Source organism: Lepidochelys olivacea (genome assembly GCF_965140295.1).
Source record: "Lepidochelys olivacea isolate rLepOli2 genome assembly, chromosome: 1".
Taxonomy (NCBI): domain Eukaryota; kingdom Metazoa; phylum Chordata; order Testudines; family Cheloniidae; genus Lepidochelys; species Lepidochelys olivacea.
The window spans coordinates 101,314,181-101,562,430 of record NC_140411.1 but is presented as its reverse complement, the minus strand read 5'-3'; the positions used below and the strand labels follow the sequence as shown (position 1 = coordinate 101,562,430).

The following is a 248,250-nucleotide window of genomic DNA, read 5'->3' as shown; positions in this document are numbered from 1 at the left end:
TGCTCAGCAGTGTGTGTGACATTCCCGAGTACTGTAGCTATGTTGACCTAACCTCTGGTGTGGAATGCTTCTGTTGACCTAGCTATCGTCACTTGAGGTAAAAAAAACCCTTTCAGCACTGTAGGCTACAACTATGCTGTCAGTTTACAGCAGCATAATGACAACACCGTAGCTAAACCACTATAGCACCTGTAGTGTGGACACAACCTCAGACACCAACAGTCTGGGCCATGTTTAAACCAGTTACTTAATAAATACAAGTAATACAGGATAGCTCTTTACACACATTAACAAAACTTCACAACTCCCCATAGGCCAGCAGGCATTAGTGTCTTTGTTTATACTTGCCTAAGGCCACACAGCAAACAGTGAGAAAGCCAGGATTTGGGCATATCTGGCTCTAGATCTGAGCTCAGTTCCTTAGAATGTGCTGCTTCTCAGATCTGAAAGGGATTTGTTAGTGATGTATGGCATCTGAACCAGCTAGCGTGCCACTTAACAATTTTTACATTAAAAAATGATGTAATTAAAAAAATAACTGTGGGGGGGGGGACCTTGAAACTTATAGAGTTAATTTAGGGCCTGTTCTTGGAAATCCCTCCTACTGAAGTCAGAGGAGCTATTTGTATGACTCACATGAATAAGGACTTCAGGAATGAGTCCTTATTTTAAAAGAAGCCAGGAGGATTGGTCCATAGACACTTGAAAACTCAGTGGTAAAATATCAAAGGCATCATTACAAGTGTTTGTTTTGCAGTCTTGATGCTTTATTTTAGTGCAAACTTATTCCCATTTTAAACAGCTCTGAAAAATAATATTCAGGTGTCAGATTCATTACCCTGATCTCATACCAGTGTAAATCAGTAGTAACTCTGCAGAAGTCAATGGGCTCCATTAAGGTATTGGCATAAGGCAGCCGTAGCATCCATAGGGGAATCCCTGGGTGGTATAAGACTAGCAGCTCCTGTGTTACCCCTCCTAGCTGTCCCACAGACAGAGCATCCTTGAGCTCCAGCTATCCTAGCTGTAGGAGTTGTCCTTGGGAACATTGTAGCTCATAAACTTGTACAACTCTTAGCCTAACAAAGTTGCTCATGAGGACTGGATCAGCAGCTGGGGGGTTTGGAGTCGAAGGGGAAAGAGGGCAGCTTTCTCTCCTCCCACCCTCCCCTGAGCTCGGATAGATTCTAAACCGCTGGTCCTGAGTTGATATTGTGTGAGATTAGAATCAGGCTCTTAATACTGGTTTCAGAGTAACAGCCGTGTTAGTCTGTATTCGCAAAAAGAAAAGGAGTACTTGTGGCACCTTAGAGACTAACCAATTTATTAGAGCATAAGCTTTCGTGAGCTACAGCTCACTTCCTCAGATGCATATCGTGGAAACTGCAGCAGGCTTTATATATACACAGAGAATATGAAACAATACCTACTCCCACCCCACTGTCCTGCTGGTAATAGCTTATCTAAAGTGATCATCAGGTGGGCCATTTCCAGCACAAATCCAGGTTTTCTCACTCTCCACCCCCCCCACACAAATTCACTCTCCTGCTGGTGATAGCCCATCCAAAGTGACAACTCTTTACACAATGTGCATGACAATCAAGTTGAGTTATTTCCTGCACAAATCCAGGTTCTCTCACATCCCCCCCACCCCCATACACACACAAATTCACTCTCCTGCTGGTAATATGGGTACCCGCATGGCCCCACAGTATGCCAACATTTTTATGGCTGATTTAGAACAACGCTTCCTCAGCTCTCGTCCCCTAAAGCCCCTACTCTACTTGCGCTATATTGTTGACATCTTCATCATCTGGACCCATGGAAAAAAAGCCCTTGAGGAATTTCACCATGATTTCAACAATTTCCATCCCACCACCAACCTCAGCCTGGTCCAGTCCACACAAGAGATCCACTTCCTGGACACTACAGTGCTAATAAACAATGGTCACATAAACACCACCCTATACCGGAAACCTACTGACCGCTATTCCTACCTGCATGCCTCCAGCTTTCACCCTGACCACACCACACGATCCATCGTCTACAGCCAAGCTCTGCGATACAACCGCATTTGCTCCAACCCCTCAGACAGAGACAAACACCTACAAGATCTCTGTCAAGCTTTCTTACAACTACAATACCCACCTGCAGAAGTAAAGAAACAGATTGATAGAGCCAGAAGAGTTCCCAGAAGTTACCTACTACAGGACAGGCCTAACAAAGAAAATAACAGAACGCCGCTAGCCGTCACCTTCAGCCCCCAACTAAAACCCCTCCAACGCATTATTAAGGATCTACAACCTATCCTAAAGGATGACCCAACACTCTCACAAATCTTGGGAGACAGGCCAGTCCTTGCCTACAGACAGCCCCGCAACCTGAAGCAAATACTCACCAACAACCACATACCACACAACAGAACCACTAACCCAGGAACTTATCCTTGCAACAAAGCCCGTTGCCAATTGTGCCCACATATCTATTCAGGGGACACCATCACAGGGCCTAATAACATCAGCCACACTATCAGAGGCTCGTTCACCTGCACATCCACCAATGTGATATATGCCATCATGTGCCAGCAATGCCCCTCTGCCATATACATTGGTCAAACTGGACAGTCTCTACGTAAAAGAATAAATGGACACAAATCAGATGTCAAGAATTATAACATTCATAAACCAGTCGGAGAACACTTCAATCTCTCTGGTCACGCAATCACAGACATGAAGGTCGCTATCTTAAAACAAAAAAACTTCAAATCCAGACTCCAGCGAGAAACTGCTGAATTGGAATTCATTTGCAAATTGGATACTATTAATTTAGGCTTAAATAGAGACTGGGAGTGGCTAAGTCATTATGCAAGGTAGCCTGTTTCCTCTTGTTTTTTCCTACCCCCGCCCCCAGATGTTCTGGTTTAACTTGGATTTAAACTTGAAGAGTGGTCAGTTTGGATGAGCTATTACCAGCAGGAGAGTGAATTTGTGTGTGTATGGGGGTGGGGGGGATGTGAGAAAACCTGGATTTGTGCAGGAAATAGCCCAACTTGATTGTCATGCACATTGTGTAAAGAGTTGTCACTTTGGATGGGCTATCACCAGCAGGAGAGTGAATTTGTGGGGGGGGGTGGAGAGTGAGAAAACCTGGATTTGTGCTGGAAATGGCCCACCTGATGATCACTTTAGATAAGCTATTACCAGCAGGACAGTGGGGTGGGAGTAGGTATTGTTTCATATTCTCTGTGTATATATAAAGCCTGCTGCAGTTTCCACGATATGCATCTGAGGAAGTGAGCTGTAGCTCACGAAAGCTTATGCTCTAATAAATTGGTTAGTCTCTAAGGTGCCACAAGTACTCCTTTTCTTTTTGCTCTTAATACTGCTGCAGAGAAAGAAGCTCAGCATTTAATCCCAGAACAGATGTTTCCAGAAAGGACAAGTTTCTCACCATTAGAAATTCTAGATCAAAATTCTAGATTAAAAACAAATCTTGTTTGGTTTAATAACTAAGAAACATCAGACTCAAAGATTTTAAAGTTTTTAAAAACAGTTCTTTTTCTTTTTTCATCTAGCCAAGAGCATGGAATGAGCATGAGCAAGTTATGAAGACCCAATTTATGCCGATAGAAAAACCAAGTGAGAACATATCCGAGCACCTATGCTGAGTTCCCAATTGTGAAGAATAATCTTTAAAAATCTGGTGTGTACTATGTTTTCAATTTATAAATTATATGTAGTTAAAATTTATGGACTTTGACTGCATGAGCAACTACTTCCCTAGACTTTAAGGCTGAATGTTTCCTTGTTTTTTTCCCTCTGGGTAAAGTCAACCACATTTCTAATAAACATGGAAAGAGCTTTCCAGATAAAGTCACTATTTTTATGTAAAGTACCCTCCAAACTCATTATAAAAAAGGTTTAAAACCTAAAGCGTGCAAGTAATTTGTAATTGTTAAACTTATGTAACCTGTACAATGAAAAAAAAATCAGCCTATTGTAACATGTACACCCTCGACATCAATGAGCAACATACAGTAAGAGTTAAACTATAAAGGAAATGAGCACATAAAACTGTGTGTTTCAGTTAAGCTGAGCTTCTAACATGAATCAAAGAAGCAAGAGAACACAGGGTTTCACTATGCCATTAACTCTCCCAAGTATACATATTCAGATACCTAGAGGAAAGATCTAATCTATTTCAGGGTGTTTCTGTTCACCACTGAAGCTTCTTGGTGGCAGCACAGGAGGTTTTGGGGAGAATCAGTGGTTTTAAAAGTTACAGTGAGGTCCAGCAGTATGGATGTTTTAGTACAGAAAATCGAGTACACAAATTTAGAGATTGTTTTGAAAAATGTGGTCCTTATGGCAGTAGCATTTCCCCTAGGAGCAGGCATGAAATCTAGGGGTTTTATTTCAGATATTTGTATTCACATTGTTTCATAGACTTTTAATGCTTCAAGTGGTCAGTTATGGAACTGAAATAATACAAGATCTAGTCTTACCACAATATTTAAATTCCTGGAGTAAAAATTCCATAGACAGTCCATATCTAGGGTTATTTTAACTTTGTAATTTGCCCATCAAACCATCAGTAAGCTTATGAAAAATGCAGACACAAATGCAAGAATATTCAGCTTTATTTGGGTCTACTCAAATACAGATAATTGGGGGTCACTTGTGGTTCTATGTAACTTAGATGCTCAATCAATTACATGCAATGCTTACAAACACTGTGAAAGACAATGGGAAGGCAAACACATATGTTATAATTACTGGGCTTGATCTTTATGTGAAGCATTTGTTAGTTTAATCTCTAGATGGTGCCAAATATGTATTTATATCTTCTCAGGTGATAGAATTTCTCTTCATGTGGATCGGAGCTTCACTTTTGTCAGAAAAAACCTCTTTCCTCAGCTTTTGCCCTTGTGGGCTCAGCAAATTCACCCCCAATTTCCCTTGGCCAAAGTTCGCTGGGTGAGTCTTTTTGACCTCTTCAAAATCACTCCATGTTGGGCTATAGGAATTGCTCAGAATTACACAGGAAATCTGATTTAATGTCTTTCTCACATGACACTAAGCAGCACTAACCACTGAACAAAGCATGAAAAACTGCAGCAATCCTGTATTTGCAAGGGATAGGCTGTGAACTAACAGCTCTTTTCCATCTCTAACTTCTACGAGTCAATGACCACATGGGCCACAAGGCTGGTTCTCACTCTCTGAAGCTGTATCTTTTAGATATATATTAAATGTTCCTTTAAAAAAAAAAAAGCAAGCTCCCTAAATGAAACAAGTAGGTAAAGTCGTGCTGCATATGGTACTAGTAAAAATGTCATAGTAAGAGTTGTCTCCAGCCAAGCAGCCTTTGTATTACTTCTCTGGAGCTTCGAATATAGCCTCATGTAATTACTTGCTCTACTTTTTAACATTTTATGAGAAAAGTGCATCTTAAAAAGTTATATTTCCAGAGAAAACATAAACCAGCCAGGTCTGGAGAAGACAGAGGGCCTGATTCTGTTCCCATTGAAGTCAATGGCAAAACTTCCATTGACATAAATGAGAGCAAACCCATGAAATAAAAGCAAATTTATCAATGTTCTTTTTTAATTTGCAAAAAGAAAAGGAGTACTTGTGGCACCTTAGAGACTAACCAATTTATTTGAGCATAAGCTTTCATGAGCTACAGCTCACTTCATCCGATGTATTGTGTACTCCTTTTCTTTTTGCGAATACAGACTAACACGGCTGTTACTCTGAAACCTTTTTTAATTTGGTGACCAAAGAATCAGGTTTTACTAATAAGGTTTCTCTAATTCATGGTTTCTTTATGTTTTTCTCCTACCCACAACCCCCAGACAACTCACTTTTTTCTTTTGTGATCCCAAACCACCCTATATTTTCTTCTGCAACCCAATATGCCAGATCCTTGGATGTCTCTATCCTAGAATCTTTTGCACTGTTTAGTCAAAAAAATTAAAATATAAATACATTTAAAATGGTCAATTTTTAAAAGTGCATTTTGACATAGATTGCCAAAGGAGGAATTTACATTCATACAGTCCTATTGAAAATGTCATTAACTGCACATTCCCTAGTACAATAGATTCAATAACTCTAATTACTGAAGCGCTTTTCATTTGGAAAGGTATCTCTGCAAGCCAAAGGGGTGGAATGCTTCTTTCTTTCTGTGTGTAATAAATGGAAGTTTAGATTTTATAGAGATGTTGGTGATCCCTAAAAAATAGTCTTTTGACCTGCACTGGGGTCGTCATTCCAAAGGTTGCGAACAATGGCTTACCGTGAATTGTTTGTTTCTCTTAGCATGGGTCATGCAAGGCAGGAAATTCTCCTGCCAACTGCCTCACCTCATTGGTGACATGTTCCCAGCACATTGCTCTTTCTATATGATGATGGTATTTCTTGCATTTTTATTACATACATTTGCTTTGACCAGTTTGTAATTTCAAGGTTTTTTGAAAATATTTCGCATTACACCTAGACTAAAGGTTTCCAAGTTTCACTTTAAAGTCTTGAAAGGTAGAAAACATACAAACATTCGCTCTCACCTCCCCTTTCTTTAATCTTGCCACACTGCTTGTCAATGTTATGGCCAGGAGTGAAACAAAGCTGAAAGTGAGAAGAATGCAGAACCTGGCTCTACATGAACACTTGCTGTAAAATACTCCCCCAAATCATGCCTTGTTGTACTTCAGCCAGTGTGTGAAAGAGACCTGATGTATCTATTTTGTGCAAGAAGAAATCTTATGTCAGTAACAATTCATCCTCTCATACTATTTCTATGTGAAATACATTTTCCACACGTTGTTCTGTCCTCTTGTTTATTTTCAAGTGTTTACAGTCTCTAATAAATACCTACCTTTACCATACTGGAGTAGGTCCCCCAGTTGTGCTCGGTTTTTCATTCCTAGTTCTTCTAGCCTGCTTTTCATCTACTTAGTCACATGTCTTTAGAAGGAGATTAAAAACAGATCTTTTTGAATTGACATACGGTGCAATAAAGCTGCACTAAGTTGTTTATTCCTATCAAACACAGTGTTTATTATCAAGGTTTGCTTATTGAGTCTCTGCAGGAAACTTACTTTTAAGCATGGAAGGGGGGATAAAATGTGGTCTGCTGCTCACAACAGGTGGCTGGAGTTCAAGACTTCTGGGTTCTATTCACACTTCTGACACTGAATCTGTGTGACCTTAACCAAGTCGCTTACAGCCAGATTCTGCCACCATTATTCACTTTAGGTAGCACCCACTCCATGAGCAGTCCCATTGAAACCAACAGGACTAAAGCCCCAATTCAGCAAAGCATTTAAGCACATATTTAAATGCTTGGATGAATACAGATGGACTTCTGAATTGGGACCTAATTGCTGAATAAAATATTGAGAAGGGAAGATTCTAGGCTTTAATCTCTCCATGCATTAAATTTCCCATCTGTCAAATGGACATAATTAGTATTTCATGATGATTGCAAAATGTCGAGTGCCTAGAATGAAAGGTACTATTTATTGTAACTGTAAACTTTTATTTTTAAGATCACATGAATTCTGAAAATGGATGAGTATTCATGTAACATGCTGACATACTGAAAGCATCTGGCTTGTCAATAGGACTACATTTCTTTCAACTTACAGCCTACGCTACTGCTTTCATCTTTGCAACACTGAAAACCTCTAATAATACTTAATAGAAAGTGCATCAGCAGCTTTTTGTTTGCCCCAGAAGTAGCAAATAAAACCTTCCCACAATAACCACCAAGATAATATCTGGGCAAATACTACAAAAAAGTAAAATATGAATAAAAACCATGAATTCATTTCAGAGATATTCACAACCCACTTTTTGGTTTCCCAGACCACTTGTGCAAGTGATTGTTTGTTTGATACAATGTGTCCAGAAAGCAAGGCTCAAGAATACATGTGCAAATACTTTTGCAAATTAATGCTGAAAGCGTTTGCAGAGTCCAGGGGATGCTGTGTTGTTTCGTAGTTAGAGTTTGGATCCAAGGCGTAGGATAAAAGCCAGCTGTGATTTTAAGTGTCTGTTCTGATAACGTTTATCTGCTTAAGCTTAAGTAGAAACAACTGTGCATATGTAAGAAATTGCAGAGTAATCATGTTTGTGGGGAAAACAAAAAGATCAAGTAATCATAAAGCTAAACTTGTTTTGAACGAGCACAAAACTTACCTATTGACAGGTGGAGAAGGGATATGAAAATGAGAAACTAATCTACATGAATGAGAAAAGATAACAAAGTTATAAATAGCTCAGCACAAACTAAGGGAAGCTGAAGCAGTGTGTTGTCCGCTGCTGGAGGCGACTATGTGGTGACCATCCTGATAAGCATCTTACTTCTGAGTAACTGATCACTACTTGCTGAGCATTATGCCTTAAGAAAGATTTGTTAGACCAATCTGCTGAGCAGTGAATTTCAGTCCAACAGTTAGTGCCAAGGGAGTGAGGACTGCCATACACTGGGCTCTTCTAATCCAGGTTGACACACTCCGCCAGTGTGGGAACTGTATGACCTTGGCCAGACAGTTGAATTTATCCTACTCTGATTGAGTCAACTCAGCTGAGAAACTAGGTGAAAAACAAAGATATCAATGACAACCGAACACTGCATCTGAGTTAAGCTTTTCTGGATAAACAAATATTTGCTAAATTAAAAAACTCGTACCCTTTAAATGCTCCAATGTGATGCAAGCAGTGCAACTTCTTAATGGGCCACATAACAGGGAAAATGATTTATGCATCCCAAACCTAGGGTCTTGCTTACCAGCACTGCAGATATTAGCATTTACTTATAGAACCCAGCCAAGTTTCTGAAGCCATTTTGTATGCAGGATTAGGAAAGGACCCTCCTGAGAGACTTCTTACAGGTAGAGAACTCCTTAACTGCACGCTGATTTAGTCAGTTCACTGCCAGCTTCCCACTGTTCATATCATATGGACTAGTTCTTGCTCATTTGTCCCCAACCCTCCTTGTTCTTTGGCTTTCTGGAGTGCTCCCTGGTTTCTCAGAAGTCTTGGTTATACCCTCAGCTCTCTCTGACACTGCCCAAACCAGTCCACCCTTTTCTGCTCCCATTGCTCTTCAAGCACTCCCCAGCCTCCCAGATATTTCTTTAAGGCGATCTTTAATTCTACACTTTCATAAAGAAGTTCTTGTGTGAGAAAGAGACCGCTCGATATTACCAAGCAGAAAACCAGCTCCTGCACTATTACAGCTTAAGGGGAGAGAGAGAAAGAGAATGAATATATATAGAAAATGAGTATGTGGTTTAAGCGTGAAGATCAAATTTTGTTTACATTTCCACTGCAGTAAAATGTGGAGTAAGTCCCCTGAAAACAAATTCTGATCTCAGTTCTACCACTGAAGTTAATGGAGTTACTCCAGATTTACACTGACAGCGGGATTTGGCCCTCACCCTTTACGTATTAGAATAATTTTGTTCTAGTAATTAGCAGAGCTGTATGAAAGTCCGAGGTTTAAGTTCATAGGGGCAAGTCCACACTTTTTTCTCAGTTTTGTTTTGAGTTCATTTGACCTAACCCTGAAATTCAAAGTAGAAACTTACCTGAAACTATCACGGTCACTTAATTTTTTTTTTTTTATTTGTACACTACCCAAAAAAGGTGAGGCATTTTACAGAATAAGGAAATGTCAGGTCCCTGACCCAAAGAGATTACAACCTAAATTTTAGGCACAAATGAGAGTAATAAACAAACAAAAGTAAGGGGGAGAAGTGATAAGGTAAAACAAAACTAACAACATGATCACACACTTACCCTCTTTAAGCAGGTGCATATCTTAATGATTGTATTGCTTTCATTTATTTTAACTCACTCCTTGTATAGCAAGGGGCAGGGTGCTTGAGTGAAGTGGCCAGATTTCCGTAAGTGCTCAGTGCCCATTGTTGTCAATTAGAACTGATGAACACGGAGCAATTTTGCGCTGGTAACTCCATAGTGCTCAGCCATTTTGAAAAGCTGATGATGCTAGGGGCTGTGGCAGAAGAAGAGGAGTTTTTTGGCTTTCCTCCACAAACCACAAAATGGCCTAGCTTCATTCTTAAATTGGCCCGGGCTTGAGAAGTTCAGAGAATCTGGTTTGTGTTTTGAATCTGTAACAAAATCTCCAACCAGGGGAGTAGAATTAGGTTTTGTTTGTTTGTGCAGCTCTATTAATGACTGTTAATTGTTGAGCACCAATCATACCAGGCTCTATAAAGAACAATGAGGAGATAAGGCCCCTGGTCTCAAATAATTTGCAATATAAAGGCTCAGTTCTGCCTCCCTTAACCATACTGAGTAATAACTTACTCCCCATGTTTATTTAAACAGCCCAGTCACAGAGTAAGTATTTGTAAAGATTGGGGATATGCCCCTACTTGTTAAAAGTCCTGCACTTAAACAGAGAAGAGATTCTATATTTTACAGATTTTATTTATTTCCTGCTGTTATAGATTTTTTTCTTTGTATTTCTGTAGCCTTAGTCCTGTAAAAAGGGTGGAACCAATTGCATAATTTCACTCACAATCATTTGTTTAAATGCTGAGCTCTGGTGGCATTAGGGAAGAGCTTTATTTTTACTTTTGCTGCCCAAAAGTTGAGGCACGAAATATTATGCTGAAATGGTCACACAGCTTACTGAACAATTTGTTGTATTTATAGACACAAAACAGTGTAAGATAATGATAAAATACAGATGAGAAGTGAATGTTTTTGTTATCTGCTACAGTAAAGAAAACATGTCATGGGGGAACCAGTTGACCAAGATCTGGGTCTCTAGTCTCCTGGCTCAGGATAGAAGTACAGTAATGGAAGTTACTGGTATTCCGTGGCAGGCGAAATCAGGCCCCTGGATGGTTTACACACGACTCAAACATTACACTTCCAGTAGCTGGAGGTTAACAACATTCAGACATATGCAAACAGAAGAGTGCAAGGGTCAGATTCCTTTGAATACATGTTTATGGAAAATTAATTTTTTTCAAAAACATGTATAATAAGCGTGTCATCTACTGTTAGGAATTTTACATATTTAAATGTGAATTTAAAAGTAACATCTGGTGTTTAATTAATACTTGTTTGTTGTCTATATCAGTTGCAACCAGTGCTGCTGGAACAGTTTTAATAGTGGGGGTGCTGAGAGCCATTGAACCAAACTGTAAACCCTGTATATGATGGAAACCACTTCAAGCCAGGGGGTATGGCAGCACCCCTAGTTCCTGCACCTGTGATTGCCACAGATTTTTATAGCAGCACTGGACGTACCACAACAGTTAAGATTGTTAATACTACACTATAAAGCCTCTGTGGGTGGGTGGGGGTGGATGGTCTCAAGCCTGTGTAAATGACCCCACGGGAGAGCAGCGCTGAGAGTGCTGTGCTACACCAGTCCCGTCGCTGGCTGGTACCACTCTGGATGCACCACACGCTCAGAGGCAAGCGGTGTAGGTGCTTCAAGCACTAGGCCTTGCAGGCTGTAGCCTTTGGTGGACTCCCCTAAACACTCCTTGCAGCGGAATAACAAGGATTGCTTTACTAGCCCTGCCAGAAAGAAACATTGCAATTACCCAAGGCAAGATGACTTTAAATGATGAACCGACAGTTCCTAACTCAGCCCGTAGGGCCAGTTCAGGACGGGAGTATGAAGACAGAGGTCCTCAGGCCTAGCGCCCGTGATACGCATTTCAAGCCACCCCTCTCCCACAGGCAATTATGCACTGCCCTGCAGATCCCCAGCCGGAGTCAAGTTCCCATGTCTGGCACCTGTAGTCTCATTCAGCCCCCCTGTTTGCAGGCTACTCCTGACACTCCGTCAGCCATGGCTGCCAATGGCTCCCTTGCAAGCAACAGGCTGCTTCCCATCTCTTGGCTCTTCAGTCCACGCTCCTAAACTGCTCAGCCTTTTCCCCTCCAGTCAACTCCCAGGCTGCTATCTCTGGCCTGTTGCTCCTGCTCACCAGCAGCCTACCCCTGTTATGTGCTTCAAAGGTGAGGGCAGCCCTGCTGCCTGCTTCTCTTGCTTTCCTCAAGCAGGACCTGTGGGAGGGTGCTCCCTGCCCACCCCTAACCCTGGCCCTCTGGGGCTCCTCATCAGGCCCCTGCCTCACAAACCTCCCTGGCTGCCCCTGACACACCACGTGAGCTGGCTGCTTGACATTCAGTGGTTCCGCCTCTGAACCATGCCCAGACAACATCTGTACGTTCTTGTTCTGCATACCAGCCATTTCCTCACCCTCATGTCCTGTGCTGACACCAAGTGGTGGGACCTGCTGCCATCTGAGGAGGGCAAGGACCCCCAGTAGGTCAGCCAGAATTCCTCTCTGGTTCCACAGCCCACAGGGGATATTAGGTGGCAGCTCCTCCATGCAGCCGTGAGCACAGGCGTGTACCTGGCACGGTTCATGAACTCCCCCGACACCTGACCCTTTTGCAGCAAGGAGACCCTGGCACACTTCTACATAGGGGGGGTCAAGTTGCATCCACTCTTCCAGCTCCCCCAGAACCTCTCAACGAGCATCTGTCTGTGCTTTTCCCCATACCTCCTGATCCTAGAGCACCCCAGTCATGGCCCCACAAAGTCCGGGGACCTCCTCATCAACCTCCTCCTGGCTCTGGCCAAGAGGGGCCAGCATCATACCAAGAGGAGGAAGCTGGATGGGGGGTGGGGTGTTCTGCGACTATGGGGTCTATCCCCAGTCCCTGGTTCAGTCACATCTCCAGGCAGTGTTCTTCTGGGTGTTATCCACCGACTCCTTAGATGGCTTTGAGGAACAGTGGGCGCTGTCTAGGGTTCTCTGCTTGGTGCCCTCCTCTGGCTTCCTCATTTTTAACCCCTGACCTCACTCCAGCCCCTGTTTTTTCAGGTGTTGTCCCAAGAACTTAAGTGTAATCTGGGCTTTGTGGTTTTTTCCCCCCAGCTGAGGGGGCAGGGCCTTTAGTTATGGGGGGCATAGACCACCTGTCCCAGTACTACAGATAGTACCAGCAGCCTCGAGCTCCCTCCTGAGTGGGGTCCCCTCTCACCTCTGGTAGTATGTCCCTTTCTCATGCTGGAGAGAGATTACAGAGCTCTCTGATGGCTAGGTTTTGCACTGGAGGCGTGTAACAGTACCCAGTAAAAAGCCACCAGGATCATTTACACCTGGTTCAAATCCTCACCTAACATGGGATACTTCTTTTCCACAAAATTGGTTTGGCTCATTTAATTTTGGTCCATTGGCTTCCCCTCCCCCTACATTTATAAAGTGCCGGTCTTGTGCTGCTGCGCTACAAAATTATATAATTGCCCTGCAGAGGATCATTGACAGATCAAAGCAACCACTTCCTCTCCCCACTGTCAACATGAATCTGCAAAAAGGAATGTTGACAGCAGCTTGTCATAACACCCAAACATAAACAAGTCGAGCAAAAGTAACGGTCATAAGAAACATGGATTTGTTTCAGAAAACTGCTTAAGCATATGCGTAAGTTTGGGCCTGTCAGTAGTCCCATTGACTTTAATGCGACCACTCACATGCTCAGAGTAAAGCAGGTGAGTAAGCTTTTCGCTGGATCAGGGCTTGAAGCTGTTAGTTATCACACAATCAGCACAAAGTCGTAAAAGTCGACGAAGGAGCCAACTTTTCATTGTCTAGTGGGTACTCAGGTGCAATATACACAAGAAAGCCAGATGCCACAAGGATGGCACAGTATTGCCATCTCTTGAAAAGCACGTGATTTTGCCCCCTACTGCAAGAGCTCTCTTGATGATAGGAAGAGCACCTGCACTCACATGATTTGGGAGGAGGTAGCTGCATGCTCCTCTCACCCACTTCCAGCAACCACCTGATTCCCCTCTGCCTGTTTACAGAAGCCATCTGCTCTCCTCCTCCTCCCTGCTCCCAGTGAGTAGCTGCTTCCCTGCCCCCAGCTCACCCTACTCATGGCTCCCTTGAGCTCCTTCTCCCCCTAGTCCTCTTGCTGCACTACAGCCCCAGCTGGTACTGGCTACATGGTCTTTTCCCTCCAGCTCCCAAGCACTTCTGCTTCTCTCCTCTCCCTTCCATCTCACTGACCCAGCCCAGGAAGATGCCCGAAACCTGGCCCCTAAATTCCATCCCATCTCTCCCACAGCTCTAAGACCTCCCTGCATGCAACTTCCAGCCCTGACAGATACCTGCTACCTTCTCCTCCCTCCACACAAGCCATACCGGCTCCCGATTTTCAGTTTCTGCTCTCCACCCTTACCACTCCCCACCAGGTCTGATAGGTCCCTACTACCCAGATCCTTCCCTCCCCACTCTGGGTTCCAGGAAGGTACTGGCTGCCCTGAGCCCTCCCCACCTCCTGCAGCCACTTGTTCCTCTAAACCCTCAGAGCATCTTTCAAGGTTCCATCCCCACTCTGATCTCTAGGATACAGATGTGGGGACCTGCATGAAAAACCTCCTAAGCTTATTTTTAGCAGCTTAGGTTAAAACTTCCCCAAGGTACAAACTATTTTACCTTTTGCCCTTGGACTTTATTGCTGCCACCACCAAGCATCTAACAAATATATAACAGGGAAAGAGCCCGCTTGGAAATGTCTTTCCCCCCAAAATCCTCCCAAACCCTACACCCCCTTTCCTGGGGAAGGCTTGATAAAAATCCTCACCAATTTGCATAGGTGAACACAGACCCAAACCCTTGGATCTTAAGAACAATGAAAAAGCAATCAGGTTCTTAAAAGAAGAATTTTAATTGAAGTAAAAGAATCACCTCTGTAAAATCAGGATGGTAAATACCTTACAGGGTAATCAGATTCAAAACATAGAGAATCCCTCTAGGCAAAACCTTAAGTTACAAAAAGCCACAAAAACAGGAATATACATTCCATTCAGCACAGCTTATTTTATCAGCCATTTAAACAAAACAGAATCTAACACATATCTAGCTAGATTACTTACTAAGTTCTAAGACTCCATTCCTTTTCTGTTCCCGGCAAAAGCCTCACACAGATAGAGAGAGCCTTTGTTTCTCCCCCCTCCAGCTTTGAAAGTATCTTGTCTCCCCATTGGTCATTTTGGTCAGGTGCCAGCGAGGTTATCCTAGATTCTTAACCCTTTACAGGTGAAAGGGTTTTTTCTCTGGCCAGGAGGGATTTAAAGATGTTTACCCTTCCCTTTATATTTATGACAACATCTGTCTCACCCCATTCCCACTAGCTCCCCCCTGCCTCACCCCCAAACTGCTCCTGCCATCCACTGGAGCCTTCTTGGAGGGGGCCTGTTGGTACTGACATGCTCCCCTCCTCTCTGTACGCTTCTGGGAGTGCCTATGCCCATCTTTCCGTGGGGAGACACCTGTAGGGCTTTAACCAGGGTGGGACAAGCAGTGTGGTGGGGGTTGGTCAGACCAGCCTCGCATGGCAGGGTGCCGGTGCTTGGTGGGGCCAGGCAGCCCTGCTTGGCAGGGCTTGGGGAGGGAGCACTACCATCACCCCCTGGTTCACCTCAGTGGGCCACCCAGCCTATCTGGCTTGGGGGAAGTAAAACCAAAAAATCCAGGGGGCACTTGTGCCCCTGCCCCACACATCACCTCGAGTAGGGGGTGCAAATATGTTTGCTCACCCCAGGCAACCAAAATGCCTAGTTATGGCTCTGCATCAAGGAGAACCACTGACCCCCCAATCTGATATACAGTAGAACCTCAGAGTTACAAACACCAGAGTTGCAAGCTGACGGGTCAACCACACCCCTCGTTTGGAACTGGAATTGCGCAGTCAGGCAGCACAGACACAAAACCAGAACCAAAAAGCAAATAGTGTACAGCATAGTACTGCGTTAAACAAACTACTAAAAAATGAAGGGAACGTTTAAAAATAAAGATTTGACAAAGCAAGGAAACTGTTTCTGTGCTTCTTTCATTTAAATCAAGCTGGTTAAAAGAAACATTTTTCTTCTGCATAGTGAAGTTTCAAAGCTGTATGAAGTCACTGTTGAGTTGTAAACTTTTGAAAGAACACCCATAATGTTTTGTTCAGCGTCCATTCCTGAGGTGTTCGTAACTCTGAGGTACTACTGTAGTAGCTTTGTTACTGGGGAGGGGCCCTTCTGCACTTGCTGGGCCAGCACAACCAGCCCCCACTCTGACCCAGCTGAGCTCTAGACCGCAGCCTGCTAAAGACAGAGCCAGGAAAGCCCAGTCTTAGCAGGGTGGGGATTCCCTCCAGGGGTAACCCATGGTGCTGAGGGAATCCCCGACACTGACTTTCCCAGCTGACTGACCAAGGGCTTCTTGCAGGAGACCAGCGGGCTCAGGGACAGAAGCGGAGCCCACAGAAAGTAGGGGGACACTAACTGTTTTTTTTGGAGGGACAGGAGTACCAGTAGCCATTGACGTTTGGGAGGAGTGAAGTTTTGTGCAGCTCCATGTGTGATGTGTTCCTCAGCTCTAAGGGCTTGTGTACACAGGAAGTTCCTGGGGAAGGTAAAACAAAATAGCTAGGCTGGGAATTTAAAGTACAATAGCTATTGTGTGCTAGCTCCCTGTTTGGATGCTCTTATTCCTCACTAAGAGTGCCCATGTGCGGTTTAGTATAATCCACTGCCAAAATGGATTAACCTAATCTACACAAAGGCATGGGCGGCGGCTATCAAGGCAAGCTGTGCCTTCCGAAGCAGCCAGGCGTGGCCCCTGCCCACATTCTGCCCCCAGATCGCCTCCTGCTTCCCACTCTGGCCCTCTCTTCCTAGGTCCACTGTGCAGTGGCCCCGGCTCAGGCTGGCACTGGGGCTGTGCGTACCACCCACCCCCCTGCCTGGCACTCTTGGGCGGCAGCCATGCCACCCGCCTTCCCAGCACTCCAAGACTGAGGCCGCTCTGGGGCTGGGGTCGCTAGCCTGGGGCAGAGGCTGGCAGCTGCAGTGGGGGGCTCTGGGCTGTGGTGGCGGGGTGGAAGGGCAGGGCCTCGGCCAGAAGGGGCAGAGCTAGTTAGTGCAGAATAAGTGTCCTCATGGAGAGCTAGTATGGAATAGCTATTCTGCATTAGCTAGTCCAGGCTTTATCCCCATGTACCCAAGCCCTAACTGTCACACATACATACTGGGATGGGCAGGGGGAGTACAAAAGTAAAAAAAAAAAAAAACAGACTAAAAACCACAACATAATATTTTTGTAAACAAAATTCTCATGATTTTGAGGGGATCTCATTATTGATCTTTTGAGGTTGGCAAAATTGGTGGCAAGAGGGAGGAAATATGGCTTTCCCCTTATAAGCTAATGTGCCTCTTACTATATGGTGAGACGGTGTAAATCAGGAATAACTCTATTGCAATCCCTGGAGGTGATACTGTGTGATATTCAGTGATCACTTGGTGCATTGCTTAAGGAGCTTGCAAGATAGCTGGTTTATTCTGTGTACGGTTTCAACCAGCTGTGCGTAACAACACCACAAGCTTCATAGCACTCTGCCGTGACTCTGGCTGGGAAACTAAGCCCTGAAAGGCACAATCCCCACTACCACATACTCCTATAAAACGAGTGTGACAGAAGAATGAGATCTCTACATTTTAAATGCCTGATGGCAGTGACTGTTTTAATATTTGTCATGGTTACAGGCTACTCACATTTCTGTCCCCTTTCTGATCTCTCTTGAGTGCACGTGCTCAGGGGTTAGGTGTTCTCTGTCTTGGGGTGGGTTTTTTCTATTCTCCCTCTCTCAGACCAGGGTCTGGGTACAATACCCCCTCTATACCAACCACTTGGTACTGTGCAGAGCCAACTTGACACCCACATTTCTTCCCTTCAGAAGCCTGTGACCAGAGCTATATAGTGATGAACAGCCTTCTAACAACAAGTATGTTTATTAGTAAAGGGAACAGAGCCTTAGAGAAAATGATTTAAAAAACAAACAGCCTACATGCATGTTTAGACTAATCTAATCTTACATTTTACCATGTGCTAAGTTAGAGTTGGAGATGAGAAAGCGCTGCTAGATCCCTGGGTCCATCTCCCTTCATATGCAGGATATACAGCACCACAGAGAGGCTGATATCAAACTGATAGTACTGGAAAAGAAAGCAGAAAGGGATTTAGTGGATTGGGAGTCTTGTTGCCTGGTTTCTATTTCTGGCTCCGCAATTAACCGGCTGTTTGACTTTTGACAAGTCACTTAACTTCTTTGTGCCTCTGGATTTCTGTATAGAGCCTAGGCAATGGGGCTCTAGGTACGCTCTGGCTGTCCCAGGACAAGCTTATAGGTTATATCAGCAGGGTGGGCAGAGAAGAGGAGAAAATAAAATAAGAGTTTCAGGTAGGCCTTATTCTGATTGCAAATATTCAGCCGCAAAGTCAAAGAAGGGGATATAATAAGCATCTTTATCTAACACCTCCATATAGCAGCAAAACTAGCTATTAAACCATTGAAATCTACAGTTGTCTCCATTCTAGTAAACGCTATTTTTACTGACTTGCAGTTGGTATTTAAGTCAGATCTGTTGAGGATAATGAATCTATAGTTACAGTTAACTCAGTTGAATGGTTTCTTTTAAATCTAATAAGATCATGACAATTGGGTCATCTCTAGTGAAACTGATTAAATAAATGATTTTTTAAGGTCAGTTCAAGTAGTCAGATGACTAGTGCACTGGAGAGATGGGAAATTTCTGGGGCTTTTGCGTTTACCTCAACCTGTGAAAGCATTACCCGTTGCTGCTTGTCTTTTTGTATGCCCGTTTTCTATGAGATAATAGATGACTCATTCCAACACTGACTAATAAGGACATCTGGATACTCCAGAGTGAGTACATCTTTTTTTAAATGGTGATAACAAGTGTGGACAGTAATAATACACACTTTTAATAAAGGTTTCTAAATATAATATGAGAGTTACTAGTCAAATATTAATTATTGAAATGCATTTGAGGTTGATCAACAATGTAAGTTACTAGACCAGATGCAGAAGTGTTACATCCCATTAAATATGATTGTAGTAAGGAATTGTTTTTATAGAGAAAATACAAGAAAGATAGAAACAGAACTAGATGTGAAGGGGTGGGTCTGTATGTCAAGAGTATTTACAATGTCAGCAAGCTAAATTCTGATATTGGAGAGTCTGGTGGTGAAATTCTTTGAATAAACTACGAGTGAAAAATAAAACGCAAACAACCATCTGATTGAATATTTCTTAGTCATGCATCACTATAGTAGCCAAGCAACCATGGACATCTGCTACAGAATATGAATGCTGGCAGACAGCAAGAACACAAAAATCCTGAACTAATTTCCATGGTGCTCTAAACCACAGGACATGGGGCTAATAGGAGAGTTTAACGGACCGTGATATCTGTTGAATAACAAATACATAGAAAAACATCTCTTCAAAAAAGTTTCTAAATCGCTCAATAGGACCAGTTCTTTGTTCTCTCTATTATTATTTGAAACCACTTAAATCCTACTTTTTATACTTAATAAAATCACTTTTGTTTATTAGTAAACCCAGAGTAAATGATTAATACTGTGCATATCTCTCTATCAGTGTTATAGAGGGTGGAAAATTTATGCGTTTACCCCATATAAGCTTTATACAGAGGAAAACAGATTTATTTGGGGTTTGGATCCCATTGGGGGCTGAGTGTCTGGGTGCTGGAGTCAAGTAACCTGCTGAGCAGTTTTTAGTTAAAAGTCTGCAGCTTTGGGGGCGTGGCCCAGACCTGGGTCTGTGTTGCAGCAGGCTAGCGTGTCTTGCTCAACAAGGCAGGGTTCTGGAGTCCCAAGCTGGCAAGGAAAATGGGCTTAGAGGTAGTCTCAGCACGTCAGGTGACAGTGCCAAGGGGGTCTCTGTGACTGAACCCGTCACAGATATGATGCTGATGAATGCCATATAGGTACTTAGGCAGGTTGATGTCAATATTCTTTACCCATGTGAGTAATGTCATTGAAGTCATTTGCAATTCTCACATAATAAGGAGTACTCATGTAAGTATAGACTTGCCAGAACAAGTCAGTATTCTGCGCTGAGTTTTTTAGAGCGACAAGGTTGGTGGGCCTGGGGACTGATATATTTTATTGGACCAACTTCTGTTTCTATGTTTGAAAGCTTGCCTCTTTCACCAACATAATTTGGTCCAATAATAGATATTACCTCCCTCACCTTGTCTCTCTAATGTCCTTGGACTGAGGTGACCATATTTCCCAAAGGGAAAACGGGACACCCCCAGCTGCTTGCCTGAGTGTCCCCTCTCCCCCGTTAGGCTGTTGCCAGTCGCTGGAACCCTGCCGGCCCCCTGCATGCTGAAACGCTGCTTCCCCACCAAGTCCTGTTCCTGCCCCGCCCCCGTCCCCGTCCCCGTCCCCGTCCCTGCCCGAGGCTAGCATCTCCACTCACCCCCATCCCCGCACGTTCCTCCACACCGCGCCCCGCTTTTTTTTGACAAAAGTGGGCATTTGTCTTGTTTGCTCTCACCAACTGATCAAGTCAGCCAGAGCAAAGGGGACAAACGCCCACTTTTGAAAAAAGAAAAAAAAAAAGTTGGGACGGGCTTAAAAGAAAGGGACCATCCCAGCTAAAATGGGATGTACGGTCACCCTACCTGGGACGAACACAACACTGAGTGTTTTAAACATTGAGCCTGCTATCTTACAGGGATAAGTGAGTGGGCAGCATATTGCCAAATGGTTGCTGGCTCTACAGGCAGAAAACATTAAAGCAGAAGTGTTAAAGGAACCCATAGTCTGGGTAGCTGGATTACATCTGGCTGGCACCCCACACCAATGTGAAGCCAGCCCAGGTAAAACCCAAAATCAGGTGTTTCGAGCGGCTAACCCCAATCAGGTAAAGAAGGGGACACTGGTATGGTTTTTGGATGGAAGTTGTAGGTATCAAGGGGGACAGAAAACTGCAGGCTAAGCTGTTGTGGGAATCAGAGGAAATGAGACAGTCAGCACCATTGGTTTCTCACTAGAAGCAAGGTCAGCTCAGGAAGCAGAACTGGCAGCCTTGCTAACAGCTTTAAATGAAGTGGATCCCAAATTTGAGCCAGAATGTTGGGTAGTGGTAGATTCAGATTATGTATTTCGTGGTGCCACATTAATGCTGAGATCATAGAATCATAGAATATCAGGGTTGGAAGGGACCTCAGGAGGTCATCTAGTCCAACCACCTGCTCAAAGCAGGACCAATCCCCAACTAAATCATCCCAGCCAGGGCTTTGTCAAGCCTGACCTTAAAGACTTCTAAGGAAGTAGATTCTACCACTTCCCTAGGTAACGCATTCCAGTGTTTCACCACCCTCCTAGTGAAAAAGTTTTTCCTAATATCCAACCTAAACCTCCCCCACTGCAACTTGAGACCATTACTCCTTGTCCTGTCCTCTTCTACCACTGAGAATAGTCTAGAACCATCCTCTCTGGAACCACCTCTCAGGTAGTTGAAAGCAGCTATCAAATCCCCTCTCATTTTTCTCTTCTGCAGACTAAACAATCCCAGTTCCCTCAGCCTCTCCTCATAACTCATGTGTTCCAGACCCCTAATCATTTTTGTTGCCCTTCGCTGGACTCTCTCCAATTTATCCTCATCCTTCTTGTAGTGTGGGGCCCAAAACTGGACACAGTACTCCAGATGAGGCCTCACCAATGTCGAAGAGAGGGGGACGATCACGTCCCTCGATCTGCTCGCTATGCCCCTACTTATACATCCCAAAATGCCATTGGCTTTCTTGGCAACAAGGGCACACTGCTGACTCATATCCAGCTTCTCGTCCACTGTCACCCCTAGGTCCTTTTCCACAGAACTGCTGCCTAGCCATTCAGTTCCTAGTCTGTAGCGGTGCATTGGGTTCTTCCGTCCTAAGTGCAGGACCCTGCACTTATCCTTATTGAACCTCACCAGATTTCTTTTGGCCCAATCCTCCAATTTGTCTACGTCCCTCTGTATCCTATCCCTGCCCTCCAGCGTATCTACCACTCCTCCTAGTTTACGATCATCCACAAATTTGCTGAGAGTGCAATCCACACCATCGTCCAGATCATTTATGGAGATATTGAACAAAACTGGCCCCAGGACTGACCACTGGGGCACTCCACTTGACACCGGCTGCCAACTAGACATGGAGCCATTGATCACTACCCGCTGAGCCCGACAATCTAGCCAACTTTCAACCCACCTTATAATGCATTCATCCAGCCCATACTTCTTTAACTTGCTGACAAGAATACTGTGGGAGACCATGTCAAAAGCTTTGCTAAAGTCAAGAAACAATACATCCACTGCTTTCCCTTCATCCACAGAACCAGTAATCTCATCATAGAAGGCGATTAGATTAGTCAGGCATGACCTTCCCTTGGTGAATCCATGCTGACTGTTCCTGATCACTTTCCTCTCATGTAAGTGCTTCAGGATTGATTCCTTGAGGACCTGCTCCATGATTTTTCCGGGGACTGAGATGAGGCTGACTGGCCTGTAGTTCCCAGGATCCTCCTTCTTCCCTTTTTTAAAGATTGGCACTACATTAGCCTTTTTCCAGTCATCTGGGACTTCCCCCGTTCGCCACGAGTTTTCAAAGATAATGGCCAATGGCTCTGCAATCACAGCCACCAATTCCTTTAGCACTCTCAGATGCAACTCGTCCGGCCCCATGGACTTGTGCACGTCCAGCTTTTCTAAATAGTCCCTAACCACCTCTTTCTCCACAGAGGGCTGGCCATCTACTCCCCATGCTGTGATGCCCAGTGCAGCAGTCTGGGAGCTGACCTTGTTAGTGAAGACAGAGGCAAAAAAAGCATTGAGTACATTAGCTTTTTCCACATCCTCTGTCACTAGGTTGCCTCCCTCATTCATTAAGGGGCCCACACTTTCCTTGGCTTTCTTCTTGTTGCCAACATACCTGAAGAAACCCTTCTTGTTACTCTTGACATCTTTTGCTAGCTGCAGCTCCAGGTGCAATTTGGCCCTCCTGATTTCATTCCTACAAGCCCGAGCAATATTTTTATACTCTTCCCTGGTCATATGTCCAACCTTCCACTTCTTGTAAGCTTCTTTTTTATGTTTAAGATCCGCTAGGATTTCACCGTTAAGCCAAGCTGGTTGCCTGCCATATTTACTATTCTTTGACACATCGGGATGGTTTGTCCCTGTAACCTCAACAGGGATTCCTTGAAATACAGCCAGCTCTCCTGGACTCCTTTCCCCTTCACGTTAGTCCCCCAGGGGATCCTACCCATCCGTTCCCTGAGGGAGTCGAAGTCTGCTTTCCTGAAGTCCAGGGTCCGTATCCTGCTGCTTACCTTTCTTCCCTGTGTCAGGATCCTGAACTCAACCAACTCATGGTCACTGCCTCCCAGATTCCCATCCACTTTTGCTTTCCCCACTAATTCTTCCCCGTTTGTGAGCAGCAGGTCAAGAAAAGCTCCCCCCCTAGTTGGCTCCTCTAGCACTTGCACCAGGAAATTGTCCCCTACATTTTCCAAAAACTTCCTGGATTGTCTGTGTGCCGCTGTATTGCTCTCCCAGCAGATATCAGAAAAATTAAAGTCTCCCATGAGAACCAGGGCGTGCGATCTGGTAGCTTCTGCGAGTTGCTGGAAGAAAGCCTCATCCACCTCATCCCCCTGGTCCGGTGGTCTATAGCAGACTCCCACCACTACATCACTCTTGTTGCTCACACTTCTAAACTTAATCCAGAGACACTCAGGTTTTTCTGCAGTTTCGTACCGGAGCTCTGAGCAGTCATACTGCTCCCTTACATACAGTGCTACTCCCCCACCTTTTCTGCCCTGCCTGTCCTTCCTGAACAGTTTATAACCATCCATGACAGTACTCCAGTCATGTGAGTTATCCCACCAAGTCTCTGTTATTCCAGTCACGTCATAATTCCTTGCCTTCACCAGGACCACCAGTTCTCCCTGCTTGTTTCCAAGGCTTTGTCCAACCCCCTGCTCAAAGCAGGACCAATCCCCAGCTAAGATGGTTGACAGATAATCATTTCAGGACAACAGACGGCTCCACAATCAATGCTACCTGGTGGAAGCAAGTGGAGGAGCTCAGTCTCTGTTTTACACGGATCAATGTGGTAAAGGTGAAGGCACACAAGAAAACAGGACCCCTCAGCAAAGGGAATAATCTGGCCGATGTAGAGGCCAAGCGGGCTGCGACAGAGGCACCCCCATGTCCCTGGGAGCCAGAAGAGAGAGTGCCTGTAGCAGTGTTAACAAGAAGCGGGGTGGATACAGATCGGGGAAGGCGAATTAGAGAGTTGCAAGAATCTGACCCAGGACTGGAAGGCATCATGAAACTTGGGGACAGGCATGTGCCAAAGGTGGAACTAATGGAAGGGATTTGCTGTGGCTTAACAACTGAGGGACCAGTAATGCTGTGCCCTCAGGGAAGCCAGACAGCTTTCTTAAGTTGGGTGCATGGGAGCTTGGCAGGGGGACACCCCGGGTTTGAGGAGGCACTGGGAACTTTAAAAAGGTTGTGCTGGTGGCCAGGAATGGCAGCTAATTTAAAATCACATCTGGAACGTTGTTTGGACTGTGCCAGGCACAGCCCACCTCACAAGGTGCTAAGGGGAGAATTAATGAGACAAGCCCCAAGGGGACCATGGGAAAGAATACAAATTGACTACACAGGACCCCTACCACCAGATCACAGGAAAAACTGATTCATGTTGGTGGTAGTGGTTGCTTTCAGCCGGTGGGTGGAAGCTTTCCCCACAAAGTATCAAACTGCCCGGGTAACTGCTGCAATACTGGTAAATGAGGTATTCACTCGCTGGGGGGTCCCAAAGGTGATTGACTCAGACCAAGGAGCTGCTTTTCAGTCAGATCTGTTAGGGGAGCTATCAGCCCTCACTGGAATCACACAGTTGTTCCCTATTGCTGATCACCCCCAGGCTGTGGGGTAGGTGGAACGCATGAACCGCACCATTAAAAGTGAGCTAAGAAAGGGAGTGGAAATGGGAGGAAAAAACTGGTCAGCGTTACTGCCCTTTGTCTTAATGAGAATAAGGGCCCGAGAATCAAAGGGCACAGGATTTTCTCCATATGAAGCTCTCATGGGAAAGCCCATGGAACGGTGGGAAAATCTACTTACCCCACTACCTGGGGAAGTCACTACACACGGCTTAACACAAGAATGGATTTTAACTCTCATCAAACACGTAAAACAAGTACAGCAGGCAGTGGCCTGGCGAGACGAGCAAGGAGCAGCAAGAGTCAAAGCATGGTGTCACCTGCCTGGGGAGCGTGATCTACCCAAGGTGGGAGATCTAGTGATGTACAAGATTCCAGGTCAACACCATCCATTCCCAGCTCCTAAATGGAAGGGCCCCTATCTTGTCCTTGACCAATTAGGGCCCAGTCTGCTATTACTGGGTACAGAGAATGGAGGACGGGAGTGGGTTCACTGCATGCAAATAAAAAGGTACAAACAGGGGATGGGGAAAGGGGACGTGTAAATTTTGTTATGTGTGTATTACAGGTTAATTCAAAAAGGAGAAAAGGATGAAAATTCCCTGGCCCTGGATGGAACAATTGCTAGTGCTAATCACAATTGTCACATTTACAAATTCTATTCAGATTCCACGATGTGAAGTGTCAAAAGGAGGAAACATATGGACAGCTACATATGCAACCTGTGGTAATAAAGCTAATGAAGACTATGAGAATCTCCCCATAGAAAGATGTACCACTAATACTTCAACAGGAATTTGGCAGTGCCGGTTTATGGATTAGATAGGGGAATCCCAACCAGGTGGAGAATATCAAATTTATCAGAAAATATTGCATGGTACTCCCTAGGTGCTGCCATGATTAACGATAGTGGAAAACACAGTTACCCAGCTATGTGGTTTGTTACAGAGGGTCCAAAGAATATAATCCTCTGGTCTCCTGGAGCAAATGAACCCTCTTGGGAAAATAGGGCCCACATTTAGGGTGTGATGTTACCATATGTAACCACAATGGTACTTCCATGGAAGTTAATCCCTGAAGGTGTGATTGTTATGTACATATTACATTAGGCGTAAAATCCCCTTTGGGACGCTGGGTGTATGATGAGTTAACCATTTTACAGAATGTAACCCTACAGGTGATATGGATGCCAAGTTGGAAGAATCCAAATTTAAAGTTGCCACAGCCTGGAGCCGAGAATATTCCCCGACGAGCAAATGTCTGGGAGCCATGGTGGGAGCAGGTGCAGCCAGCACTTTTTAACGTGTCCTTTCACTCTATTACATGGGTGGTACGCCCCAAGGAACGGTGGGTGGACCAAATTCACCCTAATTGTAGTAGGTACATAAAAGGATTGAAACAACAATTCAATGGGTGGGTAAGGGGACACACCTGGAATCGTTGTCAGAAAAGGGGATTGTGGGCAGTGAGGAACCCTATGCTGGGTACATGGAATCTGGGGGACGAGTGGGTAACCAAACAATTAGTAAGCCAAAATGTGAAATTTCAACAACAAATTAATGAATTAATGGCACAGCAAGTATGTGTGCCACAGGATGGAGGACAGCAGTAGAGGTAAACTTGCAATTAACTCATTGGGCAGGGGACCTGGTGACATGGGTTGGGGATGGCTTCAGAAGACTAACATGGGGAGAAGTGTGCGTAGGTATTCAAAATGCTCAGTTAATGTTAATGGATATTATGAGAGATGCTTGGTCAGAACAATGGCCTTCAGTATTAAATCGGGAGGCTAGCTCATATTTATCCACAATTGTAAAAACATACCCACCTACCTGGAAAATAACATCCCGACCTGTGGGGACAGTTCTTGTGTAATTGTTACTATGATACCATGGGAAGGAAATGCAAATAAGGTGGTTCCCTTGAACCCTATGGGAGTAACTAAGGAACAGGGAGCACATTGGGAGCCTCAAGCAAATAGGTGGGGGAGGGGTGGAATGGGGTAAATTGGACTGTCATCACATTAAGCAGTTGTATATCCAGAGGAGGAATATGGATGTGCCCCTCTCCTAAGACTATGGAGGAGCAGGATCAATTGCCTATTGCAAAGGGGTGGCATTTAGGGGTAATGCATATGGGGTATGGTGTATTCTCTTGGGAATGCATGCAATCCTGCAATATAACACTAGAAGGCAAAATCCTTCCAGTGTATGACCAAATTATGAACTTCTATACACTGCCACCTGGACTATGGTGCACCAATGGATCAGTGGACTTAATCGTTGTAAACAATCAAACCAGCACCTACTACCCCATGCCATACCAAGTAGTTGAATTGGTTTGGACAATACCAAATTTCACTGTGGATATTCAATGGACACACAATATGGACAAAAGTACAAAAAGATTACAAGAGCAACTTGCTGCAAGCGCCAACAGTTGGACACACTTACAATAAAACACTACAGGATGGCGCTGACAAAATTTTAATCTTATCAAAGGAGGAGAAGCAGTGTTTTTGGTGGTGGCCAGGATGTTGGACCATACTGCAGTGGTCAGGACTCTCGGTGTTGCTGTGGATTATCATAGCAGCTGGTGCATTGTTAACTATATTTGTGTTACGTTGCATATGGAAACGATCAAGGGGGCACAACCCCCTAGAAAACAGCCACTAATTATAACCTATAACACCCCCCGGAGTGTACTAGACAACCTGGACCCAACCTTCTCAGGCCCACTATAATGGGAAGTCTGGAACACGAATTGGAATAGGTGTAGTATGCCCGTGTGAGAGAAGGTGCAGAGCACGGTACTACACAAGGGGCAGTGGGACAGATGGAGCATCAACACCTTCCACCTTGATGCCTGGCCCTATCAGGAAGTGTGTCGCCCTATGTCCTATGCTTTTCCAGGGATACCTGGGCAGGAGGATCCCAAAAGAAAAAAAAAAGGGGTGGAGTGTTAGGATATAGATCAGGGGTCGGCAACCTATGGCACGTGAGCCAAAGATGGCACGCAAACTGATTTTTAATGGCAGGCTTCTGCCTGCTGGGTCCCAGCCGCTGGCCCCGCTGAGCCCGCTGCTGAACCCAGGCCGGGACCCTGGCAGGCAGCAGTGCGCCACTAAAAATCCTGACTGCCCTGGCCCGCTCTTCTCCGCCTCCTCCCCACCCCACCCCTCCGGCAGGGTGAAGAAACTTGGTCCTGCCGGCTGCTGCTGCAGGGCAGGCAAGCTCTCCCCTCCCCCGCCTCTTCCCCCAGCGTGCTGGGTTCATGCCCCTCCTCCTCTCCCTCCCTGCCGCTGATCAGCTGATGGCCCTTGCGAGGGAGGGGGAAAAGCGGAGCCGCAGCGCACTCGCTGCTCCGGGGAGGAGGCAGAGAAGAGGTGGGGACGGGGCCTTGGGGAAGGGCGGGTGGAATCAGGGCATATCCCCTCCAGCCCCCTGCTGTGAGCCGCTCTGGGCAGGGGGCTGGGAGCACCCGAACGACCCCAGCCCACATCCAGCCCTCTGCCCTGACCCCGGCACCCCCCACACACCCCAGCCTCCTGCCCTGACCCCTGCACCCCCTTCAACCCCAGTACCCCCCACACATACCCAACCCTCCGACACCCCATGCCCTGACTCCTGCACCCCCCCAAACATACCCAGCCCCCTCAAACCCCATGTCCTGACTCTTGCACCCCCCACATTCCCACTCCCACCCTGAGCACCAAACAGGAGCTCCTGCACCCCCACCCATTCTCACCTGCACCCCTCACACCAAATGGGAGCTGCCCAGGTAAGCACTCCGCATCCAAACCTCTTGCCCCAACCCTGAGCTCCCTCCCTCATTCTAGCTCCTGGCCAGACCCTGCACCCCAACCCCCAGACTGCTCCTTCACCCCCAGCCCTGTGCTCAGTGCACTCCCACCCTCAGCTCAGTGCAGAGAGAGAGGAAGAGAATGGGCTAGAACCAGGGAGAAGGCAGGTACCCACTCTATGTGGGCAGGGCCGGGATCCCAGACTGGCAGCGGGCTGAACAGGGCCAGCAGCTGGGACCCTGGCTGGCAGGAGCCGGCGGACTGAACCCCAGAGCGGCAGCAGGCTGAGCGGCAGCAGGCTGAGCCGCTCAGCCCACTGCCAGTCTGGGGTCCCAGCCGCCAGCCCCGCTTAGCCTGCTGCCAGCCTAGGTGAACGGAACCCCAGGCTGGCAGCGGGCTGAGCAGGCCAGCAGCGTAAGATCAGCATTTAAATTTAATTTTAAAGGAAGCTTCTTAAACATTTTGAAAATCTTCTTTACTTTACATACGACAATAGTTTAGTTATATAATATATAGACTTAGAGAGAGAGACCTTCCAGAAAACATTAAAATGTATTACTGGCACGTGAAACCTTAAAGTGAATAAATGAAGACTCGGCCCACCACTGCTGAAAGGTTGCCAACCCCTGATATAGATATTCAGGCCTGCCTGTAAAGGCCTATACTTTAAGAATGTAGGTATATGTTTATCATTTAGCTAGTAATAGAGGTATACAAGAAAGAATCTGTGCAAGGGCCTTCTCTCACTGTGACAGTCTGAGGCCCTGTTCTTAGGCCAATGCCTTTGGCTAAGCAGCTGGGAAGTGAACGTCATATCCTCACATTCCAAACTAGTCAATATGGGGCTGTTAGCAAGGTGATCCGATCTATCATCTCCAGAGAAAGGGAAGAGCCTAGAAGATGTAAAAGGAAATTTAGTTTGATAGTTTTCTGTCTGGTAAGAACTCACTTATCAATAGACACAGCTGGGAAATCCTTATGTCTTTATAGATGTAGTTGTGAAATCCTCACTTCTGTATTGTTTTGTCATTATAGTTCCCACTTTGCTATTGTTTATTTGCATGGTCTCTGTCTGGTTCTGTGATTGTTTCTGTCTGCTGTATAATTAATTTTGCTGGGTGTAAACTAATTAAGGTGGTGGGATATAATTGGTTAGCTAATCATGTTACAGTATGTTAGGATTCGTTAGGTAAATTTCAGTAGAATGATTGGTTAAGATATAGCTAAGAATATTACTATATAAATTAGAGGCAAACAGGAAGTAAGTTGGGATTTGAAAATAAGGAAAAAGGAACTTGGATTTAAGCTTGCTGGAAGTTCACCCCAATAAACATCTAATTGTTTGCACCTTTGGACTTCGGGTATTGTTGCTCTCTGTTCATGCGAGAAGGACCCGGGAAGTGGGAGAGTGAAGGAATAAGCTCTCTAACACTGACTCTGCAACTGCTCCGTGCTGATAGCTCCCACTGAAGTCAATGGATGTTCAGCTTGCATAGCCACTGCAGCGTCAGGTTTGCAGCTTTTCATTGTTGCTGAATGGGATGTGGGTTCCTTGTTTTATTATATTGTGTGGTTTTGATTTCTGAGTGCAGCTCCACTTCTCTGAATATAGGCTCATGCAACCAAGAAAAGCTGAATTTTGCATTCTTCTTTAGAACCATCTCTCTCAACTGTCACATGCTCGGAAAATGTCAATGCAGGGGCTCTTACAATTTTCTTCTATAGTTTTGATAGGGCATTCAGAAATTTCTTTGCTTGGGATTACAGTAATATGACAGTTCCCTTTTGGTGCAGTCCTGTTTATTGACAAAGAATGTACAAAGTCCAGCTTCCTTAAACACAGGAGGAACCAGAACGACGAGAGAGAGTTACTTTGCTTACAGCCCCAAGCCTCTTTAGCCAGCACCAGATTCAGAAGCCCCTTCACCAGGCTTCTCTCACTTCACATACCATGCTTGTCCACATTGCATCTGTATCTATCTCAGTCTGTCTTGCTTCTGTCTACACTTTCAGTCACATTATTTCAGTCACTTCTTTACAGTCAGCCTCAGTAACAGGTCTGGTTTAGCCCACCCCACAATAACAAGGTTTAACCCAACCCACAACAATAATAATATGGGGCTAAGATTTGGCCACCCTATATGAGTGCACTAGAAGTGACGACAAGCTCAGGAAACTACTTTCCCCCATGGAACCTAGGCGGAAACACCCATAATTTGGCTGCTAAAGCTCTGGGAGTATCAGGAGGGAGACCAAAAAACACTCCAGGCCCCAGAACATAAGAGTGGGGGAGTAAAGACATGTCTTAACACAATATTTAGCCAAATTCCCATAACATCCCTGGATATTTAAGATTACTTAAAATCCCACTGAAGCCATCTTTATGAATGAGCCCTAAAAGGCATAGTTTGTTATCATGTTTGCTTAGACAGTACAATACAGTAATTTAAAGCATCACTTTTTAATGGTTTGTATTCAGTAAATCATATCCCAGTCCTTGGCCTTGTATATACAAGAAAGTTGCACCAGTTTAATTAAACTGATTTTAGGCACAGGCTTCCTATGAAGGTGCTCTGAAATCATTTAACTCTTACTTAAGCTGGTTTATCTCGTGTTGGTAAAATATGGAATTAAAGTACATCGATTATAAGCCAGGGTCAAACCAGTTGCACTGGTTTAACTAGATTAAGTTGAAATGAATTTACTTAAATTGATGCAATGTGTTTCACGTTGACAAGACCCTGGTGTTAGCTACCAGAAGATAGAGAAGATGGCTACAGTACATAAACATTTACGGGGGGGAGTAATGACGATGACCTTAAGGAACCAGTTGATGTTTAAAAGCCTGAAATTTATAGCTATAGGTAATTCGTTCAAAGCTCAGAGAAAGTGTATTTAGGTCAGTGCAGGAAGGGGGTTGATAAGTCAGGAGTGTATATGTCTGTGTGCTGCATGTGCTTGAAATAGCAGCTGGTGGGGAGCAGGAGGGTTGCTGATTGCAATGGAACAAGGAGCTAGACTCCAGCAACAACTTGGAGGACGAGAGAGAGATTATGTGGAACAAAAGTGGAAAGAGAGTGAGATGAGGTGGCAGCTGGGAAACAGAGAGGAAGGGGTGGATGGGATGGGAAGTGAAATTCAAGTGGGAAGGTGGGGAGAGTTGGATGGGGAACAGGCAACCTGGAGAAAGGGTCAAATGTGATTGCTTTTTGGCAGTGGGGAAAGAGGAGGACTCAGAGGGAGCTGCAAAGCATGGGAGGTTGTGGGGAGAGTTCAGTGGCGCATGATGCTAGGGTAAAAGGAGGAAGCTGGAGGAAGGTGCAGACCACTGGGACCTAAAGCAAGAGGTAGGAGGAAACACCAGAACAAAGGATCTGCCAGAAGTAAAAGGACAGGACTGGCTCAGAGAGGAGTGGGGGATGTGGAAGAACAAGGGACCATGAAGAAGAGACAACAACTAATTAAGGCTTTGGTACCATCAGGAATGCTAAACATTTTGATCTCCGTCGCTCACTGCAGTAGTGAATAGGAAAAAGGAGAGATAAGAATAACTTTTCCAAGACACAAAGGAATACCAACCTATTTAGAGTTTACTGGAAAAAATATTAAACAAAATAAAACTAACATTCCCAGAAAAGTCAGACTGCAGAACTGCCAAGTAGTTTCTTTGCTTTCTTGAAGTAATTTTTTTTGGTATGAACTGCAAAGCAAAAATGACAAGTGAGAGATTTCTGAGCTGTAGTTTCTTAGCCATTTAGCACAGAAAAATACTTTAATTCCAGTTTTCCCATGCAAAATCCTTTTGGTACCTAGAAAACTTTGTGTCTAACTGGATTTTCAGTTTGCTTCAGTTCACTTTTAAAATGGTGGATTCTGTTCCATTTCCAACATATGCTTAGTGCTTGTCTAGACTAGGGAAATTTGTCCCCATGTAGATATAGCAGTGTAAATCCCTACTGTAGATCCATTGCTCCTGGCCAAAATGGGGCTTGCTCCATGTAAGTCATGTTTGTGAATGCCCCATTTTACTCTGGTGAGCATTATAGGTGACACTAATAGAACCACCTATTGTTAAGGTTGCACAACACTTTCCATTAGAAGAACCTGTTTTCAGTTGTGTCTAACTTTGCCAGACTTCGACTGCATGTGCTGAAATTTTCTGTGCTGGGTGTATGCCTAAGGGTGAATGTTTTTGAAAAGTTTCACTAAAATTATTTAGCCACTTCTGAGACCAAGATTAGGGGGAAATACAATGTTTTATCCAGGTTAAAAAAATCTGTCCAACCATTTTTTGAGAAAATATTGCACTTCTATGCTTTGATGCGGGGACTTGACGTTTGGCAGGGGTACCCCTGCTGTGAACACAAACATGGCCAAGTAATAAGGCTCACAAAAATTGCTTGGTACAGTTTGTTAAAGTTTGGCAGTTTAACTCCCCAAAGATTCCACCTGTAAAGTCAAGCTCCATCCTAGAGCTTCAGAGGTTGAGTAGGACTTTCAGCGTGATTGCAGGGGCAGGAGGGGGCAGTGGTTTGATGCCAGGCACAGGAACTGAGAGCAAGAACAATGTCTCTCTTGTGCTTCTCCTGCTGCTGCTCAGGCAGCATGGAGGCAATGGAGAAAACAGCCTGGTTGAAACGCAGACACATGAGAAATGAGGGTGGGGCAGAAATGATGTGGGGAATGGGGCAGGGTGGGCAGGAACCAGTGGGAGGGTAGCAGCCAGCGAGCAAGGGTCAGAGGGGTGAAAGAGCCAGTGGAGGGAGGGGGCTGGACAAGAGTAGCGAGAAGGGGAGGGGGCAGGAGCCAGGGGATGGGAATTTGGAAAGGAGAAGAGAAGAGGAGAGGGAGTCTGGTGCTCAGAAATGGATGGTTGGAGAGGAACTGAGCAGGGAAGGAGGTAGTAGGTAGACTAGGGACACACAAAAGCAAAGTAGGGACAGAAGCATAGGGAGAGGGGTCAGGAGCTGGGATGGGTCAGATAGATAAGAGAAGAATGGAACAGATAGGGGCCACAGGGGCAGAACGGTCTATAACCACTGGAGCACATTCCCCAAATCTGAGTGCATGGCATAACAACCTGGTACACAGCATCGCAGCATCACTACTCAGGTTTGGCCCAGCTGCCTCTCTGTCATGGAGAGCAGCGCCCTGAACAGCTGAAGGAAGAGCAGCCAGTTGTGTCGGATTCACACCAAGGCCAGTCCCGGCGCAGAGAGTTACTTTATGACTGTTTATTGTTATTCGTGAGAAGGTAGGGGCCCAAACATTATGTTTGCCCATGATGGGTTAATCCAGCCCTGCTGAGCACTCACAATTGCAACTGAAATCAATTGGAGTTATACATATAAAGTGCTATAAAAATGCTAAGTACTCTGGAATATCCTACTCTAGGGGTCTCAAACTGGGCAATCAAAATTAGTGGACACATTTGCAGTGTTGATCTTCATCTTTCTGTGCTTCTGTTCCTCAGATGTAAAATGGGTATAATCCCACCTAATCTCACAGGGATGACCGTAATACTGGCATTTTGAATTCTTGCCTTTGCATCCTGGGATTGCTTTTAAAGTAGTTTTCTGGATGGACACATACGGGGCACACAGCACTGGTGGAAAAAAAAATCCCCTAGTATAGGCAGGGCTTCAATCCTCCACCGTTAATAAGCATTTAACTGTCTTTGTAAGGTGGGTTCAACTATTTTTTAAACCACAGGAATCAGATAATGAGAAACTTTCATCTTATTTCTATAGAATCAAAACTGAGTGTCTAAGTGTTATTGCAGTGCAGGAATGACTAACTTTCATGCTCACAGGAAGAAGTTATTTCATAACATGAATGTCTTTGGTATTTCTACAACTGGGGTGCCCAAACTTTACTTAACTAAGGGCTGCCACTAATTTGCATAACATGGAGCCAACTGCAGCCACCTTTATCTAATACAAAGGCAAGGAGATCACAAGTCCCAGTATGCAATAATGCCTATCTGCTAATGCTCAGGTAGAACACAGACCTGTATTCTCTGCAGCCCACACAGCTGTACTAAAGGTGAGAGAGGCTAAGGGCCACATTGTAAAACTGTTTGAGTTGCACTGCAGCAGGAGACATTAGATATGGGTTTAATCAGGCCGCAACTTTATTATTAGACAGATGTCTGGGACTAACCCGGCAGATAAAATGCGTACAGTGCAGGTGTAAAATTTATGTCCCTCCAGCAGAGTCACAGCCGGGACCTTACCAATTCCAGCCAATTGTGGGGGAGGGGGGCCTTCCACAACTCCTCACCATTTATCTGAGTCCCTCCAGCAATTTCCTTGCCATGACTTTCACCAGCTCCCCCCACACCCTTTTCATCCAGGTCCCTCCAGCAATTTTCTTGCAGGGACTTTACCAACCACCCCCATTGTAGGCGGGGTTAAGGTGGACTATAATGATGGGGAGGTTGGCTCTGCTGTACCAATCACAGGAGTCCACAACTGCCCCCAGCTTGCTCAGTCACCAAGCACCTCTCCTTAATTCCTTTTCCAAGCCATTTTTCCGTTCTTTTCTGCCTTAATAAGGAGTACCTGCACTGAACATCCGCACAAGGAGGTGCCAGCCATTAGCTTGGCAGCCTTCTCCGCACACCCAGCCGAGTTCCCAGACATCTCTAAATGGTCTTTTGCCTAGCAGCCCTACTGGGGAGAAAGAACCCATTGTCTCATGTGTGATCATTGAGGGGCACCAGCAGCTGCATTGTCCTTGACCCTGTACTGGAATAACCTCCCTCCATGGAGGGCTGCATAGGCGACTCACTCTCAAGATCCTTGAGCTGACAAGACTCCTTAAAAGAAAATGAAATAAACAACTTGTAAGCTGGAGCTGAAAATCTCCATTCCGCCTACCACATCACATTCCAAGGTTCCAGAGAGCCCAAGGCATGTGCTCGGGTTCACTGCTAGCCCCCTGTTGCAAGCTCACAAAATCTGTCAAACTGGAAATGAGATAAGGCGTCTGCTATGCCATTGTCCATGCCTGGCATGTGCTTGGAAGAAAAACAGATGTTGAAGGTTAAACATTGTAGAACTCCCTTACCAACTTCAGAACCCTGTGCAATCTGGAAGTTTGGCGACTGATAACCTGAACCACTGCCACGTTGTTGCACCAGAAGTGCACCCTTATATTATCCAGCTCTGATCCCCAAATGACCACTGCAACTAAAATGGGAAAAAATTCCAAGGAGGTCATGTCATGCACAATCTCTTTTTGTGTCCAGGTGGTGGGCCATTTTGTGCACACCATTTGCCTTGATAAAACACCCCAAAACCTGCACTCCCTGCCACATGAGTGTATTTTTAATGCCCTTTGTAATAACCATTGCCACCTCCACAATGATACCCCTTTAAATTGACTCAAACTTTTCCACCCCCTCACGTGTTCCTTCAGACGTCTAGTGACTGGTATGCAATGGCGTGACCTGGCTATGCCGGCCATTGCTGCTGCCCGCTGGGCACAAAACTGGGCAACAACCCTGCAAGCAAAGTTCAGGGTGTCCCAGGTGAACAAAAAAAAAAAATTATCCAAATAATGCACTCCTTGGTTTAGTCCCGCTGACCGCACCACTGCCCAGTGCAACATTATACAGAATTACTGAAAAGCTGCCCAGGAGACTGAACAGCCCATGGGTGTAGGCTTGTCGAAACAGAATTGCCGGCAGGCGTCGTCTTGCAAACATGCCTGTATCTACAGGGGTTGCGAAAACAACCACCATCATTAAATGCCCAGCAAATGCCATTACGTGCCTGGGGCCCCTCCTGAGCTTGTTGCGGTATGAACAAACCCCTGGCGCCCTTGGTGTTCATGCATTGCAACCACAGCGTGTGATGCCACCTTAACCCAGTTTGTGTTGCTGCCCTTAATAAAACTGCTAATTATAATTAAACCAGGACATGCTCCCAAACATATTGTGTGGCCCCCTAATTATATCCATATACTTAACCAAAGCAGGGCTCCTCTGTGGGGAGGCCTGTACTATAACACCACATAGATGAGGAAGGCAGGCTCCCAATTTTCTCATGTTCTAGGCACCCTTGGCCTCTTGGGCAGTTTGCTATTTTGCTTGCCTTGCCCATGTTTACTGTCTATGAACACCTCTCTGTGCACTCGGGATAATATATCCATGTATTCGCCTCTCAGGATTCGCCTCTCAGGAGTAGGTGAACTCAATACAACTAAATATAAAATCCTGAGAGGCGAATACATGGATATATTCATGGATATATTAGCCACCCTGGCATAACCGTACTAGGACTGCACGGAGGGAGTTCCACAGAGCTCTGCTCCCCCATCGGCCCCCCAGGAGTCTCTACTCTGTCCCATGAGGTTACATGCCCTGGTGGACAATGAGTCCCCATGCACCCAGGGGCTTCATTTCCAATACGGACTTAGCTACCCTTGCCACAGGCCTGTCCCTGTCCTGCTGCCCAAACTTGAGCGCAGGCTGGGCCTGCCCTGTGACCCTGTGCAGACCCCGCACACCTAGCTGCCTGAAGCTGCTGTAATAAATTCAAAGAAGCTTGCAGCAGCTGTGTAATACCATCTGTGCCCCCACTGAAGGTGCCACCCCTAGGTGGGTCTGCCCAGGCTTCTGGACCTCCCACTCCTGGGCCCCGGGTATTTACTACCCCAATAAGCTGACTCCTGTCCCTCTCAGGTGAAGTCACTGAGTGACTGGTTGAGCACAGTCCCTGCACCTGGCAGTGGCCCCTGCAACTGCCACCCCTTGCCAGGCTGGAAGGCCGGATACCACCTGTGCCACCCATGCCCCCAATCTCTGTGTGGGTCAGATCAAACTCACTTCTGGGATCGGCATTACCGCCATCCCCTGCGTTCGGTGGAAGAGAACATCCTGGTTCTAGGTGACCTTGTGCCCTTTGGAAGCGCTGTAATGCTGAGGAGAAAACCTCAGAAACAACTTCACTGACCATTTGCTGCGCAGCTCGCACACAGCCTGCCCCCCCTTCCCCTCGGTCATTTGCCTCCCTCAGTCCATGAGGCTGCCCTGCATCATGCCTTGGGTTATTAAGCCCACCGCCCCGGGCAGTAGCGGCCTCTGGACTTGCGAGCCCCCCTTTGCTCCTGCTGCAATACAGTCTGCCTTGGGTCCCCTTCCAGCCCTTGGGCTCCACTGGGACTGCCCTGCGCTGCCCTTGCTGGTCCCCTTTCCAGGAAAGGTGCAGGCACCTGAGCGGCAACCCCTGAGCCCGAGAGAACGGCAACCCCTCATACAGCCACTTGCAGCATGGCTGGTACATGTAACAGTGACATTCCCTTGCCTCACTCCCCCCCAGCACCTTGGCTGGATCAGACGCTGACTAGCATCGCTGCCAAATTCACCCTCCCCGAGATCACAGCTTCCAGCCTGCCCGCGGGTGGAAGTACCTGGGGCAGGGGGGTGCTAGTTCCCCTTCTTTCCACTGTCCCCTTTCTGTGTAATTTGCCTCTGCCTGCCCTTCCCTGTCTCTGGGGCCGGGGGGGGTAACAGCCCCCTGTTTTCCCGAGCTCACCCTTCTCCGTGCCCCTGCAGGAGCCAGGCTGCTTCACAAGCCTGGTTGCTGCTTTTCTGGAGCCAGGCTACTTCACATATCGGCTTCCCCGTGGCCCTGCAGCAAGCCAGGCAGGGAGCCTGGGTGCCTGTGGCCCAGCCCACTCCGAGGGATGAGGAGAGGGGCCAGGCACAGACTGACCTTTTAAACCCCTCATTCCTAGGTGAAAAAAGAAAAGGAGGACTTGTGGCACCTTAGAGACTAACCAATTTATTTGAGCATGAGCTTTCGTGAGCTACAGCTCACTTCATCGGATGCATCCAAATAAATTGGTTAGTCTCTAAGGTGCCACAAGTACTCCTTTTCTTTTTGCGAATACAGACCAACAGGGCTGTTACTCTGAAACCTGTCATTCCTAGGTGGTGAGTCATCCACCACACCGACTGCTCTTCCAGGAGTTTTACCTCTCCCCTCCCCCTGTAAACCAGAAAGCTGTTGCCTTCTTCTCCCAGCCAGCCAGACAAAACCCTCCCTGCTTAAAGTGCAGGGTGGTGAATCTTGTGGTTTTGATCAGAATTTTCAGAGTTTTGCTGCAAACACAAAGAAAGGATGGATAGAAACAACTTTTAAAACTTTATTTTAGATGTTTTATTCCTAGATGGTCTAAGGCTGCGATGTTTGGATTTGGATCCAGATTAGGTTTCAATGGTGCCAAAATCCCAGGAGCTGTTCGAGTGGGATTTTTGTCAGCAAATGGCAATGAGAGCTGCTGTTCTTGGGAAATTTCCACTATCTTGAGCCAAAATCTCTCAGATACTGTCCTCCCACTATTTCTGCAATGTCCCAACTAGATCTGAAAAACAGCTGCCTTCGAGTTTTGGTTTTGTCACAGATCCAGAATTTCAAATCTGATAAACCCTTGTCCTTTCCCTTTGAAATTTAAAATATTTGGATTTGAGATTCTGATTTTGGCCAGTCTCCAGATTTACTACAAAAGTTTTTTGTTAGAAGTAAAAAAGTGAAAGAGGAAGAGAAAGAAGAGACGAGGCTAAGGGTTTAGCTACACTTGCAAGTTAGAGCATATTAAGTCAGCCCCGAGCACCCTAACTCCTGAGGTGTCTACACTGGCAAGTCACGTAGAGCGCCTGGACTCGGCAGCTGGAGCACTCCTGGTACTCCACCTCCACAAGAAGCATAACGCTTGCTGTGCCCCGTCTGGAGCGCTGCAGTGCCAGTGTGGACACCCTGGTCTGTTAGTGTCCTCTGATCAGCCTCCAGAAGCATCCCACAACCTGTTCTAGTCGTTCTGGTCATCACTTTGAACTCTACTGCCCTGCCCTCAGGTGACCAACCATCAGACCCGCCCTTTAAATTCTCTGGGAATTTTGAAAATCCCCTTCCTGTTTGCTCAGCAAGGCGTGGAGTGCTCTCAGCGAATCTTTCCAGGTGACCATGCCTCCACGCACCAGGCGATCCCCAGTATGGAGCAATGGCGAGGTGCTGGACCTCATCAGTGTTTGGGGGAGGAAGCTGTCCAGTCCCAGCTGCGCTCCAGCCATAGGAATTACAATACCTATGGGCAGATATCAAGGGCCATGATGGAAAGGGGCCATGACCGGGACACACTGCCCTGAAGGGTTAAAGTGAAGGAGCTGCGGAATGCCCACCGCAAAGCCCGCAAGGCAAACCACTGCTCCGGTGCTGCCTCCGCGAGCTGCCGTTTCTACAAAGAACTGGATGCGATACTTGGGGATGACCCCACCTCCACTCTGACTACCACCATGGACACTTCAGAGGCCGTAGCAGCAAAGAGTTCAACAAGGCAGGAGGAGGAAAGCGGGAGCGAAGGTGCTGAGGAGGAGGGGGACAGCCCGGCATCCCTAGATGCATGCAGCCAGGAGCTATTTTCATGCCAGGAGGAAGGTAGCCAGTCGCAACAGACGGTGCTTGGGGAAGAACAAACAGCAGAGGAGGTGCCCAGCAAGTGGCTTTCATTTTGGGAAGGTAGTTGTTTGGTGTGGGCTCTTGGGGCAAGGAGAGTTGCAGAAAGAAGGGTTAGGGCTGCATGCATGCCTAGATGCAGAATAGGGCATTGATGTGCTCTCTCACATTGTGGTACTGGGCCTCAGTGATTTCTTCAAAGGTCTCATGCAGAAGCTGGGCAATGCCCTTGCGCAGTTCCTTGGGAGAGCTACTGTGCTCCTTGTCCCAGGCTAACTGTCCACACCACTGTGCCGTGAGGGGCGGGGAGACCATTGCTGCACACAGACAGCGGCATAAGGGCCAGGGTGGAAGCTGCATTGTAGTAGAAGACCCTCCCTTGCTTCCCAGGTCACTCTGAGCAGCGAGATATCTTCCAGGACAAACTCCTGTGGAAAATGTGGGGACAGTGTTCAGCATAGGGGCCCCCTGTAGCTGTTAGCTCTCCCCAAGGCACAGAAACCCAGAGGACAGTACAGCCATGAAACAATCAGTCCCCCTTGCTCCTGTGGGTTATGTGCACTCGCTTTGGGATGGGCAATTTCTGCTATTGTGTATATTGTACTTGCCTTTAAGTACGGGGGAATCATTGCTCTGTCTGATGTGAACAATGCTGCTTCTGTTAAGTGTTGCATTTTGGCTTTATAGGTGCAACCTTGAGATCCCAGCAGTCCTTGTTATCAATGGCTGAAAGATTCCAAAGAATCAGGAAGCGTCCGCGAAAAACCAAAGAGGACCTGCTGCAAGAAGTCACGCAGCCATGCAGCACTCCCTTACTGAAAATAAAAAAAAAGGAGTGGCGGGAGACCAAAAGGAGGCTCTGCCAGCAGAATGTGGATCGCCGGCACCAAAGCACAGGGCGGCTCCTAAGCATTATGGAGTGCCAAGCATTCGTAGCACTGCAGACAGAGCACATCCGCCCCCGCTCCCCACTCCCACAGCCCTTGTCCCAAAACTCTTTCCCTTGTGCCCCCATGTCACCGCCAACCCACTTTCCCCCACATCCGGGTTCTTATCACCACCAGCTGCCTCCAACACCTGTAGCTTCACCACCCAGCCCTGCAAACTACAACCCTTACCCACTGCACTCCACCCCCGTCACCATGCAGTATAGCCAGCCTGAAGTGCAGCACTCATTGCACGGCACTCCAGACAGGAAGGCTGAGTATGATAACAGGACATATGCAAATCTGTGATTGTCCCGTTCCCCACCCCGCCCCCTTCCTCCTCCCACACAGCACAGATGTGTCATGCCCTTTCTATTTTCCAAGCAGTTGTGTTTCTTTTCAATAAATGATTTTTTTGGCTTTGAAAACATACTTTATTGCACTAAGTAAAAGATACTGTAGCCCAGGAAAGCAACAAGACTGCAAGTCAGTGCATCATATGTAGCAAACACAAATGCCTACTAGCATTGGAACCACTGCACTTCACTCCCATGCAGGGCACCAAACATTATGGCTTTCAGCATCAAATTGCTCCCTCAAGGCATACCTAATCCTTGCAGCCCTGCTCTGGGCCCCTCTAGTAGTCCTGGTTTCTGGCTGTTCAAATTCAGCCTCCAGGTGTTGAACCTCCATGGTCCATGCCTGAGTGAAGCTTTCAACCTTCCCTTCACAAATGTTATGGAGGGTACAGCACACGGCGATAACCGTGGGGATGTTGTCATCGGCCATGTATAGTTTCCCATACAGACAGCACCAGTGGCCCTTTAAATGGCCAAAAGCACACTCAAGAGTCATTCTGCACCGACCCAGCCTGTTGTTGAACTGCTCTTTGCCGCTGTCAAGGCTTCCTGTGTAGGGTTTCATGAGCCATGGCATTAAAGGGTAAGTGGGGTCTCCAAGGATCACAATGGGCATTTTGACTTCCCCTTTGGTGATCTTCTGGTCTGGGAAGGAAGTCCCGGCTTGCAGCTTCCTGAACAGGCCTGTGTTCCGAAAGATGCGTGCGTCATGCACCTTTCTGGACCAGCCTCCATTAATGTCCATGAAATGCTAACAGTGATTCAAAAGCACCTGGAGAACCACAGAGAAATACCCCTTCCGATTTATGTACTCGGAGGCTCGGTGGTCTGGTGCCAGAATTGGAATATGCGTCCCGTCTATCGCCCCTCTGCAGTTAGCGAAACCCATTTCTGCAAAGCCAGCCACAATGTCACTCATGTTGCCCAGAGTCACGGTTCTTCTGAGCAGGATGCGATTAATGGCCCTGCAAACTTACATCAACGCGATTCCAATGGTCCAAACTGGTTAGCGACCAATTGGTAGCTGTCTGGAGTTGCCAGTTTTCAGATTGCAATAGCCACCATTGCTTCTCCACTGGCAGGGCAGCTCTCAATCTCATGTCCTTATGCCACAGGGTGGGGGCAAGCTCAGCACACAGTCCCATGAAAGTGGCTTTCCTCATTCGAAAGTTCTGCAGCCACTGCTCCTCATCCCAGACTTGCATGACGATGTGATCCCACCACTCACTGCTTGTTTCCCGAGCCCAAAAGTGGTGTTCCACGGTGGTGAGCATGTCCGTGAATACCACAAGCAATCTCGTGTCATATGAGTTACGCGAGTTGACATCATCGTCAGACTCGTCACTGTCACTTTGTAGCTTAAGGAGTAACTCGACTGCAATTTGTGACATGCTGGAGAGACCCATCAGCATATTCCTCACAAGTTCAGTCTCTATTCCTGCAGACCGAAAGGGAAGACAGAGTGCGCAATACAAAAAACGTTGAAAGATGGCGCCAAATATGGACGGAAGCACAGGGATTGCTGGGATGCCAAGCGATGCATCACGGGGCATTGAGACAGGACCCAGAATGCCCCACACCCCCATCCCACAAGCCACAGCATCAGAATGGGAAGAGGTGCTCTGTGGGATAGCTGCCCATAATGCACCGCTCCCAATGCCACTGCAAGTGTTGCAAATGTGGCCATGCCACTGTGCTTGCAGCTGACAGTGTGAACACATGGGAGCGCTTTCCCTGCTGCAGTCTGCAAGTGTAGCCATGCCCCAAGATGGAAAATATCTTGTACATACTTCCAGCTGTCTCTTGTACACAGTATTACCATAGTATTTGACAAGTTAGCTAGAGATAAGTATGAGCCAATTCCCCCAGATCCAAAATACCGCTGAGTTTTGGGGAATCCTGTTTGAACTTCATGATTGCCCACTACAATGGTCTGAACTAATTCACTGTCGTCTGAATCAAAATTCTGGGTCAAAACACATCCAAATGTAGGGGAAGTCTTTATCTGTTTCTCAACATGGTACCTTGGACCAACTCTGATATTAACAGTTACAGCCTGGAACCACTTGTACAATAAAGCTAATCTTATGTTTACATATAGTCTTCAGTACACATGGAGCTCAAAGCACTTTATATATTTTTCTAGCTGATTATACAAACTCTCTTCATCCACCAATAAAGCACAGGCACAGGCGATGAACAATAGCAACAGTTAATATTGCATTATGTTATGTTCACAGCATACACACAGAGAAAATAGAACAAAGTACTCTTCTGGAAGGTTGCAACATAGCATTACTTTATTTCTTAGAATCCTGGACCCTAACCCACAACAACCACAACAGAGAGACAGACGTAGCTGGCTGCTGCCTAAAGTAGATGGGCACAACGCAATTCACCTTGCTCCAGGCTGGCTCTTTCCAGCCTGCCCATGCCCCAGACAGATACAGATCACATGGCTTTCCCAGAATTCCATAGTCTGCAAACAGGACTCCTACAAATTAAAGTTATATAGCTTATACTTCTAACACAGTGTTCAATACACCACACACTAAATTGAAACAACAAAAAACGTAGGTAGCAGAATGTAACTGTCTTACGCAAGTTCAGAGAAGGGCTAAAAAATCAGATCAGAGTAATTGGAACATGGATAAAACTAGTTGGAGGCAAAAGGTTCAGATCACTAACAGTCAGACCATTGTATAATACCCGAGTACATGGCCATCATCTTGAGCCATATCCCATCATCTCCACTAAAGTTCTTTTAATGATAAATTGGTATTGAATTGGTTGAAAACTGACTTACAGTGTCCTTCATAGGACTTCTCACAGTATAATAAATGGCATCACTTTTCAGTGAGTGACCCACCACAAGCAGGAGGATCAGATGTGCAAATAGCTGTTCCAAAAGTCAGACAGTGTTACTGACCCTTTTTACACCAGCTCCGAATTTGGCCCTTTTGTAATATATCTCAAAGTTTATTCATGATGAGACATGCTCCTTACTTTATGAACTTTGGCGAGGCTGCCACAAATAGGTGGAGCTTACTTTCACTATTATAACAAAGTACCTGTTGATCGGCACATAGGACCATGTTTTGTTCAAAAGAAGCAGCCACTTCCTTTGACTTGCTTTATTTTTTTAATAAAGCAGAAAACTTTTTTTTTTTTTGCAATTCCTCTTTTACTTCAGTGCCTGGCAACATTGTATGTGTACGTGCTCGTGAACAGTTCCTTCTGCTCATCATTTAGTTCGTTATTCTACTTTCTAGGTTGAGTGTTCCCAAACACATGAGCCTTAGGGCCTTCCTTGCCCTTGACAAAGGTGCCTCCCATACCATCTGAAACATGGATAACTTGTTTTGCTCCTGCACCTGTTGAAAGGAAAGCATTTCATAAACACAGGCTAAAACCACAATTTCATCTCTGCTATCTTATCTTCATCTGATTTCTGATCTAGGCACACCGCTCCATAAGAGAGGTACTACAGAGCATAATGTTCACAGTGGTGTTCAGCAAGCACAAAGGGGCATTTTCAGTAATCAGTGACTGTGGGACTAAACAATACCACTAGCAGCATAGATCAAAGATTCATAGATTCCAAGGCTAGAAGGGACCATTGTGATCATCTAGTCTGACCTCCAGCCACAGAACACAAACCATAGACCTTCCCCAAAATAATTCCTAGAGCATAGCTATTAGAAAAATATCCAATATTAATTTAAAAATGGTCAGTGATGGAGAATCCATTACAACTCTTGGTAAATTGTTCCAATGGCCATTTGCATTCACTGTCAAAAATTTACCCTCATTTTCAGTCTGAATTTATCTAGCTTCAACTTCTGACCATTGAATCATGTTACATCTTTGCACTAGATTGAAGAGCCCATTATTAAATATTTGTTCCCATGCAGAAATTTATAGACTGTAATCAAGTCACCCCTTATTCTTTTTTTTATTATGCTAAATAGATTGAGCTCTTTGAATCTATCAATGTAAGGCATGTTTTCTAATCCTTTAATCATTCTCATAGCTCTTCTCTGAACCCTCTAAAATTTATCAATCTCCTTCTTCAGTTGTGGATACCAGAACAGTATTCCAGCAGTGCCAAATACAGAGGTAAAATAACCACTCTACTTCTACTCAAGATTCCCCTGTTTATGCATCCCAGGGTCTCTCATTAGCTCTTTTCACCATATCACTTTGTTGGGAGCTCATGTTCAGCTGATTATCCACCACGACCCACAAATCTTTTTCAGAGTCACTGCTTTCCAGGGTAGAGTCCTCCATCCTGTAAGAATGGCCTACATTCTTTATTCCTAGATGTATACATTTACATTTAGCCCTATTAAAAATCATATTGCTTGCTTGCGCCATTTACCAAATGATCCAGATCACTCTGAGTCAGTGACCTGTGCTCTTCATTATTTACGAACTTTTGTATCAACTGAAAATTTGCCAGTGATGATTTTATGTTTTCTTCCAGCTCATTGATAAAAATGTTAAATAACGTAGACCAAAAACCAATCCCTACAGGACCCCACTGGAAACACACCCACTCAATGATGGTTCCCATTACATTTAGTTACATTTAGCCAGTTTTTAATCCATTTAGTGTGTGCCATGTTAATTTTATATCATTCTAGTTTTGTAATCAAAATGTTGCGTGGCACCTTCTCAAACACTTTACAGAAGTCTAAATATATTACTTCAACACTATTACTTTTATCAATCAAAGTTGTATTCTCATAAATAAAAAAAAAGATATCTAGTTAGTTTTACATGATCTATTTTCAATATACCCATGTTGATTTGCATTAATTTCATTACCCTCCTCTACTTCTTTATTAATTGAGTGTTGTATCAGTCACTCCACTATTTTGCCCAGGATTTATGTCAGACTGAAAGGCCTATAATTACCCAGATCATCCTGTTTACCCTTTTTTAAAATTGGCACAACAATAGCTTTTCTCAGTCTTCTGGAACTTCCCCAGTGTACCAAGACTTATTGAAAATCAACATTAATGGTCCAGTAATCTCCTCAATCAGCTCTTTTAAAACTCTTGGATGCAAGTTATCTGGACCTGCTAATTTTAAAATGTCTAACTTTACGAGCTTTTGTTTAACATCAATATTGTTACAATGTCAGCAGGTCTTCCTCGTCACAGGTTTATAGCAATCTTTTATAAAAACATATTTTCTTATATTAGTTGTGCACAGAATAACTGAATTATAACAGGAAGGTTAATGTCATATGTCATATGTCAAGAAAGTTCCTACTACGAATTACCACTGCACAGTATCACAAAATGAAAGTTATATATTCTACAGAGAGCAAGAGAAATCATGCTGTCATTACTCAAAGTTCAATCTTGCAAGGTACTAAGCAACTTTTGTAAGCTGCTGAGACTCCTTGTCTCCCATTGACTTATGGAACCAAACCTTCTCTTTACTCCATCAACGTTAACTGCCTGAGTAAGGAAAGCACAATTTATGCTGTGAAATGTGAGTGAAACCCTGGCTGTATCAAAGTCAATGGCAAAACCCACACTGACTTCAGTGGCGCCAGAATTTCAACCTTTTGAAAACACATTATGTGAACAAAACATTAACGCTGCACAATTAATCACCTGATAATCAGTAAGTGCCAAAGTTATGGTTTCAAGTGCACCCATAGCTCTGTTTCCTGGTGGGTGTGTACGGTATAAAATAGACTTTAGTTATAATATCACAGATTTCTTCTGAAATATAATCTAATAGATAATTTATTATACAACATCATTGTAATTGTTTATCCTTCTATTCTTACAGTATTGTCATTGCCGTGTAAAGTGTCTCTCACACATTACAGCACTGTACAAATAAAAACAATAATATATTTATTGACAGAATTTGTATATGATAAGTTTCCTTCTCACTAAGATACGGGTTTTTCAGAATTTAGTCAGCAGTTAATCAACCACCAGCAGACTCTTTCTTAGATTCAATACCATGATGAGGCATTTAACTACAAAAACATCTTAGTTAGGAAGATAAAGTAGATGCAATATACACTGCAGCAAATTTTCGATATTACTCTGAGTGGTAACAGATAACCTGCATTGTATTAATTTGTGTCGAATACCATTAACTGTTCAGTTTTTATATAAATGACTCATGGATCCTGGCATAGACAGATTAGTACTTGGTAGTAAAAGATGTTACATATAGGCATCTAAGTTTGTACATAAAACGACATATTGCATTTCAGAAACGCAATGTGGAGCATATAATTAACAACTGTATCATGCTGTATGTGCACAAAGGGGCAGAATGAAGGTTGCATTTGTAATCTTCACTTTGACATTTCTTGACTCGAGTATTTACCATGCAATCGTAATGTTCTCTCCATGTAATTTTTTGTCTAGAATTTCCTACTTTGCAGGGAGGATTTTAAAGACAAAGGACAGAAATAAGACAAACATAAAGAGAAGGCGTTTTACTCGTTTGAATTTCAAAAGTTCTGCTGACCTGTCAAGAATTCTAGAATCGCAGTATTTCGCTAGCCATCACACGAATGCCCGGCTCGCATGCACCTTAGCATAGCCAAGGGGGAGATTTCTTCTCCTGCAAACTTTCACAGGTATACAACTGTGGAAAGTGCTCTCCTCAGTTGGAAAGGTCCTAAGGTGCCTCAGGTTCCTAAGATGTCTCCCTTCAGCCTGCCTTATAAATGGTACATTTTTCAGAGTAACAGCCGTGTTAGTCTGTATTCGCAAAAAGAAAAGGAGTACTTGTGGCACCTTAGAGACTAACCAATTTATTTGAGCATGAGCTTTCGTGAGCTATATCCGATGAAGTGAGCTGTAGCTCATGAAAGCTCATGCTCAGATAAATTGGTTAGTCTCTAAGGTGCCACAAGTACTCCTTTTCTTTTTATAAATGGTACAGAAATCCTCTCCCTTGCCCCTTAAAGGATATGCAGTTCCTAAAGATAGCATTCTTGAAGTGCCCTCAGAGCTCACACCTCAGCTTCCACGCACCTTATACAATGTGCAGCAGCCCCTCCAACCCCTCATTATTTTAATTTTCACTACACAGATAAATTAGCCACAACCCTGGGCGCAATGAGACAATGATTAGTAAAGCAACAAGCCCTGCTCCAAATTATTTTGATTTTTTTGTATTATGGCAGCGCCTAGAGATCCAGGCCCTGTTGTGCTAGGTCCTGTACAAAAGAACACAGACACAGTTCCTGCCTCAGAAAGCTTACAATCTAAATAGGCAAGTCAGACTAAGTGTGGGAAGGAAAATAGCCAAAGGTGCAGTGATTTACTCAAGCTCAAATAGCAGTTCAGTAGAACACCCAGGAATACCTCCCAAGACTCCTGACTTCCTGTCTAATGTATTAGCCAGTAGACCATGCTGTCACTCATACATGCAAACGTTCTGCTCCTATGCAGAATAGAATTGTCAAATCAAAGTCAATTTTCTCTTGGAACACAAAAGCATGTCCTATTTCTGAAGAATTACCAGTCATCACAGTGATTTATTCTGTGTGAACAGGACAGTGCAGTGCCCACTTAGTGCTGTGTGAAGTTTCCTCTCCATTTGCACGGCCTCTTTTAGCTGCTTCTTTCTCTTTTCTCTAACATATTTTGCTGCCTGTCATTCTGAACGTACTGGTTGCTTTGGTCTGTTGATGACACACACTTCCTAAAATAATAAAATTAATAACACTCGGCGTGTATCTAGCACTTTTCATCAGTAGTTTTCAAAGCGCTTTGCAAAGGGGTCAGGATTATTATCCCCAGTTTACAGATGGGGAAACTGAAGCACTAATTAGCTTCACTATAATTAGGAGTAACCGCAATTGGACTAGAATAACTGAAGAAAGTAGCCTAGTGTCAAGGCTTACTTAGCAGATAAATCCCACTGAAACCCTATTTTGAAGACTTATATGGGACTTAGGTAGTACACAAGTCTTGTGCTGACTATTTGCATGGGTATACATTTCACCGTAATACTGAAAAGAGATGTTATGATCCCCTAATACTCAACAGTTTGTCGGTATTTCCATTACAAGTCCTCTTTCAGGAGTTTGCAATTTGCTAAAAATATTCTCCAGGGTGAAACTTGGCATGCAAAAATTCTCAGCCATTCATTTATGTTTATTACATTTTCCAAAAATATTTTGACTGGGTTTTAACACATTTTCATTATTCAATCCCCAGACATGTACTCAAAAGAGCCAGATCCTCCAGGGAGCTTTGTGAGTTTATATCAGCTGAGAGTTTACTCAAAACTGTCTTCCTTTTTAAGTTAAATATTGTAGTTGAATAGCCTGTAAAAAACTGTTATTAACTTTCCATAACTGTTGTTCTTCGAAATGTGTTGCTCATTTCCATTCCCATGTAGGTGTGCGCCTGCCATATGTACTGCTGCCGGAAAGTTTTCCCTCAGTGTCATCTGACGGGTTGGCTCTGGTGCCCCCTGGAGTCATGCCCTCATAGCACCGGTATATCAGGCCCTGCCGAACCGCCTCCCCCTCAGTTCCTTTTTGCTGGCTAACTCCAGTGGGGGAGGGGGTGGGGTTGGAATGGACATGAGCTACACATCTCGAAGAACAACATTAATGGAAGGTTATTAACTGTTTTTATTTCTTCGAGTGCTTGCTCCTGTCCATGCAAATGTAGGTGGCTCTCAAGCAGATCTAGGAGTAGAGTTTGGAGTTCATTAATGAGCAGACTGTAGCACTGCTCTGCCAAATCCAGCCTCATCTCTGGCCTGCTGAGCGATGGCATAGTGCAATGCAAACGTGTGGACTGACGACCATGTAGCCACTCTACAGATGCCCTGGATTGGGACCTGTGCCAGGAATGCAGCTGCAGATGCTTGTGGCCTTGTGGAATGTCCCATTAGGGTTGGGGCAGGGACCTTTGTTAGGTCGTAGCATGTGCAGATACAAGAAATGATCCACAATGAGGTTCTCTGGGATGAGATTGGAAGACCTCTTATCCTGTCTGCCACAAAGAGCTGAGTAGTTTTCCAAGATGATTTAGTCCTTTCTACGTAGAAGTCAAGAACTCATTTGACATCTAGTGAGTGAAGTCTCTGTTCTTGGCTATAGGCATTGGTTTCAGATAGAAGACTGGCATAAAAATGTCCTGGTTACAATGGAATTGTGAAACCACCTTCAGAAGGAAGGCTGGGTGAGGACGCAGCTGGACCTTGTCCTTGAAGAATACCATGCAAGGAGGTTCTGAAGTAAGGGCCTTAACCTCCGAGACCCTTCTAGCCAAAGTAATGGCCACCAGAAAGGCACCATCCAGACAAGTCGAGGAGAGAGCACATTGCCAAAGGTTTGAATGGGGGACCCATGAGCCTGGATAATAGGGATTGGTTGTTGTACTTGGGGATACAGCCTGTCCCAGCCTGTGAGGAAACGACTATAGATTGAACACCGACAGCCCTTGCTGCTCACTAAAAGGGATCCTTCAAACCATGGACCGTCCAGGCTATGAGATAAAGGGACTCATGACAGAGGAGGTTCAGGTGACGTAGGCAGCCGTGGTCCTGGGAGATCAGATCTGGAAATGGAGGTAGGCTGATTGGTGTTTCCACCGAGAGATCCAGAAGGGTGGTGAACCAATGCTGACCTGGTCAGGCCAGGACTATCATGATCAGGCTCGTTCCTTCTGACCTTCAGCAGGACCTTGTGTAAAAGCGGAATGGGAGGGAAAGCATAAAAGAGATGGTCCTTCCAAGAGAGAAGAGATGAATCTCTGAGCAAGCCTGGGCTGTGATTCAGGAAGGAGCAGAACTGCAGATATTTCCTGTTGTGCCTCGTCAGGAACAAATCTATCTGTGGAGCTCCCCACCTCTGTAAAACATCCTTCACGATGTCTGGGCAAATGGACCACTTGTGATTGGAGAAGGATCTGCTGAGACGATCCGCTAATTCATTCTGTGCCCCCAGAAAATCGGAGGCTTCAAAGTAGATTGAGTGGGTTATGCAGAATTCCCACTGGTGAAGGGCTTCATGGCATGGGTGAGAGGAGCACACTCCACCCTGTCTGTTTATATAGAATATCGCTGCCATGTTGTCAGTAAGCGCCGACACGCACTTGCCTTCCAGGGCGGGGCTGGAACTCTTGGCAGGCAAGGCACACTGCTCTGAGTTTCCTCACATTGATGTGTAGCTAGAGCTCTGCCTGGGATGAGAGGCCCTGGGTTTTGAGTACCCCTAGATGAGCACCCCCAACCCAGAGCAGATGTGTCGGTGACTAGAGATATTGATGGATGTGATCTTGAGAATGGGATACTTGCACCTACTGTCCTCAGTACACCACACCACAAAGGAGTGTGGTGATCACTGAAGGGGGAAATGTGACAACCATGTCCAAGCGATCCCAGTCCGGCTGATACACTGATGCTAGCCAAGTCTGGAGAGGTCTGAGTCATAATCTTGCATGCTGCACCATGTAAGTGCACAAGGACATGTGCCCTAGGAGTTTTAGGTGGTTTCCAGCCGTGGTGGTGGGGTGGTTTCTGAGACTCTCTATGAACATGCCTCGGGCCCGGAACTGGGTATCCAGAAAGAAGGCTCGGGACTGGACCAAGTTGAGGACCTCCTCTACAAATTCAATTATTTGAACTGGTGAGAGTATCGATTTCTACATGTTTATCAACAGGCCTAGCTTCTTGAAAGTTGACAGTATTAAACTTACGTATGCCTCCACTTGGGTCTTGGTCTGACCATAGACACCAACTCCATGGGTGCTCTGGGGCTGGAGCACCCATGGGGAAAAAATGGTGGGTGCTGAGCAGTGTTCCCTCTAATTTTTCCCACCCATGTGTAGAATTAATTTTATGTGCACCAATATGAAGGTGGTGTGTGACACATCATCTTTATATTGGTGCACATAAAAAAATTAATGTGGTGGGGATGGGGCCGAAGGGTTCGGAGTGTGGGAGAGGGCTCAGGGCTGGGGAGAGGGTTGGGGTGCAGGAGTGTGAGGGCTCCGGCTGGGGGTGTGGACTCCGCAGTGGGGCCGGGGATGAGGGGTTCAGGGGTGGGGCAGAGGGTTGGGGTGCCGCACCTGCGCTGGGGGAGGTAGGAGCACCTCTCCCCGCCGTGAGAGATCTGGGGCTGCAGGATAGGCACCCCTCCCTCAGTCCCAGCAGGTCTGGGCTGGGGGAGGGCTGCCCCGACCACACCTGGGGCCAGGCCGGGCTCCTCCAGGGTCAAGCCAGGACACGCTGCCCCGACTGCCAATCTGGCCACGACTGGGGCTGATCCTGCTGATCTGGCTGCACTGCCCTGGCCGCAGCAGGTCTGGACCACAGGCTGTGCTGGGGTCAGGGGAGGGATGCCCTTCCTGCATCAGGTTGGGGTCCATGGCAGGTTCCCTGAGAGCCTGCTTGGCGCTAAATAGGCTGCTTCATGGCTGCCCAGCTTACAGGGAACTTAGGTGCTGAGCACCCACCGGCAGGCCCCCTATCAGCATCTTCCCCTCCCCCCAGTACCTCCTGCCCACCAGTGGTCCCAACCGATCAGTGACTCCCCCTCCCTTCTAGCGCCTCCCACCCATCGCAATCAGCTGTTTCGTGGCATGCAGGAGGCTGGGGAGGGAGGGGCTGGAGCAAGAATGTGGTGTGCTCGGGCGAGGGGGCACAATGGGGCGGGAAGAGGCAGGACGGGTATGGTGGGGGTGCGGCACTGAGGGAAGGGGTGGAGTGGGGGTGGGGCTTGGGGCAGAGCCGTCGGACGATTACCTCCCAGCACAATGAAAAGTCAGCACCTGTGGGTCTTGATCAGCCAGTCATTGAGATAAGGATAAACCTGAACCTTTTGCTTCCTAAAGATGGCTGCGACAACTGCAGGCTGAATGGAAGTTGGATAAACTGGTAGTGTACCTGGTTCACAACGAATTGGAGGAATTTCCAGTGACCTTGGAAGACCGAGTTATGAAAGTAAGCCTCCTTCAAGTTGAGGGTAGCATACCAGTCCCCTGGGTCCAGGGAAAGGATAATGGAGGTCCAGTAGACCATGTAGAAAATCAGATTCTTCATGAATCTGTTGAGGTTTTGCAGGTCCAGGATGGATCCGAGACCACCACGGGCCTTCGGAATTAGCAAATAGTGGGAGTAGAATCCTCTGCCCTCTTAGCTCCAGAGGAACTTTCTCTACCACTCCCATTTGCAGGAGTGTTTGCACCTCCTGGATTAGAAGTTGCTTGTGAGAAGGGTTCCTGAAGAGGGACGGGGAGAGAGGGTGGGAAGGAGGAGAACAACTGAACGGCAGGGTGTATCCCAGTCCTATCGTGCATAGCACCCAGCAGTCTGAGGTGATATGGGCCCACACCCAACAGAAGTGTGATAACTGGTCCACAAAAATTGGGGAAGGTGGATTCAGACACTGTCCTGGTATGCTGTCCTCGAGCATACCCACAAAAGTTTTGTTTAGACCCCAATGATTGTCTGGCGGGGTCAGACCCATGGGCCTATGAGAACTGGGGAGGAGGCCTCCTTATAACTCCTGCCCTGCCTCTTATTGTAGTCTTGCTTTGACTGAGGCTGGTAGAAATGGGGCAATGGTTGGGGCTTAAAATGCTTCCTTATAGGAGCCGGTGTGTGCAACCCTAGGGATTTTAGGGTAGTTCTAGAGCTTTGAATCTGTTTGCTCTGAAAAGAGTGATGTGCCCTTGAAAGGGAGGTCCTGGGCAGTTTGCTGGACCTCATAGGGGAGGCCCGAGGCCTGCAGCCATGAGCTTCTTCTCATGACCACAGCGGAAGTCACGGTTTGAGCAGCAGAATCCGCTATGTCCAAGGCTGCTTGAAGGGATGCTTTTGTCACCGCTCTCCCTTCCTCTACTAGAGCAGAGAATTTGACTCTGGACTCCTGTGGTAACAACTCTTTGAACTTGGACATCACGCCCCAAAAGCTGAAGCAGTAGCAGCTCAGGAGCACCTGTTGGTTGGCAATCTGTAGTTGGAGCCCTCCCGGTAGAGTATACATTCCTGTCAAAGAGATCCAATTTTTTAGCATCTTTGGCCTGTGGGGGAAGGTCCTTGCTGCCCTCGTCTCTCCTGTTTGTTGGCCGCTGATACCACTAGCAACCCCAATGGAGGACAGATATATAAAAATTCGAACCCTTTTGTAGAGGCAAAGTACGTTTTCTCCATCCTCTTTGCTGTGGGTTGCAGCAAGGCTGGAGTCTTCCAGAGGGCCTCAATAAGTTCTAGAATGGCATCATTCAGGGACAATGCCACTCCTGACAGACTGCAAGAGGCCATGATGTCCATCAAGGCAGGGAGGATTCAGAGATATTCTCTGCCTGGACCCCCAGGCTTTGAGCAACTATTCTGAGGAGCTCCTGGTGAGCCCTGTAATCATCCTGAGAGGGCTCAATCGAGTCCCTGCTACCGTCTCGTCAGGTGAGGAAGATGAAGATGCCTGCATGGGTACAGGGCCTTGTTCTTCCTTGGTCCTGGAAGGATCCTGCGGTACCGGGTCCTGGGGTTCCTTGCTGGGCCTGGTACCGACTTGAGGTTTTTGCACCAAGGATGGTGGTGAAGGGAGGTCTACGTGCCAAAACAATAGAGTACGATTTCCTCCATGTGATCCCTCAGCTGGTTGAAATACTTAGGGGTTCAAGAAGGGCCACATTGCACCAGCATTTGCCACTGTGCTGGCCAGGCCATTGGCGGGATCCCTTGGCTCATGTCAGCCATCAGATAATGGCGGTCAGATCAATGCTGGCTCCTGTGGGAAATATAAGACTCCACCTCGGAGTCTGACTGAGAGGAGTCATTTATTGGCGACTATGGTGGACCAGTACTGGCCGGTGCCAGAGAGCAGGGGGAGGCAACCCGCTCTCTGCCATCATTGCTGGTTTCCCTGTCGACGGCACCTGAGGCCTCGGTGCCCCAGGAGATCTTGCCTCTGGTGCCAGTTCATGCCTGGGGGATGGCAGTACCGGGTGTAATAGTAGTTCCCTTGCTGCCTTGATTGCCTTTGGCATAGATGGTAGTGCCAGGGCTGTATCCCGATGGCTCGGTCTCTTCCTGGGGCTGGAGTCAACGGTACTATGCTGGCAGCTGTTGAGTCTGAGTGGCCTGGCATGGCTTGCACTCAGCTGACTTCCCTGTGAGCAGCAGACCTTGGAATTGGTGAGCACCCCCGGTCCATCTTCTGCTGCTTCCTCCTCTGCACCGATGATTGGGAGCAGGCTGAGAGTCTCGTTGCAGTGTGGACCTCCTCTGCACCGGAAATGCCTGATGATGCTGAGAGTCCCAGGACGTGGAAGAAGAGTCCTTCCTCGGTGCCGGATTGGCAGAGCTGCACTGTCTGTGCATCCCTCAGAGAAACCAGAGAGCTTCTCACCAAGGTGGAGGCGCTCAGTGCTGAGTCAGCATGGCTCGGCTCTGAGGGGGGATGGAGAGCTGCCTCCGTAAGAAGGAATTTGAGTCTTTGATCCCTGTCCTTGGTATGGGGCTTGAACTCCTTACAGATCCTGCAGCATGCCGGTCAATGGGACTCAAAGGCAGCTAGAATGGGGCTCACTAACGGGCCTGGGCTTGTGGCAAGCCGCACACAGTTTAAACTCCAAGGACCAAGGCGTACCCTGATGCTGGGTAAGTGGGAACCCCAGTAAGCAGGGTTCCAATCTACTAAACAAACTAAATTCTAAATTCCAACCACTATAATTAACTATATACAGGTAGAGAAAACTAAAGTCCACTTAAAGAAATACTTGCGTGAACACAAGGACAAGCTGAAGTTCCAGCAACTATCATGGACAGTAAAAAGGAACTGAGGGGGAGGTGGGTCTGCAGGGCCCAATATACCAGTGCTATGAGGGCGCGACTTCACAGGGCACCAAAACCAACCCAACGGCTACCAATGAGGGAAAACTTTCTAACATGCGCACACTGGAATGGACATGAGCAAGCACTCAAAGAACGATGTTGACATCCTTTGGTATTTTCAAAATAAAAAATGGCTAAGATGTTCAGATTTTAAAGGCCACTACAGGGCAAGCACAGTTATTTCCCCAAAAGTTATTCACGTCAAGAACGCTACACCATTTGCAGCTAAATGCCTGTCACACTGTGTAGTAAGTTAATACAGACTGCACACTTTTATTAGTACAAAGAATGGACCCTGTAGTGGTCTTGTGCTGTGAACGAATAGTCAGGAAAATTACTAACATACTTGAATCCCTTAAAAGAACCTCAAACCCAATTGCATCTGAAGGATATGCACATGTGTGTGCTTCTTCCATTTTTTCAGATTAAACCAGAGCTACTGATCCCGATTCTCTCTTCACACAGGTTTTCCATTGGTGTAACACTCGAGTTTTCTACTGACTCACAGTCCTAATGGCATCTCACAGCAGTGTCAGGGGAATCAGGGAATTCTAGGGGCAATCACATTTAAGGGTGTGATTTAAGAACACAACTATCAGAAAATTCAGCATAAAGGCACAAGTTACACCTTTAATTCACTTCATTGATCTTCTAAATACAGCACGTCTCCAACCATTGTCTTACACAGCACACATGCAAGCAAAACCCAAGCAGTGTTATAGATAACATGTAGTATTTTAGTCTTTTCTCACTTTGGTGAGTTTAAAGCCTTTAACAACACTAGGGTGACCAGATGTCCCGATTTTATAGGGACAGTCCCGATCTTTGTGTCTTTTTCTTATATAGGCTCCTATTACCCCCCACCCCTTGTCCCGATTTTTCACATTTGCTGTCTGGTCACCCTAAACAATACATACTTGTGGTTTAGTGTTCTGGTATAAATCACTTCCTTAACTAGTGAGCAAGAACGAAATCTATTTCTTGTAATATATGAAAAAGGAGGTGGGAGTGGGGGGGAATGGTGAGATCTTCAAAATATTCAGCTTGGGGAATTTGCTGGGTTTTTTCATTCCTTTCTCAAATTGCAAACAAAGAACTGCATAAATGTTATTGTGCTACAAAGAGAAGCCAGATGAAAGAGCACCACCTTGCCTCGTCAGGCGCAGCCCTCTGCACAGCATGAAGCGGAAGGGGAGTACACAGACGAAGCTACTTTTTGCTGGAGGAAGCAGGTATCTCACGGCTGACAAGTGATACATGGATCTCATTCAGTCACCACCCATATGATGCTGACTAGATTAGGAAAGGCAGAGCAGTCTTCGTTTTTGGTCTTCTCTCTCTGTTCCTGCTTGCTGCAAGGCACAGAAGGGTTTTTACTGAAGCACTAGAAGGGGATTTTTTCAGGGACTATTAGAAGAATATTACATTTAATAAATGTACCACTAATATAGCACAGGAGAAAGAGCTGAGACAAGAGCTTCTCAACAGCCACCACCACCTCTTGGCCACCACCTCATCAGCCCCTGGTAAGCCAGCTCTCCTTGTCTTATTTTCTTACAGGTGGTGTGCTTTCAGAGACTGAATTTGGCAGTGCAAGGAAAAAAATGACTAAGTGGTTGTTTAAATAGGACCTTATCTGAAAAGCATCTCTAATTAACTAATTGTATTTTAGCTTTTTTGGGAACAGACAGAGATCTAGTTTTAATAAGACAGTACAGTGTCTATTTTCGGCAGAATGAATGTCTTTAAACAAGTTTTCTACTAGGCTGTACTGTAACCATTGCGATTAAGAGGTAAATTTACCTACAAAATGATTTATGTAACACTGCTGGAAAGTTTAATCTGCTCCATTTGGACAGGCTAGAATACATGGGATTTTGCTAGAGCATTTCTCCCAGTTTGATCTTTGCTTGGAGGTGTGTGTGTGTGCATGCATGCTCTGTCTTTTCCGAGTGACTTTTTCTTCATGTGGATTGAAAGAAGTTTGAGTGCTATTCCACAATGCAAGTGAATTACTGTACAACACTGCTCCTCCCAGGTAACCAGGAAAGTGTCAGCTCTGATCTGCCGTGTTTTCAAAATGTTTCAGGGAATTTTTAGTCGGCTTTGGAGGCCTGTACGGGGCTCCAACTCAGGATGGTCTGAACATTTGTCCACACCTCACAACCATCGAGTTCGATAGCCTTCAGTACGATTCACCAGCTCTGCTCTGGAGAGGCTGTTGCTTGGGCAGAGCAGTGTGGTTAGCTTGCACCGCGCCTACCTTTGCTATGCCTAGCCACTGTTACGTACACACCTACTCACTATTGATTGAATTGAGGCATCTACGTGTGGAGTCAGGCTAGGAGCAGGGGGGCAGAGGAAGGATGCACTACGCCAGTGGCAGTAGCAGGCATCCTGGCTGCAGAGGTGCTCCCCAGTAGCCCCGTGCGGCACCATTAGCAAGTGATAAGACCAGAAAACCAAACCACAAGTGTGACATGATAAAAGGATCTAATTTAATCCCACCAAAGTCAGGAAATGGTCACATTCTGTGTATCGTCTACCACACTGAGCTCATGTTTTGCTGCACAGACCCTCTGTGACAAGACACGGTTTCTAAAGACACGTGCTATTGTAAAGCCGTTGTGCTTTGGCACAGTGAGGGAGGCGAAGGGTGGAATTCAAGTTTAAAGATGCATTTCTCTGACATAGACTTCTTGTTTGGCATTGGGCAAGTTTGTGTACCTCAGTTTCCCCATGTGGAAACTGGAAATAATACTTACCTACCTTGGACGGGTGCTATGAGCATTAATATTATGTAACATGCCAGATAAGTACTGAGGAGACAACATTTAAATATATAAAAAGGCAGGAGAGAGAGAATAAAATGAAGGGTAAATACAAACAAAATAGCGGTGCCTAAGAGTTCCCTGTTGAAAAGGAGAAAGATAAGGAAACAGCGCTAAAGAGAAGGAACCAAAGAAACAACCCTTCTAGCACCCACGGAGGCACTCAGAAAGATGATTTATTTTTCGTATTTATTTGTATAGTACTTAGAGTTCCAACTGAGATCCATTGTGCTAGATATTGCACAGACATGTAGTGAGAGACAGTCTCTGGCCCAAAGACACTGTGGTCATGATAACAGATGGGCCAAACCAATGCTGGGAGGAGATACAGACGTGTAGAGTGGCGAAGTGACCCACTTCCCTAAGATCTGGGAACAGGTCAGTGGAAGAGCCAAGAAAAGAACTCAGGTAGCAAGACTCCCCATCCTGTGCCCAATACACTTGATCATGCTGTCTCCTGTTGCAGTAACAACAGTAAACAAAACAATATTAATGCCTCACATTTGCTCCCATAAAATTAGAGATGGGCGGAACTTACAAAACTGGGATATGGATTTACAACCTTCAGAGTTTGGGGTGCACAGATCTGGAGTTTTGAGCTAGCACACTACTAAGATAAAAGAGTTGTGAAAAATCTGGGTTCAGATTCTGAACACCTGCTGGCCCAAAATTCGGGGGGGGAGGGGGAGGGAGGGGTTAGCTGTAGGTTTTCAGTTCAATCCCCTCTCTGCCTACTGAGAACACAAGGCGAAAGCACATGCAATATAAGATAATTTGTTCAATGACTAGTTTGCGATGTAGATCTTTCCAGTGGGCTTGGGACCCAATCAATTGTTAAGGACCAAAAAAATACATATCCCTGCAGTATGGCAATTACAGTAATTATGTTTTAGCAGCAATACGCAAAGAATAATAGCAGTTTGGAGACATGACTTCCCATTTCAGAGACCCTCACAATAAACAGTTAGAAGGCAACTTTCTCAGTGTGCTGGTTAAAAGGCAGGTAAGGACCCATCCTATTTCAGCCGTATCTATTGTGACAGGAAACAACAGCAAAGAAGAGGGAGTGAAAGGTTCATTTTATAATGTGTGCAAGTAAACAGCCTTACTTTTGAGTGCAAATAAAGGAGACTGGGTGTAACCAACATTTGAATTTGTCTCCTTACCTTTATGTGTTGGAAAAATGATACCAACTAGTTTTATTTGACGCCTAAAAGTATAGGTAGGAGCTACTGACTCCCAAGCCAACCTGGAGCCCTGGTGTATTAGCGCAGCAAATGGGAAATCAGGGACTTTACTAAAGACAGAACAACGTTATTGTCTTGGGGTGCTTGGGTGAGTAAGGACCACATTCAAACTGAGTGGAGAATTCAGGATTTGGCCATATACACTCACCTGAGGAAAAGTGTTGATATAATCTATAGCTATTACAGTTTGTAATTGTAAAAGGTTTTTGAACAGCTACAAATAAATACAGAGATATGGTTCTTCAAATGGATACTTTTCTCCTTGCTCCCTTTTCTGGCACAGGCTGTCAAAACAAAAGAAAGTTATATTTTATTGACCTTCCCCTTCTAAATTTCCCCTCCTCTATCATGTAATTTTCTATTTGAAATTCCACATCTCCCTCTCTATAATGATACCATGTCCCATCCACCAGACATGTTTAACAGGCAGCAACAACTTCTGACACACTGTGACACAACACCCCCTGCTATTAGTTTCCAAGCTAAAGGGTTCTGAAGAAAAAAATAAGTCACAGTCTTTGTTCAGAATGTTACACTAAGATCACTAGGAACTGAGTTTCCCAAATGACTAAACCTGCTCATCTTGGCTCAGAACATACTCAGAGTGTGGAAATTCGCTGTTCAAATGAGAACTCTCACTTCTTTTGTATGAGAGTCTACTAAAGTACGAGAGTCTACTAAAGTACAAAGCCTAAGTAGTTTTGTTATCTGTCAAAACAGATAGTGCACATTATTAGTAAGCTGCTAATGTCATGTCTTTTCTTCTGCCAAGGAGAAGTCCACAGAATGGCTACCACTGCTGCTACTGTTGCATCTCAGCTAACGGTCTTCACTTACAGCAATGAAAGCAGCTGCGACGTGTATAACCACCACTTTGCAGCGAAAGTAATTTTTTCATTCTTTTACACTGTCCTGCTGGTCTTTGGCTCTTGTGGAAATGTCCTTGCCCTTTATGTCACCTTCCACCGAGGGAAGAAAATCAACTCAACTGATCTCTACTTAATCAACCTTGCTGTGTCAGATGCCCTTTTCACGCTTGCTCTGCCTGGAAGAATTGCTTATTACATCTTAGAATTCAACTGGCCTTTTGGAGACTGGTTCTGCAGGGTGACGGCATTCATCTTTTACATGAACACGTATGTGGGCATCTACTTTATGACATGTGTGAGTGTCGACCGCTACATCGCCGTGGTCCACACCCGGCGGCTTGGCAGATTTAGGAAAGTGAGCAGAGTGAAGTATATCTGCATGCTGATATGGTTCATTGTGTTCCTGCAGACAATATCATTACTCTTCAGGCCCATGACCAAGAAGATAGGAGATAAGCTGACCTGCATGGAATATTTCAACTTTGAAGAAATTCCTAAGTTGCCATTTATCCTTCTGGGGGCTTGCATGATTGGATTCTGCCTACCAGTGGGGATTATATTAGTTTGTTATGTGCAGATCAACCTAAAACTGTGCAGAGCAGCCAAAGAAAACCCCCTGACAGATAAGAATGGGCACCACAGAAAGGCTTTCACAATCATACTGGTTGTGCTCCTTGCAGTTGTGATCTGCTTTAGTCCTTACCATTTAAATATCATTCAGTTCATGATCAGAAAGATACTACATCAGCCATCTTGCTCAGCACAGAAAGCCTTCAAGATGTCTCTTCAAATCACAGTGGCTTTTATGAACATGAACTGTTGCATTGATCCAATAATTTACTTCTTTGCATTTAGAGGGTATAAGAGAAGACTCCTAAGACTATTTAGAACCAGTGGCTCTGTTCCATCCTCCTCCACTGGAAAGTCATATTCAGAAAGCAACAGCAACAGCCACAACCAAGGAGTTTGCTCATCCTCAGCTTAGCTATAACATTTTCAATTTGTCCATGTCTACTCAGAGTTCTTATCTTAAAATTACCCATTGTTGCACTGGAGAAATTCCATAGGTGGCAGCAAAGGTGGGAGCATAAGTACAGACAAGTTGCTGGTGTCTTTGCCACTGTATCATCTAACACTCGCCAGAACAAGATGGCATGGTAGTAAAACCACCAGCACCTCTTCCACACTTATACTCTCACCATTCAATGGAGCTGACCCTGTGGCAGGAGAAGGGTCGAAATCTTAAGAAAAGAGTTGGGTATCGACAAGGTCTTAGACCAAGATATATATTTTTACACACACACACACACACACACACAATATCAGAAGTCTGAGCAGTCACCATTTTATGATTTCTGAAACTTGTTATAACAGCATGGTATTAGAAATTCATTACAATTTGAACATGTATTTCTTATAGAAGTTTATGGCTTGGAATTCAGTAGGTGTACAAACTGTACAAACAAATGGACAGAGTGAGATCCTCATCTTCTCAATAGTCGTTAAAATAAACAATTAAAACATATTCATAGTCCTTTGGAAATGGCATGCACAAAACTGTGCTTTATACAGAGCACAGCTTCTTGAAAATGGTAAAAAGTCTGTATGTTTGTTAAATCTGGAAAGATGCTCTGAAATAGTAAATATTCAGGTATTAATCCAGTTCAATTAAAGTGATGAAGCAGCACTATGAAACAACTAATCGCACCAGTGTTCTATAGCTATTTGACATGAAGCCAGTCTTCCATTTTCCTGTCTTGTGATTGAAATTGTACTTATTAGCATCTACTGGACTCTGGGAGATGGCTGAAATCAGTAGCAGGAATGTCCCTCTTTCAAAAGTCTGACCTCATCTGTATAATCCCAGAGTATCTACAGTATATTTTAAAACTGAAACTGACTCAAAATTTCTCAGATTATCTTGTGGCTTGATATGTCTTTACTGTGGAAAAAGACAAAACAGAACTGCAACTGGCCACAACAATTCCTGTAACAAGTGAATGTAATCTAATAATTAGCAGTGAGGAGCTGCTAAAAAAAGAAGTTTGGACATGAGGGGAGCTAAATGTTTTCATTCTACTTTCAAATTTAAGATTGTAAATTTATTTTGAATATTAGGGGCTAAGCATACATTGGATTGTCAAGTGTGGAATATTTTAACACAATTTAAAGGTTTTCAGAAAAAAACAGGTCCCTATTTCTGCCCCATTCAAAATGGTCAAAAGCAGTTTCGTTGTCTCAAGTTATTTTAGACAAACCATATGTAATAGGAGGTAACATAGTGCAATATTCTGAAGAATGTGGATTTTATAAATTATTTGGAGTCACGGATTCATCAAAGATAGGAGCTCACCTTACAGAATAACTTTCCATTTTGTTTGGTGTAAAACTGGCCAGCTAATTTTGTTGGAAGGTATTTTAAGCTATAAATGTCTTTGCAAATGAGAGTCATGACAAAGAAATAGAGACAAAGAGTTTGTGGGTTACGTATGGTTCTAGACGTATATAATCATTAACAGAAGAAGAATAAAAATGACGGTCTGGAAGGGACTTAGTGAGGCTAGCCCACACTGAGGCAGGACTAAGTATACTAAGACCATCCCTGACGGTAGTTTGTCTAACCTGTTCTTAAAAAACTTCAATGATGGAGATTCCACAACCTCCCTAGGTAATCTATTCCAGTGCTTAACTATCCTTATAGTTGAAAGTTTTTCCTAATGTCTAACCTCAATCTCCCTCACTGCAGATTAAACAGATTACTTCTTGTCCAACCTTCAGTGAACATGGAGGACAATTGATCACTGTGCTCTTTATGACAGCCTTTTAACATATCTGAAGACTGTTATCAGGTCTCCACTCAGTCTTTTTTCCAAGTCTAAACTAATCCGGTTAAAATGCCCATTATGAGGATAAGCCCCCTAGAAAGATTTTGGCCCAATCTCAGAATCTGAACAGAGGAGGATAGATAGTAGTTTATGCTTTGCACATTGCCCATCTTTACCTTTTTAAGGAGGAGGGTGATTGAGATCTTTGAAGTTCCTCCATAGAGTTAGTTTATGACCATTCTCCTGAGGAGGTGAAGAGTAACATTACAATTTTTATCAAACATCAATATTTTAAAAATGTATATGTCTAGCTGCTTTTCAAGACTTTACATTAGAAATTTCAGATTCGGTATAAGATCTGGTGACTAAATTACTTTGGAAATCCATTCAAATAGTTGGGTGCAACAGAGAGCACAAACCAATGCACCCATTTTCTCTCATACACACACTATAAGAAGGCTGAGGGAATAAAGAGTCTTTTAAAAATTCTTGGAAAACCTCACACACACTTTCCTTTGTCAAACAAGACTTTTGCCCCATGATTCTTTGTGATGAGTAGGATAATATTTTTTTTCCCCAGAAGAAGCCTTGTCTTTCAGACTGGTTCTGTTCTTCATTGCATTTTCTTCTTCAAATAAAAACTTTGTCTTGTGAATTGTAAACTTTATTTTTGCATGTAATAAAGCTCTTGCACAAAAACCCTCCTTAAAATGCACTTCTTCCACCAAACCTACTAAATTTAATCCCCTTAAATTAGAAGCACTGTTACACACTTATTTTTTTTAATTGCAATCAGCACCTGAGAGGATCATGATCTAAATGACAAACCAAACCAAACCGAGGTGATGATTACCCTGTGCAAGGGGCACTCTCTATTCTCACTGAAGTCAACGGGAAGTGAAGCTAACAGCACCTTGCAAGACTGAGCCTCAGCTCATAAAATCAGTGAGGTAAGGACAGCACTTTCCTCCATGTTTTGTACCTTGCTGATGGAGTCATTGGAGTTTTGTTACAGCTGAATGTCCTGTTTTGGAGCAAACATTTGAGATTACAACACACCTGTGACGGGTTGGATCACAGAAACCCCCTTGGGACTGCCACCTGATGTGCTGGGACTACCTTTGAGCCTGTTTTCCCTCGCAGCTTGTGACTTCAGTACCCTGTCTTGTTGAGCCAGACACGCTAGCCTGCTGCAAACACAGACCGAGGTCTGAACTACGTCTCCCAACAAGCTGCAGGTTTAACTGAAAACAGTTTAAGAAGCGCTCCTGTCTCCAGCACCCAGATACCCAGTTCCCAATGGGGTCCAAACCCCAAATAAATCAGTGTTACTCTGTATAAAGTTCATACAGGGTAAACTCATAAATTGTTCGCCCTCTATAACACTGATAGAGAGATATGCACAGCTGTTTGCTCCCCCAGGTATTAATACTTGCTCTGGGTTAATTAATAAGCAAAATTTCTCAGATTACCTAGTGGCTTGATATGTCTGTACTGTGGAAAAAGACAAATCAGAACTGCAACTGGCCACAACAATTCCTGTAACAAGTGAATGTAATCTAATAATTAGCAGTGATGAGCTGCTAAAAAAAGAAATTTGGACATGAGGGGAGCTAAATGTTTTCATTCTACTTTCAAATTTAAGATTGTAAATTTATTTTGAATATTAGGGGCTAAGCATATGTTGGATTGTCAAGTGTGGAATATTTTAACACAATTTAAAGGTTTTCAGAAAAAAAACAGGTCCCTATTTCTGTCCCATTCAAAATGGTCAAAAGCAGTTTCATTGTCTCAAGTTATTCTTGAGACATACACCAAAGAGCATGCAGCACAACCTTAACCCAGATCTCTCAATTCTGCATGCCTCCTGCACACTTCCGTTTACCAAACTACACCCTTCCAGCACTAATAGTTGTAGATCTTTTGTATCTTGGAATAGGGTAGTTTGGTAGAAGACATGATGAAAAGCTGTCATCACTAGAGGTGTGTATTAATTTCCTGTGGTGTCTACAAATGCCTTGCGGGGGACTCGACAAAAAAAAAAGATTTTATTAAATATAAAAAAGTAGGATTTAAGTGGATCCTAGTAATAACAGACAGAACAAAGTAAATTACCAAGCAAAATAAAACAAAAACACGCAAGTCTAAGCCTAATACAGTTGGAAACTAAATGCAGGTAAATCTCACCCTCAGAGATGTTCCAATAAGCTTCTCACACAGACTAGACTCTTTCCTAGTCTGGGTCCAGCAATCACTCACACCCCTGTAGTTACTGTCCTTTGTTCCAGTTTCTTTCAGGCATCTCTTTGGGGTGGAGAGGCTATCTTTTGAGCCAGGTGGAGACAAAATTGAGGGGTTTCCCTGGCCTTTTATATTCTCTCTCTTGTGGGCAGAAACCCCTTTGTTTCCTCTGCAGAATCACAGCTACAAGATGGAGTTTTGAGTCACATGGGCAAGTCACATGTCCATGCATGACTCAGTTCTTTACACGCCGACGCCATTGTTTACATGTTAGTTTGAACGTTCCCAGGAAAGCTCAGATGTGGATTAGTATCTCTCAAAGTTCACTGTCAGTTAAGCATTTCTTGACTGGGCACTTACTGAGAATATTCCTTTCTGAAGAAGCTGACCAAATGCTTCACCGAGGCTACTTAAAACACAAAACACATTGAGATACAAGTACATAGCCAATATTAATAACTTCAACTACAAAAATGATACACACATACAGATAACATAATCATAACCAGCAAATCATAACCTTTCCATAGACACCTCACATGACAACCTTTGTACAATATTTGCTGCAAATAAATAACAGTGGTTGCAACAATGATCTATACAGTCACAGTTTATGTCAATAACATCAGAATACCAATTTATGATTTATTTCTGCCCCAAAGAGCTCAGATTCAAACAGACAAAAGGAAAGGGATAGGAATACTACATATACTACATGTCAAGTGTTCAAGGTATTACATTGGCCACAATAAGTAACATAATGGTGTGATAACACAATGAATTGTCCTGTCATATTGTAAATATAAAGATTATCCCATAGTAATCACAATTTAATCCTAGGGCTTGATTCAAAGCTCACTGAAATCTATGGAAAGATTGGCTTTGGATCAGTTCCATAAATCATTCCATTCAAGAGCCAGCTCTGTTTAGATGGTACGAGCTTTGGGATTCATGCTGTGTCTTCCTTTTTCATTTGTAAAAGTGTAACGCAGCACTGCCATCCTGGTCTGCTCTCAACAAATAACTAATAAATAACTGAAGTACAAAAACACTTTGCTGAGAAGCAGTCAAGGTGGCTACATGCATAACATACCTGGCACAAACCCACAAACCCAAGAAATGTTACGCCATTCAACTGTACATATCCTCTACTCCACCCACAGACACACAATACTTCTTACCATTACCGCAACGACCATACACCAAAAAGCATGCAGCACAACCTTAACCCAGGTCTCTCAATTCTGCATGCATCCTGCACACTTCCGTTTACCAAACTACGCCCTTCCAGCACTAATAGTTGTAGATCTTTTGTATCTTGGAATAGGGTAGTTTGGTAGAGGACATGATGAAAAGCTGTTATCACTTGAGGTATTAACTTCCTATGGTGTCTACAAATGCCTTGTGAGGGACTCGACAAAGGACCCTGGTGCCCTGGAGGTTGGTTCTGAAGCTGTGCCACAGAAGTATAGCATCATAGAAACGTAGGGCTGGAAAGGACCTTGAGAAGCCATCAAGTCCAGCCTCCTGGGCTGAGGCAGGACCAAGTAAATCTAGAACACCCCTGGCAGGTGTTTATCCAGCCTATTCTTAAAAACCTCCCTTGGAAGCCTATTTCAGAGCTTAACTACCCTTATACTTAGACAGTGTTCCTAAACCTAAATCTCTCTTGCTGCCAATCAAGACCATTACTTCTTATCCTACCCTCAGAAGACATGGACAACAATCGTTAACTGTTCTCTTTATACGAGCATTTACATATTTGAAGACTATTACTGGGTTCCCACTCAGTCTTCTTTTCTCAAGACTAAACAAAACCAGGTTTTTTTTAACCTTTCCTCGTAGGCCAGGTTTTTTAAACCTTTGATCATTTTTGTTGCTCTTCTCTATTCTATTTTATCTGACTCAAGTTCTTTTATTGCTCTCATCATTGTGGTATCTGAACACCTTCAGAAATGACATAATCAATGTAGCTAACATCTGTTACTTGTGGTTTGTCCTTTCTCCCATCCCCTGCCTAGGAGGAAAAGTGTGTGAGCTGATGGAAAAAAAGACATTATCCATCAGCAGCTGCACTTCTTTAACAACTAAAATCTCCTTTGTCAGAAGCTGAACATAAAACTTCTTGTTGTAGAATAAAATTCGACAGAAGAATGCAGCTTTTATGATGTTATGCACTGGGTATTCATGGTGCATAAGTTTTCAGTGGTTGAATAACAGCAAAAAAAGGCATTTAATTTCTAATAATTTCTACTCAAAGACTATTAAGTGTACCAGATCTACTCAAGGTTCTTTTGTATGTCCATTTGTGTTCAGAGAGGCAAAGTTTTTTAGAATATATCAGTGGATAAAAAAGTGGGGGGAAAGGATCAACCTAACATGGACAAATTTCAACAGCAGACCAAATTCAAACAGATCTTATTAAAAGTTTATGAAAAGAAATCAGAAAAACAATACTTGCAAAATCAAAAGGGCATAAACGCTAACACTAGGTGAAATTTCACACTGAAGGGCTACCTCCATGTAAAGAAAAACAGGCATTTAAAATTATGACCCATATTAAGCCCATCTCAGGACACAACCCTAACTAAGGAGCCACAGTAAATGCCTCTATAATAATGAACTAATAAATATGTTAAATGCCTCCCTGAGTGAGGAGGGATCAATTTCTTATATCACACAATAGTTATTAATGTGAACAGAGCAGTTCAGCGTCAGTTAAGTAAAAGACTGGGAGGTTTACATTTTGACACTTATATATTAAACTTTTTGCATTCTAGTCATGTCCAGAAATTATAGTTTTCACCCAGGAAAGCAGAAAATATCTAATGAGGTACTTATCCGGTCTCCAGCTGCATGGCAACTAAGCTCCTCCCAGCTACTGAAATGCATAAATGAGAAATCACCATCTCTCTCTCTCTTTCCCTTCCACTTCTTAGAAGAGAGATATTGATTAGTGTATGGATTTTGTGAACGAATTGGTATGTTGTGTGCCTGTGTGTGTGTGTCCACATAAATTGCTCCTCCATATATCTTGTAGGAATGAGTCCCATGGCCCTTACTGTGAAAGTTGTGTGTTTTGCTCCCTTGCAGCTGATCTTTATGGAGAAAGAGAACAAAAACTCCGTGTAGTGCATGGTGCTAGATCCTACTGTGGACTTCAGGTAGTCCAGGAAGAGATTCAGACACCCCAAATGGCTGTTTGGAACATGTTTTGGTGGGTAAGAGGGATCTCTTGTCTATAATAGAGCCTCAACATAAACCTGTACAAAACCTTTGCATTTCAATTGGTCTGCTTCAGCCCACGTGTTTTTGGGTTTTTTTTAAATTAAAAATGATCCTGTTGCAAATTAATTTAAAACAACATAGTAAAGAGGATACAAAATTTTAGGCACAATAAACTTTTTCTGTATTTCATTCATCTGCCTCATATGTCATAATTCACTCATAAAATGTGTGATCAGTTAACACATTAGCACAACAGTTATTCTGTGGAAATCTATTTCCTGCTATTCAGTTTGTAGGGTAAGTATATTTACTAAGAATTGATTTAATCCTTATTCTTATCAGCCACTATATGTAACTGAATCTCTTCTGCTTTTGCTCTGAGCCTGACATTTTTCAGTGCAAACATACCTTAAATTACCATTGAGATTCTGAGATTAGATACAGGATACCTGCACAGGGACGCATACAAAAGCACTCATTCTAAAGCAGCACAGAGATAACATCTGAAGAACAATGTTCGGAATTTGTAAACCACAGGGTTATATGTATAGCATACATATATAAAAACCCCACACTTGCAGGGAAAAAAATTGAGCTGTTTTAAAACAAGATACATACCATACTTATAAAGTCTAAATACCTGTGCCCAGCCACCTTACTCACTATGTGACTTTATAAGCTGCCAGTCTAACCCTCCACCAATCATTTTTTACATTCCTATGCTGTGGTTTGATGGAGCTAGAGAGAAATTTCTTCTCTGTAAGCATCCTTTTGCAAAATCAGTATGAATGGAGCATTTTATTATCTTATTTCATAGAATCATAGAATTATAGAATATCAGGGTTGGAAGGGACCTCAGGAGGTCATCTAGTCCAACCCCCTGCTCAAAGCAGGACCAATCCCCAACTAAATCATCCCAGCCAGGGCTTTGTCAAGCCTGACCTTAAAAACTTCTAAGGAAGGAGATTCTACCACCTCCCTAGGTAACGCATTCCAGTGTTTCACCACCCTCCTAGTGAAAAAGTTTTTCCTAATATCCAACCTAAACCTCCCCCACTGCAACTTGAGACCATTACTCCTTGTTCTGTCATCTGGTACAACTGAGAACAGTCTAGATCCATCCTCTTTGGAACCCCCTTTCAGGTAGTTGAAAGCAGCTATCAAATCCCCCCTCATTCTTCTCTTCCGCAGACTAAACAATCCCAGTTCCCTCAGCCTCTCCTCATAAGTCGTGTGTTCCAGTCCCCTAATCATTTTTGTTGCCCTCCGCTGGATGTTTTCCAATTTTTCCACATCCTTCTTGTAGTGTGGGGCCCAAAACTGGACACAGTACTCCAGATGAGGCCTCACCTATGTCCAATAGATGGGAACGATCACGTCCCTTGATCTGCTGGCAATGCCCCCACTTATACATCCCAAAATGCAGTTAGCCTTCTTGGAAACAAGGGCACACTGTTGACTCATATCCAGCTTCTCATCCACTGTAACCCCTAGATCCTTTTCTGCAGAACTGCTGCCGAGCCATTCGGTCCCTAGTCTGTAGCGGTGCATGGGAGTCTTCTGTCCTAAGTGCAGGACTCTGCACTTGTCCTTGTTGAACCTCATCAGATTTCTTTTGGTCCAATCCTCCAATTTGTCTAGGGCCCTCTGTATCCTATCCCTACCCTCCAGCATATCTGCCTCTCCCCCCAGTTTAGTGTCATCTGCAAACTTGCTGAGGGTGCAATCCACACCATCCTCCAGATCATTTATGAAGATATTGAACAAAACTGGCCCCAGGACCGACCCTTGGGGCACTCCACTTGATACCAGCTGCCAACTAGACATGGAGACACTGATCACTACCCGTTGAGCCCGACAATCTAGCCAGCTTTCTATCCACTTTATCGTCCATTCATCCAACCTATACTTCTTTAACTTACTGGCAAGAATACTGTGGGAGACCGTGTCTAAAGCTGTGCTAAAGTCAAGGAACAACACGTCCACTGCTTTCCCCTCATCCACAGAGCCAGGTATCTCGTCATAAAAGGCAATTAGATTAGTCAGGCATGACTTGCCCTTGGTGAATCCATGCTGACTGTTCCTGATCACTTTCCTCTCCTTTAAGTGCTTCAGAATTGATTCCTTGAGGACCTACTCCATGATTTTTCCAGGGACTGAGGTGAGGCTGACTGGCCTGTAGTTCCCAGGATCCTCCCCTTTCCTTTTTTAAAGATGGGCACTACATTAGCCTTTTTCAAGTCGTCCGGGACCTCCCCTGATTGCCATGAGTTTTCAAAGATAATTGCCAATGGCTCTGCAATCACATCCGCCAACTCCTTTAGCACTCTCGGATGCAGCGCATCCGGCCCCATGGACTTGTGCACATCCAGCTTTTCTACATAGTCCCGAACCACTTCTTTCTCCACTGAGGGCTGGTCACCTCTTCCCCATGCTGTGCTGCCCAGTGCAGCATTCTGGGAGCTGACCTTGTTCGTGAAGACAGAGGCAAAAAAAGCATTGAGTACATTAGCTTTTTCCACATCCTCTGTCACTAGGTTGCCTCCCTCATTCAGTAAGGGGCCCACACTTTCCTTGACTTTCTTCTTGTTGCTAACATACTTGAAGAAACCCTTCTTGTTACTCTTGACATCTCTTGCTAGCTGCAACTCCAGGTGTGATTTGGCCTTCCTGATTTCACTCCTGCATGCCCAAGCAATATTTTTATACTCTTCCCTGGTCATTTGTACAATCTTCCATTTCTTGTAAGCTTGTATGCTTTGCAAAGGTCTGAAGCAATGTATAAAGGTGAATGGGGAGTGGAATGCTGAAAGAGCTAATTAAAACCTAATATAGATATCAGTTTACCTTTAAAATCTTTGTTTCTTCTAGGTAGTGAACCTGAAATAGAAGTACAACTATTATTTGTATGTTTCAATGCCTCCAGAACTAAGCCCTAAAACAGTATTGCCACCTAGTGGTCATGCGTGAATCTTTTAAGTCACAGCACAGTACAGTAGAATTCTTTAACTGGAGAATGCAGAGTACATTTTCTTTTAACATTTTTAAAATTGCTAATTTACAGTTAATCATAGCAATCTGACAGAAAAATAGGTTCTTACCAAAACCATGATTGCTACTCAGTATGAATTCAAAATATCTTAAACATGATTTTCATGGAGCAGACTGCAAAATTTACTTGTAAAGAACCCAGGTCTCACATCCAGAAAATATCCCAATTATATCAACTTTAATTCTTATCCAGACAAGAATATGACCAAAAAAAGTAAGAGTTTTAAAAGGCATGCCATCAACATGAAATCTAGTCAATGAAATAAAAAAAAAAAAGAGAGAAAAAGTAGATTCAGATATTAGACCTTCCACCTGCTAAATTTGTGATTTTACAACCACTTTCCCTTTTTTGAGGTTATAAATATTCCCCTATTGAAAATCTCCCTACAAAATGTGATTTTTAAAGTTGACAGTATCCCTTTAATTTTAAAATTTACTAGTCTGTATTCAAAAAGTATTAACAATTATTAATGATATTTGATGACTTTCATATTAAGATTAATTTACAATTGTAAGTTATAAAGTCATATTGCAGTTGCAGTTGGATATTTCTAAACTAACTTGTTAGGATCTAACCTGTTGTAATACTAAATTGTGTTTTAACAGAAAGAAGGAAAAAATTGTAGTTTTTCAAATTAGGTTAGAGCATAGACTTTTGGGTGTCTGTATAGACGTATATAATTGTATATATTTTATATGCACACATTGTGCAAATTGATATTTCCTTTAGCAAATTTGTGCAGAGAGAGTCCACGTGCATGACTCTTATGCACCAACAACTTCAAACACAATATAAATCTAACTGTTTCCTGATCTTTTTCCTGCACTTGATGCAACCATGACAGCAAAGCCGGTAAGAAGCTGTCAACTAGTAAGTTGCTTGGAGGCAGATCCAGTTTGGCTTTCTCACTGGCCTTTTTAGACACCAATCCAGAACAGACTTTAAGGCAGGGAGATGTAGCATTTGTGCTGTTTTTGACCAGACTCTCAGTATTCATAGGATGAAATTGAAAATGAGGAGGAGTCAAATGCATTGGAGGAATTCATGCTCGAAGAGGCATTTCAGCGTTACATGATTTGTACTGCTTTGATACAGTTAAAATGAAAGATGACTTAACGAACTCATGCATGGTAGACTAGCAGATGAAGCAAAAGGAGTTTTTTAAAAGAGGAAAAAGAAGTTGGGACCCTCCAAAATCTTTGTGGTCATGGAGGGAAATATAAAAGTGAGGGCTACCTAAGGAGAAATTACAATGGCAAGAAGTACTTTGTAGTACCACAGGGCCTCCAAGAGGGTGTTATAGCTATTTAGGCAGAAGGCTGAAGAAAGAGAGTATCTTTTTTGTCATCTGATCAAATTAATTTAGAGCTGGGATGTTTCACTAGTGACTGACAGACAGGCAGTTGATTTTTATACAATACACCTGAGAGTTATCCTGTTTAGGTGAGGAAGCAAAGGTGACTAGTTAATGGCAACAGGTAGGGTTCAACTGGGCCGTTACGCAGTGGTGTAGCATATTGACTCCTCTCCCATGCTGCAATTTTGTGCTTCAGAATCTCAGCAGTGTAATAATAATAATATATAACAGTTTTAATAGTAAATCTCTAGCTGTTATGATTGCAATGAAAACCTTGAAAATGTGAACCAAGTGTAACTAATGAAACAATATCTTCCCGAGTCTGAAAAAATAGTTCAGTGATGAGAACTGCACCGGGAGGTGTGAGTTAATAATGCTGACATTTAAATCATTGTCTCTGGGCATTTGAATGATTTTATTGCTCATAAAAGGAAGTAAGGAAGGAGAGGATCATAGATCTGCACCAGAATATCTTATTGGCACCATGAGTGGGTGACATTTTGGAGATAATACCAACTTCCCTGCAGTCAAAGCCCAAGTGACTTAGCAAGACTCACCAAGGGGGAGCCAAGCCCGCCCTGGAACCCAGTGGAGCGCTGACAGCATGCACAATCATATCTGAACATCTGTACAACATCTGAACCATTCCTCACTCTGGCAGCTTGCATGGGTGGAACTTAGAGAAGTACGACCACCTTTCAACCCTGCCCCCTTCCCAGTTTGAGTCTCGGAGGTGATGGTTCATGCTATTAAGCTAATAGCTGAGAGCACAGCTTGAACAGGGAGGTCTGGGGATGAGATAACATTATCCTCTGGAAAAATAACTTCTGTACAACACACATTTATCCCACCATTTCAGATGTTTTGAATTAAAAATGTTTAATTTAGAGCAGGGGTTCTCAAATTTCATTGCAACAGGACTCCCTTCTGACAACAAAAATTACTACACGACACCACAAGGGGGGACCAAAGCCTGAGCCCACCCAAGCCCCGCTGCCCAGGGTGGGGGCCAAAGCCAAAGGGTGCCTATAACCTGAAGCCTAAGCTGGAGCCCCAGGTGGTGGGGCTCAGGCTTCGGCTTTGGTCTTGGATCCCAGCCAGTCTAAAGCCAGCCCTGGAGACCTCTGGAGACAGGGTCATGACCCTCTTTGGGGTCCTGACCCACAGTTGGAGAACTGCTGATTTAGAGACCACATTTCTTGTGAGATGACAATAAAATGCTGCCATCCAAAAACAAATTTACACACAATGTATGTTCCTTGTCCCCAAGTAATAAGCCCCTATACTACTACTCTGGGCAGGTGAGTGGGGGCGACTGAAGGAAATATTTCCAGTTTTTCTGAGGTGCATATGCAAGTGGCAAAGGTGGCAGCTTATCACCCCTACACTCCAAACAAATCTTCAAAAACAGCAAGGGACAAAAGAGTAGGTCTTCTGTGTCCTTTCTATAGGAAATTTGATCCCAAAGGTAAATCAAATCTAACTTTGATGGAAAACAAAGGTAGTACTGTAGTTCCCTCTGATGGCATATGAACTGAGAAGTCTCCCACACTTCTGCAGGAAGAACACTGGCTTGCTGGGCATGGGGGAGTGGCCTTGGGTCATCTATGTAACAGGCCTCTCTCCCTTCAGTCTGGGAGAGAGTGCCATAAAAGTACCCACGCTGGTAGGGGTAACAACACTGTAGAAAACCTAAGATTTGTTTTTTACTTTCTTTTTGCTATTTTGTTTTATTGTGGAACAGTGTAAGTTGTGATTTCAGTGCTCACTGTCTTTTCACCATCCCATATACAAAGGAATGGAGTGAAACTGAATCATTCCTCTGTCAACCAAGAGAGGGCTCCTCTTGAACACTGAACTAGCCACAGTGTTTCACCAATTTTCATTAGATCAGACAAACAAGATTTAGCTGCGAATACTAACACGGCTGTTACTCTGAAACCTTTGAACTTCTGTAATTTAACAGCTCATCTTTGAATAAGGGGCTGTACTTTGAGAGTGTTTAGCTGTTTGATTTTGCAACCATAATCAAAGCAGTTTTCAAAATGAGAATTATTTGGCTGCAACTCTTTAGACCAGGGGTCTCAAACTCCCAGACCGCGGGCCATGAACCTCCCCAGTGTGGCCCGTGGGACTCCAGCAGCTTTGGGGACGGATCTCTCCCTTGGCCCCACCTGCCGCCCTAGGGTGAGCAGACAGCAAATGTGAAAAATCGGGACGGGGGTGGGGGGTAATAGGAGCCTACATAAGAAAAAGACCCAAAAATCAGGACTGTCCCCTATAAAATTGGGACATCTGTTCACCCTATGCCACTCCCGGGCGCCCCCCCAGGGGCCCCAGCAGCGCAGGGGAGTTGAGTGGCATCTGCCTGCTTGCTCCAGTGGCTGCTGGCCCCTCCCTGCGGCCCCGGGGTGGGATGGGACTGTGCCTCCACGCACTGCTCCCGCCTCAAGCGCCCCTGCGGTCAATGGGAAGCTACAGGGACGGTGCCTGGGGGCAGCAGCACGCAGAGGCCCCCTGGCCTGCCCTGACTTGGAGCCTCAGGTAAGCGCAGCACGCCGTCCCCCGTCCCAGAGCCAAACTTCCTCCCAGAGTCTGCACCCCAGACCCCCTCCCCCACCCAAACTCCCTCCCAGAGCCTGCACCCCAATCCCCTACCCCAGACCTCCTCCCACATCCAAACTCCCTCCCAGAGCCTTAGGCAGGTGGCGGGCGGAGTTTTGGGAGGGGCAGAGTTTTGGGGGGCGGGTTCTGGCTGGTATAAGTGACATTATTGCCCCACTGGGAGGATTTGAGGACTGGCAGTGACCCTAAGGTAAATTCAGTTTGAGACCCCTGCTTTAGACCAACAGTAGAAATCCATTTTCTAAAGCTAAAATACATTTTAAAATTTAATCCTTACAAAAAGTAAACTTGAAGTGCTAATGTATACAATAAACACTAATATACTACTACCAGATAATTGAGGATGTATAAAATAAAGAGCTTGAGGGGAAATTGTTTTCTCATTGTGCAAAAATTTTTAGATTTAAAAGCTTTTTGTCCCAATTGGAATGAGAAAAAGTCAACATCTTGAAAATGCTCAGAAACTAGAACAAATAAATTTGGGGCCAACAAAATGTTTAATTTCTACCAATTTGAAATGTAATGTTTCAATTTTGACCTTTTCATATTTTTTAAATTTTTTAATACAAATCACTTAAATTTCAAATCAAAATGTGACCTTGAACAAAAAATTGAACTTCTCATTTGGAAAATTTTGAAACAGGGCATTTTGACACTTTTGAAACTTTCCTTTACAAACAAATTTTTAAATGAGAAATGTGTTAAATTGACTCTTCCCTGCAAAAAGTTTTGGTTTTGACAAATCTAACTTTAATGGAAAAATATTTTGTTGAAAAATTCTTGATCAGCTCTAAAAAAATATTAGTCCAAGTGTAAGCGGGGGAATGGTCCCGCTATTGTGGGGAACTTTCATGGCTTATACACTACCCCAGTGAAGTGGGCTAGCGAAAGGATCTGAGTCCTTGGCTCCCACTTCCTTTACCCAAAGGCCTGCCTGACCTCAAGGGCTCCCCTTCCACTCTGCTGTGTGGTGGAGTCCTCGTAACCCCAACAAGGCTGGGCCCAGGATTCCTGGGGGGCTTGACCCCCAACCTCGTTTTGGTCACTTAGGACAGGGAAGAGGGTGTCCCCATTCTGGGGTGCTCTCTCCACACTGGATGCTCCCCTGATCCACTGATCGTTACATACAGTTCAAAGCAAATACAATTTATTACACAGCAATCAATTTAAAAAAAAAAAGGAAAAAATGGGAAAGGTTAAAGGAAAACACAGAACCCACTCTGTGGCAAGGGAACATCACAACCAGTGTCTCTGGAATGTAAGGGAAGTTCAGTCTGTTCCTTACAAGTCTCAGGCCCTCGCTGTGCTGCCAGGATGCTGTGGGTCAGACACTTGCTCTGGTGGTGCCCACACACCCTCAGGCACTAGGAGGCAGGGCCCTTCTTCCCAGAGTCGCCCACGCTCCGTCGGTGTTTCGATCCCCCTCCAAGTCTGGCCTGCAAGGCGTCTTGGCTGGGGGTGTCTCCCTGCGTTGGCCTGCTGCCCCCTCGCTGTCCCCAGCTGCTCACCGTACCCAGCTCTGGACTGCTCCAGCCCCACCTCCACTCTGCCTCAGCACAGCTGCTGCTGCTGCTCTGCCTCCAGCAACCTGGGCTGCTTCTCTGGCCCCTCTGGCTCTGGTTGCTACAGCTCTGCTCCCAGCACAGGAGTGCTCTGTGACACTGCTTCCAGCACTGACCTGCTTCCTGGGCTGCTTTTCTGGCCCCTCTGGCTGGCACAGCTCTGCTCCCCAGCTCAGCTTGGACCCCTGCTCTCTTGTTAGCTCGGCCCCACTCTGTCTCACCCAGGCAATTCCAGCTCACACAGAGGACAGGACCCCCCCTGGCCTCCTGACTCCCTCATTAGCCTGTCTGCCCTGTCAATCAGGCTGACCTGGAGCATCGGCCTCTCCCCATTGTTCCTGGGGACTGTCAGTCTCAGGCTCCTGATTTCCCATTGATCCCTTCCCCTTTCCTTTGGTACTGGGAGCTAGCCAACCAAAACACCCCCACTGAGTTTTAGTGTCCCCTTACACAATGGCCATCTCTCCCTGAAATTATATGGTAAAATCAAGCTAATCAATGCCAGGTTTTTCTCTCTAGTGAATTGACAATTGATTTCTATTCATTTATCAAGGTCGGTACAAATACAAAAAAATATTGTGCATGTTCATAGACAAACTAGATTGCAAAGTATCAAGCGTGGTTCCTAGTGCTGTAAAGTTTGGGCACCTCTGATATATAGTTAAACACAAGTACAATAAATGCACACATACAGTAAAAGAGAGAGGATTCCTGGAATGCATCTTTTTAATTTTCTTTTAACAAACCCATATTATAGCCACAATAAAACGTTCCAGAGTTATATACAGCATCATAACCACATATGTAAGATGGCTGAGTATTTTGCCAAGTGTCTCGGACTCCTAGAATGTATTTTGCTTGGTTTTGTACAAAAATATCTGCACATAATCTTTTGCTTAAATAATTAGTTTCTTAAGGCATCAATAGGCACTACATACCACAGCTATGTATATAAGAAGCTAAATGTTACTGTAAATGTAATCATTTGAGAGGTAGTAATCTCTGTCCCCTATACTGTGAGAGGAGGACATTTCTGACAAGTACAATGTTTTCTGGAGAGAGCTCCATCATATTGCACCTTAAAACAAAGGAAAGACCCTGGGAACCTGCTGTTCCCACTGTAGAGTTCTGCAGTCATCCCATGGAAAGCTATGTGTATTTCCCAAATACCATACAACAGGTAAAGATCTCACTCTGATAAATTATTCTGATCAACAGAAGCTTCATCATTAAAGAATGTTCTTAGCCTTAGTGAAATCTGTAATAGCGACCACTACTTGAGACTCTGAGGCTGTCTGTCTATACTGCAGCTGGGAGAAAGCCTTCCAGCCCAGGTGGACTTGTGCTAGCGGGACTCGAGTTGGTGCACTAACAGCAGCAGCATGGACATTGAGGCTTGGGCGGCACTCAGGTTCCTTGCCCACCCGACACACTAGGTCTGAGCTCGGGTGGCTAGAGCCATGTCCACCCTGGTATTTTTAGCGAGCTTGCTCAAGTGAATCTAGTGCAAGTCTGCCTAGCTATACTGGGAGGCTCCCAGCTGCAGTGTAGACGTACCCTCCAGGTGAGACTATGGTTTTAATAAAGTCAATGACAATTTTGCCACTGACTTCAACAGGGCCTGGATTTCGTCCTTGCAGCCTTTTCCTACAGAAAATCAATTTGTTTTCTGCTAAAGGGAAAGGGCAGACTCTTTCTTTTGCCTCTTCAAAAAATGTCTGGAGTGCACTCAACATGGAAACCATATCATTTCAGACTTTTAAAATTAGACTGGACAAAGCACTAGTAAATATGCTCTAAGGAACTATCTTGCACATAAATGGAGATGGTCTACAGCAGGTGACCCAACAGACCTTTTCCAGCTCTAATTTCTACAAGTCCCACTTTGCTGAATGAATCACCTTGAAAATTTCTTCAGTAGAGTCTGGGATCAAAAAGAAAAAAAAGTTTTTGTATGAAGACTATAGAAGACTGCAAGCATTTTAAGACAGGGGCCCTGGGTGAAATCCTGGCCCCTTTGAAGTCAAATGGGAGTTTTGCCGTTGACTTCAGCAAGGCTAGGATTTCACCCACTATGTTTGTACATTCATAGAGTGCCTACCACAATTGACCTAGGTCTGAATTGGGACACCAGGATACTACTGCAATATAAAACAAAAATAAAATATTTAGACATACAGAATATTAATCTGCAAATACTCTAGTAATGTCCTAAACTGCACTCTAATTACATACTTGCAAATTCTGAGTGTAAAATCTGTATAGAATCTGGATGCAGCTCTATTGGCCCTTGTTTCTATAGTAGGACAGTATCTGGAAGGGTCTCTGTTATATTTAATTTTTTACTTTTACACTGGGTAAGATATAAATAAATAATTCTGTCCATGGGTAACTGATTCTATCTGCAATTATTTATCACCATTTATGGCCACCTATTTTACAATTATTCTGATAATGATGGGGATACTTTAGACGTGTTTTAAAATAAAAAAGTATGACCTCTTAGACGTATACTCCAAAAGTTTTAAGTGAGCTGCAAATCAGCATACTGTTTTTGAACAGATTCTTTTTAAGGTTCCGGGGCTTCTCTTTATGATCCAGGCAGTTTTCAGACTTAGCAGACTCCAGACATCTCCTTAACCCATGCAGGAAAAATGTCAGTCATCTTTATGTGAACAAAATAATCTTTCACTTAAAAACGCAGGAAGAGTATACAAAAAGACTGTAGCTGCATGCAAATACCTCACGTTACAACATTCACAAGATAAAATAATGGTCTCTCATTTCAAATCTCTTAATCAGTCCAATGGAAATTAAGACATGAGCACAATAATCTGTATTGTAAGTACATTATGTACCTAAATGTGAACAAAATCTGATGTTATTTTCTGTTCATTTTGCAGAATACTGTAAAGCTGCCATTTTCAGAAACCCCAATTATCCCCTCATTTTGATTTCTAAAATATAATTCCCCCTCCTCTTTCTCTGCCCCCTCTGTTCTCTTCTTCCCTTCCAACTTCTTACTCCTCCCACTTCATTCTCCACGACATCTTCAGTGCTGTTCTCAATCATATATGTATAATACATATAGTATACACATATATAAAATACATGTTACACATGTATATATTATACATTTAAGTGCAAAACTCAACTTAACTTTAATTATGGAGCTAGAACTGGCACCTCCATAATAACTGGCTTGATTTGCAGAGGTGCTGAGTACCCAGTGACTCCCAAGCTGGGGAGGCACAGCACTTCTGAAAAAGAGGTGACATATGTATATTTATCACTTTAAACTCTAAAACCCATTTCTTGCACCCCTGCCATTAGACTCCTGTTGGCTTGAGTCAATCCTTCCAAAGGCTAGGCTTCCAGTCAGTGACTGACAGTAAGTGCAGCCTCTAACAGTACACCGAGGGTGGTCTGCATCTATAACAGTGGAAAACTAAGACCAGACAGAACCAGAAGAATGGTCTTTTTCTCTGCCTGGTTTGTATTTTTTTTTTAAAGAAATGTATAGGCTGCTCAAAAAACCAAACAAACACACAGCATCACTAAACTAAACACATCCATCATGTTACCATGGAAATCTGCCCAAATCAAATGAATGATGTCAGGCCTGATTTTATTGTAATCAGCTAATTCCCTTTTACCACTTCCATTCAAGTATTTTCATGCTGTCTGATCTGTATAGTCATCTACACAATTTGTATAGTTTAAATTTATACCGGTCACTTAATGTAACCTGCAATACGCACATAACAGTTCTGGTATCCTACATGAATTATGGTATTGAATGACAACTTTTATTTAAAAAGGATTTTGAGAGAAAGAGAGAAAATATTACAAACATTAATAAAACTTCTTGATGAATGACATGTTAGTCCCATAATTCTTTATGGAAATAACATTACCCACCACATCTGAACATTTTCTCATTACTGTGATCAAAAATCAAAATACTGTAAAATATTAAATAAGAGTTACAGTTTTAGAGCAAAGAAATTGAAAAATTTGTAATTGTAATTTTTCCTGATAGGTAAATTTAGCTGTTTGCAGCAGTTTGAGTGGCTTCTGTATTTCCTAGTTATTAATAATGATACTATCTCTAATACTGATTTAAAAGAGAAAGACACCAAATTTTTTAAAATAAATTTTGATGATATCATGTAACATATAGAGATACAAGTTACTTTTAAAGAATAACCAGAACAGTAACCACCACTTTATTTGGGGGTTTAGGAACAGTCAGTGTCATCCGTTAACACTACTTTGAAATATTGCGTATAGTAGACATTTCTTCTTGGCTTTTGCTCTTTATGAGTCTATCCAGCAGGTGGCTTTGATCCTCTTTCTGCTGGTAGATAAACATATCAACTAAAGTTTTTTTTATCAGAAGCGATCATCAGTGCTGCAGTAGGAAGTTGGTAGCTACATTAAGGTCATTATTTGAAGCTCTCAGAGCTTCCAAAGCATCTACCCTGGAAAATCCCATTTCCATAAGTCGTGCAACCTGTAAGAGAAATAAAAAAGAACACCTTTAATCACAGTTTTATTCATTTTTCCTTTTAAAGTTATCATATAGCAGCAAAACCGTACGGTTTATTACTGAACAGTCTGTGCAATGACAGGTCTTTTTTTTTTTAAATATCAAACACTTATCTGATATGGCGTGGTTGGATGAGCCAAAAAACATTACTGCAGTTGATAAAATACAGTTTGCAATAAAACAGTAATTCCAGTGGTGAGTAGGTACTTGAGAAGCATCTTTCACGTGCTACAATATAATTTTGATGGCTAACTTTTTGCATGCCAACTTTCTTTTATACATGCTGACTCAAACAGCACTGCATTTAAATCCAGTTTTGTTTTATGTTATAACACAGTGTGATAGATTCAATACCTAGATGGATAAATCATACCAGTTTCAAGCTGGAGGAACTGTAAAATCTACATTTTTTTATTGGGTTTAGTTATAAGTGAAAATCTGACTGATTTCTTTTGAAATAGTTTTATTTTTATTCCAATCACAGCTGACAGTAAACTAAAATTTCTGGCAAAATTCACCAAATGGTCATGGCAGCAGAAGCACTCACTATTACGCTCTTACTGGGGGATAAGGCCTGAAACCAGACAGCATAGCCCCAGAAGTGGGAAGCCACGAGCAGGCTGGGAGATACTTTGATTCCTCCTCCACTGGCAGGTCCCTATGGAGCCTGCATTGAAGATTAAAACTGCCCTTCCCCAAAAGGAAACATTGAGAGATGGGTAGGTATCAGTGCAACTGCCTGTTCCCTCTAGGGCACAGCAGCAAATATGCATTTTCCTGCATCACAAGACTAATAGATTTCCAAGGGACATTGTGGTCCCTAGTCTGACCGCATGTGTAACACAGGCCACAGAACTTCCCCAAAATAATTCCTTTTTAACTAGAGCATGTCTTAACAAAAAAAATCCAATCTTGATTTTAAAATTGCCAGTGATAAAGAATCCATCATGACCCTTGGTAAGTTTTTCCAATCGTTAATTACCCTCATTTTAAATATTTATGTCCTATTTCTAGTCTGAATTTGTCTTACTTCAACTTCCAGCCATTGGAGTTTGTTATACAGTTCTGTTGGACTGAAGAGGTCTTTATCAAATATTTGTATCCAGTCACTGCTTAACTTTCTCTTTGTTAAATTAAATAGATGGAGCTCCTAGAATCTATCTATCTATCACCAACTAATCCTTTAACCATTCTTATGGCTCTTCTCTGAATCCCTCCAATTTATCAACCTCCTTCTTGAATTGTGGGCACAAGAACTGCACACTTTATTTCAACAGCAGTCACCACAGTGCCAAATACAGAGGTAAAATAACCTATTTCCTCCTACTTGAGATTCCTCTGCTTATGCATCCAACAATCACATTAAGCCCTCTGGCCACAACGTTGCACTGGGAGCTCATGTTCAGCTGCTTATCCACCACGACTCCCCAATTTTTTCAGAGTTACTGCTTCCCAGAATAAAGACCCACCATCATGGTAGTATGGCCTACATTCTTTGTTCCTAGATGTGTATTTTTTACATTTAGCCATATTAAAATGCAAATTATTTGCTTGCGCCCAGTTTACCAAGTTATCCAGACCTGTCCTCTTCATTATTTATCACTTCCCGAACCTTTATGCTGTCTGAAAACTTTATCAGTGGTGATTTTATGTTTTCTTCCAGGTCATTGATAAAAACGTTAAATAGTGTAAATAGAGTGAACCTAGCATTTGTATCTGGAAATGCAGACTGCATATTCTGAACATAATTTTGACTGGATGTTGGCAAGAAAGCTGCATTTTGTTTTTTTGGCAGTACTTTCAGTATTGTAACATTTATCCTGGATTTCAAAAATATTTTTCTCTGATTTAATCTATGCATATATTACTAAAGGTTTTGAAAACTAATAAATTGTCAGGTTGTCAAATAGGTCACTGATAATTTTTGTGTGAGTGTCCCTTTTAAATGCAACATTTATGTCTCATCTTTATGGGAAGAATGAATTATGCTACTTTTGACATCTTTGCAACAATAGTCTCACATCAAACTAGATTTCATAACCAGCAGCATCTAAAAGTCCCTGTGTGGGGAATGATGACCAAATAGCAAGTGTGAAAAATTAGAATACTTATTTTCCTCCCAGGTTGCCTATATAAGAAAAAACCTGTAATATCGATCAGGACGGGATATCAGGACGTCTGGACAGGGCCAGCCCACAACATTTTGGCACCTGAGGCGGGGAGCTCAAATGATGCCCCCATGCCCCCTCGCGTGGGCCAAAACTTTGAAAGGTCTCAATTCTGACTTCTTCCTGTTCTACTCCTCTCCTGGTACTGCTCTGCTACCTACCCCAATAAAGGAGAACTAGCAATTTAAAATGCCTTGTTCAAAAATGTTAAGTAACACTTAACTTTTAAAAGCCTGAACAGCAAATGTAACTTTTCTTGTCTGCACAGTAAACACTGGCATTTTTATCTGTTTGAATAATCGAAGTGGTGCTTTCTGTGCCTTCTTGGTTGCAAAGATTTGAACTGCTTCCTGAAGGTCATGCTCTATTGAGATGGTTGCAAGGCCGACCAACCTCTCCTGTGTCATTGTGGAGCGTAGATGTGTTTTTATTAGCAGCTTCTCCAAGCTGAAGTTTTCTCCACTGGCAACTGTTACAGGAAGTGTTAGAAGTATGTGCAGAGCAACAAAAGCATTTGGAAAGAGGGCGGTCATCTTATTTGTGCACATATATTCCAGAACAACCTTTGGAGTTGATCTCGCCTACATGTATCTTGAAAGGGCTTTCAGTTCATCCCCTAAACCACTTGCATCAATATTGTGCATGTCATCATGTGTCAACACTGTCTCTAGTCCGTGCATTGCTGGTGTAGGTCTTTTTCAGGTATAGTGAGGAGTTTTGGAATATTATACAACATCCCAAATATATTGCTGTGTTCCTTGAGCTGCACGAAACGTTCTTCAACTGACTGTATTGCACTAGCTAGCACCTGGTTAAAGAATTCAACTTTGAATTGTTGTTTGGGGTCTCTTATGGAATTATCCCATGCCTCGTAATCAAAATGTCTTCTTCTTTGGTGACTCTTGTATTCTTGAATGGGTGGGAAAATAGCTTCAGTGTGAAGTTCCTCTGCCAACCTCTGTGCACTCTTCAGAACATTTGGAAATCCCTCATCTCACTAGTAAGACTGTAGGTATGACTTTGCTTTGTACAGTTGTTCCATTGCTCCAGATATATCAAGGTCAACACCATGGAGTCTCTTGCTTACAACATTTATTTCAAACAGCATGTCATGCCACAACACTAAGCCACACAGAATTTTGAAGTTATGTATGTTTCTGGTGATTCCATTTCCCTCTGCCACTGTTCTCCCACAAACAGTTCCTGTCATAGCATTATCCTTCATAATGGCAACTATGGCATCATCTATCTTCCCAATTTGGTGTTTGATAGGCTTTATCGCCTCCACTCGACTTTCCCATTTTGTGGCCCTCAGCGGTTTCAGTGTCAGAGAGGATGTTCCCAGATGTTGCTTCAAAGTTTGCCATCGATGAGTTGATGCAGAGAAAAACACACAGATGCTTTGAATTACATTAAAAAATTCAACAGCCTCACTAGAAGCTGATGCTGCATCACTGACCATCAAGTTCAATGAATGAGAACTGTATGGGACAAAAAAAGCTCAAGGGTTTAACTCTCTGATCCGTGTCTGCACTCCTCTGTTCTTTCCTCTCATGTTGGCACCATCATCGTAGACCTGACCTCTTATGTCAGCTATCGCAATTCCCGTATCTTCCAGCTTTTTAAGAAGCACATTTGTCATACCAGCTCCTGTAGTATCATCAATGTCAATAAATTCTCAAAAATGCTCTCTGACAGTCACCACTGCAGGGACATTTTCACTAGGTTCTGGTGTTGTTACAAAACGCACCATTAAAATCATTTGTTCCATATGGCTGATGTCAGGAGTGCAATCCAGAATAACAGAGTAATATCTTGCTGACTTCAGATCTGCCACAATCTTCTGTTTGACTTTTGTTGCCAGTAACTGTATGATCTCATTTTGAATTGTTTTTCCAGGGTAGTGGTGTGTGTACATTTCTTTGGTGGTTTCAGAGTAACAGCCATGTTAGTCTGTATTCGCAAAAAGAAAAGGAGTACTTGTGGCACCTTAGAGACTAACCAATTTATTTGAGCATAAGCTTTCGTGAGCTACAGCTCACTTCATCGGATGCATACTGTGGAAAATACAGAAGATGTTCTTATACATACAAACCATGAAAAAATGGGTGTTTACCACTACAAAAGGTTTTCTCTCCCCCCACCCCACTCTCCTGCTGGTAATAGCTTATCTAAAGTGAGCACTCTCCTTACAATGTGTATGATAATCAAGTTGGGCCATTTCCAGCACAAATCCAGGTTTTCTTCCCCCCCCCCTTTTTTTTCCCACACACACAAACCCACTCTCCTGTTGGTAATAGCTTATCTAAAGTGATCACTCTCCTTACAGTGTGTATGATAATGTTGCCGGCACCCAGTGCCGAGAGGCTAAGCAACAGCTGGAGTTGGTTCGCTACCCGGTGTGCTACACCCAATAATCACAACGGGGTGGAGAAGCAGAAAAGTTTATTTGCAGCTGCAAAAGGGTACAGGGAGAATAAGATCTCAAATCCTGCACACAGAGCAGGAAGTTACACAGGCTTTTATACATCCTTTTTTCCAGCATACTTATCCAATAGCAAGCGGCCCTAAGTATCCATATAGCCAGCCAATCCAGTTCCCAGCTAGTTCCCTTGTTCTCTGTATCATTTGTTAAACCATACATAAAACTGCTTTATTCAGCATTTTCCTTCCATATCTGCCCTGTTTGGCCTTGTTTAGTTTCAGGCAGTCTGACTCTGCAACATATATATGCTTCATCGACACTCGTTGTCTTCCATCCCCTCGAGTTACCTAGTGGCCTTGCCCCAGTGTCCCCAACAACTATCAAGGTGGACCATTTCCAGCACAAATCCAGGTCCCCCCCCATTTTTTTTTTCCACACACACAAACCCACTTTCCTGTTGGTAATAGCTTATCTAAAGTGATCACTCTCCTTACAATGTGTATGATAATCCAGGTGGGCCATTTCCAGCACAAATCCAGGGTTTAACAAGAACGTCTGAGGAATGGGGGTGGTGGGGTAGATAGGAAAAAACAAGGGGAAATAGGTTACCTTGCATAATGACTTAGCCACTCCCAGTCTCTATTCAAGCCTAAGTTAATTGTATCCAATTTGCAAATGAATTCCGATTCAACAGTCTCTCGCTGGAGTCTGTCCTGTAGTAGGTGACTTCTGGGAACTCTTCTGGCTCTATCAATCTGTTTCTTCACTTCCGCAGATGGGTACTGTAGTTGTAAGAATGCTTGATAGAGATCTTGTAGATGTTTGTCTCTGTCTGAGGGGTTGGAGCAAATGCGGTTGTATCGCAGAGCTTGGCTGTAGACAATGGATCATGTGGTGTGGTCAGGGTGAAAGCTGGAGGCATGTAGGTAGGAATAGCGGTCAGCAGGTTTCCGGTATAGGGTGGTGTTTATGTGACCATCGTTTATTAGCACTGTAGTGTCCAGGAAGTAGATCTCTTGTGTGGACTGGACCAGGCTGAGGTTGATGGTGGGATGGAAATTGTTGAAATCATGGTGGAATTCCTCAAAGGCTTCTTTTCCATGGGTCCAGATGATGAAGATGTCATCAATATAGCGCAAGTAGAGTAGGGCGTTAGGGGACGAGAGCTGAGGAAGCGTTGTTCTAAGTCAGCCATAAAAATGTTGGCATACTGTGGGGCCATTCGGGTACCCATAGCAGTGCCGCTGATTTGAAGGTATACATTGTCCCCAAATGTAAAATAGTTATGGGTAAGGACAAAGTCACAAAGTTCAGCCACCAGGTTAGCCGTGACATTATCGGGGATAGTGTTCTTGACGGCTTGTAGTCCATCTTTGTGTGGAATGTTGGTGTAGAGGGCTTCTATATCCGTAGTGGCCAGGATGGTGTTATCAGGAAGATCACCGATGGATTGTAGTTTCCTCAGGAAGTCAGTGGTGTCTCGACTCTTCTTAGATGCTCCTGGAGTATAGCATCAGCATATTCAACTGATCTGAAGTGCTGCGCAGTGCTAGGTTTTGGGTAGCAAGCATTCTCACAATGGCAATGAGCCTTTTCAGAACATTTTGCCAGTAAAGAGACTGATGTAATCTTCTCTTGATGCTGATCATCTATGGTGGCCTTTAACCTTAGTCTCATCTCAGGCTCTTTCCACCTATGGAATGCTCTCTGGTGATTTGCTGTCTTCTCATGGCATGCCAGATTTCTAGCCAGATTTTTCCAGTCCTTTGTTCCTATAGAACCCAATGTGGCTGGAATATTAGACTGGAAGAGTTTGCCACAAAAACAGTATGCAGCATTCTGAGTTTTTGAGTACATAAGCCATGGCCTCTCACTTTGTCACCATTGGGGATTTCACGCCAGTAATGTGTTGGATGGAAACTTCTATTTTCATTGTCTTTGGGGAACATGAAGTTTTTCACTTGCTGTAGCCTATGCAGGACAAGGAAGTCCCTCAGGCTACTGCTCAAGTGGGTCCACAGTCCTGGATCATCTAGACTTACGGAACTAAACTCAGCAGCAGCAGCAGCTGTTTCTTGCACCTACACTCTCTCTGATCTACACTTTTCTTCAGGAATGTGCATGGTTACATCCATTGGAGATGGAGATGTGGATGGTGCAGTAGCTGCACAACTGCACTCTGGCTAACTGGAAGATCAGGCATCTCCTCACCACTCACATCCTCACTGGGGTCGGAAGGCTCACCGTGAACATTTGTGTCTATATATCTCAGGAGAGCTCCTTCCTGCTTAGATAGAAAAGCTTCCTTTGCTTTCTTTCTTTGTCTGAATGCTGCCCCAGAGGGTCATTTTTTTCTTTCACTCATGACTGCTGTTCTGTGCCAGCTATAGTGGCTCTCAATGCTCAATTGAAGGGGACAAATAAGCAGGCTGGTAGCAGGGCCTGAGTGAGGGAAAATATCAGCGTCTTAAGGCCCTAACTGGCTCCTACTAATTCAGTTGACTGTCTGTTCTCCTCAAGAGGGCTCAGGGAAGCAGCAGGAAACAGGAAACTCCCAGAGAAGCTAGTGTTAATCAGTCCAGGCTCCTGGGGATGCTAGAGAGGTACATCAGTCCAGGCTCCTGGGGATGCTAGAGAGGTACATAAGAGGCTCCTCCTCCTCTCTCTCTACCTGCAGCTCCTGCCGCTTTCTGTTATTCCCTCTCACCTTTTCTCCTGCCTGCCTGTTACGCCTCTTGTGCCCTCCTTCCTCCAGCACAGCACTCCACCATCTCTGTGCATCTAGAGCAGAGAGAATACATATGCACCAGCAGCAGACACAATTTTCTACACTCCGGGTCCTAGTGGCGCCCCCCCCCCCCGACAGTCTGGCACCTGAGGCGGCTGCCTCAGTTCGCCTCATCGTAAGGCCAGCCCTGCATCTGGTCACCCTAGATGGGGTTTACCAGGTCTTCGTGATCCCCTGCTGGAGGACCCACTGCTCTACTACATCCCACCCCAGGAAAAAGCTTTCTGAGAGGAAAAGGGAAACGATCATTAGACCTCTGGGCATAGGCACCAACTTTTAGTTTTCCCAGGAAGTGCTCCACCCCCACTCTGCCCCTTGCTCCTACCTTGCTCCTTCCCCCAAAGCCTTGCCTTCTCTCTGTCTCTTCCCACCCCACTCTCCCGAGTCCCCAACCTCACTCCGGCTCCCACCCCCTGCCCTTACTCCACTGATGTCCATTCCAATTAGGTGTTCGCACGTTGTGTGCACAGATGTCGGAAACTTTTTCCCTTAGCAGCTCCTGTCAGGAGGGCAGGGGAACCCCCTAGAGAGGCGCCCTTATGGCAGTGTGTACCCTACTGGCCCAACCCTCCTTCGGTTCCTTCTTGCCGTTGACTCAGACAGAGGGGGAGGGGTATGGGTATTGTAGTAAACATGAACAACACATCTCGAAGAACAACAATTACGAGAGGTAAGTAACCATCTTTTCTTCTTCAAGTGCTTATTCATGTCCATTGCAATTAGGTGACTTCCAGGCTTACCATCAGAGGTGGGTAGGAGTCATGGAACAATTGATTGGAGGACAGCCCTGCCAACTGCTGCATCATCTCTGGCCTGCTGGTTGATGGCATAATGGGCTGTGAATGTATGCACTGAAGACCAGGTAGCTGCCTTGCAGATCTCATGGATGGGGCCTGCACCAGAAAGGCAGTCGAAGACGCTTGCGCTCTGGTCAAATGGGCCATGATTGCTGGGGCTGGGACCTTGGCCAACTCATAGCACATGCGAATGCAGTCTGTGATCCAGGGCGATATGCGTTGCACAGAAATTGGAAGGCCCGTCATTCTACTGGCTATGGCCACGAACAATTGGGTTGATGTGTGGAAAGATCTCGTGCACTCTATGTAGAATGTGAAGGCTCTTCGAACATCCAGCACGTGTAAGCTGTGGTGCTATGGGCTTGTATGGGGCTTTGGAAAGAACACTGGCAGACAAATATCCTGTCCCATGTGGAATTGGGAGACTAGTTTGGGGAGGAATTTAGGATGCAGTCTAAGCTGCACCTTGTCCTTATGAAACACCATGTAAGGGGGTTCAGAGGTGAGAGCTCTCAGCTCAGAGACCCTCCTTTCCGACGTAATGGCCACCAGGAACGCTACCTTCCATGAAAGGTAGAGGAGGAAACAAGTGGCCAGGGGTTCGAATGATGGGCTCATGAGTTTGGAGAGGACCAGGTTCAGATTCCAGGTTGGGACTGGAAGACGAGAATATGGGTACACCCTCCAGTCCCTTAAGGAAGCGCACCACCATGGGATTTGAGAGCACCGAATGCCCAGATTCCCTTGGATGGAAAGCTGAGATAGCTGCCAGGTGCACTCTGATACATGAAAGAGACAAGCCTTGTTGCTTGAGGTGTAGCAGGTAGTCCAGAACAAATCGGGATAGAAACCTGGAGCGGTGGAATACGTTTGGGTTCACACCAGCAGGAGAACTTTTTCCACTTTGCCAGATATGTTGCCCTGGTAGAAGGTTTCCTATTACCAAGGAGAATCTGTCTCACTGGCTGAGAGCACTGGCTCTCCATGGGATTTAGCCATGGAGTTTCCAAGCCATGATGTGCAGAGACTGTAGGTTCGGGTGGAGAAGGCACCCATGGTCCTGTGTGATCAGATCTGGGTAGAGGGGCAGGACTATCGGTGCGTCTTCAGACAGCTCTAGGAGAGTCATGTACCAATGCTGCCACAGCCAAGACGAGGCAATCATGATTACCATCACCCTCTCCCTGAGAATTTTGAGCAGGACCTGGTGGACCAGCAGGATTGTAGGGAAGGCATACTTCAGCCCCTCGCCCCACAGTATTAAGAACACGTCAGAAATTGAACCCAGGCTGTGGTTTTGAAATGAGCAGAACTGAGGGCACTGTCTGTTGTCTTTGGTGGCAAAGAGATCTACTTGGGGATAACACCACATTTGGAAAACTGACTGTATGATGTCTGATCTGACTGACCACTCGTGAGCCTCATAGGAGCTGCTGAGGTGATCTGCCAGCTTGTTCTGTACCCCGGGGTGGTAGGATGCTTCCAGCTGAATGGACTGGGATATACAGAAGTCCCAGAGGAGAAGGGTCTCATGGCAGAGGGGTGAGGAGCGAGCTCCGCCCTTTTTGTTTATGTAGAACATGGCAGTGGTGTTGTCTGTCAGGACTCTCACGCTGTGACCTTGCAAAGTGGTGTGAAAGGTTTGACACGCCAGACGAACCGCTCCAAGCTCCTTCAGGTTGATACGGACGGGTATCTCGTCTTGCGACCACAGACGCTGTGTTCTCAGATCCCCTAAGTGTGCATCCCAGCCCAGATCCGATGTGTCCGTTATTAGCGTCAGAGAAGGAGGGGGCACAGCAAAGGGGACTTCTGCACAGACTACTGGTCAGTCCAGCCACCAACACAGGGACTCTCGGACCTGCCCGGTATTGTTACTATCAGGTTCGGGGGGGTCTGAGGACGGGCAGTAACATGCTGCGAGCCATGCCCATATGGGCCTGAACCTCAGTCTGGCATGCTTGACCATGGATGTACAGGCTGCCATATGTGCTATTAGCTAATTCCTGACAGTCGTGGTGGGGTATTGTAACATTGTCCTGACAATTTGCTCTATGGCTTGAAATCTGGGCTCTGGAAGGCTCGCTTTCACCTGTACTGAATCCAGGACCGCTCCTCTGAACGCTATCCTTTGGGTAGGTATGAGTGATCACTTGTTTATGTTGAGGAGGAGCCCCAGTCTGCGAAAGGTGACAATTGTCACTTGGGACTGTACCTGGTCCGTGTATCGTCCTGTCAGTAGCCAGTTGTCGAGGTACAGGTACACTCAAATTTGCCTTTTTCGCAGGAAGGCCACCACCACCGCCATGCAGTTGGTGAACACGCGGGGGGCTAAGGACAGACTGAACGGGAGCACCGTGAACAGGTAGTGCTCTTGGTTTATTACAAACCGGAGGAAGCATCTGTGTGCCGGATGGATGGCAATGTGGAAATAGGCATCCTTCATGTTGAGGTCAGCGTACCAATCTCCTGGATCCAGTGACGGGATGATAGTGCTTAGGGAGACCATGTGGAACCGGAGCTTGACCATAAATTTGTTGAGTCTGTGAAGGTCAAGAATGGGTCGGAGACCCCCCTTTGCCTTGGGAATTAGGAAGTAACGGGAGTAAAATCCCTTTTCCCTTAGATCATGGGGAACCTTCTCCACTGCCCCATCTCGAGGAGTGAACAGACCTCCTGCATAAGTAAGTTGCTTGTGAGAGAGGTCCCTGAAGAGGGACGGGGAAGGAGGAGAACTGGAGGGAGTATTCCACCTGTATCGTGCGTAGGACTGAGCGGTCCGATGTTATACAGGACCATGCACGGTAGAAGTGGGATAGCCGGTTTAAAAACCAGGGGAATAGATCCTGGAACTGGGTTGGTAGGCTGTCCTCGAGTGTGCCTTCAAAACCCTTGCTTGTTCCCTGGCTGGGGTTTATTCTGGTCTTGGTCAGGCATGTTATTTGACAGCCTACACCTAGTATTTCTGTCCTGTCTGTGACATGGGTTGTGCCTGGGGTGAGGTTGGTACTGCCTCTGCTGCAGAGGCTGGGGCCTGAAGGGCTTCCTCTGGTTTGCTGGTGTATGCATCCCTAGAGATTTCAGTGTGGCCCTAGAATCCTTAAGGCTGTGTAGCCTGGAGTCAGTTTGCTCCGAAAAGAGGCCCAAGCCCTCCAAGGGTAGGTCTTGCAGGGTGTTTTGGATCTTGGGGGGAGGCCAGACACCTGTAACCACGCTGAACACCGCATGACCACTCCTGAGGCTATGGTTCTGGCCGCAAAGTCAGAGTAGGGTGGCAGAACAAGAACTCGTAGCCCTTGGATGGGGCGAAGTATTTTCTTTCCACCCCCCTAGCCGTTGGTGTGATGGAGGCCGGGGTTTGCCAGATTGTATTGTAGTTGCTCTGTATGGTCTTTATCAGAGGGAGCGCAACTCTGGAGGGACCTCCAGGAGCCAGGATGTCCACCATCGGATCCTCCTGCTCGACAGTTTCCTCCACCTGGAGGCCCATGTTGAGGGCAATCCTGCGGAGAAGCTCTTGGTGGGCCCTATGGTTGATCAGTGGCGGTCCTGAAACTGATGTACCCGCCACCGCTTCATCTGGGGAAGAGGAGGACGTGAGCTGCTGTTGGTTGCTCTTGTCCTGACCTTCCTGTAAGTCCTCATGGTCCTGGGCTGCGTCAGGGCCCAACGAGGCTGCCACCTCCTGAGATGTTGCCTGTCTTGGTAACAGCGCGAGCACTGGACCTGTCACTGTCAGCTGCTCTTGGGGATCCGAGGGCGGTCTAGAGAGTGTGGCCTCTCTCACCCTCAAGGTGTGCCTATATGGTGACCTAGAGTGGCGTCGCGTAGAGTGCCCAGACCTAGACGCTCTAGAAAGAGTGCCCTGTTGTTGATGATAGGCCCATGGGGTCCAGAAAGGCCACTGTCCTGGAGGTGGCCACTGTGGCTGCCACACTGTGTGGGACTCTCTGCTGCTCACGGTCTGGTGCCTGATGTAATTAGAGCGACTGGAGTTGGCTTCGGAGCCGGAGGATGCTGACAGAGAGGACCAAGGCAGTGCCGATCCTTGAGCAGCCACAGGATGCCATGAGGTGTGAGTTGGGGACTGGTGCCAAGATGATCGGGACCGCAAACAGTACAAGGTGTCCCAGGACCGAGGTCTCTCATGTGGTGCTGGGGAGGTAGTTGGCACTGTGCTCCGGTGCTGGGCGACTGCTGGCATCATGGAACGGTGCCTAGTCGCTGACGAGGGTGCCGTGGGTACGTCGGCCTCCAGTGCTGTAACGTTGCGTTGGGTCGTGGGTGCCGGGGAGTGGCGTTACGCCGAGCTTGAACGGGAACGGTGCTGTGAGCAGTGCTGTATCGGTGACCTTGAGTGGCACACCACTGCTGGTTTCCCTCTGGATGGCACCTGCCTGGGTGGTGCTGGAGGCTTCTCCCTGCATGGGAGGGGATTTGGCGCCGACAGCTCGATGACGTTCTTCGCTGCCTCAAATGTATCAGGAATGGAGGGGTGTTCCAGGACCTCCTCCAGCCACTCATTGGCACTGAAGTCGCTGGGCACCAGATTCAACGGGGCTTGTGGTGCCAGAGTCGATGGTGCCCGTTCCTGGTGGGGGCCTGCATCCTGTTTTTGCATGCCAGGAGCCTCTCTAAGCATTTTGGTTGCTCTTTGAGGGGAGTGCCCTCTTTCCCCCTCCTTATGACACTTAGCCGGTGCTGGAGAGGTTGAGCGGTTGGTTGGCATGCCTTGGTGCCGGTGATTTGCGGTGCCAGATCACGCATCGATGCCAGGACACCTCTGACCAAGGAACCCGGGCCTGGTACCAGGTGGTCTGGGCCCACTGGTTGCAGCGCGGCCTCCATGAGCAGCTGCTTAAGATGAAAGTCTCTTAGTGTGTGGCTTGAAGGCCTTGCAGATTTTGCAGTGCTCAGCCTGATGCACCACTCCCAGACACCAGAGACAGGAGTCGTGGGGGTCGCTGTTAGGCATAGACGTGTGGCAAGTGGCGCAAGCTTTTAAATCCTGGGCTTGCGGCATTCCCTGCAGCCCAAGGCTGGTGCTGGAACTAACTCCCAGACACCTAAAACTACAAACTGTATCTAACTAACTTGATGACTATCTAAGAACAACTCTAACTAGAAAAACCAAATTAGCTAAGGGATAACTCGCAAGTGAGAGAGAGAAAGTTCCAGCGCCGTCAGGGACGGTAAGAAGGAACTGAAGGGGGGTTGGGCCAGCAGGGTACTATATACAATGCCATAAGGGCGCCACTCTAGGGGACTCCCACCGTCCCGATGGGAGCAGCTAAGGGAAAAAGTTTCCAAAGTCTGTGCACGTGACACACGCACACCTAATTGGAATGGACATAAACAAGCACTCCAAGAACATAGCAATTCCTGTCTTATTTTAATGAAACAGAACTGTATTTACTGAGTTTTATACTGCACATGTGTAGCCATTCACAGCTGGCATAAAATTTTTATTTGTGTTATGTGGCTTGATGTGTATACATGACGGCGTGTGGAAATTTTAGAGGGCAAGCTCAATGAAGGAGAATCAAAACTTCCCTAATAATAGCTCCACCCATATTCAACATGAATAATGCGAACCAATTGCCATTCTCCATTTGTTTACCATATTTGAATAGTAAAACTAGCTGGTTGTTTTTTAAAAAAAGCTATATACAAAGCCAGAAATTCTAAAATAAATTTGCAGCTCTAATCCCATAAACGCAATTGCATTAGTTCAATCTGTCTTTATGTTGTAACTGTCATTTAGTATTCTCGTTTGAGCTACCAACATATTAACTGTATAGAGGGTTACCACAGTATAATGTTACAGATTATGATAAATGGTACATGTAGCCAACCCCTCATCCATTTAAATTATGTTTTAAAATACAAAAATATTTACCTGTTCCTCAGAAACCTCAGCAGGTGGAGGTGCCTCTTGCTCAGACTGGCGATTATCTTGATAATTTGCATGATGTCTACGACGTAAAGGAGGAAAGAGTCGATTCCAGTTAATCACCCTGCCCTGAAACCAGATATTTATTATTATTAGTCCTTTAACCCAAAAAGGATATAAAAAACTGACAGTTTTGTATCAATTGTATTGAATAAAATGTTTATTTCAAACAACAACTTCTATAATATCATAGTCTTTAATAATTACAGTACTCAAAAGGGTATATTTTCTTGCTTTACTAATTAATCAAAATGTTTCTGCTACATTAAGGAAACATATACTAACAAATAGGAGCTATCTGTTGTATTTATTTCCTGTTTAAGGCTCATGTTAGTGTTCCATATGTGTTGAAGGAGCTGCAGCCCACCACCATGAAAGAGAGCAACTCTGAGTTCTGGTCTCTTGTTCCCCAAGTAAACAGAGGTTTGACTGCTTCTGTTGCAACAGACATAAAACCTGATCTTTCACTTGCTCTGTGTAGCTGACAGGAGTTCCATGCACTGACTGCAGGATCAAGCCCATAACGTCAAGATGTGTGAGCACTTTGTATTACTTAACAGCAGCTCTGCTCACCGATTAAAGGTTGGAATCGATAACTCTGAAGTCTAGTTCTCCTTGGGCAGAAGGATAGTGGCTGAAACATAGATCATCACAGATGGGAAAGGCAAAAAATGCAGGAGATTAAGGAGGAGGCAATGAGTGGATTTCTCAGGGCACCAACAAAATCACAGAAGTAAACTCAGGATAAAGCCTACTGAGAATGTCTATGATACAGTTGCCATGTAAAAGTTTTCTGTCAAGGTTCCTCCCCCACTCTGAACTCTAGGGTACCGATGTGGGGACCTGCATGAAAAACCTCCTAAGCTTATCTTTACCAGCTTAGGTCAAAACTTCCCCAAGGTACAAAATATTCCACCCTTTGTCCTTGGATTGGCCGCTACCACCACCAAACTAATACTGGTTACTGGGGAAGGGCTGTTTGGATGCGTCTTTCCCCCCAAAATACTTCCCAAAACCTTGCACCCCACTTCCTGGACAAGGTTTGGTAAAAAGCCTCACCAATTTGCCTAGGTGACTACAGACCCAGACCCTTGGATCTTAAGAACAATGAACAATCCTCCCAACACTTGCACCCCCCCTTTCCTGGGAAATGTTGGATAAAAAGCCTCACCAATTTGCATAGGTGACCACAGACCCAAACCCTTGGATCTGAGAACAATGAAAAAGCATTCAGTTTTCTTACAAGAAGACTTTTAATAAAAATAGAAGTAAATAGAAATAAAGAAATCCCCCCTGTAAAATCAGGATGGTAGATACCTTACAGGATAATTAGATTCAAAACATAGAGAACCCCTCTAGGCAAAACCTTAAGTTACAAAAAAGATACACAGACAGAAATAGTTATTCTATTCAGCACAGTTCTTTTCTCAGCCATTTAAAGAAATCATAATCTAACACATACCTAGCTAGATTACTTACTAAAAGTTCTAAGACTCCATTCCTGGTCTATCCCCAGCCAAGACAGAATATAGACAGACACACAGACCCTTTGTTTCTCTCCCTCCTCCCAGCTTTTGAAAGTATCTTGTCTCCTCATTGGTCATTTTGGTCAGGTGCCAGCGAGGTTACCTTTAGCTTCTTAACCCTTTACAGGTGAGAGGAGCTTTCCCCTGGCCAGGAGGGATTTCAAAGGGGTTTACCCTTCCCTTTATATTTATGACAGATGGGAAAGGCAAAAAATGCAGGAGATTAAGGAGGAGGCAATGAGCGGATTTCTCAGGGCACCAACAAAATCACAGAGGTAAACTCAGGATAAGGCCTACTGAGAATGTCTATGATACAGTTGCCATGTAAAAGTTTTCTACAGCCATCACTGTACTATCTAAGTGCCTGTATGAATCTAATACAGTTGAAATGACTTTGAAAAGATTCTCCTCCTTGCCTAGATTTACTCTATTAAATATCATGTTTCACATTTTGGCATTGTTCCAAAGTAAATGCATTTTGTACAAAGTGTGTTACAAAAATAGAAATTTAATTTAAAATGTAAATGTAACCAAACCACAGAAAAAGAATGGTAAGGGGCTTACTTTTTACAGTATAACGAATACATACAGTAACGTCAAGTGTTATTTACATAATTGCCCAGAGGTAACAGTGATGTATCACCAAAGTTTTTTTTGACAGATTATGGGTAATATTAGAACCACTGCCCATGAAAAAAAACATCTGTTCCTTTACAATCTCTCTGTTTTATGTGTTTTTTCCTGATGCTTGTGTGTCTATAAGGCAGCTTGTTCACCCTCACTCCCCGTGTCTCCCTCCCTCTTCTCTCTCACTATTGTGGAAAGGAGTCCTTCTTCCTTTCAGTTTGTATGGGATCTGGGCTTCCTTCCTGCAGCTGCTCTATTTTGGGCCTAGAACTCTTTCTCAGAAGACCTTCCTCTTAAAAAAAGAGTTATTTTTTTTTCAGCTCTGCTTTTTCCTTTAAGCTTCGTTGGGCTGGGGCAATTAACTTAAAATCTAACCAGAATGTTGCATTAATGCAGTTTTGCTTGTATTTATTTCCTTTAAACGATCAAGGGACAAAAAGACATTGGTGTATTTAACAATGTATTCCAAGAAAAATTGATGTATTGAAGAAGGTTGTCTATGTTACGACATTTTTATTCTATGAATTGGAAATCATAAGGCTTCAGACAGTCAAAAAATGTGCTAATTTATAAATGTACTGGTCTATCTGACAACTGAAATAAGTGTAGCTGCCTTTCCAACTGAACCTATAGCATCGTTAATTACTTATTTATTCTATTTGGTCTACAAAATCTTCATAAGTTCATGTTATTTGTCAACTGACACTGCAAAGAGACACCCTATCTCTCAGAAATGAGCCTTCTCTTTGGCACCCGCAACACACAAAAACAAAGTGTTTTCAATCTTTAAAAAAGCAGTTTCTGTACTAACTATTTAGAGCATCACTTTAGCAACAGACATCTTACTAAACTACGGATGCAGATAATGTAGTAAGAACAGATTCAAGCAGATACCACAGTGACACATTTCCTAGAAATACCTACATCAGATCAGATAAGTAATTTTTCACAGCTTTAAATTGCCTTTAAATCATTTCACTGGCCTTTGGATCTAGGTGCCATTACCCCAGTATTCTTTATTAATTATAGGGAATATCATAAATGCAGCAATAATACGATCAGGCAAATCTGGAAAGTGTTTAAGGTTTAGCACGATATAAAAAGCTGAGAATTTAACTAAATCCAGCCCCAGAGCAGGTAGGATGGAAAAATCATCATGAAGTCAAGTAATCCCACATATGCCAGTTTTTAAAAATAGACAAAAAGGGGAGGAAAAAAAAAAAGACTACTGCCAAGCCTTGCCTTACAGGAAATCATTTTCAGACCCTCCCCCTGCATTCATACACAGTTTTATGGCAAATGTTAAATTGCAGTGTATTTTATGTTCCCTAACATACTTAATATGCAAATATCCAGGTACACTTCAGAGGAATATCTGCACTATGGTCGACTGACCTGACTGAATGGAGCATCTCATCTTTTAAAGGGTCATCTATTATTAGCACATAATTTCTATGCAAAAGGAGCATATTTCATTGCAGATTTGCAATTGGCCTCTCCGCCACTCTCATTGACAGTGACATCTGTTCCAAGCTGTCTGGTGACATCCAAGCAGAGCTTGTGAATTGGCTGTTTATTATGTGAACTAAATTCAAATTTAATGATAAATAAGGGAGAACGTAAGAGGTTTCAGACCAGGCAATTCTAACCGTGCCACACCGCTCACACCCAGAGTCAATCCCAACAACTTTTTGAGATCTCCAGGTATCTTGGACAATGGTGATCTCAAGACTGTCCCTAGGAAGATGTATGTGAAATCTCCCCCTGCCTTTCCCCATTCATGGTTCTCGAAAGCGGCTGCTGCTCGTGTTTTCTACGGGGGAGATGGGACTACCAGCTTGTGCCTCTTTTCTTAGCTCCGGTTTTAGTGCTCTACTTTATCAGTGGATGGAAGTCATGAAAGAATTACTGGAAGGAAGGAAACTTTCCCTTTGACCTCCCTACTTGTGCACCCTATTCCTCCAAGAGTCGTGGGATGGCTTTTTTTCCAATCTGGGTCTCAAAGCAGCAGAAAGTTTGTCACAGTGAGTAGGCAGGATGTCACCATCAGCTTTCAAACACTGGTTCCTAGAATTGGATGCTATGAAGAGAGGAGCTGTAGAAGGTCTATTCCCCATGTCAGGAGCCACCCCCTCTCTCTTAGGGTTGACCTGCATTATTTAGAAACTGTTTTAAAGTAAGAGCTTGCTTCTTAGGCCACAGCAGAGAAGACAATTAAGTTGCATTACCATTAAAAAATCAATGTTAGGGCAGAAATGATCAAGTTGCTGACAGTGCCTTCCCCACCACAGTCTCGTAGCTGGGAGAGGTTTTGTCTAGGCCAGCAGGGGAAAGTAAACGCTTGGACACTTTAAGGAATGCACACACCCTGCTCATGGCACTCAGCCTCCTCACAGGTTTGAGGAGGGGAGCTCCTTGGCTGATTGGTTGGATAGAGAGATGCAGCAAAAGTCTAACGGCTCCACAAACAAGGGGAGGTCTTATGAACCCTTCTTCATGCCCAGGGCACCATTCCTCACTAGGAATGAAAGCTCCTCCTTCTGCCCACTGGGATTAGAATAGGGGCGGGTTTGGGGGCCTTGCTGTGAGCATCGTGCTAGTTACCCTTTGGGGGCTGGGAAGGAATTTTTTTCTCACTGCCAGATTGACCTGGGCAGTGTGGGTTGGTTTTTTCCTTTCTCTCAGCACCCCAGGGACCCAGTGGATATATCAGGTTGTGAAATTTATTTTATCACAACTTGGCAGGTGCCCAGTGCAGGTACTCTTTCAATTGGGGGACCTGTTCCCTGATAAACCGGAATTGGAAGCAGATTAGGAAAAGGCATCTCCTAGAGAAGGTGGGGAATGGGTTTGGGGCTCCAAATGGCTGGAACGGCAAGGAGACAACCCTCTCGATTGTCACAGGAGAGTGGTGGGGTCCCAGCAACAGTTCTGGGAGCATATTAATGGGATGAGGGGCTCACAGCATCTCTCCGCAAGGTGGTACAGGTTACAAATGAAGGATGGTCTGCACAGGACAAGTCATTGCTGTATAGTTCCCAGATATGTTACTTAATCAAGTTGTGAACTAGTTAAACCACTTTCCTGGTATCTCATCTTTCTGCGGTATACAAGACAATGCACATAGCACATAAAAGACATACACTCCTTTTTGTATAGACTCAGGTAGAGTAATTTATAGTAATGAACCTAGTTACTCAGATCAGACACACAACAAAAAAAGCACAAAAGTGCATTTTACTCAGTGTTTGCAAAATAAAAAAAGTTATATTTTGGGCAGCTACTAATTGTCAACTAAATAGCAATTAAACATCTGTCAATCCTATTCACTTAGATAGAGAAAGAAAATGTGTTTTAGAAGTTTTCTTGAAAGCTCTGTAAGCACTCAGATATTTTGATAAGGCAATGCATGTGCCTGAGTTAATGCCAACTTGCCATCTGTTTGCACAAACAGGAAACACCTCCTAATATCTGACCTCTACACCTTTTCTAAAGACGTAACCACATAGTGAGAGATGGAAAAAAGGAAACAGCTTTTGCATTTCATTTTTTAAATAACACACAATCTGCCCAGTACTCATAATCTACACAATAGGAGATATTTTGTGCAGGGCCAGATATTCTGATTGTCCCACTGGTTTTATGTAAGTTTTTTCTTTTTAAATTAAGGCCTCTAATGTGCTAAAAGTAATGTCTCAAATATTTCCTTTCTGATAAAACTTCATACAAATTTTGAATTTTACTACTACCTCATTCAAGGAGAGGGTAATAATCCCGGGTGGGGAAAAAAAAGAGACTATAGGCTTTGCTATAGAGTGAAAGTTTTAATATTTCTTGTTTTAAGACAGATGTAAAAATAGTGTCATTAACTCGAGCTAAAAATTTTATACTGCCACCCACCATGGTATCTGAGTACCTTCCATGAATAACAATAGCAAAAAGTTTCTGGTGAACTTCATGGAGTCTCTGGCACTTCTCCCATTTCAGGGTCAAAACTTTGCTTGGGGTAGGATCTTGGTTTTGATTTTTTTGTACTTTAAGCCTGTAGAGGTTTAGAGTACAAGGAAGTGTCACTGATGTGATTGTCATTCTTATGTTAAAATACTTTTTGAAACAGGAAAGTTTTGCAGTAATTCCTAAAAATGGTCAGACTGAATTTGCCTGATCTCCTCTGGAAGTTCATTACATAGCCATATCCCTTTGAATAAGAATGCTTTGTCTCTAGTGCTCACATGCTTCATCCTGGGTTATGAATTGGTGTTGCACCAGACGAATGCAACTGTCACATAGATTCATAGGTTGACATTCGGTCTTTGATGTAGCTGGGGTTTGATCCATTGATTACTTTGAAACTTAGGACCAAGGCCTTTAAATTGGCTGGGAGCCAGTGAAGGGATTTGAGCATGGACCTGATATTCTCACAGTGGCCTAAGCCATGGAGAAGGTAGGCAGCCACATTCTGCAGCACCTTTGGAGTCTGTCCATCATCTTCACACTCAAATGGTGAGTTACAGTAATCCAGATCAGCGGTGACAAATGCATGGACCACTGTGGCCAGGTCCTTGTCCAGGAAGAAGGGATGACTTTTCCTAGCAAGTTGGAGGTGAAAAAAGGCATTTTGGGGAACTGCTGCTTCCCAGTCATCCAAGCTCAGTGTGCAGTCAAACAGGACTTTGAGGCACGGCACCACTTTGACAAATGAGGGAGACAATATCTTGGCTATCTCTTAAAAGCATTTCTCTTTACAACCAGCATCATTTGGGTTTTGCCAGGGTACAGTCGGAGCCAGCTCTTCTGTGCCAAAGAGCTGATTTCCTGTATGCATTCTGACATCGTAGCCATGGCAATGGTTGCATCAGTTGAGAATGAGACATAGTTGAGTGCCCATCCTGTTGGCAGCTGCGACCACAGCATTTCATTCTCTGCCCCGGTGGCCTCATGTATATTGAAGAGAAGAGGTGATAGTATGGATCCTTGGGGGACCCTGCAGGTAAGGGCCTTTAAAGAGGAGGAGGAGGAGGAATTGCCGACCACCACTCTCTGAATTCTGCTGGAGACAAATGATTTGAGTAACTGTAGTGCTGGGCCATCTACTTCTGCTACGTCAGCCAGATGCATCAGCAGCATCTTGTGGACTAGCGTGTCAAAGGCTGCAGACAGATGCAGCAGTATGCACAGGGAGATTTTACCTGTGTCTGTGGTCATAAGGAGGTCATCTTTTAGTGCTGCTAGATGTGTCTCTGGGCTGTGCCCTGGTCTGAATCCTGAAACGTGAGGCAGTCAGGATGTTGACTGATGCTACATGTTGTTGAAGGTTGGTGGTTAGATACTTAAACTCACCTCTACTCACTTCCTGTATACAAAACCTGTTCTTTTAACAGAAATAAAGACCAAGAAGAATCTAAAAAAGTAGATTCTACAATTGTGCTTTGAGGAGTACATTTTGTAAGACACTACCAATGAAAATGTAAAAACAAAGTACAAAATACATTGCAATAAACGTGTACAACTGCTGTGTGCATATACAGGGCCAGTAAATGATTCCGTGAATGAGTGCATTAGCCTTTCAGCTCTGGAAACCTGGATTCAAATTCTGTCTTAAGCTACAGATGGAAATAAACTTTGCAGTCTCATCCTGGTTGGTCAGAAAGCCACCGCAAAATCTGACATGAATGGCAGTCTCTTCTCAAGAGAGGCACACAAGCAGAATAGCCAGGGGGTTGCAGGTCAGAATTAAGAGAGCTGTCTAGGAAAGCGTGCATAACACTTGCCTACACTGTGCTTCTTAAACCAGTGCTATTACTGAATTTTATATGTCAAATCTGACACGTTTTCCAGAAAAATACAAACTAAATAAGTTACAGGAAATAGAAAAATACAGATAATATCCGTATCCTGTATAAAAAGCTTATTAACTGCAAACATAATTGCAGGGGTAACAGCTTTAGAAAGATAGTTACAGCATGATTTGATGCTGAAGTTCTTGATTCCTCTAACTATATTTCTATAAAAAGGAAAAGGCAAACTTAACTATTCTATCGAATCTAAATTCCAGATATTAACTTATTAAGCGCTGGGAACCTATACATATCTACTAAAACAAATGAGCAGCAAACACAGCACTGTACAAGGCAGAAAATACACATTCCTAAATAAATCTGATGATGGAAAGGTTTAAACACTTAGCAAAAGAATGACCATAAAAACCTAGCCATAAATTAAATCCAATTATCACCCATAAACATCGTGAGGCAAAGCCCTGCAATTTGTTGAAAGTAAGAAGTGATTGGTATGGCATATGAGGAGCTACTATATAATAATTTTGTGAATATTGTATGTGACCTAGTTATTGAGATAGACTGTATAGCTATATTAGGGTTAGTGTAATGTTTATTATATGCCTATATTGCTTTAATTCAATGGGGGCTGTCACCTGGAATGGAAGACAGTGGATCCCAGATAGGAACATCCCACAACACACTTGAAAGGCAACGGGGAAAACTGTTAGATTTGAGGATTCTACATTCTATCTCCAGCAAAGTTGCAAGCCTTGTTTAGCCAATGCTGGAAGCTAACAGATCAAAGGGTTATAAACAGCTAAAAAGTTATTTGGGTCCTGCAAGAGCATATCAAAGACTGAGCAAGATTTGAAGACACTCTCCCCAAAGCAGTGAGAGAGAACTGGTTTGTGAGTTAAGGGATCAGATTGTGCCATCCAGACCACAGAGGTTTTTGGGTGTCTAGTGGAGTCTTACACCTACCAGGAGCCCCATGTGGTAGATGGCTAGACACCTGGTAACCTAGACATATGTAGAGAAACCAGGAGAGGTAGAGGTGCAGTAATCCTGGTAATTGTGACAACCGGCTACTAATTTAGAATATTTTCTATGTACTATAGTAGTACCCACTAGTGCTTCTATACTTATGGGTTTGTCAGTTTCCATGAATAAGGTTTAGAATAATATTTTAATGAATTAAGAGCCTAAATTTTTAAATTTATGGAAACATGTCAGTAAATTGCAATCAGAAAAGTGGGGACATACTTCTCGACTACATCTATGGACTTGGACACATTTGAACAAACAGGTAAGAATACCTGAGTAAAACTGAGTTATCTACTTTTGGAACATTTCTATTTAAAATGGTGCATTTTAGAAGCAAGCACAAAAGAAGCCAATCTCGGTAGCATCCAAAGAGTTGTTATACTTGGCAAGCTTTGAGTAGCAAGCCCCTTTTTGGAAAAAACTTTTGCTAAAAAGAGAGGTCAGAGAATAAATTTTTATCCAGCTGGATAAGTAAGGAGGCAGCACCACTGGCCACACAAATTGATATTAATTACAGTTATTAGAATTCTTTACAGTTTGCTCCTAAAGCCCTATATGTTACAGTACTCAATGCAATGATAGCATATGAAAAGGGTTAAAAGAATGAGTGCATGCCCCCGACCCAGGGTGGTTGTGAGCTACAGTATTTAAGATTTTATTTCACGCTCAGATTGGAGGCACCCAAGTGTTTTATTTGCACAAAATAGAATAAATCCTTCATGTGCTCTAGATTCCCCTGGTGGTAGCTGGTGCATGCATTTGACTATCATCTTTTCAGTTATTGTTGCTGTAGGAAAGGCAGGCCTAAGTAGTGAGTTTTGCATTTCTCTCTGAAAGTAGACAGAAATGCAGTCACTCTTCCCCTCTGGGAGGTAGTTCCACAGTCTTGGCCCTGTAGCTGAGAAAGACTTGTCTCCTGCTCTCATGAGCTTCATTCTTGAGGATGACAGATTTGCAGTTCCCGCTCCTACTGAGGGAAAGACACCAAAGTGTGGGCCCCTTACTGAATGAGGGAGGCAACCTAGTGACAGAGGATGTGGAAAAAGCTAATGTACACGATGCTTTTTTTGCCTCAGTCTTCACAAACAAGGTCAGCTCCCAGACTGCTGCACTGGGCAGCACAGCATGGGGAGGAGGTGGCCAGCCTTCCGTGGAGAAAGAAGTGGTTCGGGACTATTTACAAAAGCTGGATGTGCACAAGTCCATGGGGCTGGATGCGCTGCATCCAAGAGTGCTACAGGAGTTGGCAGATATGATTGCAGGGCCATTGGCCATTATTTTGAAAACTCATGGCGATCAGGGGAAGTCCCGGATGACTGGAAAAAGGCTAATGTAGTGCCCATCTTTAAAAAAGGGAAGGAGGAGGATCCTGGGAACTACAGGCCAGTCAGCCTCACCTCAGTCCCTGGAAAAATCATGGAGCAGGTCCTCAAGGAATCAATTCTGAAGCACTTAAAGGAGAGGAAAGTGATCAGGAACAGTCAGCATGGATTCACCAAGGGCCAGTAATGCTTGACTAATCTAATTGCCTTCTATGACGAGATAACTGGCTCTGTGGATGAAGGGAAAGCAGTGGACGTATTGTTCCTTGACTTTAGTAAAGCTTTTGACACTGTCTCCCACAGTATTCTTGCCAGCAAGTTAAAGAAGTATGGGCTGGATGAATGGACTATAAGGTGGATAGAAAGCTGGCTAGATTGTCGGGCTCAACGGGTAGTGATCAATGGCTCCATGTCTAGTTGGCAGCCAGTATCAAGTGGAGTGCTCTAAGGGTCGGTCCTGGGGCCAGTTTTGTCAATATCTTCATAAATGATCTGGAAGATGGTGTGGATTGCACCCTCAGCAAGTTTGCAGATGACACTAAACTGGGAGGAGAGGTAGATACACTGGAGGGTAGGGATAGGATACAGAGGGACCTGGACAAATTGGAGGATTGGGCCAAAAAAAATCTGATGAGGTTCAACAAGGACAAGTGCAGAGTCCTGCACTTAGGACGGAAGAATCCAATGCACCGCTACAGACTAGGGACCGAATGGCTCGGCAGCAGTTCTGCAGAAAAGGACCTAGGGGTTACAGTGGACGAGAAGCTGGATATGAGTCAACAGCGTGCCCTTGTTGCCAAGAAGGCCAATGGCATTTTGGGCTGTATAAGTAGGGGCATTGCCAGCAAATCAAGGGACATGATCATTCCCCTCTATTCGACATTGGTGAGGCCTCATCTGGAGTACTGCGTCCAGTTTCGGGCCCCACACTACAAGAAGGATGTGGAAAAATTGGAAAGAGTCCAGCGGAGGGCAACAAAAATGATTAGGGTTCTGGAACACGTGACTTATGAGGAGAGGCTGAGGGAACTGGGGATGTTTAGTCTGCGGAAGAGAAGAATGAGGGGGGATTTGATAGCTGCTTTCAACTACCTGAAAGGGGGTTCCAAAGAGGATGGATCTAGACTGTTCTCAGTGCTACCAGATGACAGAACAAGGAGTAATGGTCTCAAGTTGCAGTGGGGGAGGTTTAGGTTGGATATTAGGAAAAACTTTTTCACTAGGAGGGTGGTGAAACACTGGAATGCGTTACCTAGGAAGGTGGTGGAATCTCCTTCCTTAGATATTTTTAAGGTCAGGCTTGACAAAGCCCTGGCGGGGATGATTTAATTGGGGATTGGTCCTGCTTTGAGCAGGGGGTTGGACTAGATGACCTCCTGAGGTCCCTTCCAACCCTGATATTCTATGATTCTATGAAAAAGGCCAAGAGGCTGGGTGAGTGAAGAGCACATCAGGGAATGATAAAATCAATTAAATGAGGCATGGAGTGTTACTGTGCAGGGAGAGAATGAGAAAGTTTAAATTTAATACAGGAGGCAAAGTGAGAATCAGTAGAAGAATTTGAAGAGGAAATCACATGCAAGCAAGACAATCTTTGCATCAGGCTTTTGGAATGACTGAATTAAAGCAAGATGGGTATCAGAGAGGATGAGATTACAAGAACCAAGAAGGATTATAAATGAGGTGTGAAGAAGTTATTAGCTGCTGGGATCAGACTTCAGAAAATTTGTAGAGAAGAAAGCACAAGATCTGTTAACATATGAATGTACTGGAAGGAGAGACAGAAGACATGCTAAGGCATGCAGGTCTGAATGGCAGGAAGGATGGCGGTCTTGTCCATAGTAATGTGAAAAAGTGAAGACAGAAAAGGGTTAAGGAGGGGAAATAATAAACCTGGTTTCGACCAAGTTGCGCTTGAACCTCAACATGCTGCACTGTGTGCTGAAAAACCAGTCTCCAGCTGCTCCCTGCAAGCTTTGGGCCTCCATTTTGCCGTTTTCTACCTCTTTGCTACATCTTATGTGCCTATTTCTGTGTTCAGAAACAGTGTCACCAGTGGCTGGTTGCAAGGCAGAAGCTCTTCATCCAGCTATTTGTAGCTCAGCCACCTGTCTGCCTGCACATTTTTCAGTGGGAAATGAAAATCATATCCAGTCTCTGTTCAGAGGCTGATGTACGGATGCGGTAGCTCCTCCCCTCTTCCAACCAATGCTTTCACTTGAGCCTGGTACCCAGCAAGAGGAACCTCAAGGGGCTGGAAAATGGAAGATATGAGGGTGGAGGAGACCTGGCAAAGGGAGGGAAAACAAAGCAAGAAGACGGAGCAGCCGCAGGAGGGGCCCTTAAAATCCCAGACCCCTACCTTGAATATAAGGAGGGTAGAGGCTGAAGAGTTAGAGAAGTAGAAGCAGCCACCCCTGCAATCCTAAAGCTCCGGAAGGCACCAGCCAATGGACCTAAAAGAACTTCCCCTGCTTGCTGGTTCTGCAGAGTGACTTTGTGGCAGGAGGAGGACACGCAGGGAAAGGAGATAAAGGAAAAGAGAATGTGAGCCACAGAGTAGCTGGGGAGAAGAAGGATCCAAAGAAGAAAGACTGGGGATGAGGACAAAGAGACACTTAGATAAGGGAAAAGAACACATGGGGTGGGGGGGAGAGCTGTGATGGGGAGTACAAGGCCCAGACTGCCCAGGAGAGAGGACTGTCCCAATGAGCCCCACTCCGATACACCTGTAGCATGTGTCAATAAGAGAACTTGTAGGCTAGTAAATTTTATTTATTTTCAAGAGTGTGACTATATACACAACATAAAATTTATATTAATAGCTAAAGAATTCTTCATCTATGGAGCAAGTTCACCAACAGCCAGCGTGAAAAAACAAACAGAAAATGCTGTGGTAATTGTATAGAAAAGAAATAGCAATTGACATAACAATGCTGTGGTAATTGTATAGAAAAGAAATAGCTAGCAATTGACATAACAAACATAAGTTGTTTAAGCACAGTAGCCATAGTAACCAGCAACCAAGACAAGACCAATCATTTAACTACCATAACAACTACAATTTTTAAAGAAATGCAGCTCAAGTCTCCAGACTATTATATGCAGATACCAGTATCAATCTATCAGTAACAATTTATACCATAATTCAAAAGGAGGTACATCAGGTAGCAATCTGGATGATCTAAGTTCAAACCCTACTGTGGATTCATTCTACTCCTCCAAATGTTTGTGTGTCCAAGAGTACAGAAGTTCTATGAGTTATTCCACTACACTCCATGTTACCCTGGGTTTGGGGCACAACAGCTAGAGAGAATGGAAAAGGAAATGGAAATTTTTCAAAGACTAAATGCCAATGAACCTAACTGTTTTCATAGAAAGTGCTCCAAGAAAATCCTGCTTTAACAAACCATTGAACAACACAGAAGGAAAGAATAAGGAGTTGAGAAAATCTTTTACACTCCTAATTTTTGGGGTAGTAGAGAGTAATCAAACGTATTTGCCAGCAGCTGAATACTTTTTTTTCCAGTCTCTTCCACTGTGATGTTCTCTTTTTTTCAGTTCTTCCACTCTATTTTTCAGTTTCTCTCTCTCTTCTCTTATTTTTTCTTCAGAATTATTTTATTGTAGCCCCTTTGGGACTTACTCTTCAGACTACTGCATTATCCTGTTGTTTGCTAATTTTGCTTTGGTCAAGTCTTTCTTATTATTCTTTGAGGTATTCAAACTTAAAGAAGAAAGGTGAATTAAAACTCCCCCTTAAATCTCCTCCTAAATTTTGGGATTTAAAGTTGAACCTCTTCTCCCACCTAAATTGCAGTCTTATTGTGTTGGATTGTCTCAACTTGCTAGGCTCATTGCAACAGTTTCTGTATTTCTTCTAGAGAACTGAAGTACAGATTTGCTATGAAAAGTGATTATAAAAATGGTACCTTCTTAGGGATAGATCACAGCTTGTCCTGTTTGCTGGGGTAAGGGAAAGAGCATAAGGCAACTCCTTACTCCCTTGAGCTGGTGCACCATACCTTCCTGCATGCAGAGGAAAATTGGCTACTCAGAACTCCTATGTTCCCCACCTTCGGCAAATAGGTGGGAATGGGCAGGTAGGGTCAAGAAGTGCATGGAACCTTGACTCCACTTCCCCAATGCACCTGGTGATGTAGCTATACTGGTATGTAAGGGTGTATATGCTGCAACAGGTCACACCTGTCACAGTTTACTCACTCCTGATGCAACAGGGAAATCAGGAGGGGGATTGAGAGTCCAGAAGTCAATCTTCCTCTTGGGTTGGTTTGGGGGAAGCATAACAATGTGCTTGCTCTAGACTACCTCACAAATTGGCATTCTCCCAGTGTGTATTCAGAGCCATATTTGCTGACTTTAATTCTTTTTTTAAATGTATTTGCTACCTTCTACTACTGTCAACCTTACAGAGCCAATACAGCTCAGGAAGAGTGAACCAGATTCTCTTATAGTTTGTATATCACCAGTAGATTATTATCTAGGTTTCAGAGTAACAGCCATGTTAGTCTGTATTCGCAAAAAGAAAAGGAGTACTTGTGGCACCTTAGAGACTAACCAATTTATTTGAGCATAAGCTTTCATGAGCTACAGCTCACTTCATCAGATGCATACTGTGGAAAGTATAGAAGATCTTTTTATACACACAAAGCATGAAAAAATGGGTGTTTACCACTACAAAAGCGATCATGATATCATACACATTGTAAGGAGAGTGATCATTTTAGATAAGCTATTACCAGCAGGAGAGTGGGGTGGGGGGAGAGAAAACCTTTTGTAGTGGTAAACACCAATTTTTTCATGCTTTGTGTGTATAAAAAGATCTTCTATACTTTCCACAGTATGCATCCGATGAAGTGAGCTGTAGCTCACGAAAGCTTATGCTCAAATAAATTGGTTAGTCTCTAAGGTGCCACAAGTACTCATTATCTAGGTTCTAACTGTCAGGTCACCTGTGCAACCCCACTGTCTTCAGATTACACACCCAGTTACACCTGTGCAACTTCACAGTCTTCAGATTACACACTCAGTTACACCTGTGCAATATTACTGTCTTCAGATTACACACTCATTGAAGGCAATGGGTTTGCATAACAGTAACAACATAATCTGAGGACAATGTTAGACCTCAATCTTCTATTTATTTAGGAAGTTTTAACAAGTTTATAAATCACTGCTATGTAAATATCAGAAACAATCATTACAGCAACAAGCTTTTTTTCAAAGAGACATTATATAGGAATATAGCCATCAGATCTTTCTATTAAATAGGATGTTACTATATTACACAGTAAGAATCATTACAACACCCAAGATACGTTGTTTCTAGCGATTTTATTAAATTGAGTGAAATTGCTATATATATATTTAGCAGATCAGGCATATCTATCAAATGTTAACCGTCAATAATATTGGACCGGTGTGCTTTTTTTGTTGCAGATGAATGTAGTTTGGTTCAACACAAATTTTAAAACATTCAGGTATTCAATCATGAATTGGACCATTTTTCATTTTTGCTTCAACACATACTGGAATCTCTGAGCCCTGCTTTTGGTGATTTGACTGGCATCCAGTAAATTCTATGAGTTAAGAAAAACTGGTTACTAGCTTTGCATACCAGACCTTTCTAAAGTTTTGATAGATTAACTCCATCGCCTTCCCTTCGCTGACTTTGCTGGGCATTCACTAATATAGCAATAAGGGACTCAAGGACAGGGGTGAAAGTAAGTTAGAGGACTCACCAGTAAGCCGGAGTCCTGAGCAGGGGGCGTGGCATCAACCGGAAGAGACGGAGCCTTAAGTCCCCAGGCCCTTTAAATCTTGATTTAAAGGACCAGGGCTCCAGCTGCGGTAGTGGCGGCTGGGAGCCCGGGACCCTTTAAATCACCCCCGAGCTACCAGCTGCAGAGGCGGTGGGAACCCCGGGGCTCAGGGGCGATTTAAAGGGCGCAGGGCTCCAGCTGCTGCTGCTGCTGCAGAGGAGCCCCGGACCCTTTAAATCACTGAGGAGCCCTGGGGGCTCCTGGCTGCCACCGCTACCCCAGGGCTCTGGGCTCCGGCAGAGCTTTAAAGGGCCTGGGGCTCTGCTGTGGTAGCAGCTGCTGGAGCCCTGAGCCCTTTAAATCCCCGCCTGAGCCCTGCTGCCCGAGCCCTGGGGTAGCGGCGGCTGGGCTCCGTCGGGGATTTAAAGGGCCCCGGGGCTCCAGCCACCGCTACTGCCCCGGCCCTTTAAATCCACTCTGGAGCCCCACCGCCGCTACCCCAGGGCTCGGGCAGCAGGGCTCAGGCGGGGATTTAAAGGGCCCCAGGGGGGTAGTGGCGGCTGGAGCTCCGGGGCCCTTTAAATCCCCACCTGAGCCCTGCTCCCTGAGCCCTGGGGTAGCGGCAGTGGGGATTTAAAGGCCCGGGGCGGTAGTGGGGACTGGAGCTCCAGGGTCCTTTAAATCCCCGCCAGAGCCCTGCCACCACTACCCCAGGGCTTTGGAGGCAGGGCTCAGGTGGAGATTTAAAGGGCCGGGGCGGTAGCAGCAGCTGAAGCTCCGGGGCCCTTTAAATCCCTGCCACAGCTACCCCAGGGCTTTAAATTGCCCTCTGGGAAAGCCGGTCCCAGTACGGCACACCGGCTCTTACCGGTACGCTGTACTGGGCCGTACCAGCTTACTTTCACCTCTGCTCAAGGATATGAGTAGGGTATTGGTGAACATGTCATGTGCATTATGAAGTGGTAAGCTAAAGGCTAACTGCCTTCTTATTTGACTGAAATGCATGAATAACCTCGTAATGGGAACAGTGGTTGTAGCGGAAGTGTAGGGCAAAGAAAAATTAAGATATGCTATTAAAATATGGTTATTTTTGTTTTATTAAAAACTTTTTCAAAAACTATTTTTGGTACGAGGTGGATTATTCAGTACATCCTTCCACAATAGAAAACAGTTCTTAGGAGAAGGACAGGACAAAACAATAAGGACACATTTTTTCACCTACTATTTTGAATGTATTTACTATTTCTTTTTAATTTTTTAAAATCTTTTTTAAGATTCTCCTGATTATTTGGGTCCTTTTATTTCCCAGAAGTTTAGCTACCCCTGTTTGTGGCCAAACAGCCACTTTCAGTTTAGTTTCTCTTACAACAACTAACTTTGGAGCACTGAACAGTTCCTAGTTTAGTTTTTACAATAAACACTATGTTACAAGTGATTGCTGGCAGGGTAGAGAAAACAGTTTGCAACTGTTGGGGTTGTACAACAAGATAATTTAATAAAATTAAAGTGAAGCTAACTATGAAGAATAGAATTATGTTACCAGGAAGGTAAATGAGGGACTGACACTAGAGCTGTTCTAAATTGCCTTAGGTAAAATTCATATAGTGTTAACACACAGTACTGGACAACCCCGCAGTACATTTCTGCAAAGGGAAAGACTAGCTTACCCAGGAGTCCTTTTCAACCCAAGCTGTGATTTTATCTAGCATTTTATTTAGAGTATTCCCTCAGCTCAGTTGTTATTCTCCTTTTTAAATACTAAGATCACTCTCATATAAATTATCTTCCTTGAAAACGATACCCAGAAATGCCAGGAGGGCCAAACCCCTCATGTTTTCCCCACATCTTCAGACAGATGTCATCCTATTGACTCTTTTAGGCTAAATTAAATTCAGTAGTAGATAGAAGAGAAGTCTATCAGTGTTTTCAACCCTAATGCAAACCAAACTTTTAAAGCAACTAGTTTTAACCTTTTACATTAGTGCATCTTGTTCATTCAGGCCAGATCTTTCTCCTCCTTTCCTTTCCATACTAGCACCACCCAACACATAACAGAGCAGCTGAATGTACTAAAATTCAGAGGGATAAAATGCAATTCAGCTCTCACACAGACAATTATTCATTCTCATGTAGCTTGTAGTTAAGTTACAGAAACCAGAGGTTCATATGGATCCTACATGTTCACCTGGCTTTATTACTAGACTGCCAATATATGCCGCCTAGGAGAAATGCAATTTGAGGCACCAGCTGCTTTATTTTACTGTCTTACATGGACAAGTAGGTGAGCATCTGCCCTTGTCCACGCCATCAAAACTGAGAAAAATAAAGAGACTAACAATCTAATTAATAGGCAAATAAAATGTAAGCACTAAAAGCAGTAACAGGAAAGCACTGTGGTTGACGTCTATAGGAAAATTAGAGATCGAGAATTTTTTGTGCTTTTATAAAGAAACAAGCCTTGTGCAATACGGGTGATGTAATCCCTCCTATTTACCCATGCAAAACACCTAACTACAGAGCAGATTTTCAAACTCTCTGAAGAGGATGGTAACTTTTTTGACTGCTAGCATGGCCTGGAACAACAGGACATGCTGAGTTTTAATTGTGCCTCTGTCACACACCCTTGTCAGCCAGGCCTACTGGTCCAAGTAGTAGTGGTCAGAGGCCAGGAACAGCACCAAAGGTCAGAGCTGTAGTCAGGAACCAGGAATCAGAGCCAAGGGTCACAGCCAGGGCCAGGAGTCTGAGAGTGAGCCGAGAGGCTGGTCCATTGCTATGGCTGGCAGGGAAGTCCACCTTTTTCCATGGACATTTCCTGGAACTCCTTCTGGGCTTAAATACGGTGCCTGGACCAATCCGGAGCCATGAAAGAAGCGGTCAGTACAGCCTCCTGAGGTACTACTTCCTGTGGTCTTTATCTCTGCAGGATCATCTATTGACAATGTACAGAGGTCCAACATGGCTGCTGCGTAGCAGCACAGAGGTAATGGCTATCAAGCAACCTGAAGTCCTGGGTTCTAGTCCCCGCATAACCTCACAACTGTGAGCTTTGATAAATCACTTCACATCTCAGGCTCATTTTGCTAGTGGTAAAACAGTGCAATGCCACCTACCTACCCCTAAGTTGTTTTGTGAAAATATTTCACGTCTTGTAATGAACTTTAATAATATAAAACCTACATAAATGTTCGCTAACATTACAGAAGTCTATGAAATAGTAATTACATAATTCCAACAGGGAATTTTTTAAAAAACAAGACTATACTTGTTCCTAAACTAGATCCACAAATTATGATTAATCAAAACCCCCTTCCCTCCATATTTCCATTACTCAGCATAATCATACACCTTACAAATAATTTATCTATACCTGCTGTTGTCTTTGCCGTCTCATCTGGGCAAACTGAGACATCATGATTTGACGATCCAGTAATTCCATTCTCTGCTGTCTCTGGATGTCCACTGTTGCTCCCATTCCTACTTGAATCTCGTTGGATGGTTCTGCAGATGAGAATATTGGTTCAAGAGTCCAAGAAAATATCTTAGCCAGCCAGCTGGGAACACAAAGCACCTGATGAACTTTTAGCACACTACTGCTGTAGCACATCCCAGAAATCTGAAAGCAAAAGCAAAATGAATTTTTTTTTTGTTATAACACAAAGTCTTAACTGGCTGACAGAGGTATGTTGTTTTTTCACTTTTTCAAGTCACATTTCATTTGGTGTATTTAGCCAGAGTCTTCAGTGGAGAATCCATGTCTCAGAGAATACGGATATAGCACTGTGGGATTTCTTCAACCTACACTTCCACTACAACCACCAACTATTATTTTAAAAAGTCTGCAGATTGCATTACTTGTGACTCAAGTGTATTTCTTATTTCTTTGTTTTAGGGGTAAAGACAAATACCAGCTCAGTGACTTGCTATAGGCAAAATTCAAATAGCTAAAGCTTTTGATCTCTGGTAAAGCAAATGATCCTGGCTGGCCCTAAAGTGGATGTGGGGAGATAGGACCTTGATAACACAGTATTGTGAAGATTTTGGGCACTTGCTTTAAAAAACACCCAACAGTACCCCATGCCCTATGCACCACGTTAAATCCCTGGAGCTGGGGAATGTGAGCCAATCAGCATTCCTCCTTCCCCCTGCTGACCAACGAGTGCCAGAGCCTCCAAAAGGGGGAGAGAAAGAGGAGCTACCTAGTGCCTCCCAGAGTCTCTCTCCCTCCCTTTCACCGCTGACTCCATCAAGTTCCCCAACCCGTTGAGACAGGTGGGTGGCATTTCTGCTTAACTCCATGCCCCTCACCCCCACATAGAGAAGAACAGATATAGTCAAGTTTAAGCTTTAATAGGGGGGATTTCATAGGTTACATAACTAAATTGTTACCTCTTTCAGAGTACACAGACTGTTACTTTAAAATAATTAAATCTAGCAATTTTTCTAACAATTTTTTTTAAAGTTCATCAAAATCCTATTAATTTTTTAAATGGCAGCACTAGAGAGGTTAATGAGTCTAATGAGAAACTTCCTCTTCCTATGAGATTCCTTCTGTAATACCCTGTTAATGGGCCAAGTCCCTATCCCACTTTCAACAAAGTGCACAGCCTACAGGGTCCACATTTACCTCCTCTCTGGAATTTTGCTTTATTGCTACCCCAAAAACAACATGAAACATCACCCTATGTTTCATCTATAAGAATGGCTGTTTTTATGGTTTTCTCCAAGGCTACCTCTCTGTCCTAGCTGCTTACATCCCACTTAGCACTAACTGGAGCCACCCACAGCATAAATCATCATAATAGCCACCTTGAATTCCATTACAGAGCTTTAGCCCCTGCAGCTAAGATGACTCAACAGAAGGGGCCACATTCCTTCAGAGAGTCTTAGTGTCCGCATGACCCAAGAACCTCTGGATGCCAACTGGCAGAGGGAACTTGGGTGTAGAGGAGTACAGAGATTCCGAGGGTTCACCAAAAGAATGTCATGTAAGGTCTCTAATGAAAGTCACTGGTCATCATAATCATTGTGAGATGTATGTATGGAGAATATGTGAAGAATTATGTATATAAAAGTTTATGTTTTCTAGGTCACAGTTAAAAACAGGTCACTCAAAAGTAGTCTGTCTTGAGACAAATTCTTCTAGGCAGGTTATGGGAGACACTTATCTTCCGGGGGGAGGGGGGAGCACTGTGCAGTGTGTCCTACAAAAGGAGTCTGCTAGCATTCTAAGATAAATGCTAATGAAGAGATGGTGGAGACTTCAGAAAAAATCCAACAGGAAGAAATAAACAGTTAATCTTCAGGTGAACATCAAAGGTCTATTCTGGTATATTTGGAGGAGCAAAGAGACATCCTGGTATTCTTCATCTAGGAAGTAAATGCACAGTTTGCTTTATGAAAAAATGATCTCTACCCAAGCTTGGTGGAGGACACTGGAGAGAAGTTTGGGTGAGATAAACTTATTTAGACTGGAGGATAACTTCTTAGTTAAATTTAGGCTTTAGAATATGCATTGTGGTATGTTGTTTTACATATAATCTTTTGTTCCCATCTCTCTCACTGCTTTTTATTTGAATCTCTATTTTTTCTTAAATATATTTCCTTATGTTTTATATCTGAACTCAAGTGCTGTGAGTATGATTTGAGTGGTGGTCCAAACCTTGTAAACTGTGGTACAGTGTTCAAGGACCACCCTTCCCCCGAGAATACCACCTCCCTTTTCTCCACCTTTTGTCTTTTTTTCTAGTGCATTCTCAATGAAATTCTCATTCTCAAAGGATGAACAATAGACATTTATGTAATCAGAAAAATGGATCAAAGTTGATTCACATGTACTTTTTCCTTTACTTGCAGCAATAAATTCTACATTCCATACAGAGGTTAGTAGTGTACAAGCAAGTAAATATTGAATGAATGTGGGGTGGTTATAATCCTTGCAAATCCTTGTTGTGATGATCATGTTTACAGTTCTCTTGTGCCATCACTGGTCTCTTTCTGTCTATGTCACACAGCGCTATCACAGTTTATTGCTTGTGGCATAACAGATCAGAAAGGCATGTCACAAACACTGACATTTGTGATGTCACAAATGCTGAAATGACTGTAATGCTTCGCAGGGCACCAAGGGCAGTGTGTCATCTTGTTACCATCTGCCTGCAGAGCGAGGGAGTCTTACCTGTACCTGCTAGCTCCTTAACAAAACCAGCCTGATCACCACTTACGCAGTCTAAGTGTATCTAGCCCCTGTTCAATGGATACCCACAGAAATCCCATATCCTGTGTTCCCGAAGGAATCACAGAACTGGAAGGGACCACGAGAGGTCATCTAGGCCAGTCCCCTGCACTCAAGGCAGGACTAAGTATTATCTAGACCATCCCTGACATGTGTTTTTCCAACCAGCTCTTAAAAATCCCAAATGATGGAGATTCCACAACCTCACTAGGTAATTTATTCCAGTGCTTAACTCTCTGACAGGAAGTTTTTCCTAATGTTCAGTCTAAACTGCCCTTGCTGCAATTTAAGCCCATTGCTTCGTGTCCTATCCTCAGAGGTTAAGAACAACAATTTTTCTCCCTCTTCCTTGTAACAACTTTTTATGTACTTGAAAAGTGTTGTCATGTCCCCTCTCAGTCTTCTCTACTCCAGACTAAACAAACCCAATTTTTTCAATCTTCCCTCACAGATCATGTTTTCTAGACCTTTAATCATTTTTGTTGCTCTTCTCTGGACTTTCTCCAATTTGTTCACATCTTTCCTGAAATGTGGCACCCAGAACTGGACACAATATTCCAGTTGAGGTTTAATCAGCACAGAGAAGAGTGGAAGAATGACTTCTTGTGTCTTGCTTACAACACTCCTGCTAATACAGCCCAGAATGATGTTTGCTTTTTTTGCAGCAGCGTTACACTGTGGACTCATATCTAGGCTGAACTGAAATGAAGTTCCCCGTATTCAAAGAAAGGTTTTGATTGGCTTCCAAACCTAGACCAAGGTTGGGCATGGGAATGGGAGCTTTTTTATTTCCTCTCAACTATGTCCCACATCTCTACTAAAAATCTATTATAAGGGAACTAAACCTACACCAGAAACTTGCGATTGTCAGTTAGAAACTAGTCTATGGCTATCAGCACCATAATATGAGTACCCGCTCAACATTTTTCTTTACTATCCAGAACAACTAGTAGAAACTATTGAGCACTCATCTGTCCATTTTTTAAAAACCATTGATTTTCAAAACAAGCTATAACTCAAATGAGCTCAGTAGGTAACAGCACAACGTTACCATCCGCCACAAGAACAAAAAACAAAGCAAGTGATGACAGTTAAAGGAAAATCTATATCAGGCTTGACAAATCCTGCAGTATGACTAATGGTGTTTTAACCACAAACAGAACAATCTCCATGCCAATTTCAGATACAATCATAGCTCTGAGTCACTAACAGCACACAACCAAGGGGCAGCATGTAGAGTTTCAGTACCTTAAATGTTTTTGTCCCAGAAGGGCTAGAGTGCACTAAAGAGGGTTAGAAATAACTATCCTGACAAAATTTATATAAACTTATATAATTTTTATAGTAAATGGTTATTACCATAATGTAAGCTCTATACTAAACTACAGAACAAAAAGTACAGTGTGAGAGAGAAGACTAGTAGGTGAGGGACCTAGTGGAAAAAGAGTGGTATATACCGCTTCCGTGTCCAAAATATGTGTGTGTGTGTGTGTGTGTGTGTGTATAACCTGTGACTAGCTTGGCCATTGAGTGTCATTTTCATGATGTTTCAATAGGTGGTTTTTATCCTGGCAGTTCCCATCTTCCTCCCTCCCCCGATTTCCAGATGGGGTACTCAGGCACAGAGAGGCTAAGTGACTTGCCCAAAGTCATACAGAAAGTCTACGTCCCAGGATAGTGCCCCCACAACTGGGTCATCCTTCCTCCTGTGTCCAAAGTATACTACCTGGCAACTATAAAATTTGAAGGAAGAGTTCTCTGCAGCACAGTGAGCCTGCATAGTTGATCTGCAGGACATTAAAATGTCTCAAAAAGCATAAATGCATGGACGAATCCATTCAATTGTGAAAAACACTGTTTAAATGTACACAGTTTTAATTCATCCTACCACTTCCATATTTGTTAATTTTTTCGTTAGTGTCACTTCAGATCCTTCATGATTTACTACTGCAGTTATAAAGCTATTAGCTGGACGTGTGCGTACCTTTTAACACATCACTCACTTCATTCTAAAATATTTTCATGAAGTCTAATCTTTTGAGGAAGAGATTATTTGCATATTTCCAATAAACTCTTCAAGAGTGGAATTATGTACAGTGAATATATCTTGTGATGCAGCTTGGTTTAATGTCACGCCCACATTTTAATGTCACATATTTCCAAAGAACTTCCTCTTCAGCTAATTCACATGCAGAGCTTGGTTTGTATCATGTTAAAAACAAGACTTGAAAAAGTATAGGTATAGAAATTTTGAGTTACTTTTCTTTTTGTAAAACAAGATTTTATTTTTGTTACTGACTTTTTGAGAATCTCTAGTGGTTCAGGTCTACTAATTTACTAGTAAATTATGTTAATTACAGACCATTCAGTGATCAAACTGTATGTATCTGACCTTAAACAATAGTTGTCTCATTGTTGAAAGGCTATTGCCCACATAGCAACAAGTATTCAGAAGTTTAAAAACTTTAAAAAGCAAAATCACTGTGAAAGTACTTGTTGGCAGTTGCTAAAACAAAACAAAAAACAGTAGGAACATAAAACATTTGGGATTTTGATCTGCCAAAGTAAAATTTATCTGGGTTGATATTTTTCTGGTAGCTTGAACATCATAACTTACAACATTTTCCAACACAATTTTAGAACCCACTTCTACAGCATGCTGACAGGACACTCACCATGTTGCAAAATATTTGGCACATTGAAGATGTGGGGCCCTTACTCTGAAAGGATCTTTAATTATTTATTATCTTTTACAATTTCTTAACTTTATGTCTTTCTGCTAGTCCTTAACATAAATTCTTTCTAAATCCACCCCCCCACACGCATACACACAAAGTTAGCTACCTCCTAATGCCCCCGCCCTCCCAAAACATTAGACCTTTAAGAAAAGGGAAGCAGATGTGGTTTTTTTTACATTTGGTAAAACAAACACAGAAGCTCTAAGACAACACTCTACGTGACAGACACATTTCTGTGTTATTTTACTAAGTGAAATGTTTACAATTTAACTAGCTTTATCTGAAATCCATTAAAAAAGGAAAACTAAGGGAAATAAGCAATGGATAGACCAGTGTGCGAAGTTCTGCTCATGGAGAGTTTTTCTGTTTAATGGATCCGCGTTCACATAGATTCAAAGATTTTAAGGCCAGAAGGGAACATTTAATTATGTACTATGACTTCCTGTATAACACAGACCAGAATTACAACAGTAACTTGTGTGTGACTAAAGCATCTCTTTCAAAAAGGCATCCAGTCTCGATTTGAAGACGTCAAGAGATAGATAATCTACCACTTTGCTTGGTATTTTGTTCCAGTGATTAATCACACTCAGTGTTAAAAATGTGTGCCTTATTACTAATCTGAATTTGTCTGGATTTAACCTCCAGCCATTAGGTTAAAGAGCCCTTTATCTTCATGAGGAAAAAATACCAGGTCCTACTTATACATCATAATCAAGTCACTTCACAGTCTTCTTTTTGATAAACTAAACTGATTGAGCTTTTTAAATCTGTGATTGTATGGCAGCCCTCAGACCATTTTTGTGTCTCTTTTGTTAAATATTCTTTTAAAAATGTGGACACCAGAACTAGTTACAGTATTCCAGTATCTGTCTCGTCAATGTTGTATACAGAGGTAAAAATCACCCCCCCTACTACTCACTGCTCCCCCTTTTATAGATCCAAGTATTGCGTTAACCCTTTTTGCTACAGCATCATGCCATGTTTTTCCACTCTGACCCCCTAAATCCTTTTCAGAGTCACTGCTTTCCAGGATATAGTCCCCAATTCTCTAAGTATGACCTGCATTCCTTGTTCCTAGATGTATGACTTCGCATTTAGCTATATTAAGAGGCATTTTGTTTGAATGGGCTGAGATTACCAAGCAATCCAAACCACTCCATGTGACTGCCTGTCTCATCATTATTTACCACTCTGCCAATCTTTGTATCAGCCGCTAAATTTATCAGCAGTGATTTTATATTTATTGATCAAAATGTTGAATAGCATCAAGCCTAATACCAATCCGTGGATCCCCATAAAGAAACCCTCAGATTTAATGATTCCCCATTGACAACTACTTTCTGAGATCTATCAGTTAGCCAGTCCTTAATCCACTTAACATGTGCTTTATTAATATTGTATAACAATAACATTTTAAGCTGAATGTTGTGTGGTACTAAGTCAAAGGCCTGACAAAAGTGAAAGTGTATTACATCTATGCAGTTGCCTTTATCAAATTTGTAATCTCAAAGAATGAAATCAGGTTTGTTTGACATGACCAGCTGACTAGCATTAATTATATTCCTATCCTTTAATTTTTATCAAATGAATCGTGTATCATCTTTTCCATTATTTTTCCTGGAATTCATGTCAAGATAATTGACCTATAGTTACACCTTGATCATCCTTCTGCCCTTTTTGAATATCAGCACAACATTAGCACTTTTCCAATCTTCTGGAATTTTACTGGTATTCAAAGATTTATTAAAAATTAATATCAGCAGGCCAGAGGTCCCCTCAGCCAACTCTTTTAGTACCTTGGTTTCAAGTTATCTTGAGCCTGCTGATTTAAAAATGTATATCCCTTGCAAACGTTGTTTAACATCCTCCCTAGTCTAATGGAATGGAAAGTATTACTTCATCCTCATGTGGTACGAGTACCTCATCCTGCTACATCCCAAATACAGAACAGAAATATTTACTGAATGCACCTGCCTTTTCTGCATTATCATTAACAATTTTACCATCTCCATCTAATAACTGGCCTGTATCTCAGCTAGGATTTATTTTGTTCCTAACACATGTCCCTTCCTTTCACCCCACCCGTATTGCAGCCACTAACTTCTCAGACACGTGAGCTTGTTCTCTTCTGGAGACCATTCTCTTTGGAGTCCATTAATGTAACTCCTTTAGTGTCTGGTGGGGTCACTATTGAAAGACCTAATGCAATCCCTGAGCTGAATGTACTGCCTCCACAGCACATTCATCCATTCGGAACCTGAATTTGAGACCAAAAGTGGTAGTTTAATTTGGATTTCTTCTATGGCAGCACAGCACACTATCCACATACCACTTGGCCAAGCCTTCCTTACATAAAATCTTGTTGTCTATTCAACACAGGTTTTCCTAAATGCACATTTCTGTGGGCTCCTCATTTTTGTTTTGATGTAATTACAACAGATATTTGATGACTAGAAGGTGTTTCCTTGGGACGTGAGACTGTATCTGTTGTCATCTGCCTTATTTTCCCTTTTATCCTTTAGTCTTCCAATGCTGACTTCCAACTCTAACACTCTCACTCTCTTTGTTGACTTTCCTCTCTCAAGTAGACAGATATCTTTCATATATAAAATGTTTATAATGTATAAAACAGAAAAACCAACAAGAGGCTGGCACTGTAACAAAACGTGTGTGTTTTTTAAGGTGTGATGCCTTTCCTTCCCCAGACCTGACTCCCTCAACTTTTTCCATGACTTATTATTCTATACATTTCTCCCTGATGTACTTCCCATTTGGTTATTCCACTTCCCCCAACACTCCCCTCATTTATTTTTTCATTTCCCTGACCTTTGAGTTGCTTCCTCCTCTCACACTCTATTATTTCATACATTGGTTTCACCCATCCCTTCCACTCCTCTGTTTGTGTTCAAAATGCTAAGTGACAAGTTCACTGCTCTAAATCTCTCCGAGGCAATACCTTCAGAGGATGAAGATCACATAAATCGCTCTTTACGGCTTAAAAATAGCCGTTCCCATTTAGAAAAATACATAAGCATGTACATAACTTTAAACAAGTGAGAGTAGATCTTCTGACTTCACTAGAACTACTCTCATGCTTAAAGTAACATATACAATATTGCCAACCTCAAGCATTCAAAAATCATGAGACTGGCTAAAAATCATGATCTCTTTAAAAATAGTAAATTTGGGATTCTTTTCTGATTTCTGAAGCTTTCAGATACACATTGCTTCACATTTTCAAGCTTTTGGCCACAAGCGTAAGGGCTAAAAACTTACTTAAAAAAACCCCAACAACTCGGACTTTAAGAGCTACATAAAATATCATAGACTCGTGATAAAATTGCAAGAGTTGGCAACATTGCCTATGTGCTTAACTACTCTCCTGAATAAAAGCCAGAATAATATACACAAATAAAAAAAAGGGCTAGTGCACATTACTGTTGAATATTGGCCTACTTTAAACTTTAACAGAATGAAAGAATTGTGTGAAAATGAATCTGAATGTCAGAGCCCTAAATATGAATCTCCACATATATACACCTTTTCATGCCCGTACTATACATAAACGAAATCTGCTGCCTCAGTTTTCAGTGCACTATCCACAGCGATATACAATACCATTTAACTTTGGAAAATAGTGCCAATATTGTGCCTTCTGTTACATCAGTGTAACTCTAAAGTACTGAAGGCAAATGTTTGACAAATAGTTTCTAGAACATACCCTCATCCTGAGCTGCACCGTTAAAGCCAATTCAGATTCCAAATCAAATTTTGTTTAATGTGTACTTTACTGTACATTTTGATAACCTAGGCCTATTGTTATTCAGCTGATGCTTCTGTAAATGACCTAAGCCTAAAGAAAAGGTTTCCTAGAATACCTACCTAAATGCAAGTAGAATTATCTTAAGCATAAGTCCTAGAGCACTCCAGGAAAATTCATAGCTAGTTGTGTTCTGATTTTGCACCAAGATACCCATATATAACTAACTTTGAAATATTTTGATTTCAGGGTGGAGAAGGATTTGGGGCAAGACTTACTTGTGGGGGTAGATTCATTATTTTAAACACACATTAAATAGCACAAACAACCTAGGGTATCATTTTGTACCATAACCAGGCCTCCATTTCAGCAGCAGTTTTAGATTTGTTGAAGGCCCATTGTAAGTATGGTCATGTCACTAGACAGCACTAAAAATGTGTTTGAACCCCACTTGGAAAAATAATTCCTCTTCTTATGGAGAGCATAAACAAGCAAGTATACTTCAATTTTAATAAAACAAGTGTGTTGAAAAACAGTATCTCCTTCCCTCCCAGGCTAAAAAGTCTTGTTTGCCTTAGGTATGTACTATTCAAGATGTAATTTCAAGCCATGACAAATTTTCAGTCTAAGGCTTGGTCTACACTTATGCCAGTATAACTATGTCACTCAGAGGTATGGATTTCTCACAACACTGAGAGATGTAGTTATACTGAACCTGATCCCCAAGCTCTCCCCTGGTGCAGGTAATGTCTTCACTAAGCACTACAGCAGCGCAGCTGCAGCGCTGCAAGTGTAGACAAGCCCATAGTAAGGTTTATGCATTCATCTTCAGTGCAAGGGAAAGTGCATTACATCACATCACAGTCAAACTATTTTGAGAACTAACCATTCCCCAGGTCTCTTCAAATAGTTAGTTTGGTAATTTCATTCTTACTACCACAGTAGGAAGTCTCAAAACATGAAAGCGTTGATTAAATGTTTTGCTTCTCACCCTTCCCAGTCTCCTCCAAGAAGGACAGACCAACCACTAGTGTGAACACCACTAGAAAAAGAAGCCTTGGCGCACTGGTTACTAAATAGATAGATTAAATAAACAGAAAAACCAACCCAACACCCATCCCTAAATACTTAATCATTTTTATTTGTAGTCCATGCCAAAGAATACTATTAATGCAATGTCAAGATTGAGAAATCAAGCATTCAGAAGTCAGGAAATGCAGAGTTAAGGTAGAACTTTCTACCTTAATCTGTCCCCTTGTGCTGATGTCTTAAAATACGTTTATATCATTTTGTCAAAACATACAATATTTAGTACAATACAAATATAAAGTTGTATCAGAACATTCAATTTAGTAAATTATAACAGAGTACACACAGACTTCAGAGTAGGTTTGGTTTTTAAGTCTCAATGATATCTACAAAGCAAGTCAAATTTTAAGGAAATTCAGTACTTTTACAGTTAAGAATGTTTAAAACTCAGTGCCCCAGAGTTTGAGACAATACCCAATTTGGTTATGGCCTAGAGAAGACTCAGACTATCCCAGATACTGAGATATGTGTAGTACAGCCTATTTAGAAAGCAAACTACTACAAAATTGGCACACGTTACACTGGGTATAAAAGACAGACAGACAGACAGACATTTCAACACATACACCACAAAAAGGGAAGAGGCTCTAACAGACTCAATTTCCTACTAAATACAGCCCCTTGCAACATAGATAGCAGAAACCTTGATATGTGGAACTATGTGATGATAATGTTATGTATATGTACAGAGGGAACTCCACGTTATGGTTAGGAAATCTCATCTGCTGGTACCAACCTGAATTTAGCTCTTGACGCAGTTATGCTGTAGCTAATATTGAGTGAGCCTTGACATGCCCCTTATATTTCAATCCTGCAAGAGTATAACAATGAGAAATATAAACTGACCGCCAATCAGAAATGTACTTCTTTAGAGAGAAGCTGATTTTTGCGTGTTTAATGCAGCATACAAGTAGACAGGCCATTTTAAGAAACTGTGCTTGTTTATGAAAAAAAAAACAAGAAACCTTTTTGTTTCCAGGCTTAACAAGGTTGGGCAATGAGATTGGATAAACCTGTTGAGAAGACTGTTGGTTGAAAGTAAACATAACAAAGACAAAAGTCCATGTTATAACGTTAAAAGTTAGTGTATGGTGTATCACCTGTATAGCTTGCAGCTGCCTGTTTTGATTATATAAATTGCTACCAGAAATATGTCTATCCATATAAAGCAGTTTGAACTTACACAAACCTGGAGGCTCAAAAGGAGCTTTCTTCAGTTGTGTGGAAAACATTATTACTCCCACAACATCTAAAGCCTTGTCTACACTGCCACTTTACAGCACTGAAACTTTCTCGCTCAGGGGTTTGAAAAAACACCCCCGGGAGCGATGCAAGTTTCAGCGCTGTAAAGCGGCAGTGTAAAGTGGCTGCTAGCTACTCCCCTCATGGAGGGTGGTTTTTTAAAAGTGCTGGGAGAACTCTGTGACTACACAGCTACGTGCTGCAACTACACAGCCACGTTGGTAGTGAAGACATACCCTAAGTATTTATTTTTTGGATGCACCAAACGTTTCACACCCCTGACAAAGCCCATTACAAGAAACTAAGTTAAAAAGAGGTCTCTTGACAGATTAGCATTATATGTTAATTTTTAGGTCAGCACTGTATAAGTGTTTACAATATTTTTTTCTATATCATACTGTTTGCAGAGGATCTTTCATGAAACTTGCTAGTGACATTCTTTGCACAGCATTCTGTCCTCTCAATAGCTGAAATGACCAGGCACATACTGGTATACAAGAGATGTGAGCAGGATTCTGTATTTTAATAGTAATTACAAGCAATGGTACTGAGAAATACCTATTTTGATCTTGTAGAGTAAAAAAGTAGCCTCTAATGTGTATTCTACACTGATACAAATTCAACAATCCAGAAAGATGTACCTGAAGCCACGCTAGAAACAGGATTTTTTCCCCTTCGATTCTGATAAAACGTATATCCAACTCACAAGGAGATACTACACCAAATCTGTGATTCCGTTATTAATGATGTTGGGAGCAATCCAACTTCATACTACAAACTTTCCAAAATTTTCCAATAACTATACATGCCGTATCAATAGCTATATTTGTAGATATGTGTATTTTTGTCACTACTGGGTCCCCCTCAAACTATTCAGTAGCCACTGAGAAGGGACACAGGAGGAGGAACAACTCAAAGTTGTATTACTTCCAGTCTGGTTCTTTTGCACAGAAACCTAAGAGTTTTGCAGGGAATGGTGGTGCAGAGAGGACTATCCTCCCCCTGCTCCATCTCAAGTATGAAGAGCTCCAACCAAATAATATCCAGACAGAGCGAGAAGAGGGAGAAACAGAATTGCATAGGTAGCACTACCACATGGAAAGAGGGAAATCTGTGAGTGAAGTACACCTGTGCTTGTAGGTCTGTGGGGGCTGACCTGACCCCGAGTGAGAAATTTCCCTTAGAAGGGACCCAGCTCATCCCTTTTGCTTGGTAACTTGCACGGGTATATCATTAGTCGTCATTTAGTTGAATGGACTCATTTGGTTTTGTACTTGATCTTTAACTTGTAAAAGAGAACTTATTGGCCTAAACAAAATATATGAGAACTTGACGACTATTCAGAAATGAAGCAGAGTACATTTTGATGCTTGATAAGAGCAGAATTTCAACAAGAGCCAGATTTCAAAATCACACTATGTTCAGGCATTTGGGTGCCTAATTTATCTTTTTAATTAACACAGTGGGCACTCAAGTGCAGTAACTGTGTGCAAATGATGAGTTACACATCTAACTGGCTGCAATTAATACATACTCAAATACATGACATTTTGCATGTGCAAGTCTGCATGCACAGTTCTGAAATCTGGCCCAGATTAACTAGTCAATTACACAAAATCAAGAGTAGTACAATTGTGACAAAAACATAAATATATAGTTTGCCAAATCAAAATATTCAATACCTTGCAGAAATATACACACAGATGTTATAAAATGTTTTTGCAGTGTTAAATGTGAAATATGAACCACTGTAAATGCAGACTTTACATTTAACGTAATAAAATTTTATTCTCAATTGTTTTCTGAGCTGCAAAATTACCACTTTTCTCTCGCTCTCTTTTTTTTTTTTTTTTTTTATAAAGTAAAAAAGGAAGCAACTGCCTATATTTAGAGGAGTGATGGTTATGTTATGCAAGAGACATCGGGAATACAAGAGATGTATTTGTTTTCTGAATTACAACACTGATCTTATGATCAGTCCTTCAGCTGATGACACAGGCAAAGCATGTCTCGCATAAGTATTATGGACTGAAAAATATCAATTTGTACTAATGACTTGTTTCATAGCTATAAATCAGGTGTTGACTTAAAATGATATAAAAGCTAAATGATATTTTGAAGCATTTATTCTAACAGTGAAAGTTCAGTGTCATGCCTAACAAAATTTTGAGGACATACAAAGTTTAAAAGAAGAATCTCAGTGTCTCACTTCTGGGAGCACAGGATGATCATAAAAAAGCATCTTGATTGCAATGTAAACTGTATCATCATTTAAAAGTGTTGCAATGTTAACAACTAAGGTGAAGAGGACAGCAGAGGGGCAGACTTCACACCTCACTGAGCTAAAGTGGGGAAAGTTATTTCACACCTTTCTTACCGCTTCTGTATGGTGACAAACGGTTGTTTTATACACACTCTATAAGGGTGGCAAAGCATGAAATTACATCATCACAATGAAAAGGCTAGAGAACTGAATGCTAAAATGAAAGCCTACAGTCTGTTAAAAACAGATAATAAAATACGTGGGTGAATAAAGTATATAAACAATACTTTATTAGAATTAACATTTCTACTGTATCGTGAATATTAATCATGATGTGTCTAAAGCTACACACACTGCACTAAAATGATACTCTGAGAAAATGATGCCAACCTGCAAATTTTAGCCAAGATAGTCTGGTTACTCTTTATAAAGAAGACACTTCTATTGTCAATCTGCCTTTAGAATCAGTCTAGCTAGTGTCCTGGTACTTCTGAATTTAATACCAGAATATTTATTTCCATTACTGTTCATAATTTGCTGCTGCACAGAAACTGGATAATTTGCATGAATATGATTAGTAAAAATAAAAAACCTCCACACTTTTACAATAAGATACAAGGTTATTTTTAGAGCATCGATAGGTTGGAACATAAATTTATCAAAGTGCTCAAAAACATCACACACCATTTTTGAAATAGTAATACTTACCAGTCCACTTACGGCTACAATCCAGATGTAGGAACCAGAGGTTACGAGCTGGAAGATATAAGAGTAATGATTTTAATATGGGTATTAATATTTACACAGATGTTGTTGTCTGATTTACTATCCCCTAGTATTATGGTAGGACTTGTGTCTATCTCCTCAAAAAGAAAAGGAGTACTTGTGGCATCTTAGAGACTAACAAATTTATTTGAGCATAAGCTTTCGTGAGCTACAGCTCACTTCATCAGATGCATCCACTGAATGCATCTGATGAAGTGAGCTGTAGCTCACGAAAGCTTATACTCAAATAAATCCGTTAGTCTCTAAGGTGCCACAAGTACTCCTTTTCTTTTTGTGGACACAGACTAACACGGCTGCTACTCTGAAACCTATCTCCTCAAATTAAACAGTCAGACTCATCCATTTTTGCATAAATTCAGTTCCATAATAGCAGTGGCACACTCCAGAACTAAAAGAGATGGAAAAAGCAGGCGGGATCTGTCAGATGTTCTTTTCCCACAATACTATGCATTTTATTTTCATTTAGCATTATTAAGTTCAACATAATGCTTTACAGGAAGTCCGTTTATAAGCTACAGAGAAAAACAAGTTTGAAAGACATATTTAAACAAAGGAAGTGACTCAGCAGCTCAGAGGGACTGGGAAAGGAGTCCCAAATAGAGGAGGCAGCATAAGTTAAAGGAGCAACTCTTAATTGTGTAGTCATGGAGTTGGCCCAGAGTGGAAGTCAAGTTTTAAGAAATGAAGTTACTCTACCCCAGTGGGAAGTTTGTGGATATGAAATCATAGCGTTAGGTTCGAGTGAGTCCATAAGAGAACTGCATAGGATAAGAGAGGGGATCCATTATTTGAATTAAGGTATAGATATTTAGTCACCTGGAGAAAGTCAGCCTCAGTGCAAGGAAAGGGCTGAAAACCAGACTGAAATTGGTAAAGGAAGTTCTCTCTTCTGCCTCCATCAAAACCATATGAAAAAGGCATCTCCTTACTGAGTCCTTTCCTATCTTAATCACTGGCTTTTGCTTTCTTACCTTAGCTTCCTAACAAATAGGTCACTGCTGCTGCCAACTGCTCTGACTTCACTCGAACTTTCCCTGTTGCATTCACAAGTGCTATTGCCACACAAAGAGTGTGGAGCACTCATTTACCCTTTCTTCACTCGTGAATTATGATCTCATCTCAAGTCACCCTTTTTGCAGACAGATTCTGGAGAAAGTGGCCTCATTCTGGATACCTCTCACAGAACAAACAGATAAGGTTTCAGAGGGATCAAGGCAGAATGAGGTGCTTGAGCACAATGCAGAAAAACCCTCCAAGTGCTCAAGGACATACAGGAGTGAGGAAGAGTTGTTAGAGAAGTGGACATGAGTCAGTATTCTGAAACTGGCCTATTCATCCCAAAACACACTTAACCATGTTTTATACATTTACTGGTACTTTCCATTGGTAGTTTGAGATATTTTTGAGTCTTCAAGGATGTGTATAAATAGGCATAGTTTCTTATAAATGTGCAAGTCTCCTGTTACATAAATCACCCATTCATTTTTAGAACTTTTTGTGGCTACTATGTTCATCTACCGAATACCTAATATTTTCTCATTAATTTTCCTCCTTATGCTTTTGATATTATGATCCACATAAGTTTAATGTCAGATTCTTATTGACAAGTTACGAATTTTATTTGTCAGATGGTAATGCTGTGTATGAAAATAAAATATAGCTATCAAAATTGTTAATCAACCAGATTCTTGCTGCTGTCAAACACTCGCAGAATCTTGCTGTGAAGTTGCATTAAAGTTATATATATATATATATTCTTTCCTGCTTCACATGGCAGGAAACAAGGAAATAAGAAAAATTCAGTTAATGTCACATCAATACAGTGGTTGAGCTATCAGTATTTTTGTTAAAGTAAAAAAGATTAATCAAAATAAGAGATTTCATAACTTGGACTTTACACCTTTTTGTGGGGAACAACAGACATAGAAGTTAATGAAATAGCAGTAATCTTGCATACTGGCTCATCTCATCCTACTACAGTAGGTCACTGGCATTTAGAAATCCCTACTGTACATATTTGTCCTCCTTGTTTTAGGTGGTTTTATAAGGCCTGAGGGCCCAGATTATTTGAGGTATTTAGGCGTTGATGTGTTCAGTTTTGCAATGCCTAACTGATTAGGAGACAATCTCATTGTCTGGGCCATGCTGGAAGAAACACAGGAGCCAATGGATGTAGTTCAATTAGGCAGCAAATTTATTTATGTAAAATATCTGGGAATAGCCAGCAATAAATTGTAGTATGTAAGTCATCATTATTTCTTTAATCATTTCCATGTGTTTGAGAGGGCTGCTGTCAGACCTCCTTTCCAACCTGGGCCGCCTGGCTATCCTCCCCTTGTATGAGGATTAAGGGGGCAGGAAAAAGCGGGGGATTGGCCCACTCTGATTTTGTGGTTAGGAGGGTAGGTGTTGCCAACCCAATCCCAGTCAGAGAAGTCTTCTCTGGAACTCCCTGGAGTACAAAGCCCTCCCTCTCTGGTCACCTGGAAGTGCAGTGCCCACCTCCCCACCTGGTCCAGCCACCTTCCTGATCTCTCCAGGTAAACCGGTCCCTTCCTCCATCTCTGCCACCAATTGCAGAGGGGAGCCCTTCGAAGGGCAACAACCCTTTTCTTCTAGCCAACTGAACAAAGGACCCACCACATACAGTTGCAGTGGACACATTTTCAAAAGTTATTTAGGCATTTAGGAACCTAAATTGCATTGACTGTCAAAGGGATTTTGGCTCCTAAGAACCTAACCCCCTTTTTAAAATGAGATTTAAGCTCCTAAATCAGTTAGGCTTTGCAATGCTGAGCACAGCAACACCTAAATACTTTTAAAATGTGGGCCTAAGATGAAATGTATGGGTGGAAATATTACAAAATTAGCTAGAGGGCATGCAAAATTATAAACTGCTTCAATGAAAGGTGAACAAGAAAGCACATACTGTACCTGTAAACCCAGTATATAGACCAATGTCTTGTTTGTGATGGGAAATTGGCCTAATATTTGTGTCACTTGCATCCTTGGAATGGAGCAAAAAAATGGTACAAACAGAGCAAATACAGGACCCAAGCTGTGAAAGAAAAAAATATATATATATAACATAGACAGTAATTAGAAATGATTTCAAAAGGTCTCAATTAACAAATTAATTCCAAATAACTTAATACTTATCTTAATTTCTTAAATACATTATGCAATTGACATTTTTGTATGTTATTTTCCCCAACATTTAGTTGGGCTTTTTATACTGTCATTCTTTTTTGTTTGTTTGTTTGTTTTCCTTATTTGTCAAACTAGCTACAAGGACATTTTATTTGGAAAAATACACACTTTTCCGTAAAGATATTATATACATTTTGAGGACTGATCCTGCTCATATTGCCATTATTCATGTAGCACCCAAAGTGTAATACATGCTTTACAGACAAAGATACAGACAAGGTCCTGCCCTAAAAAAAGACAGTCAAAATAGATAAATGATAAGGGATGGAGTGATGGAGGCATCAGCAAATAATTGAACATCTTCCACAGCCTGGGAGACGCAGAAGCAAAGGAAACCACACACCTTCCCATGTGTAGGGTGGGGAGGGGGAAAGAGACACAAAATTTTCACTCAGTTCACCCACAAGGGGCACAGGCAGAAGTTTTATATAGATCACCAACAGGAAGGAAAATAACAAAACCTTACTCCAGGACAAAGATGCTTTTTTGCTCCAAACAGGTGAGTGGCAAGTAAAGAGTTATACGGCACAAGAGAGAGAGAGGAGAACAGTGCATTCTACAGGGCTCCCCTGTTATCCATAACTCAAAGCGCCTACAGAGTCTGTAAACCCTAAAAGGCAAATCTCGGAGAAATATTCCTGACTACCCAGCTTTGCTGCTTCATGTTGCCAAGCACTCTGTGGAGTGTGGAAGCTCTTAAAGATAACCTGATCCCCACTTCCCAAAACTTAGTAAACATTTCAAATATAGAAAGAAAATCTACACAAATTACCTGACTAAAACTTCATTATGCTGAAGTTAAGGTTGAAAATACAGATCTGTAACTTAAGGGTAAAAAGAAACTTTAAAAAAATGTAGTTAAAATAACCAGCAGCAATTAGAAACTCAGGATTTTTAGAGTTAAGGTGCATCTTGTAGGAAACAAGCTTTGGAACTGTGGAATTTAGATACACAGATAATAGCAGTTCTTTACAAGTCATTCCATTGTCTATACTTTTAAAATTCATTAATAAAATAATAAATACAACTGTGTTAAATACGTAGACAGGAATACTCACAGGCTTGCTGAATTATAATCAAAGTTCCTACTTCCACAGACCCTCCCAAAGAGAACTCTCAAGGAACACAATGGAAGTTCTATAAGCAGAGCAGCAGCATGGTCAGGACCCAAATAATTTGCTGACATGCTCACTCCACTTTCATTTCACTGAATGGGTTAATAATGGTGGAAATGTACTTATGAGTTAAACTACTATGAACAACCAACACAGAAGATTCAATATATATGGTCGAAATACAATTTTCATGCTGCTCAAAGAATTGTGGCTATGAATATTTCCTTTGGTTTATGCTCTACCCGCTAAAGACCTCCCTTTCATCGTCTCTGGAGGTTTCAGTTCTTTAGTTTGGTTATGGGGGATAAAAGAATAAGGTAATTTTTAACATCTTCTATTTTATGCATATGACAAAAATACATGACATAAAATTCTAACTGAAGGAGAGATGCTGAACAAAATACATTGATCAGTTTTACACATTTTCCCTCACATATAAAGAAAAGATATCCATATAAACATAATATACAACATCCTAACAGAAATCTGAATTGTTTAAGTTGTAAGAATTCAAAAGCAGGGCTAAAAGGTATAATATGTATAAAGACTCATTCTACATGACTGATTGCATAACTTCCATTGGATCCAATGTACCCTGCAGCATATCAGGTATAAGAAAGAAGAGAAAAATAAAGAAGAGTCCTTCCCTCTCTCAAGACCACTCCCTGCCAATAGTGCATGAAAATTGTTTTGTCTTATCATTGTCAGAGAAAAGAGTAGTTTGGATACCTAATTTAGGAATATAGGCTCAAGAATGGAAGCAACAGTTCCCTTCTCCAAAATGTCTTTCTTCAGTACAAAAATATCATATGGAAATAAATTGTGTAGCTTCACCCACACTTGAGAATAAGCGTATCCTGCACCCTTGAAAAATTACTTCTCTGCTTCACCCTAAGAATAACAAAATACCTTTGTAAGGCAGTAACTAAAAGGAACAATCCAAATGGACATATCCTGCAAATCAGAATCTATGCACCCTCACATCTTTATTAACATGCGTGATAAGATTTTTAATGATACTTCATAAATCAGTGTCTACCTTAAGCTTCTGAAAAGAACTTCTGCAGAAACATTATGTATGTAAAGGTATGGGAAATACATTTTCCAGTTCTGGATAGAAGGTCTAGAAACTTCATTTATTTATTAGCTTTCAATACAACTAAGTAAAGTTTTATTTTTAAAATATACAGATTTTTATTATTCTTTGTTGTATTTTAACACTGTTTCTGGAGTGTCAGCCTTAGTTAACTCTGCTACCTTGCACTCCTGCAGTAAAATTTATTTGCTCTTTATATCCTGTGACGGGGCAAGGCCAGATGGCTATGGAAAAGTAGTGGGAGATAGATATATTAGCTCCAGGCTAAACAAATCCCTGGTACCAGGATAAGTGAAATGGCAGCTGCTCCAGGTCAAGACACCTGGGGCCAATTAAGAACTTTCCAGAAGGCAGGGAGAAAGTTAGGTTGATTGGGACACCTAAAGCCAATCAGGGGCTGGCTGAAACTAGTTAAAAGCCTTCCAGTTAGTCAGGTGGGTGTGCATGTCAGGAGCTGTGGGAGGAAGCTGTGCTGTTGGAGACACTGAGTAGTACACACCATATGAGGCACAAGGAAGGAGGCCCTGAGGTAAGGGTGAAGTGGAGCTTGAGGAAGTGAGGGCTGCTGTGGGGGAAGTAGCCCAGGGGATTGTATATGTCATGTTTCTAAAAGGTCAGCTACCACAGCTGATACTACTAGGGTTCCTGGGCTGGAGCCCGGAGTAGAGGGTGGGCCTGGGCTCCCCCCTTACCTTTGCCCCCTGATTAATTGCTGAGACTGGGAAACAACAGAGACTGTGCAAGGAAGGATAACTTCTCCTCACCTTCCTCACTGGCTTATGATGAAAATGGCTCAGTAGACTATAACCCTTGTCTCTAGAGAGAGAAGGATTACGTGGAGGGTCACAGTGAGCCTCTGAGGCTAGCAAAATCTGCCAGGAAATGTGGGACCCACGGAAGCAAGGACAGAGCTTTGTCACAATCCTTATAATAAAATATATCAAATCACACAATACATAATAGAAACTAGAATGTGTTATACAAACTTATTTTAAAAATTACAGTACAGTCTTGATTTAAGTTTCAATAGTATCTACAAAATAAGACAACCTGAAAGAAAATCAGTTTACTCATTTTAAAGTTATGAATGCATAAAGTTGACAGTCTGCAAACTTGAGGCTGTTCAACAAATCTAAGATGCTGTAATTTAGAATAATCAGAACAACATAAGACTGGTCATACTAGGCCAGGCTAATGGTCCATCTAGCCTAGTATCCTGTCTTCTGACAGTGGCCAATGTCAGGTGCTTCAAAGGGAATGAACAGAACAGAGCAATTAACCAAGCCATCTGTCCCCTTGTCATCTAGTACCTGCATCTGGCAGTCAGAAGCTTAGGGACACCCTGAGCATGGGGTTACATCCCTGATCATACTAATAGTCATTGATGGACCTATGAACATATCTATTTCTTTTTTGAACCCAGTTATAGTTTGGGCCTTCATAGCATCTTCTGGCAATGAGTTCCATAAGGTTGACTGTGTGTGGTATAAAGAAGTACTTCCTTAGGTTTGTTTCAAACCTGATGCCTATTAATTTCATTGGGTGACCCCTGGTTTCATGGAGGGGTAAATAACACTTCCTTATTCATTTTCTCCACACCATTCATGATTTTATAGCCCTTTATCATATTCTCCCTTAGTCGTCTCTTTTCCAAGCTGAATAGTCCGAGACTTTTTAATCTCTCCTCAGATGAAAGCTGTTCCATATCCTTAATCATTTTTTGTTACCCTTCTCTTTTCTATCTCTAATATATCTTTTTTGAAATGGGGCAACCAGAACAGCACACAGTATTCAAGGTGTGGGCATACCATGGATTTATATAGTGGAATTATTTTCTGTGTTATTTATTCTTTCCTCATCATTCCTAACATTCTATTAGCTTCGACTGTCACTCCAGATTGAGCTGAGTTTTCAGAGAATTATCCACAACTCCAAGATTTCTTGAGTGTTAACACCTAAATTAGACTCCATCGTTTTGTATGTATTGTTGGGATTATGTTTTCCAATATGCATTACTTTTCATTTATCATCTGCCATTTTGTTGCTCACTCATTCAGTTTTGTGAGATCCCTTTGTAATTCTTCTGAGTCTGCTTTGCCCTTAACTATCTTGAATTATTTTGTATCATCTGCAGACTTTGACACCTAACTGTTTACCCCTTTTTCCAGATCATTTATGAATACGTTGAACAATACTGGTCCCAGTACAAAGCTTTATCGGACACTATTTACCACTCTACGTTCTGAAAACTGACCATTTATTCCTACCATTTGATTCCAGTCTTTCAACCTGCTACTGGTCAATGAGAGGACCTTCCGTCTTATCCCATGATTACTTACTTTGCTTAAGAGCTTTTGGTGAGCGTCCTTGTCAAAAGACTTCGAAAGTCCAAGTACACCATGTCCATTAGATCACCCTTGTCTACATATTTGTTGACCCCCTCAAAGAATTCTAATAGATTGGTAAGCTATGAGTTCCCTTACCAAAGCTGTGTTGACTCTTCCACAACAAATTGTGTTCATCTATGTGTCTAATAATTCTGTTCTTTACTATAGTTTCAACCAATTTGCCTGGTACTAAAATTAGGCTTACCGGCCTGTAATTGCCAGGATCACCTCTGGAGCCTTTTTTAAAAATTGTCATCTCATTTACTATCCTCCAGTCATCTGGTACAGAAACTGATTTAAGTGATAGGTTACATACCACAGTCAGAAGTTCTCCAATTTCATATCTGAGTTCCTTCAGAACTCTTGGGTGAATACCATCTGCTCCTGGTGACGTATTACTATTCAATTTATCAGTTTGTTCCAAAACTTCCTCTTCTGACACCTCAATCAGGGACAGTTCCTTAGATTTGTTACCTAAACAGAATGACTCAGGTGTGGGAATCTCCCTCACATCCTCTTCAGTGAAGATTGATGCAAAGAGTTCATCTAGCTTCTTTGCAATAGCCTCATCTTCCTTTCCTTTAGAAACTTAATTGTTCAGGGGCCCCACTGATTGTTTGGCAAGCTCCCTGTTTCTGATCTACTTAAAAAATTTGCTGTTTTGCTCATTGCTCTTCAAATTCTTTTCTGGCTTGCCTAATTATATTTTACATTTGACTTGCCAGAGTTTATGCTCTTTTCTATTTTTCTTAGTAGAATCTGACTTCCAATTTTTAAAGCATGCCTTTGTGCCTCTAACCACCTCTTTTACTCTGTTAGTTATGGTGGCATTTTTTTGGTCTCCTATGCTTTTTTAATTTGGGGTATACATTTAATTTAAGCCACTAATATAGTGTTTTAAAAAAGTTTCCATGCAGCTTGCAGGCATTTCACTCTTGCGACTGTTCCTTTTAATTTCCATTTAACTAGCCTCATTTTTCTGCAGTTCCCCTTTCTGAAATTAAATGCTGCTATGGTGAGCTTCTCTGGTATTTTTCCCCCAACAAGGATGTTAAATTTATTCATATTATGGTAACTATTACAAAGCAGTTCAGCTACATTCACCTCTTGGACTAGATCCTGTGTTCTATTTAGAATTAAATAAAGAATTGCCTTTCCCCTTGTGGGTTCCAGGATTAATGGTGTCTAGAAACTTTATCTCTGCATCCTGTTTTAAGGGGACATGTACCCAGTCAATACGTGGATAGTTGAAATCCCTTTTATTAATTATTATTATTATTGAGTTTTTTATTTTTAAAGCCTCTCTAATCTCCCTGAGCATTTTGCAGTCACTGTCACCATCCTGGTCAGTTGGTCGGTAGTATATCCTTACTGCTATATTCTTATTATGAGAGCATGGAATTGCTATCCATAGAGATTCTATGGTACAGTTCGATTTATTTAAGATTTTTATTATATTTGACTCTGTTTTCTTTCACATATTATGCCATTATGCCATTCCCCCACAAGCACAACTTACTTTGACATTCCTATACATTTTGTACCCCACTGATTGTCGTCATTACACCAAGCTTCTGTGATGCCTATTATATCAATATCCTCATTTAATACCAGGCACTGAAGTTCACCCATTTTAGTATTTTAGACTTCTAGCATTTGTAAGCAAACATTTATAAAATGTGTCACTTTTTAATTGACTGCTTTCATGTGGTGTAATTGAATGGGATTCTTTTTCATTTGACTATTTTTCTTCAGTTCCTACATGTACTTTATCAACTTCTATCCTCTCCTCTTTACTAGGATATAGAGAATACCTGTTAATAGATCCTCCCCTATAGGAGTGTCTGTCCAAACCCAGTGCTCCTCTGTACCTGTCAGCTTTTTCCAAAAAAAAAAACAAAACCCAAAAACCCACATACCTTTCCATTTGCCAACTTTTTCTTTAAATTTCACATCTTATTATCTAAGGAATCCATAATCACAGCAAGGTAATGGAGTATACATGCATACATCCATCATAAAATTGCATGCAAAAGTAGTATTATCAGAAGAGTGATCATATATAACATCCAAATGTTCCCTGACCTGTGAAATTATAATTGCCTGTATTTTGAGCAAATAACTTCACGGTTTGCCAAAACTGTAGTGTACTTTTCAGGTTTTATTCCTTCTGTACTCAATAATGACTCAAAACACACACACGGTTTACAATTAAGACTGCACTTAAGAAGGGAAATTACAGAAAGGAATTTCCCATGACCACTACTGCATTTTAACGCAAATAATAAAACATTGAAAGTTTCCTTAAAGGTTAATATCCACTGCAAATTGCAACAAAGAACAGAAAATGTCATCTCAAGATCAGGCCAGTGACAAATCTAATCCAATATCCTGTGTCTGACCATGGCCAGATTCCAGATAACTGAGAGGATGATGCAAGAAACATGAAAACAGACAATCAATTATTGGTGACAGCAATCAATCAGCAACTAGTTTATGCCCTGAAAAATTTGGGGTGATGCCCCTTAAAAATCATAATAACGTAACTGCAGATGAGATGCTCTCCTTGTCCGTATGTCTCTTTATTTTTTTAATATTACTAAAATGTTGGTCTGAATATCTTGAGGCACTGAGTTCCACTGGCTAATTTTCCATTGTGTAAAATATTTCCTCTTATCAGTTTTAAATTTGCTTGTTTTCAATCTCATTTGCCATGCTCATGTTTTTATACTAGAGCTTCTGATTTACTTTCTTAACACCATCATTATGTTCTGTACTTTTATCACGCCCAGTTTTATTCATTTCTAACTCCTCTCTGTAACAGTAGTTCTATGTCAGATTAATTCCACTGAAATTCAGTGGAGTTTCCTCAACCTAATCCAGTGCAACAGAGTAGAATCAACCCTCCCGCACTCGACTGTTCAATTCCTTTTAACAGACACAATAGCTAATATCAATCTGTTAGAAGATCTACAGCAAACTCGGTTGTTTTTTTTTTAAACTTTTTGCCCCAACAGCAAAAGTAGTTGCACACAATACCATAACTGACTAGTCATTTTACCTCAATATTTCTTCACTCTAGCTGCAATCGGCATTTAGCAAACACTATTGCAAGGTCTGTTTTTTTGCTTAAGTAATACATGTTTATGTTAAATAGAGAGGATGATCTTCACAGCAATGTGAGATTGAAAAGGCTTATTCACTCATCTCATTAACAATGATGGATTGGCTCCTACATTTTTGACTGCCTTGGCCAGTTCCATTTCAAATGTTCAAAACACAGTTGTTACAGCATTTCACTGGGAGACGACTCCCTGTTGTTGGAACTTCTGATATTTACTCAAACTTTATTTTATTTAGTTTATAAAATTTCAATACATACCTCCTACTTACACCCATTTGGACGTTACATGGGTTCTGAATAACTTCAGTTTCTCAGAGGAGCAAAATCCTGACATTGTGAACAGCTCAGTACAGATACAGACCAATACAGAAATAGTTTAAACTCACTCTGAATCAGGGGTATCAAACTCATTGTGTGCAAAAAAGGGACATATTCTGCACTTTTAATTATGTTATATGGCTGGGGCATACATTTAGGACTATACACTCCCATTGATCTACAACTGTTCTTCCAAAGATGTCAATGGGAGTTGAGCACATGAATCAAAGGTTGAATATGGTATTTATATCTGACTAAGCCCTAGATCCTGAAATTTATAACACAAGTAGATGCCTGTGTCCACTTCAATCCTTACAGGCATAACAATCTACCCACACCTTGTAAATTACAGGACTGAATCTAAAACTTTGAATTAATGTAATTGTTCAATAAGGTATTATCCCAGTCAATATCACTCAGTGGGAAAACATGCTCTCCTTTAAGGCCACTGCTGTTTTTGGCCTTTCCTTCTCCTCCTTCACCATCTTCATTTTCTTTCCCTCCTCTCTTTGTTTCTCTTCTTTCTTCCCTCTACATTTCCTTTCCTGCAGTAATTCCTAACCCCCCCCCCCAAGTGGATTCATTCTCAGCCCTTTCCCCATTCTATCTACAAAATGATCAGCTATAAAATCTATGCTGACCTTTCAGGTGTAATTATTAGGATTTAGAGTCAATACCACAATCAGATAAATTGGTAATTTTACGGGGAGGGTGGGAGAGTGGTTGTGACAATTTCTCAGAGCCAAAATTTCAGACTATCTACAAACTGAGTTTATGTTCTGTTCCGATTTGGAACATTACCTTTGCAGCCATGAGGGTTAGAAACTTACATTTTCAAAAAAGTGAAAGCTTAGAATATGAATATGAACAGAATAAACTTCGAACATGCCTCACGGATAACATATCCAGCCCACAGACCTACAACGCTGTGCATTTACACAGTCATCACTTGGACAAGTACATTCAATGCTCTACATTTGTAACCCAATACCCTACATTTACATGGGCATCATTTAGACAAATACATTCAATTTTGATACCCTCATTGCAAAACAAACATAGCAAAGGTTTAGAGAAAAGCAATATGTTATACATGTTATGTTATTTGTGTTATATATTTAAAAAAATGGAAAGGAGGGTTTTCATAGCCTAAAAGTTTAAAGTGACTCGACCTATTTTGTATGGAACACAGGGAAACAAAACTGAGGATATTCTGTAATGCAGAGGTGTATAAACTATGGGCTCATAGAGAAAAGATCAGTCAGGCACTCCTACTTGTCCTTTTCTCTTGAAGAAAAGGATAATACTCAAAATTAAAAAAAAAATTAAACAGTTGAAAATCAAATACTTTTAAATCAGCAAACGTCAGTGCAAAGTTTGGGAAGAGAGAGATCTGGTTTTACAACCAATAAAGTAAAGATCAGGGAGCTGATCATGCAGAGGAACTTCTGCAAAAATCTCCACTATAGTTAATGGAAGTTTTGTGGGAGTAAAGTCTGCAGAAATAACTCTTAAGTGATTTCACTTGGAATAACCCATTATACTACTGCTATTACTAACTACTACACATTTTTCTTTAGTATGTACTATCTACAGAGTGCCATGCAGAAACATAAGCTAAAACATTCATGCCAATTAAATTTATTTGGGCTTGAGAGCAAGAGCCCTGAGAAAACTGCAGTTAATGCAAAATGCAACACTACGCCTCCTAAGTAACACAAGTTACCAAGAGCAAATCACCTCAATGCTCCGCTGCCTGCTGGCTACCCACAGAGCACAAGGTTAAGCTTAAGGGGTCAGTCCTTACTCTGAAAATGCTAAATAGAATCCAGAAAACCTAAAGACTAGCTCACCCACTGGGATCCTCAGGCTAATGGAACTGTTCCCAGAAGAGTGAAGCTCACCTATACACAAGATAGGAATCACCTGGGAGATGGCCCCTGACTATATAACTCTTCCTCAAAGGAGAGGACCTGACCTTGGGAGGAAGGATTGCCTTAAAGTTATGGCCCTAGACTAGGACTCAGGAGACCTAGGTTCTATTTCTGTCTCTGCCACAAACTCCCTGTGTTGGCAAATCACTTCATAGCTCTGTGCCTCAGTTCTTTCTGCAAAAGGGTGATAATGATACTTGCCTACCTCACAGAGGCACTGTGAGGATAAGTTCACTAATACCTGTGAGGTGCTCAAATATTAAAATAATGAGGCCTTTATAAGTCAGTAGATAGACAGAAGTACCAAAACTGCTCAAAATACAAAGTATATTTCTTAGATCTTGCATTCCCGAAGAACATAAACACACTAGCTTACATGCAATCCTCCTACATACAAAACCACCCAAACAAACAAGCAACCTACAATGATGATTTGGGAATTGTCTGTACAGCTTACGAATTCCGTCTGAGCTCTCTGTATGCGTCTTTATCAGACTGCAAACTGGGACCTGGCTGCCTTCTCCGTTGTGTCTATACCTCCAGGTTGGACAGAAATTCCAAGTGGTAGTGGTACAGGGCTGTCAATACAGAAGTTCATTAAATTGGGACCATCTTCTGAATGCTCTAGAGTGGTGAGGAAGATGAGACAGGGAACATGTGTAGGGTTTATTTTTGTATAGATCTGTGTTTTTTCTCGTGCTATTAAAGAGCAATGGTGGTTTGTGCACGATATATTACACCCATCACCTGCCCCTTTCAAGACTTAACCTGTGGATTCAGAACATCCACATAGCTGGAGTTCTGGGAGAGGATGTCTGAGCACAGGGAGAGCCTCATGCGTCAGTACTAGCGACAGGAGCTAGGCAACTGGACTGCAAGGTTTCAGTTTTCAGGAGAATCTGCACCCTAAGAGTGTGCCTAGAGTCCCCAAGACAGGGGGAGTGCCCAGACTTGGTTCAGACTCCAGAGGCTTAAAGCACACTGGATCCAGCGGTTGAATTTCCTCACAGCAGCTTAGTGAGTGGCCACAAAAGGGTGCTTGACCAGGTCTATGATACTTATACGTACAAATGGAGATGAAACCCTATTTGACTGACTTTCACTTTCTTGTTTCAATGTCCTAACTCTGGAACTGGCAGTCAGATACTCCAGTGACAGGAGTGGCATAATAACAGAAACCAAGTAGTGAAGAACTCCAGCAGTGTCCCTCCACTACAACAATTACCATACTGTCACATCATGTTAGCTGGGAGGACCCTGGATAAGCTTTCTGTGCGGCCCAAGAAAGTGCATTCTAGTAATCTAATTTATCAAAGATATGCATGATGGGATCAGATCAGGTGTGAGAAAGGGCTGGTGACATTTTCAATGGCAAAAGCAACCTTGAAAAGGACGATAGTTAATATTCCAATTCTTTTTATATTATTATTAATCATGCACTGGGACCCACTGTGCTAAGAAGCTGTACAAACACAGGACAAAAAGACAGTCAGCTCAAGTATCACACCCATATTTATACATTTCTGGTGGCATACTAAGTATTTTTACTGCTGGGCACAGACAGAGTGGAGGTATTGCTCTGTCTAGTCACGTGTAATTTGTGTAATTTAAACAGTTTCTCTCTCAATTCCTCATAGAAATGAATTCTATTCTATGGTAAAGCATGTAAAGATGCAGCTTAACTCCTCCATCCCTGCCCTTCCCCCACCCTCACAAATTAAAAAAAGATACATTACTCCAAAGCTCTTCTGAATCTGGTGCTGGAACCGAAATACACCACAAGGGCCTTATCTAATGAGGTGCTGAAAGGCCTAACCAACTACTCAGCTCCATGGATCTGAGGGGGCTCAGCATCACTGAGGAGGCATTCAGTATCTTAAAGGATCAGACCTTTTAGTAATCTACTTCCTAACTATGCCTACTCACTCAGATTTTAAAAACAGGTCACTAAACCAGACCACTAAACACAGACCAGTTTTTGCAGAACTGATCAGTAGGAGTTTCTGGGGGAAATCCCAGGTAATTCTAGATCCGTCGTAAAAGCAAGTGACAGGATTTTCCATCTGTCATTGATCTCAATAACTTTGTTAGCAAGTAGACGATTTAACTATTTGAAAAAAAAAAAAAAAACTGTTTACCCAGAAACAAAGCTGACAATAGCTTACCTTAAAAGTCTGAAACACCTTTCCTTTCATGCCTCCTAATGCATTCCAATAAAGCCAATTTTTTGGGATCAGTTTTAATTTTTTACAATTATTTAATTTGTGGCACTTTTCACATGTGTATCTTATACCTGTTATTTATTATTTGCAAACTTAATGAGAAGGCACAGTCCCTAGAATGACTAGAATGTTTACTACAGTGGTTATCAAACTGCAGGTCGTAACCCAGTACTGGGTCGCAGAATGTCAGGCACTGGGTCGCGGCGGCTCTGGTCAGCACCGCCGACCGGGCCATCAAAAGTCCCATCGACAGTGCTGCCCGGCTAAGGCAGGTTAGTCCCTACCTGTTCCAACGCCACGCTGCGCCCCGGAAGCAGCCAGCAGCAAGTCTGGTTCCTAGACAAGGGAGCCACAGGGCTCCACACGCTGCCCCTACCCCGAGCACTGGCTCCTGGCCAGTGGGAGCTGGGGAGGGAGGGGGGGAGTTCCTGCACGCGAGAGCCATGTGGAGTCACTTGTGTACCTCCACCTAGGAGCCGGACCTGCTGCTTGCCGCTTCTGGGGTGCAGCGTGGTCCACGATGCCAAGACAGGCAGGAAGCCTGCCTTAGCACCCCCGCTGTGCCACTGAGCGGGAGCCATCCGAGATAAGCCCAAGCCTATGCCCCAATCTTCTGCCCCAGCCCTGAGCCCCCCAAAAGCCAGAGCCCCTTCCTGCACCACAAACCTCTCATCCCTGGCCCCACCACAGAGCCTGCACCCAGAGCCCTGACCCCCTTCTGCACCCCAACCCCCGGCCCCAGCCCAGAGCCCCCTCCCACATCCTGAACCCCTCATTCCTGGCCCCACCCCACAGCCCTCAACCCCATGCCCTAACCCTCTGCCCCAGTCCTGAGCTCCTCCCAAACCCCTCATCCCCAGCTCCTTTGGGTGGCAGGCATCGACAACTTTCTTCAACTGGGTCACCAGAAAAAAAGTTTGAAAACCACTGCTCTACTACATGCAGTGTTGTAGCCATGTCAGTCCCAGGATATTAGAGAGACAAGGTGGGTGAGTAATATCTTTTACTGGACCAACTTCTGTTGATGAGAAAAGTTTTCAAGATACACCTTAAGAAGAGCTCTGTGTAGCTCAAAAGCTTGTGTTTTTCACCAACAGAAGTTGGCCCAATAAAGGCTATTTCCTCACCCACCTTGTCTACTCTACTATAGACAGTTTCAAAGAATATCTTTCTAAAATCTGCTATGATATCGAAGCACTGATACTATGAACATGTACCACTGAGAGTACTATTTTTATATAGTACCTATCACCATGTCATTTAGTTGAATAATTTGCAAAACATTTTTAAATAAGCACTGATTCTTAAGTACATAGCTCTTTGCCACACACAAATTTAAGATGCATTCATTCTTTTGAAAGTAACATGAAAAGTTTTTCTTTCTGGAATTTTTAGTTGGTTAAAGATTCAACTACGCAAAAATCTTGGTAAAGTCCCTTCTATGGAAGTTAGTGATACATAACTTCTAGGGGCTTTTTGTTTCTAGTTACTCTTTTCTGAATAGATTAATTTAAAAAGAAGCAGAAAGACACCTCAAATAGATAGGTTTTTTCACTTCCTTTAAAAACTCAGGTAGCGAATCAACCTCAGAGTACAGAAAAAATAATTCAAGCACAAGGGGGGGAAAAATATCACCACTCCATAAAAGGACAGTCCCACGTAATCACTCTTAAAAACAATAAGCAAAGAGGAAACGTTCATAGTTAAACTACACTGCCATATACAATTGCTGCACAGAGGATCTAAAAAGCCACTGATATGTAAGTACTGAAAAATAATTTGCTGTTTTAATTGAAAAACAACAAACAGTTCCAGGAAGTTAATGTATTCTTGTGTTGGACTGAATTTTTTCATGTGGCTGAATGGATATATTCTTTCTGGGTGGGAGAGAGAAATGTCAACAGGAGAAATTCTATGCCACTAGGACAGTGTATTCAGGCAAGTTACAATAGAGAGACTATCTGTTATTATTTTTAATCTAGGTGCTAATGCATCTTTGGGTCCAGCGATAAACAGGTTGAATTAAAATGATTTATAATATAGCCTTTTGAAAAACAAATGCAAAAGTTGACTGCAGCATTAGGATTGACAGTTTTTGCGAAATAATGTAATTTAAACCATACCAATGTAGAGACTAATGTGGAAGAAAATATTTTTCAGTAATTATTTCTGTGTGTCAAACAAAGACTTCATATTTCTAAGTCAATCTCTCTCTCTCTCTCTCTGCATAAATCACTCAATGAACCTGTAAGATACTTTAATAGTTTGAGAGTTTCTGAAAGCACACTTGTACTGTGGCAGCAGATAGCTTGTAGTATCACAAATATTTCCATGCTATGAAACAGTCTTTAGGCTATTCTCAGCCCAACTGCTTCTCAATCACAACTCTACTCACATGTAAAAACAATATAGCAATGATAATTTGCCAGGGTGCATGTAAGAATTTCTCCATCTTTTGACATAATATTGTCTTTCAAAGCTTTTTCTGTATAATTACTCCTTTTTCCAAAATGCAATTACTTAAACTTTTTGCGCCAAAATATCTTTATATGCTGAAGTTAATGCAATGTTACTGGCTATTGGATTTTTAAAAATATCCCCTACTTAAATAGACTGATAACGTTTTATATTGCAGTGGAACATAAAAAAATAAAGCTTTTCAAATTAAGCAACTCTTAATTCTCATTTAACTTTTCTAACAAAATAAAGACAACCCACAAATCTTTGAGCACATGGACAGCAAAAAGATCAGAAAAGGTGAGCTTTGGTAGTTATATGGATCATTAACCCAACAGTTCATATTGCTAGCACTTGAATCAGCTCCCTCTGAATAGAGAGACTGTAAGCTTCTCGATAATTGTTCTTTAACAGCCAGTCACTACAGTTATGTAGCTTTTAATAAATAAAACAGATTAAACAGAGACTGCACCAGGACAGATTACACATCAATAATGTATTTATTATAAGGGAGAGTGCTTTCAGTGCTAAAGCACAAGTTGCCATTTGAAATGTTACTTGATTTTAGGAGTGTTATTTTAAATGGTTCAGAGTTTTTCCATTGCTACATTGTTTGGTTCTTTCCTTATTCAGTTTAAAAATTTTAAGCAAGTAAGTGAAAGGAGTTTAGTTGTCTCAAAATCAGCTTGGTCTATGCACTAAATCATGCTAACAACTATAGATGTTACACCAGAGGACTCTCACATTTTTCATAACCCACAAAGACCACATGCAGAGAGAGAAATTCATTAAGTGGACACCTCCTCTCCCATTCAGCCAGACCACACACACTCTTCTCCCCTTGTTCAAATCACAGAGCATCACTATGAAAACTACAGCACTTGTTTACATGCAAAAGTAATATTACAGAAGTATTTAATATATTTTCAAAGCTGTCTTAATCCAATATAATCAATGAAAACAAGGAGTGCTAGCACCATGTAACCAGCTAGCTCTTTGTGGACCAGCAAACGATCTACCAGTTTGGGAACCTCTGTTACACTATGCAACAGATAAGTTCCTTTCCTATACCTTTAATGCCCACTGTCCCCACTACTACAGGCATCTTTCCTGCAACAACAAAATGGGATGTGTGTATGAGAAACCATTTGGGCTTGTGCTCTCTCTCCCTTACACACACACACATACACACACACACACACACACACACACGCTTTCTCTCCCCTCTCCTGACAATGCCAGGACGTTTCAGACTTATTCAAATCTTTTATGCACTAGTGGTTTAAAAAGAATACTTGTGGCACCTTAGAGACTAACAAATTTATTTGAGCATAAGCTTTCGTGAGCTACAGCTCACGGCTGCTACTCTGAAACCAGTGGTTTAAAAGTTACCTTTGGAAGCTGAAATGAAATTTGTTTCCTTTCCAACATGTTTTTTGTCCATCACTCATTTATCACTCTAGAGTGGCAAATGAATGCTGGGCAGACAAATCTTAAATTTTTATTTTAGAGAACAAAAAAAATAAGCTAAGATTTGGATTTTATTTCTAAATATAAAAGTGGAATGGTACATGACCAATAACTAGGCAGTAGACATTAGACGTCCTACTGCACCTTCATTAGCTTATTGAACAAGCAGTACTTCTGTTCTTCCCCTTTTGTTTACACAAATTTAATTGAAGTTTCTATTACTTTAGAATGCAAAAGACTACTGTCATAAAACATTATCCAATGTACAGTTAAAATCTCCCCAGGAAATAAATATGATAAATTTCCTACAGAAACACCGTGGCTATGGACCTGTTTACCATGCCCAGGCAGCAACTTAGGCATCCACTCCTCAGTCATAGAGTTCAGATTTCACTGGATATAGACATACCACTGTATTTTGGGCACAGCTTAACAGCCCTGAGAAATTTGAAATCAATAAGATATATTAAAAACACTGCATAAGAAGGCTGAGTGTTGGAAAGAGGCAGAATGGTCTAGGGCAAGCCTTCCTGCAGCCCCCTCAATCTGTTTTGAAACCTCGCACATTTTCCAAGCTGCTGATGCACACCAATCACTCTCCTAAAACGTTCTCTTGCACTCATTTAGCATGCAATTTTCTAACATTCATAACTTCGTTAAAACTAATATATTTTGATTAGCAAAAATGGCTGATCAAAAAAAGATGTCCGAGGCTAAAATGGGGTGTGAGTGAGTCCCTCTGCCTAGGTCAGGGAAGGAAGGAAGAAAAGAAATCCATCATGTTGACAAAGGTTAAATAAATATACTCAAACCTTTCATACTATTTCTTCTCTGTCTTCAATATAGTGCTAAGATGCCCCCAGATCCCAAAACTTTTCTCTCACCTTTTCTTGCAAGTCACCCTTGCAAGAAGCAGGCAAATTAGGAAATTTCATAAGGATAAGAGCAATACACTAATTAAAACAAAAAACAAACAAAAATCCCACATCACTACAGTGTCTAATTTTGCTCCAATCTGAAAAAGGTCTCCCGACGAATCTCAAACCACAGATCATTGGAGTCAAGCCAGCAGAGAATTTGGTGGCTGGACTCTCCCCCTTCCTCCTTCTATTCTCTTTTTAACCAATTATAAAATAAATTATTATTATTCCTTACCTTTTTGTTAAAGAAATATCACGTGAGCCATATTAAAGTAAATAAACCAGTCTTATATAGAGAGTAAATAACAATTGCCTTTCCACTCTTACAATGTTTGTTCTCCTCCAAACAATAAAAATTATAAAGACAAAACGATGCATAGATCACTTCAATTTATGGATAATGTTTTATATGTGGTTGTAGCCATTTATACATAATATACCCTGGTGAGAAGATAGATAATAGATTCTTTTCATTCATCCATATTATAGCAAAAGGAGAGAACAAAAAGAAAAGGTCACGAAAGCTTATGATCAAATACATTTGTTAGTGCTACTACTCTAGAACAAAAAGAAAAATTCAGTCAGCTAGGCCAGTATGGGGAAGAAATAGTTGCATCTCTTGTATACAGTACAAATGTATACAATCTAAGGCCCCAATCCTGCAAATACTATGCATATATTTAATGTTATGCACATGAACAGTTCCACTGAATTTAATGGGACTACATGCATGTGTATAGTTAATCATTTGCATAAGTGCTTGCAGGATCAGGGATTTTGAATCAAAAACTTCTCAAGGCAGAAGTCATGGCTTTTTTTTAATATGGAAATAGCACAATGGGGACCTTATCCTGGCCAGGACCTCTGGGTGCTACAACAGAAATATAGAACAAAATATTATATTATCATTTAGTAACAACTGTCTAATTCAATGAAAGAGTGCTAATATTTGAAAAGGGCAAACAGGATGACCTGGGTCATAGGCTGGTGAGTTTGACATCAATCATGGGCAAAATAATGGAAAAGCTGATATGAGATTCAATTAATAAAGAATTGAAGGATATTAATATAATTAATGCCAGTCAACATGGTTTTATGGAAAATAGTGTTTGTAAAATAAACTGGATTTCAGTCTGGGATGAATGAAGGTAACTGCACAGATATAATTTACTTAAGCCATGTCTACATTACAGATGCTACAGCAGCATAGCTATGGCGTGGTAGTGTAGATGCTTCCTACAGTGAAAGGAGTGATTTTTCCATTGCTGTATGTAATTCTTGCACTCTACCACTGACCTAACGCTGGTTATACTGGGGGTTAGATCTGCTCACACCCCAGAGTGATGTAGCTTTGTCAATCTAAATTTTAAGTGCAGAGCAGGCCGTATACTTATGGAAGGCATCTTAGTACAGCATGGCATTCTAATTAAAATATTCACACTGTACAACATCAATAAAGTGCTCATTAAATAGATTAAAAACTGGCTGACAGATCTCAAAACGCAGCTTTTTAATATCATCAAATGGTGGGTTTTCTAATGAGTTTCTACAGGGATCAGTTCTAGGTCTGATGATAGTGAACATTTTTACCAATGATCTGGAAATAAATGCAAAATCACTGCTGATGAAATTTACAGATGACACTCATATAGAGCGATGTGGATAATTTGGTAAACTGGACCCAATCAAACAAAATGCATTTTAATACAGACAAATGTAAGGTTATATACCTAGGAACAAGGAATGCAGGCCATGCCTACAGAATAGGGGGCTGTATCCTGGAAAGCACTGAATCTGAAAAGAATTTAGGGCTAATAGTGGACAAGCAACTCAACATGATCTCCCAGTGTGGTGATGTGGCAAAAAGGGTTAATGCAATCCTTAGATGGCTAAACAAGGGAATAAGTAGGGAGGTGATTTTATACTGTGTCCAAGTCTGATGTCCATATTTTTAAAACGATATTGAAAAATTGGAGGGGGTGCAGAAAAGAGCCAAAAATGATTTGAGGGCTGCCTTACAGCCACAGAATTAAAAAGCTCAATCTGTTTAGTATATCAAAGAGAAAACTGAAAGTGACTTGATTATGGTGCATAAATATCTTCATGGGGAGAAAGTAAGGTACTAAAGGGCTCTTTAATCTAGGGGAGACCAATGACTGGAAGTTAAATCAAGACAAATTTAAATTAGAAATAAGGCACACATTTTTAAAGAGCAAGGGAGATTAATCACTGGAACAAAATACTAAACAAAGTTGTGGATTCTCCATCTCCTGAAATCTTCAAACCAAGAGTGGATGCTTTTTGGAAGATATGCTTCAGTCAAACACAAGTTATTGTGATCAATACAAAGGTAACTGGTGTAATTCTATGGCCTGTAATTCTATTATTAAATGTTCCTTTCTGGCCTTAAAATCTATTAATCTATGAATCAATGCAATCAAATTATTTGCAGCCCACAATGCATCCGCATATACCCATTCTCATGCATTGTCTCATTCAGACAAAACTAAAAATCAAAACAACCATATCACTATAACTTTCTTCACTACACTAGAAAAAGAATGACTTCCAGTAGCATGAAATATCCATTTTGTATTCTAGGAATTGTGACAGTGTGTTCTAAAGTGCTAACTTAATAGTTATGTTTTTCAAACCTCTACATTAAATTAACTTGACGAGAAAAGCACGATAAAAAATTGAGAATTGACAATCCATGCAGGTGTAACACTAACAAACAATTAAAGTTCTATTCACATTTATCAGCCTAATATGCAGAGCAAGGAAGCAAACCATTGATATGCCAAAGGCATCAAAGTGTTTGCTGAAATTCTATGATACCGTTTTCTTGATACATCTTTCTAAGGTACAACACAGTTTGTAAAACCACAGTTCATCTCTATTATTTTCTTAAAAAATTAACCAGACGGAAGGACTATTTCAACATAGGTGACATGAGGGGGGTCATTTGGTTTAACAATATAATTAAATAAAATCATTCCAGTAGCAGTTTTTGGAGATTGCTTAAAAAGACACATCGTGATTCATGACAGACAAAGTCACTGGGGTAAATCACCAATTCAGCGCACAATGCTGAATTGAACCAATGGCTCAGTGGGAGCACAATGCAATCATACCAAGGTGTGGGAGTAGGGTGACCAGATGTCCCAATTTTATAGGGACAGTCCCGATATTTGGGGCTTTTTCTTATATAGGCTCCTATTACCCCCCCCATACTCTATCCCAATTTTTCATACTTGCTATCTGGGCAGCCTATGTGGGAGTCAAGTCGCTGCTTAATTAGGCTGAGGCTTGGAACACTGAAGAAGTGATCTGCTCCACTTTTAGTCAGGCAAGAACACGTAGAACACTACTGCCCTTTTCTACCACCTAGTGGATTGTGACAGAGGTTTGAGAGGAGTCATGTACTCTAGTCACATAATGAGCTATGCAATAATGATTACTGCCAAGAAACAAACACAGGGCAGCCTGGATATCAAGGAACAGGGAAAGACCACTCTTGGACTAATTAATAATACTCTTGACACCTTCCTCTAGGAAGTAAGTTTCCCTTTAATGGTTGCCAGTCCAGTGTTACCAAGAAAAGGCAAGACCAATCCAGCCAAGATTCTCTCTCTGTACATCTGTGTTTTTATACCAGGCCCATCAGCCTGATATTTGAGCAATAACAGACTACTAACAGCTTCAGTTCAGCATAAGAATGCAAGTAATATTAAACTGTAACATAGCAGCAGAAGTCACATTTATATTTCAATTTTTATTTTAATAAAGGCTACAGATACAATTTATGAAAGTCTATTCTTGCTTAGAAAAAAACAGGTTTCAGAGTAACAGCCGTGTTAGTCTGTATTTGCAAAAAGAAAAGGAGTACTTGTGGCACCTTAGAGACTAACCAATTTATTTGAGCATAAGCTTTCGTGAGCTACAGCTCACTTCATCGGATGCATACTGTGGAAAATACAGATGTTTTTATACACACAAACCATGAAAAAATGGGTGTTTATCACTACTAAAGGTTTTCTCTCCCCCCACCCCACTCTCCTGCTGGTAATAGCTTATCTAAATTGATCACTCTCCTTACAATGTGTGTGATAATCAAGGTGGGCCATTTCCAGCACAAATCCAGGGTTTAACAAGAACATCTGAGGAACGGGGTGGGGGGTGGGGGAGGGGCGCGTAGGAAAAAACAAGGGGAAATAGGTTATCTTGCATAATAACTTAGCCACTCCCAGTCTCTATTCAAGTCTAAGTTAATTGTATCCAATTTGCAAATGAATTCCAAAGCAGCAGTCTCTTGCTGGAGTCTGGTTTTGAAGTTTTTCTGTTGTAATATCGCAACTTTCATGTCTGTAATCACATGACCAGAGAGATTGAAGTGTTCTCTGACTGGTTTATGAATGCTATAATTCTTGACATCTGATTTGTCATCTATTTCCCCTTGTTTTTTCCTAACCCCCCCCCCCCCCCACGTTCCTCAGACGTTCTTGTTAAATCCTGGATTTGTGCTGGAAATGGCCCACCTTGATTATCACACACATTGTAAGGAGAGTGATCAATTTAGATAAGCTATTACCAGCAGGAGAGTGGGGTGGGGGGAGAGAAAACCTTTTGTAGTGATAAACACCCATTTTTTCATGGTTTGTGTGTATAAAAACATCTGTATTTTCCACAGTATGCATCCGATGAAGTGAGCTGTAGCTCACGAAAGCTTATGCTCAAATAAATTGGTTAGTCTCTAAGGTGCCACAAGTACTCCTTTTAGAAAAAAAACAGTATTTTTCACTAGGAAAAAACTATTTTTTCTATATTGCAGTTATATGTATTTGTATAGTATGTACTCTGTATATTAGAAATATTTATAGATTAGTTCTAGGCCAGACTGTTCATTTTTGATTATTACATCAAGAGTACAAATCCCACAATTCCTCAAGAATAAAAAGTAAGACACAATTATTCCGTGAATATGTTTTAGTTTGTTGCCATACTACAATGTGCTTGATTATCATAAGTTAAGGATTTTATATATTCTTTTGGAGTGGGTAACATCTAGTCACTTGAGGGAGAGCCGGGTGGAAGAGGGGTACCATAGTGGGATGATGAAGGTGTGGCCAGAAAAGATCAAATACAAGAGATGGAAATAAGAAACACCAGTTTCCTGTATTTAAATTCTTTTAGAAGCACCCAGGAGATTAGATAGATTTCATCAAGAGAGGAGAGAAAAAGTAGGAAAGGAAATCAGAACAATCCTCATGAAGATAAATGCATTATTAAATGACCACTCACACCATGCCAAAATGCTCTGGATGATCCATAACCAATTCAAATAAAATTAAAGTCAGAAATATAATTATACAGCAATTCTTAGCAAGTGCTTTTTCATAACAACTAATGTAAGTTTGCTTTCATGAACACTAAATAATGGACATTACTTTACACCAGGTTTTCCTATTCAAAAGTACTGAAGCTTACTTACACAAATTCAAATTAGGCTCTCCACTGAAAGCATGAAGAAGCTGTTACTTCAAGTTTATCACTTGAAAAAGCTCAGTAATCCCTAGGCTCAAACAGGGCAAACTAAACCCCAGAAAAGCTGTAGCCAAGTGTCTTAACCAAGATATAAAAATCCATTTCAGATTTTAATTCCAACCCAGAATTAAGTATTCTGATCTCTGATATCCGGCACATATTTTATGATGAATCTTCAAGAAACAGCTGCCACTGCTTACCAGTAATATTTATGAGTACCAGTTGTCTGACCATTCTTTCTCTCTGTCTTCTGTAATAGTACAACTACAGAGATGATATATTACCTGGAAGAGTCTCTCTCAAAGATGATCTAGCTTAATATAACTACCCTGACATTAGGCACTATATGGAGATGTTTATAGCTTAATTTAAGATCTGAAATATGTGATCCACACATCTACAGATTTATTTTTTATGGAGAACTGTATAAACTGCTGATAATCAAGCCAGGATTCAGTGACCAGACTAATACTATGATCCAGTATATACTATAAGTAAACTGAATTGTGACCAACTTGAAATAAATAGGGCATTCTAAGCAAAGAGTCAGAGTGAAGAATATCAATCTTTTAATTCTTCTGCATCTTACTGGAAGGAAACTGTACATTGTAAAATTAATAATCTGGAACATTTTAGAAATGTGTTCTGATATTTTCTATATAATGTATTTATTCAGACACAGAAGTCTGAAATTGTTTTTAAATGTTGTCTACTGAATAATACCTCAAAGGGGACACACACCTCCAAAGCACTTGCAACCCCTCCCAGCTTGGTATCATTCACAAACTTTGTAAGTGTACTCTCTATGCCATTATCTACATCACTAATGAAAATATTGAACCGTACTGGACCCAGGACCAATCCCTGTGGGACCCCACTCGATATGCCCTTCCAGCTTGACGGTGAATCACTGATAACTACTCTCTGGGAATGGTTTCTCAGTCTTGAACATTCAGCCCCACGAGGTCACACTGGCTTCTCAACAAAAGAGCTGTCTCCTCAACAAAAGAGCTGTCTCAGTTATTGGAAACCATCCAGAACGGCGCTCGTGAAAGTTCTAACACCGCCAGCAACACTACCCCGCATAAATCAATTATATCCTGTGGCCAAGGCATTCGTAGGCCCCAACAGCCAGCCTTGATTGGCTACAAAGAAAGTGCGAAGGAGACTGTAGTCTTAAAGACTAACTTGCAAACCCTTCTATTATTATTATTAATTACACTGAGAAAAGTGTGCTATGCACTTTCATGGAAATGGAGACAGGCACCATTCTTGAAGCACTTTTAAACTAAATTCAAGCATGACACATGGGGGTTACAGACTGACAAAAAGGGGGAAAGGAGAGGAAAGAAATGAGTTATAATAATCAGATCACCCATGAGTAACGAGTAAGGCATGTTCACATAAAGGTGGCTTCATTAAATTAGAGTTGTTTTGTTTTTTAAATCTCACTAGCAGCCTCAAAAATGTAAACCAATCTTCTAGTGTTTACACAATGAAATCTGCTTTAAAAAACTGAGCTAAAATGTTATGCATAATTTCACTAAGCAACAACTAAGGAAGAACATAGCAAAAGAAAACACATATTTTAAGGGTAGTGGTACTGTCACGGTTCCTCCCCCACTCTGAACTCTAGGGTACAGATGTGGGGACCTGCATGAAAAACCTCCTAAGCTTATCTTTACCAGCTTAGGTCAAAACTTCCCCAAGGTACAAAATATTACCCCCGTTATCCTTGGACTGGCCGCTACCACCACCAAACTAATACTGGTTACTGGGGAAGAGCTGTTTGGACGCGTCCTTCCCCCCAAAATACTTCCCAAAACCTTGCACCCCACTTCCTGGACAAGGTTTGGTAAAAAGCCTCACCAATTTGCCTAGGTGACTACAGACCCAGACCCTTGGATCTTAAGAACAATGAACAATCCTCCCAACACTTGCACCCCCCCTTTCCTGGGAAATGTTGGATAAAAAGCCTCACCAATTTGCATAGGTGACCACAGACCCAAACCCTTGGATCTGAGAACAATGAAAAAGCATTCAGTGTTTTACAAGAAGACTTTTAATAAAAAATAGAAGTAAATAGAAATAAAGAAATCCCCCCTGTAAAATCAGGATGGTAGATATCTTACAGGGTAATTAGATTCAAAACATAGAGAACCCCTCTAGGCAAAACCTTAAGTTACAAAAAAGATACACAGACAGAAATAGTTATTCTATTCAGCACAATTCTTTTCTCAGCCATTTAAAGAAATCATAATCTAACACATACCTAGCTAGATTACTGACTAAAAGTTCTAAGACTCCATTCCTGTTCTGTCCCTGGCCAAGACGACTACAGACAGACACAGACCCTTTGTTTCTCTCCCTCCTCCCAGCTTTTGAAAGTATCTTGTCTCCTCATTGGTCATTTTGGTCAGGTGCCAGCGAGGTTACCTTTAGCTTCTTAACCCTTTACAGGTGAGAGGAGCTTTCCCCTGGCCAGGAGGGATTTCAAAGGGGTTTACCCTTCCCTTTATATTTATGACAGGTACCAAGGAGGGAGAGGAATTATTTTGTGTGGTTCACTTAGGTGTGGTTAAGTGGAACAACAAAACCTTAAGAAAATTTAGTCTGCATGGCAAGAGAAAATTCTTGTGGAACAATCTCTCAGATAGAAATGGTGGAAGCCCCATCACTTAGGGCATTTACAATTAGACTAAACAAAGCACTAGAAAAGCATCATAGTGCACATTCTGCAATCACAAGGAGATGAACTGAATGATGTTATAGGTCTTTTCCATATCTAATTTCTATGATTCTATTACATTAGCTTTTATATTTACAGGCCCCAAAACCCAAGAGTTGCAGACTTGGAGTCGCAAAGGCCTGCTAGATCAATCCTCTCCTCTCATATTTTTAATAATATATTTAAAGCTATTCTGAATTTTCTGTATTGCCATTTAGTCAACAAGTATGATATATTATACCTAGATTACATGTCTGTTCCAAGAACCACTGAAGAAGGTTTGGAAGGTTTCAGTTCAATTGTTATAGGCAATACTAACGTTGTAAAAGCGTGGTCTCTATAAATTAAGTTCTCGTTACATGTTAATATAAGTCACAAATTTCATATCACTGCCAGAACCTCTTAGCAAATTAAAAAGAAACAAAAAACAAATAAAAACTCCCTGAAATTCACAGAAACAACTTTTTAAAGGTTTCTGTAGTTATCTGACCTTTGGTGACTTCACATGATTATGTGTCATTTTACTTTTAAACAAAACTGAGGGCTGCTTTTCTCCCCCAGGCTTCTTTAAAAGTTCTCTCTCTAACCTCAAACATTTATTTTCTAGAAAATGATATTATTCAAACCCAGGAATTCCCCAATTCATCCAAGTTTTGCTTTCTGCATGGTTTTGTTTTCTTTTATCAAAGCAAGAGAGCTGAACTTTTTTTAAACCACCTTAAAAAAAACGATTTCATCATAAGCAAGTTTCGTTTCAGGTTTTACAATGTTGGCCTGCTGCAAGATCAGTTGGCTGCTGCTAGGGGGAAGAAGTTGGTTTATATTTATTACAAAATGTTCCCTTTTGTTTTTTTTGTAGAGCTATGGCATTTCCTACGGAAACACCAGTTGTGAAAATGGTCACTGTCACGATAGCTTTCACAACTCCTCAGACAAATAACTCCACCTGCGACCTGTATGAACATCAAAATACAGCAAGGATCTTACTGCCTGTGTTTTACAGCTTTATTTTAATTCTTGGTGTGCTTGGAAATGGACTTGCCCTCGTTGTCATTTTTAAAAACAGAAAAAAAATCAACTCTACTACCCTCTATTCCATAAATCTTGTCCTCTCAGACATTCTTTTTACTACTGCCTTGCCTACACGAATAGCATACTATGCACTAGGATTTCATTGGCCATTTAGAGAAACACTTTGCAGACTAACTGCTCTCATATTTTATATCAACACATATGCAGGTGTAAACTTTATGACTTGCTTGAGTATTGACAGGTTTTTTGCCGTAGTCCACCCTTTTCGATACAACAAAATCAGAAGAATTAAACATGCCAAGTATATTTGTATATTTGTCTGGTTTCTTGTATTTAGCCAAACACTTCCATTGCTCATACAGTCCATGTCAAATGAGGAGGGAGGAAGGACTACATGTATGGAATATCCAAACTTTGAAAAAATTCAACATCTACCGTGGATACTTCTTGCTGCCTGTTTAATAGGGTACATCATTCCTCTTGAAATTATACTATTTTGTTATTCTCAAATTAGTTGCAAACTTTTTCAAACTGCTAAGGAAAACCCATTAACTGAAAAATCAGGGATAAACAAAAAGGCCATCAACACAATCATTTTTGTAATTGTTGTGTTTGTCATCTGTTTTACTCCTTATCACATTGTTATTATCCAACACATGATCAAGAAGCTTCAATATAATCCTTTGTGCAATGAACAGCAAACGTTCCAGAAGTCCCTCCATTACACTGTGTTTCTGATGAATTTTAACTGCTGCATGGATCCTTTCATCTATTTCTTTGCATGTAAAGGATACAAGAGGAGGATAATGAAAATACTGAAACGTCAAGTTAGTATATCAGTTTCAAGTGCCGTCAGATCAGCTCATGAAGAAAGCTCACGTGAGATGAGAGAAACACACATGACTATACTTTCAAAACCTTCAAATGGAAAGTTATAAACCGAAAATAAACATTCCAATAATGCAAGTTTACTGGGCCTTCAGTAAATACTGTTTATGCTTCCTGCGCAGCAAATTAAGTAAGATTGTTTCACAGTATTTTGGAAATCAAAGGTGATGTTGGACTAAAAAATAAATGGTCATGTGAAAGCAAGAAAACTCAAAATTAGCATTTTCCAAGCTGAATCACTTTGACCTGGCTTCATGAGTTTTCCAGGAGATTTCCACCATTCATTATTGTCCTGCAACTTTCCATTCCTGGATTTTAGGAAAGCTTGATTCACACTATATACTAGTACTCTGAGAAAGGAATAAACTAAAAAAAGCTAATAGCTCAGAGTGACTAAAAACCAACACATCTGAAAAGGGATAAACATCTGACTGATCTCCAATTTAAGCACTCATTACCAATATGGTGTGTTATGTGCACTGGACTGACAGGGCAAGGGTAAAGACATAAAACAAAGGAAATAACTTTTGAAGGAAAATAAAACTTATATTTTTCATGGATAATTATAAACGTGTAATTTAGAACCTTTTGGAGGCAGGGTTGGATTACAGTATTCGGAACATGAACATCTTATCTAAATTTATTGTGGATAACTTTGTGAGAATACAAGTGAAAAAGAGTTAAGACACTGTTAGTTTGTAAAATTTTGCATGTGTAAGTAAATCTAAAGAACAAAGAGAGCATTGTTTCCCACAACTATCCAAGGGTCTTCAAGGTTCCTGCTAAAATCACAGGTTGCAATAACAATAAGATAAAAGATTCTAGAAATGGGAAGAAATGTTTATAGTTGAAATGTGTTAAATTTGTTCATTTTAATGGGAGGAGTGACCACCTCTTCTTGGACACTCTTTATGTGGAGGGTTACTATATGAGAACAGCAGAAGATGGAGCAAGCTTCACCATCATGGTTGCTGCTGCCCACACCATCTTCTGGGTTGCACCACACCACCATGCGGCCTTCATCGTTCTGAACCTGAAACATGCCTTGACAAGACCAAGCCATAGTGGGAACAGATGACATCACTATCAGAGGTGCTAGAACAATTTTTCTAGTGGGAGTGCTGAGAGCCATTGAACCAAACTGTAAACCCTGTATATAATGGAAACCAGTTCAAGCCCGGGGGTGCTTCAGCATCCCCAGTTCCAGCACCTATGACCACTATCCTAGGGCTCACCTCTGCCCTCACCTTCCCCACCCCAGAATTAGCTGACTCCTGAACAACAGCTAGGATGCCAGTCTTTGGTTCCTGCCATCATACCCTTCCTCATGTGTCATGTTCTTTCCCACCTTATTTCTCCTTTTTTTCTATTTCTTGTCTTCTGTCTAATAAGACTCTGCCTTAGCTGGGCAACACAACTTTGCAACACTGCTGTGAGCCTGTGAACAAGAAAGGCAAGCTAAAAACAATGCCTTGAACAGCCCAACACTGGTAAAAGATTGCCAGATCTCAGAGTGGCAATAAGACCATGTGCTGTGTCTGTGTTTCCTCAGCAGTGAGATTGCAACTGAAAGTCATCACCAGATAAAGAAGCTACATTTTCTATTTTTGCTATTCTTTATCTCCCCCTATATGTGAGTTCACCGTGTTTTCCCTTAAAGGAAGCGGGACCATACTTGAACAGCACAGCAGCAGCAGCTCAGGATCAACTAAAGTAACTTTTTGCTCATTTCCCCACAAAAAAGTGCAGTTAATACCATCTAAATACTATCAACTGGAGATTTCCAACCATAAAAGACACTATACAGCTGAAGCGAAATGGAACAAGGAAAACGGTTACAATGAAAGACTTCATTGTTTAAGTTGTAAATGCTTCCACTGTTTTTTCTTCTTTTCCTGTCTTTTTATTAAAAAGTTAAAAAGATGTTTAATGGTAGCTGTTAACATGGTAGTAAGTCAGCAATAACTTGTCACAAAATCACACTTAACTGTTTAATGTTGTAAAAGAAAACATGGGTTTTAGTAACATCTTATTCCTGTTGGGCATGTGACACCCCCTTACCACTACAGATTCCATACTATTAATGTCTATCTTTCTACTTATGGCATGCATTTGGTCTAGTTTTAGATTGGAAGACCCTCAGAGCAAGACATTTCTGTATATTTGCCTGTAAAATGTCATGAACACAAACAGTATATCACCATATAAGCAATCATTTATGTATCTCTCTGTTTTTTTAACAAAATAAAATCAAAGCACAAATTAGTATTAAAATATTAACTCCCCTCTTTTCTCTATGTTCTCACATCTATCATTCTGTTATTTTTAAATCTAAATATATATATATTAAAACTAAACAACTAACTTCATGTCAAAATGCTAGTTTTCCTTGAGTAAGTAAGGACTGCAGCACTGGGCCAATTACATAACAGTTTATTTAAGAAAAGTCTTACATAATGTGCCCCTTAACTCTTTTTTCCTTATTTTAATACATTTTCTCAAATATTTAATGAGACACCATCTTTCCGTAAAATAAAGACCTAGAGCTGAATTACATGGTCTATTAAAATACCTACTTTAAACTTAATTTCCTGGTGGCATTTTACTGTGAGTAACAACTGTTTGTTTTAATGATTTCTCTCATAGTAATTTAATGCATTATGTAAAGGTGGTTATAATAATTAGTTCTAATTTAGACTAGATTTAGATGAGAAGCAGCACCCAATTTGTAGACCTTGAAATCAAATTGAAATATAATGTATTGGGAGAAAAATCTTTCAGTGTTCTCTATTCTAGCACCCACCCACCCATCTGAATATGCCCCCAAACGAACTAGAAATAAGGAAGAGCTCAAGAGGTGGATGAGAATTTTTCCTCCTCCCCCCCAAAGAGGTTGCAAGAATATTTTTTAGTGTGTGCATGCAAGAGCTTCTCCTCTTCCTGCTGATGTTGTGGAAAGGCAAAGCTAAAGGAGTGAATTTCATACTCATTATCAAGGCAGTAAGGTCTGTGATCATCCTTACTTCCTCTGGTCTTAGTCTTGGGCCAGATGCCAAAAAAGCTCTGTTTCCCCACTCTCACAAGAACAATTTGTTGGTCGTTTCTTCTTTTCTGAAGGGCATAACTCTGGAAGGAAGTTGTGTTTCCTTAGCAAGAGGCATCACTCTTTTAAGTGGTTTAGTTAAACGCCTGGAGGGCCTTAAAAATCACATTTGTCATCTTTAAAAGTACCTAATGTCCTATGGGGAGTCAATAGTGATGTGTTCTTAGCAGCTACTGCTGCTGAGGTGGGCTGTGCTGTGTTTTGGATCAGGTAGAGCTTTAACAGTAGTGTACTAATTCCTAAATACAGTGAGCTGTAGTAATCTAGTCTAGAAGCTACAAAGGCATGGATCACTTGCCAGGTCAGTAACAGAAAGCAAGGGGTGTAAGCCTTATTACCAGCCACAGATGGCAAACTTAACTCTGTGCATGTCCAGAAAGAATGAGGAGCCTAAGAGAATTCCTAGAGAACAAAACTATTTGGTAATCTGAGGGCAGACTCCTTCAAAAACATAAGATGCTACAGTTTTCCAGCTCTTCAAAAGGCGTCCCTCGTTCCATCAAAATCATCTCTGTCTTGATTTGGTTTAGCTTCAGCCAGCCTTCATCCACTTGCTAATCTTGGCCGGGCACGAGAATAGTTATGTAACACTGCTATCAGCAATGCAAGTAAAACAGAGCCTGGTGTCATGTGCATATTGCTGACTGTTGAGACAATGTCTCATGACCTTGTGGGGGAGGTTTAGATTGGATATTAGGAAAAACTTTTTCACTAAGAGGGTGGTGAAACACTGGAATGAGTTACCTAGGGAGGTGGTAGAATCTCCTTCCTTAGAGGTTTTTAAGGTCAGGCTTGACAAAGCCCTGGCTGGGATGATTTAACTGGGAATTGGTCCTGCTTTGAGCAGGGGGTTGGACTAGATGACCTTCTGGGGTCCCTTCCAACCCTGATATTCTATGATTCTATGACCTCTCCTAGCAGCTTCACTATAGACAAAGAACAAGATAAGTGATCAAATAGAGTCTGCCAAGTGGTATGTTGGAGACAAGACTTTGCCCATCACAATTACAATGTGACCTGAAAGGAAGGATATCACCCAGTGCAGGAGTAATCATATTAACCTTTGCTATGTCTCCAAAGCAAAACAATATACTCTGGTCAATTTATCAAATGCTGCAGAAAAGAACTAATATTATGAGACGTATACATTCTCCACTGTATTTTCCATTGCACGTTGCTATGTGAAAACTTGATTATGCCAATAAACTCAAATCCTGATACTCCTTTCACGTTGGTGAGAATCAGGAGTAATTCTAGTTTCATAACAGTATAAATGAGAAAAGAATGAAGCCATGTGTATGTATTGGCATAATAAGATATTTTATATGATTCACTTCATTAATGTAATAAATGACATCTTTAATTACTCTTAACCATGATTTAGTATATAATCAAGTTACCAATGATCAAAATTGCAATTCTACAAATGTTAATGACTTATTTTTTGTTACAGGTAAAAACATTACTGTAATTCATTTAAACTGGGGTTGCTAAATTCTATCTTCATTTGGACTTTCCTCTAAGGTCTTTATGGAAAAAAACAGGTGTTAATCAATGTTCAGTTTTAAATGAATTATCTAGGTTTAGGGGAGTCTTTATTGGATAATTTATGTGATTTATAAGAGTTGCTAAGGTTACAACAGCAATGAGATGCGGTCTGTGTTTCGAAATTGTTTCTCAGAACAGCACAAAGATCAAGATGTCACTTTGCAGTAGTAGTAGACAAGAACAGGAAACAAGTGCACCTCCACAGTTTGAAACATATTTGCTTGAAACATATTTTATTGCTTATTTTCACAACATCACCCCTACAAGCTTTAACCTGATTAGCCCCTCTCCTTTGGAAGTGCTGGGTATGAGTTACTGTCTGTTTCTCCATCTACTGGTCCATTGCTGGTGGCTGAACCTTCACTCACTTTGCAGCAACAGAGGCCAGACAGAGGGCATTTTAAATGGAAATAATATTGAGGAGTAGCAGCAGGCCATATTACAAACTGAGGAGGAGGGCTACAAAATATTACTGCACAGGAGGAACAGACAGAACCCTTGCCACTTGTTTACTGTAATCTTTTTTTGTTTAGCATTCTACTATTGAAGAATATGGGGAGGGAGCAGGATTCAGGCAGGTAGCATACTCTTTTGGAGACCGTTTCTAAGGCTTTAGAGAGGTGAGAAAAGAGGAAAAAAGTGACGTTGCCGGCACACTGCAGAGTGTGGGGAACAGAAGAGTGAACCCCCAAAGCCTCAGGAGGTATCAGAGGGCAGCAGACGGCCCTCTGAAGTTGTCTGGAAAAGAAATGGTTGCAAGAAAACAGTAAAAAAGTAAACAGATTCCAATGCCTGTTTGGAACAAGGAAGAGGATAGCACCCAACATACAAAGAAAAGGAGGACTTGTGGCACCTTAGAGACTAACATATTTATTTGAGCATAAGCTTTCGTGAGCTACAGCTCACTTCATCGGATGCATCCAGTAATGCATGATTTTGACACCCCAAATAAAAGGTGAAACAAGCAATCTTAGTAGTATTTCACTTTGTGGTTTTGTGTATCTAACTCCGGATGATAATCAAACCCCCAAATGTCACACAGCTCCACTAACTACAAACCTATTAGAGTTACAAAAATAGTGTGTGTAACTGAAATAATGATTGTGACTATCTGCTGTGACTACCTGAGTTAACGTGGGCAACAATTAGTTCAGCCTAATCTTTTGAAAGAATTAGAGTCATAAACGGATCTATTGTCCTGTTTAATAACTTACATTTTGCTTCTGGTGTAAATCTCTTTGCTTATCCACTATGATAATCCCGTGGTTTAAATTTTAACAGCAGGGAGACACATTCCCCACTCCTCCACCTCCCCAAAAAATGAGCATGAGGGGAGAGAACAAACTTGACTAACTAAAACATTTTTAGATGTCAGTGTTTACCTGGAATAATATACCAATACACAATATTTTGCCTTCAGCTGATGAACTTGTACTCTAATTTTTGCAGAAAAAGTGTGGGAAAAGATAATCATTAGCTTGATTTTTTTCTTCAAATTAGTATTCCTTTTTTAAAAGTTCATATATGCAAAGTTTTCCCTTAAGGCTGTATATCATCTTTCCATAACACTTTTATTTCCTCACAAACTAGAGGTCATGCATCATTACAACAGAACATGACAGCTAGGAATATGAGACTTGCCATGCCAGATCATGACATCTAGTCTGCTATCCTGCTTTAAACAATGGTAAGTACTAAATGATTCAAAGGAAGATGAGGGATGCCTCATAATATAGGAATTTTCCCCTTAGGAGTATTTTCTTCCTAATCCCAAGTAGTTCTTGATTCATTTATATCCTAAGGCATAAGCATTGATATAGCTATTGTAGGTAGCAAGATTTATAACCCTTTATAACCGTCCAAATACATGGAACCCTTTTATGGGCTCATATCTACTATATATAAAAAAAAAAAAAAAGAAAAGGTTAAGACCTTAGGCCATATTTAGCAAAGCTTGTGCAAAAAGGCATATAGTTCACCTCCATAAAGAACTAAAACCCACTGGCTTCAGACATTCATCCTTCTGCAGATTTCTTCTTTCTCACCTATCCCAATCTCTCCCTGCTCTGAATGATTGTCCTTATTTTGTAGATCTCTAATAACGAAGTGCTTGGTACTTTCTACTCTACTAAATAAAAAGCAAATTACTCCTGGGGGAATTCTGCACCTAAAAATTAAAAAGTCCCCATATTTTATTTGTCAAAATAACACAATATAATCATACCAGTTTCAATTATTTTGGTAAGTTATTTCAAAATACCTGTCAGCAACTATGTAACAATATAGACAACAAAAAAGATTCAGGAAATGTTTTTTGACAAATAGATTCCTTACTAAGCATATTAACACAGAACTTTGAGTAATAATTCATTTAAACTACAATACGGAAATGTATTTCCTGCACCTCTCACACTGGTACCTTGCGTTTTGTCAAATCTGCAGTGAAAGTGTTCTTAAAATGAACATGTGCTGGGTCATCATCTGAGACTGCTATAACATGAAATATATGGCAGAATGTGAGTAAAACAGAACGGGGGACATACAATTCTCCCCCAAGGAGTTCAGTCACAAATTTAATTAACACGTTATTTTTTAAACGAGTGTCATCAGCATGGAAGCATGTCCTCTGGAATGGTGGCCAAAGCATGAAGGGGCATATGCATGTTTAACATATCTGGCACATAAATACCTTGCAATGCCGGCTACAGAAGTGCCATGCAAATCCCTGTTCTTACTTTCTGGTGACATTGTAAATAATGACATTGTATCTCCTGTAAATGTAAACAAACTTGTTTGTCTTAGCGATTGGCTGAACAAGAAGTAGGACTGAGTGGACCTGTAGGCTCTGAAGTTTTACATTGTTTTGTCTTTGAGTGCAGTTATGTAACAAAAAAAAAAATCTACATTGTAAACTGCACTTTCATGACAAAGAGATTACACTACAGTACTTGTATGAGGTTAATTAAAAAATACAATTTCTTTTGTTTACAAATATTTGCACTGTAAAAATGATAATCAAAAATAATATACACTTTGATTTCAATTACACAAAATACAATATATATGAAAATGTAGAAAAACGTCCAAAATATTTAATAAATTTCAATTGGTGTTTTATTGTTTAACAGTGCGATTAATCCCGATTAATTTTTTGAGTTAATCACATGAGTTAACTGCGATTAATCAACATCCCTAGTTCACATAATTTATTTCAGTATATATCACTTAGCATTTGCTAACAATAAATTTAATCCATCATTCTGCCCATTTACTTAACTTTCTTAAATTCCTCACAATCTTCTCTAGTCTTTCAACAACTAAATAATTTTGTCAACGTGAAATTCTGCTACCTTCCCGTTCACCACTTTTCCAGATCACTAATAAATATACTGAACAGCAAACATCTTATTACAGTTCATTGGTGCAATCACCTGTTAACCTTTTGCCAAACTGAATAACAGACTATTTATTCCTACTCTTCATTAAATAAGACACTATTACAAAGCGAACAGGAAGATATCTTCTTGGTAAACTGTGTCACTAAACAGATACACTGTTGTGTTTTGTACAATCTGGCACTTTATCATGATGTATCATCACTTTATCATCCTACATACAACTTGGTACTTTTTACCCATATAAGACTCACTGATCTGCAATTTGCAGGATCATCACAGAGCATTTTTGCAACATAATGTATTTATCTATCCTCGAGTCCTCAATACAATAAATGATATTTTATGCATTATTTTTGATAGCTAAGTCACTTCATTCTTAAAATATATTCGTAACTCTTGGATGAATACAATCCAGTCCTCATTACTTACTACATTATAACCAAGGAGATATTCCATATTACCATAAAATGAAATTGAAAACTCTGAACTACTGTTCATAAAGATAATTTACAAATTTAATGCTGCAAATTCTTGTTCCTATTAAAGTTGTTTTTGTACACTGTGGGTTTGGTTTTACACTTAGTTTTCCATTGCAAATATAACAGTAACAGCTTTTTTGTAGCATCATGTGTTTTCAAATAAAATATCTTCTCTTTTTCTATCTGTGACAGAAACTTTTTTTTAAAGCCAGCAACTAACAGCTCTGCAGTCCCGGAGATTGTTGCAACAAAATCATTTGGCTCCTCTGCAACCTCAAACAAGAAAAATAAGGATGGTACAGAGCAGCTCGGTGATTTCTTTGCAACTGTCTTCATCATAAAAGTCCATCCCAGAGCAATTCTTTGTAGTCAAATATCAAAATAGAAGTTGTTTGAACAAAGTGATGACTTCTCAAAAAGTGTGTGTTCATTTGTTTTTACAGATATAACTGTGAGCATAAAAACAAATCAAGCAAAAATAATGAACAAAATAAACACTAAAAAGCCTGGTTACTTACACATACACTGAGTCTTCAAATTCCCTTCCTGATCAGTAGTTTAAAGACTTGAAGGACAGGTTTCAAATTTCCTAATAGTCTAGTGGACCTACTGTCTTGATGGCTGCTTCTCATATACTTAATAACTTTGTTCTTTGTCACCTGTCTTTAGCTAGTTGCTCATTAAAGCCCCAGTCATACAACTACTCCTACCTGGAGCTCCACTGAACTCACTGTTATTAAGCAGTTAAATAAAAGTTACTTCTTGAACCAACTTTTGTCTATTACATAGGTAAGTCAAGAGTAGTCTCTCCTCTTGTGTGCTCCAGAGTTAGCTATTCAATAACTTATTTATGAAGTCATCCAATTCCCTGCTTCGCATTCTGTAAAGCAGCCACATTTATTTTACAAAAATATGGTAAACACAGGAGCTGAATGGGAAGACTATTGTTACTCCTGCTCTGAGGAGTTCTTCCCCAACAACAGGTACCTAGCAGTACTGTGTAATTTGGAAGAGGGAAGGAGTAGTGGTAAGGAATTCAGTCAGGAGACATTTAGAAAGGTCAGTCTGTGAGGACCATGAGATGAAATAAATGATGTACCTGCTTCATCCAAGGATATCAGATTCTAAACAAAGAAGGTAGACAGATCAGTGAACACCAAAGAGAAACTTGTCAGCATGATGCAATTCTTGACTTCAGCATGGGGCACTTATTTTAATTGTGCTATTTTTCCTCAAACATAAGATGATAGAGGGCACCATCAACATTAAGGCAAGTTTAAACAAAAAAAAATCTAAAACTATCATCTTTTCAGAAAAGTTCATCCCAAGCCTTTGAAAGTGAACTGAGGATTTCCTTCTGCATTCCAAGGGGATTTCCACCTCCCAATCTTCCTCTGCTCTGGCTATGCATGAAGAACAAACAAGGTTACTATACTTCCCCACAGAGGAAGGGAAGGAAAAATCCCTGTCTCCAGGCTTACTAGCAGCAAGAAAAGCTAGTCTCCTTACAACTAACCCGCAGCTGGACTGAAAATATGGCCTTCTAGAAATCCGCTACAACAGCAAGTGAAAAAGAGAAGCCTTCCTTACCATTCCCCAAAGTGAAAAGACTCTCTTGCCAGGTATGTTTTCTCCTCTTTCAAGGAGCCAATTTATTACAAAGCTTTTGGCAAAAGGAAAAAAAAGTCATAAGAAGGGTTGTCACTGTCCAGTGTCCAGTTTTGTTTGCATCACCTTGAGAGAGATACAGTAGGGACTGGATAACTGGTTACAAGTACAGTGGACCTTCCATATGAGTGTATAAAAAGTAGGATTATTAAGCTTGACAAGGAAGAGTTGACTTGACTGAGGTACAGTGAAAAAGTGACTGCGACAGAATACACCTCTGCATTCACAACTTACAGACGATTGTAATAATGTTTGTACAAGGTATACTTTGTGAGATATTTAAAAACTCATAAGTTGCTGAACAATAATATAACAGCAAAATGCACACAGCAACATTATATGTGAAGTTATAAACATAAACTCAGATCATGACTAAAAGTATGTTTTCCAGATAAGTTTGGGGAGTGACCAAACCAGTTCCTCAAAGACAAAGGGCAAACTTATGTCTCAGCCAGGTGTAAATAATGCTGATGGACCATTACCTGCTAAGTGGCCATTCTTTGGCAAGAAAGGGGGTAGGAGACAAAAAAAATCTACTTTTTAGTAAAGAAACATCAGGGAGTTTCCTTTCACACAGCCTGCCTGTCACCTTGCTCCCAGCTGAAAATGCTTCTCAAAGGGGGGACAGGACTACAAAAAGGGGCAGTCACACACACACCTCCTCTTTCTGCTCACTGCATTCTCTGTACCTGAAAAAGACAAAGGAAGCAGCTGTTGGACTCTGGAGAAGGGATCCTGACCTAAAGAGTTTGGTCAGTAAGACTGGTGAGAAAACTTTGCTTTGAATCTAATATAGTTTGTTAATTTAGCTACATTTAATCTTGTTGCATTTAATTAGTTGCATTTAATCTTTATTTTTCTTGTAACGATTTCTTATTTACACTCACTTAAAATCTCTCTCATTGTAGTTAATAAGCTTGTTTTATTATTTTATCTAATCCAGGGGCTCTCCCCCGGGCCCTGGCTGCTGCGTCGAGAGAGAACGGTGTGAAGGGGTATGGGGGGGGAAGCCCTCTCTCCCCACCGCAGCCCCAGAGCAGCCTGCACCCCTAGCCAGAGCCCTCACCCCCACACCCCTCTGCACCAGCCCGGAGCCCCCTCCCAAATCCTGAACCCCTCATCCCCAGCCCCACCCAAAGCTTGCACCCCCAGCCACAGCCCTCACCTCCCCACACCAAGCCCCCTCCCACACGCTGAACCACTCAGCTTCACCCCCACCACACATCACCGCCATATTGGGGCACATAAAATTAATTCCACACATGGATGTAAAAAATTAGAGGGAACATTGGACTGAACATATTTGTACTGTCCAGGAGAGGGCTGAGTTGTACAAATACATACACTTCTGGATGAAGATCTGGGACTAGGGGTGTATTGGGGTCACCCTGTAGCATAACTAAGGCTGGTAAGAGCCAAGGTGTGGCTGGCTGGCTGAAGCACACACAGACATCTTTGGGTGTGATTTATATGCTGGAGGCTGTTTGTGAGCAATCCAGTTGGAGGCTACAGCAGCAAGGCATTGTAAAGGGCAGGAGTGACACAGCTACCCATTAGTCTGGATTGTGCCCCAGTATGTCACAATGATCACTTTCCTTTTAGTTTTATCACATAATATGAGAACAAAGACTATGAAATTAAAGATTAAAAATTAAATTCAGACTATAAGAGCGTTAATATTTCTATATATCGTAGTTAACTTGTGACTTTTTTGTGCCAAAAGAGAGAGAAAAACAGCCTGGTTAGCTTTTAAATTGAAATGAATGATGTTAGAACCTTTAACAGTATTTGTAATTCTGTAATAATACTGGCAATCAAACCTCACATTTCATGATATAACCTAATTCCCAGTGAGAAACAGAAATTCTCTTCACTCTCTGCAATGCGCAGCACTGCACAACTGTTTAAACTGGCTAGGTGCATAACGGGGATTTTTCACGTGCCTGCATTGTGTTATGGCAAATTAAACAGACTATTCCACTAGCCTGTTATACTGAATAGTGGTCAGTAGGTGGCAGCATTTATGTGATCATTATCAAAATCGGGACATCTGGTCACCCTATGTTTGGTGGACCCCTGAGAACCACTGGTTTAGAACCACTGTTGTAGTGCATAGTGATGTGGGTCACCAAAATGCTGGAACTTCCAAGAGCAACAGTAAGAAAAGGAGGACTTGTGGCACCTTAGAGACTAACCAAATTATTTGTGCATAAGCTTTCGTGAGCTACAGCTCACTTCATCGGATGCATAAAGTGGAAAATACAGTGAAGAGATTTATATACACACAGACCATGCAAAAATGGATGTTTACCATACACATTGTAAGGAGAGTGATCACTTAAGATGAGCTATTACCAGCAGGAGAATGGGGTGGGGGGGGAGAGAAAACCTTTTGAAGTGATAATCAAGGTGGGCCATTTCCAGCACATTTGCGGGCGCGGGGGCGGGGGAGGAATAAACAAGGGGAAATAGTTTTACTTTGTATAATGACTCAACCACTCCCAGGCTCTATTCAAGCCTAAGTTAATTGTATCCAATTTGCAAATTAATTCCAATTCTGCAGTCTCTCATTGGAGTCTGTTTTCGAAGTTTTTTTGTTGAAGGATAGTCAGTTTTAGATCAGAAATCGAGTGACCAGAGAGACTGAAGTGTTCTCCGACTGGTTTATGAATGTTATAATTCTTGACATCTGATTTGTGTCCATTGATTCTTTTATGTAGAGACTGTCCAGTTTGACCAATGTACATGGCAGAGGGGCATTGCTGGCACATGATGGCATATATCACATTGGTAGATGTGCAGGTGAACGAGTCTCTGACAGTGTGGCTGAATTGATTAGGCCCTATGATGGTGTCCCCTGAATAGATATGTGGGCACAGTTGGCAACAGGCTTTGTTGCAAGGATAGGTTCCTGGGTTAGTGGTTCTGTTGTGTGGTGCATGGTTGCTGGTGAGTATTTGCTTCAGGTTGGGGGGCTGTCTGAAGGCAAGGACTGGCCTGTCTCCCAAGATTTGTGAGAGTGATGGGTCGTCCTTCAGGATAGGTTGTAGATCCTTGATAATGCGTTGGAGAGGTTTTAGTTGGGGGCTGAAGGTGACGGCTAGTGGCATTCTGTTATTTTCTTTGTTGGGCCTGTCCTGTAGTAGGTGATTTCTGGGTACTCTTCTGGCTCTATCAATCTGTTTCTTCACTTCAGCAGGTGGGTATTGTAGTTGTAAGAATGCTTGATAGAGATCTTGTAGGTGTGTGTCTCTGTCTGAGGGGTTGGAGCAAATGCGGTTGTATCGTAGAGCTTGGCTGTAACAATGGATCGTGTGGTGTGGTCTGGGTGAAAGCTGGAGGCATGTAGGTAGGAATAGCGGTATGGGGTGGTGTTTATGTGACCATCGCTTATAAGCACTGTAGTGTCCAGGAAGTGGATCTCTTGTGTGGACTGGTCCAGGCTGAGGTTGATGGTGGGATGGAAATTGTTGAAATCATGGTGGAATTCCTCAAGGGCTTCTTTTCCATGGGTCCAGATGATGAAGATGTCATCAATATAGCACAAGCAGAGTAGGGGCATTAGGGGACGAGAGTCGAGGAAGCGTTGTTCTATGTCAGCCATAAAAATGTTGGCATACTGTGGGGCCATGCGGGTACCCATACCAGTGCCGCTGATTAGAAGGTATACATTGTCCCCAAATGTAAAATAGTTATGGGTGCACTGTTCCTCAGACGTTCTTGTTAACTCCTGGAAATGTGCTGGAAATGGCCCACCTTGATTATCACTTCAAAAGGTTTTCTCTCCCCCCATCCCACTCTCCTGCTGGTAATAGCTCATCTTAAGTGATCACTCTCCTTACAATGTGTATGGTAAACATCCATTTTTGCATGGTCTGTGTGTATATAAATCTCCTCACTGTATTTTCACTTTATGCATCCGATGAAGTGAGCTGTAGCTCACGAAAGCTTATGCTCAAATAAATTGGTTGGTCTCTAAGGTGCCACAAGTCCTCCTTTTCTTTTTGTGAATACAGACTAACATGGCGGCTTCTCTGAAAAGAGCAACAGTGCAGCATAGAAGACAGAGAGGGTGCATCTCTATGTCAATGGCAGTACCGAGAGTGTAAGAAAGGGGTGAAGCACTCTTATATTCCATTTAATTCTGGAGATGCTTAGTGACATGTGAGCATGGGAAGGTCACTGTCACAGCCATACTAGCATCCCAGTAACCCTACAGACTATTTGAAACTTTCATACTTTCTCTGTTAAAAACTGTGCACGGACTAGCCTACCCAAGCTAGCTTGAATCCAGCTAGCGCAGGTAACAATAGCAGTGAGGACGTGCAGGCTTCAGAGCAGGCTAGCGAGCCGAGTACACACCCAGGGCCTGTGCCGAGCTGGTACTACCTGAGGCCTGCATGCCACTGGTCTTCACTGCTATTGTTACCCTCTCTAGCTAGCTGGATTTAGGCTAGCTCAGGTGGGCTAGCCTGTGCAGATCTTTTGCTATGAAGACATACCCTTAGATTTTTAGAACCAAGAGAGGCAATTATGTTTACCTACTCAAGCCTCCAACATAGCACAGCAAAGAAAAAAGGGATCCCAGATCCTTCTAGCAGCAACTGCACCTCTCCTCAGATGGTACTGTGTGCTCTGGTACCTTGCTGCAACTAATCTCTGGATCAGCACATGTACACCTAACAGAGGGAGAGTCCACAGAGTCAGCAGGAGTGTATGAAGAGGAATAATGTTACAGCATTTTGTTGAACATAATACAGAAACTGGTAGGTTATTTTAGAGAGATGTCAGGGTTGATTTAGTTCCTGTGGCAATTGCTAACTCTAGGGGGGCAAATTAAGGTTGTGTGCAAGTGTGGTGTGATAGACATTACCTTAAATCTATATTTCCTAGTTTTCAGAGGTTTAAGTATAGGTGCATTTCACATGCTACAAGGGAACAAGGCACTGCCAGTCAATCTTGAATCTGCAGTACATTTTTGAGCAGCGAATACCTGTACATGCTTCAGCAAACTAAGCCCATATTTTAAAATAAAAACCAAAAAACTGGAGTATTTATTACATTGGTGAGAGGAAGTTAGCTGATTTTATTATTAATGATTTGCAGCTAATATGTGCAATCTCAATTTAGTAAAACGAAGTATGCTTAATACCATACAGCATATGTCTAAGGGTATTTCATTCAGCTCAGTGAAAAATTTTCTCTTTCAGTGAAAGGCTAGAGCAGGGGTCAGCAATCTATGGCACGTGTGCCAAAGGTGGCACATGAGATGATTTTGAGTGACTCTCACACTGCCCAGGTCCCGGCCACCGGTCCCAGGGTCCTACCGCCGGCCCCCTGCCACCCGAGGTCACATCCGCCGGCCCTGCTCAGCCCACTGCCACCCCTGGGTCCCGACCACCAGTCCCCGGGACTCTGCTGCCATCGTGGGTGTGACGGGTTGGATCACAGAAACCCCCTGGGAGCTGCCATCTGATGTGCCAAGACTACTTCTGCTCCTGCTTTCCTGCCCTGGCAGCTTAGGACTTCAGTGCCCTGCCTAGTTTGAGCCAGACCCGCTAACCTGCTGCTAACCCAGACCAGGCCTGAATCACGTCATCTAACAGCTGTAGGCTTAACTGAATGCAGTTTACAGAAGTATTCCTGTCCTTGACACTCAGATGCTCAACTCCCAATGGGGTCAAAACCCTGAATAAATCCGTTTTACCTTGTATAAAGCTTATACAGGGTAAACTCATAAATTGTTCGCCCTCTATAACACTGATAGAGAGATATGCACAGATGTCCCATACTCTGGGTTAATTAATAAATAAATAAAGAGTGGTTTTATTAAATGCAGAAAGTAGAATTTAAGTGGTTCCAAGTAGTAACAGACAGAACAAAGTGAATTACCAAGCAAAATAAAATAAAACCCGCAAGTCTATGTCTAATCAAACTGAATACAAATAAAAACCTCACCAGTTCCAGTAAGCTCTTTTTTACAGACTAGCCTCCTTCTAGTCTGGGTCCAGCGAGCACTCACACCCCTGTAGTTACTGTCCTTTGTTCCAGTTTCTTTCAGGTATCCTTGGGGTTGGAGAGACTATCTTCTTAGCCAGCTGAAGACAAAACGGAAGGGTCTTCCATGGCCTTAAATAGACTTTCTCTTGTGGGTGAAAACCCCCTCCTCTCTCCTATGCAAAGTCCAGCTCCAAGATGGAGTTCTGGAGTCACCTGGGCAAGTCAAATGCCCATGCATAACTCACAGTTTTTACAGGCAGAATCCATTGCCCACATGGTATCTTGAATGTCTCCAGGAAGACTTCGTATGTGGACTGGAGCATTCCAAGATCCATTGTACTTTAAGCGCTTCTTGATTTGCACATTCTTTTCTCAAGAAGCTGACCAAATGCTTTAAAAAGGTTACTTAAAAATCAAGCCAGTACATAGCCAATATTCATAACTTCGAATACAAAAATGACACATGCATACAAATAGGATTAATAGTTTCAGTAGATCATAACCTTTACAGAGATGTGTTACATGGCATATGTAGCATAAAACATATTCTAGTTATGTCATATATACATTCATAAGCATATCTCCATAAAGCCTTATGGGGAGCACAGTCACAGTGGGATCCCGGCCACCAGTCCGGGGCTCTGCTCCTGGTCTCGGCCCGGGGCTCTGCAGCCACCCCCAGCTGTGGCCCACTGGCCCCAGCCTGGGGCAGTGAGGGGTGCAGACCGGGGCAAGAGGGGGCACAGCTTAGTAGCCCACCTTAAAAATTGTTCCAGTGCCACTGTACTGGGATATTTTTAAGTCCTGATTTGCTGCTTACATCACTATCACATCACGTGGAACAGCGCATTGCATTTGACGTTATGCGTGCCGTCTGTCGCAATTTTTCCCCCCACTGTAAGTTGAGGGGTACATTTGACAAAACGTCAGCTCCTAAGAAAGCAAAGTTAGATGTCCATTCATTTCAGCCTTCTTGGACAGACAAATTTGGATTTATTCAAAAGAAGGACCATGCTGTTTGTGCTTTCTGTTGTGAAAGTGTTGTTTGTCCCACATCAAGTGTTCGATGACATTTTCAAATGAAGCACGAGGAAAACCTTTCTTGATTAAGCAGACAAGACTGATCAAAAAGGCAGTGGCAGGATATGAGACGCAAAGCAGTGTTGTTAAATGCTTAAGTGTAAGTTAAAAATCAAGCCACAGAAGGAAGTTACAAGATTGCACAGTGCATTGAAAAATTGGAAAGCTGTTTACAGATGGGGAATATATAAAGTTTTTCTCAGCAGTTTGGAGGTTTTGTTCAATGATTTTCCAAATAAAGATGCATATCTAGAATAAAAGAACTGCCTGTCTCTGACAGAACAGTGAGATACACGTAAGCGAAATGGCAGAAAACATTAGCGAAAAGCAGACAATTATATTCAAAGACACAGCAGCGTTTAGTGTTGCCGTTGATGAGAGCCATCACCAGCAGGAGAGTGAATTTGTGTGGGGGGGTGGAGGGTGAGAAAACCTGGATTTGTGCTGGAAATGGCCCACCTGATGATCACTTTAGATAAGCTATTACCAGCAGGACAGTGGGGTGGGAGGAGGTATTGTTTCATATTCTCTGTGTATATATAAAGTCTGCTGCAGTTTCCACGATATGCATCTGAGGAAGTGAGCTGTAGCTCACGAAAGCTTATGCTCTAATAAATTGGTTAGTCTCTAAGGTGCCACAAGTACTCCTTTTCTTTTTGCGAATACAGACTAACACGGCTGTTACTCTGAAACCTGTTGATGAGAGCGTGGATATAAACGACGTTCCACGTTTGGCAGTTGTTGCAAGATATTGTGCTTCCAATGAAATCCAAGAGGAACTTTGTTGCCTAAAACCTCTGCATGGCACAACAAAGGGGGAAGATATAGCGGAATCTTTTGTAAACCATTTTGAAGAATGAGAGTTGACATTAGAAAAATATTTTGTGTGACAACAGATGATGCTCCTGCCATGGTAGGAAAACAGAAGGGATTTGTAAAGTTACTTGAAGATCAAATTGGCCTCCCAACAGTCAAATTTCACTGTATCATCCATCAAGAAAACCTGTGTGCTAAAATTTCTAAATCAGAGCTTAATAATGAGATGAATACAGTGGTGCAAATTGTAAATGTCCTTGTTGCTCGATCTGATTTGACTCACAGACAGTTTCAAGTACTGTTAGAAGAGATGGACAGTTCTTATAATGACATTCCACTTTACAGCAACATTTGGGGGTGTGACAAAATTCTGTCCTTGCCTCCGTGGGTCCTGCGTTTCCTGGCAGATTTCGCTAGCCTCAGAGGCTCACTGTGACCCTCCACCTAACCCTTCTCTCTCTAGAGGCAAGGGTCACAGTCTACTGAGCCATTTTCATCATAAGCCAGCAAGGGAGGTGAGGAGAAGTTATCCTTCCTTGCACAGTCTCTCTTGTCTCCCAGTCTCAGTGATTAATCAGGGGGCAAAGGGGGGTGAGGGGGGAGCCTGGGCCCACCCTCTATTCTGGGCTCCAGCCCAGGGACCCTAATGGTATCAGCTATGGTAGCTGACCTTTTAGAAACATGACATATACAATCGCCTGAGCTACTTCCCCCACAGCAGCCCTCACTTCCTCAAGCTCCACTTCACCCTTACCTCAGGGCCTCCTTCCTTGTGCCTGATATGGTGTGTACTACTCAGCCTCTCCAACAGCACAGCTTCCTCCCACAGCTCCTGACATGCACACCCACCTGACTAACTCGAAGACTTTTAACTAGTTTCAGCCAGCCCCTGATTGGCTTCAGGTGTCCCAATACCTAGCCTTCTCCCTGCCTTCTGGAAAGTTCTTAATTGGCCCCAGGTGTCTTAATTGATCTGGAGCAGCTGCCATTTCACTTATCCTGGTACCAGGGATTTGTTTAGCCTGGAGTTCATATATCTATCTCCCACTACTTTTCTGTAGCCATCTGGCCTTGCCCCGTCACAGTGGCTAAGCCGTGGCAAGGTTTTGGTGCGCTTTGTTTTGGTGCGCTTTGTTTTGATGCAATCAAGGCCTTTTTGTTGGAAAAAGGACAAAACTACCCCGAACTGGATAATGACAAATGGCTGTGTAAGCTCATGTTTCTAACTGACATCACCACTCACCTAAACGAACTCAACCTCCATCTCCAGGGTGCGGGGAAAATGGTTCTGGATCTTTATGAAACCTGGAAGGCATTTGTTGTAAAACTAGCAGTTTTTTCTCGGGATATTCGAACTTCGACTTTCCACTATTTCCAACACATAAGAGCTACTGACATATTGCTACTGACATATGCAACGAGATTGGCATATACATGCAAGAATTGGAATCAGAATTTTCTGACAGATTTCAAGATTTCCAGTGATTTGGCTCAACGATTTATTTTCTAATTAAACCTGAAAAGTTCAACGAAAGCAACTTGGATTTGTCTGTATTTCAGTAGATGGGTGTTGAAGATTTCGAAATGCAGCTCATTCAGTTAAAAAGCTCAGAATTGTGGGAATCAAAGATTGGAGATCTGCGGAGTGCACTTAAAGCTACAGAGAGAGATCATGGGGCCTTTATTCTGACCTGCTGGACATCCCTGCCAGTGAAATTTAACTGTTTGAAGAAAATTGCGTTTGCAACACTTTCAGCATTTGGATTCACATACCTGTGTGAACAGGTATTTTCACACATGAAATCTGTCCTCTGTCCCTCTCGAAGCTGGTTAACAACTGATCACTCAGAAGCCTGCGTGCAGCTTAAAGTATCCAAATATATGCCAGACATTGGAAAACTCAGCAAGGAAAAGCAAGGGCAAGGATGACGCTAAACTGGTAAGATCTGTATTTTAATTTAAATTTTAAATGAAGCATCTTAAACATTTTAAAAACCTTATTTACTTTGCATGCAACAATAGTTTAATTATATATTATAGAGAGAGACCTTCTAAAACGTTAAAATGTATTACTGGCACATGAAACCTTAAAAAGAGTGAATAAATGAAGACTTGGCACACCACTTCTGAAAGTTTGCTGACCCCTGGATTAGAGTAATGATCACATAAATGCTGCCATCTACTGACCACTATCCAGTATAACAGACCAGTGGACTAGTCCGTTTAACTTGCCATAGCATGACGCAGGCACTTCCAAACTCTCAGAAAGGTGAAAAACCCCCATTATGCACCTAGCCAGTTTAAACAGTTGTGCAGTGCTGCACATTGCAGAGAGTGAACAGAATTTCTGTTTCTCACCGGGAATTAGGTTATATCATGAAATGTGAGGTTTGATTGCCAATATTATTACAGAATTACAAATACTGTTAAAGGTTCTAACATCATTCATTTCAATTTAAAATCTAGCCAGGCTGTTTTTTCTCTTCTTTGGAACAAAAAAGTCACAAATTAACTATAATATATAGAAATATTAACGCTCTTATAGTCTGAATTTAATTTTTAATCTTTTATTTCATCTTTGTTCTCATGTTATGTGATAAACCTAAAAGGAGAGTGATCACTGTGACATACGAGTTGATATGTTATTCTCCTAACTCCAGACATAGAAATAATACATCCAAACAAATAGGATGAACACACTCAGTAGATCATAAGCTTTGTAATGATACCTTACAAGAGACCTTTTGCAGAAAGCATATTCCAATTACATTATATTTACACTCATAAGCATATTTCCAAACATATGGAGTGCAATGTCACACCCTCCTCCTGAACTTACTGCCGGAGTCTTGGACACTGTCCATGGCAGAGGCAGTACATGTAAAATTCCAGTTTGTCTCTGGTCACACACCCTCCCAGTACCTTTAAACCCTACGATGTCATTCTTAGGTGTCCTAGCAAAGTTCTGGGTTCCTGGTCCCTGGGTGCCTGAAAACATGTTGGGGTGCAGTATTGCTAACAGTATTCAGGTAGCAATATCGGTTAAAGTGTAGGTGTCTTGGCATTTAGCCACCAATGCCATGAGGCAGCGTGCCTCAGTTTCCCCTTCCACACAGCAGTGTTGGCCTGCTATGCTTCTGCTGCTGTGCCAAGCTCTAAGCATGTTTACAGGTATAAGCTGAAAAGCAACATGCTTGTGGGACGGTCTGTTACCATCCCTAGCATGTACAAACGTTTTTTCCATAAATGAGGTAGGTTCCACATCTTTAAAGGGTTTACCATTAGTATTAACTCCCTTGTCTTGACCCAAAGATGAAGTAGCAAAAGACACAAGATTAACAGTCAATTTATGACAGACAGACTTTGTTCACAGTTTGGCTTGTTCAGTGTCTATTCCATTTTTCAATCTCTTTGTATACCATGGTAGGTTCTCAGATACAGATTCTTCTGCCTCTTTGTAGAAGGCACTCAATTCAGGCATGTGTTTGAGGTTTTGGCAAGAAAAGCAACCATGCAACCATGCCTGCCCTCAGCCCCTCCCTCTGGAATCTCTTTCTGTTGGACCCCACCCCTTTGTGAAGCTTCCCAAATGCAAAGTTTTCCTTCTTCCAGCCTTGAAGAGGCAGTGTTATCTCTCACAAGGGTAGCAAGAACAACATTTTTCAATGGAGTGCTTTGGATTGGTAAGATTCCCTTGGTTACCCCACTCTCTGTTCCCAAAAAGTCAGCTGGGTGGACTCTCCCCTCCAGGAGATCTGAGCCCCAGTCTTCCCTAAAAACCTGATTTACAGGTGAGGGGTCTGGCATTTTAGATGCAGATCCTTCACCCTCCTCCTGGGGAAAAGCCTCACTACAAAAGGTGGGCAGACCCTCCTGTCCCCCCTCACCTTCCATCTGGACTTTGCTCTCTGGGCTTCCCTCTTAGGCAGACACTCCTTCCAAAAGGGAAGGTGACCCTGATCCAGCTGTGGGCTCACAGCTACCAGCTATGACAGACCCTTCACTGGCCACCAAAATCCCCCCTCCCCTTTCACTCAGGTTGGGCTTGCTTCCAGCTACAGAGTCCCTGGGGTCTGTTCCCACTGCAGCAGTCACCAGTCTTCCATCTCTGGGATACATATCTCTGTGCACCCCAGTGAAGAACCTGTCCCCTGCTGACCTGCAACTTCCTGGCAGTCAGCAGCTGGGAAGGCCTCCCTGTTATAAGGTGGAACATCACCTCAAGGAAGATGATCACAGAACAGGAGATGGCTCTATCCAGCCCTTCCCCTAGAGACCCGCCTTGAGCCCCGAGGCTACAGGAACTGGTTAGGACCATTCCTGCCCCCAAAGCTGCATTCTCCACTGTTACAGAAATATTAACGCTCTTATAGTCTGAATTTAATTTTTAATCTTTTATTTCATCTTTGTTCTCATGTTATGTGAATTTAAAGAGGAATTAAAGAGACCCTCTCCTATTCCCCCAGCAGCACATGTGATTTCAGCCTCCCCCCCGGGGCTTTTAGCACAAGAGTCCTTCTTGCTGCTAACAAACCCTGGGACAGATTCTGCCACGTCAAAAAAATCATTCCCCAGTAGAAACAGTGCAAAATTGTGTGTTACTGCTGCAACAGTCAGTTTAGCCTGCAAATCACCAGTTTCCATGTGTACCATAGCTAAAGGTGCAAGGACTTTGTAACATCCCACCAATTCCAATTCTGCCATTTTTCCTGGTAACAAATCCTTCTCCTGGACCAGGTCCCCCCTGACCATGGAAATTTCTGCCCCAGTGTCTCTCCATCCTTGGAGCACTTTGCCATTAAACTTAACAGCGTGCACATGCTCAGTGCTTGGTTGTGTAGAAGCAACCTTTACAAATCCTGTGTGGAAAGAGGCAGCAGCCTGGGATACCCCTATGCTCCGAGAAGCAGCAGCTTGAGTTACGCCGCCTGTTCCCACTCAGCCAAGGACATTTATTCCTCAGGTGCTCAGTGGACTTACAGCGACAGCACTTTCTGGGCTTCTCTGCTTGTACAGGAGACGTGGGCCGAGTAATGGGGGATGGGGAGGTGAACGCCTAGCCTCCTTTTTCCCAGGGTAAAACGGTGATTCTGCTTTCCACCCATCTTGTACCCCTCTGCCGGTGGTTTATGTTTAACTGCAGCTTGTGATTGCTCGTCAGAGCCTGCAAACCCAGCTAATTCCCCAACTGCAATCACCTTTTTGTCCCACAAATACTGTTTTACATCATCACTGCACATATTCAGGAACTGTTCCTAAGTAACCAAATCACACATTTCTTCAAAGCCTGTAATGCCTTTTCCCCTTACCCAAACAAATCTCTCATTTCATTTACATAAGGCACATTACTCAATCCAGATCCCCTCTTACAACTCCTGAATTTAACCCTGTAGGTTTCAGGTGTAATCTGAAACTGTTTCAAAACCAGTTCCTTAAATTTACCATCGTTTGAAGCATCATAAATAGGCATCTTATGGAATATGTCCAGAGCTCTCCCAGTCAATTTTGCAACTAAAGTGGTGATTTTTTGATCTTCAGGAATTGCATGGAGAGTGCACAGTCTCTGAAAGGTGATGAAATATTCAGCAATATCATTGGATTCATCATACTGTGGACATAACCGCTCCCATTTATGGATTTTGGGGGAAGTAGAGCCAGATGCTGAAGGGTTGTGTCTCTTCCACTCCATTACAGCCAATTCATGCTTCTGTGTCTCAATTTGGGCCTGCATTTCTCTGTCTTAACTCCAGGGCAGCTTTTTGTGTTTCAATTTGAGCCTGTTTCTGGGCCTCCATGGTTTCCCTGGCCACAGCTGCTTCTTTGAGCCTCATTTCTGCCTGCCACATTTGAAACTCACGGTCCTTTGCCTTGTCTTCCACTTTCAGTCTGGCCAGCTCTAGTTTTGTAGCTGTCTCACTGGTAGTCATTTTCTTGCTTTCTTGTGCTTATTTCCCTCACTCGAAATAAACAAACAGAAAATAACAAACCAGTAACCACTCTGTCTGTTCTCCAGCCACCACACGCAAAACTCACTTAAAATCACCACCAGTGTCTCAAAGCAATCAGCTGTGCACAGATCCTGTTTGACTACACCACCATGACGGGTTTGGTCACAGAGACCCCCTTGGGACTATCAACTGATGTGCTGAAACTACCTCTGAGCCCATTTTCCCTGACAGTTTGGGACTCCAGAACCCTGTCTTGTTGAGCCAGACATGCAAGCCTGCTGCATCACAGACCCCGGGTCTGAACTACGTCCCCAAAGCTGCAGGCTTTAACTGAAAACCACTCAGCAGGTACTCCTGTCTCCAGCACCCAGACACCCAGCTCCCAATGGAATCCAAACTCCAAATAAATCCGTTTTACTCTGTATAAAACTTATACAGGGTAAACTCATAAACTGTCCACCCTCTATAACACTGGTAGAGAGATATGCACAGCTGTTTGCTCCCTCAAGTATTAATCACTTACTCTGGGTTAATAAACAAAAGTGATTTTATTAAGGATTTAAGTGGTTTCAAGTAATAACAGAGAGAACAAAATAAGTTACTATGCAAAATAAAACAAAACATGCACGTCTAAACCTAATACATTAAGAAACTGAATACAGGTAAATATCACCCTCAGAGATGTTCCAATAAGCTTCTTTCACAGACTAGACTCCTTCCTAGTTTGGGCCCAATCCTTTCCCCTAGTACAGTTCATGTTAGTTCCAGCTCAGGTGGTAACTAGGGGATTTCTCATGACTGCAGCCCCCTTTGTTCTGTTCCACCCCCTTTTATAGCTTTGGCACAAGGCAGGAATTGTTTGTCTCTCTGGATCCCCATCCCTCCTTCTAAATGGAAAAGCACCAAGTTTAAGATGGATTCCAGTTCAGGTGACATGATCACATGTCACTGTAAAACCTCCTTCTTCATACCCTAGTAGCTGGAAGACACCTACACAGGAAGGCTTGAAGGTAAACAAACCCCATTCACAGTTCATGGATTCTGAGGCACACATAATGGCTTCCACTTAACATGTTTACATTAGTAATACAAGTTTATATCTTATTATCCTAACTCCAGACATAGAAATAACACATGCAAACAAATAGGATAAACATACTCAGGAGATCATAAGCTTTGTAATGATATCTTACAAGAGACCTTTTGCATAAAGCATATTCCAGTTACATTATATTTACACACATAAGCATATTTCCATAAATATATGGAGTGCAACATCACAGTAACCTCCATTTATTGTGAAACAAGAGTGACCAGATGGGGATGTATTCCGGAATCCCCAGGGCAAAGATAAAAAAGTGTTAACATATGGGAAGTTCTTGGGGATTTTTTTGGAGAAGGCTAAGTAGACAAGTGCAGGCTGGGCTTAGGTAGCTCATGTTCACCAAATTCTAATTTTATCCTAAGCCATGTCTACATTAATTTTTCAGAATATTGTGGAATAAACCATTCTGGAATACATCCCCATCTGATCGCTCTTGTTTCAGAATAAATGGAGGTTACCTATCTGTAACTACAGGTACTTCAAGATGTGTGGTCCCTATCTGTATTCCACACATAGGTATGAATGCGTGCCCTGTGCTCGAGTCTGGAGAGTCTTAACAAGCAATAAGAAAAGGAGTACTTGTGGCACCTTAGAGACTAACCAATTTATTTGAGCATGAGCTTTCGTGAGCTACAGCTCACTTCATCGTCCCTCCTCACGCTCCAGACAAAGGGCATAAGAGGCAGTGTGGGCTGATGCTACTCCAGATTCTGTTCTTACCATGAAGCCAATAGGCTCTGAAGCAGGGTGGGCAGGGGGCAAGTAGTGGAATACAGACATGGACCACACATCTCAGAGAATCTCCAGTTACAGGTAAATAAACTCTATTTCTTAAAATGTCTATCCCTATGTGTAGGTCACACATGGATGACTGACAACCAGTATTCAAACCAGAGGCAGGTCTGAGGATGTCAGCAGTAAAGGTGCTTGAAGAACTGCAGTCCCCACAACTGCATCTGCAGCAGAGACCTGAACTAGTGTGTAATGTTTTGTGAATGTGTGAATAGAACTCCAGGTAGCCACTCTGAACACGTCCAGTATCGGCACCTCCTGTAGAGATGCTGGGGAAGCAGCTTGTGCTCTTGTGGAGTGTGCCCTTACCCCTTCTGGAGGAGGCATATGCATTCATTGGTAACACATGATGATGCAACCAGAAATCCATTCTGAGATTCTCTGAAAAGATATTTCTTGTCCTTGTGACCTTCTGCTATAGCAAGAAATAGTCTTGATGATTTTCTGATTGGTTTGGTCCCGAGAATAAAGTATTTTCTCTTCAACAGAAGCATGGGGTTTCAGGAAGAACACGGCTAAGTGGACAGGTTGGTTGGCATGGAATTCAGAAATTAATTTAGGGATGAATTTAGGATGAGGGTGAAGGGAGACCTTCTCCTTGTGAAAAATGGTAAAGCGTGAATCGGCCATGAGTGCTCCCATCCCATTCACCCTTCTGGTTGAAATAATAGCAACTAAAAATGTGACTTTCATGGAAAGGTGGGACATAGAGCATGTGGCCAAAAGTTCAAGTGGTGGTGAGTATTGACAGGACAAGACTGAGGTCCCACTGAGGTGTTTGGTTTAACCACTGACAGGTCCTAACTAGGCTCTTCAGGAATCTGTTGATGAGTGAATAAAAATGGAGCGTCCATCTACTGGAAGAAGGAAGGCACTAATCACTGTGAAATGGACTCCAAGGAGCTAAAGGAAAGACCCAAGTTCTTCAATGACAGGGGATAATCTAAGATGACTGAGGTATCTGCAGATTCTGAGGAAACAAGAGACAGACTTGTTGAAAGTCTCTGAGTAAGGATAAAAGGGGTACAAAAAAGAGGGTGATCTCATGGTAGGGGTCTACTACAGACCACCAAACCAGGAAGAAGAGGTGGATGAGGCTTTTTTTAAACAACTAACAAAATCATCCAAAGCACAGGACTTGGTGGTGATGGGGGACTTCAACTACCCAGACATCTATTGGAAAAATAACAAAGTAGGAAACAGATTATCCAACAAGTTCTTGGAATGTATTAGAGACAATTTTTTATTTCAGAAGGTGGAGAAAGCTACTAGGCGAGAGGCTGTTCTAGATTTGATTTTTACAAATAGGGAGGAACTGGTTGAGAATTTGAAAGCGTAAGGCAACTTGGGTGAAAGTGATCATGAAATGGTAGAGTTCATGATTCTGAGGAATTGTAGGAGGGAGAACAGCACAATAAAAACAATGGATTTCAAGAAGGCAGACTTTAGCAAACTCAGGGAGTTGATAGGTAAAATCACATGGGAAGCAAGTCTAAGGGAAAAAACAATTGAACACTGTTGGCAGTTTTTCAAAGAGACACTATTAAGGACACAAGAGCAAATTATCCCACTACGTAGGAAAGATAGGAAGTATTGCCAGAGACCACCCAGGCTTAACCAGGAGATCTTCAATGATCTAAAACTCAAAAAAGAGTCCTAGAAAAAGTGAAAAGAAAAGGAGTACTAGTGGCACCTTAGAGACTAACCAATTTATTTGAGCATAAGCTTTCGTGAGCTACAGCTCACTTCACTTCACGGCTGCTACTCTGAAACCTAGAAAAAGTGGAAACTCGGTCAAATTACAAAGGATGAATATAAACAAATAAACACAAGTATGTAGGGACAAAAGTAAAAAGGCCAAGGCACAAAATGAGATCAAACTAGCTAGGGACATAAAGGGTAACAAGAAAACGTTCTACAAATACGTTAGAAGCAAGAGGAAGACCAAGGACAGAGTAGGCCTGTTATTCAATGAGGGGAGAAAGACAATAACAGAAAATGTGGAAGTGGCAGAAGTGCTTAATGACGTCTTCGTTTCAGTTTTCACCAAGAAGGTTAGTGGCGATTGGACATCTAAAATAGTGAATGCCAGGGAAAATGAGGTAGGATCAGAGTCTAAAACAGGGAAAGAACAAGTCAAAAATTACTTAGACAAGTTAGATGTCTCCAAATCACCAGGGCCTGATGAAATGCATTCTAGAATACTCAAGGAGCTGACTGAGGAGATATCTGAGCCATTAGCAATTATCTTTGAAAAGTCATGGAAGACAGGAGACATTCCCGAGGATTGGAAAAGGGCAAATACCATCTATAAAGAAGGAAATAAGGACAACCCACGGAAGTACAGACCAGCCAGTGGAGATTGTGATAAGAGAGGGGACCAAAAATCAAGGTCTCTAAATTCTATGATGCCTGCATGAAGGCTCAGCTGGATGCCAGTAATAGAATGTTTGTGGAGGGAGCAGTCTTGGCCTATATGCCTGCCTGTGGCTCTCTCTCTTCGGAGCTGTGGTGTAAATTCCCAAGAATCGATCTAAAGCAGTGTTCCCCAAACTTTTTATGTTGCAACCCTCTTACCTATAATGCAATCTATCCATGCTCCCGCCAGGGCCGGGAGCGGAGTCAGGGGCCAGGAGCCAAGGCCAGAGCCGAAGCTGCAGCTGGGGCCATGGCCAGGAGCAGAGCCAAGCCAAAAGCTGGGTGCAGGTGCCGCTCCTGGGAGTAGGGCCGGAGCCGGACTGTGGACGGGGGCCGAGGCCGGAGCCTCAGCTGGGGACAGGGCTGGGGCTGGAGCGGAGTGAGGGCACAGCAGCGCTGAGTGGCACTCCCTCCCTGCCCCCCTGAATGTTCCTCTGTGCCCTCCTATGGGGACACACCTCACACTTTGGAGACCACTGATCTAGAATTCTTCAATGAGTGCAGAGACTCATTAGTATTATCACTGAACAAGTTTGAGTCAAATCGTAAATCCTCTGTGGTGTTCTGCACCTCCCTGGGGAACCTCAAAGAGTGAAGTCAAGAATCACACCTCCGAACCATAACAGTGGCTAGCTCTCTAGATGCTGTGTCCACTGCATCCACCTCAGCTTGCAGGAATGTTTCTGCTGCTAGTCAGCCTTCCTGAATGAAGGATTGAAATTGGGGTCTGTCTTTCAAGGGGAGGTTTGTCTTAAAGTCTGCCAATCTAGAGTAATTGTTAAAATCGTATTTCACTAATGAAGTCTAATAGTTAGTGATACAGAATTGCAGGCTCACAGAGGAGAATATTTTTCTTCCCAAAGGGTCCAACCTCTTTGAGCCCTTGTCAGATGGGGCGGTCTTAAGATGTTGTAACCTTGCTCTTTCCATGATGCAGTAATCATCTTAATGCATTGCAGGATGCCCCATGTAGATGCAAAGATTGGATTTTTCCTTAAGGATGTGGGTAGCCTCTTAAGATACATAAAAAAAAAAGAGAGGGAACCAAATGGCATAGCTAATCTTTTTCAATCTCAAACCAGGCCTATGCGTATACAGAGTTACTGGGAGGGAGTGAGGGGGAACCACCTTACAATAGGACACATTTGGAATGCTACACAATATAGACAAATCTAGCAACCTCATATCTCCAGTTCCCCTGGATTTTTTAAGGGTCTTGTGTGACAAGCAAGCCTGTGTTTTATCCCATATAAATTTCATGATAAGCCTATTGATTTGAGCAAGGGAAAGACCTTGAAACATAAAAGGCTAATGGTTTAAGTCAATCTTGGACAGATACTCATTTTTGCTATTTTTATTCTCCCCAGAAAGGACAGAGAGAGGAGACACCACCTCTTTACATCCTTGGAAATTTATTTTAATGTATAGTCCATATTTATAGAAACACTTTTGGGAAGATTAGGACAAATTTTAACACTTAGATAAGTTATTTTCTTGCATATTTGAGATGGAAAATGCTGAAACTTTTGGATATATGCATTGCAAGAGATCTTTCCAAAAATATCAGCTACATTCAGTAATGATGGGATTGAGGAGGATGAATTCTTCAATGGTACAAAAATGTTGCCAGCATATAAACAGATTTTGTATTCTTTCCTGTTTACGGTCCCACTTTCAATGGCTGAGGGCTGGCATATGTACATTGTCAGTGGTTCAAGAGAGACATTAAAAAAGATGGGCGAAAGCGGACAGCTCTGTCATGTCCCTTTTTCTAGATGAAATGTGGGAGAAATAATTCCATTAGTTGATAATGAAGTGTGGGGACAATCGTATAATACATTGACTCAATTCAGGAATACTGGTCCTGATCTGACTGATTTTTTTTTTTTAAAATCAGAAGCTCTCTTTGCATCTAGAGATGAGGCTATGGAGCAGCGGTTCTCAACCTATTTACCATTGCGGGCCACATATGCGGTCCGCAATGTGTTACGTGGGCCACAGATTGAGAACCATTGCACCAGACACACAGTGGTCCATCCAGTCCTGGGCTGCCAGCCTGCCCCTTCCCCTCAGGGACAGACCCGCACCACATGCCACACCGACCCCCTGCTCCCTGCCAGACCGGAGCAACCAATTTTGGGCCACAGCTGTGTGCTAAATGGAGCCACAGGTTGAGAACCACTGCTATGGAGGGAACATCTGATATCTGAGCTTGCTGGATCAAGTGAGCAAATTTTCTCATATTAACAACAGCCAATCTTCCTTTAATAAAACCAACCTGACGTGTGTATAAATGATGTGATGATGGTATTCAGTCGTGTCGCTAACATTTTTACAGTTATTTTGCAATCTGTTTTATATAGAGATATGGGGCGGCAACCACCTTTGTTATTTTATTCTTACTATTGTTATTCTTTAAAATGAAGGTAATTAAAGTAGTTATGTCACAAGACATGGTTCCTTTTTGGAATGTTTAAGTGAAGACTTTTGAAAGAATAGAAGATAGCAGATTACAAAATGTTTTGTAGAAATCTGCCAGAAAGGCATCACTCTCAGGAGCTTTGCTGGAATTCGTATATTTATAGCCTGTTTGATCTCTTGTGTTGTGATAGCTTTATCCACAAACTACACTTGTTCTGAACATAGGGTATGAAAAGGTAGGTTTTCGATGAAATGATCGAATTGGTCGACTGCTTTATATAAAGCTTGATATAATTAATCAATTTAAACAATTCTATCTGTTGTTTCAAGGACAACACTCCCATCTTCTTGTAATAAGGAAGAAATATTGCTGGCAGATAGTTCCATCTTAAGTGTTCTGATAAGTAGTTTACCTGCTTTATCTCCCCATTCTTAATACCTTTGTTTGACCCCGTTGAGTCAAATTCAACCTGGCTGGATAAGTATTCATTATAGTTATATTTGGCATTGATTAAAGAATGTAGGAGATTTTCATTATTGGGCTCAGTCTTGTGCATTCTCTGCAACTCATCTAGTTCCTTGTCCAGAGAGTCTAGTAACATGAGTTCCTCTTTTCTTTTGGGAGGCATACTTTATGCACTCACCCCTTATGATAGCTATCAGAGCTTCCCAAAAGATTGTATCTGAGGTAAATAAGTGCTTATTTTCTTGTATAAAGTTAGAGATGACTGAATCAAGTGCGGAACAAAAACTTTGCATCTTTCAGTAGCAGAGTGCTCAGCTTCCACCGAGAACAGTGGTTCTCAAATTGTGGGGCAGGACCCCAAAGTGGGTCATGACCCCGTTTTAATGGGGTCGCCAGGGCTGTCATTAGACTTGCTGGAGCCTGAAGCCGAAGGCAAAGCCCGAGCCCCACTGCCCAGGGCCAAAGGCAAAGCCCAAGAGCTTCAGCCTTGGGTGGCGGGTCTCAAGTTACAGGCCCTCCGCCTGGGGCTGAAGCCCCTGGGCTTCAGCTTTGGCTCCCCCGCCTGGGGCGGTGGGGCTCGGTGGTTGCCATTGCCCCTTCCCATCCCACGTGCGCAGGGCAGAAGGGCGTGGGTGGGCTCAGGCTTCAGTCCTCCCTCCTAGGGTTGTCTAGTAATTTTTGTGGTCAGAAAGGGGTCGCAGCACACTGAAGTTTGAGAACCCCTGACCTAGAAGATTTTAATGATGTGTAACCAGCATCTATGGTAAGTATAACTGGAGCATGATCTGAAATTAATTTATTATCAATAGCTACTTCTAGGCATCTTGCAATCAGTTCTGAAGACACAAGAAAAAGTCAATTCTGGAGTAAGAAGAACGTAATGTAAAGTGATCCTCCTTGGGGTGTCCCTATCTCAACATATTTTTTTTAAAAAATTCATTCATTAATAAACGAGGGTTGGCCTATTGTGCTTTGAAAGCTGGGTCTCATGTAATTGGATCTGTCCGATGTCTATCTAGTGTAGCACTCCAGTCACCTCCCAGTATTACAGGAATGCCTTTTTAATTGGAAAGAATGTCTGCAATGTCTTTAAAAAATTCAGAATTACCTCCACTTGGACTGTAAATGCTTCTTAGAATTAAGATTTTTGAGTTGAAACAGCCTTCAAGAACGTATCTTCCTTTGTGATCACACCAAAACGGTATATATTGAAAGTCATATTTTTATGAGTTAAAATGGATGTGCCTCTGCTCTTAGAATTCAATGATGAATGATATTCAACACCTAACACATCATCTTGATTCTATCGGCATATATTTCTGCTACATGAGTTTCCTGAAATAAAGCTAGATGGCACCTTTTTTTTTTTTAAATCTGAGGTGTCTCAGGATTTTAATTCTTTTGAAAGGTTGATTAAATCCTATTACATTCCAGGAGCACACTCTAAGAAAATTCATGGCAAAGTTTTAAATGATATATTAAGACATAAAACCTAATTCTAAAGAGATGCATTTTCCCGTTAATATTGTAAAATTACATCTGTAGGGTACCATCTGTATTTATACATATTAGATACTGGTTAGTTTTAAATGAATGTATGCCTTCAATTAAGCCTCTAAGAATGTCAGGTATACAAAAAGACTTACGTTAAATATCATGTGTCTTCCAAAGTTTATTTGTAATAGAAAACAAAAAAATAGACTTAAAATATATTTGCATGTAGAGATGTTTAGACTATTATTAGATAATATAGGATGGGGGGAGTGGATGGAACTGAAGGCATCGGGGATCAGAATGTGCACACACTGGCTTGTTTTAAGTCAAATATTACCCTGTAAATATCACTGGGTATTCTAGAACATGGATAAGATATTCCTGCCTACAGAAATTTTTATGTATTCATAAAGACTCATCACATGTAAATTTACAATTGATTTGGTAAATCAAATATAAAATAGTGTAAAATCTAAATATGAAAAATACAATTAAAATTTTGTTAATAGTATGTCAAATACCATGTACATAATTGAATAACTAGTGCTATTTAAGGTTTAGGGTTATAGTCCACTTTATGTGTCAGGAGTATTGACTTTTCCAAGGGACTTGTGGTTACCATAATACAATCCATCAGAGACAGAACTAGCAAAGATATTTTGTCTAGCAATGCAAGTTGTGATGATTAGTGAAGATAATACTTCAGTCATTAGATGGTGCTATATACCCCAGAAAAATGTTAAACTGTTACTCAATGCATTGCAGAGTTATACAGTTGTTATTGCTCAATTCCAAAGGAGATCAACAGAAGAGTTCAGCCTAACTGATTATCTACTAGGAGCTGGAAGATTATATAAGCAAATGTTACTGTATCTATAAGTAGGGTGACCAGATAGCAACTGTGAAAAAACGGGACAGGAAGTGGGGGGTAATAGGCACCTATATAAGAAAAAGTCCCCAAAACAGGACTGTCCCTATAAAAATGGGACATCTGGTCACTCTATCTATAAGGACACATAGGAAAACAAACTGATTTTTAAACTTGAGGCATGTTTTTTATGATAATAAAATCATTCCGTTATTTTTTGCCAATCCTGGTCTCAGTCTTTCAGGTGTCTGCCAAGCTACAGATGCATTTTTACAAACTCTTGTGGAGCCTAATATATCCATAGTGAGGGTGGATGGGTACTTGATGCTCTTTTCCAGCTCTCTCCACCCCCAAAGCAGAATGCAGAAACAGTAGAAACACGTACGGCAGACATTCTCAGAAATCTGCCAACAGCAGAACTCAAACTCACAGTTGGTGAGTATGGTTCAGGTTCAAAGGCTGCAGGATATTGCCCTTAGCTACTCAGTGACTCTGTCATGTGCATCTCTTGCTTGCCACAGATAAGCAGTCCTATAAAGCACCTATAAAGTATGCACAAATCACTCTCTGGTTCACTGTCCAAACTTGAGCCACCCTGGAGAGACAACTTTCATCCCAAATAACTTTTGAAATATTGCTTCCCCCAAAAGGGCAGCGGATGCTGGACAACAGCAGACTTGAACCCCAACTGTGTGATATCAGTTTGGGGTGGATCAGAGCAACAGTTTGAGCCCCAGCTGTATGCAAAAAAACTATAAGAACTGTAAAAGGTTGATGTCATGTGATTTTTATAAGGGGCACTATATCTTACGAAGCCCTTGCTCAAACCACCCCAAATTTAACCACTAACCCCACACCTATCCCAAGCCCTAATGAGGCACAGCAAATTTCAAGATGATCTGAGCATGCATGTGGGTTATAATTCATTTAGAAAAATCAACTGTTAAACAGTAAACTAATCTCAACTACAGTGGTGTTTACTTAAAACAGATTTCAGGTTAAGTTTTCAACAAGTAAAGGCTGTGGTTAGTGCCCAATGAAGGTACGTGAACTCACCCACAACAACAAGCTTGGTAATAGTTAATAGATTGGGATATTGGAGACAGGCGTTTCCTGCACAGTTGAAGAACTGGCCTGAATAAGAAGTTTGAGTCTCCGCTTTCTTTCTGAGGGACACATTAAGCCTAATGGTGGTAAACTGAGAGAGAAGGAAAACATGCAAGATATAGCTTGTTTCCTACTAGGCTGAAGCTGTAGATAACTGCTCTCTTCAGATGCAGAACTCTCTGTATCCCCTGTGAAGCTCACACAGCGCAACAAACAGGCCAGGTGACTAACCCATTATGAAACTACTCCCCTTTTACTATGCTAGGAATACAGCAGTATGACAGGGAGAGAAAGAAACTAACCATGAGTTGCTTCCTTCCAGTGAGAATGACCGCATAAAGATGATCCCCAACAAAACCATATTCTTCCCTCACAGTAATTTCACAATCATGATGACAAGGGAAACAAGACTGAGTGGGGACCTGATAACAGTCTTCAAATATGTAAAGGGCTGTTATAAAGAAGACTGAGATCAACTGTTCTCCATGTCCACTGAAGGTAAAACAGAAAAGAATAGGATTAAATCTGCAGCAAGGGATATTGAGGTTAAATATTAGGGAAAACTTTCTAACTCTAAGGATAGATAAGTACTGGAATAGGCTTCCAAGGGAGGTTGTGGAATCCCCATCATTGGATGTTTTTAAGAACAGGCTGAACAAACATCTGTCAGGGAAGGTTTAGGCATACCTAGTCCAGCCTCAAAGCAGAGGCTGGACTTGATGCCTTGTATTTCTATGATTCCATGAAACACACAATACTGGGCATTTATTTTAATAGGAGCTAGAAGTAGGGGTAGGCAGCCAAAATATGCGCTTCTTCTCTTCTTGTTGACAAGAAAGTGGACCAAAAGAAGGAACCAAAACCAAGTAATTCCCACAACAGAAGGAGAACCTCTGGGGGGTAAAACATAGCCACCAACCCTCTCACTCTTAGCACATCACCACATTTAGGGCATGTCTTCACTGCAGAGTTAACCTGGAAGATTAGCAACCTGATCTTAGTACCCACACTAGCCTAGCCCAGGACTGAACAGCCACACCACAAAGCCATACCAAAGTAACTGTGTCTTCACTGGTGCTGCACTCACCTAGGGCTCACTAGGGTTTCTGGGGGCATATCCCATGGTGCCTGGTGCTGCAGTACACTGAGCCACTCTGACTTTTTCCCAGAGAACTATGGGAGAATGCGTCTGTCCTTCTGAGTACATGCAGGGAATTAAGGGAAGGCACTGGAGAACTATCAACACTTGAGTTGTTTTGCCTGCATCCTCACTACAAAGTGGGCTGGTTACCAGCCCAAATGACAGCAGCATCTGGATTTCAGTTCCTATCCCAGGATGGGCCAGGAAGCCGAGTTGAAAGCACCATTAAATTCAGGTTAGAGACTTGTGTGTGTCAACAGGAGCCAGGTTAGAGAAAACACCCAGACATAGCTAAGGTAGCCAACCTGAGCCAAGATGTCAGTCACTACCCTACAACAAAGTCACCATCACAAGAGATGCCAATTAAAGTCCATCCCTTTAACCTTCTCTTGGCACTGTAGCATAGAGGAAGAAGATAACTTGAAACAAGATCTCTACACCCTTCACTGGTAGTCCAATGAGGCAACTACATGGCATCTTCAACTTCATCTCCTGCTCAACAGGAGAGAGAGTAAGGCCAGCCATTTTCCTCTAACATGAACAGCAACCTGAGGGAGCTCACTGCACAGCATCCCTCCCATCCCGAACTAAACACACAGCTGTTTTCCGTCCAGAGCCAGAATTAATTCTGTACTTGTTTTGCATTTTCCATTTGTTTATATGGTATACTGTATGCTACTTCTCAAATAAGAAAGTATTCTTGTGGGGGGAAGGAGGAGCTCGGCACCCTGGATACTCTCTTCCATGAGTTCTGCATAGGATCCAGCGTGACATAATGAATGCTGGAGACCAAGAAAAAGCATTTCAGGGAACTTTTACTCAGTCTGAAGATATCACACAGGTGATTCACTCCACTGTAAGTGAACTTCAGTGTTCTAACATTGTTGAACTACAACACCAACTGCCACCTTGCAACCCTTAAAACACACTAGTTTCTTAAGATGTTTAACATTTTATGATTAAGCAGTGTCTTAAAAGATACAATTTTACAAGCAATCACCACAAAATCATTTTTGAACAAAAGCTGCAGCATCCTGAGAAGCTGGGATGTATTAGGTGTCTAGGGGGGTTGACTGGCTAGAGTTTAATGCTTGTTTCATTTGGAATGACTTTGAAATTATCACATGCGTAGCTCAAGTTTAGTTCCTCTAAACTAGTTCCATATGAAACAGTTAAAGATATCTCACTCTCTGACTATACGACCATGCACACTGACGTGAGTGATGTAAATACCTATCCACTAAATTCAGGCTGAGGCCAACAACCCGTTTTCATAGAGAAGTGACAGGACTCTAGGTCTCTAATAGAATGCAGTGATGCAAATTAGGACTTTGATTCCACTTCACTAAGGCCCAAATCCTGCAGGTCTGTCTTGATCCTTACTTCTGAGAAACTCCTACTGACATTATTGAGAGATTTGCTAGAATAAAGATTAAGAACTACAGAATTTTTCACTATATGATGAGTGTCACTGTAATACATACAATAATTGCCAAATATCTAAAAATATACAAAAAATTTCAAAACAGATTTTATCTGGCCCTGATAAAGCAGTATAATTAACATGGGACATACTAAAGGGCTCATAACATTAAATTTTTTATTTGATTAAAAAAAAAAGATGTCATTTCTCTTGTCAAAGGAAATACTGAAAATACTGATGTTTCCCGTCATGTGCCTTTTATTAAAAAAAAATGATCCCCAGGTGTAAGAACAGTTTATAGTGTTTTTCTGGCAAGCTCTCAGATGATGGATATTTAGTATTATTTTAGAAAGCTATAAAAATATTAAAGCACCATTACTTTGCCAACAAGAAAATATAGATATAGATACACAATGCATACAAGAGATTCAAGCTTTCTATTTCAAATGTAATGAGTTTCTTTCATTTTCAGGCTGACTACCAGTTCAAGGCAATGCAAGTACAATGGGGATTTCCACAAGAGGAGATTATGGTCTGTGCAAAATATTTAAAACTCTATTTATCAGAAACTTCCTTTTAACCAAAACTTGGTTATTTCCCTCATGCAAATAATGTATTCAATAAACATCAATTATCCAAATATTTTTGATATTCCCAAAACACTTCAGCCAAAGGGAGTTAGTTGTATTACGTATGCTCTGCAAAGAAACTGATTTTAAAGACAGAAATATTATAAAAGTATACCTGCTGAAAAAATGTTAGAATTCTGTCAGCCGACAAACCTGGCAAGTTAAAGGACATGATCGGTCTACATACAAATACATATAAACCAATAAGAAATACCAGAGCTGGCTTCATTACGTCATCATTTCCTGACTATGCAGGAGGGTTTCTATTTTAGTAAGTTTAAGTTGGACAGACAGAAGCAAGTCTAAACCTTCTACAGATCAGAGAGTACAAAACAAGCATCACTGAAGTAACTTTATAGTGCATAAAGGTAAGTAATGTTTGATCAATTATTTTCATGTTGAGCATAAAAGTAACTTAGATGTCAATACTTATTATTCAGATTGACTTCCTTCTTTAAAAATATGAATTGTTCTACAACTAATAAAAGGAAGCTTAATTCCACTCCTAATAAGGACTTTAAATAACAGCTGCATTATATGACTGTAAATTCAAGCAAACAGATTTTGTTTTTTAACAACACATGTAGTCACAGTATTTTAATAATTAATTGAACCCTTCCATAAGTAACAGGTAAAAATCAATGTTGATGCTAAGTAGTTTAGATAGTAAAATGATTTGCATATACTGAATGGGCAAACCTACTGGACCTTGCTGATTACCATAAATACACCCAAACTACAGAAGATTTATGTGGACATTTGATGGAGGCAGAGAGATGGTAACCAAAAAAAAAAAAATGTATGCGTCAAGAACCCCAAAAAACTGAGCAACCATTCCAAAAGCAGTTTAGCTCTTTATAGATATAGATTTTATATATATAAGTGTACTAGCTCTCAGTCAAAATCAGGAAAAACCAATTCTGCCTTTGTCCTGAAAGTCCCAAAAACAGCACTCAGGTGAGCTTATCATCTTGACTAGTTGTTCACACACCACCCACAATTTAAAATATATATATATATATATAAAATGAATGACAATACTTGTATGGATCAGCAACAGGAAAGTCTTTTCACAATACCTTAAAAACCTCCACTAATCATTAAATCATATCATTTGGAAACCAGTGACCTCCTTTAAGACCTTTTGATAAATCCACTTATTCAGTTTAAACAGCTAAATATTCCCATCACTAAATATAGTAATGGGGGGAAAATTCTCAGCTCAGATGCACACAATGAAGATCTACATATACTGCTCTCTCATTGGTATTAATGGATATCCATGCACGCAGCAAAGGCTTGATTTCAGTCATAGTTGCATTTATTTATACATCAAACCTTCCCGCCCCCATCCCCAATATACGTAGGTATTTCTTACCTGTGTAGCAGACTCCTGACTGCATGCCAGACTCCTGACACACATTTTAAACCAAATAAGGTTGGGAATTAGGTCTTCAACAACAATTAAAAAATCCTTCGTTGTTTCAATATGTGCCTTCATTTACATGTCTCAGAATGGCACATCTAATAAACTAACTAGACCCTACAAGTAAGCTACAAGCCACAAGCAACATGGAGTATGGATGAGCAGATTTATGCATATACTACTATTGTACACTGCAATCATTATATTTATAAAATTGGTGTAGGAGCTCAGAAGTATATCACAGGCACTTAATCACTAGAGAGAGAAATCTAAAACGCATAAAGAGAAAGAAGGAATGAAAAGTTTGAGGATACACACTGCCTAAAATAAAAACAAAAATGTAACTGTTGCTGGGAGTGTTTTCGGGAGTCAGTTCCCAAACATGTTGGTATATTTCTCATAATACTGATTCATATTTATACTTATATTTTATTAACAGAATTTTTGTTATTTTTTTTGGTAACTTCTTAGGAAAAGAATATCTTTATGAAAACATTATCAAAATTGAATTGATTGATTGGTAGATAAGATTTCATCACTATGCTGCACATTAACAGAATCCCACTTTTGGGATGTGTCCCATCCTTCTTCTAATGTGCCTCAATATCTTTTTAAAATATTCCTTTTAATTTGACCCATCCTCTGGGCTGACCACTTCAGAGGCATTTCTGAAACTCCCTCCTTCCTTGTCACCACAATACACTACATAATTTTTCCATTCCGAATGTAATAGTCCATTTTACTTTATTGCCGTTACACTAACATTTTCACTTTAATGACTAAATCATCCTCAAATAATCAGCAACATTTTGTATGAATGAGAAAATTTCATTGAGACCAAGAGTATAGGATTTATTTGTGTGTATAATGAAATAAACTACAGTTCCATTATAGAGAACAACAACAAAAAGTGAGAGATATAAAACCACACATTTCAAGGCAGAAGTTAACCCTAACTGATAGGGATTAGGAAGAAATTTCCCATATAGACAGGTCATGTCATTATTGTTCAATATAGGGGTAGTCTCCTCAAAAGCATCTGTAACTGGCCATTTTCAGCCAGAATATTGGACTAAACAAACCATGGGTCTAATCTGGAAGCTCTGTATTAGTAAGTAAAGTAGATGGCAGACATTACAGTGAAAAGATAAAGATTAAAAAAAAAATACAGAGAGTAACAGTGAACTAAATTACTCTTTAAATGCTTTTGTCACTTACAAGCCTAAAATGTCCACTGACACCTCATGGAAATTGCATTCCTCTGCTGCTTGGGAAAACCATGAGCAGTATCAGTCAGGAACTGGGAACTATTCAATTATTGGGGGTAAGGAGATCTCTCTCTCTCTCACACACACACACAGAGGGTACTGGGGGAGGAATAAAGTAGCAGTGATCCCAGCCCACCCACCCACCCCCCAAGTGTCAGGAGGCTGGGTCAAGGGTTGAGTAATAGAGAACCCTGCCATACACAAAGCAGCCAGGAGGCTGCAGGAACACTAGAACACATTCTTCTTTCCTTTCAGGAACTACGAAGCTGGGGGAGGGGTACAGTAGCACAGGCACACTGACAACCACCAAGAGGCTAAGGACGTCACATAGTAGACCACTGCACCAAAATAGGGTGGAGAAAGAAAGAAAGCTTCTTGTTCTCTTTCAGCAGCTGAGGTAGCAGCATGAAACTTCAGTTTTCAAACACTTATGACAAAGAGGCTGATACAAAAAATGCTGACCCTTTGCCCAGCAGCTTCCCACAAGGACACTGCCGTGAAATTTGCATGGTTCATTCTCCATTGCGAATTTTTGTATTAAAATAAAAGTTATAAATGTAGTCTTCTCACTAGTATGTATCTGGCAAATTTTTTTCAAACCCTGGGTATGGATACTATACTTAGAATCTAAGTAGGTATTAAGCTACCTTTTTCTTTTTTTCCATGCCTTTCATATGTTCTATTGGGAACTATGCAGTTTGTAGCTAAAATTCACAACTGATATTTTTCCTTGTGTATAGGAACTACACCAAATTTCATGTTTATTTGTTCTTTTTATTACTCAATTTTAGTAATTAATTTTTAAAACAAATATACTTTTGAGGAGTATTTTCTTTAGAAAAGGCTACTTACAGAATTTAAGGACAAGTAGAAGAGTTCTGTTTAATTTGCAACTGTTTAAAACAGCAAACTTCAGATACTGTAAGCTCATTAGAGCAGGGACTGTCTTTTTCTTCTGTGTTTGTATAGCGCTTAGCACAGTGGGATCCTGGTCCCTGGCTGGGACTGCTAGATGCTACAGTAACACAAACAAACAAAAAGCGAAACATAACAACATTCAGCAATCCCTGACTTCAAATTTTCTCATTATATTTAGGAAATCCTTTTACAAGACACATTTTTAATTAGTTAATTTTTTTTAAATCTATAATTATACTTTAATTTACTGTATTAAATAACACATCACTCCCTACAAGTTTGATACTATATGTAATCTCTTTGGGGTAGACATTATGTTGATAGAGTAAGCCTACCACGTTTTGGGAGTTACAATAATGTATTTTTATTTCTTGACTGCAATTATTTTTAAATGAGTTTTAAAAAATAATTGTGGTCAAGAAATAAGAACAACCTGTTTTGCTTCGATACAAATTTCCAACTCTAATTTTGATTGTAATTTTAATTACTCATTATTTACTTCATTTGTTCTTAGGGATCATGTTTTAAGAGGAAAAAAATATGAATGAATACCATCAGAATCAAAACATTATGCCAGGAAACTGGCACCCAGAAGAGTACAGGATTGCATCACTTGTCTTTTATAGTTTTATATTCATAATTGGATTGCTAGTGAACATCACTGCACTATGGGTCTTCAGCTGCACCACCAAGAAAAGAACAACTATAACAGTCTATATGATGAATGTTGCATTACTTGACTTAATTTTTATATTGTCTGTACCTTTTCGGATAACCTACTATGCAAAGCAAGCTTGGCCATTTGGAGATATATTCTGTCGGATTCTTGGTGCTTTCACTGTGTTTTATCCAAGCATTGCTCTGTGGCTGCTTGCTTTTATAAGTGTTGATAGATATATGGCCATTGTCCAGCCCAAACACGTCAAAGAACTTAGAAATACAAGGAAAGCTCTGCTAGCTTGCATTGGTATCTGGATAATGACCCTTGCATCAACTTCCCCTCTGCTATTTTTATATTCGGATCCAGATAAAGCCTCAAATTTTACTACCTGCATGAAGATGCTCGATATCATCCATCTAAAGGAAGTCAATATGTTAAATTTTTCTCGTTTGATTTTTTTTTTCTTGATTCCCCTGTTTATCATGATTGGATGCTATCTAATCATTATTTACCATTTTGTCCACGGCAGGACTTCCAAACTGAAACCCAAAGCTAAAGAAAGATCTATAAAAATTATAATTACTCTGATTGTGCAAGTGCTTGTCTGCTTTGTGCCCTTCCACATTTGTTTTGCCTTCCTGATGCTGCAAGACGAAGACCAGAGTTACAATCCGTGGGCAGCCTTTACCACCTTTCTCATGAATCTCAGTACGTGCTTAGATGTTATTCTGTACTACATTGTTTCTAAACAATTTCAGGCTAGAGTCATCAGTGTCATGCTTTATCGCAACTATCTTCGAAGTGTGCGCAGGAAGAGTTTTCGATCTGGGAGTTTAAGGTCACTAAGTAATATAAACAGTGAAATGATATAAAAAAAATCAGAAGATGCTTATAATGTGGCCAAGTGACTTTCACTGAAGTCTGACATTTCAACTTAGTTGTATTCAAGAATGCTCTGGAGTTTGCAATATTGGAACACATTAGATCTGTGGTAGCATAATTGTGGGAAAAGTGGAATACCAATGAGTTAAAATATGAATGTTTCATCAATGTGTTTTACATTTTTCACAGTAAATCCAGGAGAACTAAGATATTTATGATCTACCGTCTGGGGGAAGCAGGCAAATAAATATATTGTCCATGATGTACTGCCTCTCAATCAAATGTAAATATTTCCAGGTGTAAAAGAGTCAATGTCCATGCTAGTGTATATACAATTTAAATAAAGCACATGCAGCTCTGCAGAATTTTAGTGTGACCACTCGTTAACATATCTGCTTCTACATGATGCATTAAGATTTTATATTTACATGCTAGATAGTATATAAAATCAAAGTATCTATTATATTCACAAGTTCAGCTTTTTCCAGGAGAACAGAAACATGAACTGAAGAGAAAGTTTCTTTAATTGATATTTACATTTGGTTTACATAAAATCTCTTTTATGTAGCAGTATTTTGACACCCTAAAACTAATCAAATTATGTAATCATAAATAAAAAGTACACTGAATAGTAGAAGAGATAAATTATTCAAATTGTTAATTATTTCCTGTAAGTGTAATATACAACATCACTAATGTCTGGAATACCCTAAAGCTTAAACAGATAGTATATACTTTGTTCCCGAATAATGGATTTCATTTATACAGACATACAAATAGTGTACGTCCCACCTCTAATCTTTCCGAATACTGACACATTACAAGACCCTTATAATAGCTAACCTTAGAAGTCTAACAAAAACCACATTTTTTTAGTGGGCTAACTACAGTATAACTTTCCACATGCTTATGAGAATGTCCAATGTTTTTTTCATCAGATATACTAAGGATCAGAAACCGAAAGCCCTTACATTTGACATTAGAAAACAGTGACTATAAAATCTTTTCTTAATACCAAAGAGCATGCAGCATATGGAAACCCATAACTATGTGAGGTTGACCACACTAAAGCGTGAACCTAAATGCAAATACTGAGTTAGCCATCTAGTTTTCTGTTCTTATTATACAAATCTCAAAAGCAGCTTATTTGAAACTGAGCTCCTAAAGAATCTTAAGCTTTAAACACTTCACTCTTCAAATATGAAATGCAATACACATATACATAATGTCCTATAAAACTCAAGAGTTTTGAAATGTGAACTAATGAAGTACCTTCCAGTATGAAATGCATACAGTTTTGCATATTTTAAAAAGTGAGTTACAGTAACATTAGTTTTGTGCTTTTAGCAGCATAGTTAAAACTTAAAAGAGAGTGTGAAATAAAAACAAATATTCAAGAACACTGTATTGGGTAAAGCTTAAAAGATGCCAGCACTGCAAGGTAACTCCTTTTAGTTACTCCAAGACAGAGAAAAAGACAATGTTGCGGAATTGAAAGTCATCACGAAGTGGAAGTGTAATACTAAAAATATTTCAACTCTACTGCAGGTCATATTTGGAAAATAGTGTTATACAAATGAATATTAATGCCAAGAACATTTACGTTTTACAAAAAAGGACATACTGCATTTGAAGGGTTACATTAGTAGGTTATTTTACTCAAATCTGTGCTAAGTAATCCCTTGAAATAGTATCTAAGACAAAGCCAAGCCCATTAAGAACTACTTACAATCCAGAAGGCAAACTGCTGATGGTGATGCCAAATGCATATTGCACAGCTTCTACAAGGAGAAGATCAAACAAAGCAGACAGCATCCAGGAGCCCAGTAAAAAGGACTGAAAAGGAAAAAACAACACAGATAAGTCCCAAACATTAATTAATTAATTTAACTGGAGCTAGTTAATTCTATAAGATTAAACATATGGATGACATAAAGCTCTGAGGCAGAAGCTCTAATTTTTAAAGTTGAAAAAGTCTATTTTAATAGCGCAATTAAGCGAAGTTTATTTCCTTGAGCATTACAGGACAATTTTACAACATGGGTTTACCAGACCAGTCTCTCTCATCTTCAAGAAGTATAAAGAAGTGGATTGTTCAATAAAATTCATTTTCACGGACCACATAAAACTTGCTGTACCCTACCAACATTTTTTTCTTCGATTGAGCCATTAGTTATAACATGAAAAAAAGCTAAAAATGTTCTGTGGTTATTCAATTGTGATTTATGGGTAAAAATACCAATTAAAAATACATTAATTGATTAATGGAAATAAAATCTCAATTAAGAATAAACCTTAACATAATATTTAAAATCCAACATGCCAGTCAAAAAAATTGGTTAGCTTATATAATATGAAACAAAGTATCTCTCCACAAAGACAACAACAAGATAAATATCTGACAATAATGTGAGACCAGAGGATTTAGCAATCATTGTGGGTATTGAAAATGATAGAAGTGGCACTTACTGAAAATTTTCGGCTGCCATATCGTCTTTCAAATATCCTAAAGTTATAAATGAGCAAGCTATTGCAGAATGCATCTTTCAGATCAAGACATACTGTTCTCCCAAATACAAGTCTCCAAATCTAAAATATAAAAGCACCAAGATATTTAATTCTCTCCCATCCTTCAGAGGATTTGTGTTTAGGTTTAACATAATACAAAAGAGGAGGAAACATTTAGTGACAACAGTCAGAGTAAATACAGTGGTCCGCATATTTCTTTAATCATTTTTCTGAAATGATTAGTAGATATTAGAAAGTTTGTTTAAAAAAATAGAACATTTTCAAGTAAAATTTTCTTTTTTAAACTATCTTACTATTCAAATCAAATCAACTCAACTCATCTTCAATAGTTCACATTTACAAATACTAATATACCAGGCTTTCCCCAGATACTTGCATATAGCAGTGCTGATAACAGAAAAAGATGGTTCCTTTCAACAGGGAACTGCTACCATTAACTATTTTTCAGCAGCATAAAGAAAATCAAGTGATTTTAGGACTCCCTTTAGGATGAACTGCAAAGCAAAAGTTAAACAAAATACGGGTTTGCCCTTACTGTTCCTTTATAATGTAAAAAACTTTTTCTCCAATATTTTATTCTGCTTGATTCCTATACTTGAACTATCAGAAACATCAGGTCCTCATTTCCCTCTTTTTACGTAGGACCTTAATGAGATATTTGGAAGACCTGAACAGTGATATTACATGAAGCTGTAATCTGAGCTGCTGGGATGAAGCTCTCCCTCCCAACAACTGAATACACAGAGGCCATGTCTATACTTCAGGGACTATAGCAGCATATCTGTGGCATAGCATAGATTAACCAACAGTGATGAAAAGGGGGTTTCCATTGCTGTAGAAATTTTACTTCCCCAAGTTCTTTCATCAACCCATTTGCATTTAAACTGAGGGTTATGTTGGTATAGCTACGGCTATGTGGATTTTTCTCACCCCTGACTGCTATAGCTATGTCAACCTAAATTTTAAATGCAGACCAGGCTGAAAACGGCAATGACATAAGGAATCTATTCAGCTTCTCCTCCTGCCCAGAGTAGGATTAGGAGTAGCGGGGATAACTAAATCATAATCTCATGTGATACTACTGTTCAGGTCTCTCAAAGCTCTTTGGAAAACCTCCAGAAAAAAAAACAGGACAGTGACAACCTAGTATTTTTAACTTAAACAAGCAGAAAAGACTGGAACTAAACAAAAACAAACAAAAGTCCTTTAGAACAGTCTTTATGCAGCATGAAGAACCAGTCAAGGGCACATTTTGGGGAGCTTTTCAGTTGACCTTTTAGGGTCTGAAGACGAATACATTTGGGGAAGATAGTAAGAGTCACTTGTTAGCTCTTTTCTGCTGAGCAATGGTATGCAGCCTCCAAAAATGAAGAGCACTTTACAGTAATGTTATTTAAATACAGAATATTGTATTGAAGATTAATATTGATACTAGAAGGCTCTTTAATTAAGCAGACAAAGGCATTACAAGATTCAATGCCTGGAAGCTGAAGGCAACCAACTTCAAACTGGAAATAAGTTGCAATTTTTTAACTGAGGGTAATTAGCCAATGGAGCAGACTACTCAAGCTTATGGCAAATTCTCCCTCATCTGGAGTCTTTACAATGAGATTTTGTGTCTTTCTAAAAATGAGCTCAAGTAATTGGGCTAGATACACGAATCTCTGGGTGAAAATCTATGTCCTGCGTTATGCAGATCAGGCTAGATGATTACAATACTCACTTCCACCACAAAATAAATCGATGAACACAACAAAATTATTCCTATTCACATCAAAGGATCATATACTATTAAATGTGTTTGGCCATGTCTACACTAGCAAGCTTACAGTGGCACAGATGTACCAATGCAGCTGCGCTGCTGTAAGATCACTTGTGTAGCCAGTCTATGCTGACAGGAGAAAGCTCTCCCGTCAACATAAAAAACCCCTCTCAACAAGCAGCACTAGCTGTGTTGGCGGGAGAAGCTTTCCTAGCAACATAGTGCTGTGTACACTACCCCTTATGCCAGCAAGAATTATGTTGCTCAGGGGGATGGGGGTGTTTTTTCATCCCCCTGAGCGACACAAGTTTTGCCGACATAAGTGGCAGTGTAGACATGGCCATAATTTATGCTCAAGTTATACAAGACTCACATTCTCCTCTGTTGAAAGACAGATGATGAAATAATATCAGCGTCCCAGAAGAAGAAAATGAGAGGTATTCTGACGGTTTGTTTTAGCAGAAGTGAAAAAAATCTCTCATGGGTGGTGATATGGCCTAAATGGGAGTAGTGATGGTAACAGATTGGTGATTTAAGGACTTGCCTACATAGGAAGTTAGCACAGCAGCTAACTAACTAGCCAGATGGACACACTTATTCTGCACTAAAGTGCCTTTGTGCAGTTTGGCTAAACAATTGTGTTTTAAATTCACACCCTATCTTTCTATGAACTAACTTCCCAAGTAAACAAGCCCAGAGTCCAAGACAATGGGGGCGGGGGGGGGGGGAAGAATACTACAGGAGAAATACACTGAGGAATCAAGGAGGACAGAGTTAATATTTAGAAATCCCTTCCCCTTCTACATAAATGAATTAAAATTTACCTGAAAATCCTCTTTTACAGCTTGTAGGTTATATGTGAAGAACTTCTGATAATGTTGGAAGAGCAGAGTCAATAGAACCGACAGGGCACTTGGAACTAATAAAAGACTCTTTGACAGAGGTGCTTTATCTTAAAAAAAAAAAAAAAACAACAACAACAAATAATCCTCAGAGTGAGAGACCTCAGATTTAAAAAGCAACTTAATAAAACAAGTGAAAGGAGAATGAAATAGCACTGGAATCAGCATGAAAGTTCATAAGATGTCACAATAACCTACAATGACAAATGTTGATGGGAAAAGGTATGAAAGGGAGACAGAAAGATTGTATTAGTCCAAACAAACAGGCCTGCAGATATAATTCAAGGACTGTGTTAAGATCATACTTAGTAAACAAGGAAAACGCGGAATAGAAAATAAATGAACCAAAACTGGTTTGTCAGAAACTAGGCCTAAATGGTGGCCAACATAATGAGGGGAAGGGCTATTCCACGCATTATTCCTTTATGGGGTCATTAAAGAAAGAGACTTCGGGAGAAAATTTGGCTACTGGAGTGAGCTTCACCATCATGGTTACCACCCTGGCCCTTCTTAATCCTGGTCCTGAAATATGTTCTGACTGGACCCAGGCCAGAAAGAAGAACCACAATGATACCGCCCTTTCTACCTGCTCCAGCTCTATCCCAAACACCATGTGGGATGTGCAAGTTTCTCTCTCTTCCCCATACTCCATGTATCCTTTTCCTTCCCCACCTAATTTATTTTCTTTCCTATCTCTCTCCTTTTGTCTTCTGATTAATAAGAATCTAGCTTAGCTGCCCAACACTGTATATTCTGAAAGCCTATGGTCAGAAGAGGCAGCTAAAAGCAATGCCCTAAATAGCTTGATTCTGGAGTGAGTTTGTCATGTTTCTGAGCAGCTGAAAAGATCATGTGAGAGTCACCACCAGACACAGAAGCTGCATTTTCTCTCTACTGTTCTTTTTTCTCCCCTTTTGTGTGCATTTGTCTTGGATTTGTCTTCTAAGAAATGGGATCAGACTTTAACACCATCACCGCCAATGAAGGCTCCAGCCCAACTCTGCTAATTTTTTCTCTTTTCCCCAAAAGGATGTCTTTATTAGCATCTTTAATACCATCCCAAGAGACTGTCAAACCAGTTTTTTTCCCTTCTAAATATTCTTGTCAGCTAAAGGGAAAGGGAACAAGGGATGTTGTTAAAATGAAAGCCTTATTTATACTTTACATGTCCAATGCTTTAACTGTTTTTCCTTCTTTTCTGTATCTTTAATAAAGTCTTAATTTCTAATGCTCTGTTTGCAGTGGTACTAAGCAAGTTGAGGTTTCTGTATACCAAACCTTGTTTAACACTGGATAATGACCGGATCTTGTTAACACCTTTGACTCTTTGGGCCTATATATTCCAATTAAATTAATACTACCATGGTTACTTGCACTTGTACTTTCACTAATCTCTCCCCAAATTAATAATTTGGGGATTATTAAACCATATGCCAAGTGTGTCAAATACATAGAATGGGATTGTTGTAATCTACCTAACAAGCAATATGAAACGCCTTCCTATCTCACCACGTACAATCCACAACAAGTAGGACAGACATTTTGTTGTTGGTTGAAGCAGATAGAGTGTTTTATTTTTGCACTGTACCATGGTTTAAACAAATTATGTAAAATATTTCATTCTAATAAAAAAATCCCATGATAAATGCTTTAAAAGGGGGAATTGATACTATAATTACCCAAAACCATCGTAACACAGAGTTAAGGTTGCCCAGTAGTGCCTCATGCCCTTCCAGAACGGAGAGTGGCTGACCTGTTGAAAATTAGCAAAAGACTTAAAGTACCCCCACGACACAAACTTAATTCTGGCTACCATAAACTGGCAATAGCCACTGGGTTAAATAAGGGTGATGCAAAGGTTAAGCTACCAAGAGAAGTCGTGGAAGCAACTGCATTAAATTAAAAAGACAACAGAAGGTTGGAGGCAGTACAGATGAGAGTTCTTCAAAACATGGCAGGTGTAAAATGGAATGATTTTTAAGACAAACAAAGAAGTTAAAAAGACAGTAGAATGTGAAATCAGAGTGCAGGACTGGCTATAAATCTAAAAGATTATGATGGTGCAGAGACTGCTGAAAACAGGTGATAGGATGCCAAAGAAAATAATGCAAACATAACCAAGATCAGTCTGACCGATTACACTGTAGGATATCGTACACAGGGACACAATCAGGCTGGGTTTAATGAAAGAACAAGCCATGGACAGAAGTGAATGGCAACGCTGTACTACTCCGTGTCTGCAAAGATGATCTGGGATGAAAGAGAGTGAGTGAGCGAGTGCAGAGGTACACAAGAGTAAAGGACGAAAAGATATAGCAAGTCTGAGGCGGTTTGTGTGAGTGGGCACAGTGTTTGAGTGTAGGCAGCTCCTGTTTGTTAGGCATGACCTAAACTCAAGTTTTGCTCAGACAAAGAGGTGTTGTTCAACTTTATCCTGCAGTGCTCACATGTTCCATTCTCTGGGTGTTATGTAGCATCTACGACAGTACATTGCTAATATGTGGTTAGGACAGAATTAAGGATGCATTGTGGCGTGTACTATAACTTTTCATTTTTTGGTTTTCAGAGGTTTAAGCTTAGCCCTCTCCACATTCTGGAAGGACACGAGGTAACACCAAGCAACCTTAACTCCGTGTTAATGAAGGTTTGGGGCATTTAATTTCCTTGGTTTAAAAAAAAAAAAAAAAAAAGTTTCTCACCACCTTCCCACATACTACAGCCCACCTCTCCCTCTCCATTGCCTCTGGCTCCTCAGGAAGGATTACCCCACCCACAGAATGCACTGGCTGCATGGCCATCTCTTCCATGCCTTTGCATCATCTCCTTGTCTCCCATTTCTCTGCATGTCCAGCACACACTAGTTCTACCTCCTCAACCATCCTCTGGAAGGAAGAGGCAGGTGACAGCACAGGGCGTGCAGGTTGAAGAGCTGTGGGGAGGATGCAACAGCAGCACAAGGACTAGCATGAAGTCACTAGAGACATTTTTGGTGGGCAGGAGACAGACATGGAGAGGCGTGGATGTGGGGACTTTTGGGGGACAGAGGCGAACCTCACCAACTCCTACTGCACAACTCAGATCCCCTCCTACTCACCCCAGATTCCACTGTTCTGACCCCTCCCATATTACCTTCAACTGCTCAGACTCCCCCAGCACTACCTTGGCTCCTCTAACATTCACTTCATCATACCATTGATCTGACCACCCCCACCCCACTTAGAACCCTCCACACACGCACCAGCTCCACACTCCCACTTGACCCTACCCGCCCCATGTAAATTTAGAGGGGTCACGGGGCTGTGAGGAGTGCATGTACCAGCTGGAAGCAGGAAGGAACAGGAGAGTGGAGCATCATCTCTACTCCAAATCAGGGCCTAGTATCCGGGAACAAGGCTGTACACATTCATTTGAGGCACAGGAGGCGCACGGAGGTGTGAAGTGAACATTCGGTGAGCTATTCTCAGCCAAATGAGAATACATGATGAAGATGAATACAGCCTGAAACAATAACTCTCAGACATCTGAATTGCTCCCATTCGTCTCAGTGGGAATGGTCAATCCCCTTCCATTGGGCTTTTAGTATCCTGGCTCACACACGAAGGGCAGATAGAAAGGCTCAGACCACCTCTGTAGAAGGGCAGCGCCAAATCACAGCTCACACACAGGGGGTAAAGATCCCCCAGATCTTGGTTCAAACATGTGGGATCTCTGCCCTTCCCAGGGCTGGGGGTCACTGCTGCCCCATTCCCCTCCACCTTCACCCTTTACATGAGGCACATCCTCCTCTGATCCCCAACCACTGCCCTGAGAGATGGGGCTGTAAATGGGAGGAATCTCTCACCCACTGCCAGGCCCAGCCAGGACAAGGGGAATGAGGCAGAGAAGGTGTGGGGGCGAAAGCTTTCAAATGGAAGGAATGACAAGGCCCCTATTAAATTACTAAATAGTGGGGGGGGGGAGAATATACCACTATATCCTGAAAAATGTCTATTAGGCACCAAGATGGATCCACTGTGAGAATGCCCCAACTACAACACCTGCTGCACACTAAAAAGGTGCATATCTGGAAAGAGAGTATGGTGATGAGTGGGGAGGAAGATAGTACAGACCAGTGGTCCTCAACCAGGGGTCCATGGCCCCCTGGGGTTCTGCAAGCCCTTTAAAAGGGGGCTGCGGGGCCCCACGGCTGAAGCTCGGATCCCCGGCGTCCCGCCTTTCTCCCCCACATTGGGCTGAAGCTGGGAGATGCAGGGCTGAAGCCCCGATCCCTGGTGCCCCCCATGGGGCTCAAGCCGGGAGGCATGGGGCTGAAACCTCAATCCCCAGTGCCCCCGCGAGGCTGAAACCGGGAGGTACAGGGCTGAATCCCAGAGCCCTGAGCCCGGGTGCTCTCTTTGGGGCAGAAGCCCTGAGCCCATGGACAGAGTTAGGGACATAGAGGGCATTCCCCCACCTCCCATCCAAACTGCAGCGCAAGTGCAAGGCAGTCCAGGGGCAGCTCCACACCTCTCCCCACATCTCCTCTCCCCGCCCCCTGGTCCGGTCGGAGGCAGGAAGCTGGAGCCAGACAGTGCAGGGCAGTTGCTGCTCTGGCTGGTGCATGGTTCTGTGCATGGTCCAAAGCACAGCATTCCCTCCTCTCTGCTGGTGCCCCAGGTTGAAGCTGCTCCTCAGCTCCCAGCCCCGTTTGCTCCCACAGAGGCAGCCAGTAAGAGCCCCTGGGGTGGGGAGACCCAGTTCTGTGGCTAGCAGACACCTCCGGGAACAGGGACCACAGGGGAGTCCTCCCAGCACACAGCCCCTAATGCCCCTCTCCCTACACTCTGTGCTACCCCGCTGCCTGCACACAGCCCCTAGCCACCCCACACCCTGCAGCCTGAGCTATCCCCTGCCTGCATACAGCTTCTAGCTACCTACCTCCCTGCACCCTGAGCTACCCCTCTGCCCACACTCAGCCTCTAGCTACCTCCTCCCTGCACCCTAAGCTGTTTTCAAACTTTTTGAGCTAAGCTCCCCTCCTTTGAGTTATAATTTTTGGTTGCATGCCCTCCCCACAACCCAGACAGTCTGGGTGGCCTTCTGAGTTGAGTCACAGGGTGGAGGTGGCACTCCCTCTCTGGACCCCGCCATGTGGAGGTGGCTCGAGCCCCGCTGGCCCCAGCCCCCGAAAACAGAAGTCAAACTACACCTCTGCCCAAGGCCTGTGCGCCAAGGGCACCCCCGCCGGGCCCTGGAGTTTTTAGAATATGTCATGGGGGGCCTCGGAGAGAAAAAGGTTGAGAACCCCTGATACAGATGATCTCCTTCCTCTGCACAGGTAACACATATGGAGAAAAAAATGTACATTAAGCACATAAATCCAGAATAGTTCTAAAATGAACCTCAAGAAATGGAAGAACCCCAAATTATATGCAATCTGTTCCACTGTACTGCATATATGTGACTACTATCAACAGCATGGTTCTTTCTACATCCTTTAGTCATGAACTTCATAGCTTTGAGTGTCAGCCAACTGGTGATATTAAGCCCTGGTCTACACTAGAACTTTAGGTCGAATTTAGCAGCATTAAATCGATGTAAACCTGCACCTGTCCACACGATGAAGCCCTTTATTTCGACTTAAAGGGCTCTTAAAATCGATTTCCTTACTCCACCCCTGACAAGTCGATTAGCGCTTAAATCGGCCTTGCTGGCTCGAATTTGGGGTACTGTGGACACAATTCGACGGTATTGGCCTCCGGGAGCTATCCCAGAGTGCTCCATTGTGACCGCTCTGGACAGCACTCTCAACTCAGATGCACTGGCCAGATAGACAGAAAAAGAACCACGAACTTTTGAATCTCATTTCCTGTTTGGCCAGCGTGGCAAGCTGCAGGTGACCATGCAGAGCTCATCAGCACAGGTGACCATGATGGAGTCCCAGAATCGCAAAAGAGCTCCAGCATGGACCGAACGGGAGGTACGGGATCTGATCACTGTATGGGGAGAGGAATCCGTGCTATCAGAACTCCATTCCAGTTTTCGAAATGCCAAAACCTTTATCAAAATCTCTCAGGGCATGAAGGACAGAGGCCATAACAGGGACCCGAAGCAGTGCCGCGTGAAACTGAAGGAGCTGAGGCAAGCCTACCAGAAAACCAGAGAGGCAAATGGCCGCTCTGGGTCAGAGCCCCAAACATGCCACTTCTATGATGAGCTGCATGCCATTTTAAGGGGTTCAGCTACCACTACCCCAGCCGTGTTGTTTGACTCCTTCAATGGAGATGGAGGCAATACGGAAGCAGGTTTTGGGGACGAAGAAGAAGAAGAAGATGAGGAGGAGGTTGTAGATAGCTCACAGCAAGCAAGTGGAGAAACCGGTTTTCCCGACAGCCAGGAACTGTTTCTCACCCTGGACCTGGAGCCAGTACCCCCCGAACCCACCCAAGGCTGCCTCCTGGACCCAGCAGGCGGAGAAGGGACCTCTGGTGAGTGTACCTTTTAAAATACTATACATGGTTTAAAAGCAAGCATGTGAAAGGATTACTTTGCCCTGGCATTCGCGGCTCTCCTGGATGTACTCCCAAAGCCTTTGCAAAAGGTTTCTGGGGAGGGCAGCCTTATTGTGTCCTTCATGGTAGGACACTTTACCACTCCAGGCCAGTAACACATACTCGGGAATCATTGTACAACAAAGCATTGCAGTGTATGTTTGCTGGCGTTCAAACAACATCCGTTCTTTCTCTCTGTGTTATCCTCAGGAGAGTGAGATATCATTCATGGTCACCTGGTTGAAATAGAGTGCTTTTCTTCAGGGGACACTCGGAGGAGCCCACTCCTGCTGGGCTGTTTGCCTGTGGCTAAACAGAAATGTTCCCTGCTGTTAGCCACGGGGAGGGGGGATGGTTGAGGGGGTAGCCACGCGGTGGGGGGAGGCAAAATGCGACCTTGTAACGAAAGCACATGTGCTATGTATGTAATGTTAACAGCAAGGTTTACCCTGAAAGAGTGTAGCCACTGTTTTATAAAATGTGTCTTTTTAAATACCGCTGTCCCTTTTTTTTTCTCCACCAGATGCATGTGTTTCAATGATGACAGGATCTTCTCCTTCCCAGAGGCTAGTGAAGATTAGAAAGAAAAAAAAACGCACTCGCAATGAAATGTTCTCCGAGCTCATGCTGTCCTCCCACACTGACAGAGCACAGACGAATGTGTGGAGGCAAATAATGTCAGAGTGCAGGAAAGCACAAAATGACCGGGAGGAGAGGTGGCGGGCTGAAGAGAGTAAGTGGCGGGCTGAAGAGAGTAAGTGGCGGGCTGAAGACAGGGCTGAAGCTCAAATGTGGCGGCAGCGTGATGAGAGGAGGCAGGATTCAATGCTGAGGCTGCTGGAGGACCAAACCAGTATGCTCCAGTGTATGGTTGAGCTGCAGCAAAGGCAGCTGGAGCACAGACTGCCACTACAGCCCCTGTGTAACCAACTGCCCTCCTCCCCAAGTTCCATAGCCTCCACACCCAGATGCCCAAGAACGCGGTGGGGGGGCCTCCGGCCAACCAGCCACTCCACCACAGAGGATTGCCCAAAAAAAAGAAGGCTGTCATTCAATAAATTTTAAAGTTGTAAACTTTTAAAGTGCTGTGTGGCATTTTCCTTCCCTCCTCCACCACCCCTCCTGGGCTACCTTGGTAGTCACCCCCCTATTTGTGTGATGAATGAATAAAGAATGCATGAATGTGAAGCAACAATGACTTTATTGCCTCTGCAAGCGGTGATTGAAGGGAGGAGGGGTGGGTGGTTAGCTTACAGGGAAGTAGAGTGAACCAAGGGGCGGGGGGTTTCATCAAGGAGAAACAAACAGAACTTTCACACCGTAGCCTGGCCAGTCATGAAACTGGTTTTCAAAGCTTCTCTGATGCGTACCGCGCCCTCCTGTGCTCTTCTAACCACCCTGGTGTCTGGCTGCGCGTAACCAGCAGCCAGGCGATTTGCCTCAACCTCCCACCCCGCCATAAACGTCTCCCCCTTACTCTCACAGATATTGTGGAGCACACAGCAAGCAGTAATAACAGTGGGAATATTGGTTTTGCTGAGGTCTAAGCGAGTCAGTAAACTGCGCCAGCGCGCCTTTAAACGTCCAAATGCACATTCTACCACCATTCTGCACTTGCTCAGCCTGTAGTTGAACAGCTCCTGACTACTGTCCAGGCTGCCTGTGTACGGCTTCATGAGCCATGGCATTAAGGGGTAGGCTAGGTCCCCAAGGATACATATAGGCATTTCAACATCCCCAACAGTTATTTTCTGGTCTGGGAATAAAGTCCCTTCCTGCAGCTTTTGAAACAGACCAGAGTTCCTCAAGATGCGAGCGTCATGTACCTTTCCCGGCCATCCCACGTTGATGTTGGTGAAACGTCCCTTGTGATCCACCAGAGCTTGCAGCACTATCGAAAAGTACCCCTTGCGGTTTATGTACTCGGCAGCTTGGTGCTCCAGTGCCAAGATAGGGATATGGGTTCCGTCTATGGCCCCACCACAGTTAGGGAATTCCATTGCAGCAAAGCCATCCACTGTGACCTGCACATTTCCCAGGTCACTACCCTTGATATCAGCAGATCTTTGATTGCGTGGGCTACTTGCATCACAGTAGCTCCCACAGTAGATTTGCCCACTCCAAATTGATTCCCAACTGACCGGTAGCTGTCTAGCGTTGCAAGCTTCCACAGGGCTATCGCCACTCGCTTCTCAACTGTGAGGGCTGCTCTCATCTTGGTATTCATGCGCCTCAGGGCAGGGGAAAGCAAGTCACAAAGTTCCATGAAAGTGCCCTTACGCATGTGAAAGTTTCGCAGCCACTGGGAATCGTCCCAGACCTGCAACACTATGCGGTCCCACCAGTCTGTGCTTGTTTCCCGAGCCCAGAATCGGCGTTCAACAGCATGAACCTGCCCCATTAGCACCATGATGCATGCATTGGCAGGGGCAAAGCTTTCAGAGAAATCTGTGTCCATGTCCTGATCACTCACGTGACTGCGCTGACATCACCTCCTCGCCCAGTATCGCTTTGCCAGGTTCTGGTGCTGCATATACTGCTGGATAATGCGTGTGGTGTTTAATGTGCTCCTAATTGCCAAAGTGAGCTGAGCGGCCTTCATGCTTGCCTTGGTATGGCGTCCACACAGAAAAAAGGCGCAGAACGATTGTCTGTCGTTGCTCTGACGGAGGGAGGGGCGATGGACGACACGGCTTACAGGGTTGGCTTCAGGGAGCTAAAATCAACAAAGGGGGTGGCTTTACATCAAGGAGTATTTCAGGCAGGACTTCACGGAGGGTTCCAATAAGAAATGGCGCACCTAAGTTATTGTTCTTATTGGAACAAGGAGGTTAGCTTGGCCTCTGATTGATACATGGCTAGATTTACCTCGCTGCACCTTCTCTGTGTGTGACTGCAGTGTGACCTAGAGGAATGAGTCCCCTAGACTGGGGAGGAGGCAAATGAGTACAAAACAAATCTGGTCTATTTCTTGTTTTGATCCACTCCATCTATCTTTTACATCTTTGGCTGGCAGCAGACAGTGCAGAAGGACTGCATGCCATCCACATCTCATGGCTGCTCAGCAGAAGATGGTGCAGTAGGACTGCTAGCCATCCTCATCTCTTGCCTGCCCGGCAGAAAATGATGCAATAGGACTGCTAGCAATCCGTATCGCCTGCCTGCTCACCATAAGACGGTTCAACAGGACTGACTGCAGGACTAAAGAGAATGACCTGGTCAAGTCACTCCAAATTTAGTCCCTGCGCCCATGTCTGCCCAGGCGCTCCCAGCCGACTTGACCAGGAGCACCTTGGACATGACGAGGACGGCTACCAGTAGTACTGTACCGTCTGCTGCCACAAGGCAATGGGTTGCTGCTACTATGTAGCAATGCCGTACCGCGTCTGCCAGCACCTAGGAGACATAGGGTGACGGTTACCTGAGCGGGCTCCATGCTTGCCGTGGTATGGTGTCTGCACAGGTAACTCAGGAAAAAAGGCGCGAAACGATTGTCTGCCCTTGCTTTCACGGAGGGAGGGAGGGAGGGAAGGGGGGCCTGACGATATGTACCCAGAACCACCCGCGACAATGTTTTAGCCCCATCAGGCATTGGGATCTCAACCCAGAATTCCAATGGGCAGCGGAGACTGCGGGAACTGTGGGATAGCTATCCACAGTGCAACGCTCTGGAAGTCGACTCTAGCCTCGGTACTGTGGAAGCACTCCGCTGAGTTAATGCACTTAATGCACTTAGAGCATTTTCTGTGGGGACACACACACTCGAATATATAAAACCGATTTCTAAAAAAACGACTTCTATAAATTCGACCTTATTCCATAGTGTAGACATACCCTAAGTGTTGTTGCATGTTACTTATGTTGGCTGGAGGTGAAACCTGATCCAGCTCCTCCTCCACTTGGCATCAGAGATTTAAAAGGCAGCTTATATATAAAATTATTCTATCAATATTAACTCTATTACAAATATGACTTCTTAACTTACTAACACTGATCTTTCATACTAGCTTTTTTCATTACGGGGTTTCCACTGACGTATCTTGTAGTGGCCACTGTCAGAAAAAGGACAGCGTTCCTCTTTTCCTGCCATGCATTTTAATTTGGGAAGAGAGAAGGAAAAGAGAGAAAACATCAAGCAAAAGAACATAGTGAAACAGTTTTTATGTCACAGGGAGAGACAAACAATATCTTATTCTTAAAAATATGTTGCAATGTGAAACAGTAAGCTATGCACTCCATAAAGTCACTGAAATTCAAAAGCAAGGATCAAACATGTACAACTATTAGTCAAAATGGAGGACATTCCTTAACCATTACCCAAAAACACCCACCTATCATTTTGATACCAGTGAGCTAATCTTTAACAATGAATACTTAGATTACTTTATCCATTTAAAAACATTAGAAAGTTCTCAAAACCCTGTAACAATTTACCGTTAAAGTTGATGTTACCAAAAATCTAGGTAACAACTGATAGATAGCTGGCTAGACAGTAGTTAAAGATGGTCTCCCATTGTGATTTATATTTTCCTGTAATGGTTTGATATTTGTCTTTGAATTTCAATAATTTTGTGAGTTTAAAGCAAACTTTAACACTCTTTTCACAGTTCAATGTAATATGTAGTGCAAAAAGGAACTAAAAACTCTCAAGAGAGAAGTAGTTTCCATAATGGCAAACTATTTTTATAATGAAGTTAATGCACAGTAACTATTTTACCATCAAATGATTACTCCCTTGAATGTGCCACAAAAGTAACTTTTGAATGTGTTTATTATCTGCATGAAGTGTAGATATATATTTTTACTAATGCTCTGCATTTAGGTTTCACTTCAGACTTTTCAACCTTACCATAAAGGAAACAAGCATTTAGCTATTTTTTACAGATGTCACAAAGTGAAAAAACCACAGTAGCAACTAACCCGTAAATATGACAGTCACCCACAGGGAAAGTCACATGAATAACAGTAACCTCAGCTCTCTGTAAAGTCCTCAAAATGTCATCATTGCCTAGTCCAAGTAAACTATTAAGAAAGATAAACACTTCTAGATTAACCATTTTACAAGTTTACAGAAAATGTTAGAGAACCAGCTGGACAGTGGCAGTATATATTGCCCTGCCATTTAGCAACATGTAGGTTTATAACCAAATATCCTTTCCATAGGGCACGCCTGACTGGAACACCTTCAAGTGGCAGACCATGCCGTGACAAGCACGCCTACCTCAGTTTCCCTCCTTCAGAGTCCCAAGAAAAGTTGCAATGGTCCGCCCAAGTACAAAGACTGTCCTTGTAGGGTTCATTTATTACAAAGTCCCATGCACATATATGACAACAAAAGTCCCACAACCATAGTCCAGATTTCCATCAGCATATTCCAAACAATACATGCAACATACAGTCCTAGCGTCCCTCACCACACCCCGACTCTCTAGTTTAGCGCTCTCCTGTCCTTGCACCAGTACAGCTACCATAGCCTTTCCAACCTGAGTGCAACCCTGATCTTCCCAGCAGGAAACCCCACAGCCTCTCTGCTGGTAGATCATCCTTGCCAAGGGAGCATCCCTCACTCACCACTGTTTCTCTGGGTCCACCTCTCCAGCCCTGGACTGACAGCAAGCAAGCGCCTCTGCTGCTCCCCTGTTTTCAGCCCTCTCTGACCCTTGGCTCCAGCTCTCTAGCTTACAGAGCTAGCCTGCATCTGCATCTCCATCTGCTATTGCTTCTGCCTTCAGCCCTCTCCAGCCCTCTGGCATGGGGATGCCAGCCAGCAAATGGCTCTTGCTGTTCTGCCTTCAGCCTTCTCCCAGGTCCCAAACATATACTCTTCAAGTCAATTCCTCCCTCTTATCAGGGAAGGCCTGCAGAGTTTTCTGCATTCGGCAGCTTACCCCACAGACCTGCTCTAGTCTTCTGACTGACTCTCAGCCGGACACTCTCTCACTGGACCTTGCCCCGACCTTTTATAGCCCCTCAGTACTGCCCTGCCCTCTTAATTAGCCAAATGCGAGTACCTGTCCTGGCACAGGGTAGCTGGACCTACTTCATCTATTGGGCCAGCCAACCTGTGACAGTCCTTAACGATGACTGCTTATAGGAAATTGGTGAGCAACAGTCTCAGACCTTGTCTACACTACGAAGTTAAGTCGATGTAAGTCGCCTGGTATTGACCTATTTGTACATGTCTACACTTAAATTTGTCTCAGCCAACGTAAGCAATGTAGTAAAACCACCATGTTACAGCAATGTAGTAAAACCACCATCCCGAACGGTGTAAAGCTATGACTGACCTACTTAGCATGACCTGTGTCGACTCTAGCAGTCTTCCAGCAGCTACTCCACAACGCCCCATTCCCTGTGACTGACTTCTGTGGACACAATTTTAAACTCTATTGCCCTGGAGTCATAGAGCCCAGAAGCCACCCCCACACCTTGAAAGCCCCCTGCGTGTTTTTGGAACACCTACCTCAGCAAGCACACCTAGCAGATCATTTATGAAGTGTGCACCTACTCAACCGACTATATTGCCGCCACGCACACAGAGAGGAGCCACATGTTCTCCTGCCTGGAGTAGATCGGAAATACTGCATTTCCTGGGCCTGTGAGGAGAAGAGGCTGTGCAGGCATAACCAAGGGCCAGCCGTAGAAATGTAAACATCTATGAGTAGACTGCCTACATTTCCCATGCAAAGGAATATGACAGGGATCAGCAGTAGTAAGTGTGCAAGCAAAAGAACTTTGCGAAGAATAACACAAGGCCAGGGAGCACCACAATAGATATGGTGCTGTACCAAAGACCTGCCACTTTTACAACCAATTGCTTGCCATACTTGGTGGAGACCCCAACAGTACCATACAGATTCTCGATACCTCAGAGGAGCAGCACGAGACCCCTGCCACAAACAGCAACGAAGAGGAGGAAGGGGGCAAGGAGGATGTGGCAGGGAACCCCAGTCATGCCATGAGCCAGTGCCTGTTCAAGTCTCCACCAAAGTCTAAACAGACCCGTCACGTGAGGGCGGATGAACCCGATAAAGGGGAAGGAAACTCCCATGTGACTGTAAATCCATGGGACAACTGTCTGTTTTTATCAGCAGCTTCTGGCATGGCATCTTTGACTTGTGATGCCACATGATATGTTGTGGGGAGTAGTGAGCAGCAAACATGAAGTTCTCCAAAGACTGCAACTGGTGGAGAGTTTGGGACTTTTGATCCTGTACGTCAAACCAGGGTCTGCAGCATTTGGAATTGCTGCCTGAGAAGAACCTTCATGTTCTCTTGTATTTTCTACCACTTGTCCTGCTAGCACTGCCTTTCTCCTGTCCTCTGTTGTTCTCCAAGCTGTCGGTCATATTGGCCCTTGTAGCTCTTGGTTCGTAGTCTGATGCAGTACTGGCTTGCAGACCATGTCATTCCTAGTCCTCTTCTTTCTCCTCATCAGGGTCAGGTGTTCTGGGGGCATACGTGGGACACCCCCATAACCCCTACCACTCCACGCCAGGGGACAGCAAGGAAAACCACAACTTCACATATACAGACCTGAGAGAACCATGATTGAGAAAACAAATGTAGTCTGTTGTGGCTACACATACGCCAAACAGACATAAACCCTTACTTTCTAATTTTAAAATTTTCACTCTAGTCAAATTATGCTAAAAATGTGTATAACACTGCATGTGGGGGGTTTTGCACATGGATTTTCTACACTGTTTTTCTCTACTCCAAGTGCTATTTTGGGGATAATCAAATTATCTTTATTAGTTCACAACAAATATTGCAGAATGCATAGTGATTGTCAAGGCAAACAGCTAAATGCACACCAAACCCCACAAAATTCATAGCTTCATGAAAACACTCAGCCATATTTAAAAATGTACAGCAAGCATCACACAATTCACAGAAACACCCAAAGCTCCAGGCCCAACAGAATAGATACCAGCAGGCAAAGACTCACAAATACATATTAAGAACAGGAGTACTTGTGGCACCTTAGAGACTAACAAATTTATTAGATTTAGCCTCTAAGGCACCACAAGTATTCCTGTTCTTTTTGCGGATACAGACTAACATGGCTGCTACTCTGAAACAAATACATATTGTAGATTACACAAGACAAACAAATCCATCAAAGCAGCAGAGAACATTACTGTGGCTGACTGCTAAAATGCTCTTTCAAAGCCTGTCTCAACACATAGCTCCATGTTGGGCTCTTGTAACAGCACTTGTGTCTTGGCTGTTCAAAGTCACACAGCTGCTCAACCTCGGCCCTCCAGCCTGGTGGCAGCTTTTCCCCCTTTGCCTCAGATATTATGCAAGACACAACAGGCAGCTATAATCCACTGGGCTGTTCTTCTCAGTGAAATCCAGTCTAGTCAGTAAGCACTGCCAGTGTCCCTTCAGCCTACCAAAAGCACATTCAACTGTCATTCTGCACCTGCTGAGCCAGTAGCTGAATCTTTCTTTGAGGCTGTCGAGGTAGCCAGTATCCAGCTTCCTGAGCCAGGGGAACAAGTGATAACGCTTGATGCCTCAGAATCATTATTGTCATTTCAGTATTGGCAATGATAATCTGCTGGTCAGGAAAGAATGTCTCTGCTTTCAGCTTTCCCAACAGTCCTGTGCTCTTAAAGGTGCGAATGGCATGCGTCTTCCCTGATCAGCCCACATTGTTATCGGCTAAGCATCCCCAGTGATCCACAAATGCTTGCATAACCATAGAAGAGTAGCCCCTCTGTGGCAAGGTGGGCTAATGCCAAAATAAGGATGTGTGTGCCACCTATCGCTCCACCGCAGTTCAGGAACGCCACTGCTGCAAATCCGTCCACTATGTCCTGCATGCTGCTGAGACTCACAGTCCTGCATAGCGGGAGACGATTAGCAGCCCTACACGCTTGTATGACAGCAGCACCCAATGTAGATTTTCCAGCTCCAAAATTAGAGTGGTAGCAACGTGGCACTGCATGCTTCCAAACTGCTATTGCCACTTGCCTCTCCACAGTCAGTGCAACTCTCATTCAGATGTCCCTGCACCGGAGGGCTGGAGCAAACCTGTCACACAGATTCAGGAATGTGGCCTTTCGCATCTGCAAGTTCTGAAGCCACTATGTGTCATCCCAAACCTGTATTACAATGTGATCCCATTAGCCAGTGCTCATTTCTCAAGCCTAGAAGCTGTGCTCCGCCATCTGCAACTGCTCCTTGAAAACACTAGCACTCTTTAATTGTTCTTTGCTATGTTCCTCAGCAAACTATCTTCAAAAAAACGCTCATGAACCTAGTTGTTGCAAAAAGAAAAGGAGTACTTGTGGCACGGTAGAGACTAACCAATTTATTTGAGCATAAGCTTTCGTGAGCTACAGCTCACTTCATCGGATGCATACTGTGGAAAGTACAGAAGATCTTTTTATACACACAAAGCATGAAAAAATGGGTGTTTACCACTACAAAAGGTTCTCTCTCCCCCCACCCCACTCTCCTGCTGGTAACAGCTTATCTAAAGTGATCACTCTCCTTACAATGCGTATGATAATCAAGTTGGGCCATTTCCAGCACAAATCCAGGTGGGGAGAAAACCTGGATTTGTGCACTGTACTGCACATTCCCTTCACCTTGCCACGCAGGATGCCCTGCATAATATTCAAGAATGTCATGATATGTTTTTGAAGGTGAAAGATCTCATCAATGCCTTCAGGGAGTCACCAAAGTGTATGGAAGCTTTCACAGCAAAGGGGAGCCTTCTTTATGACCATTGTGCCCAACAAGATGGACACTAAGGATCAGTAGCATTAAATCACTGCTCCACAACTATGAGGCCATGATGAACTGCCTAAAGGAATTTAGTTACTCTTCCGATGAATTTGGATCAAAATGTAATGGATTCTCGAAGCAACTTCAATCTTATCAACGTACTTTACAATAACAGTTCTTGTGAAAGCCATGGATCCTGTAGAAGAAGTTAATGCAAAAATTCAAAGCCCAAACATGTCATTGGCAAGTGTTATGAAGAAAGTTGGCCAGTTGCAAGAGGTGTTGAGTGGGATGGGCACCGACTAATCATACAATCACTTCTGGGAAACAACAGTAGAGAAGGCAAGAAATCTTTATTTAGATGATCCTACACTCCTGAGAAAATGCAAGCCACTGAGATGGCTCGACCATGGAAGCCTTCCCTCACACCTTCAATGACCCAAAGAGTACTTTCATCGAATATATGTCGGGATCATTGATGCTTGCAAAGCTGTCATTGAACAGAGGTTTTCAACATAAAGCTTTATATTCACAGTAAAATTGGAGAAGCATATAACTGATGCAGCAAATGGCTCGAAATAGGACATTGTCCCAATAGAAATGTTGAGTGATATTTGCAGATCGAGAAATTGCCAGCTTAATTCGGTGAGCGAAGTGAAGCAATTTCTGAAACAAAACAAAGGCTTGAGTGACATATTGTCAGAAGCTACAATTCTCCTGAAAATATTCTACACAATTCTGACTACAACCTGCACCATTGGGCAATCATTCAGTTGCCTACGCAGACTGAAAAATTATTTGCGAACGACAATGTGACAAGAACGTCTAAATTACTTGGCATTTCTGCACATTCATAAGAACTCTACCTCTGAATTGGACATTGCAAGTCTCCTGGATGACTTCATTTCAGGAACCAAACAACAACAAAAAGTGTTTGCTGCTTCCTGAAGAACATCGCAAAAGAAGGGGCTATATTTGTTTTAGTTTTAGAAAGTATTTTCTTTTGAGGGTTATTGATCCAAGAGTGCTTGGTTCTTTCCGTATTCAAAAGAGTATTAATTTATATTTGATATTCTTAGTTAAATAAATTTTTCTTACGATCGTAATATTATGCAATAAAGGGAAACTGTTAAACGCTTACTGTTTCCAGTCCATTTTTACACTATTTTAAAAAATATATATTGGCTTACAAGGTTGGGGTGGGGGGAGGCTTAAGACTTGTTCTGGGCACCACAAAAAATTATACAAACCTGCCACCCCTGGATGCAAGGATAACCTTTGGTCTAACTCATTTTTGCCCAGAAGGGATTACAAACATCAGAGATGATGCTCAGAGGTCTTGAAGCACAATAGCACTCCCACAGTCCCACTCAAATGACAATTCCTTCAAACATCAGGTCAGAGCAGCATTGTAGTCACGGCTTACACATTGAGATGAAGAAGGAGAAACTGCAGCCAAATATTTGGTAGGATCATTAAACATAAGCTTCCCAGAAATGAATGGGCTCTTCAGAGAGCGTCTTCCCCACTTTTTTTCCCCAAGCAGAAAGATAAATTTCCGTTCCCCTCCTCTCCACTCCCAACTGTAATTTAAATGCAACACAAAAAACATCCATGTTACTATTCCAGAAGATAGTCGCACACCATACAATTCAGTATAGGAAACTCCACTAGTCTCCATGTCATAATGGAAACTAATTTTAAAAATTTAGTTTCCACTGCCTTTAATAGTCATTTTTACCCATTTTTATATTTAAACTGTGAAAAATGTTTACACAGTTACAATGAATCACAGAGAAATTATCACACTTTACTCATTAAAAGTTCCATGATATTCTAACTATCCCCAAGCAGCACAAGTATAATTGGCTACCATATGCTTGGGGTTCTCATTAGGACTGTGGAAGAAAGGGAAACCACTGAAAGTTTTCCTTGGAATGAATCTACTTTTCTAGTCTCCCTAAAACAAAACTCTGAAAGTATTTCATTTCTGAGTAAAATTTACACACACACACACACACACAAACCAGGGACATAAATCAAAACATTTCTGCCAAAAACAAAAGAAACTGTGGAATAGGCAGTGAAGCACTTAAGTCTGGATGAAAAACTCCAGATCAGCGTAAGTCCACTGAATTTTACACTAACCTAAGCATCAGGGCCTTACCCTTCATAAAAATAGTAAGAGAGCTTTGTTGACACACTGGATCAATGAAATACTCCACTAGTCAGACAGGAATATGGCTTCAAGATCCGGTTCAGAACTGAAATTACTCAGAGATGGCTAATGACTTTCCAGAATTTGTTCAAGACAGTAGAAGTGTCCTACTATTATTAAAGAGATGGAATAAGACATAAAAGACATCATTCCTACAGACCCTGCAAAAACTAAACCTATCGCTGGCACAAAATATTACATGGCCAACTGAAATACCCTGGTTCAGAAAGTGATTCCTGCTCCCACTTCCTTAGCTTCAGGCATACTGCATAGTCACACTACAAGAATACAGGTTTCAGAGTAGCAGCCATGTCAGTCTGTATCTGCAAAAAGAAAAGTAGAACTTGCGGCACCTTAGAGACTAACCAAGTTATTTGAGCATAAGCTTTCGTGAGCTACAGCTCACTTCATCAGATGCATGCAGTGAAAAATATAGTGGGGAGATTTTATATACAAAGAGAACATGAAACAGTGGGTGTTACCATACACACTGTAACGAGAGTGATCAGGTAAATTGAGCTATTACCAGCAGGAGAGGAAAAAAAACCTTTTGTAGTGATAATCAAGATGGGCCATTTCCAGCAGTTGACAAGAACATGTGAGGAACAGTGGGGAGAGGGGGGAATAAACATGGGGAAATAGTTTTACTTTGTGTAATGACACATCCACTCCCAGTCTTTATTCAAGCCTAAGTTAATGGTGTCCAGTTTGCAAATTAATTCCAATTCAGCAGTCTCTCATTGGAGTCTGTTTTTGAAGTTTTTTTGTTGAAGAATTGAGACTTTTAGGTCTGTAATCGAGTGACCAGAGAGAATGAAGTGTTCTCCGACTGGTTTCTGAATGTTATAATTCTTGATGTCTGATTTGTGTCCATTTGTCTCTGATTTGTGTCCAGCTCTTGTCCCCTAATGCCCTTATTCTACTTGTGCTACATTGATAACATCTTCATCATCTGGACCCATGGAAAAGAAGCCCTTGAGGAATTCCACCATGATTTCAACCATTTCCATCCCACCATCAACCTCAGCCTGGACCAGTCCACACAAGAGATCCACTTCCTGGACACTACAGTGCTAATAAGCGATTGTCACATAAACACCACCCCATACCGGAAACCTACTGACCGCTATTCCTACCTACATGCCTCCAGCTTTCATCCAGACCATACCACATGATCCATTTCTACAGCCAAGCTCTACGATACAACCACATTTGCTCCAACCCCTCAGACAGAGACTAAACACCTACAAGAACTCTATCAAGCGTTCTTACAACTTACAAGCGTTCTTACAACAATACCCACTGGCTGAAGTGAAGAAACAGACTGACAGAGCCAGAGGAGTACCCAGAAGTTACCTACTACAGTACAGGGCCAACAAAGAAAGTAACAGAAAGCCACTAGCCATCACCTTCAGCCCCCAACTAAAACTTCTCCAGCGCATCAGCAAGGATCTACAACCTACCCTGAAGGACGACCCATCACTCTTACAGATCTTGGGAGACAGGCCAGTCCTTGCTTACAGACAGCCCCCCAACCTGAAGCAAATACTCACCAGCAACCAAACACAACACAACACAAACACTAACCCAGGAACCTATCCTTGCAACAAAGCCCGTTGCCAACTGTGTCCACATATCTATTCAGGGGACACCATCATAGGGCCTAATCACATCAGCCACGCTATCAGAGGCTTGTTCACCTGCACATCTACCAATGTGATATATGCCATCATGTGCCAGCAATGCCCCTCTGCCATGTACATTGGCCAAACTGGACAGTCTCTACATAAAAGAATCGATGGACACAAATCAGACATCAAGAATTATAACATTCAAAAACCAGCCGGAGAACACTTCAATCTCTCTGGTCACTTGATTACAGACCTAAAAGTCGTAATTCTTCAACAAAAAAACTTCAAAAACAGACTCCAACGAGAGACTGCAGAAGTGGAATTCTCGTCAACTGCTGGAAATGGCCCACCTTGATTATCACGGCAAAAGGTTTTTTTCTCTCCTGCTGGTAATAGCTCACCTTACCTGATCACTCTCGTTACAGTGTGTATGGTAACACCCGTTGTTTCATGTTCTCTGTGTATATAAAATCTCTCCACTGTATTTTCCACTGCATGCATCTGATGAAGTGAGCTGTAGCTCACGAAAGCTTATGCTCAAATAAATTTGTTAGTTTCTAAGGTGCCACAAGTACTCCTTTTCTTTTTACAAGAATACAGGTGCTGCTGGTGTCACCACTTTACAGCATATTTTGATGACTGATTTACTATAGTGTTGGCAAATGCAAACAGTGAGAAGTGACACAGTTGCAACAGTTTTTTTCAGCCAAAGTTTGTGAATTAACTGTAAATGTGGGAAGCAGCATAGTGACCCAATGGTTAACATGTGCACTATCATGTCAGACATCTAGGTTACATCCTGCTCTTGTGTTCCCCAGGTCAGAAGGGCTTGGAAGTAGAGCTGTCTGAAATTTGGGAATTTTGGTTCACAGGGAATTTCCGTATTTAATAATATGCTTTTATTCCAATTTTGGAACAAAAGCAAATTTACCAAAAATGTCCTGGAAAACCAGATATCCCCAAACTTTTCATTTAAGAAACACTGAAATATTCTGTTCCTGAAATGAATTGTAAAACTGATATTCTTGACCATTTCAGGGCTGCTCAACACTGAATAGCAGAGGTGGACCTGGCAGAAATGTCAATTTCACAGCTGGCAGGCTCCCTTAACCCTACCAGCTCCCACCTGGAGGTGTGGACCCTGGAACACTGACAGGTTTCCAACAGAAACCTGCCTATGATTTTGTGAAAGTTTTGTCAAATTTGTAACAGATCTGGCAAAACATTTTACTACAACTCTGGATACAATTTTGTGACAGTAAAATTAGGCAAAATTCACAGAACAGTCATAGTAAAAATGTACAAAATCAGGGTATGGTCAGGGCGACCAAAAAATGTGTAACAATTTAACAATAAAGTATTATAGTGTAACGAAGACGCATTGACACTGACCCACAGGCTGGGTGGCCCACTGAGATGAGTCCCAGGGTGGAGGTGGCACTCCCTCCCCTTGCCCTGCCTCCTGAGGCTGAAGCCAAACTGAAGAACTCGCGGACATCTCTTAAAGATATGGAATCTGTGACCTCCATGAGAAAATTGTATCCATAACTATAACGAATGGGCATTTTCCAACTATCCTATGTTTCACTGGAAAATTTCTGACCAGCTCTACTTGGGAGTGCTGCAGAGGCAACAGATTTGGCTCCTGAAGAGGTGATCATTTTTAACCATTTTAAAAAGATACTGCTAAGCTTAGAACCAGTCCCCTCCCATTTGTTCCTTCTTTAGAAAGATGTAGACTACAACCAAGGCTACCAAGTGGCAGGATTAAATTGGTAAGGAGCTGAAGGAGGCACAGCATTTTGTTTTTAAAATAATTTTTTCAATGGAAAATGGAACAGAGCTAAAGTCAGCCAACACACAGAAACTCATCTCGGCATCCCCCTCTGTCTCCAACCACAGAACATATCATTTTCTTACTATTCGCATACACTGCGGGAAACATGGGGTCTAACATGTTCCACACTAGCTTCCTGGTACTACTGAACAAAATATGAAGTAATATTAAACCAAGCAATAATCTGATGCTTTAGGTTTAGGACGATTTTATTACTTGCATAACTGCCTGTCAGTATGCATACTACACTACAGCTTGGTGTGTGTTGTGCAAATAGCAAAGCACAACAATCTATTCTTGCTGTGGGGATTTTTAGCAGCCTGGTAGCATACATGTCAGAGCACTACAGGCCTCACTCGGGGGTAAGCGCAGGTGATGTTCCAGTAGGAACCCTTAGGAAAAGGTTCAAAGGATGGTAACATCTGGCAACACCAGAAATATCTGAGACTTTTAGCAACAGATCCTATTAGGATCTTAGGAACCCCTTTATCAAATGATCCCAAATTTGACCCACTAACCTTACCCAAGGCCCCAGTGGTGCACAACCATTTTCAAGACAATCACAATACTCACATGGATTTCTTGAAAAAATGGCTCTTACACAGAAAGCTTGGCTCCACCTAACTATAGCGTGACAAAAACTGCCCCATTATACAGTAACAAAATAAGTTCAGGTAGACCTACAATCACCATTTCCTTACCTTATACTACTCCTGGTCTAGATATTTGAAAATGCAACCTCTCAGTACCTGGCAGTCAAGGTAAATTAATTAAACAACTGAACACTTCTTAGGGATGGAATCAACTGATCTCTTTTAGGAAATGTACTCAAGCTCTTCAAAAAGAAAAGGAGTACTTGTGGCACCTTAGAGACTAACCAATTTATTTGAGCATAAGCTTTCGTAAGCTACAGCTCACTTCATCGGATGCATACTGTGGAAAGTGTAGAAGATCTTTTATACACACAAAGCATGAAAAAATACCTCCCCCCACCCCACTCTCCTGCTGGTAATAGCTTATCTAAAGTGACCACTCTCCTTACAATGTGTATGATAATCAAGGTGGGCCAAGGGAAATAGGCTTGAATAGAGACTGGGAGTGGTTAAGTCATTATGCAAGGTAACCTAAGTTAATTGTATCCAATTTGCAAATTAATTCCAATTCAACAGTTTCTCGCTGGAGTCTGGATTTGAAGTTTTTTTGTTGTAATATCGCAACTTTCATGTCTGTAATCGCGTGACCAGAGAGATTGAAGTGTTCTCCGACTGGTTTATGAATGTTATAATTCTTGACATCTGATTTGTGTCCATTTATTCTTTTACGTAGAGACTATCCAGTTTGACCAATGTACATGGCAGAGGGGCATTGCTGGCACATGATGGCATATATCACATTGGTGGACGTGCAGGTGAACGAGCCTCTGATAGTGTGGCTGATGTGATTAGGCCCTGTGATGGTGTCCCCTGAATAGATATGTGGACACAGTTGGCAACAGGCTTTGTTGCAAGGATAGGTTCCTGGGTTAGTGGTTCTATTGTGTGGTGCATGGTTGCTGGTGAGTATTTGCTTCAGGTTGGGGGACTGTCTGTGGGCAAGGACTGGCCTGTCTCCCAAGATTTGTGAGAGTGTTGGGTTGTAGATCCTTAATAATGCGTTGGAGGGGTTTTAGTTGGGGGCTGAAGGTGACGGCTAGTGGCCTTCTGTTATTTTCTTTGTTAGGCCTGTCCTGTCGTAGGTGACTTCTGGGTACTCTTCTGGCTCTATCAATCTGTTTCTTCACTTCCGCAGGTGGGTATTGTAGTTGTAAGAATGCTTGATAGAGATCTTGTAGGTGTTTGTCTCTGTCTGAGGGGCTGGAGCAAATGCGGTTGTATCGTAGAGCTTGGCTGTAGACGATGGATCGTGTGGTGTGGTCAGGGTGAAAGCTGGAGGCATGTAGGTAGGAATAGCGGTCAGCAGGTTTCTGGTATAGGGTGGTGTTTATGTGACCATCGTTTATTAGCACTGTAGTGTCCAGGAAGTGGATCTCTTGTGTGGACTGGACCAGGCTGAGGTTGATGGTGGGATGGAAATTGTTGAAATCATGGTGGAATTCCTCAAGGGCTTCTTTTCCATGGGTCCAGATGATGAAGATGTCATCAATATAGCGCAAGTAGAGTAGGGGCGTTAGGGGACGAGAGCTGAGGAAGTGTTGTTCTAAGTCAGCCATAAAAATGTTGGCATACTGTGGGGCCATGCGGGTACCCATCGCAGTGCCACTGATCTGAAGGTATACATTGTCCCCAAATGTAAAATAGTTATGGGTAAGGACAAAATCACAAAGTTCAGCCACCAGGTTAGCCGTGACATTATCAGGGATAGTGTTCTTGACAGCTTGTAGTCCATCTTTGTGTGGAATGTTGGTGTAGAGGGCTTCTACATCCATAGTGGCCAGGATGGTGTTATCAGGAAGATCACCGATGGATTGTAGTTTCCTCAGGAAGTCAGTGGTGTCTCGAAGGTAGCTGGGAGTGCTGGTAGCGTAGGGCCTGGGGAGGGAGTCTACATAGCCAGACAATCCTGCTGTCAGGGTGCCAATGCCTGAGACGATGGGGCACCCAGGATTTCCAGGTTTATGGATCTTGGGTAGTAGATAGAATATCCCAAGCTCTTCAGTTTACCCACCAGAAATGTCTGAGACTTTCGTAATGCTCTCAGCAACAGATACTCCCAAATTTTAACTGCTTTTCCTTTCATATCACCAAGAAAACCTATAGAATCTACATCCCAAGCTTACTTGGAAAAAGCATGTGGGCAGCTTACAGTCCAGCAGCAACTGCCAATTCAAATTCAAACTCATCATTATCTCCTCTTCTTCATGACTGAATAAATATTTGGAGTGTCCATTAGTAGTTTAACTTTTAATAGAGCATTTACTTTGTTATGTTTTATTTGAATTTTATTATTTTTAAATTACATTTTGTTAGGCACCTAGAGGCTTTGGGATGTGAAATTCAATATAAATAAGAACTATTTATGAGTGCCATTCCCATGAACATTTAAAATGATAGGAATAAATACAAAGATCAAGCCTCCTCCTTAAAGCACAGATAATCAACAATCCACAGGGCAAGTCTTCAATTTAGATTTAAAACAATGAACTTAGACAGACATATGAATGTAATCTTCATTTGTTTTAAATGGATATTAATTTCTCCATTCCACCACATTTGATGGTTTTCCGTAATAACTCTTTTCCTTTCATTAAAAGTTTGATATTGTGATTACGTTATTCTTTATGACCAGGGCTTATGTTGGGAAAAAAATTACTTTTTTTAGCATGCTACTTTCTAAAAATCTAATTCCCTTCATGCTCTCCCTATGATTTACAGCACAATTTTGTCTGATATTTAGTTATCAAACACTGCTGCTAGAGAATGCAGAGGCTGCAGCATGTGAACTTGGAGGGACAAGGGTGGGAGGGATGGGGAAAAAAAGAGGCACTATTCAGATAAAGGTCAAAAGTAAGCCTGAATAAGGCATGGATTAAAAACTTTATATTATGTAAAAATAAGAGGGTCGAGGATTCTTGGGATGTATTTTCACTTTAGAGCTTTACATAAGCTACTTCACCCATGTTAAATGTTGTCTACAGATATCATGTATGGAATTACAGCCTTATAAATGCAGTCTCCTGTTATTTATTCTGTTTTACTCTAAATTAGTTAAGGAAAAAGAAAGGATTTAAAATACAAGGAACATGCACATTAGTGTTTTAATCTAAAAGGAATCACTCAGTTATCTAATGTTGTAGATGAGAGAACAGTTTAAAGTAATCAATTCATAAGCGCTAATTACCTCTAGCAAGAGTCATTGATTATCTTCCTGTCACTATCGCAGAAATGAATAAAAAAATTGTAGCACAGAGCAACCACTTAGATTTACAAGGGGAATATATTTGAAACATATTTCAAATAATTATTAAATCATTACATTATACATTATTTATACAGATTCTAACATGATTTAAAAGAACACGTGAATGAGCCAACACTATATTTGAGTGTGTCATTTGAGTATGACACTGGCCCCTTTCAGACTGGTCAGCTGACTCTCCCACTTGCCCCGGTTGGACTATAAGAGAAGGCACCTGGGCAAATCATGCCTGACAGTTAGTCAGGAAAGGGTCAGAGGGAGTAGACAAGGGGCTCTCACTACTTGCTCCCTGGAAATAGGGAGACAGGTTAGAAGCCAGGAGGCCTGGGTAGTGGGAACAGGAGCAGAAGAAGCTGGAAGTCCCCACAGATGGGGGGGCCTGGGAACCTGTTGGAAGAACAGGATCTCCAGGGAGTGAGCACTGGGAGGCAATGTTTCTCAGTTAACACACTATGGGGGAATCCTGTAATAGGCCCCAAAGCAGAAGGAATTGAGAGAAGCAAAAGGGAAAATCCCCTAAGAACTACAGCCCCAAGGGGGCTGAGGAACTGTGTTTGTGAGGTTTCAGAGCAGTCACCGTGTTAGTCTGTATCAGCAGAAAGAAAAGGAGGACTTGTGGCACCTTAGAGACTAACAAATTTATTTGAGCATAAACTTTTATGGGCTAAAGCCCACTTCATCAGAAGCATGCAGTGGAAAATACAGTAGGAGTAGGAAGACATATATATATATATATAGACAACATGAAAAATGGGGGTTGCCATACCAACTCTTAACGAGACCAATCGATTAAGGTGGGCTATTATCAGCAGGAGAAAAAAAAACTTTTGTAGTGATAATAAGGATGGCCCGTTTCAAACAGTTGACAAGAAGATGTGAGTAACAGTAGGGGGAAAATTAGTATGGGGAAATAGTTTTTAGTTACTGTAATGACTCATCCACTCCCAGACTTTATTCAAGCCTAATTTAATGGTGTCGAGTTTGCAGATTAATTCCAGTTCTGCTGTTTCTCATTGGAGTCTGTTTTTGAAGTTTTTTTGTTGAATAATTGAGACTTAGGTCTGTAATTGAGTGTCCAGGGAGGCTGAAGGGTTCTCCGACTCGTTTTTGAATGTTATAATTCTTGAAGTCTGATTTGTGTCCATTTATTCTTTTGTGTAGAGACTGTCTGGTTTGGCCAATGTACATGGCAGAGGGGCATTGCTGGCTCATGTGAGGGGTTTTACCTACATTTGAGAAATGAAGTGCCTGGAAAAGACTTTGGGTGTAGCAGTGGGTCCTTTGTGGGGAATGGCCAGAACCTTACAGTATGGTTCTTAGAACATTTTCTAGACTCCTATTGACACAAGAAAATAGATTGGAAAGAACTGGTATAATAGGTTCTCTAGATCAGGAATCGGCAACCTTTGGCACATGGCCCATTAGGGAAATCCGCTGGCGGGCTGTGACGGTTTGTTTACCTGCAGCGTCCGCAGGATTGGCCGATTGCAGCTCCTGCTGGCCACAATTCGCCGTTCCAGGTCAATGGGGGCTGTGGGAAGCGGCATGGGCAGAGGGATGTGCTGGAACAGCAAACTGCAGTCAACAGGAGCTGCGATTGGCCGAACCTGCGGTCGCTGCAGGTAAACAAACCGTCCCGGCCCGCCAGAGGATTTTCCTGATGGGCCGCGTGCTAAAGGTTGCCAATCCCTGATCTAGACCAAACAGAACAGCCATGTTACCAAACTGTTAGAACCCTAGTCTTTTTATGCCATGCGTACACTTGGAATTAAAAAAAAAAATTCTCACCATTGATAACTCTAAACTAGAGAAGGCTCCAGCAGCTCCTGACATTTTTACCACTGTGTCTATACCTTTACTGCACTAGAGATGTCACTGATGTGAATTTTTTTCTCTAAAAATCTCAATTGTATGCATGGCCATAAAAAGTAAAGGTGATAACATAATTTGATAAAATAGTAATACATGGTTTAGTCTCATCTACACAGGCAACTCCAAAACATTAGGGAACTACCACATTCCTAAACTGACAGAATTTGTAATGTGGATTTGCCTTTAATATGTGAATAGTGTCATAGGCATAACATTCAATTTTTGGTTCAGAATGTCTTTTCATTATAACCCCCTGTTTTCATTCACTTGCTACTTTCCCAGAAAGTTAGTTCTGAGTCTAACATATTCTCAGTCCAAGATTATCTTAGCTTTTGAAAGTCAGAAGGAATTTTATTCATCGGGTTTAAAGTTATTCACCCATATGAGTGTTTTTACTAGCAGATGCACTTCTAATGTGCTCTTTAAAAATGTTTTTACTTCATCAGATAACTAATAGCTGTGCATTAAAAACTTCAGCATTGCAGTATTGGTTAAAGATAACTATTTTTTGCTTTAGACGATTTCAAACAGAAATTTAACCTTATATTGTTGTGACAAAGGCAAGAACATCACCACCAGCAATCACAAGCACTGAATAGTTTTTTGTAAAGCCTTGTCTACTGTAGAAAGCTATACTGGCAAAGATTTCTAGAGGAGACTCAGCTTATAACAACAAAAGAGTTGTTTTGCTATGCCCTCAAAATTACATAAAATAAATGACTAAAACCTTTTCTTTGACAGTATAAACTGCATCTATACTAGGGCTTTTGCTAGCATAGCTATGTCAGTTAGAAGTGCGATTTCTTTCACACTCCTAACCAACTATGCCAGCAAAATTTTTAAGTGTAGACCAGCCCTAAATCAATAGCCTAACGTGCACCATCTAAGAAAAACGGATGTGCATACTACTGCTCTTAATTTAACTCAGATTAGGAAGTACATAAAATGTGTGTGTGCATATATATACACACATACCTTCTTTGTATGCATATGTGTATGTGCATACACACACACGTGCATACACACAAGTACATGTGAAGGCTCTCCTTGTCTGCCCTCCATTTGTGATTTGCAACTTCAATTTTTTCAATAAGTAAAGCAGTAAGAGAATCATCGGGGGGAAAAATTCCCCCACACCCTGCAGTGCCAGTTTAAGGAGCCAAGATATTCTGTATTTCGAATAAACTGCAATACTTATCTGCTCACACTAAGGGCTTGTCTTCATTAAAAAACTTGTGCATCATTTAACAGGGTTGTAAAGAATCCAGTTAGATGACACAGTCCTGACCATAATTTGCTCTGGTCTACATTGAGTGTAATGTCATAATCCACATTGTGTCAGCTAATTGAACTCTTTACTGTCATTTTAAACACAGTTAATTTTTTGTAACGTACATCTTCTCTGAGCTTGTTTAAAACAACACATCAACTTGACGTGGTGTTGTGGCAATTCTGGTGCCAAAATATTAAGAGAGACAAGGTGGGTGAGACAGTATCTTTTCTTGGACCAGCTTCTGTTGGTGAAAGAGACTTTCAAGAAAAGCTCTGTGTAAGTTTGTAAGCTTGTCTCTCTCACCAACAGAAGCTGATCCCATAAGAGATATTACCTCATCCACCTTGTCTCTCTAACATCAACTTGACATCTAGTCACTTTAAAAAAGTTAAAGACTACATTTATGCCTAAATTACACTAGTTTTTATAACATTTTCCTATTTTCAAAAATATTTTTCTATTCCTTATTACATGAAAGACCCACACAAACAAGAGGGGAACTTGCCTAGTCAGGGCAACAGACTCTTTATTGGTGGACTCCTGAACCCATGTACAGTCAGTTGCAAGGTCGGAAATAGCTGATATTTCACAGGAGGAAACTGTGGAACCAATTGTACAAAGTGCAGTCAAATGCACACTGAAACTGAGAGACCTGCCCCCTCTAATTTCACAGAATCATAGAACCGGAAGGGACCTTGAGAGGTCATCTAGTCCTGTCCCCTGCACTCAAGGCTGGACTAAGTATTATCTAGACCAGAGGTGGCCAACTATGGCCTGCAGGACTGGCCTGCCCAGCCCCTGAGCTCCCGGCTGAGGAGGCTAGCCCCCGGCCCCTCCCCCACAGCGATGCCACCATGCCACCAGCGCTCTGGCCTGCCGCTCCTGCCGGGCAGCGCAGGTGGCATGGCTGGCTCCGGCAGGGCTACAAGCTCCTGCTGCTCTGAGCAGGATGGTAAGGGGGGGGGCGTTGGATAAGGGGCAAAAGGTCCCGGGGGGAAGTTGGGACAGGGAACAGTTGGATAGGTGTGGGAGTCCCCGGGGCGGGGGGACTGTCAGGGGGCAGGGGTGTGGACGGGGGTTGGGGCAGTCAGGGGACAGGGAGGGTTGGATAGGGGGTGGAGTCCCAGGGGGCAGATAGGGGGTCCCAGGAGGGGGTGATCAGGGGACAAGGAGCAGGGGGGGGTCGGATGGGTCAGGGGTTCTGGGGGGGTCAGTCAGGGGACAGGGAAGTGGGAGGGGATGGATAGGGGGCAGGGGTCAGGCTGTTTGGGGAGGCACATCTGTCCCTACCCAGCCCTCCATACAGTTTCGCAAACCTGATGTAGCCCTCAAGGCAAAAAGATTGCTCATCTCTGATCTAGACCATCCCTGACAGGTATTTGTCCAACCTGCTCTTAAAAATCCCCAGTGATGGAGATTCCACAGCCTCCCTAGGCAATTTATTCCAGTGCTTAACCTCTGAGGTCAGAACAAGAAGCAATGGGCTTAAATTGCAGCAAGGGCGGTTTAGGTTGGACCTGAGGAAAAACTTCCTAACTGTCAGGGTGGTTAAGAAGAACAATTTTTCTCCCTCTTCCTTATAACAACCTTTTATGTACTTGAAAACTGTTATCATGTGCCCTCTCAGTCTTCTCTTCTCCAGACCAAACAAACCCAGTTTTTTCAATCTTCCATCACGGGTCATGTTCTCTAGACCTTTAATCATTTTTATTGATCTTCTCTGGACTTTCTTCAATTTGTCCACATCTTTCCTGAAATGTGGCGCCCAGAACTGGACAAAATACTTCAGCTGAGGCCTAATCAGCGTGGAGTAGAGTGGAAGAATTACTTCTTGTGGCTTGCTTACAATACTCCTGCTAATACATCCCAGAACGATGTTTGCTTTTTTTGCAACAGCGTTACACTGTTGACTCATATTTAGCTTGTGATCCACTAGGACCCCCAGATCCCTTTCAACAGTACTCCTTCCTAGGCAGTCATTTCCCATTTCGTATGTGTGGCAACTGACTGTTCCTTCCTAAGTGGAGTACTTTGCATTTTCCCTTATTAAATTTCATCTTATTTACTTCAGACCATTTCTCCAGTTTGTCCAGATCATTTTGAATTTTAAATCCTATCCTCCAAAGCACTTGCAACCCCTCCCAGCTTGGTATCATCTGCAAACTTTATAAGTATACTATGACATTATCTAAATCATGATGAAAATATTGAACAGAACCAGACCCAGAATCAATCCCTGCAGGACCCCACTCCTTAGGCCCTTCCATCATGACTGTGAACCACTGATAACTACTCTCTGGGAACAATTTTCCAACCAGTTATGCACCCACCTTACAGTAGCTCCATCTAGGTTGTATTTTACTAGTTTGTTTATGAGACGGTCATGCGAGACAGTATCAAAAGCCTTACTAAAATCAAGATATACCACATCTACCACTTCCCCACTATCCACAATGCTTGTTACCCTATCAAAGAAAGCTATCAGGTTAGTTTGACATGATTTGTTCTTGACAAATCCATGCTCACTGTTATTTATCACCTTATTATCTTCTAGGTGTTTGCAAATTGATTACTTAATTATTTGTTCCATTATCTTTCCCGGTACTGACGTTAAGCTGACTGGTCTGTAATTCCCCCGGGGTTGTCCTTATTTCCCTTTTTATAGATGGGCACTATATATATTTTCCAGTCTTCTGGAATCTCTCCTGTCTTCCATGACTTTTCAAAGATAATTGCTAATGGCTCAGATACCTCCTCAGTCAGCTCCTTGTCAACTCTGAACAACAGTAAGTTACTTTATTTGCAGAAAGAAGTGTGGGTTTTTTTTGTAAGTTGAGAGTCCCTTTACATGAAGCTGAAATGTGGCTGCAAAAGTAGTCTATAACCAGCTTGTCTGGCATATATAGATCCAGGCTAAGCCATGGGTCACCCAGTGTTTTAAGATCACGTCAATACTAGATGGGAGCTAGTTTTCCTAGCATAGGCGTTATTGTGATACAGATGGTGGGCAACACACAATTAACTTCAGTAAGAGGAAGGAGGGGGAAAGGGAGAACTAGATTAGGACAATTAAACCAAACTGTGCTCCGCTTTCAAAGCAGCATCTCTGCGGGGAGGAGAGAGGAGGCTGTTCCCACTGATGCTGGTGCTGCGAGGGGAACCACGGGTGACCGCGCACACAGAGCGAAACCCGGCTCCAGAGCCCACGGCAGGGACAAGACGCAGAGCGGAGCGGAAAGGCCCCCAAGCGGAGGCGCCTTCTCTAGACGCCCCAGAAGCTCCCGCCTGCCCGGGGGCGCCGGGAGCGGGGTGGGGGGTCTCCTGGGGGCCGGGGCTCGCGGCGCCTCCCCTCCCCCCCCGGAACGCGGACACTGCCCGAGCAACCGCCCCTCGGGCCGGGGGCTCCCGATACTTACACAGCCCGTTGGAGCCGGTGCTGGGGAACATGGTCCCGGGGTTGGAGGCGGGAGGAGGAGGGCGGGGGCGGCGGCGACGCCGGCGACCGGCCCAGCCCGCCGGGGAGTCTCCCGAGAAGCCCCAGAAGGTCGGAGCCAGCCCGAGGAGGCTCGGCGGGTCCCGGGGACGAGCTGTAAGGCGGCCGGGATGGGCCAAACCGCGCCGTCCGTGAATCCCCGGCGCCCTCTTCCGGTCCCGCCGCCTCCCCGCAGGCCGCCTGAGGCGGAGAGGGCGGGAGCCGCCGTCGCTCCAGCTGCCGCCGATCTCGCCCTGCTCCCCGGCCCGCGCACTGGGGTTACGCTCCTGAATCGCCCCTGCCCTGGGGCAACTTCCCCGCCTTACTAACCGTTGGGTCTGTGACCTTCCCCTGCGCTGTGCGGACCCAACGCCCAGCCACTCCCCGAGGGGGACGAGTTCCCCGCTGCTGCCCCTGCCGTAGGCACCCTTGCTTTGGGCGGGGGGGCGGCGGCTTTCAGAGGCTCCGGCAAGCTGGCTGTAACTGTACTTAATGTATTAGACAACAGAAGTGTGCACGGACGAAGGCCCCATCCTGCACAGGCTACACAGGTGCTTAACTTAATGCACTGTGACTAGCCCTACTGAAGTCAAATTAAGTTCTCACAGGATCAGAGCCTGAAGTTGGAAAGATATTTACATATGGAATAGGCCTCTTTTAAACTTAAAAAGACAGTGGTTGGTAAGAGCCTAGTTTGTGGTACTTCAAAAGAGGAAGTAAATTGTTCATGATGCCGCCCTGCTAACTTCATCCTTGGGCTTTTCATAAACGAAAAAATGAAGGATGCAATAATACCCTTTGTAATTTACCACATAATATAAAATTTGATTTTTAAAAATCAGTTCCCCATTCAAATGCCTATAATAAATAGAAAATACTGAATAAAACTACTTGCTTTATCACTTCAATAAATAAACAGTGGATAGTTGTCTGTAATTGCAAACATGTGCATGCACATTTGAATGCTGGACTTTTTGCGGTATGCCCAGATATCTTCCCTGTTTTAGTTTGCTGACAGCAAAGTAGAATTGTACAAAAGTCCTGTTCCCTGTCATCAAACACACTGAGTTATGTTCTGGTGTTCATGCTTCCCATTGTAATCAACAGATAAGTCAAATATTTCGCCTATCAGCCTTGATAGCCTTTTCATAGTATGGTAAGTAAGTGAGAAAAAGTGTTTCATAGTTAGCTTTGAAAAATGAGAGGACAAAGATGATAATACAGGCATAAGTAGAAATTTGTTGTTGTTGATAGAGGCTGACACACCAAGCCAGATCTGTTACTTCCTTAATGGACACAAATAATCTGGTGAAGTTGTTTGCTAAATAAATTGGAAAATGCTGTTGTCCTTATTTGTTTTGTTGCTGAATGTACTGGAACTAAGAAGAAGTATATCTAAGAAATTGTTTGATTTCAGCAGAATTGTATTTTTACAGCTTAGTATCTTTGGTACAGGGGATTCTTTTTGATCCCCAAAGCAGACTAAATATAGCCCTAAACTGAATTAATTGCTGTTTCAACTATTTTTTTCAGTTCTTCTGATTTGCAATATAAAAATTGTAGCAACCTGCATGGAGCTTGGGAGGAGGAGTACAAGGTGCAGAACAAAAAAGTTTGGAGGAGGTACCAGGACTTCATTCTGTATGCACATGGCTGAAACATTAGCTGTGGTTGCAGCATCTCTGCAAATAGTTTTCTTAATATAGAGCCAGTTTCCTTTTAAAAGCATGGAACTTTTTCTTGTCATTACCCAGCACATGGTACATGAAACAGGAGGGTTCATGAAGAATTACTTAACCTTTACATCTGCCTGAGAATTATGCAGATTAGTACTCACAGACCTGAAAAAATACAGAAAAAAATAGATTTTTGAAATTTTGAGATTATTTCACTGCACCCATAAAGGACCAGATTATTAATATATGGGTTTGGGCTTTCCATTATAATGCTTCATCCTTGATGCACATTCTACAAGAAAATATTTTCTTTAATTCTGTCATTCTCAAGATGAATCTTATTAAAATAATACAGTTAAAATTAACATTTGTAATTGTCTCATTTGAAGCTGAGGCAATTACAACACTGCAGACTTTTGTAACCAATTTCATTCAGACTTGGTATCACCAAAAAGCTGATATTTTTATGACACCAAGTTTGAATGAAGTTGCCAAGTGGTTGTGGAAATACTACTCGTGTTAGAATGGCCCTAGGTAATTATTTAACATAAAGAAGTTATTGTATCAGACTTCTATCAGACTTTTCTACTGGTTACAGTCCACCATATTGCAATTTTCAGAGGCTGGAGAGTAAGTTAGGATATGTCTACTCTGCAAATAAAAACCGGCAGTTCATTGCAGTGTAGACTTCCAGGCTTGAGCTGCAGCCTGAGCTGTGAGCCCCTCCCACCTCGCATAGTCCTAAAACCTGGGCTCCAGCCTGAGCTGGGAAGTCTACACTGCAATTAAACATTCCCTTAGCCTGAGCCCTGCGAGCTTGAGTCAGCTGGCCTGGGTCAGCCATGGGTGTAGAGTGTAGATATATCCTTAGAGGTCTGAGAACAAGACTTATGCTGTGATCAATGTACACATATGTATCCGACTGATGGAGATGGTAGAAAGGGAGCAAGAAAGTGTGGGTTTGTGTGTGCAATAAAAATGGAAACCTGTGTGTTAAATTAGCATGTCACTATACAGCACTGAGAATGGATCTCATCTGGTACAGCACAAAATACCCACTAATCAAAAACTTAAAATGTTTCAAGATAATATATTTTCAAATACTACCAAATTTAGAAATTTAGACCATAATATTAGATACATTTCTTAAATTTTCCTGTAAGATACTGAACTAGCTGTAAATAACTAAAGTTTGAAAGCAGTCATGGGAAGACTCTATAAAAAGTTAAAGACTGTGCATCTTATGCTGCCAAAATATTGTAAAATGGCCTTAATGAAAATGAGATTATAGCCTGAAATCTTCGCAATACCTGTATGGAATGGGGTAGAGAATACTACATTGCTGCACTAAATAAAAACATCTGTTTTTATTTCTCTGTAAGGAGTTGCAGTATGGAGAGACAAGAGAAACTCCAATTTGGGGCTTACAGTTCTGATAACAGAGACTTCAGGCTCAGTTTTGAAGGTTCCCCTAGACTGTTGCTCCTGCAAGGTAGGCATGTGGAGAGAAACTTTTCTTTTACGAGACAATTTTGATGTGTGGCAAATGATTCTTAACATTCAGTTCAGGAGTTGGATGGAAATCAATACAATTACGTCTCTGAAGGATTTAAGCCTGTGTTTTGTTGAACAGGAATGGACGTAAGCAAGTACTTAAGTGATTTGCTGATTGGGGCCTTATTTATTATAATCTACAAGCAAAGTGAAATAGCATTAGTAATGGTGCTGGCACATAATATACCAAACTCCTCCACAGTGGTCAATATTGCCGCCTTAAAAGCTAGAGACTCCCCCAGGTGTCACAAGTTGCCTTTTGACCCATTTGCCATTATTTAAGGTTGTTGTGTAATTCTGTAAACATATTACTGAATCTTTAAAATATGTTATCGCACACTTGTATGAAAAACGTTTTATTTCTGAATTATTATGCCATCCTTTTTTTGGCTTTAGATCAGTAGATATAAGAAGCACATTTTGCTCAAGAGAAAACTACACACATATATGGTGTAAAATAACTCTGTGGAAGTTTCCTTACAGAAATATAGTGGATACTAAATTATTTCACCTGAAACTGGAAGAGGACTATCTTTTGAGGGCTATACTTATATAGTTAAAGCAGCACATTCCTCCTAGTTTCAGAGTAGCAGCCTTGTTAGTCTGTATTCGCAAAAAGAAAAGGAGGACTAGTGGCACCTCAAATAAATTGGTTAGTCTCTAAGGTGCCACTAGTAGTCCTCCTAGTGTGGCCAGAGCTATATTGGTATAAAGTATCAGAGGGGTAGCCGTGTTAGTCGGTATCCACAAAAACAATAAGGAGTCCAGTGGCACCTTAAAGACTAACAGATTTATTTGGGCATAAGCTTTTGTGGGTAAAAAGCCCCACTTCTTCAGATGCATGGAGTGAAAATTACAGATGCAGGCATAAATATACTGACACATGAAGAGAAGGGAGTTACCCTACAAGTGGAGAACCAGTGTTAATAAGGCCAATTCAGTCAGGATGGATGTGGTCCACTCCCAATAATTGATGAGGACGTGTCAATACCAAGAGAGGGAAAATTACTTTTGTAGTGAGCCAGTCACTCCAAGTCCCTATTCAAGCCCAAATTAATGGGGTTAAATCTGCAAATGAATTTTAACTCCGCAGTTTCTCTTTGAAGTCTGTTTTGAAGTCTCTCCTCAGATCCTACGCTACCTAGCTATCTTCGAGACACCACCGACTTCCTGAGAAAATTACAATGCATTGGTGATCTTCCTGAAAACACCATCCTGGCCACCATGGATATAGAAGCTCTTTACACCAATATTCCACGTGAGGATAGACTACAGAGCTGTCAGGAACAGTATCGCTGATGAGGCCACGGCACACCTGGTGGCTGAGCTTTGTGACTTTATCCTCACTCACAACCATTTCAGATCTGGGGACAACTTACACCTTCAAGTCCGTGGCACTGCTATGGGTAACAGCATGGCCCCACAAAATGCCAACATTTTTATGGCTGACTTAGAACAAAGCTTCCTCATCTCTCGTCCCCTAGCGTCCCTCCTCTACTTGCGCTACATTGATGACATCTTCGTCATATGGACCCACGGGAAGGAGGCCCTTGAAGAATTCCTCCTGGATTTCAACAATTTCCACCCCACCATCAACCTCAGCCTGGACCAGTCCACACAAGAGATCCACTTCCTGGACACTATAGTGCAAATAAGTGATGGACACATAAACACCTCCCTATACCGGAAACCTACTGACCGCTATACTTACCTACATGCCTCCAGCTTCCATCCAGGACACATCACATGATCCGTTGTCTACAGCCAAGCCCTAAGATACAACTGAATTTGGTCCGAAGTTCCCTACTACAGGACAGGCCCAACAAGGAAAATAACAGAACACCACCGACCATGACGTACAGCCCCCAACTAAAACCTCTCCAGCACAACATCAACGATCTACAACCTATCCTGGAAAATGATCCCTCACTCTCACAGACCTTGGGAAGCAGGCCAGTCCTCACTTACAGACAGCCCCCTCACCCTGAAGCAAATACTCACCAGCAACTACATACCACTCCACAGAAACACTAACCCAGAAACCAATCCCTGTAACAAACCCCGTTGCCTACTCTGTCCCCATATCTACTCTAGGGATACCATCAGAGGACACAACCACATGAGCCAAACCATCAGGGGCTCATTCACCTACACATCTACTAATGTGATATATGCCATCATGTGCCAGCAGTGCCCCTCTGCCAGTTTCATTGGCCAAACTGGAGACTGGACATACATAAAAGAATAAATGGACACAAATCAGACATCAGGAATGGTAACATACAAAAGCCAGTAGGAGAACACTTCAATCTCCCTGGACATTCAATAACAGATTTAAAAGTAGCCATCCTTCAACAGAAAAAATTCAAAAAGAGACTTCAAAGAGAAACTGCAGAGCTACAATGCGTTTGCAAACTTAGCATCATTAATGTGGGCTTGAATAGGGACTGGGAGTGGTTGGCTCACTACAAAAGCAATTTTCCCTCTCTTGGTATTGACACCTCCTCATCAACTATTGGGAGTGGACCACATCCACCCTGACTGAACTGGCCTTATTAACACTGATTCTCCACTTGTAAGGTAACTCCCTTCTCTTCATGTGTCAGTATATTTATGCCTGCATCTGTAATTTTCACTCCATGCATCTGAAGAACTGGGGTTTTTTACCCACAAAAGCTTATGCCCAAATAAATCTGTTAGTCTTTAAGGTGCCACCGGACTCCTCATTGGTTTGTACCAGCATAGCTATTCCCATATGGGAAAGGAAGTAACTATACTGGTCCGTTTCAGTAAAAAAATAAAATAAAAAAAAA

General features: G+C 42.3%; 4 protein-coding genes across 5 annotated transcripts; 3 read left to right on the top strand and 1 right to left on the bottom strand.

Moving 5' to 3' along the window:
• Window positions 1–61,164: 61,164 nt before the first annotated feature.
• LOC311514425 (G-protein coupled receptor 183-like) lies at window positions 61,165–62,232 on the top strand (the record flags this gene model as incomplete). The annotated part of the gene is made up of 1 exon (XM_084616980.1): window positions 61,165–62,232. One exon carries the CDS (start codon window positions 61,165–61,167, stop codon window positions 62,230–62,232), a length of 1,068 nt encoding a protein of 355 aa, XP_084473106.1.
• A 16,608-nt stretch (window positions 62,233–78,840) lies between these two features.
• Window positions 78,841–242,499, bottom strand: UBAC2 (UBA domain containing 2). Of its 2 annotated transcripts, XM_084621083.1 has the most exons (10): window positions 242,152–242,499; window positions 209,638–209,765; window positions 206,992–207,111; window positions 206,252–206,358; window positions 133,953–134,076; window positions 130,941–130,988; window positions 116,273–116,518; window positions 96,767–96,889; window positions 89,990–90,063; window positions 78,841–82,653 (listed from the first exon to the last, which is right to left on the bottom strand). In XM_084621083.1, exons 1-10 carry the CDS (start codon window positions 242,180–242,182, stop codon window positions 82,617–82,619), a joined length of 1,038 nt encoding a protein of 345 aa, XP_084477209.1. In that variant the 5' UTR covers window positions 242,183–242,499; the 3' UTR covers window positions 78,841–82,616. The 2 variants fall into 2 exon arrangements, with proteins under 2 accessions (XP_084477209.1, XP_084477210.1); XM_084621084.1 differs by lacking the exon at window positions 89,990–90,063 and having other exon boundaries at window positions 242,152–242,494.
• Window positions 148,113–163,671, top strand: LOC311514878 (G-protein coupled receptor 183-like). The gene is made up of 2 exons (XM_084617612.1): window positions 148,113–148,184; window positions 160,403–163,671. Exon 2 carries the CDS (start codon window positions 160,407–160,409, stop codon window positions 161,511–161,513), a length of 1,107 nt encoding a protein of 368 aa, XP_084473738.1. The 5' UTR covers window positions 148,113–148,184; window positions 160,403–160,406; the 3' UTR covers window positions 161,514–163,671.
• GPR18 (G protein-coupled receptor 18) lies at window positions 199,671–204,512 on the top strand (the record flags this gene model as incomplete). Its single annotated transcript, XM_084621094.1, has 2 exons — window positions 199,671–199,735; window positions 203,494–204,512. The coding sequence occupies exon 2, from the start codon at window positions 203,520–203,522 to the stop codon at window positions 204,510–204,512; it is 993 nt and encodes a 330-aa protein (XP_084477220.1). The 5' UTR covers window positions 199,671–199,735; window positions 203,494–203,519.
• Window positions 242,500–248,250: the final 5,751 nt, after the last annotated feature.

What these genes read in the sequence shown, in the direction of transcription:
- UBAC2 (XM_084621083.1), bottom strand. Translation starts at nt 242,182, where the DNA reads ATGTTCCCCAGCACCGGCTCCAACGGGCTGT. An exon ending in CACCGGCTCCAACGGGCTGT is followed by an intron (nt 209,766 to 242,151) that starts GTAAGTATCGGG and finishes TTTTTTTTTAAG; the next exon opens with ATAAAGCACCTCTGTCAAAG. An exon ending in TTGTAGCCGTAAGTGGACTG is followed by an intron (nt 116,519 to 130,940) that starts GTAAGTATTACT and finishes TTTTGCTTTCAG; the next exon opens with ATTTCTGGGATGTGCTACAG.
- LOC311514878 (XM_084617612.1), top strand. Translation starts at nt 160,407, where the DNA reads ATGGCATTTCCTACGGAAACACCAGTTGTGAAAATGGTCACTGTCACG.